The sequence below is a fragment of the Squalius cephalus genome (assembly GCF_949319135.1).
Source record: "Squalius cephalus genome assembly, chromosome: 1".
In the NCBI taxonomy this organism is placed as follows: domain Eukaryota; kingdom Metazoa; phylum Chordata; class Actinopteri; order Cypriniformes; family Leuciscidae; genus Squalius; species Squalius cephalus.
The window spans coordinates 38,383,320-38,671,677 of record NC_137122.1 but is presented as its reverse complement, the minus strand read 5'-3'; the positions used below and the strand labels follow the sequence as shown (position 1 = coordinate 38,671,677).

The following is a 288,358-nucleotide window of genomic DNA, read 5'->3' as shown; positions in this document are numbered from 1 at the left end:
TGTGTCTTTAATCATTTCTGTGCATGGCAGCATAATGTAATGGCGAAATACAAAATAATATGTTTTAAAGTTTAAAAAGTAAATTAAAATAAATCATGATCGCTTTCTAAAATATGTTTTCATGGGTGTTAATCGCTTCATTTTTGTAGGAATAAAAAACAACTATCACACTGTGATAAGGGCTGAAGGTGAACGCAGCGAAACGTATTGGTAGCCTATTGGATGAGAAACCGAACCGTCCTGTGTTGCTCCCAATGCTCCAGTAACATTACATTATGTAAACTGCAATGCATTTATGACAAAGAACTGCACCGATGCAGATGTAATATCATAGCAATCTATCAATAAATGCACTCACGACACACCTCGTACTCTTTGATGTTCGCTCTGCTCGGCGCCCCTGCAGATTGAAAAATGCGCTAAATCCAAGCAGACTCAGATAAGGGGAGGAGCCGAAACTTAACGCAGCTTGCCGCCTTTTCAAATGAGTTTTTTTAAAGGGGACTGAAGCGATCAAAAATGTATTAATCAACTATTTTTTAGGGGGGCTGGGCAGAAGTTTAGGGGGGCTGAAGCACCCCTAAAAAGGGCCTAGTGACGCCCCTGCTAACTACGTACCTGGGTATGGTCTACAATCCACGTCCCCTACGTCTGCAGTCGACGTTTAGTCTATCTGGGTCTCGTCTACAATCGACGTCCCCATTCAATATATTTATACTCTAGTCTAGTGCATCTACTGTCGACGTCGGCCGAGTCACCTAACTCAGTGATTCCCAACCCCCGGTCCCCGGACCGGTGCCGGTCCGTGGACCCGTTAGTACCGGCCTTGAAATATTTTTTCTTTTTTCTTTTTTCTTTTTTTATAATAATAATAATTTTCTTTTTTATATGCTTTTTTAAGTGCTATGAAGTCATGTTATTTAATCCAAAACCTAAACAATAAATAGATTAAAATGTGTTTCTTTGAGCGCCTTGCGATTGCTTAGCAACGCGTCATATCTGAACGGACTGCAAAAAAGCGCGCTGCACCTGAAGTGACAGGGAAGTGGAGAGATGAGCGGGCCGCGATATTTTTTTCAATGGCTAATTTCATTGCGGACAGTTCTGGTAAAAGGAAAGGCGATGACCAACTCGAAAATAGCGAGAGAGAAAAAGTCACGCTTCATAAATACGATACCTCATACATTAGGTATGGATTTATGACAACAGGCGATTCCGTGGCGCCAAATCCGTTGTGTATTATTTGTGGTGAAAAACTGTAAGCTGGTTTTCGTTCATATTTGTAAAGCAGACCTTTTTAAATTTCGTTTTATTGTATCCTGGAATTTTTGTGCATTGTTTTGGATGCATATGTTTTTTAAGGATGCTCAGGAAGAACAGCTTGTCTTGTGCACAGCTACAAATAGTAATATCAATAAGCAGTTCATGCTCACATTAAAATAGTTTTGTTCTCATTGGTCTGATTTGGTATTTTTTGTTAAAGGTTAAAGTTTAATCTCTAATTTTATACTTTTAAAAATGATTGGCTGAAATCACTAAGTTATGTGTTTGCTATTGTATTCTGAAACTGTCTGATTGTTGAAACTGGCACTTATTTTCATACAATTAGCCTTTGTTCACCTGTTGGTGTGTGAAAACACTAAGTTGCTGTTGAAGTGATTGTCATTAGTGGTTCTGGAGAGATTTGACAGGTGAAATGGACTGGTATTTTCATACAATTTGCCATTACTGCCACCTGCTAGTGAGTGAGTGCTGTGTGAGTTGCTTTTGAAGTAGACCTAATTGTATGGCAGTAAAGGGAAATATTTTGTGAACCGGTCTGAAAGTTTAAAAAGATTGGTATATTCATACAAGTAGCCTTTGGTGCCATCTAGTTCATTATGCAAATAAATGATAGGCTGTTACTGTTTTACACAGTGATATGTTCCAAACGATGCATGTTAAAATTGACAACTGGTCCCTGGATTTTTTTTAATGAATATGCTGGTCCCTGGCACAAAAAAGGTTGGGAACCCCTGACCTAACTAACTTGCTTCCCTAAAATAGCTTACTTCCTGCGCAGGAATAATTGACAGACTTAGCAAATGTCCTTTAAATGCTTTAATCACGGCCGGAAGAGTTCCCGAGCAGTTCTCAGGGAATCTCTCCCAAGAAGAAGCAAGGCCGGAGGATCTCAGACAAATTCCATTGAGAATCCCACCAGTAAACACGGATACAACAGTTTTTATAGAATAAGGGGTATGGCAAAATGACATGAAACTTTACATAATTTCCCACAATTTGATTCTTTGGTTCTTTTTAGACAAGCCCTTCTTTTGCTAGGGAATGATTCCTTCATAATCACTAGTCATCTGTCTAGTTTAATTTCCCCTATTTGTTATTTATACACACACACACTCAAAGTCACAAGTTTTCAAAGTGTTAGTATGTTAGATGTTAGAGTTGTGATTAGTTTGATATACAGTTTACTATTTTATCTATTAAAAATCTATCACAATCCTTGTGATAGATCCTATTTAGCACCAAAGCTTTGGAACAATCTTCCTAACATTGTCCGGGAAGCAGACACACTCTGTCAGTTCAAATCTAGACTAAAAACACACCTCTTTGGCCTAGCATTTACATAACACATTATAGACTTTTATAATTCAATGTTAGGCTGCATAGTTTAGGTCAGCCGGAACTGGGAACATTTCCCATAAATCCTGATGTACTTGTTACATCATAAGAAGGATGGCGTCTACGCTAATATTAGTCTCTCTGTTTATCCGAGGTTTACTGCAGTCAGCCGGATCCCGGCCGTATCCAGATCAGATGGTGGACCTGCACCTGGACCCATCCATGACGCATCCTGAAGTGCCATCCTCATCAGCCCTGTGAAGGCCTCATTGACACAAAAGCCATCGGCACTGATCCTCAACAAACTCGTCTCCATACCAGATGAAACTGGATAAATATTCTGAATGTTCTGATCCAATCTGACTTCTGACCTGTAATGCTGCCTGAATCGTAATCATACACCGTTCGCTCGTTGGCCAGAGGAGAACTGGCCCCCGACTGAGCCTGTTTCTCCCAACGTTTTTTTCTCCATTCTGTCACCTGATGGAGTTTTGGTTAAACTGTTGCCTTGGCTTTTGGCTTGCTTAGTTGGGGACATTTAATATTCAACAATATTATTGATCTGCCTTACTTAAGGCGGACGATGATTCAATTTTCTTCTAGAAACAAACTTTGTATTATTTTCATGTTATCACTGTGAAGCTACTTTGATACAATCTGTATTGTAAAAAGCGCTATATAAATAAAGGTGACTTGACTTGACTTGACATGTATGGTGATATATTAGAAGGTTATTATGGTGGCTGGTGGTTAACTTAATCATCATTTGACCACCATAATGACCACCAGCCATTATGGTGGTCAGAAGTAACCTAATCACAGCATAGCATGACATTACAATTATAGTTTGTAATTTATTCCTTCTCATTATACCTGACACAGGACTGTTTCTTTGAAATGAAGAATGGGGGGCATCCAAGATCTATTGACCATTCCTTAATCCTGTCGAGACGCCGGAGAGCAGAAAGTTCAAGAGATGAAAAGCTTCCGGATGAAACAGTCAGCTGGTTGTAAAAGGTATTCTTGAAATGGACAGCAGGGGAATTTGACACCAGAAAATCATGAGATGAGGAGGCCAAATGCTGCCATTACATTCAGTTCCCAGGAGGAGCTAAATAAGAGCCTGTAAAGGTTTCTCTGACATTTTCAGCCTGAGGGACACCATTTGTTGTGGCTTCAGTGCAAGTACAAAACACAGCGGTTAATATTTGATGTGTGCAACCTCAGGCAACAAGATGGAGGAAGCGCACAAGGGAAACCACAAATGTCTCCTGACTAATTTAAATGTCAGCAACATAGAGATTTTTGATCTGGCTCCCATTAATGAGAAATAATGTCTCGACTGAGAGAGAAAGAGAGTTACAAAACAAAGGCAATTGCTCTAGTCCTTTCTCAACACCTGCCATTACCTGAGACTGATCACTGCTTTTACCAGATTTTTGGCAAGAGGATAAAATAGCCCAAAATTGCCTTCGACCGGGCAAAGTGGAAATGGATTTTCACAAACAAGTTTAGTCTGTGGTGTGCAAAAAAAGTGAATGGAATCTAATTGAGTCATGGAAGTTTGTCACTTTATAAGTTTGATATATAATCATTTATATTTAAATATTTCGATTCATTTATATTGAAATATACAATATAAATGATTACGTTTCAAAAATATCAAATACATCAAGTATTTAAAATTGAAGTCTTTAGATTTATTAAGAATATATTTGTCTACATGGCCATAAACATTTGTTATCAAATAACTTATTTATGATGTTACATCTTTTTATTAAGTTATCAATATCACTGATATCATTGATAGGGGGTGCCAACATTCGCTGCACACTTAAATAAAACTTTTTAATGGGTGCTTTCAGCTGGCGCACATCTCTGTCCAGTCCTCTTCACAAACTTTAATGGTCTTGTTTTGCCTCCAGCACAATAGATGACTCAAACAGTGACAAGCAAACCTTGTGGGCAATCACTTAGATAAGGAGACAACCTGTGTAGACCCACATCAGCGGGTAAATATTGATCCCATTTCCACCTAGCACTAATGATAGTCCACTGTCTTGCTGGGCAATTCAATGCCACTGGGAGAGAAGACCTGTTCCCTAGGCAGCTGCATGCCGTCATCTGCACCACTGCACCGATAGAGCTGCTCCCCTGTGCCTTGTCTTCAATCTTTTTCAAAACATGCTTTCTTTCCCTCTCTCAGTCATTTCTTCTTGATGGTGTGAAGATGTGACATTTTAGCCCAGACTGTTTAACCTCTGTGAGCATTGGTACACCAGCTGTTGAATCCAGGTTCCTGTGATCCATGGCTAACGCTTTGAAGGGAAAAATTAGTTGCTCAGTTGCTCAGTGAAAAAAGAGTGAGGTGATTTGAGTTTTTTGTTCCTAGACCACCTGTGAGCAAACAGCCAGTTATATTGGAATATGCGACTACAAGATTCCCATTGCACATTCTACAACCATATCCAAGTTAGCATGTATGCAGCCTATTGAAATGAGTGATTTTTGATCATTTTGTTTTAGCACTATACAAAACATAAATCCTTTTTCAGTTTGAAATTAAAAGAATGCCCAAAAATAAAAATTTCAAAAGATGTTATTTTGGATCCTTTATAATGTATTGGAAGATACTTGAAATTATATCTTTTTTTGTCTGCAGATGAAAGAAAGTCATACAGGTTTGGAATGACATGAGGGTAAGTAAATTATCTTTTTTGGTGAACTATCCTTTTAAATTGGAGCACTATTTGAGGGTGTTATTTGCTATCTGTCCTAAGTGGCAGTTAACCATTTTTGTAATGCACTCTCTGCTCAGTTAGGTTGTACTGCAGGCCAGACCGGAGGCTCTTCAGCTAGAGAATTTGTTCTGGCACATCAGAACAACCGAACCGCTTCAGGCAGGGTAATTTTCCCCCATCGTACTGTCATCTTTAGAAAGCATCTTTATTATTTTAGGATCACTGTCTTTTCTGATTTCCTCAGGTAGACTGAACCCTCCTTTATATTGAATGCAGCATGCTTTTACCAAGCAGAAGTAATGTAGGCAGAAGTAATGTAGAAAGCTTTCAGTGTGCTAATTCTCCCACTCAGACTATATACTGTTTAAAAAAAACACATGACTCATGATGGAATCAATTTCCTGGATTTAATTGATTTTATAATAAAATAAAAACAGGTTACTATAGTTCAAGATCAATGCTGAATAGTCCTTAATCAGGGTAGACACCACGTTTTCGAAAGTGAAAATGAGGCTGTGAGAGATGGATAATGGTTTGTATTGTAATGTCTAATGTACTGTATGGAAGTAAAATAATGACAAATGTTTTTGAAACAAAAAAGCTTGTTGAATTGCATTACTTGAAAAGATATGCATTGCATTAACAATGCTTGCATTTTAATGCATTGTATTTTTAGGGCTTGCATTTTTATGGGCTGAAATTCAACATGGTTGTATATTTAAGCTGTGAATATTTCAATTCAAACACATTTCACACACGTTTTCATTAATAAAAATTCAATAATCCATATTCACCTTCCAGATTTCACTTCCAAACTATTCATTCTGTTTAAAAATAGAATATCCAGTGTCAAGCCAACTTTAGGCCATTATTTCACTGTGAATCGCTCAGCGTGAAACTTTGCGCGTTACGTTCATATTCTGAGTCCGCTTTGCCTGTTCCTATATCTGGTACAGCCTACATCCCCAATAAGGTGCGAGTTTGGTCTTTTTTATTACTGTGTTAGTCCATTAAGCGTTAAGTGTCCTGACCGCAGAGAAATATATGTCTACTAGGCTACCTCAGATTTAAAGTTTTATCTATACATCAGCATCGATTATCTATACATCACATTATAATCTCATTCACGGTAGAGAAAGCTGCTTACATGTCCAAAAATAACTGTGAAGATTTAAATGTAAACAGCTTTTTTGTCTTTATCAGCTTTTCCATATAGGCTATATACTGGCCCTGATCATCATCACAAATACTTACCGCTTGCTCCGTTTTTGTAAATCCGTTTATGAATGAATGACTCTTTCATCCATTGCTCTATAGTTTTCTTCATCAACAGCCGCTTACACCTCCTGCTGGTGAGGTCGACTAACAGCTATGGAGATTGTCAATCGGCAATCTACTGATATTCCTGCTGTTCCCGGATGTGAAATGTTGAATTTTCTGTCAAATTTGAACCACTGAATTTGTGGAAGCGAATTTATAAAGCGAAATAAAATGGACCGAAAATTGCCTGTTGAATATTATAGGTTGTATTTTTAAACAGAATGAATATTTTGGAAGTGAAATCTGAAAGGTGAATATGGATTATTGAATTTTTAGTAATAAAAATGTGTGTGAAATATTTTGAATTGAAATATTCACAGCTTAAATGTTGAATTTCAGGGTTAATGCAATACATATTTTTTCAAGTAGTGCAATTCATCAAGCTTTTTTGTTTCAAAAACATTTATCATTATTTTACTTCTATATACTGTAATTGCCCAATGTAATGTTTTTTCACAACAGTTTTTTTTCTCTCTCGAAAAGACAGATTTTCAATATTGCATCAGCTCAACAATTGATAACAAAGTTAAAAACTTTACAACCTTCTGAACAGAGTAGACATGTCAAGTCAAGTCAAGTCAAGTATATTTGTATAGCGCTTTTCACAATACAGATTGTATCAAAGCAGCTTCACAGTATTAAATCAAAATAACACAACAAGGTTTGTTTCTAGTGGAAAAAACGTCCACGTTTGGTAAGGCTGATCAATAGTATTATTGATTGATTAAATTAAATTAAATATCCCCAACTGAGCAAGCCAAAGGCAACAGTGGCAAGGAACCGAAAAACTCCATCAAGTGACCTAATGGTGACCTAAAACTCCATCAGGTGACCTAATGGAGAAAAAAAAACCTTGGGAGAACCCAGGCTCAGTCGGGGGCCAGTTCTCCTCTGGCGTTTATGAACTAGAGACCGGATTTAACTGTAAGATTAAAAATATTATATGAATGCCTGGCTGAAGAGATGCGTCTTTAATCTAGTTTTAAACTGGGAGAGTGAGTCTGAGCAACGAACAGTATCAGGAAGGCTATTCCAGAGTTTTGGAGCTAAATGTGAAAATGCACATGTCTATACTTCACAGGCTTGTTTTCATTAAAATTAATTATGGCTTCTACCCTATAAGGTCCAAACCAGGGCCATAAGGTCATCCTGATGTTGTGCAAGATCCTATCCCCCTTTCTCAATGCTTAATCAAAAAATGATCATGCTGTTATATTATGTTCTGGCTGATCAAAAAAAGTTCATAATCAGTCACCATGAAATCAAAATAGACAATTCTTATTTTTTATGTAATGTTGCAGTGTTTATTGTAAACGATTTATCTGTGCACATCAATACTTGTGCCTGCATAAACTTTAATTGAAAACATTAACTTCCCCTCCCTCTCGGAGCGTCATCTCTTCTCTGATGACGAGTGGACTGGACAATAATTCATCCCCTCCAGCAACCTCTCAATCACATGGAATCAAAGTAATTGGCAAATGACAACGATCCAATCAATTACTCTTGGACAATCAATTCCTGATAGACCCTACTTTTTCTAATTTGAGAAGCTGTTTCACTTGGATATACATCACAATAGAGAAGAAAATGCTAACACAATTTTCGTAGTTTCAAGTAATATTATGTGATATGTAATATAAAAAGACTGCAAAATCATACTGAAATTAACATGTTTTCATGATTGAGACTAAATACATGGTAAAGCAGCACATTTTTAAGCTGGTTGGTTTAAGATTTGACCAGCTAAAAAGTGCCCAAGTAGGGTAATGTTCAGTACAATGTACAGGTGGCATATTTTATTCGGACAGCAAAGACACAGAATCTTAAAATGGTTGAAGTTGTTGAAGAATCAAAGGTCATATGCCCATTACAGTATTTATTGGTTACACTTTATTTTGAGGTGTCTTTGTTACACCGTAATTACATATTTAAGTACTGAGTAATTTTAAGTAACTATGTTACATTAGAGTTAGGATTAGGGTTTAATTTAGGGTTAGTTGATTGTAATTATGAATAATTTACTGTTATTACTATAGTAACTACTTGTAATGTAATAATTACACTGTAAAATAAAGTGTTGCCTGTTTATGACTCTAAACATATTGGATGTTACAACAGCCACTAGCTTGGACAACTAAAAGGGTGAAGCTAAGAAAATTGTTTTTTTTTTTGATTTATCATTGACCTAAACGTCAAAAAATAATGGCGACATCAGTTGAAGGCTAGTAAATTGTTCTGATCCCCCCTGGAGTGTTTCACATTTTGGAAGTGGAAAAACATAATTAGGGCAATCAGCTGTGGTGAAGAGTCATGTAGGTTTGAATTAGATCATTTTGCAGTTTAGTCTTTATGAGGGTCCGTGACAGTCTGAAGCAGTATGTGTCACGGGGCGACAGTATAAAATGTGGTCCATCGCATCCAAACCCGAAAGGTCTCCACGGCGACAGATATGAACTAGTAATAAAGAGGTATTCTTCTGGCAGTGGGTGCGCTGATTTGATTTGTCCAGCGGATCAGTGAAGCGTCTGCCCTGCAGGTCTTGACTCTACCTGCCCCTCACAGCACATCTGTGATGATTGTGATATCTCAACGCAATGCTCGCATTACCCTGCTTGAGTGTACTTCTGATGAATGGCAAACATTTGCTTCAGCCGGATGATATTGTGCTCTGGTATTACCTAGACCCTCTAAATACGCCACCTAAATTGTAGTAACTTGGATTAGGTGTCAGATGTTTGACTGAAATGACAAACAGAATGATTCAATATCTTTTTTTGTTGTTGTTGATATTTGCTTCACATCTCCCACGTCTGCAGAAAGATGTTTTTGGTTTGTTTTCTCAAATTATGACTAGCTTCCATTATGACTCAAATTCCATGCATTACTAACTTAAAAGTATGATCTTTATGTGTTTTACTTTGAGAGCCTCATAAGGAGACAATATCTTTTACTCCAGTGACTAATTTATTTTGTGACAGTATGCCTTAATGGTATATATATATATATATACACTGTAAACAATTTCTAACCCTCCCAAATCAAAAATTTCAAGTGACCGATAACATCTAAATTTTTCAATTGGCCCAAGTGAAATTCTGTAAATTATAAAATTAAATTTACAGAATTTCACTTGGGCCAATTGAAAAATTTTGATGTTATCGGTCACTTGAAATTTTTGATTTGGGAGGGTTAGAAATTGTTTACAGTGTATATATATATATATATATATATATATATATATATATATATATATATATATATATATATACTGTATATATATATATATATATTACAGTTTTTCTACTTGAAAATTTCAGATTTAATTAAATGTGTTACTTGCTGTTTCTTTGTAATTAGTAATTACGTGTGAAATACTAGCAATATCAGAGTGCAAATTGTTCCAACATAAACCCTACACCTTTTTTCAGTAGTAAGATTTTTTATGTTATTGAAAGATGTCTTATGTTCACCAAGGTTGCATTTATAGTCAAAACACAGTAAACATTAAAATTGTGAAATATTATTACAACTGTTTCCTATTTTAAATTATTTTAAAATGTAATGTATTCCCTGCAATGCAAAGCTGAATTTCAGCTTCATTACTGCAGTCTTCAGTGGCACATTATCCTTCAGAAATCAATCTTATTATTATCAATATTGAAAACAATTGTGCTGCTCGATATTTTTGTGGTAACCAACCAATTTTATTTTATTTTTTATTTTTTACATTTGCAGTTTTTTTCTGGACTATTTGATGAAAAGAAAGATCAAAAGAACATTTATTTGAAATGGATTTTTTTTTTAAACAAAAAAAGTCTTACTGACCCCAAACTTCTGTATATATATAATCTATCCTAAAAATAAGGAAGTATTGTCATTTTTATTTTGATAAATGAATGTTCAAATCTGAACTTGGCATTTGGAACCAACTAGAGATATCAAGCATTTGTATAATTGGACTTTTGACTCAAAACATAGTTATTGGCATAAAGCTCTTATGACAACTAGCCCTGGTCTTTTGTATATAACTACTGCAAGCATTCATAATCAAACCTCTATGTTTTCATGAGCTTTTGACTGCACCTGCCTTTTCAACTATCAATATAAAAAAAGAGATAGTGAAGAAAATCCTCACAGCAGATCAACACACCGAAGCTTAATAAGTAAATGTTAACATGATTTTATCCACTATTTATTTTATTTACAATAAACTTGATTGACGTTCTTCTGCAGTGTTGAGAGCAATCAAGGGCACTGGAAAAACACATTGCACACCAAAGCCTTCAAATAGGGCAATCAAACAACAAACAACCCAATCTGAAAATATATAATAGGATATTTGCCCCTTTAGCGATTAAGAGGGAGAGAGACCATTACAATCCTAGTTCGTCAGGCCTAAAAAAGGGTAATCTTGTTGCTTAAAGCTAATTTTTTAAAATAATATACTTGCCCTGGTAAGATACTTGCAAAACATCAAACTTTAATCTGGATGAGGGCTCAAGGGAACTTGAACAACAGCTCCAAACCGCAGTCCAGATTTATGATTGCATCACATTTGTCAGAATCTGAATGAAAATATTATGAGGATAATAGAATAACTCAACAATAATGGGAGATCACATGGAATTTGATGCAGCTGGTATGATTTGTAACTAACCATGGTTGACGTGCAGCAAGCTATTACATATGTTCTTTTTTGCGACTGAAGAAAATATTTCCCTCTAAGAATGTCTATGTCTCTTATAAAGAATGGTGTAGTTGATCAATTTAATTTTCCTGGACTGAATAATGCTTTTTAGCCAGCTTACACAAAGTAATTTGTTTTGTTTAACTTAAGGCCCTGCCTTGTCATTTTGCCAAGATAAATAGCTGTAATTAAAATGTTGCCGTAGGCATGTTTATGCTGGAGGCAGGATAGTTTTGGCTCAATAGAAGTTAAATGTAAGTTGTTGTTGCAGGTGTCATCATTTACTCCCCCCTTCAGGGAATAGTGCACAATTGTATCAATATATCAAAAAAAGAGCAAAAAGTCCTATTTATATTAGACTAGAGCAGTACTATTTTACTATTAAGCACCCTCACTGCCTTGTAAGAATATATTGAAAAGAGCTGTAGTTTAATGAACAATGTCATGTGGGGGGGGGGGGGGGGGGGGGGGGCTGGGGTTGGGGTGGGATGGGATGGATAAGTTCAGTTGGCCAGAATTTCACTAAATTTGGCTTGTGAGGGAATGCCACCTTAAGGACTTTTAAGACAAATCATAATTTCAGTTAATTTAGTATTTATGTGTACAATTGTTTGTATAATATTATGTATAGGCCTAACAAAGAACCATATATCCCCAAAAACTGCTGTTTTCTATCATGCCAGACATTTTAAAGAAATTTGAATTTGAGAATTTAAAACATTTTGTAATTTTTTTTAAACATTTGACTGTGTTAGTAAAGACTTGCTGACACAGGAAGTTAGCAAACAGCCACTTGTTGTGTTAGCAAGCTTTATACAACTAATTCACAACATCACACATTAAACTCCACTTGAAGCTTGATAATGGTTATCCACTTGGTAATTATGAGATCAGATCTGTCATTTTAACATAAATGAAACATAGAACCTTCATTTATCAAAATGTCAAGGCATCAAAAGAGCCCATTAACCTTATTTGCATTACCAATCCTTGAATAACATCTTACCTCCATCTGCAGCCGCTATTTTTAGTAGTCATAATCTGCTTGTCTAAAATGTTGGCCGCGGTCAATAGCTAGCGATTTATAGGCAGACCAGACAGGAATCCTTTCAAAATGGCCTCTATTACGGAAACCATCTAATTCCATCTCACCCGAACAACAAACAAGGCAATAAAAATTGACAGTCTAGTAGTATCAAGAGAGTTTAATGTTTGGTCTGACTGGCGAACTCCTCAATTCTTTATCTCTGTAATCCTGACGAAGCCCTTTAAACCCCTTACAAACATGTCTCGTGGGACTTACACGAGCTTCTTGTCCTTGGAAAAACACCAGTTGACTATCAACCCAAATGCTCCAGTTTGATCTAAATCTAAATTCAGTCACACTAGGAAGACATTTCAAAGACACAAAGGTCTTCATGTTGCTTATTATTATATTTTAAATAGCACTTGAGCTTATTTGTATACATGTTTGTGTAAAGATGAGTGTCTGAATGTTCGTTTTTTTTTTTACTCGGTTTTCTAAATAGACTAACTATGCGGGAAAACCGCTACACTAGAAATGCTGCCTGTCTAGAACATGCAGCAACTAGCGGAGTGATACAGTGAACAGTCCCAGTACTGCTAGTGCTGATATTCCACTGTGACTTATTTGAAGAACCAGTTATTTACCCTTGCATTGCAGACAAGCAGAGATGGTCCAAACTGCATGTGGCATGAGTTATGAGGTTTTACCAACAGTTTGAGGATCCACTGGAGTTACGAGGTTTAGTCACAAGCTCTTTTCATTGGTTAAATATTTGCCACAGTCAGACGTAAAGGGTGACCAATTAATGATTTATGAACAAAAATAGTGTGGCTCTGATGGAGATACAAGGTTTCTGCCCGACAGCGAATATGTGTGTGTGTGTGTGTGTGTGTGTGTGTGTGTGTGTACATGTTTATATTACATTTGGCATGTAAATTTAAAATTTAAATGTTTTAAAGCTAATCCTACACCATTTTTGTTCTACTTGGACTGAGTTTGGATATTATTACAATTTTAAATAACAATTTTTTATTTTAATATTATTATAAAATGTCATTGTGTCACGTACTGCTCTGAGACACAAAGGTTGAGGATCCAAATGCAGTTTATTTAATAGGGACAATCCAAACACGTAATCCAAACTATAGGCAAGGTCAAACACAGGCAGTCCAGTCAAACAATCAAACAGGCAGGGAACACAGGCAAAAGGGTAATCCAGAGACAGGCAAGAAATCCAAAACCATAAGACCAGGAAAATGCTCAGAGATGCAGTGTAAACAACTAACAAGACTTCGCAGGGAATGAATGTGAAAACCAGGCTATTATATAGGCTGAGACTGACAAGGTAATGAGACACAGGTGGATGCAAGCAGGGATGATGAGTCCGGGCAGTGAGTTATGGGAAATGTAGTTTATGAGTTTCTCTGGTGGCTCTCAAGGGCACGCCAGCTGGTGACCGTTACACATTGTATGTGATGGCAATGCTGAATTTCCAGCAGCCATTACTTTAGACTTCAGTGTCACATGATTCTTCAGAAATCATTTCACCATGTTTGTGTAAAGATGAGGGTCTGAATTCTTACAAAAAAAAAATCCTGTTGGGTATAAGGCCAAGCTTTCCTATTTTGGCAGTAGACTCAAGCCATATGTTTTCTTCCATCGACAGATACAGCAGCTGTGTAGTCGGCCTGGAAGCTCATCATCCATCAAATCTAGAGTTGGTTTGAGTCTTCTATTGTGTTTTGCCAATTTATTGTGTCAAGAACCTGATTTCATTGCAGTCTCTAGATTAAGATTCAAAGATTGTTGATTTAAAATAGTAATATTACTTTTGTGGTTTCATCTATCACAATTATAACCAAATATGTTACAATATGACACAGACATTTTTTTTTCAAATGCCCTTTAACCAATTAATGTGGTACAAAGATCTTTCTATCCCGACCAGGCATTCTTTAAAGTACAAAGTAAAGAGTTAAAATGTCTCATTCTGTCATTTCTTAATGTACTTTTGTGAATACTTGTGCTCAACAGATGTTTTTAATTATGCGTGAAATTAAGGCTCCTTAATTTCATTTGTGTTCTCACCCAGCTTTATATTCAGAGTTGATCTTGATTTATGTTTTTTTTTCTTTTTTTTCCGCATTTGTATCTTCAGAACACATGGCTCGACAAACATTTCCATATGCTTATCTTCTCCTCCTCATCAGAGATAGCAGATTGTAAAATTAAGACGTGACAGATATTTATTTAATCCCCATATGCAGGAAAGATCACTGTCAATCTTCTGTGTTAGCCTTTTCCCCTTGCATATATCAAATGCACTCTACAACAAGGAACAATGAGTGAGATTTCCTCTGTCATGATTTGCTGTTGATGTAAGATTTGCTACTGCTGTGATGGCAAGCAGAGATGCAGAAAAGATGATTGCGTTATAAAAGCATTTGGCTTAAGGTTATTTAATCAAAACCAGCCATATAAAAAGGGTTCAGCTTTTCTGCCCTTTATTCTCATCATCCTCTCATTATATTCCCAATAATTTCTGCTTCTACAGTGGCCTTAACCATAATCCCTCTTTAGCAACAACAAACTAACGAATCAGGTCTGCTTCACTGCTCAAGTTTTTGCTTTTAGCAGTTGTTTCTTGTATACATTGTGCTTACTAGAGCGTCCACAGGGAGCTCCTTAAGCGTCACTAGTTTCACATGGCGTCAGAAAATGGCATATGGCCTCTCTTTACAGCTCCACATGCCCTCATTTGATCCGCTGCTGTGTTCAGAAAGACAGAGTTTAAATTAAACAGGGTTAAAGTGAGGAATTGGGAAAAGTTATTGTTTTTTACAACAATTTTAAACAAAGTTATTTTTTAAAAAAAGGAAAAACTGAATTATTGTATCCGTGTTTCATAGTTTGTGTTTTTGGACATTTAAGTCACACTTAATGTGTAAATGTGCAAGCATCTGCAAAACAGTGATGCTAGAGATCTGACAACTATCTTACTTTTCTGAGCCTGAAAAACATTCGGTTCTTGCATGTGTTTTCTTCTGCCTATGCGAACTAAATATCGATTTAATACTCTGACTACTGCCAGCAGTCATCACTCTGCAGCTCTCACCTGAACGCCCACTAAGGCTAAACAGGGTTGAACCTGGTCAGTACCTGGATGGGAAAACTCATGGGAAAACAAGGTTGCTGCTGGAAGAGGTGTCCAGCTGTGGGTTTCACAATGTGGTCTGTGTGGCCCCAGTATGATGATGAGGACACTATACTGTCAAAAAGCACCATCCTTTGGATGAGATGTTAAACCAAGGTCCTGACTCTCTGTGGTTATAAAAAAAAATCCAGGATGTCCTTCATAAAGAGCAGGGGTGTAACCCCAGCATCCTGACCAAACTTGCCCATTGGCCTCTGTCCATCATCATGGCCTCCTAATCATCCCTATATATAATACTTTGGCTTCATCACTCTGTCTCCTCTCTGTCACAGACTGGTTGGATAGACTACACTACGACAAAGATGAAATTCTATGTCTTTAATTAGAAATCCACAATGAGAAAAGAAGTTAAAGACAGGCAAAGTAACAACCATCAAACATAGACAAGAGTGGACAACTAGGAACAGAAACACAGGAACTTAAACACAAGAGAAAAACAAGGTAATTAATCCCACTGCTGAACAGAATGATGAATCAAATGAGTAACCAAGGTGACACTAGTGGTGGGAAATAGGCAAACAACATAGAATCATGACTCCGGTCTGCCTCGCTGTCTTTCTGCCGTGTGGTTTGCGTCTGTAAGCTCCATATAGCTTTCCGTTTTGAATCTCTATTTACTATCATTCCTTGTTGTTTATATCGCTAAATATATCGTACTCATCAACCAGATATCTGATATTATCTAATTTTGTCTGTCACATTGATCTGACTTCGCTAGCTTTAATCTAAATCACTAATGCTCACAAAACGCACTTTGCCGTCTTTTTCTCTCTCGCTTGCTCGTGCCTTTTCGAGTCCATCAAACAACTGTGGTGAGTAGGATCAGAACTACAGACGCATTCCAAACTTGAATCGAGGATAGTTAGAATGCAAGGGCTTTAGATACTGCTTTGGATGCGACTAGCTTAGTGAACTCTGTACATTGTTCGGTTCCGGCTGTAGAGCCCGTGCAGCAGGGTAACTGGGTGACCGTGAGACGCTGTAGTCGCGGGACAAAACACCGCTCTTCCGTTCCGATTACAACATTAAACAGGTTCTCTCCACTCAGTGAAGCACCCAATGAGAATCCTGTTGAAAGTGCCCTAGTTATTGGCGATTCTATTACACGGAACGTGAAAATAGAGACATCAGCCACCATAGTCACATGTTTGCCGGGAGCCAGAGCGCTTGACATCAAAGCAAATTTAAAAGTGCTGGCTACTGTTAATCGTAAATTCTCTAAGATTATTATATTTACGTTGGGACTAATGATGTTCGACTTCGCCAGTCAGAGATCACTAAAATTAACATTAAAGAGGTTTGTGAACTTGCAAGTACAATGTCAGGCACTGTAATTTGCTTGGCCCCCTTCCTGTTCGAAGGAGTGATGAGATACTTAGTAGACTGTTCTCACTCAATGTCCGGCTGTCTAAGTGGTGTCCGCAAAATAATATAGGGTTCATAGACAATTGGAAAAGTTTTTGGGGCAGACCTGACCTGTTGAAAAGAGATGAAATTCATCCCTCCTGGGATGGTGCTGCTATTCTCTCTAGATATGGCACAGAGGGCCCTATCTTGCACCCAGCGCAATTGACTTTGTACACCGACGCATGTATCATTCCTATTTTGCACCCGACGTACAGCGGACTTTTCCCTCCACAGACGCACATCGGTAAATTGGGGAATGAACTTGCGCTCCCGGGGGTGGTTTAGCGAAAATAGGTGGCGTGTTTCGGCACAAATGTTCCCTAATGCTATTTTGCAGTTTCAGAAAACAATTCCGCCACAGACCAGGAAAAACCTAGTCTTAAGTCAGTGGCGTGTTATTCAGATGCTATTTTAAGGGCGCATGCTTGGCCATAATGTAGCGTGTGCACAATGCGCATACACTTTGCTTTTCTCATCTACACAGATGCAGCAGTTCCCATTTTTGCAAACCATACATAATTACAAGGAAAAATATTACCACACGAGGGAAATCATTGTGGTGTCCATGAAGATGTGAAAAAATAGGCATAAATCTAGCTTACACATTTACCCAAATTATTCAGACTAATTGTAGTAATGACGGATCAAACCTTTTTGACCAATAGTGGCAAGACATTCAACAATATTATTGATCTGCCTTACTTAAGGTGGACGATGACACAATTTTCTTCTTGAAACAAACTTTGTTGCATTATTTTCATGTTATCATTGGGAAGCTGCTTTGATACAATCTGTGTTGTAAAAAGCGCTATATAAATAAAGGTGACTTGACTCTCCACCAATAAGCTGGTGTGTGGTGGGCGTTCTGGCACAATATGGCTGCCGTCGCATCATCCAGGTGGATGCTGCACATTGGTGGTGGTTGAGGAGATTCCTCCCTTCCATATGTAGAGCGCTTTGAGTGCTGAAAAAAAGGGCCAGTGCGACCAGAGTCTGATTCCCAAGCTCTTCTTTTTAATTAATCAAAAACAGGCTGTGCAACCAAAGCAGTCCGATTCCTTAACGAATGGCTCTGAGCCGTTCTATTCAGTGAATTAAAAACATGCTGTGCACCTGGAGTCTGATTAGTTGAGTTATTGGACAAATATAACTGTGAGACTTAAATCAATGTTGTTACTGTTGTTCATATGACAGCATGGTTCTACAGATACACATGATACGTTTTGTTAGTAGGTCTAGGAATGTAACATATTCTATTTAAAAATATCCACCTTTTTTAGTAGGCCTATTGTTGTTTAATATAATAGTTATGGCTATGTAATTGATTTAATTTATACCTCTAAAAACAGTATTTTTTAATTGAAATTATCAGAAAATTTAATAAATCCTTAAATTGGTAAGGAATAGGAATCATTATGAGGAATCAGAACTGGAGCTCTTCACGATTACTATCTTCACTCATTAGCTATTGACAGGTTCAACTAATGTTGGCTACAAAGTGTGACAGAATGTATTGTTTTATAATTGGAAGCACTTATTTTATTAAAATGTCCTTAAAGTGTGCCTTTTTTATTTTATTTTTTATAAATGGTTTGATATTTTGTTACATAATACTTTTTTTTTGTCCAAATGGGGGTCACAATAAATTTTCAGTATGTCACAGCGTTTGCTTTATTTGTGCACTTGATATGTTTTTCAGGTTTGCAAAAAGTTTTTTAGTTTTTTCTATATTTAGATATTCTGGAACTCATTGACATACATAAAATCTCATAGTGTAGTAGTGGCCAGTGAGTGGAGTGTTGAAGTTGCGTTCATGGTTCAGTGCACCGTTTGCAGGGACGGATCTTCGAGGCTGGGGGATGGTTATGAACTCATGAGTGTGCTATTGAACAGGCCACAGGTGTTAAGGTTGCATGAGGCCTTCAGGGCTTCGGTTGGAGCTGTCAGCTTCGATCACATTCTCTAATCGAGATATAATGTCACAACCTCTGCACCAGAGGGCTGAAATTAAAACTAGAGTTACCTCAGTTGTGGTCACCTCAACAGAGAGTTCAGAAGCCACCGGTGTCCTTATACGGCATTTAGTTTACTGAGCTGCTTTTTCTTCATAAACCCAATATAGCATAGTTAAGACCTCAAAATACTTCAAGCGAAATAGAAGAATGAACTGGTGTGACATTTCGAACAAAATCAGTCCAAAGCGAAGTTTGTTTTGATTTTGTTTCTGGAGTTTGTAACAGCTTGCCAGAGCGAACTCTCTGTAAAAGTTGGCTGGTAAACACCTTAGAAATACTGTACCATTTGTCCGTGACGATTTTTAATGGGTAGGTGTGGCTCTGGCTTTTCTGTTCAGTTCATCCCCGAGGTCAGACGTGAGTAAAGCGCTTTGAGGTCTCAGATAAAGCGCTATATAAATGTAACGAATTATTATTATTATTATTAGTAAAACGATGAACACACTGGAGAGCTGCTTTAGAATATAGATTGACATTGTAATTCTAATTGAAAACGAAACTGGCAATGTTATTCATGTTTAATACTGTAAAGCCATTTGCTTTAAATCAATATATTGTATAATGTGCCATATGAATAAACATGACTTAACTGGAGTGCCAAATTGCAGAGCTGGTGCAAACATTTCCATGTCATTATTATCAGATGCTTTCTTAACTACTGTTTTCTCACATCTGTCATTTTTGTTGTGTTTATTTTGTTATTGAAAGAAAGAGTGCACATTTTTACATATCCATCTAAACATCGCTCTCAGCAGTGTCATGAAGTTGCTTATAGTATACCGCAGCAATATGTATTTCAAACCTGAGTGAAGAATGAAAAGAACTTTGTCGTGAGTATATCGGGGCCTTTAATGCACTGTAAAAAAGATGTTTCACCTTAAAAAAGTAAGTGTACATACTGCCTTAACATTTTCAGTTTAGTCACCTTGAAATGTGAAGTTGTACACATGTAAAATGTTAAGGCAGCATGAACATTTTAAGTTTAAACATCCTTTTTTTTTTACATTGTGTTGATTAATCATTGGTCAGTGTTGGTACTGTTTGTCCAGTGGTTGCAAGAGCAACAAATACCAGTAAAACAATACCTCCTACTTCTTATTACCTTTGCGATACAATATACAACCTAACGCAATAAAGCAACCCCAAGGAAAACTGCCACGAATCAAAACACATGATATGGACATTGTATCTACTGAGCCAGTTCCATATTATCATATTGTTTGAGTCAATTGGGCTGCAGGTGAGCATGTGAATGATGATGAATCGCTGGTAATATGGGGTCAGTCAGTGTTATTGAGGTCTTACTTCCTCTTCATAACATGTTCTGCCATCGGCGCTTGGAGTGACTGTTCACTCATCCTGCCATTGCTCAGATTTCACCGGTGGTCTGCTGCCAGATAATTGTTCTCATAGAAACACACTTGTGCCAGTCGCTCTTGCAGTAAAGCGCAAAAATCCAACAACACAAATTCCTCGTTATTGCCACGTTTGGTCATACAAGTTGCATAATGACGCGACTTCTCTCTCCACTTCCTGCCACATGACAAATTTTATCAGAAGATTTTTTTTTTTGTGCAAAGAATGAAAATAAGTGACTTCACAGATTCAAACTGGCTTCTAATATGACTAATATGAGCTGAATGAGGACTAGAACAGCAAGTAATGCAGAAGACACAAACACTTCCATTTCCTGTAAAAGTATCACAGTTCACAGTTCTATTTTCAAGGCCTCAGTATTTGCATTCTTTTCTTAACCTCTTTTTTTTTACCACCATTTCGACGGATTAGATTATAATTGATTATCCTTTTGCTTTTGACCAGATGTTTATGCCATTTTTGTTCACCTGAGATCTTTGCAAGAAATCCACGGTTGCCAAGACAGAAGGCTGCGTGACTGACAGTGTGCGTCTGCAGGGTGTGTTATGACGCAGAGTCTGCGAACCCCCTACACATGTTCTCTTACTCCCTCAACCGCAGGTGTGACGGCTGGATCCAGCACAGAAAATGATCTTTTCCAAGTTCTTCTCCTTTTCCCTTTCAAAGAAGCTCAGCTGCTGCATATGAATATTTGATATTTTTGTAACATAAAATGCTACATACATTTTCACTGTGTTCAGCTGCTTGATTTCTATATCATTTTAAAAAGGACCTTTTATGCTGTTTTACATTTTAAATTTTTTTTAGTGAATAATGTTGCTGTTTGAGCAAAGGTACAAAGCACAAAGTCTCTCCTAAGGGGATTATTGTCTATATCAGTAAGCACTGTTTCTGAACTCCCTTAAATGCCTCAATTGAGTTTTCTTTCAGTAACGTACATCACAATATTGCTCATTAACAATTAATAATTCAAGCCGAAGGCATTCGCAAAGAAAAAAGGGACGAGGCCTGATTTAGTTGCGTTAAAAGTGTGTTGAAACTGTTAAAGGAAACATTTCCAAAACACGCTCAAAGCAGTTGACCAAGCACGCCACACTGGTACAGCACTACAGCTGACCAATCAGAGCACTTTGGGCTTGCTAGGAGGAGGGGCTTCATAGAGACAGGAACTGAACAGAGCGTTACTGACGGACTGGGAAAAGTGGTGCAGCAAAAATGTAAAATATATGGAAAAAAAAGTGTTTAAATTCTAGTAAACATTATTAGGCTACTCCTATTGAGAAATAAAAGGACACATTTAACTTGTCATAACTTGTCTAAGAGGGTTCCTACCTGCTTTATAGGTGTTTGAATCCTATAAAGTTCCCCAATAAATCTAAAGGACATTTGGGATTTGTGTAAATGGCAAGCAGACAGTTTTTCATAGTTTTTGTTGTGCTAATAAAAGGCTAGTGGATTATGTGACACAACCCTGAGAGGCGGACAGTGAAATGAACAGGCACAGACTGAGTCACAGCTCATTCTGTAACACTTTTGTCAGTTTAACATACAATGATATATGTATGTGGTATTAACTTAGAGAACTAATTTGCTTTTGTATCATAAACTGATGAGTCTTATTCAGAGAGGCAAATCACACTTTTTAAAGTTGCAACGCCCAGGAAGTTGTATAAGCCACAGCTTTAAGCTAAAACCATGCAGATGATACAGTATAATAATCCAAGCATGGATTTTTTTTTTCTATTTTGCAAATGAGTGTACTGGAAAACAGATGTATTTAACTATATATGATCATATGTATATCATCTATGAGTCATGAGCTATTGTCATCACATGCAAATCTATAGTGCTGTGTGTATTACAAATGCTGTTATTTTCCTCCACCTTTAATGTTTTTATGATATTTCCAATGTCATGCAATGGAAAATAGATCATACATCAAGTGTAGAGTGATCTTTCTTTTGGACGGGTGAGCCATGGGTTTATCTAAGTCTGTCTCTCAGCCTGTTAGCTTTGACCTAATATTACCATGTCAAAGGAATTTATGACATGTGGTTGTGTGTATTTTTCCAAATAGTCTTTTCCACGAAATTTCCAAAATGCCATTCATTTCTTTTCAAAGCCACTCCCACTGTTAAAAGTAATGTAGTTTTGCTTGTGTAAACTATTGTACTTGTTTTGATTTAATGATGCTAACAATTTTAATAAAATCAATTAATTTAGATGTTACTACATGATGCACACTTTTTACATCAACATTTTGTTCAGTGCACTTGAAGAGACGCCAAAAGAATGGGAGTGTCATCAACCCCAATCCTGAGAAACGCTGTTAACTTACTCCAAAAGTTTACAAGATTTGAAGATGACCAACATATTACAACGGCACAAAGGTACATATTACAATGTGTCATGGTTTATTTAACAAAAATAAAGCCAAAAATGAAGAAGCCATGTGTGACAAACTAAGTACACCCTATGATTTAATTGCTTGTAGAAACACCTTTAGCAGCAATAATTTGAAGAAATAATTTTCTGTATGACGGTATCAGTCTCTCACATCATTGTGGAGGAATTTTGGCCAGCTCTTCTTTACAACGTTGCCTCAGTTCATTGAGGTTTGCGTGCATCTGTTTATGCACAGCTCTCTTAAGGTCCCACCGCAACATGTCAGTCTGGCTGAGGTCTAGACATTGACTGGGCCATTGCAATACTTTGAATCTTTTCTTTTTCAGCCATTCTGTTGTAGATTTGCTGGTGTTCTTGGGTTCATGACCCAATTTCGGCCAAGCTTTAGCTGTCGGACAGATGACTTCACATTTGACTCTACTTTGGTATACAGAGGAATTCATTATTGACTCAATAACTGCAATGTGCCCAGGTCATGTGGCTGCAAAACAAGCCCAAATCATCACCACTTCACTATTGTGCTTCACAGTTAGTATAGTGTTTGTGCTGATATGCTTATTTGCTCTGTGCATTATGGCCAAACATCTCCACTTTGGTCTTGTCTGTCCAAAAGACATTGTTACAAAAGTCTTGAGGTTTGTTCAGATGCAACTTTTCAAACCTAAGCCGTGCTGCCATGTTCTTTTTAGAGAGAAGAGGCTTTCTCCTAATTGTACTGTTATTAACTTTAACATGCTATCTGGGGCCAGTAGAGTCTGAGGTGTAGTTGGCCTTGTAACCCTCTCTAGATTGATGGGCAGCAACAATTGTTTCTCTAAGATCATTGCTGATGTCTTTCCTCCTTGGAATTGTGTTAACACACACCTGAATGCTCCAGACCAGCAAACTGACAAAACTTCTGCTTTTATAAAGGTGATCACACTTGCTGATGATCAGTTAATCAAAGACATTTGATTAGCAGCGCCTGACTGCTACTCACCCTCTTCATTCCTATGGAAGCAGTGAGGGTGTATGGCTTCTCAATTTTAGCCTAGTTTTTGTTAAATAAATAATGACACAGTGTAATATGTCAAGTGTTGTTGTTCATCTGTGGTTGTATTTACCTAGTTTTAAGACCAGCTAAAGACCAAGTGTCCAGCAAGTGTCCTTTCTTTTGCACATGAATATTGGATATAGAAAATATTCGACATAGAGTATGTACTGTATAACTAATTCAGAGCCAGATGGGATATGTGACATACTGCCATCACAACATGCAAATGCTTTTAAATACAATTTGTACCTGGCTTTAGTCAGATTATTTGATATGTCATTGGCACTATCTTTTAACTACAGGTGTAAAATGTTGAAAGATGACATTATTCTCCTCACAAGGCAAGAAATAGGTTAGCAATTCGATTGTCACTTGCACTTGCAAATGTAATAATGTCACTTACATTCATTAAAGTCCTGTGTGACATTTTAAAATGTTAGACTGTTAAGACACTGATGCTGAATTTTTAAAGTTAATTCTTTGATGTCTGGCCACTCCTGTTTATTTTATCTCTGAAAACTTTTATTGTTTGTTTTATAATGTTTTTCTTTTTAAAATAATTTTATTTTTCTTCATTTTATTTTGCCTTTTGTGACTTATTTTGTTACTTATCTTACTTATTACATAGGATAAGCATAGTGTACACAGGAAATGATGGGGAAAATGATCCGGAAATGTTAAGCTTAACAACTCAACATTTCAAAGCACTTTCTTTTGCGTAATAATGTACATTTATAATGAAATATCATTATTGAGGGCCTCTCTGCAACAAATCCATCCATAATCTGTGTAAAAAAGACTATATAGATACAAACACACATTTGTCTAAAGAAGAACTTGAACTCTTTGTGAAACGCAGCCTTTGCTATTCAGCGTAGACTCAGGCTTTTGTGTGGGTGACTCCTCTGGAGTCAGTGTGAGTTTTTTGTGTGTGTGTGTGTGTGTGTGTGTGTGGGGGGGGGGGGTCTCAGTGTTGGTGCATCAGTCCGAATGACTAGATCGCACCTCAAGGGGGTTGAACAAGTCTCCAAACTGCGATTGATGTGGAGCTTATGAGCAACAGCACCTATCTGAGGAGGAGCGTTAGCATGAGCAAGCCCCATTGACGTGTCCCGTGCTGTGATAGGACGATTATGATGCTTAGGGGTGGGGGCCTCCATGTGAGGGCTCATGTACAGCCCACGTCAGCCACCCCATGACTAAATCCAGTACCGTGACGTATAGTGCATGCATGAGCCAGCAACAACTTGAAAGGACTGCAAGAAGTCATCACTGCCTGTAGTTGTCACAATGAGTCAGATATTAGTTGACCTTTTTGATGCAAGACAATGAAGTTAATGACACATGTAGAGTTGAACTATTTGGATTATGACTTTAGGTTTATTGTGTGGAACAAATGGATAAATTCTCATGGAGAACAGCTAAAATTTTACTTTGCAGACTGTATTTTCCAGCACATATTTTAGTTCTAAATCAAGAATGTTTGTTAAAACTTGTAGCATACAGTATGGAGCACTACCAAATATATTCACCATTGGAAACTATTAAACTTTACTAGTCTTATTCTTTAAATTATAAATTAATTGGAACTTAATACACTTTAAAACTTTAGCTATTAGTTTTATAATTAGTTTATACAAGACAAAGAAAGTAAAGAAACACTTTATAATGAGTTAATCAGAAATTAATCAGATGAAATTGCTTAAAATGTGTAATACCTAAGATTATGTTATTACAATTTCATGAGTGCAATTTATAATCAGTACCAGATTACACAGTAATCTACCCGACACTGCCCACATCCAAATGAAGTCGGTGATCAGTTGCTATTTTTCTGCATATCTTCAAATCATTTAAAAGTCTCATTTTATTAATCATGCCTTTGTTTTTTGTTTTTATCATTCTTTTGCCACGTATTATAATAAACCACAAGTAAAGACATAATTGAATTACCACAAAGATCTCAGTGGGAGTATTAACTACCTGCAACATAATCAGTCTGTTGGGAACAAGTTTTATTATTTATGCCTCAAGGGATCCTGCAAATATACGCACAGAAATCAGACCCAGAGCCACAGAAACGCTTTCATTTCATTGTACCCATATCCTCTTACTGATTTAATTTAGACCTTATGCAAATGTGTCACTGCATCTTCTGTAAAAATCACAGATTCTTCATTGCCCTGTTCCAAGCGATATCGATACAGATATACATTAATCTTTATTAGGCTAATACTCTTTATCTGCTTGGAATTTGAGACGCAGCTGCAAATATGACGCAAATAGCATAATATAATCATATTTCTTTAACATTTTTTTTTTTAAATCGGTTTTCATTTATCCAAGCTTCCAACCGCTATAAACAATCTTGTTGAACGATGAAGTAGCCAATAGCTTGTTGTTTTTAGTGCAAGTATTACACAATAAGCTTGCAACTCCTAAAGGAAGTAAAACAGTTCCAGGTGTTTTAGTACAAAAAAAAAAAAAGATTATTTTTATAGCCTATAGCCTATTGTCTATAGCCAACATGGGTTGCATGTTTATGTAATGGTAAAAAATATTTAAAAAGTAAAAAAAAAAAAAAAAAAAATGTTGGGTACATTTTTTGGTAAATAGACGCGAACGAACAGAGGTCGATTTCGAACAGAGGTGGTAACCATAGCAACAGTGGGTAGTTTGAGAGAGTTCCATTACGGTCCGATAGGGATGATAGCCTATCATGACAAGTTTGTTTTATAGGCTATGTATTAAAAACTTTTTTTTTTTGTAAGTCTTAATATTTGACGTTTAGCTAACGTAGTCACGCGATTTGACAAACTGCGTTGTACGAGAAGAACCTTCAGATTGCGCCACGCAGAGAGAGAGAGAGAGAGAGAGAGAGAGAGAGAGAGAGAGAGAGAGAGAGAGAGTGAGTGTCCAATCTAGAAGATAATCTGAGTTGTTTAGTTGATGAGATGAGACGCATTGATTGCTCGATTAGTCGTGTTTGAGTTTTGATTGGTCGGTGCAATCAAAAGGTACGCCAATCTTTATAGAGTATCATCTGCTGTTTTTGTTGTAGGTATTCAAAGGCCACTCCAACTTAATTCCTTTCATCAAAAACTTCGTACTGAAGCAAAAAAAATCTGAACTTGATTATTGAATTACACTTGACAGACCCTTGTTGCTATATCTGCTCATAAAGAATAAGGTAGCCTACATATTTAATAAGAAACTTTCATGAAAAAAAAAATCATATAAACTTCAAGGATGTCATAGATGTCCATTTTAACTTACGTCTCATATTCAATAAAACTGATCTGCAACTGAACATCAGCAATGATCTTGATGAAAATGTCTCGTGAGTTGTATTACGAATGTGTTTATGATTGACGTATATGATGTGGAGTTGGGGGCAGCGCTACTGTCATTTCCACCGCCCGGCTCGTGTTTACGCAAGGCGCAGCACTGTATATAAAGCACTCGAGGTGCAGGCAGGACAGATCCGTGAGTGTAACTTCTTATTGCTGAGAGACCTCACAAAGATTCGGGAGACGCAAAAAGAAGATTGGAAAAAGAATCTTCAGAGTTCCAGTCCAGAGAAATAACTGCACCTAAACTCTTAAACTGCTGAAAGTAAGTTTTTATTGTGATCATCATTCTGCATGTGGAGGCGCCAAATCAGAAGTTACGTTACGTGCTAAATTTGACTTGAAGTGCTGTGGGAAATATAGGCATGATTGTTTTAATTAATGTTAGATTCATTAGGAGTTTGCTATTGCATATACAAAATATGTTTTCACAGTATATGTCATTTTTGTCAGTACGAGCACATTCAGCACCATGGACAGCAGACACAATTAGTCCAAGTTCATCATAGCCTACTACTTGTAATTATCTGCTAGGAAAAAGGCGCGATAGATTAGATTAACAGAACATTTTTTATTATTATTATTCGTAATTATTCCATCGTTTCACAAAAGTTGGTATCGTATGCTACGTAAACTAAAGTGATTCATTGCTTTATGCAGTTCAAACCGTCTTGATCTCAGCTGGTTTTTTTTGTTTTTTTTTTAACTTTCGATTGATTCTCAAATGATAATTCTGACAAATAATTCCGAATTTCAAAGAGATATTTTGTAAGTTTTTCCAATCGTGTTGACTGCAGTGTAGTCTATATACTATATATGCATTTCAAATACGCTTTCCCACCTGTTGTCGCTCCCTCACTTAGATCCATTCAGACGTTTTATAAAACGCTGGTTTATGCAAGGAAATTAAAGGCGAGTTGTATTTTTCAGATGGCTGTCATGCTGAAGCCCTGGACCGTCATCGCTACTCTCCTCTTCTGCGTGCTCCTGTGTCTCGGGACGCTTGTGGACGCCTATCCGCCTAAACCAGAGAATCCTGGAGACGACGCTGCTCCGGAGGAACTCGCCAAATATTACACCGCGCTAAGACACTACATCAACCTCATCACGAGACAACGGTGAGAAAGACACGCGCTGTATCATACAAACGCACCTGTAGCTATTACGTTTGCTTAAAATGTTCTTATTATCACCCGACCAGGTGACCATGATAAAAAAAAAAATCATTTCCCGTTAGTGTCAGTGCACCGTCTCCCATTAATACATCAGGACAAATGACTAAGTTCTGCAATATGATTCTGAAATTGCATTATGGTCCACTTTTCAGTAGCCAAAGGCTCTTCATATAACAAATCAGAGTGATAAAACCCAACAGATGCACCTCGGAGAAGCCTCAAAGATTGAATAGGGTTCTCATCTGTCATGGATTGATGTTTCTCTGCAGCCCTGTCCTATAGAGGACTACATTTATTTACATATTTATAGTCTAACAGGCCTTTGACATTTAGGACTATGAGCAACACATTCCAATAAAAACATTTACAGTAAATTATTTTCTCTCCCCACAATACACCTTTATTCCAGGGCTTCATACTCTGTTAGTCCACCAAAGAACCTAAAGTTTTGCCTGTATAAGAGGTCAAAAGGAAAATCTGTGATGCCTATCTGAGATAAAACAAACAGACGTGATGGTTCAAGCAGCTAAACCATGAGTATGTCACAGTCGTGACTACATTAAATGAATGTCGGCCACTTCACAAAGTATTGCCGATGTCCGTAACAGGGAGCAGGTGGGATTCTGTAGAGCTCATGTTTCAGAAATAGCTAGAACATTAGTTTAGTCTCAGACTCATTGATGTTGCTTGTAGGCATCTATTGAGGAGTAATCTGAGCATGAAATTGCTTTTTTATTCGAGTGCCAAACCAATGCACTTTTATCTTGTTTTCAGCATAGGCCTATTCATCTAGAAGATGCTGTTCTGAGAGTAAAACTACTCAATTGTCTCAGGTCCATATTCAAACTCTTCGCTCCATTTCCACTAAATGTTCTCTATAACTGACATTCGTGTTTTTTCTAAAGATATAGAGGCTTCATTCATATAATCTGTGAGATAAATGTCAGAGTCTATAGGTGACATGTCTCAAGCACATTCAGCTTTCAAGAAGTCAAAAAAACATCTAACTGCTAAATTAGATTCATAACGTCTGGGGTGAAAAGACAGTTTGTATTTATATCGGTGATTGGTGTCTGACAGATAAAGTGGGCTGACTAGTTCTTTTCACTTTCTGACACTTTCACACACCACAGTGAGCTCACTGTGTGAGCAATTTGAGTTCATTATTTCAGTACTGAAATGTTCCCAGCTAAGATACACGGATGGAGTGAAGTAATGAGGGAATAAATTGTCATATTTCTTACATGCAGGTATGGGAAAAGGTCCACTTCGGAAGACGTGATGGCAGAGCTGCTGTTCGGGGACGATACAGAGCGCAAACAGAGATCAAGGTGGGAGTCTTTTTTACTTTAGCTGCAATTTTAATGTTAATTGCTAATGGGCTTGTTAGTATACTTACAACAATAAAACAGATAAACCAAATTTTCCTGATTTACATGGTATTCTAAAGGTATTTTGGGTGAATGCAGTTTTTTTTTTTTTAAATCCTCCAGGAACTCAGTAACAAAGGGTGATAGGTTGTGTGTTAATGGGAAGAAGGACAACTCATGATTTTTTCACACCTGTTGAGGAATAAGGGGACAGATGGATCCCTGGCTTTCTTTCTCTCTGTCCGTCAGGAAGGGAGTGGGTTAGGGAACATGACGCACAGTGAATATTTGAGAGGCCTTGACATTTAACAGCCCTTATTAGGCCTCAAAATAAAAAGTCACACTGTGCTAGCTAATTGAAAACTGTAATAGACTGACAGAAATTGCAGCACAAATTAGAAGATGTAAAGATTTAAAGGTTAAATACTATCAGTGTAAACAATCGGAATAGGGAATAAACTATATTGATGTCAGTAAAAAAAAAAGAAAAAAAAGTTGATTGTTTATTTATTTTTTTACATTTGTCTCTTTCAGATATGATGACTCTTATATGTGGTGAAGTTCAGTGACTGTGTGTTCACTGTCCTGAGCTAAGCCCACCTGTGCCTCCCACAGAAAACCTCCAGACAATTAAATGAGAACATCAGACAACCTCGTCCACCTCTTTATTATACATCATCTTTTTTCTTTGGTGCGCACAGAACAAATATCATTAACAACTGTACATAATATATTATAATAGGAACTATCAATGGAAGTGTATATGTGTATACATCATTGTGTCATTCAGAAATTATGCTTTTTCGTTTGTACCATGTAAATTATTCTATGTGATTAAAAGTTTATTGGATGAATTTGGCTATTTATTTTGCTCTGGTGCTTTTTGAAAAGGCTGTACCAAAGACAAATGACAAGTTAGGTTTATTTTAAGTTTTTATTATTATTTAATATAATATAGTCTGATCGTAGTACATTTTCGAAATACCTAGTTGTTCTCTTTATGAGGTTATTTCTAAATGACCAGCAGATGTCCCTCCTGTAACATAAAATAAAACTCTTTTAGATTCCACACGTCAATAACATTTAGGCAAAATACCTAAATCCTATATTTTTCTCTTTTTACCACAAGTCATTGCTAACATCTCATTCTACAAAAACAACTGCTCAAACAATTTTTTTAACAGCAAAATGTATATGAATGACAAATAATAACACTTAGAGTCACTCTGTTTGGTAGGCCTAGTATTTATTTAATGACGTGATGGTCTCGACTTATTTTAAACACATTTAGCAGAATAAATGTTCACTGTTGAACCTGCAAATGCACATTACTCAACTGTATGCCACTGTTATGTAAATGAATGGAGAACATTTAAAGCGGGCTGTCGAGAACATTCTATTGTAAACGCGGCCCTATAGCTAAACATCGGCTGGGTGGGTCCCACCTTCTGAGACATTTGAGCGTTGCCCCTTTATGTGTACGCAATGACTAGATTCTGATTTGATGCTTTGTAGCGGGTTAGACACCTCTCTTAGAATCAAAACAACGCAACGAAGCTATACGGGAAAGGTTAGTATCTCTTTTTATTAGACAAATCATTTAAAAATTGCGTATTTTGTGAGTTGATGTAGCCCTCTAAACGTATATTCCATTGAGGGATACAAACCATATAGTTGTTTCATCTACTGTATAGTATAGTGTTGTCGTCTTATTGTTGTTAACGTTTCACTGTTAGGAGGGGGTGGGGGGTGATATTCATTGATATTCATTGGCATGATATTCTTTTATTCATCAAATTTAAGTGAAATGTGAATGCTAATTAGTGTAATTGAGGACTGCATCAGATATTTGTTGGTATCGCTTCTGTCCATATTGTTGGCGGTGAGTGAAATTCTTGAACCTATTTTTTTCCTTATCATCAGCACTTAGCCTATTTCACAGTTATTCACCAAATAACTGCAGGAGAACCTGTGATCAGGATGTAGAAATACACTTTCTAGTGCCTATGAATTGAGCTATAATTTATTAAGGATGTAACAAAGGTATAGGCTAAATAACTGAAACATTATTATGAAGAGCATCTTATTATGAGAGCTCTAAAAAGTAAAGGAGACATTATTATAGGCTGCAGCAATTAGTTCTGGTCCTCTAATGTGATTGGTCGAATTCCATGAAGTCGCATATTTATTATAACAGCTCTGGGACGTTTTACTAGCTGTGTCCGAAATCGCCCCTATATGTCCTTATATATTACACTTAATTTCTGGTCAGACATTTTGTAATTGTATTCGAAACCATAGTGGAGTTTGTTGCCTAGTTCACCTATTCAATATAATTTTTTTTTATTAAAGCACAAAGGAATAAAAACATGATAGTTGGTGGTGCTTTTATTTTGTGTCTGGTGACTGAAAACTTATTTATGATACCATTACACTAGCAGATTTAAAGCGTTAATGCCTATTATTATTTATGTGCTGTCAAAACCAGGTGATTAAATGCAGAGAATAATCTGGCATAGTCTCAGTTTCTTGTTATGGTTCCTTAAAGGGGACGCATATGTATTTGTCTGTGCTTGAGACAGATGGGCCATGCCTTTTTCTGGCTCAAAGGGAGCAGATGGAGAGCGTGGCTGCTTGTGATGTGGGCTGGACCAGACCAGGGTGTCATTAGCATGGGGGGCTCAGCGGGGTCTGCAGGAAGGATGGGAATGGAAGAGGTGGGGGCCTCAAGAGTTGCCAATACATGATAAATTCACCACCCCTCCCTTTTATAAAGGGCTAGAGGAAGACCCCCTCGTGCCTTCTCTCAGGGGATCTCACTCAGATGCTGAGTTTGCATTCACACCTAGCCAAAACACACTGGAGCAGTCTGATTGGTAATGAGATTGAAATGTGAGCTTGAGCATATCCCATGTTTGGCTGACAGCTCTCCATGGGAATTGACATCAACCATTAGTAGACCCTTCAGCTAAAGCCAGTCTGAGAGAGTTTCGGGCAGTTGACAGAGCGTTTTTTATTTTATTTATGGCTGTTTTTGGAGTTTAGGAGTAATTTTCAGATATTATTGCAAATCTAGTTAAATAATATTATATTGATGAATTATTTAAAAGATATGTTAAATACTAAATGTAATATATATATAAGCTAATACACAAGGCAAGCGAAAACATATCCATGATTTTTAGTCGATCAATGTAGTTTGCTTTGTTTTTGAGGTGTACTGTTTTAAAAAAAAAAATCTATTACTTTTAATCAATACCTGTTCTAAATGATTTAAAACCTTAAGAACACATATTTGTTACTTAAAAAAGAAAACGTTAACTGAAATACAATTAAATATTTTCATTTTTATTTAGTTTAACTTGATGTACTAAAATAACTAAAACTGAAAACAAAATAAAAATGAATAAAATCTGTATAGAAATATTGTAAAAAAAACTAAACATTTTTAACAAACAATGGCAAAACAAAGTTACTAAAACTTAAGCTAAAACGAAAATGAAAAAATAAATAAATATAAAACAATTCCAAAATATTCGTAAAAACTATAATAGTGTCTCAGATACTAAAATAACACTGATTTGGACTCTTGGAAAGAGCTAGCATCAATTATTTCCATATTATTCAGACATTTTAAGTGATTTATGGATCAAATATATATTGGGCCCGCTGTGTATTTTATATTTTATTATTTTTAAGTTTTGACATGATATTTTGCTTTGCTTTGTTTTTGGCCCAGCAACATTTATGCTAATATTTTGCTAACTGTGGTGTTTAATATTTAAAGTTTTAGAGGAGCAATTTATGTCCTGTTATTCTCAAGCTGTGTGCCTGTAGGTTAACAATAAAATCTGTTTGTTTTGTGTGGGTTAATAAAAGCGAGAAGATGGAGCCCTGAGGTGCTCTGTGATTAAAGATGGTAACTAGTGGACAATCAGAAATCAGAAGCGCTTGAGGCGTTCACAACACCTATATATTCAAAGAAAGCACAGCCAACACCCCTTAATAAAGACTGGTTTTTAACAAAGGAGTTGCTGGAAATGAGCTGAGTGAGACACTAGACTCCATTTAAATGAGTGTCTGTGTTTGCCTGAACTGAACTGAACTGAACTGAACTGAACTGACACTTTATCGCAGTATAGCAGCATCACTCTGAGCCTTGTCATGCTTGTGAATAAGCTGGAGTGTGAGAATGAAACGGAGGTGTGTGTGAAGTCTGACCTCTCCATCCCACCAGGACTGATCTCAGCTACATAAACAACAGATTCACACTAGCATCACACAGCCACATGATCAAAGATCCAATGTTTTGTGTTTTCTTCTTTAGATTATTAAAATAATTAAACTATGTATATTGCAATTATTAGAACCAAAATGTGGAAATGTTTTTCATAATTTCCTTAGCTTAAAAATGATTTTATTTCATGGCCCAGCAAAATCAATGTATTTTTATAAAGTGGATAGAATAAGTCATCAGTCATCAGAGTTCTTCCAGGAATTTATATTTACATATTTATATTTATGCATTTAGCACACACACACGCACACACGCACACGCACACGCACACACACACACACACACACACACACACACACACACACACACACACACACACACAGCTTGTCCATAAGCCATTTAAAATAAGCAATTTGTCCTAGCCAGCATTATTAATAGTGTACAATGTCAGGTTTATTAGAAAGCTAGACTAGGAAACAAGCTAGAGCAGAGGTGAAATGCAAAAAAATTTTTTTTTTTTTTTTTTTATTCCTAAAAGCAGAGTGTCAAAAGCGGGCTTATTTGACCTTGTTTATCCTCTACCTCATACATATAGAGAACTGACTGACTCTATATGAAGATATTTCAGGACTGTTCTGGTGTTATTTAAATGTGTCATGTTCAAAGTGTTTTCATCTCTGTCATCATTTACTCTCATGTCAATCCAAACCTTTACACAAAAGGAATTTTGAAGAATGTTGGTAACCAAACAGTTGTGGTACCAATTGACTTCCTTTGTATAGACAAGAAAGAAAAAAACACAGAGACATTTTTCAAAATATCTCCTTTAAAAAAAACAGAGGAAGTCATACAGGTTTGGAATGAAGGTGATTAATGATGACCGAATTTTCATTTTTGGTGAACTATCTGCATAATAAGCATTCAGATTCTTAAGTAAGACGTTCCGACTTCCTGGAATTCAGCTTCAATTCTGTGCGGTATGTTAGGCAGCTACTTTCCCCTTTAGGGAAGTAGGCTAGCCACTCAGCTCATAACCTACGTAACGTGGGGGGGGGGAAAAGGAATCGCTATAGCAACCACCTCCGTCATACAGTGTATGTGAAAATGGTTGCATGGGATTTTTGAGGAATATTTTTTCGTTCCCATAATTTGTGTTGAAATTCTCATAATGTTAGTAGAACGGTGTGTTGTTAATGTTCCAATGGGAAGATCTGTCTTTGACCTTAAGTAGTGAAGGCAGTGTAATCGTCTCTAGAGTAAACACGGCTAATTTATTGCCCTCTGTGTGCTGTATCAGTACATACATTCATTACAGTGCATCCTGTTTTGCAATATGATTGACAGTGCAGCTCCTGTTCGTGAGAAACACAACAGATGTCTAGACCAAGAAAATAATTGTTTGCCTTATAGTTTGATGAGGCGTGATGAGCTCTCTCTCTCTCTCTCTCTCTCTCTCTCTCTCTCTCTCTCTCTCTCTCTCTCTCTCTCTCTCTCTCTCTCTCTCTCTCTTTTTGAAAATGTAAAAAAGTTTTCTGTGAGAGTTGTGTTTACGGGTAGGGATAGGGTTAGGAGATACAATATACAGTTTGTACAGTATAAAAAAAAATATTATTTCTATGAAAATTCTCCATAAAACATTGACTCCCAACATGTGCATGCATGTGTGCGTGTGTGTGTGTGAGAGAGAGAGAGAGAGAGAGAGAGAGAGCAAATGAGAGGGAGAAAGAAGATCTTGCTTACTGGGATACCATTTACAGAGTTTCAGAGCAGGAACATATGGGAATCTATCTATCTATCTATCTATCTATCTATCTATCTATCTATCTATCTATCTATCTATCTATCTATCTATCTATCTATCTATCTATCTATCTGTCTGTCTGTCTGTCTGTCTGTCTGTCTGTCTGTCTGTCTGTCTGTCTCTCTGTCATAATGCATAAGCTATTTGACTATAATGACCAGCAGGCAGAACATTATCCTTCTAATTAGCAAATAAATGGACATGAAATATTGATTTGGTTGTTAGAAATTATTTTATTATATGGGAAGAAATGGAGTGGAGTTAATCTATTGCCTGGAACAACAGTCAATTATCCAGTTTAGTTAATTATACAGAAACAGTAGAATGCAGCGATTGACCAATCTGAAACAAGTATTCCAGAAAGCTGTATAATAAATACATATAAAACCTTTCAGTCTTACTCTCAGCGCTTCTGTCGCTCCCCCAGTCCATCTCCCCTCGCTCCTCCTGCGACTGGTGCACCTGCTCCCTGTCATTGTTTCATTTTGAGGACACGGCTGAATCTAAGCACCCCCCTAAAAACAGTTCATTCTCTCCCTCCCACCTCTCAACAGGCACACAAAGACTGCATGTCTCATTTTATTGTATATATCGCCATAGCAACTTAGCAAAGCTTACTAGTAAATGCCCCACTCTTTTACATTTATTTTTATTCCCCATATCTTCTTTGTTTGTACTTTATCCTCTAGTCCTAATGATGTAAAATATTAATGTTAAATCTCTCTCTCTCTGATGCTTTAGTTGCAGATTTCAAACATCATGCCTGTGGCAGCCACCGGCACAGAGCATGGTAAGTGTCATCATCTAAGAGTGTTTTTGGCCCTGTGGACTTTTATAAAATAACTCTTAAACTGTTCACACTGTCTCTAGTTTATTTGATGTGTCCAATAACAATGTTTAAAAGTGAACATACATGCATCACAGAAGATTTTTGTCACCTTTTCTAAACTGTTGTGAATATTTCCACCAGTGTCATTTCTATCACATTTCAAATTATGTATTTTGTTGCATAACTGCATTATGTGATGGAAATAATGGTGATGAAATGGCACTTTTTTTTCAACTCCTTTGTCTTGCTTATTTTAATGTCATAACTAGGAATTTGTCCATCCTAAATAGACCAAATAATTTTTTTTTTTGTTATTTTCCACACAAAGGATAAATGCATGATGAAATGCTTCCAGTGTTTTAATGTGTTGTTTTAATGTGTTGTTTTAACATTGTTTACAAATGTTGTTTTAATGTGATCTTCATATAGCAAAATGAAAAAAGTTTTGGTTATTTTTTTAATGAAAATCAACCCTTGGGAGATACCCCCCCAAAAAGATTTTTTTTTAAATGAATATCTAAAATGAACATCTAATATAAAAGTATTTATTTACAGCATATATGTATTTCTTTGCAATTCTTTGGACCCTAATGCAGATGGTTTAGCGTCAATACAGCACACTAGTGTTGTATTGTGCCTTTGGCATAAGCAGTAGCCACAACAGAGCTGTGGCTCTGTTCATTCAAAGAATTTGAAGTCGAGCCAAAACGGTACAGATCAAAATATGAATTACAGAATAGATGAAATACAAAATCAGTGAAGGTAGTTTAATTGTGGTGAAGATTTTCCTGGCGCTGTAAACATGGAGACACTTGTGCCAAAGATGGCTGGCACAGCAGGGAAACCCAGCTTTAGTGAGATCATGCCCTGCATCTTAAGAAAAATGCTTCTAAACAGTACCAAATTAGGGTTCTTTGGCTTGTAACAATAGCAGAACCCTTTCTGTTGCTAAATAGAACCCTTTTTATAAGGTTCCATGAAGAACCATGCTTTGAAAGTGTTATATAGGGCCTAATTTTAAACAATAGTTTATTGTAATTAATATTAGTATATTAGTATCTTCAAACTATAATTGTTAGTATTATATTATTTTTTATATATTATTTATTAATATGTTTTTTTAGTCCTTTATCTGCCTGGTCTTAGATTTTACATTAAATGTTGTGTCAATTAGGTACATTTATTTTTTTATTGACATGGCAAATTGTAGCAAAAATGACCTTGCTCTAACAACAGTTGATGTGATATAAAGTCATGGGATATCAAAAGTGATATAATATTTTTTGTTACTGTGTTTTAGGCATAAAATAATCATTAAAAAAAAGGTTTTTAACAATATGGATCATAAATTCAGTATCTCTGTTACTTTGTGGAGAGGAGAGAGATGAGTAGGAGCCTATATCCTTAACTGAACAGAGCTACTCACACTTACATGTTCTGTTAAACTTAAAAGAGAAAAAGACATGATTGGTAGGAAACCAGTTACAGTATTTAAAAACAAAAGTGACAAAATGTATTGACATTTTAAGAAATAATTAATTTACCTGTTGAGAGTGTGTTGACAGACTTTGTAGTTGTATCTGAGCTCCAGAAAAGCAGTAATGAGGAGGCTTTGACAGTTACAGATTTGAAAAACAAAAAGGCGGGAAAGAACCCTGAACTCTAACACAAAGAACCATTTCAGCATATAAAGGGTTCTTCAAGACGATACAGTTCTAAATAGAACTGTAAAAAACATTTTTTTTTTTTTTTAGAGTGTCCACTTGACATTTTCTTGCCCTGTAGTGTCTGCTAATACATACTGTGTGATTCTGAAGAAACTCATAGATTAAGGGTCTGTGATCTACCCTAAAAGGTCAGTCTTGTAGTGTAAACCCTCTACATCATATCATATACACTCCCAGTCAAATTTCAATAGTTAAAGGCATAGTTCAAGAAATCTTTCTTACTGGCCTGACAAAAATGTAGTGTTCTGGAAAAACTGTGGCAAATGTCTGGCAAAAAAAACAAAACGGATTCACTACAAATTCATATTTCATGTAGCCCTAACAGTTGAGCTGTACTTTTAAAAAAAAGACCTAATATCATCCATATGTGAATATATAATTATCTAACAGATTGTGAGTGTGTGTTTGATCAAACAGCACAGTATCTCATAAGCAGCTACATAATCATGTCTCTATCCCCCCCAGCAGTGCCGCAGATGCTGGACACACTGAGTGACAGCACCAGCTCTGCCACTGCCAATGACCTGGACCTCATCTTCCTCAAGGGTATCATGGAGAGCCCTGTGGTCAGTTTTCTTTCTGCATACAGTAGGGCAATTCCAGACCCAAAAGAAAACTGTTCATTATCCCACTTATTAAATGGCTGTTTGGGTATTGTAACATTGTACATTTTCTTTTTTCTTGTCATTTATGTATAATGCTTTGGCAATATTGTATGTAAATAAGTACTTTAAATTGAAATTTGAAAGTAACACACACACACACACACACACACACACACACACACAGTTGTCAAAAGAAATAGTAGCAAACTAATAATAGATGATTAATATGTTGTTTAAAACCTGAATTATCTCCCAGAGTGCAGAGAGTCTGGAGGAGACACGGCTGGAGGCCGTCAGGGACAATAATGTGGAGCTGGTGCAGGACATCCTGAGAGAGTTGAGCCCCTTTACACACCGCAGCAACACCGCCGCAGAGCTGTCACTCATTCTCAACCAGCCGCACTTCCAGGTACACAGCTGCAGCTCAACAAACCTGTGAAATGAAACGAGAGTAATACACTGTCTGTATTTATGTCTGACACACTATGCTTGTGATGATCAGTCTCTGTTGGAGACCCACGACTCTGTGGCCTCTCAGACGTGTGAGACTCCGCCCCCGAGCCCCTGCACTTTCATGGAGCCGCCCATCAACAGCGTACCCGTGCCAGCTGATGCCATCCGGATGGTGGGCATCCGCAAAGTGGCTGGAGAACACTTGGTGAGACCACATTCAGTGTATAATTTGTAGTAATGTTATATTAAATGATAATACTAATATTATATTAAACAAAAGGATTAAATAAAAATGTATGGTCATGCTCTAAAATATGAGATTATACATTATACAAAATGTCTGTAGTGAATATACGTTGTATATTAAAGGTATAGCGGAGGATTTTCCCGAATTTTAGAAAAGAACCGCCCTCTCCACTTTTTGAAAAAATGCACATGCGCAACACTGCACATACCTGCTCCCGAGAGGGAACGCCTATTAAACGTATGCACGAGCTAATCATAGCTTACATTAACTTTTACTAGCAGTGATTTTAAATGGATTTCTCCAAATAGCATGCCAAACTTTACCTGTCAAGTAGAAACTTCGCGACTGAGGCATCAGTGGGAAGCCCAACCTGTGTTTTGAGCGCACGCCATCGTGTGAATCGTGTGCACGAGCACGTACGATGGCCTTACGTAAACATATCACCAGAATGATTGACACTTAGGAGGACCAATAGTCCTGATGATCCACCTGGAAAAAGAAAATCCTCCGCTATACCTTTAATTAAATTATATAATTATATATTGTATTATCATATTTCCATATAATAATTAATATTATTCAGAGCACAGCATAATGATGGGATTACATTTAATTTATAGTAATACTCTGCTCTAAAACATGTGATTAATAAACATTATACAAATTTTCTGTAGTGAATATACATTGTATAGTAATTCAATTATTATAATTATTCATGATATTGTAATATTTACGTATCATAGTCATGTTATATTAAATTATAATACAAATATTATATTTTAGAGCAGAGCATAATGAAAGGACTAAACTAAATATGCTTATGCTTTGTTCCTAAATATGAGATTAATGCACATTATGTATTAAAAATAGATTTCATATAGAAAATTTCCATAGTAACAATTACATTGTATATTAATGTATATATTAAATAAATATATTTGCATTTAATAGTAATATTTTATTAAATTATAATATTATATTATAATACTAATATTATATTTTTGATCAGAGCATAACAATAGGATTAAATGAAATTCGTAGTTTTGCTTGCTCTAAAAATTAGAAAATATTAATATTTTATTGTTTAAAAATGTTTTACTCTAAAAATATTTATTATATGAAATTCTACAATGAATATACAGTTTTTGTTGGTATGCTAAATAGTAAATTAATATAAAAACGTCACGGTAAAGTCATGGAAATTCATTGCTCGAGTTCAAAATGTGCTTGCAGTGTTTTGACCACCAGTTTCTGACTTCATCTCATGTTGTTGTGTCAGGGTGTGACGTTCCGTATTGAGAACGGAGAGCTGGTGATTGCACGTATTCTCCACGGGGGGATGATCGACCAGCAGGGTCTGCTCCACGTGGGTGACATCATCAAAGAGGTGAATGGGAGAGAGGTGGGCGACGACCCTCGTGTGCTGCAGGAAATGCTGCAGGAGACCAGCGGCAGTGTGGTGCTCAAAATCCTTCCCAGCTACCAGGAGCCACATCCCCCGAGACAGGTACCATCCCCTCCCCCTAAATACAGAATGGGACACTGAGTGAGTCCCGTGAGTCGCTCTCAGTTAAAGCCAGATTTGTTTACTATGAGATCAGACAGGATCGTGAGCTGGAAGGTAGAAGCATGTTATAGACGGTCTCAGCAGCGTTCTACTATCCACCTCCTGATCTTATCATCTGTCCAGACTACATTTATATGGTTGTTTGATGGGGTGTATCATTTTAACTTTCAGTTGTAAACTATATTTCAGTCTGGATCACTCTCATCCTTGTCTCTACAGGTTTTTGTAAAGTGCCATTTTGATTATGACCCTGCCAATGACAACCTCATCCCTTGCAAGGAGGCGGGACTGATGTTCTTAAGTGGAGACATTCTGCAGATTGTGAACCAGGAAGATGTGAACTGGTGGCAGGTTGGTTGGTCAACTTTGGCCCTGTTTACACCTGCTATTAAGATGTGTTTTGGTCGATCACATCAAGTAGTCGAGGGAGACACATTCCCGTTTACACCTGGTATTTTAATCCGTCTCTTTTGTCCACTTTCAACCACTTCTGTCCTGATTTTTTCGAGGGGAGCCTCTATGGGCGGGTGTAAGGACTTTTTCAGATCTTTTGATCTAATAGATGAAAAAAGCTCATGCGATTTACATATAAACAGAAAAACTTACAGAGAGCAGCAGCTTTTGTTTCTGCTCTGATAGTCTCAAGTGCATGTTAGAAATCAGAAATTATGAGAGAACATTGTGCTTGGTATGTTTTTCATCTTCAAACCAAACTTGGGTTTAAATCCCGTCTGGCTAGCGCGCTTCAAATAATGTTTATACATTAGGTCAGTAGACAGAGAGTGTGATCTTTTGTGACTGTTCGATTGCATTCGACCACATGAGCATTTACACTACGAAAGCAATCCAGTCAAATGAGTTTTCGACTACCTCTGGAAGTGGACAAGCTCAAAACGTTTTAGACCCTGTTTACACCTGTATTTAGCGTTGTCCACTTGTGATCGGGTCATCAAAACGCATCTTAATACCAGGTGTTAACAGGGCCTTAGAAGCGCTACAATATTTTTGTGCTAAAATGACATGCCAGATAGTTTATTAACTTTTAAAGGACCTAAAGTCACATCTGCTTTTTATTTAAAATGTAAGATATCTCTTTAAAATTTCAGTCGAGGGAATTTCTAACAAACACACATAAAAATATGCTTGTTTATGATATAGAATAATTATACAACAATATTACCCTCTGAAAGCTGTACATTAGAGTCATATATCTCTTTGCAGGCACGTCATGTAGAGGGAGGCAGTGCTGGCCTGATTCCCAGTCAACTTCTGGAGGAGAAGAGGAAAGCTTTTGTGAAGAGAGATGTTGAGCTGTCACCAGCAGGTATAGAAATATATGGATTAATTAATTAATCATTTCAGAAACATTTCTGAAGGATCATGACACTGAAGACTGGCGTAATGGCTGCTGAAAATTCAGCTTTGACATCACAGGTATAAATTACATTTACAATTTATTTGAATAGAAAACAGTTATTTTAAATTGTAATAATATTTTACAGTTTTACTGTTTCCCTGTATTACCATATCTTCGATTAATAAAAAAAATCGTAATTACTCTGAACTTTTGACTGGTAGTCAGTTTTCTCTCTTCTCTCTTACGTTATATATTATTATTATTACAAAATTACAATTTATTCCTGTGATGGCAAAGCTGTATTTTCTGCATCATTACTCCAGTCTTCAATGTCACATGATCCTTCAGAAATCACTCTAATATGTTTATCTGCTGCTCAAGAAACATTATAAATGTCTTTTCTGTCAATTTTGATCAATTTAATGTGTCCTTGCTGAATAAAAGTATGAATTTCAACTGTTTTTAAATCTACCCTACTGAATGGTTGATTTGTGTATATTGCCCCCTGGTGGATTTAATATGAACCATTACTATGTCTAATCTAATCCAGTGCTTCTCAAAGTGTGGGGCAGATCAGCAGAAAAAGAAAAAGCAGAAAACAGCCAAGGCAACGGCGTTCTAGTGCATGAATAGCGGTTGCCTCTCTGCCTTTATAAACTTAAATTCCTCTGAACTTTTCTCCTTCAGACCAATGACTTCGCACCACTGCTTTAATCAAACATTCACACAGCAATGCAAACAGTAAAAGTGCAAACTTTAGTTAAGATTCGATAATGCTGTAAATGTTTTTATCTAAAAATAATATCATGTGTATTGCAGCCAATCTCTGCACTGGAATGGTTGGCAAGAAGAAGAAGAAAATGATGTACCTGACTACAAAAAATGCAGGTTAGGTTTTCTTTTTCTTCAAAAGCATATCTTGTGTCTTTTGACGCTCAACACTCAACAAACTTGGTATTGTTATGCGATTTATTATTTCTCTTTTATTCCCTGGAAGATTTTGACAGGCATGAGTTACTGATCTATGAGGAGGTTGCAAAAGTCCCTCCGTTTCGCAGGAAGACTCTGATTCTGATGGGTGCGCCTGGAGTGGGCCGACGAAGCCTGAAGAATAAGCTGCTAGTGTCAGACCCTCAGCACTACGGCACCACCATCCCCTGTGAGTCTTCTCGGGGTATATCGGGTGCAATTCTCCGTTTTAGGAGGGTTCAGACCAGGGCCATATGCAGGGTTTTAAAGAGGTCCCAAAATGAAGCTTGCTAGGGGAGTTCGGAGGCATGCATTTTAAGAATTAAAAAAATATAATAATAACAGTTATGCCTAATGTGATAAAAATGTATTTGTTAATGTTTCTTGTCTCGTCACATTGCCAGTCACGAATTACTAGGCCTATTTTCAATTCAAAATGGTGAAATTAGACACAAGTTTATTAGTTAGCATCCCTGTCAGTCGTTTAACATTTCTACCGTAAACCGGTTTCAAATATTAAATGTTTCGTTTAGCTACTCATTCTTATCTCGCACTTTAAGCTTCGGTCTGTAATTCTTGCTCAGCCACTTCTGTGAACATAAAGCCCGTCTACTTTCATTTGTACAGGCAAGTATTCGAGACTCTACTGTAAGCTGCTGTTTGAACGGGACATCCCGTGTGAATGTAGTATTCCCTTTAGTGTGAGAATTAGTTTGCACTAATCTGTTAATAAACAGATAATAAAGAATTATCTGATGTCCACTCGGTTGTTCTTGTATCAATGTCCGCAGACACCTCTAGGAAGCTCAAATCAGCAGACCGAGAGAATATGATGTATGCCTTCACATCCCGGAGTAAGATGGAAGCTGATATTAAAGCTGGTCACTATCTTGAACATGGTGAATATGATGGTAACCTCTACGGGACCAAGATCGACTCCATCCATGAAGTAGTGGAGGCTGGACGCATCTGCATCCTGGACGTCAACCCACAGGTAAGGGTCCTCTGACTTTCTAAACATTGATGAGATTCGATAAACTATTACAGATAAAAGTTCTTTGTTGGCATTGCTAGTTCCACGAAGAACCTCCATGGAATCTTTCCATTGCACAAAAGGTTCTTTACAGTGGTGAAAGGTTCATTTGATTATTCAAATATTCTTCATTCTAAAAAGAAAACGGTTCTTTTAAACCCTAAATGGTTCTTCCATAAACTTTTTTTGGAACCTTTATGATGCTGTTTTGTAGTAGGTCATGAAAACCAGGTTTTGATTCTGATTTTTTTTTCCATAGTCCCTAAAAGTCCTCAGGACATCAGAGTTTTTGCCGTATGTGGTGTTCATCAAAGCCCCTGAGTTTGAGGTGCTTAAGACCATAAACAGATCTGGGATTGAGGCAGGAGTGGCGACCAAACTACGAACAGTAAGTCCCACAGTAGCTGTTTACTAAACTTGGTTCTCATAAAAAATCCTAAAAATGTCTCTTTTTAACAGGACGCAGAGCTAAAGAGGACAGTGGATGAGAGCGCCAAGATTGAAAGGGTGTACGGGCACTACTTCGACCTCACCATAGTGAACGACGATTTGGAACAGGCGTACAGGACCCTCAAATCCTCCTTAGAGCAGTTAAAGGGAGCTCAGCAGTGGGTTCCGGTTGGGTGGGTCTTTTAGAGCTCACTATAGCAGCTATTGTTTCATGTGACACTTTATATCAGGGCTACCTGGTTTATATCATCAACCTCGTACCAAGACTGATCAGAGAGATCTCTTCTATGAGTGCAGGTGTGAGTGTGTCTGTGAAATCACCATCTACCCTCTCCGAACACATCCTGATACAAACCTCAAAACCAGAATATCTTGTGTCAGAATTTAGCCAGTCTTTGTCGCAAAATCTTTTTGTTTACAGCATGAGTATTTACATTTCTGTTCAAACACATTTTGAAAGTAAAGATTCATTTTTGAATTTTACATACAAAAAATCTTAGTCTTAATCTTTTTTTTTTTTTTTTTTGTCCAGTAAAAATAATCCCTCAAAGAATATTTAAGGGTAAGATAAATTTACTTCAGACACAACATTGCGTAAGATAAAACTATATTTTGTAGAATATATCTTTAATTAATCATTAATATGATACCCCATTAGCAAATAGTTTTTTGTTATTTTAAGCATAAACTCAAAATTTTGTTAGATTTATGTTTAAACCAATTTTTTTTAATATAAACAATATATTCAATATATGAACTTCTGTTCAAAAGTTTCGATTTTTTTTTAAAGAAATAAATTTTATTCTGCAAGAATGCATTAAGTTGGTTCAAAGTAACAGTAAAAACATCTATAATGTTACATACGATTTCTGTTTCAAATAAATGCTGTTCTTTTAAATTTTCTATTCATCAAATAATACAAAAAAATGTATCAATGTTTCCACAAAAATATTTAAACTGTAATAACATTTTCAATATTACTCTTTCTACTGTATTTTTACCAAATGAATTCAGCCTTGATGAGCATAATAGGCTACTTTCAAAACTAAAATGTTCAAAGGTTTGAACGATATATATATTCTCTGAAAAGAAGTCTTTTGCAGATTTGCAACTGAAGTAAATTTATCAAGTTATGTTTTTTTGCAATCCACTGGTTAGTGTACATTAATTCTGATGACATAGATGGTAGATGATTGGACAGTGTTTCATCTCTGAATTATATTTTTTATTATAAGGTTCTATTTTGCTTCAGCTCCTGTTGTTGTGTCAGGCACATGACTTTTGTACAGTTTGTTTCTTAAACATCCACATTACAGTACTTTTTTAAAATGTTGGGCAGGAATATATAGAAATGTGATCCTATTTAGACACACTGATAGGAGCATGAGAAATCGAATCAGCAGGCAGATCATATTTATAATAATATAATACTGGGCAGAAGGTGTCACTGAATGCAGTCGTGTATCGATTTCAGATGGTTGTTTTTGTAGATTTGTTCACCATATCAACCATATTCAGCTATATTTACATATACTACATAAAAATGTGGCAATAATAATTTGTTTGAAAAAGTTGAAAGGACCAAACATCAGGTTTACACCCTAATTAGAAATGAATCTGTGAATTGAAAGCAAGAACAGTGCTAGAGCATGACATCAAGACCTTTATGTTGATATCTATGAGGATGCTGTCGGTGTAAAATGTTGTCACTGCATGTATCTGTGTATCTGATCTTATTCACTGAAAACATTGTTGCATATTTATTATAATGCTGTATATGCTTATTGGATGACAATGTCTCTTTTTCTTACAGGCAAACCCTCTCTAATTTTTTATTATGAACAAACATAATTCAAGTGCTAATTAATATTCACCAATTACCATTCATGCTAATGGTATTTGGTTTGAATTCTGGCAGCTATTATTTATTTATTGTTTTTTTATTGTTTATATCTAGGTGTAAGGTATTTGGATTTTAGTTTTGATATTGATATTACATTTTCTACATATCAGATAATGGTATAAGCTAGAGGCAGATACTGTATAGTCATGTTTCACTTGCAAAATCAGTGTATGATTAGAATAACACTGTGTAAATTGCCTGATTTCTGAAATAAAATGTTTGGGGAAATAATGTGTGAAAAAAATTAATGACTAATGCATGACTTTTCCATCAAAATCCCCCCAAAATATTGACAGCACCTTTTTTTTTTATACACCTATTGGCTTAAATCTGTAATGCTGATGGATGAACTTTGTCTACATTGACACTAACATACAGGCAAGAATCAGATATCATTCTGAATAATAAGGATTATCATCTTCAGGAAATTACAGAGGTAATCACTTATTTTCAACCAAATATGACCTAGTGAAGGATTTTAGATTTACTTTGATTAGTGCCATTGTGGTAGGGGAGACTGGGGCTGGCTGTAACACAGGGAGAGTTGTAACACCATCAGTTCCACCAATTAGGGATAAAAAAAATGAGTCATGTGATCACTTCAGTATTTTCCTACTTCCTACCCGATCCATCATGGTGATTGTCAAGGCTGGAAACAGGCACATGCAGAATGTATAGAGAAAAAACTATATGATTTTGAGGTCAAAAAGTAAAATCTTTGACCAAGACTATATTTTGTTTAGTATCTGTACTATTGCAGATAAAACTGTATGACTTATATTAGATTAAACAGTAGTTGCTTAGGCAATATGTGATGCATTTCCCCCCTGCTACTTTCAAACCACTATGCTAATACAGCTAGCTAAACATTGGCTGACGGGTGTGTAACACTTATTTAAAAAGTGTTACAACCACCCCCTTACTAAGAATATAACTAATAATTTTCTTGATTTTAATGGTTTTAAAGTATAACTAGGGCATGGAAAAAAGAAAGACTGACAAGTCTTGTTCTAGTAGACAAATGTTATTGAGAGAGAGAGACATTCTTTTTTTATTTCAATAAATCTGTTTTTGAACAATATTGGTATGGCATCCATTTTTACTTCTTTTGTCTAACTGTTACAACTTACCCCAGCATGTATTACAACCTACCCCGGTGGTGGGGTAGGTTGTAACAAAGGAACACCATGTATTTGACATCAACTCTTGTAGTAGAGGGCTGAATTGGTTCCATTTGTAGTGAACAAATGTGGGTAGCCTATTTTGTATAAAAGTTTGAGAACTCAAGCTAAAAAATTCAGCGAGTTATAAGTGCTGAAGCAAAAAGTGTTACAACCATCCCCGGTCTCTATTTCTGCAAGTCCCTGTCGTTTTCTGGCTTTAAGTGCTTCTGTCACTCATTGCTAAATTTCACTAAAATAGCACATCCATAATTATCCTGAATTATCAGAATTATCCTGGCGTAAATGTACATGTGGGAATAACTCCTATTGTCTGTGATAGAGTTAATGCATTGTGTTTTTCTGTCTGCAAGTGAGACATTTAGTGAACTGACTAATCTAGCTTAAATTCAGGTCAGCTCATTTTTATTTTTTATTTATCACAATCACATTTTCCAGCCCTAAATTGTCTAATTTTCTGATGATTTTGTTTTGATGAGTTTCACCACCAGAGGACGTGATGGGAAGTTCGGATCATTTTACTGACTCTCTTGTTCGATCTCGTTCATCAAAATGAACAAATCTTTTTTCGAGTCATTTCGTTCATTTAAGGGGCTTTAAACAGGCAAATTCCTCGAACACATCCACCTACGCAGTCTTTATCATATTCTGAATTAAGAAATCATTATAATGCAGTCAAAAATAATTTACAGGTAACATAAATAATTACTTTACCTTCCTAGTCTTTCGTTCATTTGTCACGTGACAGACGCAATGAACAATGGATCGTTCATTTTTATTTTTTATTTTTTTTAATAATTTTATTGAAAACATTATATAAACAGTCACAATATAAAACGAATAAACAAAAAAAGAGACAGGGGTATAATTAATCAGATTTTTTTTTTTTACATATTAAAGGAAAAGATTAAAAGATTTACATATTTCAATTGTTTTTAAAGCCTTCTTGTTACATGAGTCAGAGATAGTCCCAAAGTAATGTTGTACTTCAGTAATCAAAACATAGAAAAGTGGTTTCTGACCTGAAAATTTACATTTATGTATATAAAATTTTGTTAACAAAAAAAGAAGATTAATTAAGAATATTTTGTTTTTGTGTAATTGCTCATTTTTCCAATTAACAATTCCAAACAAAACATTTTCCCAAAGTAGAGAGAAATCCTTATCAATGTTTTCAATAACAAAACGGGAAAAGTCTTTCCATAACAATTTAGAATAATGGCAAAGCCAAAACAAATGCACTATAGTCTCTGGGTGCTGTCCACAAAAATAATTAACATCTACCTTGAATTTCTTTAAGAAAGTATTAACGGGATATACACGATGGATAATTCGAAAGGAAATTTCTCTTATCTTATTAGTAATTAAGTATCTATTTGGAGTTAGCCAGACTTTTTTCCAGACAATATTGGGAAGAAAAGCATTCCAATAAACTGTGACATTTGGAATAGAAACATATTCATTAAGAAATAATTGACGTATTGATCTGTTAGAAGAAGAGGATGAAAAGCAATATTTCCCCACCACTGTAACTTTAGGATCTAAAGGAGGTAAAGAAGAGAGGTAGGGGATATGTTGAAACAGTCTAATAACTCCAGATGGTATGGCATCAAAAACAATAGCAAATTCTTTAGGGGTAATGGGAATGTTAAAACGATTAAGAAATTCTTCATAATTTAATAAATGGCCATGTGCATTAAACAACTGACTTACAAGCAAAATATCAGGCTCAACCCAGCGCTGGAAGAAAAGAGATTTGTTTTTATACAGAATATCACGGTAATTCCATATAAAATATTTATGAGGAGAAAAGTTGTGCTTGTATATCAGAGACCAGGCAAGAAGGATCTGCTTATGAAATTTAGATAATTTAGCTGGTATTTTTTCAACATTATAATTACAAAGCAATAAAAAATTAAAACCACCAAATTTGGAGAAAATATAATGAGGGATGAAGTTCCAAACAGAGGTAGGATTTTTGAGAAAATTTTTGGCCCAATTAATTTTAAGGGTATTATTGAATGTACAAAAGCCTAACATATTGAGGCCACCATCTAAATAAGAATTTAAAACAACAGATTTCTTTATATATTGTATGCCATTTTTCCATATGAATTTAAATAACATTTTGTCAATACTTTTGATAGTGTTGTTATCCACATGGAGCGACTGAGCAGCATATGAAAGTCTGGAGATGTAGCCATAAATTAAATTTTCTTTGGGTTGAACGGATCGTTCATGACCGACTCGCGATACGGTACAATGACGTAACTCTCTGCTTAACTTACCGTAGTATGACGTATCGTTGAAGAAGTCAACTAGCTCGTCACGACTGTTTCCGTAATCGTAGGGTCGTAGGGTTTATTTCCAGACTAAATTAGGCTTGTTCTGACGTAGGCTACTAGAAAGCACGTAGTACGGTGGCCCAGTAGCCTAGTGCACAACACAACGAAATTTAAAAAGCAAACGTGTTGTACATTCTCCGTTGTTTTGTGGTTCATTTCCATTGTGTTGTGGATTCATTTTTGTTGTGTTGTGAACTAATGTTTGCTTTTTAAATTTCGTTGTGTTGTGCACTACTGGGCCACCGTACGTATGCACATCAAAATTATAAGTAGGCTACATAGCAAAAATGTAAAAATGACATACAACGAAATAATAAAGACAGCAAAGCATCACATATGGGTTCTAGCCTGTATATAGAAAAAAAAAGAAAAACAGAACAGAACATAATAGAAAACTAATGAAATAAATTAAAAAGTTGAAACTAGTTTATTGTCTTAGCTTTAAAGGAGACATATCATGCTTTTAAATCGTTCCTTTTTACATATAAATCATACATTTGTAGTCTATATAAATCGGAACTGCAATGCTTGGGTCTGAATTCCTCATTATTATAGCTCCTCAGACCCCTTTTCTACCCCTTTTCTGATGTGCATCTGAGAGCAACTCGTTTTGGTGCGGTCTCTTTAAATACAATTGAGACACTTCATATCCCGCCCCCTCTCCAGGATGCAGAAGTTCAACTCCACCCCGTTCGGCCATTTTTGTAGTTTGATAGCAGAGATACGATTATCTAGCGGCACATAAACTTTTTATTCACACGTTATTAACAAAATGTCAACAACGGAAGACTTGTCCAGCCAGCCTTACATGTTCGAGCCAGAGTCGGAGCCGGAGCGAGATGAAAATGAAGACGACGATCCTGCAGAACAACGTCTTCATATGGATGTATCGCAATGGTGTGTTACTGTATTTACACATGAAACTTTGGTCTTCCGACCTTTTACCACCGTGTCGATTTATTTTGATTAATATGTGCGAGGGAGAGAGAGCAAGACAGCGTTTAGTTTGAAGACGGTGTCTTGTTTACATTTTCGCCTGACTCCGAAGAGAGAGAGAGTGCGTGCGCACGACCGGGTCTCTCTCTCTCTGCTCGTTCTTTCAGTTAAACATGCGCCCTGTCACAAGCGTGTGGGTTACTACATCCAACAACCGAACATTTGAACTTACCCTCTCGTAACTTCTGCATCTTTTAGCTTGGACTACAAAATTGCAGCGAGAAATAAAAATGGCGGATTGCTCGAAGTGTTGGGCCGGAAGTCAATGTCCTTATTTGGCAGTTCCGCTGCAAATACTGTGACGTAATAGTTCACAAAACGTCATAGATAACAGAAAAATCGGAACAGGTTGAAAAATAAGGCCAAAACAGAATATAAAGATATCAACGAAGCACCTGAAGAGAATAATTTCAACTTTTCTGTACTTCTAAACACTCCAAATATACAACAAAATGCATTTAAGGGCTAAAAAAGTGGATTTAGCATGATATGTCCCCTTTAAGATTCTTAGATGATGACATGCTTTGGATCGGTGCTTTAAATCTCTTGACAAACTAAAAGATGCAAACGTCATTTATTCTAAATAAAATATAGAGATACTGAATGTCAGCTTGCTTATTTGGCTCAAGATAAGGATTTATTAAGTCCACATGCCATGCAAACAAAAAAAAACTATGCTTCTATCCACAGGTCGAGAGCTGCCGTTCCAACCACACAACTTTGCGATGCTGTTTGATAGTATGTGTTGGAAATAAGGTTTCGGGAAACACCGACTCGTTGCTGATAACGACTGAACTTGACCATAGTTGGCTAACGATGCTTTCGGGAAACACACCCCAGAGAGGTGGAGCTGGACGTCATTTGACTCTGCAGTGAGCACCATTTGAGCAGTGCATGGGTAGACATTTTGTCCAACTTGAGACAGCGCCGACGCCCGTCACTGTGATGTGTGGCGTCAAAGTACCGCGAGAGAAATTCGAGAGCAGACGGCTGACTAAGCCGGTTCAGCTTCTCACGAGCTCTGATAACGACACAGCTGTTTCGCAATTGGCTGGATTCACTGTATGTTTATTCTGAAACCTTCAGTTCCACTATCTGTATTTTTATAACAGTAAAAGCTCTTTTCATGTGACAAAAACAGTTTCAAAAACTGATAAAAAATGTAGACCCCACTGGCTGCGTTCACGCCATGTCATAATGACATTGTGAGATGACAACACGTGACGTTCTACGTATGGAGCTGCTCACGTCCTCAGACTCGGAATTATGCGGGTCTATTGCAACACTATCAAACTAAACGAATCAGCAGAGGTCAGGTGTACAGAGGTCAGGGCTCTTCCGAGTTTACACGTTAACGCTTTTACAAGCGTTTTTACGTAATTACGCTAATTACAACATACTTTGAATGGAAGGCTTTTTATGTGCTTTTCTTGGAAAAACGTCTCTGAATGAAATCAGCACAGGGAAGAGATCAAACTAAATACGATAAATACAACAAAAAAATAAAAAAAATGAATTAGCTCTAAATCCTCTTCACAGCTCGGTCTCAATATGAATGTGAAATCTAAGTGTAAAAAACACTTCTCGCTTAAACTCTCTTATGCAAGTGATAGGCCTTATGTGTGTTTACACCTCATTACATGTTACCAGCAGTGATGTAAACTCCCCTCACTAACTTGTTTTATCTTCCCGCACATTTGGAGATGACAACACAGCTTATTCCGATAGGGGGGTGACTTCTTAAGTAACCTGTAGAATTGCAGATGCTATTTGAAAGCAGAAACCGTTGAAATGACCGACTGTTTATTAAGAAAAGTTAATTCATTCTGAAAGCAAGTCCTTCTTTTCAGCAGGTCAAGTTTTCAGCCATTTAATTTTAATGTCCCGATGGGTCTGAGAAAACAGAGAGAGACCATGAATAAAATCGCCTCACTGAATCCATTCTTCCTTTTGTAAATGCAGTATACTTTCTCCATTCACTTAAATGTCACAGTTATTTTATCCGTTAAACTACAAGCAAATGGGAAAAAAGCTAGCTTTTTATGTGTTTCTGCAGGTCATTTCCTGGTTGTCTTACATGATTCAACATTTTATGGCAGAACAGTGTCATTTCTGAGAATATTTTAGTCATATAGTATTATGACATGGGCGTGTTTTATGTTTTTGTTTCCACTCACTTAAGACACTATGCACAAGGACTAGCTGTTTAGACCTTTGAACCAGTAAACATTCCATTGCAACCCTAAATCCACTGCATTTACAACCCAGACACTTCTTTTATAACATTATGACAATCATTAAATTACATAGTATGGCACAAAAAAATGATGTTTTGAAACAGTCCTTGAGCCTCTTGAATTTAAATAGGCCTATAAAATCAAACATGTCATAAACTGAATTAAACATAAAATGATACAGTTTGATTATCATCATGTATTTTTTTTAGGTCAAAAGATATTCTTTTTTCAGGGTATGAGGGCAGCTCGGTGGCTCAGTGTTTAAGAAGCTCAAGAAGGTCCCCGGTTCGAGCCCCGGAGCTGAGTGTAGTTTGCATGTTCTCCCCGTGTCAGCGTGGGTTTCCTCCGGTTTTCCCCCCACAGTCCAAAGACATGCAGGCTAGATGAATTGGTGAGTGAATTGGCCTAAAGAAACTGGGATAGGCTCATATGAGAGCCTAGCAGGTCGTATAAGGAAATAGATCATAATAGCGTATCACAGTAAATGGACAGACAAAGAGAGAAACTGGCAATGTGGTTTTATACAATTATATTTACTGAAATTAAAGTTACTGAAAAGGTAGATAAAAATGCTTTTGAGTTTCATGTGTCTATTTCATGTTTTACATATTATAACAAAACATGACAATTCAATATAGGCCTATATGGTGCATAACTGTGCATGTACTTTAATACAAAGCTGTATATTCACCACATGTGATATTTCAACTATTTAATTTGTTTATAGGTCATTTGGTTAATTTTGTTGTTCATTTTATGAGTAATAAATGCATTGCATGGTGATTATATGCATATTCTATGGCTTATGTATGTGTGGGACCGTGAGGACAATGACAGTGGGAATGCAGGAGGTGGAGCTTCCTCTGTTGTAACAGCGCTGGACTTTGAGCTCAGGTGGAATGTGGACCATGAAGAGCGAGCTTCCAGACAGTAGGAAAGATGGCTTATATAAAACAGTTTTTTATCTCTCTTTAACATTGAAAGTTTGGTGCATATAGTGGATATTACTAAGAGTGTGTTTATACAACATTCTTCTTTTATTTTACATTAGCTAATAGCTATACAATTTAGAGCAAGTCAACCATATATAGCATTTATTATAAATTAATACATTTTATTTCACAAAGTCAACAAAAAAGGTTTAGTTAGCATGTGCAAAATTTATAAATATTCACTAAACAAAACATATATACATTTTCTTTTACTTTTAAACAAGTTCCATGCTCATTGTGTGAAACAGTTCATGACCCTGTATGACATGTTCAAAATCCCAAAAGAGTCACATCTGTGACATCTTCTTCCTCACTTTGCATATAGCATGAGTAGCTAGTAGTCCTTGGAAAAAGTCAGGAGAATCCCACTTTGCTTCTTATTTTTCCTTTAACCAGTCCAAGTGCTTGAGATACTGTGTGTGGTGAGATCATGATTCATGAATGTGAGGGTGAGTTTGAGACAGATTCTGAATATGCAGGAGGGGGTTCAAGAGGGGAGGCTTCAGGCTTCAGGCGTAACTGCAAAATAAATGTTGAATCCTCGTTATCTTTAAAAACATTTCAGGACAAGATTCACTCAGTGATATTCGACAATTATCTCCACGGTTACCTCGTGATAGGCCGGAGGGGGCTCGTGCTCGTAGAACTGCACGGTGCTGTAGCGCGGCGGCCTGTGCAGGTCATCTTCGGACAGAGAGATCGGAATGACGTACACAGACGGATGATCCACGGCTCGAGCTTGACCCTGCAGGCGCTCTATGCGCTCCTTACGGGCCCGCTGGAACATTTTACAGAAGCCAGTACAGCAGATTGTCAAAAAAGCAAAGGTTATGATAGGTGCGAAGATCCTGAAACAACAACGACAGCATGAGTGAGAGTGAGCATGTGTGCTGATGTCTTATTGGTGATGATAAAGAACATATTATAGAAAACTGAATGGACCATTTTCACATTTCCGGAATGAGGAAGTAAATTTTATAAGCTACAGGTAGCCTACTAAATATTATTATAGTTTTAAAATCTCCAAATGAGATTTAAAAAAAAATCTGCTAATGCGTTAGCAGAGGGAGAGAGAGAGAGAGAGAGAGAGAGAGAGAGAGAGAGAGAGAGATTGTTTCATCACAATCTGCAATCTGTTTTGGAGAGCATTGAGAGCAGGTATACCTACTTTATTATTATAAACTGATCACTCATATCCATGGCAATGAAGGAATTGCCAATTCAGAAGCAACTCTGTAAGGAAATAAATTACATTTGGTGATGACAGCTTTAATTAGTCTGTGATCAATAATATAGTCCATATACATGGGATATTGAAATCATTGTGGGGGTTTCGCAAACTGTTGTAACTCAGGCATTATCCTATGGCAGACTGGACAGGTATGAAAAAGAAGCAAGAGCTTAATATTTATTCAAATCGTACAGTCTTTCATCCAACATTTAAGAGGCGGGTTTTTATTGGACAATTTTAAATGAATCTTTCAAAATGCCAACAAGCAAGTTAAAAAACCATTTAGCACCATTCATTTGATATATTTATCTTAGAAATAACTTTTACTTTTGCAATTCAGATCCTGGAATTCCACAAAATATCATTTGTAATATGACAGGATGCTATATTACTTAAATGTTAAGAAAATACAGAATTTTCCAGGTCCTATTAGATCTTTAATGTCTTAAAATGAACGTGTGAATATTTAACTGTCTTTAACCACCATAATAAACTTTTGTAACCAAATGAGTCAAGACAATGATGCAAGATGTCTTGCTAACCGGAAATGTCCTAGTTCAGTATTGAGGACAGATGTAAAAGATAATCCAAAGCTCAAATCAAAATAAATCAACTGTGTGGAGGTCAGATACATCTTCTGAAGTACAATTTTTTTTATTTTTTTTTATTAAAGAACTAGCTTTAAACACAACATATTGTCAATTTCCATTCATAATTTGCCATTTACTGTAAGCCAGGGCCACCAAGGTCATCTATCTATGGAATGGCCAACTCACTGGTCACAAAAAAATTGGTCCCAGACCCTTTAACATTTAGTGAACTGTAGGCCCATAGCAACTCAGGAGGGTCCTGAGATGAGTGTGCTACACACACTCAAGAAACCCTTCTACTGACACTAAAAGCATGTTGATTTCTCCTTTTTTCACTGACTGCCAGCAGTGTTTTAGACAACTCAGTCATTTCCAGCGATCAAAAGAATCAGAGAATCTCAAAATAAAAGAAACTCTTGACAATATAAAAAAAGGTTTGAACTGTGAAAAACTTCTGCCCTCAACATTAGGATACAGAACAATATATTTATACAAGTCCAGTCACATGTCTGTGATATTCTACTAGCATAGGTGAACATCATACACACTTTATTTATGTAGTAAGTGAATTTATTTCTTAAATCAAGCGGGTTTTAAGCACCTGACTGAAAAACAAATAAAAGTCTTCTTACCTCAAAGAACGCAGGCGATTGCGGCAAAACTGTTGACTCTTGTGTGGACTGCTCTGACTCTTATCTGAGGGAGGGTTTATAGTGCTGATAGTGAAGTTTGAACACGTTTATGGTGACTGTCTGGTGTTTAAAGACACAGCGCCTATCACATGTGTTTCCTGTAGCAGGACATTGTCTTTTCATTTTAGAGCAAGTGTTCTTCATTATTTGTTTTTGTTTATTAGAAGATGCTTTTTCACTTTTTACCTCAATTTATCATTAAAGAACAGTCATTATATTGTCTCTCCTTGTTGAAAATGAAAGCTTAGATCAGCATGAATTTCCAGGTTGCACTGTAAAAACTTTATGCATAATTGAAAAAATTAAGTTATGTGAACTTGACAATTCCACATAACTTATTTTTTTTCAGTTACGCATGAAGTTTATTATCAGGTTAAGTCAACTGGTCATTTTTTACAGTAAGGTTTGTGTTGTTTTGGCACAACTGGTGAAGCAGCATGTACTTTCTGGCAAAGATTGAACAAGGAAGTCTTACTATTTAATCCAGTAAAGATGCCAGGTTGGGACCAGCATCCAAAACATTATTAGCTGTCTACAAATGCCTCCAAATTATGTGGAAATAAAGAGGAACACATTTAGATTGACAAACTTTAGACAGTTTAATATCTTTCATCAACATGAAATAAACATTGTGAAACAGACTAAAAGAGAATAAAAAATGAAAATAATAAGGCTACTGGTGCTTATGAGCCACATCATCATGAATGAACAAGGCAAGTGGATAGTTATAATTGACATAAAACAAATCAAACCTTATTCCCAGACATCAATGTTAACACTTTATTGATTCTATGGACTGTAAACGCTACTTGGTATCATGAAATAGTGACTGAATTGTGTATATTAACAGATTTCAATCACTTACTTGCTGGGGAATCAATAAAATGTTATCAATTTATCATGAGTAATAAAGGTGTACAATTAGAAGACTAAATTATACTACACAAATATATTATTTCATTATTTACTCTACACAATTTAAACAAATATGTTTACAGAATTAACAAATAACCATCCACTATCTACTTCTTTGTGAACTAGTGTACAAAAAATGTTTCTTAATATGTTGTACATTTAGATTATAACTTAAAGTCCTGAGAAATCAATTATCATTATGATCATCATTATGAAAGACCAAAGTACACTTTAAAATAGGAGAGGCTTTTCATGTCCACACAAACTCCTCTCTGCTGGAAACATCAGTCAGCATGTTAGGGATTTTCTAAAACTTCAACATAGCATAAAAGCATTTCAACAGCTCTCAACAGCCAATCGTTTCACTGTTTCGCTTGATAAAATGCAAATACAAGATGACTTATATGTCTAATAATTGTTTTACTGACATTCTGTATTCTTATGGCCAGTTAAGCGGTGGACTCCACATAGTTGCCAGGAAAATAACCCTTTACTCCATTCAGAACCCCCTCACACCAGCCATCCTCGGTCCTGCTGGTGAGGTAGATGATGTCCCCCTCCTGAAAGAGCAGGTCACCTGGGTTGCCTGTGTCGTAGCTATATAGTGCCACCACTTGGTAGGAAAAAGAGTTACAATGAAAAATCAGTCCCTGTAGGTATCTTACATTCTGAATGTCATGACCAGTGGTGGACGAAATACTCAAATCAGGTGTTGAGTAAAACTGTAATAAAATAATACTCCAGTAAAATTATTACATGTAAAAAGTACTGATTAATGAATTTATGTTTATTTGTTTTGCAATTTTATATACTCAAAATACGTGTGTGTGTGTGTGGGGGGGGGGGGGTACGAGACACACAGACAGAGCTTAAATAGTTTACAGCTCAGTCTGACATCATTATGATTTATTATGAATTGTGAAGTGGCCAACACTAGTCAATAGGAAAGGTTATGCAGACACTCAATATGTATTGATCTGCACATCAGAAAACAGGCGTCACATGTTAACATTTTTAGAAAAAAGCTATGCTAACATGCCAGTTTTCTATCATTTGAAACTGCTATGGAAGCGGGAAATGCATGGGCTTTCATTTGTGTTATTTTAACGTTCTGTTTAGTTTTCACCTAAAATCTTCCCTGTTCAGACACAGTGATACACAAATGTGGACATGTGCACATTCAAGCATTTCAAACAATGGGCTTAAACAGCTCGCCCTTTTACAGCTGTGATCATATCTGATTTTCATTTACAATAATAAATCCTAAAATTTAGAATTTAAAATGTACTTTTCGAGCCATCAGTCGCGTGCGCACTCACGCCCAGAGGATCTCCCGTTCTCGGCACATTTTGAGTCTGATTTGTGAATTCATCCAATTGTTGACTCAAGAACTGATGCAATTGGATCGATCCAATTCATTGTACAGTGTGATTTGCGAACAGATTTTACAGGCTAACTGAAAAGAATCAGTTCACGAATCGGACACCGAGGTGGGTGATGATTTCTTCAGTTCAAAATAACGAGGAATGACATGTTTCGATAAAATGTAGTGGAGTAAAAAAGTATGATATTATGCTTTGGAATGTAATAAAGTAAAAGTAAATGTATCTTAAAGTCCCCCTGAAATCAATAATTGTATCCCTTAAAAAACTCTTCTTTGATCACCAAAATGACACATTTAAAAGTTTTTTCCTTGAGAAAAAATTCTTCATGCCTTAAAACAGCTGGAATGTAACTCTACACCCTTGCCTCATTTATACGCGGTTCTATAAATATGCAAATTAGCCCCACCCCCACTCACTCGCACCAGCTCAGAGATCCACTCCTTGACGATCACAAGTTGATGTGATTGGTTACGAGGTAGTTTGTGAAACACCAACGATTTCAAACTGTGTTTTTGAGACTGTCTTTGGTTCACTGTAGTTTTAAAGAAAAAATACTCAGCAATGGTGTAGACTTATGAATTTGCACATAGTTTGTCTTAAAGCATATTAAAAACACCACATAGACATATAAACAACATTAAATACGGGATTTTCACCACAGGGGGACTTTAAAATAAAAAATACTGAGATAAATTAAATTATAAATAAATAAATTATTAAGCTACTGTCCACCACTGGTCAGTACAAAATTATCTCGGAAACCTAAAATGTCAACACAGTCATTGTAAACACCTAATTACGAAATACCAAAGTCTTGCTATTCTGATACTGATTAACAATGCAAATTCTTTAGCTCTCTAAAAAAAATTAGTTTGACTCAAATTAGTCAACATTAAGCCTACCTTTCTCCAAATAGTCGGCTGGTGCAGATATGTCGTAATCAATAGGGGGAGGTAACGGGGGCATATCCTCATAGTTGTCAAAACCATCTACTGGTGGTGATGGGGGCGGTGCTGGAATCTCAAGGTCTAAATGTGCATCGACACACAATGTTAACACATATAGACAACACTAGAGCAAATGCACCTTTGTCGTCACAAGCGAAGTGTGTGAGTTCTGCGCTACAAGCCACATCAAACAAAATTGTGAAAACAATATTTTTTTTTCAGCTTCAAACACATGGAAGACCACACAGGCAATCAATCATGATAAAAATAATAAAAATGCATTATCCCTGCGAGTGTCCATATGTTTGAATAGAACAATTATGTTTGCAATTCCATCTGTTTACAGTACAAATTACACACTTCACATATAAAGGAATAGTTCACCAAAGATAAAAACAAAAATCCATCATATGGCTTCAGATAACTTGGAATATAGTGCACCAGTGTTATTAATATCTATTTTATTATTAATACTTTGAATTATCTTTTATTTTTACATTTCAGTTTTCATTTTAAGTTTTAGTAACTTTGTGATTTTGTAATTTAAAAAAAAAAAGTATTTATATTTGAATTTTTTATTTCAGTTTTAGTGTTTTTAGTACTTCAACTTAAAATAAATGCAAGTTTTTCATGTAATATTTATATTTTATTTTAACACTATAGTGCATAAATTGCATGGATTACTTCTATCATGCCTTTTTGTCCTTTTTGGAGCTAAAAATCATACAGGCTCGGATTAACATAGTGAGTAAATGATGACAGAATGTTCATTTTTTGGCTGAACTATCCCTTTAAAGTCACCGGACTCATTTGAGTTTTCAAAAGAGAGATCTAACTTAGTTGAGGATGTAGATCGAGTGTGGATCCTGTTGCATGCCAGAATGGCGTGATACGAGGTCAAATTATATGCTGGTTTGGCTCGCTGAAGAGCAGATTGAGGGAAGTGGCAAATATTAAGGAAGAGAAGAGCATCAGACAGCAATGCGCCACACTTACCCAGGTGCTCTAGGCGAGCAGGGATCCTGCACAACGGGCTGAACGAAGCAGGCGGAGCCAGAGGAGGCGGGTATGGAGGGGGTGGGGGTATCATGACTGACAGGTGTTCATAAAGAGAAGTGCGATGAAATGTTTAACTAATATGAACAGATTAGAGATGTTTTCAAGGGCCAGATAATAAGAGTGATTAGATTTTAACTAAAAGAGTCTTTGAAATGTCGAATGTTTTTGGTATGTCGTATCAACATTTTTGGCCTCAAAAAGAGGAACTACCAATGAACTGTAATGAATCAGGTTTTAGGAATGAGCGGGGCCTTACGTGATTGAGCAGAGGGCAGAAAAAGCGAGCGTGTGTACAGCGAGCGAGCGCTGGGGCCCATGCGGACCCTCAGAGAGAGAGAGCGAGAGCTAGGAGGATGGCGTCGCACTCGTGACCGGCGAGAACGCGGAGCTGAGTGAGAAGAGAGAGACAAGTGTGAAAATAAGAGCATAGAGAAAAAAAGCTCACAGAAACAAATAACAGCAACACCAAGATTAAGAGCAAAGGCTGGCTGTAACAGAAAGCAAACATGTGATCATTCGAAGCATTTTGAAGCGAGACACAAAGCATCATACAAAACAAAATACCACGTTTGAACAAACATACGCTTTGATTTGGACATTTTTGTACCTTCAAAGTTCTCTTCATCAGGCAGAGGCGGTGGGGTTGGAAGGTCAAGGCCATCAGGGGCTGGTGGAGGTGGCATGTCACTGGGAGCTTCTGGTAGAGGAAATCCATTCTCCTCGGCCACTAGACAAAACATTTCTTTATTCAATTCTATTATACTATTTTTAAACTATTGTCATTGGATTATATTCCTCTGGCTCCACTGCAGCAGCATCCATATATGCTTACTTTTATTTAATAATATGTAGGTTAGTCTAGTAAATCACAGGTTTTTAAGTGTAAGTTCTTACACTCGCAGCTCAAGTCCTAACCAGTCTGTCTACACTGAACATGAAACAGCTGAGGAACATGACACAAACTCAACCATCAGATCATATTTAATGTTTAATGCACAGTTACACTACCCTTCAAAAGTTTGGGGTCAGTAAGATTTTTTTGAAAGAAACTAATAATTTTTTTCAGCAAGGACACATTCAATTGAGTTATTTATGTTACAAAATATTTCTATTTCAAATAAATGCTGTTCTTTTGAACTTTATTTCTATTCATCAAAGTATCCTGAAAAATTAAAATATCAAGCAGCACAACTGTTTTCAACACTGATTTGAATAATAAACGCATCTTGAGCAGCAAATCAAGATGTTAGAATGATTTCTGAAGGATTATGTGACACTGAAGACTGGAGTAATGATGCTGAAAATTCAGCTTTGCCATTACAGGAATAAATCACTTTTTTAAATATATTAAAATAGAAAACAGTTACTTGAAATTGTAATAATATTTCACAATATTACTGTTTTACTGAATTTTGTTCAAATAAATGGAGCCTTGGTGAGAATAATAATCTTCCCATTAGTTCCCATTAGCATTAGAGCTGGACCCGAATATTCGAATATTCGTTCGGTGGGTTGGTATTCGATTCGAAAATTTGACATTCGAATATTCGTTTTTTTTTTTTTTTGCACACCTGGGATCCCCCGCCAACGGTTCTCATTCGCGCTTGAATAAGGCCGGCGACACACTGGCTGTGTGGCGTGTCCATTTTTATTTAGGCTCCCATGTTAACAGGTTGGAGTTTGCACACTGCCTGCGTGAGACACGCGTCTCAGGCGCGGCTCGAGCCACGCGGAAAACGCGTGCATGCTAGAAATAGAACCGACGCCAGGAGTGCTCTGGCTAGAGCGCAGAACAGCGGAGTTTGTATGGACCAAAGTGCATGCCTGAGCTTGTGTTTTGGGTTAAGCTGCGTTGCTCTGACATTGTGGAAAATAGAATAATAGAAACAAAATGTATTAGCCTTTTTACCCGTTATTATAAACTAAATTAATCTCGTTTTAATTTAACTTAATTTCGTTTTTCTTTATTTAAATTTCGTTTTTTCTTTATTTACATTTTGTTTTTCTTTATTTAAATTTCGTTTTTTCTTTATTTAAATTTCGTTTTTCTTTATTTAAAATTCGTTTTTCTTTATTTAAATCGACCCTTTACTGTGTCAGTAATTTGTTAGTCAGAAAAATATTAGACTACCTTAAAAGTATTGCTTAATTTAACAGACCTGTGTGTGTGCGCTTTATATCACAAGTGCAGTGTCCGTTCTCGCGTGAGGCGCGCCGCTTCCCGCTCGCGCTGTTCTGTAGTTTAGTAAAAGTTTATTAATTCTGAATGTGTCGCGTCTCGCGTGTCCATCTATATTCCACCGAATGCAACACTGCACTCCCTTGTGAAGTCGATTGGATGAACGGTTCTCGAAATAATCAAAATGCAAACGGACATACAGACATAGAGATTCCTGCCTTTATTAGAGAGAAGAATATGTTCAGCCCTCTCTCTCCGAAGCTTCGAATATTCGATGTTCATTACTACCGAAGCTTCAAAGCTCAAAAAACGGTATTCGGACCAGCCCTAATTAGCATGAACTGACATTGACTAACAATGAGTAACTTATTACAGTATAAAATAACGGTTCGTTGTTAGTTCATGTCAACTCATGTCTGTTAAACAATATTAACAGATACAACTTTTGATTTTAATAATGTATCAGTAAATGTTGAAATTAACAACTAAGATTAATAAATGCTTTAGAAGTATTTTTCATTGTTAGTACATTTTAACTAATGTAGTTAACTAGTACCGTCAACAAATGGAACCTTATTTTAAACCAAAAAATCCTACCGACCTGTGGAGCGGCTGGTAAGGACAACAAATGTATTGCTCCTTGCTTTATCATGTCACATCTAGATGGCATATGGCGTAACCTCCTGAAACCTTTGAATGTCCTGCCATGTTGATTGATCTGTCAGTCAGCACAAACTAACCTGTTTCAAGAGGTGGAGCTGGTGGAGGAGGTGGTGGTATGGTTATCAGGCTGCTGGGATCAGATGTATTGACTGAAGCAGGCATGGGTGGAGGTGGGGGGATGTCGGTACAGTCAAGGGGAGGAGGTGGAGGTGGATCAGTCATCTGCCCATGATCCTTTTCACCCTCTGCCTCCATCAGTGGGGGTGGAGGGGGTGGTCCTTCATCCAGCAGCGAGCGGATGATGTCACCATCAGGGCTGGTGGGCCAGCTGGGCACTACAGGGGGCGGCACGGCTTTCCCAAAGCTCGAACTGCGGTGATGGGAGAAATCCAGTTATGAAAACTGATACAGATGTGACATTAGGATTACAATCAGGAATGATAAAACACTTTATGGGCTCTTACGCAATAGACTTGTCATTAAGTGAGGTGAGGGACGCTCCATGAGACAGAGTGGGAGCCACAGGACACTGGACAGGCTCTGGAGGACGGCTGCCTCGACTTGATGATCATGCACACACAGAAACACATACTGAGCTGTCAAATAGTTAATATTAGACATGTACTTCTGTATTTTATGCAGAAAGCCTCTAAAAAGACACGTGCATGTCTCATGTACTCGTGCTGAGAAACTAATGCTACCACAATGCAAGCCTTGTTGCTTTCAGGCAGTGCAAAGAGGGGAAGTGGGTAGAACAAAACTAAAATCACTTCCTGGAGAAAGGCCCTCTTACTGAGAAAGAAGAGGAACAGAGGTCTGAGAATGAGGGGTTAGTATGAGTATATCTGATTTCTTCCAAATTTTCTTTTTTATGAACAACAGAGACATTTTCGTGGAGAATCTAAACCAGAATAAAAGAAGATGTGATGAGTAGCATGATAGTTTGTATTAGGGTGGCTGTGGTCATGTGGGCATGCCAGGAGATCACGCAGAGAATGAATAAATGTAAACGGCATTCTCAAACAGGATGCATACTGGTGATCAAAAACTGGTAGATACTGCATAACAGAATGAAAATTCCTCGAGAAATGTTTTTAAAATTAAACAGCATCACAGCACTCATGGCACAAGATGCTAAAAAAAATAGCCTGACACTTAGTAATGGTCACAGTATCCCTTAAAGCACATTCTGTAATTCTTTTTATTAAGAATGGTTTTCATTAACTGAAATAAAGCTGAAATAAAATACAAATCTTGGATGAAAACCTTAAAAAATGAAAATGAGAAATGTTTTGCCTGGCAACTAACTGAATTAAAATAAGCTGAAGTACTAAAGTGACTAAAACTGAAATAAAATTTTTTTTAAGTTAAATAGAAATATATATTTTTTTAACTCCTAAAAATTACAAATCCACACAACACACTTGCACTTAAACTGCAATTAAAATGAAAACTGGAAATATTCAAATAAAAGCAGATTCAAAATCGAAATAAATTCTATAACAGTATTTAAATAATACTAAAATCAGACTCGCCCTGTGTGAACATGTCAAACAGATGTACCTCAGCGTGCTGCCGCTCCGTGTCATCGTAGCTGTTTTTAACTGTGGCTGGCCAGAATCCTGAAAACAACAAATCTGATGATTAGCAATTTGTAGATTGAACTTAATTATAATATCAAAACAAAAACAATCTACCTGACCACCCTGACTCCTTTCTATTAGCATTATCTGTTTCCCTTAATATTCCAATAGGGAACTGTAGGGAAACCAGTGTGAAAACATTTCATATCTCTGTAACTCTTTTTGATGATGCTAGTAGCACAGAACTCACACACTTCAGCTTTACAGGTGAAATATGAGGTAAATAAATATAATTATATTTGAAGAGTTCAGATGCAAAATTTCTTCTAGAATGATCATTTATATCAAGCTTGTATATTAAAGTTCAGTAATTTCACTTAAATGGCAATGAAAATTACCTATTAATTGACATTTAAGTGAAATTACTGAACTTAAATATACGAGCTTGATATAAATGATCATTCTAGAAGAACATTTCAGATGGCACTTAAAGGCTTTTGCATCTGAACTCATTTATTTATACTAATGTTCAAAAATTAGGGTCAGGAAGATTTTATTTTTTATAAGTCTCTTCTGGTCACTAAGGCTTAATTTATTTGATCAGTAATATTGTGAATTATTATTACAATTTCAAATCACTGTTTTCTAATTTATTCTATTTTGAAACGTATTTTATTCCAGTGATGTCAAAGCTGAATTTTCAGTGTTATTACTCATTCATAGTCACATGAACCTTCAGAAATCATAATAATATGATGATTTGCTGCTCAAGAAACACTTATTTTATTATCAATGTTGAAAACAGTTGTGCTGCTTAATATTTTTGTGGAAACCATGATACACCATAATTTAATGCACCCTTGCTGAAAAAAACAACAACGTACTGATCCCAAACTTAGTGCTTATAATAAATGTATGATTAAAACAATAACATCTCAAATGAAAAACTACTTTCTGCAAGTATAAAAATATGTGTTTGTGCTTATGAGTATATGCACAGTGTAAGACTTGGTGTGTGTGTGCTAACTTGATACACTTTCTAAATATGGATGTGCTTCACCAGTCTTCTGTGGCAAGTGGATTCCTGTGAAAGTCTGCTAAATGCTATACAGACCTAGCAGGGTATCAATGAGCTAGCTTAGCTAGTAGCACCAAGTAAAGACTGTAGCTGCTTTTCCCACGCTGCTTAGTGGCTGGTAGCCAAATGTGTGTTTGTTTTTGAGGGAAAGAGGAGTGTAAAGGAGGTAGGAAAAGAGAGTAATCTGAATGTGCCTTTGCTCTGAGTTTGTGTGCACTGTTAATTGGTCAGACTAACTGCTTTATAACAGGATGTGGTCAAGTGTGTGACACAAAGAGATACTCTATTTTTTTACCATTTTGATTTTTATTTCGAACTGTTATGAAGGGAAGAAGTGAAAAGTTCCATGCTGAAACAGCTAAATGTTTTATCTTAAAGATTCTTGACACCATTAATCATTGTAACACTTGGTAAATGTAATCCTGGCTTATGTTGTTCCATGTGTCACACTATTTATACTATACCCTAGGTTAGAAAATAATACTGAATAGACAAGTGTTTCACACTGAACAATTGTAAACCCTGGGTTAACATTGTTATTTGCACAGCACGCAACATGTATTTTTCGTTCCACTTAATATATTTCCTTTTACATTACATCATTGTTTCCCCTCAAACACTGAAACTGTTCAAGGCACATGGATATTTAAGCACTAAGGCAGATTCTGGTTGGTTGTCTTGATAATTAACTTACTGTAACACACTGTATACCTCTGACACCACAATATGCGGGGTTAAACATGCTCTGTACCCACTTCATGAGATTGTGTGTGTGCTCACCTTCACGCCATGGCCAACAGAGTCCAGGCTGGAGAAAGAGATGGGTGTGCGGGAGTACTTGAGCTTGGCTTCTTTATTTTTTGCAGGGGGGACAATCTTATGACTGCGCGAAACCCTCTTGGCAACTGTGAAAGCGCCAATCTCTCTGCGGGCCACCTTCTCCCTGTGCATGTCCACTGTCTGTATACAAGCAGAGAGATTGGGAAAAGTGACACCTGGAATTCTCCTCTAAAACAACGCTTTGGTAGAAATCTTCACAATCGATATGCTAGAATATCACTCATTAAACCGCACCCTGGAAATCTTGATTCTGATTGGTTATCGCTGCATTCTGCAGTCAGATTTTGTTGTTGCTGTTGCTGATACACTTAATGATTCATATTAAACATGAAAAACATTTTTTAAAACACTATGTGACCCATTTATTTTTTATTCATTTATTAACTAATATTAAATTATATATTTTGGTAACACTTTATTTTACAGTGTCCTTTTTACATAATGTTACATGTAGTTGCTATAATAATAGCAGTAATTATTACAAACCCTAATCCTACCTTAACCCTTTGGTAAGTACATGTTGTTAATTAATATTACTCAGTACCTAAATATATAAATACACTGTAACAATGACACCTTAAAATAAAGTGTGACCAATTTTCTTTACTAATTTTATTAATCATGAATTAGTTCACAAAGCAATTAGCTATTAATGTTACATCTGCCCATTCTACGAGCATTATTATCTAAACCACTAAAACCCTTAAAAATAGTTTTTTCATTGAAATAAAGATTATAATAAAAATTAAATATAGATATTAGAGTAATTAGAGTAAATTAGTAATGTTGCCTTGGTAGCTAACTGAAATAACATAAGTTGAACTGAAGTGCTAAAATTACTAAAATATAAAATAAAATGACAAAAGATCATAACATAATTACTGGAAATTATAAAAGCTTATTCAAAATAGTAATAAATATTAAAATAGTACACAAACAATACTAAAATAACACTGTCAACAGGACTATATTAAAAATATAACCGTAAGCATAATCTAATGGTATTTACATCCACCACAGCCTAAATCTTATTGCTGTTTAGGCTGTTCCAACGCACTCAGTCCCCTCAGTAAAAGTTTAGTCTGTGATGTAGGAGGAACTGGAAGTCTCGCTAAGACATTAGATTCTTCCTGAAATATGCCAATCTGGCTTTCCTCTGTGGGCACTCAGATAGGGTGAGAAGGATCAGTATTACTCCAGGCCTGCTTGTTACAGCTCTTCTTGGGCACAGGGCAGACAATAGAGAACATCAATCAGCGTTCAAACTTTGCTTCTGAGCGAGAGAACAGTGGCCCTTTCATTCCAAGTCTGGGATCTGGCTCACCCCCTCTCAGCCCTGCCTCAGGTGACCTGGTTAGGCAGGCTGGGCACGGAGAGCACTGGAATGCTGCTGTGCCGCAGTGAGAGGAGCCAAGGGAACCGAGGGGCAAGGGGGGCCCTGGTGGCATGGAGTATTATCACCCGGGTGACAGGGGGCCCCAAACAGTGACTACCTACACTGAGCTTTGGGACATTTCTACAACAGCACTCAGCAGTTTACAGTAGGAAATCCTCCTTCACCAAGAGACCAAGAGCGGTTTTGCAGTCAAGCATGTTATTAACATGTTTGCCAAGCAGTAATAACAGAGAAACCCTTTTTGAAACCTTTCACAGATTCATGTTCAGTTCAAATGTATGACAAAACTCAAGGCTATAACAATCATAATCGTTTAAAAGTCTTATCAGCAGGATTGTGTATCACTGAATTTTATTGAGAGTACTTTTTGAATTCAAATCAATTACTGAATTTAAATTGAGATTGAAAACATGATGAAAAATTGCAATTTGAAACTGAATGTAAGTAATGTAAATGTAAAGAAATGAATATAAATGCTGTAAATATAGTTTTTAATAAAACATATAATTTTCTATATAAATTACCCATAAATGTTATCATAACTACAACATATACGTTTTTTCCAGGAACAAACAAAAACATTTATTTAACTTTTCTATTTTTATTTTTCATTTTATGGACTATGATGGAATAGATTAAAATAACAATATGTATGAATGACAATAAGTATTCTGTGGATGCGATAAACATTTTGTGGTGATGTATGAGTGGATGTACAGAGGTAATTGTTTTGACATATTGATGTTTAGAGAAATATTGGGAAACAAATAGGTATTGATGTTTTGCAAAATCATTATCATAGTTTAGAGACCAAACCTTGTACCCATATATAATTACTAAGGGAAGTAAGGAACTTCCTTTTTTTTTTTAAGAAATGAAAATCGACATTGTGGAGCCGACAAAGCTCATAGAGTAAGCATGATAGGACTTAACTGCTTTACACTGATAATAATGACTGTATCGTGATCATATGATCAAAATAACAAACATGTTCTGAAGTATCTCAAAATATTTGACAGTATATTCCAGTCTCCCTAAAAGAAAGAGAGGAAGGGGCCGATACCTGTCCGATCTGGTTGACGGAGGACTCTATCTTGCGGAGCTGCAGGGTCTGTGCATCCAGAAGCTTGAGCACATTGGTGGCCAGAGAGCTGATCTGATAGGCCACACTAGCCAAAGACTGAGCAGTGAAGGCCTTGGTCTCCTCCAGAGCTTTGCTGGTGTCATTTCCAGACTGCAGAGGTAGAAACATCCGTTAAACAGACATGACACGATTCAAACAGGTTCATTTTACTTCGTTTTAATGTATTTTATTACTAGCTGTCATTGTGTTGCATGCAATACATGATCTCATTTTACATCCTGTCGCAAAAAAACTAAAAAAACGGAACAAATTGTTTTGTATACAAGTGCGTTTGTAGCCAAATGCAGTTAGGCTAGCCTACTTTCATTTTCTGTTCTTCTTTCCACTGACTTCTATTGTGTTTATAATGTGCCAATTATATTAATTATGCTTTAAGGATTAACCTACAACTCACACAAACCTTTTTGCATTTTTAGATTTTTAGACATTAGTTTACTAAGCAATTTCCGTCTCTGAGACCGCTGACAGGTGATCACAAGTTTTACTCTTTGTGGGGAGTCAGATTTGATCTCTACTGCAAGGAAGAATAAAGACTTGCTTCATCTTCTCTCTTGTATGTGTTCCTTCCTGCCTGAATTACAAGAGCATGCACATTTATATTGAGCAACCTTTTAAATACGAGTATACGCAGGTAAAAGTAAAAGTTCCACTGTTTTAATCTGCTTCAATCTGTTATCAGTTGTAGGCTACAAAGTGGGAAAGTCGGTATAGCCTACTGAGGGGCTCAAAACACAGTAAAATAAAAACTATATAATTTGATCAGGTAGAGGAATTATGAAAGGGCGCAAGATATTGTCACGCGTTTTTAAAGTTGAATTTCTTTTATTTGAACGCCACGTTTTAGAGACGCGAGCGAGACGCGAGCCCAACGCTCTCTGTAAGCGCGTTACACAGAAAAACAATGGAAAACCCTTACATTTATAATGACTTCACTTAAGTATGCTATTACAATGTTTAATTACATTAATTCAATTAAGGTAAGTTGTTGTTTTGTAAATGACACGTCTCGTCATTTTTAACAGTCTCAGACTGAATATGTATGTCTGTTACGTTAAGCTGCTCGAGCGCGTGTCAGCATCTTACCTGCAGGTAGTTGCTCTCGCAATACTTCGCTACTTCGTGTAAATTGTTGTAGTTGTCTAAAAGTGCTTTCCGAGCAGAGGGGGCATCCTCAAGTATTTTTGTAACTTCTTCGCCGTAGTTTTGATCCTTCATTGCGCGGTGGAATGATAGACCGTTGAAGAACAACTCCGGAAACCTCCGTGCGACAGCAGACTACTTGATATCTGTCAGTCAGACCCCATCCGCCACTGCCTTCCTCTGTCATCAGTTCTCCTTTGATGCTGCAAGCACATATCTGCTCATGGGGTGTGCAAGCATGTGGAAACGAGGAGCTTTGGATGCCATTTTATATTTAAACCCCATTTACATTTAAAACAGCAAGCAATAATTTAGCAGCTAAAGTGACCAGTTCAAGAAACATAATAGAATACTACACATACGAATACTGCTGTTTTATTACTGCTGCTTTCATGGTGAAAACACGCCCTCTAGCGATTGTATCGATTGTTACCATGTGTCTATGAAAGTGAACTATGAGAAGAATAGACAGCATTGAAAATCTAAACCCCGGTTTCACAGACAAGGCTTAAAGGGTCATGAAACCCAAAATCAGTTTGGTCAAATTTGGTCATAGCCCCACGGTTTATTTAAACCAGAAAATAAAAGAAACCTTTACATAATGATAATAAAAAAACTTATATTGTAAAATGAATTACTTGCATTTATAGGGCACAAATCATTAGAACATTTGTGACAGTGACATTAACCATGTATAGCACTTTTTAATCATGTAAAACAGTAGAAAAGTAATGTGAATTACTAATAATAAATATTCTTTTTCCTATGCTGATCTTTAAAATATTTATTGTGTAGAAATTGTGAGCAAATATTTATATATATATATATATATATATATATTTTTTTTTTTTTTTTTTTTACTGGAAAAGTCATGTGAATTCATTTGTTTAATAACATTTCTTTCTACATTTCTGTATCATGAGAATAAAATAATAGGTCATTTCAACATTTACACAATAAAAGTACATATTGATTTAGTTATCCTCCATCTCAGTATGTTAAAGAACAAAAGCATTTGAAAAAAATCATCCAGAAAATTCATTAAGCAGCATATTTATTTAATTTCACATTGCACTTCACAGTAAGCATACATCAGTATAACTGCTGCAAATTCAAGTTCTGTTAATATCTGCAAAAATATCTTCCTTGCTTATCTGCCAAATAAATCTGACTAAGACAGTGAAGAGAAACATAGCTGTAATGCCAGTGTAGCAAGCAAGTATAAGTTGTAGTGCATAGACAGACTCCGGGTCAGAGATTTGACGCAAACGTCCCAAGCGGAGATACACCCCCAGTCTGATCTGTGCAGCCAGCTCTCCTTGGAGCCAGCAGAAATAGGAGCCTTTATCTTTCAGCCGCACGGGCCTGAAGTGTAGGTGGTGACCGGTGTCAATGAAGATGCGAGAAGTCTTATTCAAACCCTCCATATACTGAGAGCGGTAAAGAGGTGCTGAGCCTTTATCCCAGGCCACAGCGTCCTGGGGTTTGGCGCCAGGACAGGTCAAGACCAGATCAGAGCCTGTGGGGTGGTTGTGGTAGTGGATGGTGACACCCGAAGAAGCTTGATCATCATCCTGGAGGAACTTCAGCAGAGCTCGTCTCTCTGGAGATGATGTAGGTTTCGGAGGACAGGTGGTGTGACAGTTCCTCACCTCAAGCTCGGCTCCGTAGCTACTGCCTGAAAGTCCAAACTGTTGGGGAACGGCTGAGGAACCACAGGAAGCCGCTGCGTCCGATTCATGCTGATAACGTACATGGAGGTAAATGCTTTTGACATAACACAATCCCACACGCGTCTGCTCCCCCCGGATGTCACAGCGGTCACATTTAGACCATGACCAGTAGCTGGTGAACACTTGAAACATTTCCGTTTTCATTCTGACGGGCTTTGCTTCTTGTGCTTGAGTTCTCTGTTTGACATTCAAGGGAAATAAAACTTGATGGACCTCCTGGACATCAACATCGTAGCCGTAGAAGAATTCGCCAGAGGCCGTGCCACAGATATAGTGCCCTGAGTCAGCTTTCTGGACCCTGAAGACCAGAAGGCTAAACAAACGGATGGAAAAGCGACTGTGCAGATCTGACCCTCTGCCAACTTTGGATGATTCCACCACCGTAGTGCCTTCAAAGTCTGTGAGGACCTTGGTGTTCATGGAGCCTATTCGTTTTTGATAGTACCATACCACTGAATGAGCCTCCTCTGGTTTGCAGTGACAAGGAAGTTCAATGGTCATATCGGCTATGAAGGCCGCAGTGTCAAAGACAAGAAATGCAGGACAGGCCCTGCTGGCAAAAATGTCCTTCTTATCCTCAGGAGCCTCATAGGCTGAAAGTAACAATGGGCAAATGACCCAAAAACAAATGGCCAACACTTCTTTTAACATATTTCCGCTGGTGTAATGTACCAATAAAAAACAAACAAAAAAACAAACAATGGAGTTTTCAATCTAAACTATTTTTGGATACCATATTTCCCCATTAACCCTTTAAGTTTTATTATAATGTCAGTCTCATCGTCCTCCACATGTGTCAGACTGGCCTCACAAACCATTGAAGTGTCAGAAGAATCATCTTTAGAAGTATGATATTCTCCTCCTGACACTTGTAGCTTGTGGAAAAGCTCCTCACAGGCTTTTTGTTCTGCCTTACTAAGAAGAGTCTGGTTGAGGCCAAAACGACCAGTTCTGGAAAGGCCGTCCAGCACTCCAATCACTTTTCCCTCATCTCCTGACTTAAGACACTGTGACAGAATCAGAAAGAACTCGCCTAGAAGTCCAAAGCCAACCTCAGTGCTGAAGATTTCCTGCAGAGCCTTGCCTCCTAGACTCACAAGCAGACTGTACTTTTCAAATGAGCTCCCTGCAAACTTGCGCCAGCCACGGATGAATTCTGATGCATTTCTTGGCTGGATCTCAGATAACTGTGGCTAAAGACAGAATAAAGTTAGTCATAGTCAGTCAAGAGGGATGATCTTTGGTGAGATCTAGCATCCAGATGATCAATTTATTCATATGCAAGAGAACATATACTAGGTCAAAGGCTCACCTGGACCTCTTCAGTTGAAGCACTTTCATCCTTTGTCCCAAAAGCAATTGGATTCCACGGCTGTTTTCGGGGTGCACCAGAGATGTCCTTTCTATCAAGAGGCTTTAAGTGAGATGCAAGTACTATGTCCCTGAAATCAAAACATAAAATCTTCCAATTAAAATATAAAAACGGTTACAAGAGAGACAGACACATGCAGTACGGTAAAGATTTTTTGGGAACAAATGTGAATTACACGGTGAGCAACGCACCTGAATTCTTCATAGCTGGCGACATTTTGGTTCAAAGCACGAAATTTGGCATCATTTTCCCTCTGATATTTCCTGTCCGCTTCCAGCGCCGCTTGTAGCTCTTTTTCAAGAGAGCTGAAATTTATCACATCAGATTTCTCCATACCTGCTCTTACTGCTCACCGAAAAATATGGCCGTAAGAAGTCACTCAATTTACTTTTAGAAGGAACTGATAATTTTATTTACCTCTAAAGTCAGAAATCCAGCAACTTCGGTTAATATTAGCCGAAAATGAGTACAGCTAACTTGCTAGCTCACGCCTCCACAACAAACTGGTCTCCATGACAACAACGCAACGCACTCACAGTCGCACTGGAACTTCGAAACTGGCAGGAAAGTTTGATTGTCGGATTAGCGAGTTTTATTGAAAACAAATTGGATAGATTGACAGAATGTGTAAATTACCACAACATATAAATTACAAAAAATGTAAAAAAAAAAAAAAAAAAAAATAAAAAACATTTTTGTAGACGTTTGTAATAAATGTATTCCTAATGTTTTCAACCAGCGAGTCAGTTGAGAATACAGTATCTCACAAAAGTGAGTACACCCCTCACATTTCAGCAAACATTTTAATATAACTTCTCAAGGGACAATACTATAGAATTTCTATAGTATTGTCCCTTGAGAAGATATATTAAAATGTAAATTCTAAAATGTAAATGTAAAATTCTATAATAGAAATGAAACTTGGATATATTTTAGAGTAGTCAATGTGCTGCTTGTATAGCAGTATATATTTACTGTCCTCTGAAAATAACTTAACATAGCCATTATTGTCAAAATAGCTGGCAACAAAAGTGAGTACACTCTAAGTGAACATGTCAAAAGTGTGTCCAAAGTGTCAATATTTTGTGTGAGCACCATTGTTATCTAGCACTGCCTTAATCCTCCTAGGCATGGAGTTCACCAGAGCTGCACAGGTTGTTGCTGGGATCCTCTTCCACTCCTCCATAATGACATCACGGAGCTGATGGATGTTAGACACATGGCGCCTCTCCACCTTCCGCTTGAGGACGCCCCACAGGTGCTCAATAGGGTTCAGGTCTGGAGACGTGCTTGGCCACTCCATCACCTTCACCTTCCTCAGCAAGGCAGTGTCATCTTGGCAGTGTGTTTGGGGTCGTTATCATGCCGTTCGGCCCAGTTACTGAAGGGAGGGCATCATGTTCTGCTTCAGAATGTCGGAGTACAGTCAGTATGAGATAATTGTACTCAAAGCACACATTTTAACTACTCTAATACAAGATGCACAAATTTGTATGGTCCTGTCAAGCAGACAAAAACATGAAAATGATGAATAGGACGTCGCTTTGCATGGTTAAATGACGTACAGCTATTATGACAAAAATGGCTATGTTGAGTTATTTTCAGAGGACAGTAAATATATACTGCTATACAAGCAGCACATTGACTACTCTAAAATATATCCAAGCTTCATTTCTACAGTATTGTACCTTGAGAAGATATACTAACATGTTTGCTGAAATGTGAGGGGTGTACTCACTTTTGTGTGATACTGTATATAAAACAACTGACTATTATCTTACTTCTGCTAATTATCTATTTAAAACATATCCTTAAGGTTCATTATCAAAGTTAATGCATTACTTAGATTCTAACTTTAGGCCTGGTTTCACCAACAGATTAAGCCAGGACTAGGCCTTAGTTCATTAAGGATATTTACCGGTAAGTAGCTTTTCTTTTTAAATTGTCTTAGAAAAAACATGTCTCTGAATAAACATTACTGGTGCGCATCTCATGGCAAAACAATGGAGGAGACATTAAGATGTGTCAGGGCAAGTTGCTTTCAGTTAAAACATGCATTTTAGCCAAGGACTGGATTTAAGCCTTATCTGTGAAACAAGCTATTAATGTCAATCCTCAAGATTCAATATTTACCATGCAACTGCATTTACCACATGTAGTGAAGTCAAAACTTAATATGCCCAACAAAGTCTGTAAAACCTTAATTTTTTGCATTAAAAGGCTTATAAAATGCCATCACAAATTCAATCAAAACATTGCAGTTTTAATTGTATAGTCTCAAGGCAATTTCCTGCAATCAACAGAGTGACACGAGTGTAAACTTTTGAGTATTTATTGAAAACGACAAGCCACATTTGAGCTCAGGCAATGCTACCGGCATTGGAAGCAATTCTGGGCCACAGGTCTGCACATTCCTTGGCAACGGGTCCTGTGATAGCGGAGCCTAAAGAAAGAGAAACAAGTTAGCACTGCACCTGAGCTAAATCCGGAAATTGAAAACTAAAATGACATGCATCAAGAAGAGAAGTGAAATGTTCCATCACGGATTGAGATTTAACAGCACATGGCGACTGCCATCTCACCCATTAGCAATGGGATTTACTATTTCCTTCTACGACGACTCACCCAGCCACTGATCAGACAAAGCAAGTGCTTTAAGAAGGATACTGAAAAGATATGAAATTCATCACTTACCTTTCATTTCTCCTTTGTTATTCACTATGACCCCTGCATTGTCTTCAAAGTATAGAAACACGCCATCTTTTCGCCGATACGACTTCCGCTGTCGTATCACCACCGCAGGATGCACTAGATTAAAAAGGGGACATCTGTATAAGCATATATGCTTCTCTAAGCCAAAGCCAGCAGAGTGCAGTTGCAACAGGCTCTGAAAACACTCACCCTTTTTCCTGAGCTCTGGCTTGCCTTTCTTCACTGTGGCCATAACCATGTCTCCCACACCAGCAGCAGGGAGCCTGTTCAGACGACCCTTGATGCCTTTGACGGATATGATGTACAGGTTCTTGGCACCTAAACAAGAGAAAAGCCACAGATCAGTGGAGTTAAAAACAAAAAATGCATAAAGACCAACTTAATTGCCTATAGTTAAGTTATTTTCAGGCTGCAAGTTAGTTTAATAGACCTAAAGGTGATGATACACAGGGCAACTTTGAGCAATGTTGCTGGGCAATCTTGCCGGTCGATTGTTTCTTGGGCACTTTCCCATTGAAAATGGGCAATACATTTCTATCTGGACAATTTAGATCGGTCGTGGGCCCTGTGTCTCATCTGGTTGCCCGTTGACGCCAACATTGCCCAGCAACATTGCTCAAAAAGTTGCCCTGTGTATCATCACCTTTAGGTCTGCAAACCCTCAGCCAAGAAAAAGCCTGCGACAAACCACAAACACTTGTTCCATCACGGATTGAGATTGAACAGCACATAGCAACTGCCATCTCACCCAACAGCAATGGGATTTAATATTTCCTTCTACGACAACTCACCCAGCCACTGATCAGTCAAAGCAAGTGCTTTAAGAAGGACAACAAGCACACATGCCAATGCTGGAAGATCTCATACCTGTGTTGTCAGCGCAGTTGATGACCGCTCCCACCGGGAGACCCAGTGAAATACGGAACTTGGCTCCCGATGACCCACCACGTCCTGAAGAGAAAGACAAAAACATTGATTTTACAACTACCAAAATACACTAAAAATCACATTTGCTTTCCGTTTAGCAAGCAGTTATGTCATTTCATTCGTTTATAAGTGACCGGCCATCTTGTGACTTAAAATTATGCAGACAGCGGTTTACATACAAAACAACTTTTTTTGGCCAAGAACATTTGTCATTTACATTAAAACTACTCCAACCTCATAAGGGAAGGAAAGATCTGGGGCCAGTTGCACAAACATAGCCATTATGTTAAGATGGTGTCTTAAGTATTAGTATGACCATCTAGCAGTTAGTCAAGGGGCAATTAGTCTTACTTTTCAGTCTATGTTTTTATGTAATTGACTTAATTATGGACAGGCTTATAGAAATCAAAAACAAAAAAAAGTGTTGACTAACCTTTAAGACTAGTCTAAGCAGTTTATGCAACCGGCCCATGGTGCAATTTTTTTTGAAGTGATAAAGGCTTCAGTCACCATTCACTTTAGGTGCATTAAAAAAACCTAATGAAAGTGAATGGTGACAAGATGTTCATTCCACCTAAAATCCAGTGTTTTCGACAAAAGAAATTAAGTTAAACAGGTTTGTAACAACGTGCGTAAAAAATTAAAGACGTTTGTTTAAAGGTGAACTATTTAAGTCTGCAAAATGTCTAGTTGTTACCGACACTGCAGCAAGTTTATAGTAGTGAAGTGAACTGATGTTTTCTACCCGATACCAGTCTGATTTCATTCAGAAACATTTACGAAGACAATATTTCAGAGTCAGGCAAATTGATCACTTCGGATGCCCTGTACGATAAATCTCCAAAATATGCATTACTCAAACACGCTAACGTGCGATTCAACTCGCCACCATTCAGTCGAGTGCATACCCGCTTAGCTGCATGTTTAAAGTCTCGCACCTCTAGCGCTTTCACAGACATTGTTAATTTTACATGATAGTTATCATGAAACAGTGATCCAGAACTTGCTTTCACACAACAAAATCTGCGTAAGAAGCGTTTAACCACCACTACTGGCTCCACGAGCTTGGGTCTACGTACTTAGCAAACATGGCTCCTGCCGTTAGCCGAAAAGGTACATATCTGTTTTTATCAAAGATATAATTGAGCATTTACATCAATATATCGACAATATAATTCCTATATGACCAGTTAAACCCATGTATTGAGTTAGGGAGCTGTAGCGTACCTCATTTCAAGGATGATTTTAGATTTCCATGTGTGTTTCTTACCTCTCTTAGACATTGTCGCCGAAAGGGAAAGAGGAAGAGAGAGAAAGGAATGATGGGATATATGCGTGCGCGCACCACAGATCTCACAGCATCCGGCGCAAACTCCAACGTCACTCTCTGTGCATCGCCACCTAGCGTGGCGTATGTCGCCTGACTGTATATCGCGCTATAATGCATTTCAGTAACTACTCAGCCATTAAAATCAAATTATATTGACATATTGAACATGAAACTTCAGTGCGGCTCACATCAGGCTAACACATTCTGAAATGTTTTTTCAATTAAACTTTTTACTCATATTGTTATATGCATAGTAGCCTATAATATGTGAATAAAAACAAATATATATTAAAATGAGAAAATAATGAAGTGAAATAGGCTAACTTTTGGACCTCACTGTAGATTAGCTGGGGAAAAAAAATACTTTTACAAACTTTTTAAAATGACCAATTTCCCTCAGATATTGCTAGTAAATTTCACAAATAATTGCAAAGAAATGGCAAGAAACACATTGAATTAAACATGAAATTTGAAAGCTGAAAGACTGAAATTGTATTTTCTTGTAAAATCTACTCCAATAATCTTTGTTTTATTTACAACTTTGAAAAATATATTTTTTTACAGTGTATATGAATTATTTGGGATGGAAATTACAGCCTATAAGAAACCTAACTCATAGTTGGAATTACACTGTCACAATTTAAAAAGAAAGAAATGTATTATATTTATTATAATTGCCGTTATATTTACATACATTTTGTAAATTAGCAGCGTTAAAGAAAATGTCAAATGGAATGGGTAAAATCAACAAAACATCAAAGATGCAATGAGATGTTCAAACAAGGAGAAAATACTCAAACCTGAGGTGTTTTAATACATAAAAATATGTTTCCATTTGACCAGCCCTTTGAAATTGGGTGTTGCATGCTCCACTTCAGCTAAACAAAAACATTTATCGTCTTTATGGAGAACAACATTTTACTGGTTAATCTAATAGCCTACAGTATTACATTTTTTAAAATCTGTTGGAATAAACATTGAAATTATTAATTAAATGCATCATATTGGCCATAGAATAAAACATTTAAAATTCAACAACATGCTAAAAGAATGAGATGGAAAAATGGGAGATAATGTTTTTAAAAATACAATGCTCCATATTTAAATGTGCTTTATAACTGCATCTTAATAAGTAGACAAAATTATTTACAATAATATACACACATTTACACTACCGGTCAAAAGATTGGGGTCGATTGGGCTTCTTAATGTTTTTGAACGTCTCTTTTGTTCACCAATACTGCATTTATTTGATCACAAATACAGTAAAAAAAAATATAATATTGTGAAATATTATTGCAATTTATAATAACTGTTTTCTATTTAAATACGTTTTAAAATTAAATTTATTCCTTAGATGGCTCCAGTCTTCAGCGATCCTTCAGAAATCATTCTAACATCTTGATTTGGTGCTCATGAAACATTTCTTATTATCATCAAAGTTGAAAACGGCCTAAAATATATGTGTGGAAATCCAAACTTTGGAATGTTATAATTGTGCATGTATGCAGTAATGAAACATTGCGATACTGCTATTGCATGTTGCTTCTCAGAGGGTTGCGGATCTGGGTCAGGGTGGGCGGGGGTGGTGAGGTTGGCTAAAGAGGTCAGCATTGGCAGCTATCCCAGCGCAGGTTGTGTTCACCCTGGGCACAGACACTGCATGTGCTCTGCATCCCCTCCTGCCTGTCAGGAGAGCTGGTGCCAGGCACACTTCCCTTCATGGGATGGCATCCAGCCTGGGTGAGAACACTCTCTCTTTCTCCTTCTCCTGCTCCTCCATCTGTTTGGATGTGTTGTCAGAGTCACTGGCTTCATTGTCTGCTCGCTGGCGCTCCTCACAGGTAGCGTGAGGGTGGGCCTGCCACGTTCCATCCTGGTATGTGCAGAAACACACCGTCTGCTCATCAATCTCCACACGCTCTCCAGCTGAGATCACGCGATTCCCAGCAAAGCAGTTTGGCCCTTTGAAGAGGAGACAGGAGCACACTGCAAAACATGCTTTTCTTACTTAGTATTTTTGTCTTGTTTCCAGTCCAACTATTAAATAAAATTCTTAAATCAAGATGCATTTACTAAAATGCCATAAGATATTATGACTTGTTTTCTGGGGAAATAAATCAAAATTAAGTGAGTTTTTGCTTAAAATCTGTCCATGCACTCTCAGAAAAAAAGGTACAAAAGCTATCACCGGGACAGTACCCTTCAAAAGGGTTCTAATATGTACCATTTAGGTACTAATATGTACACTTTTGGTACCAGTATGTCTTTGAGGGACTAATATGCACTCTTTAGGTACAAAGGTGTTCCTTTTGAAAAGGTACCGCCACAGTGACAGCTTTTGTACCTTTTTTTCTGAGAGTGCATGGGCAGATAATTTTGCTTGTTTAAGCAAAAACTCACTTAATTTTGATTAATTCCCTCGGAAAACAAGACATCATATCTTATCTAATTTTACTTATCTAGTAAATGCATCTTGATTTAAGAATTTTTAGATATTTGGACTGGAAACCAGACAAAAATACTAAGTAAGAAAAGCATTTTTTGCAGTGCATCAAGCTCAAATTGGGGGGAATTATAGCTAGTTCACCTAAAAATTATAATTCTGTCGGCATTTACTCATGTCGTTCCAAGCCTGCATGACTTACTTTCTTCTGGAACACAAAAGGAACTGTTTCTGTCCATTTCACCACTTTTGACTGAAAATTTTTTCCATTTTGAAATTATAAAAGTTGTAACTTTATTGGAATGGTACGAAACTTGGTGACTTTTGTGGCACTTGTAAAGTGAACAGAATTTTTTTTTTCAAAATTGATGTTTTTATGTTACACAGAAGGAAGAAAGTCATGCCGGTTTGGAAAGACATGATGGTGAGTAAATTATGACAGAATTTTCATTATTGGGTGAACTATCCCACTATTGCGCTCAAACAGAAATGACCAGGTCGACGCCCACTAATGCATTACGTTTATACACAATGTCTATTATATGTTTTAAAATTGATACACATTACATACCCATTTCTACATAAACATTACACACAACAATCTGTCCACTTCTTGCCTTCTGTTGTCAGGGATGGCCTAATGCCCCATAGTGCCTGTGCCATCCCAGCATGCAGTGAATTAGTTCCTATTTATAGAGGGCATGTTGGTAGTAAGCAATCTATCGAACAATTCCATTGCATCATTCTTTTTCCATGACATCACTGCGAACTATGCAGTAACAAATCAATCAAAACAAGAGGTGTTGGCTCCACATCACCAATGAAACTTCCTCATTGATCCTTGTGAGTTGCACAACACAACATACATGCCTCTCAAAGCACTAGATGCATGTGATGGTGTTTGTAAAAACATTATTGGATGCACGTGTAATGTTGCATGTGTAAGGACCCTCACCGCTTTTGCACACAGGACAGCAATGGTTGGGTTCGTATACAGGATTTACACAATGTAAGACAGGACAGCCGGATATGGTGCAGTAAACTTCTCTGTTGACTTCACACCGGCAACGCTCACAGGGTGACAACTATTTTACACAGGAACAAATGCTAAATGCATTAATGTAAATATAAGTAAATTATGAGTAATTAAAAGAGTAAACAAGCCATTAAAAGAGAATTGAAACAGTCTTATATAATCATTTACTCTTATTTTTCTTTATCCCTCACAAAAATAATAGATCATTGACTGGAGTCAAACAAAACGCAGATATTATACAATTATCATGCAATTAATATTATGTCCCAACTTGAGACTATTAGTTAGCACATATCCTGAAAGTGTAGTGTTGTAATGGGGGGAAAAGATGATAAAGGTCGTTATTCTACGCTATATTATACTTTTTACATGGTTGTGATAAACCTAAGAACATCAGTAAAGAAAAAGACAAAAAGACAATTTATTATAACAGGTCATTATTATAATATCCGGTTAGACCAATATAGAAATGTATTTTCCAGCCTAAGAACTTATACGCTGACTCACCCTAAATTCCTCCAGCATTCTGTAAGTTTTGCCTCCATGCACGCAAACTTTACTGACAGCTTCACACACGGGACAGCACGACTTGTATTTGATGCGCGTGCATCTCGGGTGTATACGCGGGCACTTGGGTCTGACACACACGGGTCCATCCTCTGTGCAGGTGCAGGGACAAGCTGTGGAGCTCGGATAATAAACCTCTCCGATGCCATACACAAAACCTTGATCGTCGATACAGAACTTGCCACGATAGTCACCAAATTCGTATTCCAGCTCGGATTTGGAAGAGTACTCTGATGCGCTTTGGAGAACGAAGCACTGGAGTGCAAACGAGAAGCACAGGACGAGAGATCGCATCGTTACTGGCAGCAAGTTGTAGACTGGTTTATCTTCATGCGCGCGGGTCAGTGCATGAACATTTGCCCAATGACATAGGCTACACAAGAGAAATGACCCACCTCCTGTAACTGCTTGCAGGCAACTGTATTTTTTAATGTTCGATGACTATCAGTAAAAAACAAACTTTCACGTTACTTTTTACAATAATAATAGCACGACTGTGTTGTAATTTTTGAATCATTATAATCTTTTTAAATATTTTAAAGACTTTTCCCTTAAAATAATATTGAACCGATGGATGGACGGACAACTGGTTTATACAAATATCTCACGTGAAGAGCTTCACAGAAACGGTTACGTACCGATCCAAGTGGTGCTCACTCACTGCAGAGCTAAAATGACATCCAGCTCTCCCTCTCTGGACGTCCTGCTCCACCTCTGGATCTGATGGGAGAGATAGAGTTACGGGTAGGTTTAGGCAGAGCTGTTGGGTTTAGGATATGGTTGGATCGTCTAGCTCCACCCATTACGGCCAAATAAGAGGTGCCCTTACGAAAGAGTATACTTCAAGTTCATTTTATGAAGTATACCTAAAGGGTTAGTTCACCCAAAAATGAAAATTCTGTCAGTAATTACTCACCCTCATGTTGTTCCAACCCCGTAAGACCTTCGTTCATCTCCGGAACACAAATTAAGATATTTTTGATTAAATCTGAGAGCTGGCTCACTCCTCCATAGGCTTCTAAGGCATTATAACTTGCTGGCCCAGAAAATGCATTAAAGACATCGTTAATATAGTCCAAGTGACTATGGCTCAATCTTAAGTTTATAAAGCGACGAGAATACTTTTTGTGCGCAAAAACCCCCCAAAAATAATGACTTTATTCCACTATTCATTTCCTTCTCTCTGGGCCTCGAGTTTTTTCACGTAGTATAACTGCGCAGCGCATCTGTGTTGTACGTCACAACACAGATTGTTGGCCTACCTTTAACTTCCATTTTAAAAACCTTTTATTCTAGCTTCATGCATTCTTTTTCTATTTTTATAAACACTTGAATGTGAGAAAGTTTAACAAAAAAAAGCAACATTTTAAACAAAAAGCTGAGAAAATCGCATTTTTGTCAAAGTCCGGATAGTATTCAGAGTGATTATGAAAACTCATATGGAGATCAAACCCCCAAAGCTTCACGGTCGTTTCTTCTTCATGGATTAGACATTTCATTCGGTAACAGGCAGTTTTAATTTATATGCTGTTTAATGTTTGATGATCGTGTTGTTTTACATTTGCATAAGCAATCTTCTTCACATGTGTTTTGATCCGGAGAGTCTGGCGTAAAGCGCCCCCTTCCGTATAACAGTGAAAACATGAAAAAATTCAGTCAGTGGTGGGGAAAGAGCTGAGTAGATTTGAAGTAAATCCTTATATGTACATGTACACTACCAGTGGAATACACTGAAAAAAATTATTCATTGAATTTAATCAATTTTTTTTTATCGTAATTGTTTGCACACAATTGATTTTAGCTACATTTAAACAAATGCATTAATTTGAACTTAATCAATTTTAGTTCAACTTAATGCATTTGTTTAAATGTAGCTAAAATCAATTATGTGCAACCAATTACGATAAAAAAATGGATTAAATTCAACAAATAATTTTTTTCCGTGTAGGATGCTCAGAATTAGCATCATATCTGTTTTCTTTATAAATAAATATTTTCAAACAAATTTTTTTTTTTTAAATAAACAAACTGTCTCAGACTTGGAACTACACAATTTAGTGATCTCTACCTGACACTGAACTGATTCTGGTTAAACAAATCGTTTAAATTTTTGTCATTAGGAACTATCTTATAAACATTTCTTGCTTGGTTGATCACAGTCATTTTTAGAACCATCTCACACATTTCACATGTGCTGAAACTTCTCCTTTTACACTTGACTTAACAGGGAAAAGCTAAATGATAAGTTCAGCACAGGGCTCCATCAAAAAGTCGCACTCTAACAATATGCTTACGGAGCACTTTTTACTATCTGTGTCAGACATATTGTTCTGTCCATTGTTCCAGGTGGTTGCTTGTTTTTGTTTTGTTTTTTTAAATAAGCCCATTAACTCTGATGGGAGGAATATGGAACAGCCAGTGTCTGTTTGCTTCTGGTTGATATTGAGAGCTGTATAGGCCTACCTATTAAAGACACTGACAGTTATTTTTTTTCACTTTCAAACTGGACTACTTGCATCTACTGCAGGGGGTTTGGGATTTGATGAAAAGCTAATAATTTATTGAATTATAAAAAGGTACAAGAAAAATAAATTAATAATTTATTAAAATAAAACTATTAAAATATTTGTTTGATTACACTTTATTTTAAGGTATCCTTATTACAGTGTAATTATACATTTAAGTACTTCGTAATATCCATTAACTGTGTACTTATAGGGTTAGGATTAGGTTTGGTTTAGGGTTAGTTGCATAGTTATGCATAATTCATAGTTATTAGCCTACTAACAAGTCTAACAGGGACACTGTAAAATAAAGTGGTACCATTTTATTTGTTTACCAGCATGCCATGCGACCATTAATGAACGCTAAAGAAGCGTGAACATGTGAATGTGTTGTTAAATTATTGAAATGTTAATGGTAAAATCTCAGGGTGGACTTCAAGTAAAATTCTTTAGGTAAAAAGGTTTTGGCTGACAAAAAAGTTTTGAAATCCTTGTGTTTACAGTATGTGACCTCAATTACAACCGCTACAACTTAGACTACATTCTTGTTTTTGTTCCACTGACGTTGTGTAGCCTAAAAATCTTAATTTCTGGCCTAGGCTACAGTGTAGCCATTATGCAGCTATTTAACAGTCATTTATATTGCCTATTTTAGTATTTGGTAGAAGGCCAACATTTTTTTTTTTTTTTTTTTTTTTGTGCATTGCACTGCATTAACCTTGCCTTTATATATCCAGAAACCTTATTCCTTTTTGGAAATACTGTCAGCTTTGCTTATCTATTAAGTGATTTTAATAATTCTGACAGTAACTTATATTTATGCAATCAGAGGAACAAATAGAATTAGTCAGATCCAGAGTTTAGTAAATTAGTTAAATACGATTAAACATAACACGATAATCTGGTGACACTTTATTTTTGATATTCTCACGGTTTGTTGTAGCACGTGGTTTGATTAGTCTCTTCTTTTTTTGTAATAGATTGTTTTTTTCTGTCAACCTAAGCTTGTACCGAAACAAACCTTGCGACTTTATAAATAAATGTTGCATCATTTGCAATATAATTACGGTGTATTAGTAAAGATATGCACCGCCCACGGATTTTCATTGGATAATAACACACGTGATTTGGGCTCTAAAGAAAACGATTGGCCTCAACTCTGTTGAATAATTCATGAGGAGAAGAAAAACACACATGACTAATTTTCTGAACATTTTAAACGAACACAGTGACCGATTTGTAAGATTTGAGTGTGCTCTATTATCAGTTTAGCATGTGATTGTGATACCAGTAATATGTAGCGATACTTGTTTATCTCGACGCAGCAGGTTTTATCCTAGTGGCAAGAGTAGTGGTGAGCGGCGTTACAGGCTGAATGTGTTTGTGCTGCATCAGCTTACAATTGTTCCCCCAAAAGCCGTATCGTTTTAAAGTTTTTTAGCTTGATTTTAAAAACTGCTCCCCGAGAGATGGCATCGTTAACGACGACGGATCCGGTTTTTAATCCAGGGGCCATAGGGCTGTCAGAGCCTGTAGTCCCCGCTAGCATGTTTGCTCCTGGCCGGGGATGCGGCGACGATGACGGGGCCGAGTGCTTCGAGGACGAGGAGATGTTCAACGGCGAGGCCCTGGATCTCGGCATAGACTTCTCCAGCAAGGTAACGGTTAGGCCTCAGAGTTAGCTTAGTCGGAGTGAATTAGTGTGTTTACAAAAAACCCGTATTATTAGTAACATGACTACATGTTGACATTTTGAAGTGACTTTTAATCATGCGATTTGATTTGCATCACTTTTTTGATATTTTCACGGTTTTACCAGCTGACCGCTGAGTGCTTGTAACTGTAAACCTAAGCTAACCCGGCTATGTTCAACGATGATTTTTTAAAACATATTTCTTGCCTGTAATATCGTAGTGCAGTATTATAATATAGCTTTCTGATTTATCCATCTTTGTGGGGGTTTCGCTGTAAAGCAAGCTGATTATGGGCTGTAAATCTGTATTAAACCCAATGAATGAAAAACATCAGTGAGGGAAGAGATGACAACCTGACAACACAGAACCTGATGAAATATCAACGCAACACAGAGGGTTTTCCCTTTAGCAGGAGGGAGTCACTGAGGAGATAAACAGATCAAAGAATGAGGAAGTCAGTGCATTATTACACCTATTGATAACTTTTATTTATGGTCCTAAAGTTTTAACACCATGTAGAAACAGAGCTGTGATCAGGGTTATTGTAGTCAACTTATACCATTAAAAAATCTTCTTACTTGAAATAAAATCCGTCAGCAGAAATACTATTTAATCTTATTTAATTTTAGCTAGTTGCCAAGGTATAATTTCTCATTTTCACTTGGTTTTACTTGATGTACTTAAATGTTTAAAACTAAAACTGAAATAAAATTGATGAAACCAATATTGGTACATTAAAATGAACCTAATACAGATAACAAAACATACAAAAAAAAAAAAATACTACATGTTTAACTACAATGGAAAAATATAAACATAAAAACCCCTCATAAAATAACCAACCTCTGAATAATATGAACATTCTGTAAGTAATAATAAGCCGCCAGTGCCTACTGTAATGTTTCCAGTTAGTAAGTAATCCAACAGTGACTAGCCATCATTTGTTCATTCAATACAAATTGTTACTATTTTGTTACACGTAATAAATACATTTTGCCATTAAGTTCTATATCTTAAGCACAGAACCTATCAACGATTTATTCCAAATAGTATTTGATTGTTTTTAACCTCATTCCAGTTTTACTAGTAACTATTCAATAGTTTTAGTAGTTGTTTCTTAGTTACTAGCAACTAAAATTGTTCAATTTATTTATATATATATATATATATATATATACAGTTTCCCTTGTTTTAGACACTAGTGTACATTCCAGGTTGATACTAGTAACAATCTTCATAGCAATATTTTTAATTTAACTATTAAGTACCTGTTCTGACTAATGATGTCACATGGCAAATGACTAGTGAGATGAGAAATGGTACTAGTATGAATATATATATTAATGTCTTGTAAATGGGTAAAAGTAGAAACGCACACGCCAAGAAATAAGAACTAGTACCTAATGAGAAGTACAGATATTGCATGTACTCTCTCAATTACTTTGATGTATTAAAATGACATGCATTATAATTACCCAAGAATTAGAACAGCCTACACTTTTTTCGGTTATTATGTATAACTTTATTTGTTGTGAAAAATTGTCTGCGAGGACCGAAATAAAATCTTATGTTATGTTACATCTTATGTTATGTTATAATAAAAAGCACGTCACAACACGGCACAGCTCGACACGTCAGTTTCTAATTTAGGTTTACATAGCCACCAGTGCCTAACCTTGATGGACGTGGGAACCAGTGCAGATGAGAGTTTGTGTTTTCCGCTGTGACAGCGGCCTCCTTATCATTCATCAGACCGTTTCAGTCTGAGGGAGGATCTGTTTTCATACAGCTGGAGCTGAGCTCTGTTTCTGCTAAACGGTGTTTTGCATGGAGCTTCGTCACTCCACCTTCTGCAACATTACTCCTCATGACATCTGATGTAACAAGCAGTAAAGTCAGACAACTGTTCTCAAAGTCCATTGATGACTTTGTTGTTCCTTTTTTACGCTGACGTTGAGTCAGATGGCAATAACAAAACAAACTGGAGAAATATATTTTCCATAACCACTCTGTGTTTAATAAGACTCTTTTCCTTTATGCATCATAGCTAGCCCTGGTCAGTCCCAATGGAGAACAGTATGACTTGTTACTACGGCAGCTGCGTGAGAGGATGGACGAGGGCTGCGGGGAGACCATCTATGTCTTGGGTGTGGGTTCAGGTAAGACACTGTAATGAACACCGCGAGACTCAACTTATATTTTTTTATGAATACTCACATGCTTGTGTCTCTCTCTTTAAGATGGTGGAGACTATGGTCTGAATGAGAGTGATATGGAGGCGTCTGTGGCCACAGTAAGGTCCATGTGTGAGCAGATCGAGGCAGACCTCATCCTGTTGAGGGAGCGTACTGAGGCTGGTGGCCAGGTCAGAGATTACCTTATTCGCCGCCAGGTGGGAGAAGCCGACTTCTTGGAGGTTAGGTGAGTGATGACAATGGAGAAAGTGGCCTTTTTGTTGCAATTTAAGGGACAGTTCAGCTCAAGCAAAAATAAATACTTGGACTCATCTACTCGTTGTTCGAACATCTTTTTTTTTTTTTTTTTTGGAACACAAAATGAGATGTTTATTAGAATGGCGAGGTTACTATTTTCCATTCAACAAACGTTGACCTTGAACAAATGCAAAGAGCGAGAAAAGTTAATCCAAAAGATCAAGAATGTACACTACCATTCAAAAGTTTTTCAGCTTGGTATGACTTTTGTTGTTGTTGAAAGAAATTAATACTTTTATTCACATTAAATTGATCAAAAGTGACCGTAAAGACATTTCTAATGTTAGAAAATATTTATATTTCAAATATATGCTGTCCTTTTAAACTTTCTATTCATCAAAGAATCCTAAAAACACTGCATCAGAGTACACACAAATATGTTAAGCAGCACAACTGTTTTCAACATTGATGATACAAATATTTAATGAGCATAGGGGTGGGTGTTATGGAAAGATATCATATCACTATTTTTTTCAGGAAGATCACAAGTCACGATTTTATCACTATTCTTTTTCATATTGGTTTTATTATAAGTCACTGAGCTGTACAGCAAAACTAATTTGCCTTTTTAAAGAATGTAGCCTTACAAGGTAACAAAATATAAAAGAAAAAGAATGACTTCACTGTATAAATTATACATTGATTCTTATTAAAGCTATTGAAGTTAAGCGAAGAGCAGTAAGTGAATATTTTTTTTTACAATGAACACTATTAACAATAATACAGTAATTACAAACAGCAGCAGGTATATTAGGCTGCTCTCACTTTCAGATCTCATGCACTGATCTAATAAACAGACACACATCCGATTTTCTCCCAACTTTTACTTAAGACATAACTGACTGTGTTTATGGACACCTTGTGTGTATTTGACAGAGAACTTAGTTCAGTACACACGTGCTGTGTTATTTCACAATATTACAATTTGTAGTGTACTTTTATCAAATAAATGCATTCTTGTTGACTTCTTTCAAAAACATGAAAAAATCTTACTGACCCCAAACATTTTAATGGTAATGTACCATATCAATGACCCATATGACTTGTGCTCTGTTAAAAGGGCATATTTAATGTGTCTTCCAAGATATATAAGACACTTTTGCTTTGAGTGTAGCCATTTCGGATTACTAACTCAAAGTCATGATGGTGTTTACCTCAGGGTGGCTGTAGTGGGGAATGTGGATGCCGGTAAAAGCACTCTGCTAGGGGTGCTGACTCATGGAGAGTTGGATAATGGTCGTGGCTTTGCGCGACAGAAGCTCTTCAGGCACAAGCACGAAATGGAGAGTGGGCGCACCAGCAGCGTGGGCAACGACATCCTGGGATTTGATCAAGAGGGCCAGGTAGTCAACAAACCCGACAGTCACGGAGGCAGCCTGGATTGGACCAAGATCTGTGAGAAGTCTTCTAAAGTTATTACCTTTATTGACCTTGCTGGCCATGAGAAGTACCTGAAGACGACTGTGTTTGGAATGACAGGTCATCTGCCTGATTTCTGCATGCTTATGGTAAGGAGGGAAGACAAAGCTCTGTTTCAAAACCTATTGAGCCTTGATGTTTTGATAGGCAGCTACAGTTTCTCCAATGGCAGCATCCTATTTGAAATGTTCTTCATGGGCAGCAACACTGTCAACAGTCACTCACGTGCATTACATAAATAATATGAGTGAGCCACACAAGAACTGCCTCAACTCACTATTGCTCACAATTGATTTTGTTGTAGTCTGATATTAGCACGTTTCTAAGCTAAGGATTTGATACTACATCAAGCACAGCGAATACATGGTGAAAACAAATATTGGTAACACATTTATATATATATATAAAAATAAAATATTTTAGTGCTGATTGAAATATATGACATTTCTTAACTGTGTAGGCCATCTTGAATTTTGGCTAAAATGTAATCTAAAGGTGTGGTCACATTAACAACATTTAAGCAAAATTTGCAGGCAAAAGGGTCCATTGTTTATTTTCAATATTGTAGCAATGTGTTAAGCACAGATCACACAGAAGTCATTCTCAAACCGAGCAGCTGTTTGTTGGTCAATGCGGCAAATTGTGTGACCAATTTGAACCTGTTGCAAAATCTGTGGATGGAAATCTTTCGCCCTCATGCGAAACTCCTAGTCGTGTAGATTCCTATTGCAATGACTGGATTTCGCCTGCTAAAATTAGCTGAATAATGGTAAATGTGACTGCATCTTAAGGCAACGTGATTAGTAAGGAACTATTTGGATCAAACTTCATGTTGGGAGTACACTTGCTAGGCCTAAAAATGCTGCCAAAGTGGGCAGCTCATATTGTTTGGAACAAAGTGAACTGATGATCGTTGACATCTTTAAATTTACTCATTTTCACTCTCTTTCACAGATTGGAAGTAATGCAGGAATTGTTGGCATGACCAAAGAGCACCTGGGTTTAGCATTAGCTCTCAATGTTCCCGTTTTTGTGGTGGTTACTAAGATTGACATGTGTCCAGCTAATATTCTTCAAGGTGAACCATTAGTCCACAAATAATGCCATTGTTTCATTGACTGTAAATTTGGAAAGCTGTAGGTAGTGCCATACTAGTGAATTTAACACTGTCTGTCTTTTCAGAGACCTTGAAGCTCCTGCAGAAGATATTAAAGTCTCCAGGCTGCAGAAAGATCCCTGTCCTAGTCCAGAATAAAGATGATGTCATCGTCACAGCATCCAACTTCAGTTCTGAGAGGTAGTGCCCCACAATACACATTGCTTACCTGCCAACTTTTAACCCAGTTATTCTCCAGACTTATTTATATTTGTGTGTTTTGTAGAATATGTCCCATCTTCCAGATCTCTAACGTCACAGGAGAAAACATGGACCTACTGAAGATGTTCCTGAACCTGCTCTCCTCCAGAAGCTCGTTCAAAGACCACGAGCCTGCCGAGTTCCAGATAGATGACACCTATTCAGTACCAGTAAGCATGCTTTCTGTCTCTGTTTATATATTTATGTTTCCCCTCTCTCAACGGTCTGATTTTTTTGGGGGGAAGGGTGTAGGAACGGTAGTGTCCGGGACCACGTTACGAGGGCTGATTCGACTCAATGACACTTTGCTTCTTGGACCAGACCCTTTGGGCGCTTTCCTCTCCATCACCGTCAAATCCATTCACCGAAAGAGGATGCCTGTTAAAGAGGTCCGTGGTGGTCAGACGGCCTCTTTTGCTCTGAAAAAGGTATGTGGCTTGGGTTCCAGACTAAATAAACTGCTAAAATGAGACATTTTGTCCAAATTATTTTAGTTGGCAAATAACAGAATCACTCAAAGATGGTTGATCAGAAGCGGTTTAGTCCCTAATTGACGCTGTCTCTCTAGTGACCCTGATAGACCCATTTCACAGACTGCAATGAAGCGTTTCCACAGTTCAACATCAACATCACAATTCTAGTGATAGTGATTCAACTCTAAAGTTTTTTTCAAGTTTATATAAATATCTTTATAAAGGCACACTATGCAAGATTTGTACCTTAATATAACAGCTTTGAAATCATTTCGATGGTAAACGAATTCCTAGTAGGGCGAATCATCCCGATAGCGGAGTGGGGAGTGGGGAGTGGGGGGTGGGTGGGGATGCAGGTTTGAGAGGTGGCGCCCCGACAAATCTCGCGAGAATCACGACTTGCTTTACAGCACGACGTCACATACATCAACAACATGTGAAGCAAAGAAGTCAAAGAAGAAAGCGCGGTCGGAAGAGTGCAGAGACGGCTCTGTGTGAGTGGTATTTACGACAGTAACGTTCCACAGCGACTCTAGGGGTCGCTGTTTGAGAAAAACGGAAACTGCATAGTGTGCCTTTAAAATACATTTACAACCCTAGTTTTATTACCTTGGTAGTAAATAACAAAACATGAATTAATGCTGCTGTGAGGGTGTTTCTAATACAACAGCTGAGGGTGTGATGGCAAATTTCACATTATTCTCTCTTCTAACTGCTGTAATCAATCTCTTGATATTTTCCCCTCTTTTGGAAAGTTATGGAAATGCCATTGTTTTTTTTCTTTTTCTGGTGGAGCAAATAGGAGTACAAAAATGATATTTGCCGATATCTCCCATTCACCGCTATAGAAGTTTACCCAACTATGTCGACTTCAGTTTCTGAGAACCTCGTAAATGTGAAAAGGGTTCATTGTATTTGTGACATATGGCAGTTTTGTGAGTATTTCAGCCTTTTTGAAAAGAAAAAAAATTCAACTGCTGTTGTGATTTATGGTTCCGTCATGTCACCCACCTTACAGTTTTAGATTCAGCATTACAATTGGACCTCACTGCTAAAAGTTGACCAATAATTTCTGAATATGTTTTAGTATACTATTCATTACACGAAAATTAAGTTGAGTATGTATTATTTATTACAAATAATGATTCCTGGTTAATTTTGAATCGGACACAAATCTGTTCAGTAAGAGAATCAGTTGCAAATGTTTTACTGAATCAGACTCACTCACAATCCTTCAAACCGCTAATTCACAATTGAGTTTGAGACCGTTTTGTGAATCATTTTGGCTGATGTATTAAAAAGAACTTGTTCATAAGAGTAATTTGTTCATGAACCTTATCATTTCTCTCTCCTTCAGATCAAGCGCTCCTCAATAAGGAAGGGGATGGTCATGGTGTCACCAAGATTAAACCCACAGGCATACTGGGAGTTTGAGGCCGAGATACTAGTTTTACATCACCCGACGACCATCTCGCCTAGATATCAAGCCATGGGTGAGATGCATGCTCTTTTATGCTCTTGAATGCAAGTATGTGAGATTTTCCTCTTACCATTTTTCTCGTACTTCCCTTCCCACAGTGCACTGCGGTAGCATCAGGCAGACAGCTACTATCCTGTCTATGACCAGTGACTGCTTGCGCACAGGAGACAAAGCTACCGTCCACTTCCGCTTCATTAAAACCCCAGAGTACCTGCACATAGACCAGAGGCTTGTCTTCAGAGAGGGAAGAACCAAAGCTGTGGGCACCATCACCAAGGTCAGCTTCATGGGGCATAAGATTGAGTGTGTAGTGTGTAACACCATTATTATCGTTCAGAATTATATTATAAACTTCATGTTTATGAGTGTTCATTTTTCAAATTATAATTGGATCACTTTTGTTCTCGACTTGTAGTTGCTCCTGTCAACAAATAACCAGCCGTCAAACTCCAAACCTCCGCAAATCAAGATGCAGTCAACGAAGAAAGTCCCGGCTAGAAGAGAGGATGGAGCGGCTCCACCCTGTGAGGAGACTGTTTGCACAGGATCGCCAGCCGCTCAGCAAAACATACCACAACAGGTAACAACAGAAAGGGTGTGTTGTGCTCAGATTTATAAGTATTGTCAGTTTCTCTTCCTGCTGTGGTTTGTCTGATCTGTCCAGCTTTCTAATAGCTCTCTTATCACTTTTTCCCTTCACTCCATTTCACTTTTTTCATTTCCCTTTTGATACTCGTATGAATTATTGACCTTTCTTTATCATGCTGTTGCTTTTCTTCACCTGTTCTTCCATTTCATCCCTCCTTATTTCCCATAAACTGCTCTGTTTCCTTATTGTTTCACACTTATTACTGCTTCAGACAGAAATGGAGGAAGACCCTCAAAACAAAGAGAACAAGGTAAAACAAGGGAACCAAGTGATTCACTCATTCCCAAGACTGCTAATTATCCCCTCACAGGAACTGTGCTGTTTATAGGTTCTCGACATTGCATGATGCATCTTTTAAGCAGGGCTCAGACTACAGGAGTTTCATGCCGATTTATGTCCGATTTACCCCTCCCGACATTCGAGGAACAATCGCGTCCAGGGCATCGGACGGTTCCGATGTTCGGCCCAGATTATCTGATAATGTGAGGTGTTTACAGATCATATCTTAAACCTCCCGATCTGCTCACGGACACATCAGGGCCGCCCAGACAATATCAAACATGCTTGATGTTTAGTATTTTTAAGTCGGGATGATTACATCAGTACTTCCACTATAGCCAGAGACAGAAGTGATGGAACTTTGGAAATGGCGACCGTGAAACAGCAAGCAGCTGGACGAGTCAGGTGAACACAGAGATGGAGGAACGGCTGGTCGAATGTGGCAACAACATGACTGCCTTTTATAATGTCTCAACTTATATACTGTCTACAGCAAGTTGCTGTGACACAGTATCCATTTAGTTTTTTTACACAAAAACTCCTGTAGTCCGAGCCCGGCTTTACCCAAATTATACTGTGGCATGGAAATGAGCGAGGCTTCTGACCACCTGATTTCATTTCGAGAAGGTGTTGTTTAATACTTGCTGGTTTGTGAGTCCATAGTGTTCCGGTTACTGTATATTTAGGAACGACTTGCTAGTATTTTGGGTGATGGTTATACATTTTTTTTGGGTGATTGTTAGTATGATCTGTTTGGCTGACAATGACAGATGGACAAATATTTAGAATTTTGTTGAAATTTGAATCATTGACATTTACCAATTATTTTATAGTTTTGAATCCAAATTCTGCATCTGCAAATTCAGTTTTATTTTGAGATACGAAATGTAATATTCCGATCATAAAATTGCAGCTTCAAGGTTTTTTTTTTTTATCTGAATGATTTTGAATATATTTATAAATTCCATCTTTAAATGACACGTCTAGAATTCAAATTGACAAAATTCTAATGTTTTTGTCATATTTTTTTTTTTCGTTCCATAGAAAATGGAAGCGTTTTCAGTTGCGTTTGCAAATCAAATACTGATTAATACCAATGAACCACATGAATCATTTTGTGGAGTTGTGTATTATTATTATTACTATTATATGCTTTATACTTTTAGATATTATACCAAGTATGTATAAAACAAGTGATATAAAGTGTTACCAAAAATGTTAGTTACCATATCAGGATCAAGTGTAAAGTTTAGAAGTCAACAATCATCTTAAAACCTCCTTCCTCTTTTTTTTCTTCTTGAAGCCAAAGTCTGGAGGTAGAAGACGAGGAGGTCAGCGGCATAAAGGCAAACCTCAAAACACCTCCACAGTGACCCTTGCTGGTGCAGTCGGGGGCTGTTAAACTCGCCCCTTTTCAAGAGTCCAGTACACCCTCCACGTTTTACTCATGCCTTTTACCCGCCCACACGGACCATACAACTTCAGTGACAAAGCTTAAGGAGTTCACAGAACCAACATGCACATTGTTTTGTGAATTTTAACTTATTATAAGACGTGCGTGTGTTCGTAGACTGTATATACCGTAGATATTGAGACTATAGGACAGGCATACTGCATGGTGGTTCTGTTTTGGCTGTAAATGTCAACTTAAGGAGGATAAAATTTTAGTCTGTTTCTTCTTGCTGAACATGACATCATTTACTTGCTCAATGACTTATTTCTATCCCATTTTAAAAATAATCCCATTGGAAACTAACTCTTCATTATGTAGCAAACTCTTTTAATGGGACTATTAACAAGCCTCGTCACAAAACCACATTTAATTTGAATTAGCATTATTGTGGACCATAACGATAAGAGATGCTTTTGATAAGTGTTTTGATCTGAATTCACTGGCGGCTTTAAGACACTGTGACTTGCAAAGTTTTTTGGCAGCTAGTTGAGTGTGAAATGCAAATTGGCATTTAAACATACTTCAAAATCTAATAACATTGCTAATTATTACCTCTATTCACAGTTTCTCAAATCCTTGGTCACCCTAGTGTTATCAGGCCTCACAGACTGGGAGCATATTAAAATTGTCAAATAAGATATTTTTTAGGTTACCCAGTGAAATATATGCAGAGTAAGGGATGAAGAACAGAATGTAGATCTTAAGTTTCAAAGATTTGTGTAATAGTTCCTCATGGGGAAACTTTACAAAACAGTGCCAGTTGTTCTTGGATAAGAAAAAAGAAAAAATGATGTTTTATTAATTAACCTGTTTTTTTTTTCCAGCTGTGATTGACAGGCCTCCTGAACACTTGCTGTATATTCTTTCAGATTGCTATACTGTTTACTGAGCTTTAGTATTCACACCCTTGAGGCAATATGACACCTGGACCATTCTCTACGTTTACATGTTGTGAAGCTTTCCACAACCAATAAACTGATGTTGACAATTTAAGCAGGGTGTGATTCTTTGCTACTCTGAGTTTATCTAGTCCAGGGACCCCTCTTATGTATCATTTATTGATGTGTAGCATTTTAACTTAAAACATTTGAATTTAACTCAATTCATTTTGAGACAATGAAACATTTAGCTGAACTTTAAATAAAACTTTTTTTAGTCAGCATTACTCTATTTTCTAAATGCATTACTTTTATTTTAAAAGCTTAACCTAGTAACTTTTATTCATAACTCGATCTTCGGGTGATGTGTGCGGAACTTCTCCAATCATTTAATCCGCTTAAACCTCGTCCCTTTTTACAATCACCTGCAAGCTCATGTTCAGATCTGCCTCCATCCAATCAAACATTCAATGGATTGAACCAAGTCCCTGCCCTGCATCTTTTCAAGACAAAATAAATGATTGAAAACTATTAAAGCAAGTAGATGCTGCACAAATAAAAGACAAGAATTCTTACAGATATAGATTTTTATTTACGTACACATTATCGGTTATCGTGGATATGATCTACAGCCCTGCGAACTGGTCATGCTCAACCAATACAGAGACTAGTTTTTGGTTCAAAACTAACTTTTTTTTTTTTTACCAATTACAGGAACTACAAAATGGACCCTTTTCCTTTAACTTACTGTATCATGTAATTGTGCTGCTGTAGGCTCTTCTGTCATCCTGACAGGATCAGAGTGGTCCATTCTGACTCGATCTAGACTAATGCAGCACTGGACTTCACCAACTCTACATATCAAAAAAGCTAAATACCACTTTCTCTTCATACTTTACATGGTTTGATTCATTGCCACACATGGCCTGATAGAGGCCGATTCAATCAAGTGTCTTAATGAGAGAGAGAGAGAGAGAGAGAGAGAGAGAGAGAGAGAGAGAGAGAGAGACTGTGTCTGACTACAATAAAGTCTCAATCACCTGCCATCATTAGTTTGCTGTAGATGTAATTTGATTTTACAGATGTGTGGTGGTAACCAAAGTTATTTTGGAAACCATCGTTCTTGATTTGACAATCCTCTGAAGATCATTTGACATTGCGAAGCGTAATTATGAAAATGTGTTTGGCTAAATGTGGTTTAATTTCAGATTTTACATTACCAATATACACAAATGTGAAACGTGATCATTCAGACACTGATTTAGCTCTTCAAAACAATCCTTCAGGAGCCAAGATTCATTTATGAGTCATAACCACCATAATTGTGCCCCAAATGGTGCAATATTTATTTTGCTTCGGAGGAGAGGAAGTGCACAGACCACACTGGCCCTTTCTGTAGTTTGATTCTATGTGAACTCTTGGCAAAGGACTCCTCCTTTGTACAGACAGACTCTTAAATGAGTCACAAAAAGTGAAACTATTGTGTCAAGACTCACAAACACTCACCATTTCAGCCATGTGACATAAAGCTGTACATGAAATGAACATGAATTTCACATGTGACCCCTGTTTTTCTGCAGATGGAGAGTGATTTGGCCTATGTTTGCAGCTCACGGGATGTGTGTGATTTTTTTTTTTTAGCCATCGATGTCCCAGCTGAAGAGGTGATGTTTCACCAACATGTCCTGAACTCCCTCCTTCAAAGGGCTCTGCTCCTTCTCCTGGAAAAAGAGTGGGGTAAAGTGAGCCGTTTGGTGGACACATACATTCTATTGTATGTGTCTTCACAATTGCACTGCACTGATAAAACAGCTCTCTGTTGTCTTAAATGGCTGAATTAATTAAAAACAAATGGCTGCGCTCAGCATTCCCGCTGATTTTCACGACTATCTTGCTGTAATTAAACATGGCAATCTATCAGAGCTTGAGTGCTTAAGTCAAGGAGGTCACTGGTGACATGAGAACCACAGTGCACTAACAACAACTCAGCTAAAGGACAGAGCGGAAATTCCTCTACGAGCTAACAAGCTTTTAAGTGAATTCTGAACTCCAGGTAATGCCCGTCACTGCTACTTACAGACAACAGCGAAGACAGACAACCATTAGCATCAAGCCTACATCTAGACTGAAGAGAGGATTTTCACGAGCATGTACTTAATAATCACAATATCATCTTGTGCAACACCTGTCAATTCCGACACTGAATTCGGTCAGAACACCCAGACAATCCCCCCCTAAAGCCTGTTCACACAAAGTTGAATGTCTGCATGAAGTTTTGATTACATGCACACAGTCATATTTTTTAAATGCATTTTTCAATTGTTCAGATGCAAAAATAAATAAATATCCAATGAGTTTGCATTTATCATGTTATAATATGATATTATACACTAGTACCGTTAAAATTTTTGGGATCAGTACAATTAAAAAAAAAAGAAATTAATACTATTTTTCAGCAAGGATATTAAATTGATCAAACGTGACAGTAAAGACATTTATCATGTAAGAAAATATTTATATTTCAAATAAATGCTGTTCTTTTGAACTTTTTATTCATCAAAGAACCATGAAAAAAAAATTATCACTGTCTCAATTTTTTAATCACATTTTCAACTGATTATAATCAGAAATGTTTCTCGAGCATCAAATCATGTTAGACTGATTTCTGAAGGATCATGTGACACTGAAGACTGGAATAATGATGCTGAAAATACTGCTTTGTCATCACAGGAATAAATGACATTTTAAAATAGACTAAAATAGAAAACAGTTATTTTATTTGTAATAGTTTCATAATTTGACTATTTTTGATCAAATAAATGCAGCCTTGGTGAGAGACTAAAGAACAATTCTTTAATTTCCCTTTCATTTAGATGGAGCACTGGCAAAAACTGATGAAACGATTAAATGAACCAGCATTAGATTAATTGTGAATAATTCGGGTGCTAAATGTTGGCTGTTTAGCTGCATGTGACTTGGTGTGAGCAGGCTTTATCTTTACAAGCACACTGGGATACAGGGGTGTGTCTGAAATGAAATGTAGTGGAGAGTAATATTTGCTTTAGAGCTTAATTAGCATTCAACACAAATTTTTTAGAGGTTTAGTTCACATGATCTGGAGCCACTATGTAAACAGCAGTGCAGGACACACCAAGCGCTACAGCTACTAAGCTACTACTACTACCACCACCACCACTTCTTGCTCTGGCAGCTAGTTATCAAGCAGCAGGCTAGTAACTAGTTGCCAGCATTACCTAGAGGTCCCAACTAAAGAGGTGATGTTGGACCAAGACATCCACCACTTCTGATTTGAGAACGGGAGTCTTCTGGAATGGCAGACAAACACGCAAACACGTTACCCGTGGTGTCTTTAAGGGGTGTTGAAATGAATCGTTACTAAGATGCATCGCGATGTGGACGATTCATCGATGAAGTAATAGACCATAATCGATTATAACCGTTATAGCCTACTGACATTTCTCTGACGTCACTGGTTGCATATGCACTTGCAGCGCTAGTGTAAAATGGTGGAGGGAGGTAAAACACAAACGCGAGTAATAAAAAATAAAAATAAAAAATCAAACAAAAATCAACACAAAAACGCTGTGTGAGCATGTGCATGAGTGCAAGTAGCCTATGTGTGCGATGGTGTGTGCGTGTGTTAACTTAAGTACACAACTTGACAGTTTCATGTGCTTTTAATATTTACTAGTGTTTATTAGTTATAAATGCTGCTGTCGTCTGCTGTGTTCAGACTTTAAGGGATAGTTCACCCAAAAATGAAAATTTTGTCATCATTTACTCACCCAACTCGAGTTGTTTCAAATCTGTATGAATTTCTTTGTTATGTGGAACATAAAAGATGATATTTTGATGAATGTTTGTAACCAAACAGTTGTGGGACACAATTGACTTCCATAGTATTTTTTTTCCATACTATAGAAGTCAATGCCTCCCCACAACTGTTTGGTTACTGACATTCTTCAAAATATCTTCCTTTGTGTTCAACAGAAGAAAGAAACTCGTACAGGTTTGAAACAACATGAAGGGGAGTAAATGATGACAGAATTTTCATTTTTGGGTGAACTATCCCTTTAAGTTTTGTTTGACTACAGGAAGTGTACTTTTAAAAAGGGAGTTCATATATCTTACTGATTGTATTCATTGACGAAAATGTAGCTATGTGCAGTAATATATTGCAACGCATCATGATATCGAATCAAATTGAACCGTTGGCATGATAATCGTAATCAGATTGAATCGTGAGACCAGTGACGTTTCACACCCCTAGTGTCTTTGTGCATGTGGGAGTGCATGTGAGACGTTGAGTGAATGTGAGTGATGAAGTGTTGATCTCGCACCTCTTTTTTGGTAGGCAGCTCACAGTCTTGGGAGAGACTGAAGGCAAACTTTGAGAGAACTCTGAAAGCAGCACATACAAACTCATGTCAGTAATACACTCAAAATAACAGTTATGGCAGTCACTTCTAATACACAGAAAAGCTTTAAACACTTCTTGACCAATGAATCTCTATGACCCTTCCAGTTATGATTACAGATCATTCGGCAATGAATCATTCAGACCAATTTGTGAAAGATTTGAAAAAAATTAAACAAATGATTACTATGGTTTATGAGAAAATGTAATGTTTAATTAAAATAATTTAGAGCCTAAATAAAAATGTAGAGTAACAAGAGAAATAAAATGTTATTTCTATAACTAGTCTTGAGAATTAAATAAAAACTACATTAACACATTTTTAAATTTCTAATTTAAATTTTCCTCTTTGTTTGATTGGTTTGTAACAAAATTTCAGCCCATCAACAGAGGCTCAGTCTTACCTGAGTTCACACTTTATCTGAACCCAGCCAGGACTGCGCAGGAAAGACCAGGGATGGTACCATTTCTCCACGGCACTCATACTGGAACACAAAACCTCCAGCCACAGGTGCAGCACCTGCTCACTGACACACACACACACACACACACACACACACACACACACAGATGAGTATAGAGAGTCTATGCTGCACGCTTGCATTATGGGAAAAGAAAAGAAAATTAAAGAGATACTAAAACAGCAGGGAGACTTACTTTAAGCCCACACAGATGAGCGAGCGGAACTTGACGTCCATCTGAACATGTGCAGTGTCGTGGCTCATGTTGACAGACTGCACTGCCTAAGATGACAGGCAGAGAGCGCTCAATGCACACGCAAATAAACAGTACTCAACTGCTGATCACTGACAAGATTTCTATTGTAAAACTCACCCTGTACAGTAGCTCTTCAGGTGTGAGCACCTTCCCATCTTCATCTAACCTAAAAAGACAAGGATCCAACCGGCTATCACATCAACAAAGCACTTTTATGAGGATTTAAAAAGGTTAGATCTTATGTTATTACATGTCTCACCTGTAGGTCTTGCATAGCACCAGTCTGGAGTAGACAGAGTTGAAATCTCTCTCCACTTCTCTGCTGGCTGCCTGTGATCAACACACACACACACACACACACACACACACACACACACACACTCTTTCACTCACTACTGGCATATACGCATCTATATTGTATATTTATATAGGTAGCACAACCTGTTACAAAAGCACTATAAAAAAAGGAGAGAGTAACAGGGCGGTCACACTACACTTTTCGTTGCATTGACTTCCATTCATATGCATGCGAATGCATCAGACCACAAACACAAGCTCATGTTGGTGAATGCCTTTCACCAACATTTGGTGTTTGGTGAACTCTGACCTCTGAATTCATCACGTGAAGACATGTGACCAGTTGAAGATAGATACGTCACGGCGTGAGATATTTTTGCAGTTAAGTCAATGAGATTGTATATTTTTTACATCTTGAGTGTATTACTATTTGTTTTATGTTGAATTATTGTTTATAAAAAAGACTGCAGAGCGTGACTTTAAATCAAGACCGTTGCAGTGTCCAAGGAAATTTTGCATGCTCAAAGACTAGTGAGACCACGGCTTAAGACAACATTTCATGTACCTCCTCAATGAAGAGCCATGGGTGACAGGGTCCCCCAAGTATGGAGGGCTTCTTCAGGCCGTGCTGAAAGATAGCCTTGAGAGCAGGACACAACGAGCCTCTGACCAAGTCATTGACAGCCTCAGTTACGGTGTCATCTCCTGCCAGGGAGTACTGAACAACAACACAGATGTGCATGAGAAAATAAACCTCTTAACCAAGTATCTGAAGCAAAGACATTATTTATAATCACCTCTTTACTTCGTTCATCCAAGACTTCCACAAATTTAGCAGGAAACCAGCCTAAAAAGACAAAATGGTTGTGGGAAATACTCTCTTGAGTAGGTACTTATTTTGAATTTGAGTAATTACTTCAGGGCTGCTAAAAAGTTCTATATAGTATCATATGCACACCAGAATCTCGCTGGAAGTAGAAGGTCATCCAGGTACTTTTTTGCCTACTCTTTTATCAGTACTGTGAATTTGGACATACTGCTTTTGTCACATACTGTTTTTCTTCTACTATATAGTGGGGAAGTATGTGATTTCGGACGCAGCTATTGACTTCTAAGTGTAGTTGGGATCATATCAGAAAATCAGATTTAAAGGGAACCTATTATGCAAAATTCACTTTTACATGGTGTTTGAACAAATGTGTGTGTCGGCAGTGTGTGCACACAACTACCCTATAATGGTAAAAATCCCCATAAATAATAAGCAGTGTCTCAGAACAAGTCGTTTGCAGTTTCTGTGCAATGTGACGTCACATATGCTTAGGCCCCGCCCACGACTGCTGACGGACTCTACCCTATTAGCATAGACCCCACACACTGAGTGAACTGCACACAGTCCGCCATGTTTATCTCCTCGCCAGAGCATTTAACAGCAGCGTTCAAGTAAGATATGTATTCTAAAATTTCCTTTTTTTTTTTTTTTTATATTAACAGCATATATAGCAGTAGGTACTGTATATTATGCTGCTTTCAATTTAATACACAGATCTAATATACACATGCGATTTCTTTACTTGCTGTTCACGTTAACAGACATAAACGACAGTGTTTATGTGAACTTTGTCAAATTACATGCAAGGTTATGTCAAAAACACAGTTTAAGCACAGTATCACATGAAAGAGAACTTAGTTCAATAGTCATGGGACGCTCCATCTGACAGCCAGCTTTCTATGAGTAGTGTACTTTCTACGAGCTCAGAAAACCATATATCAGATGTTTAGACTGATATGGCTTTAAAACGCATGCAGATAATAAGCTTTCATGATGATGAAGAACTGCAATGTCACGTAAGCGTGACCGCGATAGAGATTATAATCAAAACCAAACAGATGTTTTCGTTTTTGGCAGAGTATCCGAGGCACGAGCTATACAGGCTCCGCCCTCTTCTGGAAAGCACAGAGGGGAGCAACAGCTCATTTTCATTTAAAGATACAGGCATGAAAACAGCATATTATTCCTTCCACTAACAAAATAGGCATTTACAACATGGTATTATAAATTATATGTGGGGTACTTTGAGCTGAAATTTCACAGACACATACTGGGGACATCTGAGACTTGTATAACATTGGTAAAAAGGGGCGTAAGCTTATTGTAAGGCCATCTCAGCTCACCTCTTAGGCCGTTCAGCTCTCCCACCCAGCAGTGCTCGTCTTTCTGTGAGATGATCTAAGAATAAACACAGAAATACACAGTTAAAAAGGATGAAAGGTGAAGCATCAGTTAAAATGTTTAGATGACAGAAACAGCAGTTTCTCACTGTAATGATGTCATTCTTCCGAAAACCCAGTTCATCATCGTCGTGCCGTTCAAAGTCCAGTAAGGCTTTGGCTCGTCTCCGACGATTCCGAGACACGACCAGGAAGTTCTCGTGATCCCTTTGATGACTTTCCATAGAATAGTCTGGAGTTAAATCCTACAGAGAAAGAGACACACACAAGGAATGTACAAAACAAACGTTAACAAAAACAAACATTTTATGGGCTCAAATAAAAAATATATTGCTAATAATGATAAATATAATAATTTTAATTATTACAATACTGTAAATATCATTATTACAATTGTTATCATTAGTATAATTATTAATAAACAGTGATATAATCATATTAATAAATTATTAATGGCTACAAGTAAGATGGACAGAAAGAGGAATTCCGTATTATCAAATGAAATATCTGGCTTGTTATCTGACTAAATTATTATAATTGATTAATAACTCGAGACTCTCCATGACTCACAGTGGTCTGTTTACAGGGAATGCAAGTGTGCTGCTAATTTCTTGTTGCATAGGCCTAGCAATTCAACAAAACAACTCAGTGAGTCATCCGGTCGGCTCAGTGCAATGATACATGAGTCACAGTGTGGCTGTTTCAGTGCAAATGTTCTGTTTCTAATTGACTTCTTCCTGGCAGATTTATAAATGTGAATCATTTGATTGAGTGGCTCTTACAGTGCTGCAGTTGCGGGGGTCCAGGCAGTGAAAGTGTTCTGCTGTGCGACTGATGGCTTCTCTCAGCGCTGCCACCAGCTCTGTCTGTTTAATGTTTTTGGCCTTTAGCGCCTCCACCTCGTCCTCGCCCCAGAGCAGTGAGCTCAGGGTGGATTTCCTGTGCAGGCTTTGTCTGCGGACCACCTGCACAATGATGACAATTATGAGCGAGCCTTTGATCACATTTTGTATATTGTTATTGGGGTGTGTTAAAATGTGTGCATCACAGATGATGGTTAAAGGTTTGTGATCTCACCTTGTTGAGGTTGGTGTGGAGAGAATGGGAGTTGTTGGAGTTGAGCTGGGCCTGCTCTGCCAGGATGTAGGCCAAATGCTTGTGTCTGAGTGTATCTAGGTTATCCTGAGACAGAGATCCTGCCAGACGCACAGCCTCTCCCAGCACTGCGGCCCCATCCTCTAGTTGACTGGGCAGATCTGACAGAGTGTTGAAGATGGATGCCGAGTTCTCAGACGATACCAGCTCTTCCTCCTTTAAAACACAGGAAGAAACGATTATTATTATTGACTGTGTGTCATAAACACTCATGATTGCCCTGTTTAACATATGAAGGCTTAGTAAATAGAATGTGTTTTAGTTTTTTTTTTCATACAATAAAGCAAAACACCCAAAGACATGTGCTACCTTGATCTTCAGCATGCCCAGTGTAACCTGGAAAAGCACCACTGAGCTCTCGTAGAAGAGCAGGTCCCAGATTCGCAGCAGGATGCGTATGTCCACCACACTGGCAAATGCAGTGAGGAACCAGTGTAGAGTGATTAAAGACAGTTCTGAGAGGGAAAACAAACGATAAAAGTTTTTTTTTATTCAGCATATGTTTAGGAGGAATACATCTTTGGAACTCTGCAAAATTGATAAAAAAAAAAACAGCAACATTTATTAAATAATTTTTGCAAAAGTAAATTTTAGGCTTTTTAAGACAAATACAATTAATACCATATGTCCCTACAGAACAAATCCATAAAATGTTATCATGCATCTCAGATTATTTTACTTAATTAAACAAGCAGTTGTACATTCAATTTCAAAACAGGGTAACTGCAAGTTTAAAATACTTAAGACTAGTTTTATTTAATATACAGTATTAAAAAAATCAATACATAAAAATTATAGGATGACTGATATTGGATTTTGCTGATATGATAATGTGCGTAAAGAAAGGTAATAAATAGATTATAGTGCCGATGCTCATAAAAATGTATAAACTGAATGTGTTATGTTCTTAGACTTTCATTCCTGTGATGGCCACAAGAGTTTATGTTGAATTAAATGCTTAATACAGCTTATCTGTAATTGGACTACAACTAATATCCATAAGAAAAAAAAGGTTTTATGCATAACGTGGTACTTTTAATTATAGACAAGCCCAAAATACACTGGGACTCTTATTTTAAAATGTCTATGCTGCTCATTCAAAAAGTGATAAGGAGGCTGATAAATATGCACTTGTACAAACATCTACAAGATAAAAACAAAGTAAACATTACCCATTATTCATCAACAGTAAATCATAGGCAGTCACTTGGGATAAATGCACAGTATTCATTGATTGCAAATCGCTGAAACCGAGAGCCTGTAGAGCGTGCTGCGTTTTGACTTTGCAGCTCTCACATTAATTACATTTAAATAATCGCCTTTTGAAGTTTAATAATCAATGGCTGTATCGCAATTCCAAGACCTCTTAAATGTGCAGTAAATGATTTCTGAGAAACGCTGTTGAAAAATGAAATCAACACCCAAATAAAAAATTGTGAATATTTGCTAGATGTCTGCTCTGGGTGTGTGCTGAAAAAAAAAGTATTTGTACATAGTCCAGGCTGTGTAAATAGTTGAAAAAACAAAGTGGATCGGACCGATCCACTGAACACATCAACGGACTTGTAGCCGATCAGCATCAACACTCATGATAGGGGAAAAGAGAGAAGGGAAATTTGTAGAATGACTGTAGAAAGAAAGATGGCTGAGATATTACCAAAGAGAAAATGGTCAGAGGAATAACTGGAGAGAATGGTTACGATCAGGCAAGAACTAGGTCCCGCATTAATATTGGAAAAGCTTTCTTGCACTGGAGAGACGTTAAGGAGCGGGAAGGCCTGAAAACAGACGCAGAGGTTGTTTTGTTTCTGCTGTTTCACAAAACCAAGATATGCTGTTGTTGTTGCTGTTATTGAATCACAGCTGTCTGATGCTGTTGCTGTTTGTGGTTGCCTGTGTTGCATTGTGTGAAAGGACGGGTGTGTTTGATTGGGTGTTGATTTCAAATATGAACTGTATTTCTCAGACAACACTCACTACACCTTTAAAATAATAATTAACACTTTTGTTATACCAATTTACATATATATTAATTGTTGGCCTGGTTTCACTAATAGGGCTTAGATTAAGCCAGGCCTAGGCCTTAGTTCAATTAGAGCATTTAAATAGTTTTTATAAACATGCCTTAGAAAAAAACATAACTGGTGTGCATCTTGAGACAAAACTTGGCACTGCTATATTTCAGTGCATGTTGCTTTCAGTTAAAAACAGCTCAAACATGATTTTTAGTCTGGGACTTGGCTGAAGCCTTGTCTGTGAAACCAGGGGGTTATAACCTTAAATTTGATCAAACTGAATTAAAGATGTTTAAAAAGACCCTGTAAATGTGAGGCTGTGTGTGTCTCACCAATGTCATGCTCCTGTAGCAGCTGATCCAGGCGAGGCAGATACTGCACTATGAGCTGTCTGAGCACACGCTGGTCAGTTTGAACACCCAACAGAGTGGAAGAGAAGTATGAGGGAGGCAGTATGTCCTCTATCAGAGCACACATCATCCACAGAGCATCTTCCTCCTCCAGAAACAACAGAAGGCAGGACACCACCTGCATCAAAGACAAACACAAATGCCACAGAGTCTGACACCCGATGACCCAAACGTTAGATGGCAGAGAGACAAAGACTCTGTGTTAAGGTTGCTCCTCACCATGCCTGTGCCCTGACAGTAGCCGATGTCGGGATACAGCCACGCAAGCCCTCTCAGGACCCGCCTGAGCTTGGGCACCCCCACACTCGACAAAGTGTTGAAGCATGCATTAGTGGGCATGGTCCGCAAAAGATCCTTTTCTATCTGCAGCAGAGACAGAGAGAGAACCTTAATATAGGAAATATTGGAAGATGGCAATAAATTAATTAATCAAACTAATCATGAATAAAATGCATATTGATGTTAGCTGAAACAAACCACAAACCACTTGTGGCAGACAGGTCAAATTAAAAGTAGTTATGTTTTTAAGCACATATTTCAAGACTTATCTTTTACGTATACTTTTTGAATAGGCATGTTTCATTACTCATCAAGCTGGAAGAAAACACAGAACATGTTTTTCCAATAAGATTTCTACATAACTTCATGAATGATTCATTTTCCTGTTTTCACTGTAAAGCTGCTTTGAAACAATCTGTATTGTGTAAAGCGCTATAAAAATAAAGGTGACTTGACTTGAAATGTAAATGACATAGACTACCATTCAAAAGTTTGGGGTGTGTATGATTTTTTGTTTCTAAAGTCTCTCATTCTCATCAATGCTGCATTTATTTGATCAAAAATCAGTAAAAAGAGTAATATATATATATATATAAAAAAAGTAAAAGAATATATATATTTATTCTTTTTTTTTTTTTTTACTTTATTCCTGTGATGACAAAGCTGAATTTTCAGTGTCACGTGATCCTTCAGAAATAATTCTAATATGCTGATTTGGTGCTCAAGAAACATTTCTTACTATGATCATCTTAGAAAACAGATGTGCCGCTTAATATTTTTGTTGAAACTGTGATACATTTTTTGGGGGATTCTTTGATAAATATAAAGTTCAAAAGAACAACATTTATTTGAAATAGACATCTCCACTTCAAATAAATCTCAGATCTATGGCAGAGATGACATGTACCTGCTTGGCTGCTGTAGTGTCATCATTAGAGCTGTTTTTGACGATTTCCCTGTAGGAAATTTCTGATGTTCGCTTTTTCTGCAGGGCCCCTGATAAACGCATCCACAACTAAAGAAATGCATAAAAGAGACAATGGAGTACGAGACCGATAAACACACAAAGATCCAGCAGAGATGCGGCGGGAAGATCACAGATTTGAGACGCACCGCTGTTCTCATGGGAATCTCTAAAAATAGCAATACAGCATAAACAAGATATTACCAAGACATCATGTCCTATTTCAGTGAGATTAAGAATCCCTCAAGCATGAACATGGTTGCCATGGGAACATTACATCAGCAGATTAGCCGCCTGATGTTGTGTAACAATACAAAGACAGCTTTAAATACGTTGTGAGGTTCAAACACACACAGAAGCACATTCAGAGGTCGATGAACAAAGGCTCTCAGTGCTGACCTGTGGTCTCATGCTGTGCGGTATGCCCCCCAGCACGAGGGACCGAAGGCGGTCTGAGCGGGCCAGTGTGGGGGAGATCTTGTCCCATGTCAGGTCTCCTACAGTGTTATTGTGGGTGAACTCCAGATGGGCTTGCCAGCGAAGTCTTTGCTGAGGGTCTTCTCTCTGAGGAGCTCCCTCACCACGCAGCCATTTTCGTGTCTCAACACCGTCTGAAACACACACAAAAACCCACTTTCAAACTCGTCAAAGAAGACAGTACCAGATGAGACATGATCTTTAAGAGGATTTGACATTAAGCTTTTCCTTTTTACTCATCTTTTTAAATCTGATCACTTACTTTTCCAAGTCACCCATCCCAAAAACACTTCTACAACAAAGCTTTAACATATTAAATTATTGGCAATAATTATACAGTGTTATTTAATACATATTATATACTTGACCATTCAAAAGTTTGGGGCTGGTAAGATTTTAAAATGTCTTTGAAAGAAGTCTCTTATGCTCACCAAAGCATCTATAAAATAAAAATACAGTAAAAAACTAATATTGTGAAATATTAACACAATTTAGAAGAACTGTTTTCTATTTGAATATTTAAAAATGTGATGTATTCCTGTGATGACAAAGCTGAATTTCCAGCATCATTACTCCAGTCTTCACGGTCACATGATCCTTCAGAAGTCATTCTAATATGACGATTTGATGCTCAAAAAACATTTCTTATTATGATCAAGGTTGAAAACAGTTGTGCTGCTTAATATTTTTGAGAAGATTATGATAAATATTTTATAGGAATCTTTGATGAAAAGAAAGTTCAAAAGTTCAGTGTTTATTTGAAATATAAATCTTTTGTAACATTATAAATGTCACTTTTGATCAACATCATGCATCACTGCTGAGTAAAAGTAATCATTTCTTAAATAGAAAAAAGAAAAAACACTTACTGACCCCAAACTTTTGATTGGTGATATAATGTATATATACGGTAGCATTAAGATTATGCAAACTTAGTGAATAAACATAATACAATATAAAAGTACAGATTTAGCTGTTTTTCTGTGGTTGTCCTAGACAAGTGTTAAAGGGATACTCCACTTTTTTTGGAAATAGGCTCATTTTACAACTCCCCCAGAGTTAAACAGTTGAGTTTTACCGTTTTCGAATCCATTCAGCCGATCTCCGGGTCTGGGGGTCCCACTTTTAGCATAGCTTAGCATAATGAATTGAACCGGACAAGACCATTAGCATCTCTCTCAAAAAAATGAACAAAGAGTTTCGATATTTTTCCTATTTAAAACTTGACTCTTCTGTAGTTACATCGTGTACTAAGACCGACGGAAAATGAAAAGTTGCGATTTTCTAGGCTGATATGTCTAAGAACTATACTCTCATTCCTGCGTAATAATCAAGAAACTTTGCTGCCCTACCATGAGTCCAGCAGGCGTAATGATATGACGCAGCACCTGATAATAGTCCCCAGCTCAGTAGCCTATTATCAGGCGGCATGCGCTGCGTCATATCATTACGCCTGCTTCACCCATGGTAGGGCAGCAAAGTTTCTTGATTATTACGCAGGAATGAGAGTATAGTTCTTAGACATATCAGCCTAGAAAATCGCAACTTTTCATTTTCCGTCGGTCTTAGTACACGATGTAACTACAGAAGAGTCAAGTTTTAAATAGGAAAAATATCGAAACTCTTTGTTCATTTTTTTGAGAGAGATGCTAATGGTCTTGTCCAGTTCAATTCATTATGCCAAGCTATACTAAAAGTGGGACCCCCAGACCCGGAGATCGGCTGAATGGATTCGAAAACGGTAAAACTCAACTGTTTAACTCTGGGGGAGTTGTAAAATAGGGCTGAAACGATTAGTCGACATTGTCGACAACGTCGACAATAAAAAATTGTCGACAAATATCTTTGTTGTCGAGTAGTCGTTTGATCCCACGTGACCTAATGTAAGGGTCTGCAATATCGCGATTTGACCGCTACGGCGCTGTAGCGCTAGAGTGTAATGCAGCCGTTACAAATGCTATTGCGGTAGAAGAAAACACAGCGCGAATTATGACGGAGTGCAAACGAATCCGTACTAGCAAGGAGTGTAAAGTTTCACAAAACTGCAAACCAAGAATGCTGTCGTATGCAATACATGCAAGGCGGAACTTGCTTTTCACGGGAGCACAACATGCATGTTAAAACACTTAAGTTAAAGAGGAAAAACCCGGCACGAGACTAATAACTAGCAGTAAATCTCTTTTTAGAGAATGCAATACTACTAATAATAGCAATAATATTAACAATAATAATACAATTACAGTAATGTGATGATTTATTTTTGCATAGAATAAAGCTTGATCGAGCTTAGGAGTCAGGGCTGTTTTTATTATTGTAACGTTAGCTCTATTAGCATTAGGTAACGTTATTACAGTATTATCCCTTGCCTGTATTTTGTTACATATTCATGAAGACTTACAAAAGGAGATGTTATGAAGAATATCATGTCAGTTAATTTTTTATACTGTAAATTAAAAGGTGAATGAGAATGTCTCTGTCAGCTCAACTCAATTGTCATATCAATTAAAAAAAAAAAATTCTTATAATAATTGTTTGCAGTTTAAGTGTGTCTGTAATGCAGCTGATAATTTTTTTCTATTGAAAGAGAACAGAATATTTAACCAATGCTTAGAGAGCATTTGTGTGTGATTTGAGTTGGACAGAAATCTGAAAACTTAAAGAGAATGACCTGTTTAGTTGCTCAAAGTTCATTAAAACAACCATTTCAAAAGCTGAAGTGATTTTCTTTTTTTATATTATAGTTAGAATATGTATAACTCAGTGTTTTAACTAATTGAAAAGGCTGAATAATCGTTCCAAACGTACTGATTAGTCGGCGAAATAATCAACGAATAGTCGATTAATCGTTCTAATAATCGTTAGATTAATCGATTATCAAAATAATCGTTTGTTGCAGCCCTATTGTAAAATGAGCCTATTTCCAAAAAAAGTGGAGTATCCCTTTAAGGTTGAGCCCTATTTCATTTTTTTATTAGTGCTGATATTCCCACACCAACCTTCACTATCAATCCGGAACCCAAACTCATCATAATGCAGTTCTGCTTCCATACTGGGGTCTTTCTGCAATAATCAGAACAATGTCTGTGAGAAATGAACCATCTCCTATGACAATGAAGATGTTACAATAACAAAACACCATTTATCTGGCACTTAAGTATCAATGCAATATGATAAAACATGCCCTCTAAGAATAAAAAGAAAGAAATGCAAGTAAACTACCTGACAGTACTTTGCCAGGATGTCCTGGGGCCACATGCTGGGTGTGAGGGCCGCAAAAGGCCCCCCTGGGGCTGGAGTGTAACTACCTGCTAAACAGAAAACTTTATGAGGAGATTTACTGTGTTTGACAAAACACAAATACAACCATGCTCACAATTAAAAATGTGTGCATTCATGCAGTAGCTTACTTGACATGGTGTTTTCTTAGTGTCTAAAGAGAAGAGTCCAATGAGAGTAGGTCAAGTTGAGGTTCACAGGCCCTAGATAAGGAAGACCAACACATACCAAATGTGAAAAACCTTTCCCACAAGACAAAGTAAAGCCATTAACACACATAGAGAGCGTCATTCCTCAAGTGATCAATGCAATTCACAGCCTGTGGAAATAATCACCTCAAAATATGTGCTTAAAGGAGCCAACAAAGCAGAGTATCATATAACATCACTTTAGTGCAATTCAATAAGGAAAAAAATAAGTATGCTATGAGGAAGTGAAGTGTCTGAAAGCTTTTTTAAAGCTAAACTTGAGCTGCAGGTAGCCTATATTGTGTCCTCCTTTATGCTCCACTTCTCCAAATCAACGCAGACACACGGGACAGCAGGCTAAATCTTCAGCAGCACAGCATGTTCAGATAAATTAATCATGCCAGTGAGAAGCCCATAGACAACACAATACCTTACAAGACTTCTCTCTCCCCGTAACACTGACATCAACCGGGTGTACAACCTAGTGTGATGGAAATGGTTTATGTAATGGCCTCAGAAGTGGTCAATGTGCAGAAAATGCAGACTAAGGATGCTCAGGTCAAAGACCCTGTAGAGTTACCCAAAAAGTGCTTAACAAAGTAGAACTAACAGTCATATATTTAACTTAGATAATTACAAACCAATCACAGTGAAGAAGACTTGAGTAACATTGATTTTTTTCTCAACTGTAAGATATAGATGTACATGTATCTTTCTGTTCAGGGAATCTCTCTAGGTTGTTGTAACCAGTGAGCTCCAACTTTTATTCCTGCAAAGAGCAACTTGGGAGTCGTGTCTGGTAATAGTGTGCGATACTAAACAGAGATCTCTTCCGCGTCTTTTTGCACTTGAACGGACAAATACACACAAAAAATGTCAAAATAGTGTAAACACAGTCGGTTATGTCTTAAGTGAACGAAAACAGTTGACAAAGAACAACAGTATAGGCCTATTGGATCTGTGCAGCACCTAAAGGGACAGCAGCCTAAGATTCCTGCTCCCATCTCTAACAAATCACGCAACAAACGACTGTCGCTGTTGTTGACGACTGAATAACTTTTGTAACTATATTTGTAATGTATATTTTATTTATAAAGTGCAGTGTTATTTTACATTTGATTACAGTTTCTGAACCTAAAATGATTTTTTAAATCGCATCTTTGTTCAGTTGTTTATTTATGCAATTGCTAATTTGTGCAAGGAGTTCTGTGTTGGCGTTGTTGCTGAGCCAGAGAGAGCAGTTGTCATGTAAAGTTATGAAGCAGCTTCACAAAAAACTTATTTTTTAAAACAGTCAACCACACAGCAGACATCCCATGATCCCACCCTGCAAAGACTTATTTCCGGGAGATGGCACATCTTAATATCAGGCTCTCTCGATTTCCGGGATATTGTATGTAATTTGCGGGCGTCAGGGAGCCGCTATCAAATTCGGAAGAGGAGGGATGTCTGGGTATTGTTATTTCTGTGTTACAAATATTCATATTATCACAGAAGAACTGTGATAAAAGTTTATATTTCCGATATAAACACTGATGTCTCTACGTAAGTGATCAAAATAGAGCAAATCACCTTTTGAAAGTAAATTTGCACTTCAGATAATGATTTTTATAACTAAATCATTACGCCACCTGGTGGCGACAAGTGACTGTTAAAAAAATTGATTTGTCACTGAATCATTCATTCAAGAGTTGTTCAACACTGATTTATCCTGTAATTAAACAAGGTACGTAGCCCATTTAAGAGCGAGTCATTGAATCAATCACTTCTTTCAATCATTCACAGCATCACCATCCTTCAGAAGGGGAATTACCTTGAAGTATTGTATGTATTCGGGATGAGAATTACCCAAGGTACTGTAGCATTGTATTATATTATATTATATTATATTGACAACTGGAGGCTGTTCAAATTGTCCGTGGTGAAGAAGTCAGATTAGTAGGTCAATTTTCCACGGCATTGTTTCTTCTCTAAACTCATAACAAACCCGTTAAAGATACTGTACCTGATATTTTTTCTTCTATTTGGGCAAAAATGGTTTAAACCCCAAACAATACATTTTAAAAGCAATCATCTGTGAATAAAACAGGCTTTATGATGCCATCTAACATTTATTATAGATGATTGTAATAGATGAGAAGTTTGTTCCAGGGACGCAAAGGCTTGGCCAATTCCATGCTCAGGAAAAAAGGGGTTTGCGCATATTGAACTCAGGGACAAAAATGATAAAATAAGCGAGTACATCATGAATCCATTTTCCAAACCATGTTTTTGTCTTATCCTGAATCACTACGGTCCACCCATAATAAGTGTTTATATTCTGACTATTTTAGACTGGTTTGGGTCGTACTGCTGCGGAGTAGCCCAGTACCTGCGTGACTCGTCATAGACATAAACAGAGAGAAGTAGCTCCGGCTACAATGTTCTTTTGCAAGATGCATGCAGTTTGTTTATTAACCGAAAAGTTAAGGACTGCAGCTTTAAGGAAATGCGTGAGAGAGAGGGGATATGAGAATATCGGCTCACCCACATAAAAAGAAACGATAGCAAAACTGAATGCCAGGATTCTCACCTATAATTCTCAGACCTTTTGGTCTCCGAGTCAGTGTTTTAAGAAATGTGATGGTTTATGGCTGCTGTACCAGCCAGAGGCTTTTTAGCTGGTATGCAGATGCACCATTCAATTTCCTCATTTGTTTAAAATAAATCACTTCCTTGTTGAATAAAAACCAGAGAGTGAAGGACTGCTCTATAAATGCACCAGAGCTTATCTTCCTGCTCAGCCTACGTGTGTGTGTGTGTGTAAGAAAGAGAGCAATGGAAAACTTAGATGTTATCTGGATATGCATAATGCAACCTCATGGAAGCTCCATTTCACTAAAGGATATAGAGAGAGAGAGAGAGAGAGAGAGAGAGAGAGAGAGAGAGAGAGAGAGACTCAACTAGGATGGTTTTCGGCTGAAATTTTATTGTATTTTTTTTTACCCTATTTTGGTGTAAAATAGGGTAAAATAGGGACTCAAGTCCCCTGGTTGAGAACCAATGTTCTACATCGTCACAAAGATAACATTATCTAAATGGCTAACATATATAGGGTTTTGTAAATCCTAGAACCCTGTTTTGTGAAGCAAACTGCAAAAAAAAAAAAAAACCCTTGTGAAAGTTTTGAAATCATCAATAAGAATGTCTTCAAATCATTTCTTATTTCTTAAAAATCAAGTTTTGCAGTGTACTCCAATGTAATGGAGTTACATTAGCCTATATCTGTATAATGTGCAGCTTGTTATGAATTTTCTGTTTGTAAATAAAATTAGTGAAGAATTTTGTAAAGAAAACATTGAATGAAAACCATTTATAATTGTAGTTCTCAAAGTTAAAATATAGCTTTTTATCCATTTACAAACCCAAATGAGATCAGATTCATGTACAATAATAGACCAGTGTGCCTGAGCCTCAGAGGACAGTCAAGACATCACTGCTGGCTCTCTGTAGGAGTCTCCATCATAAACAAACACTTACAAACAATGACACACTCCACATCACGCTGTGAACCACATCGTCAGTGTCATCCCTATGGCAACAGCCCCCACAGCAACCAAAAAAACAAAGGAAAGCAGCCGAAGTGATCAGTGTGTGAGAGTCCGTCAGTGCTCCTAGATAGGGTCAGGAATCGAAAATCGATTCTAATTCTGGAACCGAATAGACCTTATGTAGCTCCGCCCCTTTTCAGCGCTGCGCTCATTGTCTTTTGACTTCCGGTCTGTATTTTCACAGCGTTTTGCGTGTTTATTAATGAACGGCTCGTTTTAAAATCTTCCCGGTCGATTTACATTTGTTTAGTCATCTGCTTTAAACATTACAGTCCTCATGATAACTTTCGTTAACTTTACATTAAGTAAATCCACTTAAAAAGCTAATTACTCCTGGACAGAAATGCCATATAAATATACAGAGCGACCGCAAAACGGAAGTTAAAAGACAATTTTCCAAAGATGGCGGCGCCCTTGTTTCTCTGGCGCATAAGGTCTATACTTGAGGTCAGGAATCGGATTTAAATTTCGATTCCTTTGTGAGCGTTTCACTATGACTTTGAGCGCGAGACGACTCGCGCGCTGTTTTTTGTGCTGCACACACATCCAAAGTGCGCTCACAGAAAAAGTGATTTTAAACCATTCAAGCCCAAGACGACTCGCACGCTGTTTTCAGTGCTGCAGGCTTGAGTAACTATATTAGGCAACTCTTAAAGTGACAGCAGCTGCCGTCTCTATAACACTAATCAAACAAATAATAAATAAATAATATTTGTAACTAGGCCTATATTTGTAATGTATATTTTATTTATAAAGTGCAATGTTATTTTTACATTTGAATACAGTTTCTGTACCTGGAAATCTTAAAACACAGTTTATTTCAATCGTATCTTTGTACAGTTGTATCTATTTGTTGCGTTTGCTCATTTTTTTAATACTGAGTGTTTACTTGTCTTTAATAATGCTTGAAATTTATATTAGTTAGGCTAGTTTTTCAATGCTATTTTTAAACCACAGGCAAAAGTTCCTTGCGTAAATGTTCTTTAGCCTGTTGATTTTTGTTCATGATATTCAGCTACAATTAAATGTTTTGCAATAAGACTAAATGTAAATGATATCTAAGGCTTTTTTTACCTTATTGGAATCGAAATTAGGAATCGATAAGAATTGGAATCAATAAGCAGAATCGAAATCATTAAAATTGAAACGATACCCAACCCTACTCTCAGAAGACTAAGAAACCTTACAATTTCCTATAACAGTAGGTTACAAATTCCAGGACTCTCAAGAAAATAGAGTGTGGGCTGCAAGCTGCTAATGAAAGTAGATTGGATCATGTCAAGTTAGGTAGATAGATCATTGTACCGTTGTCATTACACCGACACCAGGGTAACTGTGATTTTGGGGTGAATTTAAAATGACCAAACTGCTGGTGTGACTGAGGAATAACGGGTATATTAGCTAGTTGATGAGGCAACATTTTTGTAATAAAGGTAACTTGATGTACTAACATAATAAAAACTTAAAAAATATATATAAAAACAGCAAATTTACTAAAACATTATATAAAAATGAAAATTGAAAAATGAATATTAATAAAAACTACTCCCAATGACACAAAAATAACACTGGTGTGTGCGAGACCGTGATTGTGAGAGACGCCTGCCAACCGAAGGACCATTCATGCCATGAGGCACGTGGCAGCTCTCTGACGTCAGCAAGAAGGGGAGAACAGAGGGAGGGACGGGGGCAGTCAGTGTGTTACATGACTCACGGCATGTTGTGACTAGAAGAAGCTGGAGGAAGGAAAGATGGAGGTGGGGCTGTTGCGAGACAGGGGATCTTTCCCATTGAGGCTATTACTGGGGTACTTTTTTCCAACACAGCTGGACACACTCAGAGGCCATCAGACATCTCAGCTCCTGGGTGTCACAAGCTGGTGATCTCTGGCAGGATATCCTAACCTACCCTGTGCTTAAGGAGGGCGTGAACCACAGTAGACAAACAGAGCCAAACCTTACAGCTACACTATACGTATGTCAAGGGAGTGTCGGTTTTAAAGAAGGTTCCAAAACTTCAAGCTGACAAAATCTTTGTTAGCACTGACCAAACAATGGGTCTCATTCACCAAGCATGCTTACGCGCAAATTTGTACGTGAAATCTGCGTACGAACATTTTTACAAACAAATCATGATTCATCAATAACTTTAGTTCTAAAATATAGGAACAACTGAAACCACTTGTACACAGAAATGACATACTCTTGGTGGCCTAATAAACATGTTAAGATTACATTTTAAGAGGCTATTATTGGGGTGTTTGTTTTTTTGGGATGGAAGGAGTAGGGTTAAAGGGGTCATGAACTGAGAATTCAAATTTTGCTTGCTCTTTTGACAGTTAAGAGGACTTTTTACTACAAAAAATATCCTGTACGTTTCAAAACTCAAAACTATCCAAAAGCTTTTATTGAGATCAAGGACAGAAAACGACAGGATCTGAAAAGTGTCGAATTATGACGTAATAGTGCAGTGAAAGACCGCCTTTGCAGAAGATGATCAACACCTAGGCTATGTCTAAGGCCTCGTTTACACTGTCAGTGAAATGTAACCCAATTCTGATTTTTTGCTCATATGTGACACAGATCGGATGTGTTCTATGACGGTGTAAACTGGAAAAAAACACATGCATTCAGATATTTCGAGATCGGTTTCAGGCCTCATTCATATGTGGAAATAAATCAGATATAAATCGGATATGTGCCAATGCGACTGTCATGTAAACAGGCTGATCGGCTTTTCTGAGGCATTAGGCAACGTCTCTGCGGTTTAATGATGAGAGCAACCCCGATGCGCGTCTGCAAAGGGAAGGATGGCCTGTCGAAACGTTGTGTCGTAGTAGGAGAGGAATGTGGACAAACGTTGACACAACATATCAAAGGTTGGCTTGCTCAACCTAAAATTTCAGACCCACTGCTTCTCGTTAAAGCTCGCCACATTATGTTCCCACCAGTCCTGAGATCTCTCTCGCACACAATAACTGAAGCATATGCGCAGGCTGCAATGGTGGCACTTTTCGTCCTCCTCAGCCTCATAATCATGGTGATGTTTGGCGAACTTCACATATATCGCAGAGCTAGCATCAATCATATTTCGCGTTCGTCCATCTGTGCAAGATAATTTAACCCTTTTAAGCATGCGCGATGTTTCAGATAGTATGGCAAGTTTAAACACATGAATCGAATATGGGTCACAATTGAAAGAACGTGTAAACGGACGGTCAAACAAATATAGGCAACAAATCAGAATTGGGCATCAAGACCTGCAGTGTAAACAAGGCCTAAGTCACAGAGTCTTTGTAAGTAATCTTACTAGTCTTTGTAAACATGTAAGTAATCATGTTTATTCTAATGCCTGATCTGTGATCAGTGATTTCTGATGTGTGATTATTCAAGTTCCGACAGATTTTCTTTGTCTTGAAATCGTTCAATAGGCTACGGTTTATGCATCAGTAAATCAAACCAGTGACGAAATGATCAACTTCATATTGTTTCTCTTAGTACCATGAAAATAATCTTATTTAAATTGTGATTAAATTGAATGCAATCAAAGAATGCTTCCTTTACAGTCACCTAAGATGTCAATCACACAGTTTATCTGGACACTTGCCAAAACTCCCATTATCAATGACACTGTTACACTGCACAATGAAGCTCTTACTGTTTTTAAATCGTGTTTGCATTGTTATTTATGGTGAAAGCATTCTAGTGCAGAAATCGTGTTGCAATGATGAGATCCATTATGAATGTTAGCCAATCACAGAAGTGGGCGTTAACACTGAAGTCTCACAGCAGACACATCCCTTCAAATCAGAGGACTAAAATCAGGGTAAAACCATTTATTTCTAAAGTCAATTTTTTGATTTAAAAATCATATTATTATAAGTGCACCTCAGGAAACACTCCAACTTCAAACACTTGACCCCTTTAAATTACAATTAGACATTAAACCTGAATTATCATAGTAACATAAATTGCGTTCACTTATTGATGGCATCATACCCTCGAGCGGCAGGCACAGCAGATTTCCCCATTGTCATTGCCTGTGTTGCACAAGCTAGTGAACATGGGGGTGGAGGCATCAAGCTAGGGGTGATATCTTTTTGGGTAGGGGCTTTTTTGTATTGCCGATTTTAAATATTAACAGCATTTACCATAAATTGCTTACTGCACCTTTAACAGCTTCAGTGAGGTAAAGAACTACAATCCTATGAAGCACTGTGGAAGAGAAACAAATTTAAAAAAAGGAGAAATATTAAACTATTTTATTAATAGTTTAACTATTTTAAAAAATATTAAACTAATTATTATTCTAATATAATGAAAGAAAAATAATTTAATGCAGGAATAGTTTATCAAAAGTAGATTAGTCATCACCTGTATGACTTTCTTTTGTGGAAGACAAAAAGAGATGCAAGGCAGAATAAGAGTCTCAGTCACCTTTCACTTTATGGAAAAATGTGCAGTGAAAGTGAATGGTGACTAAAGCTGTCAGTACAAAATATTCTGAGCGTCTAGGATCATATTTTGTGTCCCAGAGAAGAAATGATGTGACCAGCATGACCGCATTCTTCATTTACATGCTATGGAGACCTTTAAAAAAGGAATAATCAATGGCAGGACGAGTCATTTTACCATATGGCACTTGAAACGAGTTCACGAACTAGCGCACGGGTGCAGTTCACAATGAATCATTCAGAATAACGGACCTGCTGTACTAATAAGGGTTCGGGGAAACCGAGCCCAATAAAACACAGGAAATTAATCTCCTCAGCGACATTAGAAGACAATCATCTGCTATCGTACAAGAGTGCGCTTAAACTAAGTTGCGCACTGTCAAAACACTGCTGCTGTCAGACAAGCAAACTTCACGAGCTGAACACCTTAGAACAAGAGGAAACGTTGATGTGCGTTCCTTAATATAATCTTATTTTGTATTCAGTATTATTACATATACAGGGCATATTTATAGCAACCAAGTCCTCCAAATATGAACATACTGCTCCTCAATCATGTTCGATACTCTCAATACGTGCAAACTATCGTTACTTCTGAGAGGACATTCAAATCTGTGTGCCGCTTTCATAGTCGATACCGTTACTGAGAAAATACATATAAATAACACGTAAACAGTACACTAAAAATGTATGATAGCCCGCTTTAGCTCCGAGACACTAACTGGTCGCTGGCTGGCAGAAGCCATCCAAGCATCAGTAACGTTAATCAATGCACTTGCCGCTACGATTAGCCACCGAGCTAGCGAAACAACTAATGTTATCTGTCTTCTTACCTTACGTCATGCTGAATCACCTTTCTGAAGAGATGTACTTCGTTGTACTATTAAGCATATATTTTGCGGATATGGTGCAAGTATGGGATGTGTAATTGTAACTCGGGTTTTGTGATGGTGGACAGACCGACTGTTTTGCGTCATACACCTGTTCGTGTCTCGCACTGAAGGATTATATCCTTCCGCCAAAAGAGATTTCCTAAAGAAATAGTTCCCATCCTACTAACAGATTTTGTCTGCTTGAAAGCAAAAAAACAAAAAACAAAAACAAAACAACTTTCTATAGCAGAAACGGTAACTGTAATTTAAAATGGAGGAAAGTAAACCGTATTTTTTTCCTCTATAAATATTTTACCACTCTTTTCTGGAAACTTCACTTTGCGCTTCATATGAGCTTTCAAGCGAAATATATAGAGTTGAATAAGAGTCGTTTAGCAACGAACTGCTCACGTTAGCCGCGTTGTGTAGCCCATTATCATCTCAATGCTCAGAAGTCATGGAGCAGAGCAGGAACTACAGCAAACTGCCAACACAACACAATCTCCATCCGCCGTCTTGATTAAACGTCATGACGTATACTTACAACGTTGATTAATCAGTTTATTCATTCGTGTGGTCTTTCTTTACCGCCTATGTTTAAACGGTTTAAACTTTAAAGCGTATTATTTGCTGTCCATGTCGGTATTTTAGCATTTCTATCTGATCACAGGGCAGATTGGTACTGATTTGCTTAATTATTTCTTCGCGTAATTTTCGCAGTAGGCTAGGCTAGATTTATTGCTTTAAAAAATGACATAGAGAAATGTTGGGTTAAAATACATTTTTTAACTCCTGGGATACAAAAAGAAAGAGTCTTAATGCAGCCGTCATTGACAATAAACATAGGCTAGGCTACATGAAATATACGACAAAGACTTTATGCTTTGTGGATTTATATTTATGTGGATTTATTATATGTATATTCACACACACACATGAACTGTTCTCTATTTCACTGAATAACATGAACTTTAAAAAAAACACAACAAAAAACATGAATTTAAGTTGAAAAGTGCCAATGCCAACTTCACCACAAGGTGTCAGGATATTGCAAACTATTTTAATTAGAGCAGTGAAGTAGCCCACAAGATATTACTGGAAGATGATTTTATTTATGGCATACTTCAACAAAACACAGAGTGGAAAGGGGACACATAACAGCAGAAGAGGAAAGTTAAGTTTACATGCTGAGAAATTGTTCATGTAAGACAATATGTAGCCTACAGGTTTTGGGCACATGAAGTTGGTTAACTGCATTTCCCAGAGAACATGATCTGTCTCTCTCAAGGTGTGAAGTTTTTAACAGTGAGAAAAATCTACAGTTAGATGGGTCATTCTATATTTAGGGGTACATCTCATGTCCATGGACTCTATTATCTTTTTTTTTTAAAAATCATGAACTTTTCACTTCAATCAATGATCACTTTTATATCAGGGGACATTTCTAATTCATTTAATACAAAAATCCAACAGATACCCATCTTTTATCGTGCAAAAATGGCATATTCTATACTGGAAGTTGCTGTTTTTGTGCTGTCCGATTTGGTAAATGTGAGGTTTTGCTCTTCAGATTAGCTCTAGAATGCATGTTTCTGTACATATTTCTTATAAATATTTGTCCAAAATAATCATTAACTTGTGAGAAAGGTGTTTAAAAAAATATTTTGCTCATGCATCTACATTTAATCATCCATTTTGTGTATGTCCGAGAAATCAGTGTCAACTGTGTTACTCCCTATAAAACCCCCTATAAATCAGCAATGGTTTGTTCCAAAGTCACATGTCCAACATCACTGTGATACATGTCTTTTTTTGGAGGGAAATGTGAAGACAGTGTGGTAAGTCATAACTTCTCCTCTTCAGTATATTATCTATATTATTGTCTGCGCATAGAGTAGATTAATTGACCGTCAACTGTGTTATCAATATGTTCTGGTAAACTTACGTCACATGTTATATTTATAAATGTGTAGAGAAAGAATATAAAAACATAAGTTAATCAAGGTCAACTACTAACTAGTCCAAGGCCAGCAGTTTGCAAAAACGGCCCTAAAATGGCCGAAATGTCAACTGTGTTACCTGTCAACTGTGTTACCCGTCAACTGTGTTACCCATCAACTGTAACACAGTTGACAAGGATTAACACATTTGACAATGTTGGCAATTCAGTTTCAATTTATGCTCACACTACATTATATGGAAATTACATTTACATTACACAAAATTACAAATTTTTCTAAAACCATGCCTAAAACCATGATTTACATTACAATGGATAAACTTAACTGATCTCATCACGGCCACACTTTCTATGAACTCAGTAACGATAACATAATATACACATTATATATTCACATTTGTCAAGGGTTATAAAGTATTCAGAAATTCCTCATGATTGACTTAAACCTATATATTATTATAGATTTGACATATGTCTATTTCTGCTTAGTCATGACTGATCAGTCCTTACAACCCGAAGTGTCATAATGCATTATAAAACTTAATTTACCATGATAATAATATAAAATATTCATTAATCTTTTTTTAACTGAACTCTTTGCTTAATTGCTTGTTACTTACATTTGTTGAATAAAAAGAAAGTTATCATCTTAAAGAAAGTTTTCTCTTTTCCTTCTAATGTGTCCTGTCAACGGTGTTACTCCTGTCAACTGTGTTACTTTCTCTGTCAACTGTGTTATGTGTGGTTTTTATGTCATAAGTCTTTTAAATGTGAACTAAACCGTCAGAAAAATAGATTGGGATATCTCTGGAGATGGAAATCTTGGGTAAACCTTCAAACAAATGTGTTATCAAGCATGTGGTACTTCATTCATGTTTCATTTGACACAGCATTTGTCCGTAACACAGTTGACAAAATAATGAATCAAATGTAAATTTTAATTAACATATTTAAAAAATCATTAGAGCTTAAGCTTGCCAAATAACTAATTTAGCACATTAAGGGCATATATTATTTAACCAACTAGTTTACTGATCAAAAAAAAATACTGATTTTCTGACTTTTTGGCTGACATGAAATGTACCCCTAAATATAGAATGACCCAGATATACACACAATGAATTGCTTCTGAAAAAGTTCTCATGCGAAGTATATATACGAGCACTTGTTAAATTGCAATAAATATATAACAGACATTGTAATAGGTAGGCTATGTTAATGGAGAAAGTATACATTTATAAACGTTTGGCAATCCTTGGAACTTGAAGTGAAGACCAACCAAACAACTGTATGGGCAGAGAAGTAACCAAGAGAAAGCTACGTTTCCCAGCAGAGCATATTGACTGAAATATGAGAAACTGTTAGACATAACCAATCTCTTTAGCACTTATTCAGCCTCTTTGGGTGAAGGAAGCTTGAAGGAAACCACTTAATGAGCAAACATAAGTCATGCCTGGAATTAGAAGCCATGTGATGACCTGAAAAAAATGAGTAAAACTGCCGACCGAGAAGATGAAAGTTGAGCTTTTTTTCTTCTTCTTGAAACTCTGTCGTGTAGCCTAAAATATTTATTCCCATAGTCCCATAAATATAGATCCCATAGTTAACATTAATGCATTAACTATAACAATAAGCAATACATAGGCTATGTTTGTCAGCAAGGGGTTGCAAAAAGGCAGACATAAAAATGCTGGATCTATTTGCAAGCAGTCTTCTTAAACGAAAACTTCTTCAGGCTATCTGGAATCAAAAACACATACATCTGAAAAAAGATTGAAACAAACAGGGCTCTTTCAGATGTAGCAATTCATCAAGAGGGCAGCTGTATTACTCATACCTCTGAGTCAGCAGCAGTAGCATTTCTGTATAATATAGACACACAAACAGTGCAGACAAATAGTAAGTTGATCAGGATTCGATAAGAGCATGAATGAAGTACTGTAGTGTTTTGAGCAAATCAATTGCCTCAGTGATTCACTCATCAAAACAGTTATTTGCTAGTTCCTGAATGAATTGGTGTTTTGAATGAATCGGGTGGAGCGAATGATTTAGTGATTTACTCATTAAGACAGTGGCTGCATCCGAAATTGCATAATTTCTGAGGTATTTCTTTTAAAAAGTATGTTCTATATATCCAGCTCAATTTTATATAAGATCAAGCATGGCCATTTGTAACTTGTAAATATTGCAAACTGGTATTTGTTATAATATTGTTAATGTATTATAATCTACATCCGTTGTCACTGTCATGTGACCCACCATTATCAGTTGCGTCACTTCCCTGCTATTCATGACTCATCTCCCATGGCCTCATGGGATAGTAAAGTGTCCAAGATGAGCACTTCAGAATCTCAGCAGGGGCCAGTTGCACAATAGCCATTATGTTAAGACTGTGTGACCAACTACCAGTTAGTTTGGGGTAATCAGTATTATTTTTTGGTATTAAATTAGACTTTTTATGACTTAAAAAAGTTATGAACAGTCTTAAAGAAAATACTGATAAGTGATAAGACATGTCTTAGCAGGCCCTAGTACTTTTCACCCACTGTTTTATGAAGACTGAATTCAGACATACTCTTTTCACACACTGTTTTATAGGGATGTGATTTTGGATGCAGCCATTAACCTGCAGTAGAATAACTAAAACAGTGAAAGGGTGCAGTTGACTGGAACTTGTTTTATAGGCTTATAGACAATTAACTGATTATTTAGTCATGCGTTTTATTCTGCATTTGGTATTTTTTGTCTTGCTGTGTTTCATGGTCAAAGCCCAATCCATCTCTCTCTCTTTTCTTCATCTGTGTGCCCTTTGTGCCCCTTGCATTCTTATCCTTCGCATGTTCCTCCATTTGCCCTGTTGCTTGAACAGTTGTTACCTTATCCTTCTGCAGCCCCCCCCCCCCTCTCAATCTTTCTGTCCTTCCCTTTTCATTCTCTCCGTCAGTCTTAAATTTGTCTTTTCTCCACCTGATCCTAACTGCTCCTGGCTCATCAGTGTGTTGAATATGCAGTATAGTGACTGAGACAATTGCAGTCATGTGATGTTAGTGGAAGAGTTAGAGAGAGAGAGAGAGAGAGAGAGAGAGAGAGAGAGAGAGAGAGAGAGAGAGAGAGAGAGAGAGAGAGAGAGAGAGAGAGAGATGGCAGGTGTTTTAAAGAGAGACTCCACACATTTTTCTTTCTTTCGTGTGCCTGTTGAATCGATGATATCAGACCATGTGGACGTGAGATGGCTACAGGATCAGTATGCGATACTGACCCAGCCGGCAGTGTTAATATTTATGGAGTGTGATTCAGCAGGTCTCGTACAGGAAGACGGAGGAGAGGAAGAAAGGGCTGGTGGGTATAAGAGGGTTTTTTGATCCTCAATAAATCCTGGTCCTCATTTGCACACTCAGTGCACTGCAGTACTGTAGCTCTTCCTGCAGCTCGACAGATGGCGCTGTTGCATTCCACAATGAGTCTGCATCTGACACGCACGTCTACACTCTTGACACTATGCTAATTTAATCTATAGTGTGTGTACTCACCAACTCGCTCGTTTCATTATTCATATAGTTGTATATGCCCGGCAATCACATAGGCTAATTTGCATTTCTTGTTACATTGTAAGACCTCTAAATCATTAAAGGGAAGGCTATGTTTTGAGGATAAACACTTTTGTGTGGAAGTTTCACTGTGAGCAAATGTTTATCCCAGACAAAGTGCTGTCAAATAGCTTTTCTTTTTTTTTTGCTGAAGATGTATGCTCTTGGGGCTCTTAAACATCATAAACTAGTCAACCTGAGTCTGTCAGGAGCTAAGTTATCACCTGTGATATGTGACTGCTACTCTATTGCATCATCTGGCTTGTGAGTTTGCAGTCTCTTGGGCTGAATGTGAGTCTTTCAGCAGATTCACAGATGCACTGCTTAGGCTCTCACATGGGTTTCTGTCACGTTGGTTGGCTCACATGTGTGATTCTCTCTTGTCTATGGTTATTTTCAGAGTGCCATACCATACTACTCATATGATGTCTGTAGTTTGCAATGAGTAGGCCTATACTAAATACCGTCAGTACCAGGGCCAGATGATGGTCCTCTGAGGCCACTGCACACAGCTCGAGCAGTATTGAAAGCATATCTGCCCTAGTTTTGTTTTTTTGTTTCTTGATTTCCTTAATGCAAAAAAAAAAACATGAACTAATTCTAATATTTTAATATGTACAAAATTAATTAGCTATTTTTTTTATGGAGTAAACAATAAATACTAAGTAATAACCAAACCAACTCAGTAAGATTTTATTCAGCAAGGACGACTTAAATTGATCAAAAGTGACAGTAAAGACATTTATAATGTTGCATAATATTTCTATTTCAAATATATGCTGTTCTTTTGAACTTTCTATTCGTCAAAGAATCCAGTTTTTTTTTTTTACTGTTTTCAACTGATAATAAAAATAAATGTTTCTTGAGCAGCAAATCATCATTAGAATGATTTCTGAAGGATCATGTGACACTGAAGACTGGAGTAATGATGCTGAAAATTCAGCTTTGACATCACAAGGATACATTTTAAAATAGATTAAAACACAAATTTTAGTTAAAGTTTATGGTTTTTAAATTGTTCTCTAACTTTTAAATTGTAATAATATTTCACATCATTACTGTTTTACTGTTTTTAGTTTTGATCAAATAAATGCAGCCTTGGTGAGCATATGAGACTTTTGAACGGTAGTTTAACTCATATCAAATGACTAAAATGTACATTGATCTGATAGGATTTATTAAATAATTTCATAATTGTTTATTTATTATATTATTTTATTTTGCTCTATCAGGGGTATATTAAAGGGATAGTTCACCCAAAAATGAAAATTCTGTCATCATTTACTCTCCCTGAAGTTGTTCCAAACCTGTATGACTTTCTTTCTTCTGCTGAACACAAAAGAAGATATTTTGAAGAAAGTCGGTAACCAAAAGACTGATGGACCCCATTGACATCCATAGTAGGAAAAAAAAAATACTATGGATGTCAATGGGGACCAGCAACTGTTTAATTACCAACCTTCTTTAAAATATCTTCTTTTGTGTTTAGCAGAAGAAAGGAACTCATACAGGTTTGGAACAACTTCAGGGAGAGTAAATGATGACAGAATTTTCATTTTTGGGTGAACTATCCCTTTAAAGTGAACCTATTTACTAATCTGAACTATTCTTTGATGCACATTTTCTGAAGAAAAAAGCTTTTGATCTTGATAAAATAATATCCTAGCTTTTTGCCTAATAAAACAAGTTATGAATGCTGTAGATTGTCATTACTGTCAACAATTAGCCAAACAGTGACACAGTGTGCACAAGTGAATGTGCTGTAAACAGTGCCATATTCTGCAAAAGTAGACTTTAGATGGCTTGCTTCAAAGTGTTTTATTTTTTAATAAAAGAACCACCTCTGGCTAATTTGTACATTGATCATTTTGCATGATCATATTTGAATCCATTGTTCCAGAAACATTGTAAAGAATGAGTGGATTACTCAGCTGAGATGAGGGGACGTGTAACATCATCATAACTTGCCAACTAAAGGGACTCAGCTGTACATGTGACGGGGCCAGTGACCCTGGTGTTAAGCTTGCGCTGTGTGCGGATGGGCCTCAAGGCCCTCGTGTTCAGCTCGTGGTGTGTATGCTGGCGGGCCTAGTGGCCTTAGTGGCCAGCTTGAACTGTGTGTGCCGACGGCCCCAGAGACACTAACGGACAGCTCATTCTGCATGATCTGAGGAGTCCGGTAGCCCTAGCGATCACCTCATGGTGTATGTGCCAAGGAGCCCGGAGGCTTTGGAGGACCCTGGCAGTCCGAGGCCCGAGGCACTGGCCTGGTCCCCTTAATTCAGCTCTGCGGATGACCTAAATGTGCAGCCTGAGCCTACTGCATGGAATATTGTACCTCACAATGCAAAGCAAGCAGTGTTAACCATGCAAGCATTGTGTGATGGATAATAATAATAATAATTCTAATTATCCACAAGAAATATGAAATGCGGAATGTAGAGGGCCCAGAGCAACAACCTGCACCAGGGCTCAGAACTCCATATGGTCCTCACCAATGCTGTAGTCATCTGTTAAAAAATATGGTAAAACAGGAATGCTGTAACATTTACAATTTAAAATATCAGCTTTCTATTTGAATATATTCTAAATTGTATTTTATTCATGTGATTATAAAACTGAATTTTCCTGATACTCCAGAAATCATTCTAATATGCTGAATATATGTATATATGTATATGTATATATATATATATATATATATATATATATATATATATATATATATATATATATATATAGCCTATATTAAAAAAAAACATAAATATTATTAATATTAATATAACAGCCTGTCTCTTGCACACTGTCAGATCAAATGGATGCTAGTAAAAGAGCTACGCTGATGTGCTCAGTGATCTGTGTATGTCTCTGCACATATGCTAATCATCACTATTCACTCTGACAGTCAGGCTCAGGCATTTAAAAGGCTTAATATATAAAATGCCAATGAATTTACAGCACCCACAGTTCATGCTGTGAACTCCTTTATTATGTTGTACCTGAAAATAACCATATTGTGTCTGCGTGTACGTGCTTGAGTGAGCATTTAATACTTCTGTTGAAACATGCTGATTGCATTTCATTACAAATTTAACAATTGTCCCCCTGCTGTCTTTGTGTGCGTGTTTATTTGTGTGTTTAAGGATATGAGAACTATATGGCGCTGGTCATACTCTCTAGGTATACAGTGTGTGTGATTACATTAGAATATAACAAATCCCAGAGGCTGCGAGTGTTCTTTGTACTTGACCATCACATGAAGAAATATGACAGGCTTTTACAAGCCTTAATCCGTCATCCTTCAACAGATTACGCTTGTCCCAACTCCATCTGTTCGATTGCAACAAGCAAAGAATTCAAATAACATTTATTCGCTTGGGGTTCTGCAGGCAAAGCTGGATTTCTAGTCCTTAAGGAGCAGGTCAAGAGTTCAGCGTCTGTGCCGCCTTCGTACTATCCAAATAACACAGAGGCTGATGTCACCATTTCATACTCTATGAATCAGCCTGGGAATGACAATACTGGTTATTCTTCGCTGGGTCAAATATGACAGCAAAGATCTGACAATGAGAAAGAAGCATGCCGTTTGTAGATGTACCCTTGAGTTTTTTTTTTATTCCAGCAAGCAAGCAAGCATGAATAATGTTAACTGAAGCTTTGTTTCTGCATGGAAAGAAAAGACAGTGATTTCAAAGTCATCATTTCATTGAAGAAATATTTCACCAAAAAAAAAGAGAGAAATGTTTTTATCATTTACTCACCCTTAAATCAGTATGACGTTCTTTCTTCTGTGGAACAGAAAAGAAGAAGATATTTGAAGAATCTTTCAGCTGTTTTTGTCCATAAAATGAAAGTCTTTGTAGTTTCAAAATCCCAAAAGGACAGAAAGGTTACATAGAAGTAATCCAAACAATTCCAGTTTTTTAATCAAGTTTTCTAAAGTGATATTCACTCTCAAGTCAAATCATATCACTAATTAGCTCATGTTTACAAAAAGCCCTAATCAATTTTTGCAATAACGTCAAACCTCATTGGTAACATGCAAGAACCTTCAGAAGACTTGGATTAAACCTGGGTTGTATGAATCACGTGTACGCAACCCCAAACAATTCTAATACAGGACCTGTTTGAGACAAGTTAGCGATAGCAGAGACAAGTGAGCAGGAAGGGTCAGCGCAGCAAATCAATAGCTAGTGACAAATGAAGTATGATGGTGAATGATTTGACATTTGAACATGTCTCCAGGTAGAGATTATGAATGTGTATGTGAATGTGAATGAAAGATATTGAAACATTAAGTTGTAAATAGCTTTATAATAAGGAAAGAGACAGACATTTTCTACTCTGCTGCAAGGTAATGTTGGGCTCATGCCAACAGTAGAGTGATTGACTGATGTAGATATAAAGTAATTGAATGAATGGATCGCTGGGTAGCTATAGTTATCTGGAAAAAGACAGACCTTGAGTGAACAGATAAATCCACTTATACTGTACAGTAGTAGTCTAATAGAATGAAAGGAAAGCGAACAATCTGCCTGTGCTTGCAAGAGACTGTGTTTTTCAGTGTTGAACATGCGACATAGTTACAGCACCAGTCCAACGGCACAGTCCATTAAGACTTTGTCACGTCCAATGAGGATTTATATGCACAATGCTTCACCTACACACAGAGAGACAGGGTAGAAAAGAAACATGTTCTTTAATTCAATGGCTGCTACAAGTAACTTGATGAAACAGGACAGTGAATGTCACTGATAAGGGCCTTTAATGAAAATGCCACGCAATACATAAAAATACAAGAAATAACAAGCAATAAAAATAAGATTACAACAATTTAAAAAGTGAAATGATCAAATACCAAATTAAGAATTTTTTTTTTTCAAGATTCACTGATATGTAAAGTCGAAAAACCGGATACAATGAACAACTCTTTGGCCCAACACCACCTTGCATATTATATGGGTAGCAACATTCAATTTGAAATGTAATATGCAAAATGACAATGCAATATGTAAAATGGCAATACATTTCTGTATTTAAATTTAAATTTTCCATTATAGTGCAACTTTGGTGCAAAATGAAAAATCAATTATTGTCAGAATTTGGGATTGAGGAGATGAGGCGAGGATTCAATTGCAGGGAAATGAAGGCTTTTATTAATAATATAGCCTAAACAAAACAAAATACAGACAAAAACTACCCCGAGGGAGATGACTTGACTTGACTTGACTTGACTTGACCAGCCATGTGCTCACACAAAACAAGACATGAGCAGCTAATGAAAACACTCAAGCCACGTGTTCACACAAAACATGCAGAGCATGAATGTCTGAATCCCGACACAGAACCGAAACCAAACTAGACAGATGTGCCGGGACCAAACACCACGCCCCGCACATGTAACAAGGCATACAGACAAGAGAGCGCACGGCTCGAGAGCGCTCAAAGACATGACAAAACAGGAGTGTCAGAGCCCTGTCACAAAACCAAGAAATAAACTGACAGAACCCTGACAATTATATCATTTACATTTGCCATTTCATACACTTGTATCAATAATACATATTTTAACAAAATTAAAATGAAAATGTATTACAAAAATGATTAAATATGTTTAACATGTTCAAGCAAAAACTGATGATTTAAATGTTATTTTTCTTAATTGCATTTACACTCACAGTTAAGACACTTGCGATTGCATTTTCATTAAATGTCCTGCAATGAATGTAGCAAAATTCAATGTGCGAACTGAAAATGCATTCCGGAAAATAGACATTTATAATTATTCACACATTTACTATTAGGATTGATACAATATCTTATTCTACACACACACACACACACACACACACACACACACACACACACACACACACACACACACACACACACACACACACACACACACACACACAGAGACCAGATGTCACAGGTAGTCATAGAAACTCTTTGAAGTGACACATCTGAGCACCAAAAACATCAACACTTTGTGTCCCTCCTCACCTGAAGCTGAGAGGATCTGAACATTCAGTGTGCAGACAACCGAGAAGAAAAACTAGCTACATTTATATTCACTGTATTTTGCATTTTGATAAATCTTTCATTGACCACAGGACTCCACTATGCTGCTTTGTCAGTCTCTGTCTTGTCTAAAAGCAAGCATTAATTAAGCAGGCTTGTCTTGACATTTTCTTCCATTTTTATGTAAATGCCGCTGTCAAAACGGAAACAAACATGTAGGGCACACACACCCGCATACGCATGGTTACAACTCTTTTTGCTTGTAGATTTTGTCAGCTCTTGCAGACACATGCGTCTTGATGAATTGTCTATTTAAGACCAGTGGCTTGGCGGGTGATATTCTGCAGGGAGTTTTTCAGGCTGTGAAACTGTGAAAGATAGCTTCGCTGAGTCTGGGACGTCATTAAAGTTTCCTCTCTGTCTTCCAGACACCGACACCATTCAAAAGATAATCTGGGAATTATAAATTATTCACGCCCTTCAATTATGTAATATCAGAAAAAAGAAAGGAAGCGGAAAGAAAGTCTGCAGTATGCGTGATGTTTGACGTGGTTGACGGGTAGGATTCACTTCAGCCTGCGAATATTAAAATTCAGCTCTAAGGTCCCCAGGAGGTATGGTTTAACATCAGCTCTATTTTTATGTAAAACCACATTTTTATCAAGCTATAGGTTCAATTGTATTAGATACATGATTAGATTATAGAAGATATAGGCCTACCATACATGGGAAATATAATAGATACAATGCATATATTTTCTCATAAATTCTCTTTAGCTTTTGGTAGTTAAACCTGATGAAATATGAGTTCGGATTAACCACATTCTGGTCCGAGTGGGATGATATATATATATATTTTTTACTCTTTTTCTGCTTCTAGCATGGTCTGAGCCTTTGCAAAATACATGAGCAATATTTTATCCAGGCCTTGACTCTTAGATGTGATTCTGCATTCAATTCTATAATCATAATTCTCCAAAAGGCCAGAAAGACGGAAAGTTTTCCAGGGTTTCCCAGAAACCTTTATTCAAAGCATTGTTAGAACTATTCAGGCTGCTTTCAGGAAGTTTTCGCAGAAGGGATGTGCACAACATTTATCATAATTCTTAGTGCTTCCCTAAAAATCTCTTAACAAATCTTATAAAATCACTGCCCTCACTCGCTTCTTGAACCTGGTAGATCCATGCATTTTTTTGCAGAGATTTACATTTTACTGTAAATGGTCCATCATAATGCTTGGGAGAAAGCTTAATGCTTGGCTTGTCAACTGTTCTCTCTCTTCAGCCATGTTTGCTCCAGTTTCTCCCTGTTATTTTCATCAGTCCTTAAAAGGATAGTTTACTCAAAAATAAAATTGATCATCATTTACTCATGTACCATGTTTTTCAAAATATCGTGTTTCATTTAGTACTTTTGAAAACCCAGTTATTTTCTGAATTTGGCCATTTCCTTTTTTCAGCATACCCAAATGTACACCATTGCTAGCTGATACAATAAAATATACTCTGGAGGCTGTTCATGATGAATGGCTGGCTGCCTCGTTCTTCACACTTTATATGCAGCATCTGAAGCTTTTACCATCATCACATGCATTTTTAATACATTATGTGCAACATATATTTTTTAGAAGAATATGCACATTAAAGTGTCTACATCTACCCAGTCTTAGTCATTTCCATATTTGTAAACAAATATCCATAAAACACATCAGGTTTGGAAGAACAGACATCAAACAAACCAGTCCCATTACCTTTTCAGCAGCATAATGCCATTTCTGGATAGTATAAATTAATATTGATTGTTCCTGTTGAAATGGAATGTCCAAATCAACATTGTCCCAATCATCATCCCTCATCAAAATAGCTTTAAAGGGATAGTTCACTCAAAAATGAAAATTATGTCGTCATCATTTACTCATCCATAATTATGGATGACATAACATAATTATGTCATAACATAACATAATATGACATAACATAATTATGTCATAACATAACATAATATGACATAACATAATTATACGTAACATATAACATAATATGACGTAACATATAATAGACAAAAACATAATTATATGTTTTTATATTTTCATTAAAATGGTCAAGTCACCATGAAATCAAAATGGACAATTCTTGTTTTTTTTTTTATTAAATATTGCAGTATTTATTATAAATGATTTATCTGTGCACATCATGTTTTGTAATTCTTGTGCCCTCATAATCTTTCATTAAAATAACTTCCCCTCCCTCTTGCAGCAACATCTCTTCTCTGATGATGTGTTTACTGGCGTGAGGGCGGGGCAACCTGTCACTCACATCATGACATCATGGCAATGGCAAACCACAACCATTCAATGATCCAATCAATTACCAATGGACAACAACATTTCTCAGATATCGCTTACTCACCTTTTGAAGCAGCTGTGTTATTTTAAAAAGTTGAAAAAAATGTTCTAACAAGTTGGTATTTAGGGGCTACAGAATCCTCGATTCTATAAGAAATGTAAAAAAACACCAGATATTTCATGATATTACACTTTTGTAAAAATGTCTTCTAAATGTATAGCACTCCAACCCATTCTTAATCAGATTAGCTCACGTTCAGTCACTGCATTATATCTGTTCCACTGAGGCTTTGCGTTTCATTGCTTTCTAATTCAAAACACCTTAAGCTATTGACCTTCAATCAGTTAATCATATTGGTTCAAAGTAGTACAATTAGTTCCAAAGTGGTATTTAGAAGCACAGTAAAAACAACACTCACAATGCTTTTATCAGTAACCTTAGTTTTACTGTGATATTTGTTGTAAATTAACAGTAACCACAAAACTTACCATGCTTTTACCACAGTAAACTTAGTTTTACTGTGATGTGTGTGGTAAAAGGACAGTAACTAACCACAAAACTTACCATGCTTTTTTAACTGACCTACTGTGATAGGTGTAGTAAAGGATAGTAACCACAACACTTACCATGCTACATAGTAATTATGTGTAATGTCTGGTTACTTATTTGGCTTAAACAAGGCCTTATACTGCACAGACCAAAAACATTGCATTTGTGCTTTAAGATGGATAGCAAGAGAAGGCACAAACTTCAGAAGATTCTAGAGGGAAAAGACTAATGTGCAGCCACGGAGGAATACAAGAGGGAAAAACTCCAGTCTCTAGTCTCTGAGAAGTATGCATGGCCATAGGTGCTTTATGAGGATGGTACATCCTGTGCATCTGTACCCATTTCTTAATTCTTGCCATGAAATTTGTATTGCAGTATTTTAACAATTTTACATTGCACAGGTTATCACTTGGTTTTTGACCAAGTGAAGCTCTTGAAACAAGTAACAGAAGACTATGTTGTCTTGAAAGAAATCCAGCATCACTGGTGAAGGCTCAAAGAGACCATGCCTTTCTAAAAGATCTTTTAAAACAGGTTGCTGTTGATATGGGTTAGACAGTTTTTGTTCAGTACTTAGCTTATATTATGTGCTGCAATGTTGTAAATTTAAATCAGGAACGGGCAACTCTGGCTCTTTTGCGTTCTCCTTTTTGAGGTAGAGAGTTTACCTCCATTCTTAGCAGCTGAACATTTTAACCGAAGTCTTCAGGTTTATTTAAGTTATAGACAATAGGTAGGTGGGTTTGAGGTTGGAGCTAAATCTGCAGGACAGTGGACGCTGAGGGCCAGAGTAGCCCATCACTGCTTTAAATAACGCAGAACATAAGCTGACCTGACTGTCCATTAAACAACTTAATTTGAATTGTTTGTGTTTTTTTTTTTTTTTTTTTACTTCAGACCAGGACTGGAGAAGATCTGACAAAGGGATTTTAAGACTTCTTACTCTGGTTGAGAAAATTCTACACCACATCAGTGATCACATCTTCTGTTCATCAGTTGTACTGTAGTAGGGTTGTACTGTAGTAGGGGAGAGGGAGAGGGAGAGGGAGGGGTAGGGGGAGGGAGAGCAGGAGGGGGAGGGGGGAAGATAAAATACTCTGATATTTAAATGTGACTCAACAAAGTTTGTTGTCCACGATGAGGAGAATAGATCTGTGTAGATTTGACTGCCCTTCCACCCCCAGGGGCCCAGCAACGGCCCCCGGAAGAGCAACAAAATGCACATTTCATATGGGTGTTACTCACAAAATGGCAATCGTCTCCGTCCTCCCAGAACCAAGCTCCGGACCATGGGAGATCGTGCTTTCTCCTCCGTGCCCCGCGACTGTGGAACTCATTGCCAGACCACCTGAGGGTTCCACAGCCAGTTGATCACTTTAAAAAAGACTTAAAAACTTTTTTATTTAAAATTAGCTACAATTAATGTGAAACTGAACTGTTTTTATATTTAATGTTTTCTTATTCTTGTCCATGTTTTTTACTTCTGAAATATGTAGCACTTTGGGATTTGTTCGCAAATGAAAAGTGCATTATAAATACAATTTATTATTATTATTATTACTAGTGCAAAATGCCCGTGCAAAATCAGTTTTTGTGTGTGTTTTTATAATTGTTGGTTTGGTGCCTGTGAAAGAGACTGTGAACGCATTGAATTCAGGGAGCAGGCTAGGTTACTACAAATGATGGCTGTGAATAAACTATAATATTCAGAAGTAAACAGTGTAGCTGACTGAGTGTTTATGTATACCACAACCTTCTAAGTGCTAGTGCAAAATGCCCGTGCAAAATTAGTTTTTGAGTGTGTTTTTAGTAATTGTTGGTTTGGTGTGTTTGAGTGCTCATTGTTACAATTACACAGCAAAAGTTCAGTGACATTTTTATTTGTGCATGGTAGAAAGCACACAGCGAACTCCGAGAAAACGCTATGCTTGAGGAAACAGTTTGTGAATAGGCTACTACAAATGATGGCCGTGAAAGAGACTGTGAATGCATTGAATAGGATATGTTTAGTTGGTGAATAGCATAGGCTACTATTACACAGTAGCGATAACTTTAAGCGCACCAGAATTAAATATAATATTCAGAAACAGCATAGCTGACTTACAGATTCAGTTAACATCCACAAATGAATAAGCGCGTCGATTCAGGGAGCAGTGCAAAGTGCCCGTGCAAAATTTTTGTGAGCTGATCGTAGTCAAAAAAGTTCAGGAGATATTTCTTAGTGATGTCTGATTTCAACAGTTTCAATATGATAGCATTTTGAGAAAAAAGTGTCTTGAATTTATTGCATTTTGGGGAAAAATAATCCGTTTTTATAATAGATCTTTGAAAATCAAAATCTGGATTTGAATTTCTTATGATATTATAACCTAAGAATGCTATGTGAAAGTTTGAAACAGAAAATAGTGGTTCTCATCTTGCCATTTTCTTGGTAAAGAAAACACATTTTTACTCAAATTAATCAAAATGGATTTATCACGTTTTGGAACCAAACTATAATATTCAGAAGTAAACAGTGTAGCTGTGTTTATGTCAGAATGTTTATTTTTAAACCACAACCTTCTTGGGGCTTCTTTGACCGATACAACTCTCTAGTGTCGGAATGTTTATTTTTAAACCACAACCTTTTAAAAATGATATATTTAACGATATCTTTAGCATTTCTCATCCAAACAACGTCAAACTTGGCACTGCACTTACTCGTGACCGTAGCGAGACACCTGTCAAGTTTGAAATCCATCGGACTAACGGTTCGAGAGATATGCGGTTAACAGACACACAGACAGACACACAGACACACAGACAGACACACAGACACACAGACAGACAGACGTTTCTGTAATTTATAGAGAGATTACTCAAAGTCCGGTTAGTGTATCAAAGAGAAATCATCAGGACAACTGCTTATGCTATGTTTACTAAATAATGCTGGGCACAGTTTTCAGGCATACAGCTGGCATAAAGTTTTTTTTATGTCAAGTGCTCACAATGACATATCAAATTTCAGCCTGTCCCTCATACATGTCATAAAGGTTTGCAAAATGAACATATTTAGTTGTCCATTAAATATATTATTTATTTAACATTTATTGTTCCATTACTAAACGTTTTAAACTACATTACCCACATATCTCTGTCATTTCATCAATGGAACAGGAAACATTGTGCTGTAGTTCATTGAATGTGCGGAAATGCTTAGGGTTAGGGTTGGGATCTCAGTAAAGGAATAATTTCTCACAACATAGAGACACTTTACAGTTAACTTAATGTATAACTAACGTAATAATTACGGCAAAACATACACTGAACAAAATTATAAATGCAACACTTTTGTTTTTGCCCCCATTTTTCATGTGTTCCAGGTCCTGCCAATATCCAGCAACTTCGCATAGCCATTGAAGAGGAGTGGACCAACATTCCACAGGCCACAATCAACAACCTGATTAACTCTATGCGAAGGAGATGTGTTGCACTGTGTGAGGCAAATGGTGGTCACACCAGATACTGACTGGTTTTCGGAGGGGTAGTTTTGCAATATTTTAATTAAAGATAATTGCATGTACAAAAATGCTTCTAACGTTTACAGAGTATGTATAGTATATCAAAAGTATACATTTAATCATTTAATTATGCCATTCTCCACCATTTGAACTCTTGGAATAATAAATGTAACAAAAGCACAATGCATGCACACAATTTTGAAAGCATATTCCAATATTTAATGTCAAACTATTTAAAGAAAAATGTAGTGCTTAAAGCTATGCAAAACAGTAAAAAAAACAGTTCATTATATATATATATATATATAAATAAAATATCCAGATACAGAGGCAATTTATTATAGTGACACATAATGGTAAAAAAAATCGCTATGATGAAGTAATAATATTTTCAAATCAAAAGATGAGATTCAACTTTGTTATGTGAAAATATATTTGTTTCTTCCCTTTAAAGAAAAAATAGGCAAAAACTTAAGAACATTTTACATTCTCAAATGTAATTCTATATCCTTGTGATTATTGTTCACTTTTATTGTAACTAAATGAAAGGCAAATTAAAATAGTTAATGATTATAAATGTCAGCAAGAAAATGCTTCTATACATTCACAGGTATATTACATTTACATTATCCAGGTAGTGATATAATGATACCATAGATGTAGTTATAGTGGACATTATAGTGACCACTGTAATAAAAGGTTTAATGAAGCTAAATGTAAGACATTAAGTCCATCTAAATGTAAAGGTAACAAACTCACAGAATAATGTCCAGTATGTCAAATGTGTCATTTCTGTAATACTCTTTCAGCACCAAACAGAATTCCATAAATATTGATTGTTTTCAAAAGTTTTTCCTGAACACTCTCACTATCCTCAATTGTTCGGACAAACACCTGCTGTATACACTTGCAGAAATATACATTTGACTATTGTATCATGAAGTTGCTGCATTACTAGAACTAATGGATGAATATGTCCTTTAGCAAAACTCCTGATGAGCACTGACGCTTTTTTGATAAAGGCATTAGGCAGACATCAAGTACAGTTTATGAAGCTGAAAAGAGAAAACAAAATGCTTTAACAATATGGAAAAAGATAAATGACTGTTTTCAATATTGGTTCTGCATATATCAAAGAGATCCTGAGGAGGAGGGGGACTTCACACGAAGACTTGAAACTGAGACAGAGCAAAGGGTGCACCTCGCTGGACACATCCTTCGCATGCCCAAACAACAACACCCAAAGACAGTCATGAAGTGGACACCACCAGGAGGATGCAGGAGACAGGGAAGACCAAGGAAGACATGGAGACAGATGTTTCACGAAGACCTGAAGATTTTGTCCGTGTCCCATGGGCAGATGTGGAGAACTTGGCCACAGATTGAATACGTTGGAGGACACTTGTTGCCCAATGTGCCCAGCACAGCACTTGATGATGATGTTGTGAGTTTATCCATAACTGTGGGATATTTTTTCTGTAAAGAGTGTTGCATAATTAAAGTTGAATGCATTTATGTAATAAATTCACTGATATGCGGGCATTTCCATGAATAAAAGTATGTCTTTAATAGCAAGCAATATTTATATGAATTTGTAAAAAAAACAACAACAACATGATTTACATGCAAACGGGACAGTTATCAGCAGTGTAACTGATCTGATTATGATAAAATAATTGAATATCTCATGTCATGTGACAAGCCAGATTAGCTTTTCCACTCTTGCAAATAGAGGTAGGTTATGAGGTGTGGAGAGACATCAGGGGCCCTATTTTGCGCGAAACGCAAGTAAGTTTGTGGGCGGGTCTTGGGCGCTGTTGCTATTATACCCGCGGGATAAATGACTCTTGCGCCCGACGCAAATCTAAAATGGGTTGATCTGAAGTAGCTTCATTATTCATAGGTGTGGTTTGGGCGTAACGTGAAATAAACCAATCAGAGCGACATCTCACATTCCCTTTAAGAGCAGGCGCGCTTGTTCTATAGCGGATTGCTACTATAACGGCGGATTTGCCAGGCGTGCGCCAGCAGTGGTTCACAGCCGAGGAGACCGACGTTCTCGTCAGGGCCGTAAAACACAGAGAAGTGACATTGGGGATGGGAGAAACACACCCAAATTAACTTCGGTTAAACAGTCGTATGATAATTTGGGTAAATGTGTAAGCTAGATTTATGCTTTTATAATAAACTGTCTGTCTGTCTGTCTATCTATCTATCTATCTATCTATCTATCTATCTATTGTAATAATGTATGATTTGCAAAAATGGAAACTGCTGCTTCTGTGTAGATGAGAGAATCAAAGTGCATGCGCATTGTGCACACGCTACATTGATTATGGCCAAGCATGCGCCCTTAAAATAGCATTTGAATAACTTGCGCAACTCGCCACTGACTTTAGACTAGGTTTTTCCCACTGTAAAATGTAATGAGTTGAGTTAACTTAAAAAAGTGAGGAAACCGATTGCCTTAAATTTATAAGTAAAGTACTGCATTACTTTTGATTTGGTAAAACTAAATAGTATTTGTAGACTAAACGTAATCATCGAGTACAATTAAGTACTGGTGACTAATAAGCATTAGTTGAGGTAACTTATTATTAGTGTTCACTTTACTTGTAAATTTAAGGAAACCGATTGCCTCACATTTTTAAGTAAGCTAAACTAACAAAAAAGAGTAAAGAAAAAAACAAACTATGTTGTCAAAACATTCATTTTATTGTAACAGTGTACAAAAATTGTTTCTATAAAGCATTTTTAAAACAAAAAGGGTTGATGGTGAGTGATTAAAACAACCAATTTATCAACCCTACAATAAAACATTCATGTTACTGCAAACACACAGATAACTGATTAAAACAGACATTTTTGTTATAGGGATTTGTCACCCATCAATCTGGATACAACACCCAAAATGCAAATATAGACCTAAGACAGTCTTGTTTCTGCTATTACAAACATATGAAAAACAAGTTTCGTTACTGCAGTTTTGGTTTTTGTATCCATCCATGATGTGTTTAAGCTGTGAAGGGTACTCCATATTTAAAGCATAGATCAGCCCAAAATGGAACATTCTCAAGTCCATCCATCGCTATAACACCCTCCAAAATTATTGCTGTATCAGTGACCTCCAATGGCAAACCTTGTGGAGACATGGGGCTGTCCTCTGGCACCACAGTGAGAATTCCTATTGATACTTGAGGTGCAACAATATCAATGTCCTAAGAAAGACAGAAAAGCAATATTAAAATACATTCTTATATTCCAAACGCAAACAAGTGCATGTTCCTTTTAAAAATGTAAACTGCTTAAGGTGCTGTTAAGTAACTAGTAAATTTGTAACAGGGCTTCAGTGGGAATTGCCAGTGATAATTTGGATCTTTTCAGCAAAAGAATCATTGATACATTTAATAGCAATGTCTTTAGTAAAACATTTACATCCATCCCATGATCGGATTGGTTTCAAACATTCCTCAAAATATCTTCCTTTGTGTTCATCAGAACAAAGAAATTTATACAGGTTTGTAACAAAATGAGATCCTTTCCCTATCCTTTTAATCTTTAACTTATTTAAAAGAACACAAACAGTGTGTATGAAGACAAGGACTTTGATTGGTTCTTGTGTAGCTTCCATGTTTAATCCGATAATGCTTCAATAGCAGAGCTCTCTTTTCACAGAAATAAACACAGAACACACTTCCACTGCATGTCCACTGCACTCTTCAAAGAAACAAACTTCTGCAAAAAAGATAACAGAGTTAACAAAGTATATGGATCTATCCACCTCTGTAACTTGTCTGTTGACCTAAAACACATTTATCTTAAAGCGAGACGGTTACCAATTGTTAGATTGCTAAGAGCAATCCAAAGTCATCCATCGATTTTATATCAATATTTTAACAAATACTACTGTTTATGAACTTTGATTGGTATATTGTTATTTTGTAATGAAAATGTAGCAGTTAAACTAAAAAAAGAGACTCACCTCATCATGCTCTCATCCAGCCACGTGCAAATTAATGAACCGGCTATCTGAAAGTAACTAAGCATGTGTAGTCTTCTTCTTCTTCGTCCGTCCAATTAATGAGCTCTCACTCCTTTGGCGTATTACCGCCACCTACTGTACATCTGGTGCATTCACAATACTTAAACTTTTAAGTTGAGCTAAATGAACAAGTTGAGTTTAAGCACTTTGTGTGGGGAAAAAGTTGGAATTACTTAATTAAACTAAGTAATGTCAACAAACTTAATAAAGTAAGTTAAGTTTACTTTATCATTTTAGTAAGCTCAGCAATTACTTTTTACAGTGTGATCAGTGGCGGAATTGTTTTCTAAACCTGCAAAATAGCATCAGGGAACGTTTGCGCCGGAACACGCCTCCTCTTTGCGCTGAACTGCCCCCGGGAGCGCAAATGTATTTCCTAGTTTACCAACGTGCGTCTGTGGAGGGAAAAGTCCGCTGTGCGCGGGTGCAAAATAGGAATGATACATGCGTCAGTGTACAAAGTCAATTGCGCTGGGTGCAAGATAGGGCCCCATCTATCATTGGAACATGAACAGACAGGGCCCAATTTGTAATAATTTTAAAGAATACAATGCTACTACTTTCCAAGAAGGGGCGCAACTGATTTACAAATATCGCAGGATATTCTGCATGATTATGTACGAGTATACAATTAGACAAGACAAGACTTTAAGACTTTCGTACTGACTGGGCTATGGGTTTTGTAAGAAACAACAAATGCTCGATAAAATGTTTGATTAAGGGTTAAAACCAACACATACCATTGCAAATACTTGCCTTTGCAGCTTTCCATCTCCTCCGTTTACTTCTCCTCAAACAATAATGGGCTGACTGAGTCCGAAAGGCCCTTTTGGTCTTTTCAGCTGAAAAAAGAGAAAAGAAAAGAAAAGATCATTATGTATAATGTATAGGATTATTTAAAGGAAAAAGTACAGATTAACCTTACAATTTTGGGATTTTAAATTATTAGGTATTAAAAGCATGGTAAGTGTTGTGGTTACTATCCTTTACCACACCTATCACAGTAAGGGTTACTGTGGTAAAAGCATGGTAAGTATTGTGGTTACTGTGCATTTACAATAAATATCACATTAAAACTACCAATAGTGTGGTAAAAGCATGGTAAGTTTTGTGATTACTGTTGTAAGCCGTTTATCAGTCCAATGGCAGTCTCCAATAATACGGGGGAAGGTTTTTGCGTGTTACTGTCTTTCCTTTTACGCAATACAACAAGATTAGATGAAATACATTTTTCATACGTATTACCTCGTTATTTCATCTGACTCCATAAATGAAAAAGGTTTTAATGATATCTGAGCATCATTAAAAGTGAGGGAATGTTTGATTATTCTTTTTAACTCTTTAATTCTATTTTACTCACTCAGATTAGGAAACGATGTTGCTTTTAAGGTCCTCACGCCTTCACAAACTCGCCAGCTTCGATCACTAAACAGAGGTAATTGGCTATATATACCTGAGATGGTCGCATTCACGCTTACACAATCAAAGATACTTTTGTATAGCCCCCATGGTTTTTGCATACACTTGAATTTAAAGTAACGTTTACTTCAGTAGAGGTATGGCCACTACTACAGATATAAGTCGACCAACTTATAACTTCTCTTATAATAGCTTTGGATTGGCCATGCCGTGATTTCTCACGTAGGCTACACTTATCTAAAGTAACATTAAATAGGTACAGAGGTAAGACACACCCAAATTTAGGTTGGTCAAACAGCATTTGCTGCCCTAAACGGAAATTCCCTTCTTGTCTTTGCAAAACCAAGTACACTTGAATTAGCGCCAAATATTAGTCGTCACTAATTTGACGCAGACTTGAGGTAACATACGAATCTGTTTAATCTACTTGGGAAAACAATTTCAGAGCAAGTCATTATAAAATCAAATGTAACAATTTATTATGTCAGGTAAATGTATCACGACAATTTCATAATCAGTTCAGAGATAATAAATATACAAAACATCAAATGCTCTGGAATAAAGAGAAAAGATGCAAACCTATCTACCTATCTTAGAAAATACACGGTGCTGGGTGTCTTGGCCACTCTCTGCATCCTTTGGAGTCTTCATTGTGACGCCGGGGGCGCTTGACCTTGCTTCAGTGTTTGACGCTTTGGGAGTGAGAATGGGTTGAGCACTCATGTCATGTCTACGTCTACTGTATGCAAGAAGTGTTAATGAATGACAGCAATGACTCTGGCACTCCTTTTGATATCTTGTTCAAATCTTTGAAATTATCATCCCGAGGCCTGGCTCAGTCATAAAGGATGGTGACCTCTCTTTCCTCAAGACATTGCAGTGAATTATACCCATAATGAGCACTCTTTCTGATCCACAAGTGATTAAGGGGCTTTTCTTCCCAGGCAGCATTTAACAACCATATGCTGCATCAGTTCCTTCATAAATTCATGTTTGTCAGAAAATTGCTGTAAAACTGCAAATGCATTTCTAGTGATCTATATTCATCTCAATCTGTCTGTTAGAGCAACATGTTCACCTGCTATCTCCGAGAGAGCACTATACAACACACAGAATACAAAGAACAAATTCAAGACGCAATTCAAGATGCAGCCTCTTTATTTAAGCAGCATGTGGTGAATGTTTTGCTGTAAGCACTTCAGTTCTAGACCAGAGCTTTTATTTAATTCAGAAATCTTTAAAGGATAAAGGAGGAAAGCATCCTGTCTGTTTGAAAGATTGATATATCAAGTATTAAAAGCAGTGTCAGCTGGACCGATTCAAGGTCAAAGAGGAAAACAAAGTAGATTTGTAACATTTCTGAGGAAAATCTGTGTGCAAAACCCACCACCATAATGCTGGGGTGTTGCTAATGTAAGACCGAAATTCCTGATAAGACTGAACACAAGAGCTTTCACAAAAACAGATACCATGCAAATCTCGAGAAGAGATTATGAAGCAGGGACACATAAAGCCATTTGCCTAATCCTCTCTGCTCACCTGTTTGAGATACAGAAAAGACGTGTTAAAGGGAAGAAAGGAGCTGGGGAATAGTGGAACATTAAACCGAGAATGAGGGCTAACATAGTTACATAGAGACAAGCCATGAAAGCCACAAGCCATGATAGACCACACAGAGCCAGGCCACGATGGACCACACAGAGACAAGGCCGTGATAGACCGCGCAGAGCCAGGCCACACTGGGCCACACAAAGCCAGGCCATAGTGGTCACACAGAGCAGAGCCACTCTGGGCCACACAGCCTTGATAGACTATAGAGACAAGGCCGCAATCAGCCACACGGCCTTGGAAGACCACAGAGACAAGGCCGCTATCAGCCACAACGGTCTCTAATGCCACACAGAAGATGAGGTAAGACTTGACAAGGCCACACAAAACCAAGGCCACTATGGACCACGAGACCACCATGGCCATGTTTTATATACAAGACAAGGCAACAATATGCCACAAGGGCACTATAGACCACACAGAGACAAGCCACACAGAGGCAACGGCCACTAGGCCACATTGAACCAAGGCCGTTAAGGGCCACGAGGCCACCATGTACATTTTTTACATACAGGACAAGGCAACGATATGCCACAAGGCCTCGAAGACCTACACAGAGACAAGGCCCAGCTGGGCCACAAGGCCGCTAATGCCACACAGAAACAAAAACACTTGGCCACACAGAACCTAAGCCCAGAAGGACCATACTGCCAGCGATTTGGCACAAAGGACAAGGCAACGATATGCTACAAGGCCATGGTAGACCACACAAAACCTATGCCCCGGAGGGCCACACTGCCACGAAGGCACAAAGGACAAGGCAACGATATGCCACAAGGCCACTAAAGGCCACACTGAGATGAGGTCGCACAGAGATGACAGCCACTAGGCCACACTGAACCAAAGCCACTAAGGGCCACAAGGCCACACTGACCATTTTTTACATACAGGACAAGGCAATGATATGTCACAAGGCCTTGAAGACCCACACAGAGACAAGGCCCAGCTGGGCCACGAGGCCGCTAATGCCATACAGAAACAAAAACACTCATAGACAAGGCCACTAGGCCACACAGAACCTAAGCCCCGAAGAACCATACTGCCAGCGATAGGCACAGAGACAATGGCCATTAAGCCACATAGAGACAATGTCACGTTGGCCACTCAGACGAGTAATGCGAGCTAAAGACTATTGACAGCATAGATAGAGCATGACACCACCAGTAGTTGCATAGGGATTTACCTGAGTCATTACTAGAGAGCTTGCTGAGCTTCGAGGATGATTTTTATGCAGAGGAAGACCATCTGCCCAGGATTTTGATAGCTGAAGTAGAAACACCACGTTCAGCCGCTGTAGTGGCTGCCCCGATCCTGAAGGAGTGTCCAGTATACTGGGAGGGAGATAGACTGCAGCTTTTGAGGACAGAAACTAGATGAGTCCTGAACCAAGTTTGAGAGAGAGGTACTCCGTTAGGCAGGATAAATAGGGGGAGTGATCTGAGGATCTTGGATGATTTTAAGGAATTTAATCATAGATGAGAAGGGACATAAATTATTGCTAATTTTAGAAAGCTTCTAGCAGAAAATTAGTGAACGTGGAAAAGAGGCCATTGCGGATTGAAACTATTAATCTTTGCAATAAAGGCAAAGTGAAAGGCAACCGTTTATCTGGGGAAATGCTAGAGGATTTAGCTATACCTTTGAGTAATAAGTGAACGGAAGTAGCAGTGAAGAGACTTGGAAAATTGGGATTGAAATATTTTAAGTAAAACTGAATGCCTGCGAGCAATCTACGGATGGATGAAGTTTTTAAATTTTTGCAATTGAAGATGAGAAAGGAGCAGACAGTCGTAATCAAGATGGGAAATAGAGGAATCTGAAAGGAAAAGCAAAACATTAAAAATGAAGACCAAGCGGAATTGTAAGCTTTAAAAGTGGAAGGAGCTACACCTTTAGACATGTAATGTTTGGCTGATCTAAGCAAATCGTCTAATTTAACCTCATCGCTGATAGGGGAAGGCAGGGTGTTGGATCCGTGTTGGCTGAAGGGCAAAGCCGTCTGAAAGTCTGAAAACGAAAGCAAGAGAGCGCATCAGCAATAACATTGCAGTGGCCGGGTATATGAGCAGCCTTAAAGTTGAAAACGACTGAATGCCAGATTAAGCATCTCAAAAAAGGCATATTCGTCTGGCAAGATGATCTACTTTTGTTGATGATGGCAACAGTGGCTTCATCATCGCAAAACATCATGATACGTTTCCTCGACCACCCTGAACCCCAAATTACGCTGGCTACGGCTAAAGGATAAATCTTGTAGAGTGTGGAAGAAACAGAGCCGGAAGTTAAGACTTAGGCAAACCATTCTCTGCAAAACATTGCCCTTGAAAGAATCCCCCAAAGCCAGAGGGGGCGGCATCGGTAAATAGATATAGGTCTGCGGATGATTCGAAAGCACCATTGTAGAAAAATGAAATGCCGTTCCAATCATTTAACAAACGAGTCCAAAATTTGATGTCAGACAGACATTCTTCATCTAACTGGAGCGGATCGCTTAATTTTTGCAAGGAATGAGCCAGTGTTAGCAGGCGAGAAATAAAAGCCCTGCCTTGAGGGATAATACTCATGGCAAATTTTAGGTGACCGAGCAGAAAAAAGCATGTCGCGCTTCGAAATGATGCGTAAGGAGAAAAAAGATTCCAAAAAGGACCTGATCCTTAGAAGTTTTTCGTGTGGAAGAGAAGCTTGCATTTTTATCGTATCGAGAGAAATGCCTAAGAATTCTAGTGAAGTAGAGAGGCCCAGTGTTTTTTCTTCAGAGAGGGGAACACCGACGTCACTAAATATCTGTTTAAGTATGTCGAGGATAGAAGATTGGGAAGATGGAAAATCGATCAGCCAAAAATCATCAAGTAAATGCAAGACGAAAGGAAGCTTATTCAGCAGGATCCAACACAGAGCTTCGGAGAGACTGTTGAAGATATGAGGGCTACTTCTACAACCAAATGTGAGCCTCACAGCAAAATAGAATTTTGAATTCCATTTTACTCCAAAAAGTGGCCAATCGGAGGGGTGAATTGGCATGGTTTTAAAAGCGTCTGTTATGTCAACTTTAGCTAACCAAGTGCCTTGACCAGCTAACTTGATTAACTGAATAGAATTGTCAACCGAGGCGTAATGTAGAGAGAAAGGTGTTAGGGGAATGCATTCGTTAACACTTGAATGTGGAGAAGACATGTGAAAGATAAGACTTTTTTGCCGGAATATTTACGAGTTGCAATGCTGATAGAATTTATCCGAAATGGAGAGAAAGGAGGAGAAGCGAAAGGGCCAATGACGTATCCTTTATTAACCTCTTTCTCTAGTAGTGCTGAAACCACGTCGGGTTCAGTTCTGGCTGATTGCAAATCTTTTGCTACGAAAGAGGTAGTGAGATGTGAAAGGATGCCCACCCGAAACCCTTGGGACAGACCGGTGATTAAATAGTCAACGAATGATGAATCAGGGTGAGAAAAGAGGTAGCTTGAAAGGTTTGTAATATTAATAGGAGTAGATGGGAGTCTATTCAGAATTGTCTATTCTATTTTTTTCTGAATTAAGGCTCTCCCGTGGGTTGCAGATCTGTACCGGCGTGGACAGACAGATTTCGGGTGCGGATCCTTGCAAACAATTTTCAGCACCATGGATAGCGGGTGGATCATACCTTGCCTAGTGAATGCTTTAGGGCAAAATTAAGCCGTGTGTCCACGAGTGCTACAAATAGCACAAGCCAAGCTTTTTTTGTCCACAGAAATGATGGACGAGCAGTTCAGTGTCAGTAACTGACCAGTCTTCTTGAGTTAAAAAGTGTGATGAAGGAGGCAGATTTAGCAGAGAATGACTTGTGGTATTCGTAAAATAAAGTGCCCCCATATCTTTGGTTGAAGTCCACCATCATATATAAATAGAGATCTAACTCTTCCCTTCTATCTGGATAAACTTGGCACAAAATGTCTCTGTAAATGCTAAAATAAATTACAAATTCGCCAAACGAAAGATTGCATTGCAAACGGGGATCGGAAGTTTTGAGGAGGACTGCCACGTCACCACAGTCAACCATTTTCCTGTCAGCAGCAGGCGAAGCAAGCAGTAATGTAGCCAAGTTAATGTCCTTACCTTAGATGATGTTAGCTCTTAGATGGGGAGACACCGTTACAGTGGAGGGTGAAACAAAGGATTTGCGGAGGAATGTAAAAAATTCGTCATTTTAGATTCTAATCCTTTGACCGTTTGAGAGAGGCTTTGAACTGCAGAGATGAGCTGATAATTGATATCGGTGGGATCGGCGATCTGCGGAGAAGATGGCACACGTGCAGGCAGTGATGCTCTTTTTGCTGGATGAGGTGAGGATGATTTGGCAGTTCTCTTCCTGCCGGCTTGTTTTGGCTGAGCTGATGATGTTGAGGCTTGGTCAAAGAAATGGAAACTGGGGGATTACCCAGGGTGTTTTGGGCCAGAAGGAGTAGATCTTCTCTGGATAGACCTTGGCTGATGGATTTGCCGGCATCCTCGAGAGCGCTGATCATACTCTCAGAGGACCACTGTGCCCATGGGGAGATCCGGCACTGAATGCGTGAATCGAATTCATCGTCGGAATCAGAATAATCGTAAACGATATGCGTGTGCTGAGACATGTTTGGTTGGCAACTGAACGCGAGCAAGTGAATGAAGTCGTCAGCATCTGCAAACTCAGACATGTGTAAATACCGATCTTTTATACTACAAGTATTAGAACATGATTGGATAGATGAGAAGGTAATAAGTGACGTAATAATTGAGCCTTCCCGGCAGAACTTTCGCTAAAGCTTTCATTTCTTTACAGGTCCGGTATTCTGTCGCGTTTTGAAGTCCAATGATGATCAAGAAGATTCCCAAGATCGTATTAGTAGTAACGTATTTATTAAACATAGTAAACTCAGATCAAGCAGTAGGAAATGAACACTGTGTATTACACAACAATACCGGACAATGAGTGAAACAAACTGAGGAACTTAAATACACATAATGAACTAAATGCAGACAGCTGTGCTCGTTAAATGAATCTCCATGACAAGAGATTAGTGGTGAGAAACTAGAACAAAGGAAACAGGTAACTGAAGAGAAACAAACTAAAAGTCCATGAAAATGAAACTAAACAGAGCATAACTATAAGAACTATGATGTTTTTTATAGTAACGGTCCAAAAGGTCATGGTCACTTTACAATCAATGTATGGGGTTAGAGGTTTGGACAAACTCTATGAGCAACTGTAAGCGTGTCTCATCATGCACTAAAAATTAAATAGTGACATGGAAATTTATAGTACTGTTTCATTCTAATTCTGTTTACCAACAATCCACATTCATATTCAGTTGTCTCAGGGAAACAGTTATTAGATCATTAAATAATTCAAAACAATATTATGATTACTGTTGGGACAGTATTATTATTCTCATTACAGGGAGCAGCATGTTGCTTGATTTAAGTATGCTACACACACAAACACATCCTGTCGACTGCAATAATGTCGGGCAGGAATATTCGTGCTATTTTTTCTCTGTCAGCTTTGACAGCTGAACACTTAGCAGTTCGAGCACAATCCTTTTGACCCTAAGGCAACACAAAAAGAGTAATTTATACAATCTCTAACAAAAGGATGAAAAAGTAAAAGTAATAAATAGGACTACTCAGAAGCATTATGATTTGAGGATCCTTTTTGCTGTGCTAATGAGCTAGTACAATAACAAAGGAGAAGTTATTAAACAGCCCAACCACCTGAAAGTCTGAGCGCATAACAAGTTTGTTACGTCTGACATGAACTTGTCCAATTTGTTAAGGACCACATCTAAAACACAACCTGAGTCACTCCCTACTTGGGGCATCAGATTAGTCCCATGTTCAAATGTAGCCATGCAGAAGGATAATGAAGGGTTTATGTAAATGTCTCTGTCTAACAACTATTTGAAGTCGGTCCGCACAAAGAGTAAGATAATGAGTCATGTTAGAACCCACGTGTTTATTAAAAACTTACTGCATCTTCTGCACGTTTCCTTTTCAATGTCATACGTGGAATAAGATAGTGTCTTTCCATTACGATGTTCCCTTATTCATTCGTTGCTCTGAATGCTTCAGGATCATTGTTGTAAGCCATTTACTTATGAAAGTAGTATTCAATTTCTTTAAATACTGAAAATAGTTCCATTCACCCTAAAAGTATAAGTACTGCACAGGGAGCCATACTTCAAATCAAGTCAAACAATCAAATCGCTATTGCTATTGTCATATCAATATATTTCGGGTAAAATAATGATTGATATTCAATCAGTGCTTTTATGCTAAAGTTAAATAAACAAGTAATGAGTAACTTCTTTAAGCAACACGCATAGAAGTTCTGTTTCCTTCCTGAATGAATCTGTTAGTGAACAAATTGGTTGAGTGAATAATTTCATGACTCCTACAACCATTCTTGAATGTATCAGTGTATTTGAATGAATCAGTTGAGTGAATGATTCATTGACTCACTCAATCATAAAGACATGAATATTGAACTAGTCATGTAACTCCTTAAACAGACTCTTACACAAGTAAAATTTACATCTCTATGTTCCACTTGCATCTGGTTTTCAGCCAGTGATATTAAAGATGTCATAATTTCATTTCATCATTTCAGTGGCACCCAAGAGGTCTTGATGCTGTCAGATCGGTTCTGCCTGTCCTTGTAGTGAGTGGAAAAAATGAAGTGCACAAAGCAACAGAGGGAATGGTAAAGTAACATTGTAAGTCTCTCTGGAACATGTAATTATGAGTAATTATGAATAATGAATTCTGTTCATAGTGTTGTTATTGGTGCTGAGAGAGGGTGACACAGTGAGGAGAGCTCATTGCTGAAATACTTTCATCACTCTTTCTCCTCCAGAGTCTCTGCTGTCATGATCCATTGTCACATCTTTCATCAATTTTTTTTTTGTTTTTTTTTTGACCACGGCTTCTGTTTTTCACTCTCTGCCCTATAAGGAACTCTTATTATCTCTTTATTTTAAAAGCTAGATATGGCATTCCATCATCAACACTCTGTTTGGGTAGATGGCTGTTCGACAGATGGGTTGTTTATTGAATCTAATGTTATTTGGTTTGTTTCAGTGCTTGTTCCTGAGGGTTGGTGCATGCATTTTTAGCCTGTCTTTTCTTTTAAAACCTGAAATGAGGTTCTTGGGACTGTGTGCGATCTTGAAGTGTCAATGAGTGTTGTCAAGACACCATGCATCCCCAAAGTGAGTAGTCACATGACATTTCCAAGATAGTATCGTAGTATTCTTTCAAGTACCGTGAATTCCTGAATATGGCTCCATGATCCATTCATGGTATCAAAAAGCGTCTTTCTCCATTCTGTGCATTCTTACATGTAACCATTGGCCAATTTTGTTTTGGAAGACACTTTAAAAATATGGAATAGATTTCTTTAAAAAAATAATAATAGTAATAATAATAATTCTGAATACATGCTAATTAAAGTGGCACATGCTAAAAATATAAAAAATAATTATCTAAACTAAGTATACGTATCCAGAGTTTATTATTTTGTCTACATTTTTTCATACAATACCATTATTTCAAAAACACTTTTACCAATCCCAAACTTTTGAACGGTAGTGTACTAAATATACATTCTTTTAGCTCTTAGTTGCCCTTAGTCTCTTTTTCTTCCCTCCATTTCTTTTTGCCACCAACCGTTTGTAGTTACACTAATGTCTTCCTGCACAACAAGGCTTCTGTCAAGCAAAGGTCTTTTCATCAAAATTCCAACTCACTTGAGGTATTTCCAGCGAGTCTTCCTTACTTTTTGCTCATCTCCTCTCCAGTCGCTCTGTGTGAACAAGGTCTGTTTACTCCAAGGAACTAACAGCTTTAGAGATGACCTCTGCTTTCAGTGTCCAGGTGAGGTGGAAAGAACCTACTTTTCCTCACCACTCACCTAAACCAGCATGAGATGAATACAAACACCCTCAGCTCTGTGTCTATTATAAAGTAGTGTTAGTATTTTCTTTCAGTTTTCCTCTGAACTCCTCATTGTGAAAGTGAATGATTTTCAAAATGATTCATAGCTCAGTTTGTAATTGGTTGGGCTCAAAATGGCATGATGTGTCATCAAATTAATGATACCCTTTGGTTATAATTATAAGTTATAATTATATTGGATGTAATTACTTTAAATGACAAACTGGGGTTATTCTGAGAGTAGAACCGTGGCAACATGTAAACCATTAAAATTATCAATGCTGGTTCTTTTTGAAGTCCTGTGAGAAAAACATGTTTTCTCAGTTAAATTAGTAAATCATAGAGTCTGATCTCCAATACCGTAGTACTTGGAGTTTATATCTTGAGGTGCATTGACATAGACACTTATGGACTTGATCTCAGCGGCTCTGTTTTCATGTTTCATTTAACAACTGAGAAATAGTTTGTTTAAAGGTAGGGTAGGTAATCCTGTTCAGAAACATTTTTTTTTATACTGGGTGAAATGGTCCTTCCATTCTGATAGTAGTCAATACATTATGTGTTCAGAAAAAGGAATGGAAAAAATCTGACCTCTGTAGCAGCTGTAGGACAGTAAAAACTCTGACCAATCACTGCCATTCGGTGCGAATGTAAAGAACCAATCAGATGCCTTCATGTCTCGTGCCCGAGCACCACTGCGTGCACAGCCCTGCGTGCACTCATCATCACATGTCACCGTTCCTGGAAATATTCAGCTCACTACACCGAGTAAGCAGGAGTTTGCGGCACAATGGCTGAGAAAATGCAGCAAAAAGTACCAATGCCAGCTTTGCTACTTTGCTAAACTACTTCCTCGGACCCTGCCCGCACTCTTGAACGACCTCCTCTGCTTCGTCCCCGACCCCGGAGTGGACCTGTCCTCGAACCGACGATGCGGTACTTGTCACCGGAGTGTAACATTAGTCCTCATCAGAGTCAACAATGTTTTCATCATGGAAACTCTTACATGCAAAACACCGTATATGTTATGACTCTTACACGAAATTCACCTTCATCACAGTTTAACTGATGGTAATGGAAAAACGTGTATCAATGCAACCTAGCTTTGCCTTATAAATATAGCTCGTTACCTATAGCCTAAATATAGCTCGTTACCGAATCAAACAAAATATATTTTAAACTTTACCAGTATCGATATGCTAGCTTGATAGTGAGTAGCCTACTAAAAGCCATCATATTTGTTTATATTCATAGTGATAAAGTTAGGTATTTTATTACATGTGATTCTGACATGATGTCACTGCATGCACTGCGCTCCTTCCTCTCCGCTCGTCTCAGGTAAATAAATGCGTCTTCAGCTGAGCCTGAGCGTTTGGCGTCGCGCGTTCATGTGTTTTGGGGGCGTGGCTTTGGAAGGAGCCCAGAAGGGAGGGGGTGGAGTGAATGGAAATAATGACCTGTGTTTACAACAGTCGTGAGAGGTCTACAGACACTCGATTTTTATACTTTCTTTTTCAGAGTACTTACATTTTAATTATGTATTGGTATATAAAGACAGTTTAAACAAATTTGGAATGTTTTTTTTTCTGAACAGGATTACCTACCCTAGCTTTAATTGTTTATTAGATTAACCTCATTCAACTGCCAAGGATTCATTCAGTATGTTTCCACTTCAAACAGATTAATCTAGAACCACCAGCAAGAGCACAACCAATTTAAAGCCCCACTAGGTAGGAATTCCGTTTTGGTCAAACAACGACCCCTAGAGTCGCTGTGGACTACTTGTAGTTAACGTTACTGTCGTAAATACCACTCACGCAGAGCAGTCTCTTCACTCACGGCCTGATCCCCTCCCCCCTGTATACCGGTCCCTGTTCAGTCGGATGGAAGCTGTAACGAGCTATGGTAACGAGTGGAAATAAGGTGTGTCCCCTTTAAGAGCTGCGTGCGCCCTGTTTAACTGTCGGCAGTCTGTATTGTATGTGAGCCTCGAACGTGCGTAATCGGGTTGTTTCTGTTTGATGCTCATTCTTGTCCCATTTTTGTCTATCAAGTAATGCTGTGGACGGTAGAACGTGTGACAGACAGTTACACGAGTTCGATTGGGGAATAAACACAACGCGTTACAAATCGTCGGACATCGAACAAGCACAGCTAGCCTCCGAAGATGTCTAAGTTACTAATCCATCAACAAGAACGCCAGGTGCTTTTTAGCTCACACCAACGAGTGAAAGCTTATCCGAGTGATATACAATATAAGGAATATACTTACAAGTCCAACAGCATGTGAGGACGTGTTGGGGGAAGTGAGGTAGCCTATGCCGTAAAGCAGTCGAATTTTGTTGTTCTTTTTGTGCTTGGGTTACTACCCGAACCCCGAAGTTTAAAAGTACGATTAAAAACGATACAGACCCCGTCTGTCAATGGCAGACGTGTCATTCAACCTATTGTAAGTCGATGTACCATCACAAGAGTCTTGGAAATATATTATGAAGGTTGAAAAGTTACCTAGTGCTGCATTGATCCCAAATGAATCAAACAGCTTTGTTAGTCATCTGTTTGATCTCTTTGAATCAAATCATTCTGTTTTATTATTAACTCACTATGCTCATCCTCTGTTTTCTCATGGGGATCTGGACATGAGCATGGCTGTGGAAGAAACGGGCCTCCTGCTGGAATTCATTTTGAGAGAACATTGATGAGGACAGGGAGATAGAAAGATGCCGTTACTTGAGTCCTGCAGGACCCTTGGGTCAGGGAGAGTTGAAGAGGTAGTATCTGTGAATTCTGTGTCCTGACTGAATGTTGTTCTGTGCCTGTTTCTTTCTGTAAAGTTAAGACATAAATGTGACATCATGAATAGTCCACATACAAATCCTACTCAAGTCAACATAGCAAAATGTAATATTTCTCAGCATTTCTGTCGTCAGAGTTCCTATCTCTCTTAATGTTTATCTTATGTCTATTATTTCTATTCACTATTCTGTTCTAATATTTGATCTAATTTCTTATGGTTTAATAAATTATGCTGAATTTCAGGATGTTCTTAAATGGCTGTAGTAAATTTAGTGTATGTTTCAGCAATGCTATTGGCATGGTAAATTTTGACCTGCACGAACTTGATGAATTTGTATAGACGAGCTGTTGATATAAAGTGTAATTCATTGTTTTTTTATTTTTATTTTGTGTATTTGTCCATGAAAATGGAATTTTATCAGAATTTTGAAGTCTTTTCACATTAAACAAAAGTTTGGGGTCGGTAAGATTTTCAAATGTTTTTGAAAGAGTCTCTTATATTAAACTCAAGGCTGCATTTGTTTGATCAAAACAAAACAAACAGTAAAATTGTGAAAAATGACTACAATTTAGAATTGCTTTCTATTTTAATAGATTTTAACATGTAATGTATTCCTGTGATAGCAAAGCTGAATTTTCAGCATCATTAGTCCAGTCTTCAGTTCCACATGATCCTGTCATTCTATGCTGATTTAGAAACATCTCTTATTATTCTCAATGTTTAAAACAGTTGTCCTGCTTAATATTCTTTGTGGAAACTGTATACGTGTTTGAAAAAAAAAAAAATGTTTATTTGAAATGGATGGATACATGACCCAGGTCTGATTCAATCTGCACCGGGCTGAATATGTGATCGGAGAATATACTGGAAAATATACAGTGTTGTCTGTTTGGTCCTGTTTTACAATAAAACAGGTAACAGTGTTCAAGGCCATCTCTTTGTCCAGTCACGGTATGAAGTCATACAATTTTACAACCAATGTGTGAGTGCATGTGTGTTCGAATGTGAGAGAGAGTTGGATTATCGTTACATATGTTACAGCCAGAGCTGAGTGCACTCTTCTTTTCTATCTTCCTTCTTCGACAGTCCGCAGTGAACTGGAAAAATGAAATATTTACACTGCTATTCCAACAGGTTAGTTAACTCTGAAACATTAATGCCCCTTAACGTGGGGCCCGGGAGAAGATGGAGGAGAGAAAGATGGAGGGGAAACAGGGCATAGGGTCATATTTAAACTATTTAACTCATCTCTATTGCTGCCCTTTGCAGGTTACTCCCCACCAACCTAACCTCAAACAGCATTAATCTACTATGTGACAGTGGAAAAGAACTTGTGCCTGACTAAATGAATAAGAGATCTACAGACTGATAATAAATACACAAGATTTTATACATCCACAGAACAAGCAAAGTTGGCTGGCTGTTTTTGACCTTTCTTTTAGTTTCTAAACTAGTTATAGGAATGAGTCACCAAAATGTAAAAGTGTGAAGCTGAAATCTACCATTGTTAATATGATGAACTTCTACTGGACAAATTCTCATGTGTCTTTGGTTGGATTGTGATTACAGTAATAAATAATTAAATACCATCTAGCTGATAAACCTCCTCTCATGACAAACACAAACTACACTGAAATCAACTTCTCATTAGCAAGGGAGAACACGGCTGGCTTTGTTCTGTTTTAACACACATACGATTTTGAGAAAGACTCCCTCCATAACTGTATAATTGCAGTCTTCCAAATTGTTACGTACTGCTCTGAAACACAGGTTAAAGATCCAAATGCAGCTTTAATAAGGAAAATCCATAATCCAATCCAAATAATAAGCAGAAGGTCAAAACCACAGGAGAAACAATCTAGATAGCAACAGAGTCCAAGACACATGCAAACAGATCAAGACCATAACATGAGAACCAGGATAAAGCACTCAGAACTGCAGAGTAACACAAACAAGACTTCACAATGAGTGTGTGAAAACACAGAGCTTATAAATGCAAACACAAATGAGTTAATCACACACAGGTGTCATTAATCAGACCATAATGAGTCAAGGCAATGGATTATAGGAAAGGTAGTTTATGGTTGGTATCATGGGCACTCCTGCTGGTGGATGTAACAGAACCTATGTGGAACTAATATAAATAAAGTGAAGAGCGGGGGCTCGTTCTTCGTACGTTGCTTAAAACATCCGAGATCAAATTACACATCCAAGATGATATCACCGTGCTAATCATGATCTAGCTAATTAGGTTCTTCGAACACACCTGCCGGATATGATTAGTAGCTGGATTGAGTTATCTGAGATAACTGCACATTCATGCGCTGGTTTAAAAGGGGATATGTATCGATAGTAGAAACACTGATCAGCAACGCTGCTATTGGCTGATCAGCGTGGCCAAAGAGCGCGCTCAGTTTTTATTCTCATCAGAGCAAGAACTAATAGTCGAAGTTTATTCGGAATTTTAATGTTTAATCAAAACGCCAGGGAACACCTCAAAGTCTGCAAAAGCCCGGAGAGAGGGCTGGCAAAAAGTAGCAGACAATTTAAATCCGTTAGAAGTGGCCATGTTAGATGTTTTTATCACTTATTAGCCTATATATTTGTATTTTAATAATTGCATAATTACAAAAAATTATTACTAAAAAAACTATTAAAAATATTCTACATAATGGTAATTTTTAGTTATATTATAGTCACTTTTATAAAAGGCACTGTTAAATAAATGGTTGTCTGTTTATAAAAGCAACCAAGAAAAAGGCTGAGAAAAAAAAGAAGAAAAGATCTTAGTAGCCTACACTGTAAAATAATTTTTGCAGCATTAAATTAAGGCCGTAGTCCTTTCAACTGTTAAATCTTGAGTAATGATGAATTGCTTTGACTTGTGAAACTTGTTAATGTAAAAATATTTTGCCATGAGTTTGTAAGACTGAAAATACTTGTTGAGGCCCTGGTCTGAGACAAAGGGCTAATTACCATTTGACCTCCCGCATACGACCTCACTTCCGCAAACTACTAAGAACTCACACAAGAATATGGTTTAATGTGAATGTTTATCATTGACTGTTATGTTTTTGGTGTCATTTGAAATGTCTCAAAGTGAGTGGTACAGATATCTCATATCCAGATAGATAAAATAAAAGGTAATAAGGTTTATAGAAGTTTAGAGAAAACTGGTTAAGCCATTTGAGGGTGGTTTTCCCCATCCCCCATATCACCTGGGCAAACAGGATAAAGGAAGGTGTGCGTGCTTTATCTGGTCTCTTTTTGGCTCGGTACGAATGGAGTAGGTGGTCTTTTTCTCTCTCTCCCTCTCTCTCTTTCTCTCTCTCTCTCTCTCTCTCTCTCTCTCTCTCTCTCTCTCTCTCTCTCTCTCTCTCTCTCTCTCTCTCTATCTCAGGTACAAGCTGGGGTAAGATTATTTGGTGTAACCAATGTATAACCATTGTACTAGATATTTGAATTGATTGTGGAATTAATCTCTGATTTCTGAAACATTAAATTGTTACATTTGATTATTCTAACTGATTTGACATTGTTCATTTAATGGTTAAAGGGAATAGTCAAACATTCGCTCACTTTTAGTGAGGCACAGATATTATTAAAACCTTTCATTTATGGAGTCAGATGAAATAACGAGAATACATATCGTTAGCCTCATAGCATAATTGCCTAAGTCATATTTCAATTTCTTTGGAAAACAAGAACAAACAAAAAATGACTTAGGCAATTATGCTATGAGGCTAACGATATGATTAATGTATTACAAATTTAACCAACCAATACTTTGCATGAGTGAGGATAGAACACGTGATAACCTTCCCCGTGTATTGGCGAACCGGCAATTGGACCAATATATAACGGGCCTTACAAGTTATTGATCACATTTTTCCCCAGTGTAGTTCATTGTAATGACATTGTGTTTTCCTCTTTTGTGCACTTTTACATAATACACCAACACTTGTATCTGTTCCCAAGAAAGTGGTGGCTGAAATATGTGCAGTAAGTGGACATTTTCTAACTTTCCAAAGGAAAGAAAGTATAAGATTTTGTAATGTCCATTTGTTTCCATTGCACTGGACAGTGAATAAACCCTCTCAGATAACTGTCATATGGAGGAACTAGCCTACCTGCAAGTGCATAAATAACTTTACTTAATTTATACTTGTATGCTTTATGGCTGCAATATAAGTTGCAGGATTCCACATCTACAGAAAGGCCTACAGAAGAGTCTGCACAGACAGAGGAGACATAGGCCTACAGGTGGGCAGTGTATAGCCAACTTTTCCTTTTTATTTGTTGCATGAGGCATTTATCTAATATCTCTTGTTGCAGGCACTTGACCACTGGCTTTTCTTTACAAAGAACAATTGAAATAAAACTCAAGGAACTAAGCATATTTGTCTTTTTTTTTTTTTTTTGGCAATGTTGTGTAATATGGCACATGCAACAATGTCACAGGCCCTGTCAGGTGTGCAACCCCTCAGACTTTTCAGACACTGAAATCTTCCCTTTAGTTAGCCAAAGTTAATTTCATTGTGTGCCCTTGTCCTGGCTAGAGCTGTATTGTAACTGGTTTGGGTCAGGGAATGGGGTCATAAAACACCTGTCTGCAGGCAGGAACATGTCATAATCACCTATGAAAAAAAAGCAGTTCTGTTAGGATCAGCATAAGTGTATGTAATACAGTGAGCTTGATATTTAATTGTGGAACTTTCCATACCACTTTCAAATAATGTGCATAAATGTGAATCTCTGAAAATTCTTAAGTCATGCACAGATCCTGGCCATTTTGCTTTCACATTTATGATATGGAAGATTTTAGTCAACTGCCTTTTTTTTATTTGATATAATATTACTAATCTGGAATATTAAGAATCACAATAGTAACTGGGCTGAACATTTACATTGTGAACCCCCTTTCTGTTCACATAATCCCCTTCATTGAGGCCTTGATGGCAGTCTATGGTCTAAGCCTATAGTCTATGGTACCAATCACGTTAGTGAAGCCTGAGTGACACATAATCGGCATGGTCATGATTGCATGATCTTCATAAAAAATTATGATAGCCAAAAAACAAACAAAAAAAAAAACCTGCTTTAAAAAAAAAAAAACTGCTTTACAACATTGGGTCTTAAGTGGCTTTGAAATGCCACAAAAAAACCTAAAACTGTTTTTTAAACCTAAAAGCGCCAGGTAAACTCCGAATGACATGACAGACAGCACTTTCCATCAAGTTCTCCGCATCTCCAATAGTGTAAAGGAAAGAGACACTCGCAAATAATCTTAGGGCAATGCAAACAGTGATTAGTGCTGTAGTTAAAGCCCGACTCCGACAAGTCAAAAATAAATGTGCGTTTCCAACAAATGAATAATGTAAACGACAATCTCACGAGTCACGACAAAAAATATATATCTCAGAAAGTGCATTGTCACGCTGCGCTGGACTTCCCGTATCAGCTCCGCTTATAAAGCCTCAATCTAATCCTGTTTACATGAAATAAGCCTGATCCCGAGCAGGTTTAAGCTTACGGACCTGTTGCTATGACAGCAAGTCCAGGATGAGCGTCGAAGAACCAAACAATCCAAGATCATGCCAAATCGCCAACAATCAAGTCCAGCTAACTGAGTTAGCGACGTACGAAGAACGGGCCCCAGGAGTGGAATGGGTTTAGCAGCATTAAGGAATTTACCTGAGCTCTTGTATTCATGAATATGTGCAGTGTGCGAATTACACAATAATTTTTGGCTTTAAAAAAGTTTGATTGTTTAAATAGTTGAAAATGTTTCAATGTCAGGAACATTTATGTCCCAAAGGGTATTTTTATTAAAAAGAGCAGATTGTTTCTGGCTTTTTCCCATGTCTTCACCGTTTTATTATTGCTACAAATCGCCTTTTATGTACTAAGATTGTATGTTTTTTTGCAGGGATCTGACACCTTCCTCCCATTATAAGCACTCTAGAGTACTGCAGATGACAATGTTTGGCGTCCGAGCCCCTAACATCTCAATCCCGAGAGAACAGAGGGGAAGACATCCATGAGAGAGCAGGTCCGTTTGCCCAGATCTTCATAACATTCACACTCGTACAACCGCACTGATTTATGTCCTGAATTTCCAGCCGCTCAGCCTCCTTGTGAACCCAATCGATTGGTGAAGCATGAAAATACATCTAGAGCCAAAGGGAAGTTTACTTTCTCTTACTTTTTCATTGCTTTACTTCATTCTGTAGACATCTATGAGTGTGAATATTGCATGAAAGCCTTGAAAATGAGTTCAAAAGTCCCTCCATTCAAGATAAAAACAGCTGTTTAGTCTATTATACGCACATATTTGCTCAACTGCAAGAGTTGCTCATATCATTGTCAGACTTTTTATGTGCAATTTAGACTTCTGAAAATTACACTTTATGAGATTCGTGTGATATAAACATCTAAGCACACAACCTTTACATGAGGCAGTGTAAATTACATTTGTGTTGTGTACTTTGTATGTTTGTGTCTGTGCACTGAACCAAATAATAAAAAAAAACACAATATGATTGAAAGAAATAGGTCAAGCAACTATACATTTTTGATATGATTCCTCTTTATTCAGCTGATTTCATTGGCCATGTGCTACGTGAATATTTTATTTTTCAGCCAACCCAGTTACATTTAGCCAAACAAACAAATACAAGATGGAACCCAGTGGATATGTGGCTTAGTGGTTTAGTCCATGTACACTGAGATAACGCTAGTAATGGAAGTTTGAATCTGGCTTGCAACTTTTTCCAAATATGAAAAGGCAATAAAATATATATTTAAAATAAGCCAAACTGACTAGAATATAAATATAATTTAATATTTTATTAAATAATATTTAATATATATGGAACACTAATCATACATTTAGCATGTATTAAATATATTATTATTTTTAAGTGAATATAAATGAGGCAAATTATTGACTAATACTGTCAAATGCGGTGAAAGTGGATAAAAAACAGCAGCAGTGTATAAGAACATAGGAGGGGAGAAAAGGGAGATGGACTGACAGAACAACCCCAAAGACAAACCTAAATGAGCGATAATCTTTTCATAAGTATGAACCTGAATCCGTCCATGCCTCTTAAACCGTTTGCACAATGACACACTATATTCAGAGTAATTGCATGGTGTCACGGAGGCGTTTTCCACCAGTCAGGAATGAAAAGAGATACCGGCTGCACTGCAAGCTGTACAAATGCAGATCATTCCTCACTGCTGCTGTACCTCTGGACTATTAGTGAAAAACACTAATCATAAGAGAACTTTAAATAAATGAATGAATAATATTTGAAAAGCTGAATATATAATTGTTGCTGAAAATGTCTGTGGGCAGTAGTCACATTAAGGTTAAAGATGTGCGTTGCATTATTCATACAGTCGGTTCTCTGTATTTTGCCATGGGCAAATCTGTTGACCTCATCCTGTCCACAAGCAGTTATTGTGGAGCTGAGTACAACACTTAGCCTATGAGACCCAGTGCTCTGACCGCTCTCTGTGCCTGGATGTACAGTTGCCCCATAATATTTGGACACTTAAGATCGAAGTGTACTTTTTTATTCTGCTATGACTTTTTGCTGGCTGGTTTCAAAGTGATTTTAGTATTATGTACAAAGTCAGATGTCCTCTGTCAGGTGTCAGAGCAGAATCACCACTGGTTCATCACATTAATGTGCTTCACTAACATTTGACAACCAGAAAGTATCACAATACCTTTTGTTTTCATTTTCATCATTTATTGATTTTTATTTAAACCTAACAAATGTCTTTTGTATAGCGTTTTGCTTACAAAGTGTGCTTTATTTCCTTAAAATAAATGTCACTGGGTTTGACATTTTGTTATGCAATAGCATGTGTGACTGATGTATCTAAATACTTTTTCATGACTATCATTCTTTATAACAAATGACTATAGCTGAATATTCACAGTTCAGAGAAAGACAATGCAGGAAATATACTGTATATACTGTTTATATATAATTTTCTTTTTGTCCTCATAAATGTGACAAAAATGGAGGGAAATAATGAAAAATTATCATAAATACCGAACACGTCTTTCCCGAAATCCCATATATTTTTCACTTGCTGTATGAAATATTGAGGGGCCTGATGAAGTATTGCAGGGTCATTCTCAGCTCAGGAGAACATTCTCCACCTCACCTCACCTCACCGTCCTCCAGGGATTTCCTCCATCTGTTTCAAAAGTTAATGCTTGAACAAGTCAACCATGAATGAACTCTGCTCTGACTATGTTCATGTTCTGGCACTGTACAACACCTGTGATTCAAAGCATCTTGCAAGACTGACTACTGTTCAGTCACTTCATCTAACTTTATCTAATGGATTTTACTCTTACACACGTGGCAGATTCTTTTATCCAAGCAATTTACGCTGCATTTTGATCAGTGCATTCTTTGGGAACTGAACCAATGACCTTGACATAGCATGATTTCCTGCACTGGTTGAGCTATATGAATTAATCATATATACACTACCATTTTAAAACAGTTTTTTTTTTTTTTTAATGCCAGTACTCCAATCTTCAGTGTCACATGATCCTTCACAAATCATTCTCATATGCTGATTTGGTGCTCAAGAAACATTTACTATCAATGTTTAAAACAGTTGCTTAATATTTTTGATACCTTGATACATTTTGCCATGTACTGTTTTATGAAAAAGAACTTGATTGGTAACACGGTGAAAGTCTTTACTGTCACTTTTGATCAGTTTAATGCATCCTTGCTGAATGAGATTATCCAGTAGATTACAGAGGTAATAATGTCACTGTAGGAAAATCTTTTTATGCACTTATTCAAAATAACCACTTCACTTAACGGTTCTCAAATTTTCTGTTTATTTTACAATTTTGTAGCATTTCATAATCTATTTATACTTTTCACAAATGAATCTCCGCTGTGATTGTAGCAGTTAATATGAACCCACTCTGCACATCCATTACAAATAATCAATTTCTGCCCAATTATATAAAACAGCTTATTGCACTGAGGCATTCTGCATCTTTCCCTTTTAACAGCATAGCAGTGCTGTGAGTGGCTTTTTGACTACAGTAGGTGTTTTCAGTTTTTTTTTTTTTTATATTGTCAAATATAAGTGTATAAGTTTCAGATATAAGTGTATTCACGAGTTCACACTTACAAATAAGTCAGATAGAATAAATGCGTATTTGGCGTGCTGTCCGAGGAGAGGGCTCCGGGCACAGTATTCGGCCCGAACCCAGAGTACTCCCCCCGTATTCCTGGCTGTGGAAGAACAAGCCAAGAGTGAGGAGTCGGGGTGGTGGAGGGATGCTGAAAACTGTCAAGGAATGTTAGGTGAGTTGACAGAGTGAATATATACATGCTTCTTCTCATGCTGATAGGGTAGACATGGTAATTGTTTGATGACGAGTTGATTGACTGATTATTTGAACGTGCTCCTCCCGAACTTTGTTTATAAAACATCATTAAGTGATGAAATTCTCATTGGCTACATAAATCTACAACGTCATTACATTTTTTTGTCTGACCTCAAATCAAAAGGGCCTTTTCATGAAGAGGGACCTTTGGCCCTTTACCCTTCATGTTTCAAAATTGACTTCTTTTTGAAGACTTTTCTACTTTCTTTGTCTTTCTATCAGCAGCTTTGAGGAGGGATTGTTCACATCTCGAGTCTTCATTAGCAGCATGACTGAAACTCTGTCTCTCCTACAGGCCTGAATGATTTATCCTGGTCAGGACATTCATATCCACCATGCTGTATCACCCCCTCATCAATCATGCACTCCCACACAACATTTTTAATTGCTTCATAATTTAGTGGGCTTTGTATGTTGATGACTTAATGTACGTTTGAAGGGAAAAGAGTGCAGTTTCTCAGCACAGAGAACAGAAGGAGATGCATTGACTCTTACTGGAGCTCTTTTCTGCTGGTTGCTTCTTTCTGGTTGTTAAATGAGGTGCAAGTTTTTGACTTGAACATAAATTACTTTATCCATTTTCTTCCATAAACCTATAGGAAAATGGATGGAGTCTTTTGTGCAGGCTTATGTGATCAAAGACCCCAAGAAAATGTAATACTGCATGGAAACAAAAGATGAAATTAAAAGAATAAAAGATGAGAGGACAGAGGGGGAAATGAAATAAAACTATATATTGTTAAGAAAAATAAGAAAATCCATTCATAAGATTCATGTGCATTTTATTAGCTCAGAAAATCAGTCACCCACTCATAGATTTTGAGTTTTGGCTGCTTAGTGCCCACAGACGTGTCTCTGCAGAGGTAATGCCACAGTGGGGTTGTAGTGTTTCTTTTTGTTTTGATCTCCTGCTCCCTTCACTGCTTCTTCTTCAGGCCACATATTAGGAGATTAGGAGAGTGAAACTGACCGTTAGTAGTGCTTACCATAGAAAAGTGGAGAGGATTAAGAGACGTTCCTGTGGTGAGGGAATGTGCAGAGAGACATCTCAACTTTCACTTTCAATTTACAGTTGATAGTACTGGACTAACTTACAGGTCTATGTTCAGTTAGCACGAGTCTCAAAGGAATCGTTTATGTTTTTGGAATTTCATAACAGTTTGATCACACAAATTCACAAACCATCTGAGAGAAAATGGCAAGAGCTTTCCTTAATTTTTACACATTTTTGTGTAATTTAGGGTGTAAAGGCTTTCAACGGTCCTCTGGGAACCAGCCGCGTTTACAAGGTACAAGCTACAGTATGAGTGAAGCGTTTGTGTGTTGATCACGAAAAGAGATATTCATCAAAAAATGATAAGATGATGGAGAAGAGCATTATAACATGGCATATATCCAAACAGTGCCCACAAAGTTATATATTTTCCAATCATTTGTTTAGTGCCATCTGCACGATGAAGATTGGTCCTCCATTATTTGAAAGTGCTACCAATTTTATTGCGGTTTCACTGAATTTAGATTAGGCTGCCCTTGGAACATCACATAAAAAACTAACTGAGATGTTGTATATGTTGGTCAGATAGTCTCTCCTGTTCAAGTGGGAAGCTTTGGCAATGGTGTGAGATGCTCTGTTTGTATTAGGCAGTTCTCGCTTTTTTTTTTTTATATCTGTAAATCAAGTACAGATTTGACACTGATCAAAAGAGTCACTTAGCAGCTTTTTTTTGACAACACTCATAGTTCTGGCCAAACAAAAATAACAAGAGACAAGACTTACCATTTCAATGATGTTTGGCAAGCTTCCACAGTCTTTCCTGTGAATAAAACATGACGCACATGCAGCTTTTTTTTTTTTTTTATTACAAATTTATTGCAAATATAGAAATAGATCTTTTGTACAGAATTTGTGGTGGAGAAGATGTAGGATATAATTACCAGCTAAATAAATGTAAGTAAACCATTTCAGAGGCTTTTTTCCCCATCACATCAAAGAAATGGTGTCCTTTTTGAGATCTATTCCGTAGATAGAAAGAGAGGCAAAGAAATATACAACCGATCTGAAGGAAACATTGTTAATGAGGCTCTGAAATCCATTTACAATTCTGTCAAATCCTGCGATTGAAAAACTAAGCTACTTATGATGTCCAATATCAAACTATTATAAAGCTCACAGTTGGAGCTCTTTTGTGTGTCGCCATGGAAAAGCTTTGGTTTCCACTTGCAAAAATAATAATAAAATAAATCCTGTTGGTTCAGATCAGAATCTTACACTCAATAAAATGCTGTGTGACTGTATATCGTGTATGTATAGAATGAACAGAAGAGCCATTGGCAAGAGTTCAGACATGATGAGGTGTTGGTGTTGTGGTTTGGCTTCTCAGCCTTAAATAATCAATGCAGGCCTCTTCATTCAGTCGGTTAAAATAGAGAACGACATCCTCCACAGCCTCCAGAGACAACAGCCTCCGAAACGAACCATCTCTCTAAGTACCTCTTTTTCACTGCCCATGGACTATTTCACTGGCTTCTCAGAAACATTGAAACATTCATTCGCTGATGTTTGCTTTATCATTGATTCAATGAGCAGCCGTGCACGGGAGAATGTTTTTCTCCAGCAGAGGCAAGGGGCTTCTGCGGGACACCTGCAAGGTTAATGTAGTGGATGTGCCGTATTCCCTCATTTATTGATCTGGAGTCTGCTGGGCAGCATTGAGTTCTGCGGAGGATGAATTGACACAGCTAGGATCTCACTTTTCTTTTTCATTGCAGAGAAATAACTATAAGGGATAACGGTCTTATTTTGGCACTAAAACAAGACTGACCAATATATCCTTTTTTTTTTTTTTTTTTTTTGGCAATTGTAAAGCAGAATACGAAGCTTTCCCATGGCATTGTTTCAGGCAGGTTTTTTCTTGGTTCAAAACTGTAATAAGAATTCCAGTGACAGCAATGGAAGTAGTTCAGCATCCTCGAGGTGTTAATAAACCTCAGTATCATCCCTCAAAAAGTTCTGACAGTATTTCAATGCCTAATTTTTGCTTTGTTTGCAAAATATATCCACTCAATATACACAACAATATAATTAATTTCTTTGAAAAATACAGAAAATCATGCAAACATAACACTTTGTTTCTTTTCCTGCCACTTTCTATGGTCTCAGATTGAATCAGATCTGGATAACAGGGATCAACGTATTAACCCAGTCCAAAGCTGTACAACATGTTACCCCAAAATCACCCGAAACCTCCCATCCCAAAACATAATTATAACAATTACAACTAGAAATTCAGTGACAAAAAAAACCCCAACCCATCTGTGATATTTTTTTACAAAGTTTGAAATTCACAAATATAGCTATTTTTCTAGTATTTACCCTCCTGCTTTTTTTTGGAACAGGAAATCATATTTGTGAAAGAAGGGCTAATAAAGCAATTGAGAAGAAACAAAGATGCAAGCTAATAATTGTCATAAAGGTTCCTGAGCCGCATTTTGGGACAGGTGAAGGCTCAAAGATGCTCTTCCGCTCAAGAGCAGACAGACCCGCCAACCGCATGCCAACATCATGTGAGAGGATTATTATACTGGAGGATTAAAACAAAACAAAATGAAACACAAAAGGCCCTTGTCACCCTTTTGTACATTTTACCCTCAGGTTCAGCAAAACACATTTTTGGAGTGTTTAAATTGAAAAATAATCAAATGAATGACAGTAGACCCGAACACCACCCCCATAAACTCCTTCTGTGTGAATTCTGCCTGCTTTACAATGTGCCAAACCAGGCTGTAAAAGTCACATTTGGTGAAACCTCAGGAATGATTTAAACACAATAACAAATTAAGATCTGCATATATTTCCACAAAATAAGGAAATTCTGTCCATTAGTGCACACACCCCTCTATGTTGAAACATTTTGGACTTCACCCCTGTATTTAAAAAATATATATGTAATTATATATATAATTAAAATGTTAACTCCCACGAGTAATGGAATTCCCCGCTCACATGTCAAATACTATTCTTGTTGAACACTTGCAGTTGCAAGATAATAATGACATAAAGTCCAACACTACTGTTGCGTCAGCTGGCAAAACAAAGAAAGTCTTAGTACACCTTTAAAAATATGGTTTCATTAAACTTCCTCTTTTCCTCCCCATTACATGTTAAACTGCTGTCTGAATATGGGAGTGATGCTCCATCTTGATATGTTGCCCTGTAGACAGATAAACGGAGACTACAGAGGGAATGAGTGGAAGATTACAGGGACATCAGGCTGATGGAGTCTGAAGTTAATTGAGAAGTGAGTGATGGAGGGGGATGAAACAGTACCCAGGATTAACTGGTGTGATCCCCAGTGCCAATAGCTGGGAAAATCCTATAGCTCCTTTGACATTCCCATTCTCTATTAAATGTTTCCCACGATTTCTGAGCGACAGTGTTGTTAATGGATTGTCTAAAACTCTAAAACTTACAATTCTGTCTAGAATAGAAAAGAATGTGTTCAAAACACATATTAATTGCAACTTACTTTTTTCTGTGGAACGAAAAAAAAAAAAAAGAAGATTTTTTAAAGAATCTTAAAACATCTTTTTCCATAATAACCATGGCTTAGTTATGGCCAATAACCAAACGAAACGAAACGAAACGAAAAATACAGAAAAAACAAACTGAGGGTGAATATTTTCATTTTGGGATTGAACTATTCCTTACTGAACTAATGAACCAAACACAAACATTTGGATCCGATTCAGTCATGATCTCATATGCAATTCAGACTATCTAATCATCTAGGGTTGTTTCATAGCGCATGCATTAGTCTGTCTTCTTTCACAACATTACAGATTGTGTGACGTTTATTCATTCAAAGCTCCAGCCATTATCAGGTTGATGCAGCTTGTGTATATTTTCTGTTCCTCTCTCTCCTCTCAAAGTACTCCTACACACTTGCTGCATCATCTCCTTTCCTGATTTACTGTCTCCTCCTGATCCTGAGTGTTAAATGTGTTTTCTATAATCATAACGACATTCTCCGACTCACTTTGATGAGCTGATTCAGAGTTAACCCCTCTCTCCAGCACTTGTTTCTTAGAATCTTCTTCAAATCAATGCATTTTTATGTTTCTCCATCACAGTATAATATAAAGTATGTCTTTAATTGGGTTATTAAAGCCCATGGGTTGCATTTTGGAGAAGCACAGCAACTGGCCCTTTTAGTGTGTCTTCTAGTTCTAAACAATCAAATGTATCCATCCTGCAGCCTGTTTTGCTCATTGCAGTCAAACCATCGGAATTCAGAGAACATATGAGAGACAAGAACAAACAAGCGGAAAATATCAGAGGGAAAACGTGGCAGTGTGGTTCTCTTCTGCGTAAAGAGGAAGAAAACGACTTAAAAGCTTCATAAAAGAGGCACAATTATCCTGACCCCAGAGAACGTCAGACTGATTTTCTCTGGGCTTCTTTTGAGCATGAACAAAGACAGGCAACGTCAACGAGGAGGACCTTCAAAGACACAGAATACGTTAACTGCATGTAGTCGTTTGGACTAGATTTAGTGGCATGAGGGGCAATAATAAGCTTGTCGAACAATATTTGGTCCTTAGTAATTATTCAGTCAATTAAATATGGATTCTGTTCTTGTAAAAATAAGTAATTGCTTTTAAATATGTTCGTTACAAATTAAGAACTGCAATACAAATAAGTAATTCAAAGTTACCTTATTGTCTCAGAAAAAAAAGAATAATGGGGATTTATGGTATGACAGAGCTAATTTCCTACAAAAGTTTCTCGTTCGTCACTTTCTTGCCATTCGAAGGCCGTAAAAAAGAATGGAGGCTGGAATGAAAATCTTGTTTCAAAGCATTAATCCATATCTTTTTTCTCACTTCAAGCCAATCTCCTTCCATAGTGTCTACCACTAAAAGGAGGCTAAAGAGCTTAGAAGAAGTAAAAACTGCTGTGGAAGAGTAATCCACTTTGCACTCTGTGTAATATTGCTGAAAGCTGACAGTGATTAATGTTTAAGTATTTTCTACCCTTAGTACAATCAACTTCCTTAACACAACTATAGTGAAACGGCCTTCAGAAAGAACTAATAGTGTAAAAAAAAAGGCAATTTAAGTATGACACTATGACACCAAACATCATAAATTATGAAACAGCGTCATATATCCTATGTCTTGTGATACTGAATGCTTACAGTGAGTGGAATACAAACAACTGTGTACAGCCCACTAGTATATCACCATTTCATTCAAGAAGACAACAAAAAGAGCTGGTATCAACAGTCAACATGACACATGTTCTTCAGGAACTTCTGAATGACGAATTGATAACACTATCAATACTAGCGCAGAGCAGGAATATAATGACACTTTAGCAAAGGATCCAGATGAAGAGACAGATACATGCATTATTCAATCCTTAAAATTTTTTTTAAAAAAAATTCAGTATCCCGAGAGACGAAACTCTGACCCCAACCATCCACTGATTAATTCGGTGAACGAAGAAAGTGGCTGTAGGAAGAATCTTAGCCTATTAGCTCTGTAGTAGGATAGTAAACAATCACAAATTTGGCTGAACTGGGTAATTATCTGTGATATGTCAAGCAAAGATTTAAAGGCCAAGTAAATCAAAGAAAGAAAGAATTATAAACATAGTGTGTGAATAAAGGTCTGATATAAAAATACCTTAACTTGAAATAATTGATTTGCTTGTTTGTCCAGAATGAATGGGAAAACATTCATTCTTCAACAGGGAGTGTTGAAGGAGAATGACCTTGAGCAAGATAACAGCATGAAGAATCACAGTCTTACTCCCCAAGCAAAAAATAAGAGAGAACAGTATTTACACATTTTCTTAAACAATTAATAAACAACAAATCTTACAGATGCCATGCCAATTGTATTATTACTCCCTCTTTTGTTATTCAACCTTGAATTCATAGCAAAAATGGCTGAAAGCATTTGTACAGGAGTGCAAGTCCTTTTTTCTGTCAATGAGGGGAGGCACAATAAAAACCATGTCTAAAACATAAAGCTGGGCATCAGATTTTACTGTTATAAAAAATGAACAGTCATTTTTGATTGATTGTTGATGGTTAGTTCCTTAAGACCAGTCCAAGAGGTTTTAAAATCATGTTCATAAAGTAAGGAAAATGTCACAGTAAGCCTCCGGTACCAGTCCTTTGAGAGTCCATTTCAGTTTCCCAAGAATGATTTGTCCAGTTAGGGTCCATTCTCTCTAAATGAGCTGTGTGCAATGTCTTCCTTAAGTACACACAGAGCCCTAATAATCCACATATGTTATAGCTGCTGCTGTTCCTCTTTCTGTAAACCATAAAGCATCCTATAAACAACTTTTGTCATATACCTTGGACTGGATTTTTTTTAAAGCCCTCGAAAAAGAGAGAACCAAAGAGACATTGTGCCTGAGTGTATGTCCAATGTTGGCAGGTATCTATCACATATTTACAATGAAAAACCTTAATCAAGAGATATGGAATATTATGAACATGTATTTACAATGAAATGATGTAACGAATATGAACAAAATAAACAAAAATTACTCTTTTGTGATACTAACAAATAATGGACCCTTTTACTGAAGGCACAAAAACACCTGATGCAGAATAAAGAGGGTTGAATGAAGAGGTTTGCTAATGCTAACACTCACCCTCATTTGAACTTTGCATTCCATTTAAATCTAATTTATCTCATTATTTCTAAAATATATATCTCCATAAATGTGTTTCATCAATAGTAATGTCAAATTAAGTGCCGTTACAAAGTGCTGAGATCTCAAGTCAGAGAGAGGAATAGTTTACCTTTCTCTCATACTCATGCTGTTACAAACCCATGTGCCATTCATTCTTTCTGAATGGTTAAGTTTCTTTTGCGCTTTTTCATTATAACGAATGCGAATTGCAGCATTTGTCACATCCTGTGCTCTGCAGAAGACAGAAAATCATATAGTTTTGGAATGACACAAGGGTGAGTAAATGATGACAGAATTTGGGTGAACTAACCCTTTAAGCCATGCATTGGGACGGTTATAGTCATACTTCATTGATTAAACACCATTAATTTTATTTCAGTTGCCTGTCATGTCTCACCTGCCATTTCATAGTAAACACATGTATATTTTCCCGCAGTGCAACTAATAAAATTTTTTGGTGTATTGGTCCCTGAAACTGTAGGCTGACTGTGGTTGCTGTGAGAGAGAGAGGAGAGAGAGAGAGAGAGAGAGAGAGAGAGAGAGAGAGAGAGAGAGAGAGAGAGAGAGAGAGAGAGAGAGAGAGAGAGAGAGAGAGAGAGAGAGAGAGAGAGAGAGAGAGAGAGAGAGAGAGAGAGAGAGAGAGAGTGATTCAATCTCTTTTAATCAAATTGGAGGTCTTGGCTGCTTACCCTCGCAGACTTAAGGATATAGCCCTGGTTAATTGCTAATTAGTTAGTGTAATCCAAAAGGGAATTAATAAAATAATCGCTGACAGAGGTGTTGAAGTTAATATTATTTGTCATTTTTTCAATAAATACCATTAATAATGTATTATCCTATGAGATCTACATTTGAGATTAAGTGCTTTTGGGAGAGGAGTTTTATTATCAACGTTGAAACCCAAGGTCAATAAATGATAACAAGAACATAAAGCATCTATTAATTTAAAAGATTTTTTAAAATTTTTAATTTAATTAAACCTTGCTCCTTTTTTCGGTCTTCCTCTCAAAGTCAGCATAATGGATAATAATTTCCCCCAATAAACAAATGAATAAATAAACAAAAAAGAGCCTGGAGAAACATGCCATATAAAGTGTCAGTTTAAAAGTGCCATACCAGGGTATAGGTCACTTTGCCTGTTGAATGACTCAGCTGTCAGCAACAGGCTTCCAAAAGCCAATTAATGGACTAAACAAATTGACCTCAGGGCAGAAGAACAGAATACATAAACCTTTGCTGCCAACAGACACTTTATGCTCTTGCTTTGATACAAGTGACAAGGTAACCTCTGATAAGGAAATGCTATTAATAATTCATCAGAGATGAGAGATGTACAGAACTATGTCTCTTTAATCTCCAACACAGATCTATGCATTTTCCACAAACCCTGGTAAATCTATTTTCTCTTGCACCCCTTGCACTATTTATGCCATCCTGCTCAGCACAGCAGTACAGCTCAGCAGCTGTCAAACACGGCTGACTATTCCAAGGTTCCCCCGGGAGATTCTTCTGTTTCATTTTTATCTGTTTCTTTCCTCTATTCCTTTATTTTTCACATGAGGAGTGCTATTGAAATGTAAATGTGGTTGCAGTCTCTGTAATATGGAAGAGGGAAACTGCTTTTGACAGGTTTGTAGAAAATCAGCACATTTTATCCTCCTAAAACACACATTCCCACCTAACAAATGAATGTGATGACCAATGATTTGATAATTTGGGAGTACAAACAGAGATTCTCTCTCAGGCTTAATAAGGACTCTAGTTAAGGTTACACTATTGATATGAACGATGAATACACAGAGTATTTCAATTACTGACAAATGATAAGCCCTCTGGACCTTTTTCACTGAGAACAACAATGCTCCAAATGATATCTCTGAATGTTATCTTATGTATGTATTGTATTCTCAGGCTCTTTTTACTCTTTCTGGCTCACTGTACAAAAACATTTAACAGCTTGTCCTCGAACCCTGTCAAACTTGGCTCTGTTTTACAAACTGCAGCCATAACCCAACTTGCTCACTAGAGTTGCTCTTCTGGTTTATCAGGCAGTAAAAGAGACCTGTACTGTGTATCCACACAGTCCGAAAGATTACAGCTTTTGCTGTGCTGACACACCCTTCCAGTAGTCAAGGATGTCATGCAAGTCCTCCCCCTTGGCAAACTGGACCTTTTTACGTAAGGCGTTTCCAGCTGTTACGTAACACGACTCCTCACGTGGACCCTTTCTGTGGGGACGGAAGCGCTCCCAGATGCGCAAGGTGTTCTCGGTGGAGTACTCTGGACTCGAGGAGTAGCCAGAGTAATTGTGGTGACGTGGAGAGAGCTGAGAGTAGGAAGCAGCGTCTCTCTTGGTGCGTGACAGAGGCTTGAGAAAAGAGACCCTTTGGGCCGGGGAGTCATGAGAGCCCTCGTAGTATAGGGCAGGGACTGAGTGACGATGCTCTGCACAGTGGTAGTCTGGGTGCACCTCCAGGTGTTGCTGAAGGCCCATCCCATCTACAGTACCACCGTCAATGCTACAGCCACCTCCTCCACCACTACCTACTAAAGGGAGCCTCTCCTGGGGCTCACCACACCCCAACGGGCTGCCCTTGTCTGAATAATGGCAGGGATCTGGGCTGCGGGGTTCCGGAACATCTAGGCTGTAAACACGACCCCCTTTTCCACTGGAAGGGCGGCAGTGCCTCTTGGAAGAGGAGACGATGACAGCAGCATCTGCACTCATTTGTCTTTGAATAGGCCTCACTGCAGTAGCTGGGGGTGGTGGACGATATGGTGGGGACACAAAGCCACCACCTGTGATCCCAGGCCTCTCAGACAGAGGAGCAGAGAAGGGAAGAGGAGGTGGGGGAGGGATTTTTGGGGAAGGCAGGACTTGGCATGTATCACTGATACTAGAAGAGATGGGAATCAGTCCTCTGGTCAGGGAGGAGGTAGAGGTAGGTGGGGGTGAGGTGGGACCACTTGCTGTGGTGGAAACAGAAGAAGCTGCAATAGAGTCCAGCTTGAGGGCATCAATACAGTTGTTAATTATCTGGTTGACCTTGTCAACTTCCATCGCAATGGTTGAAATCTCGGACGCTGATCCCCGGCCATCATCATCTGAATCATCACCCAAGTCACTTCCATCATCCCCCCTGAGGTCTTCCTCCCGAACACCATGCATCACAGCTCCATCTCTCCCCCTTTCATCTCCTCCAATAGAGGTCCTAATATCCATATAGTTGCCCTTACTGGCCATGGCCTCAGAGAAAGCAGTTGCCATCTTCTCTACTTGAGGGATGGAGGAAAGACGTGAGGAACTAGTGTTGGCAGAACCATGGCCAAGCATGGCAGAGCTGGACGAGGAGGACATGGGTAGTTTGCCATGGTGATGCTGATGGTGGCTCTGCTCGTGGAGTTTCTGGACAGCTGTGGGGTCATTTGCAACTGCTGCTGCCACCTCTGGTCCATATCGCATTTCCAGAATGGTTTTCTTCACACAGATGGATTTTTCTTTCTCTTCATTTCTGCGACGTCTTCGTAAGCAGTAATAGACAAACCCAAGGACAATGAGCATTCCAAAGAGACAGCCAACAATGGTCATGATGTAGTGGGTGGTCGTGGAGGGTGGAGGCATCAAGTCATCTGGATTTGGCGCTCGGGTAGAAAAGTATAAACAGGTGTGGTTGTAGCGCTGAGAGTTGCGTATAGATGCCACACAGAAGGTATAGTTGGTGTTTGCTTTGAGCTTGTTAAGGGTGATCATTTCCTTTTTTTTCTTCAAGTTCATCACATCTGACACAAAGCTCTGATTGTACTGCACCAGGATGTACATTTTGCTGTATGGTTTTGGAATCTGAATCAGAAGGGATGCAGAGGAAAGAGACACATGTTGTAGTTTGATGCTGGGACTAAATGCATTGTCAGATGAGGAGGAAGTTGTGGGCTGATGGTATGGTCCAATGTGCTCAAACATTTCAGGTCCCGCGCCTGAAGAATCAGGATCAGGTGGCAGAGATGTCATCCCAGGAATCAGCACCCCATCCCGGCACACAGAGGAAAGGATGTTGCGAGCACTCCGTCCATGCCCGGCAACAGGACTCAGCAACGGATAGCCAAACAACTCCCGTGGGGTCTCGCACTGAAGTCGATCATAGGTGTGTGTGACATTGTTGAAGGCCTCTAACCAGCTGAGGAAACTGTAGAGCTCACATCCGCAGTGGAAAGGGTTTCCTGCAAGCTCACATCCCATGAGCCTGCCCAACCCAGTGAAAGTGGATGGGTCCAGCCGGGCAAGCTTGTTTGATGACAGATCCAGGTTGCTGAGGCTGGGGCACTCCCAGAAAGCACTAGTGGCAATGACTTCTATGAGATTATGCTGCAAGAAAAGACATTGCATCCGTCCCAAACCTCGCAACATGCCTTCTGTCAGGTTGGTTAACTTGTTATATCCAAGTTGCAGGACCTGTAAATTTGCTTGGCTTGCAAAAGCACCATCTTCGATGTACGAGATCTCATTCTTGGTGAGGTTGAGGTCGGTCAGGTTGGTAAAGCGACTCAAGGAAGTGAAAAAAATAGCTTTGATCTTGTTCTCATTAAGCCGCAAGTCATGTACTGTATTGTTGATGTGCTGTGGGATTGTTTCGTATGGTGGCTGGTTCTGGCTGCAGATGGCCAACCACACATAACCTTTATCCCCCTCGATCAGCCAGCAGTCACCTCTGACCAATGCTGGTGGGCATAAGAGAAGGAAAAAGGGAAGGAAGAGGAGAGTGGTACAGGAAGGAGAGAGGGCAGTCAACAAACTCTTCATGATTGGAGTGGAGAGGAAGGGATGTTTTAAAAAATAAAGGGAAACAAGGTTGAATTCTTCTATAAGTTTGTTATTGAGAGTACAGAAAATATCTTTCACATTTGCAAAAAAAGGATCTCCTTTTGGGCTGTCAAAGCTGTTGGCTTGTCATGGTTTCTAACAGAGTCCCCATATTTGCTCATATCCGGTATAGCTGAGTTAGTGCCTGATACATTTTCAAAATTGATCTTTAGTTGAAGGACAGCTGCTGGAGTCTTCACTGATGAATCTGTCAAATGAAACAAAGACAATACATATGAGCTTAATTTAACAGGAAAATATCAAGGTTTCTCAACATGTAAAAATAAAAACAATTGATTACAAACAAAGATATGCACAAATATTTTATTTAATTTTATGTAAAATATAAAACAAAAATATAAAATTATACAATATTATATAATATATATTATCACAGATTATACAAAACAAAATTTTAATTATCACAGCATTGTAACAAGCAATTTATAAAATATAACTAAAATTTTAATAGAACACATTTGGTTATTAGTCACTAAAAAACTGAATATGTAGCCACTACAAACATATGAGTCATAAAACACGACACAATAACATTCCCTAATGGATTCTGCATAATAATGGAAGCCAAATCTATGTATGCCTTAAATCAAACATTTAATTGGTCCATATTTTCATGGCTGCCAATGATGAGATGGCACACGAGCTGGTACAAGCTGGCATAAATGCATGAATTTGTGGATGTGCATAGTGGTTGCTGTAAACTCCTGTATAAAACCAGGGGGGAAAAAACTAAATTAAACCAGGAAAACCCACTGCAATTTGGACTATTTCCAAACAAATCATTCATTAGCTGCAAGAACAAATAGTGCCCTATACCCTTGGATTTCATTGTCTTAATCATTAAAGTGGTAGCAAATGAGCCATATACTGGCTTTCCAGGATAGGGATAATTTATCTCACCCTGCCACCTGTCTTTCAGGCCTCCATATAGACAGTGAGGGGAGACTGTGATATGACAAACATCATTAATCAACAAGCCATACAAGGTTTCCTGTTTCTGAACAGCATTCCAGGGCCACTGTATGACAGAGAGGAAAATATCTATAGAAATGGGGGATTAAAAGGCTTTTGCATTGTGCCAGGCACCATCCTCCTCTGAACACAATGGGAAATGGAACACATTTTAAAGCTGCACAGACTCAGATCTGCTGCTCAATACAGATGAGTCTTAGCTTTAATTCGTATGTTCTAGCCTTGAGCACCATCAGTAAACACTCAAGAGACAGTTACAAGAATATGTGATTTAATTCTGGGAATTATAACAAAACAACAATCTGACAAAACAACAATCTACGGTGAAATCTAGGTTGTAAAAAAGTTTGCAGCAAGTCCTGTAACCATGCTATCACCACTATGAAGACCAAGGTTGTTAAACCAGTCTTTGACACAGATAAAATTCCCTCTTTTTTCTCCAACTTCTTGCTCTCTCTGTATTTCCTCTTTGTCTTTGCACCCATCATTCTGTTGTATTTATGTTCAGTCTCTCAATTAATCATACAAAAGCTTATTCTGAATTAAAATATTTGCCAATCTAGAATGAAACGTGCCCTGAGAGTTATTAGAGACGCTACCGTTTTTAGATCACTACCATTTCCCACACTGCAAAATATTTATGAAACAACAACAATGACAATTTTAATGAAACCTGCAATCGAAAAACAGTCCTATCAAAGGCTCCCAGGCAGCATTTGCAGTCTGATCATACCTCTATATCTCGATGCCCCTCCACCTTTTCTCACTTGTTCCTCTCTTTCTCACCCTCTATTCCTTCCTCAGCCCACCAGAGATGTGATCTGGTTTGGTGCTCCACATAGTGAGGCCCAAAGGAAGCTTTAATTAGGGCTGGGGCTAAGGAAAGGAGGTGCATCCCAATGAGAGCGCATGCTGTATGCGTGAAAGAGAGGCTAAAATAAATTAAGAATTATAACACAACCCCAGTTGGATAGAAATCGCTTGTTTATTTTGCGACTCAATACCTTTACACCATGAGATATTGATTGATTGCACACAAAGTGTTTGCTCTCCTGCTTTCATTAATTTTGTACAGTCGTCAGAGCAACAGACAGATTGACACCTGATCTAAACTTGGAAAGTGCTCTCGTTAGAAGTGCCAATTACTGATTAATGTCTCTCCAAAACAATTACCTAATTAGTTATGAAGATATCTAAATGACATCTATGTACACAGAGAGGGTCTAAATTTAAACAAAGGGAAGTCAATTTTATACTGACAGTGTTTAAGTTAAGTAAGTCAATATTTTCATCTTAGTCTTTCCATCTGCCAGCCTATTGTTTAAGTAAATCCAAACAGGGCCTGAGTGGGAGGTTTGCTTCATGGAAGTGTACAAAGTCTCATTTCAGATTGGTGTGTGGTATGTGCCATGGTTTCATGTAATACTGTGAGATATACAAACACACAAGAGCCTTTGATAATATATGTACTGTGTAGGCGCAAAACAACACACACCTTGCCATGGTTTCGCTTTGTGTGGTGGTGAGAGCTAAATCTGAAATCCCCAGAGCATACATAAAGCAAGCATACATTACAGACTCGTATGGAGACAAACTAGCAGTCACACTATATGTTTCAGCTGTGTTTAACTTTTCCCAAGGATCAGGTGCAAATATCTTCTTTTTGGTATATAAGAAATGTAGGATAAGAAATATGAGGAGGAGGAGGAGGAGGAGGAGGAGGAGAGAAGTAAAGAAAACAAGAGCATATTTAAAGATTTGGCAATGGTTTTAGTGGTGGGAGAATATTTCTAGATGACTTCTGAAGGTTAGAGAAGGGGTTTGACACTTGTAACTCTGCTTGAGCCCTGACTAAAACAGCACTGAGACCAGCTGTTATACGGCCCAGGACATCACCATGGTCTCATTGTCTCTACTGACAGGTAACTGGGACAGTGTTGACACTGATGCAAAGGAGCAGGCTGGCAATGCTTTCCCTTCCCTCTAGGAGGAAATGTCAGGCAGTGTGAGGTGATGTGAGCCAGTATGAGGCAATGTGAGAAGCTTTGAGAAGTAATATGAGTCGATTTGGAGCAGCGTGTGACATGGTGTAAGGCGGTCTGAAGCAATGTGAGGTGATACAGGTAGTTAATGTGAGGTTGAAGTAACTGAACAAGGATATTTACATGCACTTTCAAGAGTTAGTTTTCGGTCAGACTAAAACAATAATTCATCCTGTAATAAAATGTCATGTAAATGTTTAAGTCAGACTTTTGCAGACAAACAGATCTGTAGCTCAGAATCATACAGAACGTATTGTCATTTAAACTACATTTGGCCTTGCTGTAGTGCACTTATTAAAGACAGGTGATGCACGACAAAGAAAAACTGTCCAAACTAGATTTTTAAATATGTGATAAATATGTTCCAACTTATTGTACAACTTTTTTTTTAAATGAAATATATTTTATTTAAACCTTTATCTATATACATATAAAAAATATTACAAAATGTATCTTTTAAAATATAAAAAAAAAAAAAAAAAAAAAACCCATGGCAAAATAACTAAAACTTATTGAAAATACACTACCTTTTAAAGTTTTGAGTTAAGTTGTTTTTAAAGAAATTAATACTTTTAATATACAGCAAGAATAGTGATTTCTATTTCAAATAAATGCCGTTCTTTTGAATCATTTAAGAACCCTGAAAACGTGTCACGGTTTATAAAAATAATAAGCAGCACAACTGTTTTCAACATTGACAATAATCAGAAATGTTTCTTGAGCTGCAAATTAGCTTGATTTCTGAAGGATCATGAGACACTGAAAACTGTAGTAATGATGCTGAATAAATTACTAAATTTTAAGATCACAATAGTACTGTTTTCACTGTATTTTTGCACAGCCGTGATGAGTATAAGAGTCTCTTTACAAAAACATTAACATTTTTGATAACACTTTATTTTACAGTGTCATTGTTCCATACAATGCAGGTTACTATATAGTAATACCAATAAATTATGCATAATTACATGAAACCTACACTAAACCAAACCCTTATTATATATATATAGTTACTTAGTATTACTCAGTACTTAAATGTATAATTACAGTGTAATAAAAACCCTTTAAAATGTTTGAACGGAATTGTATGTTCATGAAAACATATTTTAAAAAATATAATCTAAAAAAATCTATATTAGGAATGTATTTTTGCACAAAAACATATGTTGTGAAACTAATAAAATGATGTTTGAAGCATGTGAAGCAATGTGGCTCGATACAAGCCTGTTTGATGCAATGTGAGGTGATGTGAAGCAGTTTGAGCAGTAGTATAAGGCAGTATGAAGCAATGCGAGGCAGTGTAAGGTGATGTGAGACAGTCTGAATCAATCAATGTGAAGCATGTAAGGTGATATCTGAGACTATGTATGTGGCTTGATTCATCAGGTTTGCTTGCCTGTGATGAGGCAGAGCTCAGCCAATATAGTTTAACATCTGCAGCAGGAGCAATGCCAAGCCTCTAACAAACCCACAGGGATCATATGTTTGTGTACCACACACCTGCTGCCGCAGCCTCACACAACATAACTGTACTTATTGCAGGGCTTTAGAGATGTCTATACACATGCACAGACTGTTTAGTAAGTGGGGATGATTAGAAGTCATTATGTTATTGGCACCTGTATGAGAGAGTAACAATATGTATGAAAAAGTGACTAGTCATGAGGATTAAGTTAATGAAAAAGCTATGCGTGTTTGCACGTGTAGAAACGATTATTGTGAGCTGATTATGATTAGTCTGTGCAAGTGTACATGTGTGAGTGGGGTAAGATGTGTCAGTGGGTAGAGACCTGCACTCCTGCGGGATTACCGCGGGACCCAACGTAACAGACTGTGGCACGGGACAAGATTTGATGGGCGATGTCGGTGCGGGTGGTAAGATACTCATGTGTGTGCAGAATAAAATTATTCGCAGGACTCACTTAAAATAGAAATATCTAAAAATAAAATATCTAAAAACAAAAAAATTGTTATTCATCTTTTCACAAAAGCAACAAGAACAACTAAAAACATTAATGTTGTGGGTGGGAACAGGGAGAAGGTAACATTTATTTTTGTGGGAGCTGGACAGAATTCCGGTGGAGTGGAAAATCCATAGTGGGTACATTTGAAAATGTATTTGCCAGATGTAAAAATATACAATATGAGATACATTTTGAAATATTTTCTAAAAAATATTTTAAAATAGGGGGAATGAACTACAAAGCCCATGATTCATGAAGCATTGTGAATGACAAGATTTTAAATGATTTGTCAAAAGACTCACTGTGCAGTATTAAATAAAATATTAAAATAAATAAAACATTTCCCCCAATATATTAGCTGTGGAGTAGTGTGCTAGATGCTTTGGGGAAGGTTGTGCCAGTGGCTCAAATAATGATAATAATGAGCTTTGCCTTTTAATACAGGAAAAAAAAAAGATTACAAATACTATAAAAAATGAAAAACAAAAAATCAGCAGCACTGTAATGGGATTATGTGTGTGTGTTTTGTGTCACCCCTTGATATGGGGCAAGTTGTGTCACTGGACCACTTACACATTTTCCTATGACTCTTTGTTATAGAGCGCTTTCAACTGAAATGAAAGGCAGCATCTTGAAACATTATTAGGTGTATTAGTTTTACATCTAATTTCTTCTTGCCTAGAGCACAACTTGAGTAAATGTTTACCCACACTCCCCTAATCTGAGAAAGACAAGATTAGAAGACCCTGAGGCTGACTGCCACCCAGCGACTACAAGTCTTTCAATTAATGCTCGTACTTTTCCCAGAGACAAAATGAAGGACAGATTGAGAAACAGCTGAAGAAAGTGAGACCGAGTGAGAAAAGCTGGCCAGCCTCTGATCTGTAAGTGTGGTTCAGACTGTGTGAATGAACTTCATCCTTCCCATGGGGAGTGTTTTTTTCCGGTCAAGACTTAAAGTGCTAACAGGCAACACTCTGGTAAACAAGACACGATCCTTTTCTTCGGCTTTGTCAATGGCACATCTACAACTGCAAATGCTCTCTCTTTCTCTTACACACACACACACACACACACACACACACACACACACACACACACACACACACACACACACACACACACACACACACACACACACACACACACACACACAGTATATAGTATACACAAGGCCACCCTGCAGTAAGAAGTGAGGCGCAGTGCTGTTCTCCCCAGCAGGGAGGTCTGTACTCCCTTCTCTAATTAGAGCAAATTGATCACTATGCATTGTGATTTCGTCCGGTCCACTGCACAATGTTTAATGTTTGGCCCCTAGGTTTTGGTGCGTGTGTGCGTATGTGTGTTCACGAAAGCATGAGTAGTTTCTTTTTGAAATCCTGGCCCACACACAGTAATTTGTCTGCTCTGAGCAAGTGTTCAATCGTGAAAGGTTTTATCATTTAAATTGAAGTTGAGGGTGCTCTGTCTGATTCTTTCATTTGAACTTTGCTCAAAAGGAAACTAGCGCAAATAGCATAGCATGGTGTTAGCCACATTGAGGCCATGGGTTTGATTAACTGATAAAATGTATACTTTAAATATAACATGAGTTTGTTTGGATAAATTTGTCTGCCACAAACATGTAAATTTGATGCCAAACTATGTTGTCATCAAAAAAAAAAAAAAAAAAATAATAATAATAAAAAAATAAATATATATTCTATAATTAAAGTGCAACTTTTTCAGCAGTCTTGGTTCTAAGAGTATTTTCCCCTTTCATTTTTCTTCTCCATAGGGATTTAAAAAAAAATCTTCAATATAAAGTTTCAAGCTATAATCCAGCAGGTCTATAAATCACTTACAATACTTTTATGTCTTTTATGAGGGAATGAATAACAAGCCCATGAAGGTTTGTGAATGACATGATCAAATAAAAATACGATGGTACAAAATTAAACTACTGATAGTTTTAAAACTGGCCAGTAAACTGGATTTATTTTGATGAAATACTATATAATTTTCAAAAAATGACTATATAATACTATATAATTATACTATATAATTAGTATAAAAGGTATGGAAATACTAGTATATTAGTAAATAAATACTATATAATTTTCAATGACTAATAATCAAAAACGGTACCACTATAAATAAGCAATAAACAACACCATTTCTTTGGCCATGTCTCATCTTGCCTAGGGCACCACGAGAGGCCTCTCTGCCACTGGTGCTTCCTCAAAAAAAAAAAAAGAAAAAAAGAAAAGAAAACATCACACCCCTAGCTGAAATGAGGTAACACATTCTGCATTTGATCATCTGTGACTGCAGTCGACAACCATGGCTAACCAAGCAGACTGATGCCTAACACACACACAAAAACAGTGCGCACAGGCAGCACTGACGCAGCTGAGCAACAAACTATGCCTATCTTCTGCAGAGAGGGGCTGTTCATGGGACGGCTGCCCACTCTGTTGAGACAGCCCCTTCTGTAGAGAGGTTTGGCCTAGCGGGGGAATCCAGACGCCAGGGATCAGACCGGGCCATCACTCACTGCCCCACGGGAGAGAAGGAACTGAGCAGATAACGGAAAGAAATTAGGTCTGCACGTCCCATCATGCCTTGCTAAAGGATGGAGCTGTGTGACCCAGTTCCCAGCGTCTCAGGTGTCCACAGAGAGAGACGAGGAATGTCCCAAATCCGCATTTAACCACACCACAGAGTGTTTAACATACATTCCTGCCCTTCACATACACTTGATGACACATAACTTCACTGTCTAACACACAGCAAACTGCACTTCACACACTAACTCATGACTGTCAGCTCTTAAACTTTGCATTTTCTGTCTGCAGGGCAGTATTTAACTCTTTTCATGAACTGATATAATAATCCAGAAACACTGTACTCATATTGAAGTAGTTTGTCTTACATAATTCATCCCACAGGGTGAGACTGATGGCAATTCTTTTTACATTTCAAAATTCACAAACCCTTTTCCACTGTGTGCTGCTACTGAATAACAACACACATTTAATGGAGATTTCACTAAAAATCCCTGTCTTGAAAGTCATGGCCTAGGAGTCCGGTGCTAATATGGGTGCTGCGGGTTCAACACACATCATTTGCATAAAGTTGACCCCATCATTTCTCTGTTGTATCTATCCATAAAAGTGGAAAATAACATTCAAAAAGCAAGTGTTGTTTAGAGTCTGTGGTCTGCCTCAGCAGTCTAACATCGCTCGTCAACGCCAAAGTAATGGAGATGGCCAATCAAATCAAAGAAGGCAGAGAAGCAGTGGATGAACTCCAGTGCAATGCTTCAGTTTTAACAGTGAAACAGTGCAAGGTAAGAAGTAGGTAAACTTTTAATTTTTGACAACTGTTTAATGACAAAAATGTTAAATGAACAACAATAGATTTCAGTCATGGTTCAGAGTGAAAGGATGCATATTTTAAATAAAAATATAATTTGCAATTAGTTTAAATGCATTACAATAAATTCTGCTTATTTTACGACTACCAGTCCTTTTTTTGCTCCACCCTCAAAAAAGAAAAAGAAAAAAAGAAGTCCTCCCTAATGCTCAAGACATGGCAACAGTAATTACTTTCATGTGATTCGTTACAAAAGTGCAAATCAAATATGCGAAACCCAGAAGCTCGAACGTAAGTGTGATGCGCTCGAACAGGCCTGTTTGGCCCTGTCCCAAATGGCATACTTCATATGCATTTTAGGTATTGTGGATTTACAATGGCTGCCATGTGCAAGTGTCCATTAAGTCCACAAGATGGTATGTGTCCCATTTGTCATTTAAGGTTTGAGAAGGGTGCTCGTGAGCGCGCACTTTGCAGCTGATTTGCGGCCTCGATGCGCACTTTTGCAGAGCCTGCAAGCCCACAAGCTCCGCAGCAGACTCCTATCTGACAGTCAAAGCGCGTTACGTCACGAAAGTGTGGACTCGAGGATTTCGAGGGCCTAGGGTTCCATTTGGGACCAACACCTCCTGCATGGCACCTGCATGCTAGCTGACATAAAATAAAGGATCGAGCTTAGGATAGCCGATACTGATCATCAAAAAAAAAAAAAACGTATTACATATACATATATTGCATATACATAATCGGCCCCGATACCAATCCTTGAGATTGGCTCTAGACATATAAAAAATATAATATCGGTTACTTCAATACTTTTACTCGAGTACTTCTACTTTATTATTGTGAGTTATTTGATCTTTTAGTTATTTACTGTAAGTGGATTTTCATGCTTTTACTGAAGTAATAATTAGGTATACAATGTGAGGAAGGCATTGCTATGACTTGCAATAAATCTAGTTATTGTATCACAACTGCATTACTTTACGGCCTGATTATCAGTAATGAGACTTATGTTCATTAAATAAAGAATTAACAACAGTTCATATACTCTTCATAAACATACTATTGCTGATGTCAGGCATGGAAATCACAGTCTTCAGTAATCTGACTCCAGGCTTTCATTGTCAATACTGATCGCTCTACTGCGTCAAACTGTGCTCATTCCAGCGAATTCTTCCTGTTAATAACAAAAATAACAGATTATTTTGGCCGCATAACACAGCCTTTTCTGTATAAAGAAAAACAAGAAGCACATGGAGGGGCTGCTCATGCTGGCAAACTCATCTTCTCACTCTCTCTAATTTTATGTTCCAGCATTTCTATTGTCAGTGTTATGGCAACACTGCTGTGATATCACAAAACTCTGACTGAATGTTCATAAATGAGAAGCTGAAAAAATGAAAGGGAGAAAGGCAGAAATTATTCCCTCGACAGTGACGATGATAAGGTATTCCTAATAAGCAGCCCTCTACTTCATAAATTGTTTAAATAGTAATTAGGAGAAACAGATAGTAAAACCTTTAAGCAATGAAAAATAGATTAAGAAACATTATCAGAAAAAAAAATCATATAGAATATGGACTTTTATTACAACTACCAATACGTTTAGATACATTTCAGAGTGCTGTTTAATCTGTTAAAGGGATAGTTCATGCAAAACATTTTTTTTTTTTTTTTTTTTTTACTTACCCTCATGTGGTCCCAAAAATGACTTTCTTTCTTCCATGGAACACAACAGAAGAAATTTTGTAAGATGTTCAAGCTGCTCTTTTCCATACAATGAAAATGGAGAAAGATCAGGGACAAGAGTGGTTCCAATTCACTTTCATTTGATGGACAAGAGCAGGTTGGCCAGTCTTTCCACAGAAGAAATTAAATCATATGGGTTTGGAACAAGTAAATTATGGCATTTAGGTAAACTATCCCTTTAACTTCTGTAGTTAGCAGAAAACCCATGTGTAAAGTCGACACAGTGAGAAGAACAAGAATACTTCCAGGTATAACCGCTGAGAGCAGCTGCCTGTGCGCATATGTACATTCCACAAGAGTGTACGTGACGTTTTCTCATAGATATGCTTGTGTTTTTCTGAGGTTGCCTACTATCACGATTTTCTATGTGTGTGTGCTGATATCTATAACTGTGTGTACCTGCGTGGTCGTATTGGCTTGTCTTGTTAGCCATGGAGAGGTATGATGGTATGACAGCAGTCTGAGGCTCTGCAACAGGAAAGGAGACTATATGTCACTGTCAGAGAACAGGACAGCCTGGTTGCTCTTTGTGCGGCCCTGCTAGCCAAACAACCTATCGATACCATTACAAACCTCATGTTAGAGGCTCTTTATCAGACTAAAAGATTGTAGCATGCATGTTAATGTATCGCACCATAATGCACCAGTGCACAATGCTGATGCTTTTAAATAGTTCCACATACATGGCACTACATGGATAATTACATATCACATTGCCTTTAAAGGGAGGCTTGTCTTGTAAGTGAATATCCTGTAATTAGAAGAACCTATGTAAAATGTTTCACATAAAGCACCTGCATTGATATTAGAACCATGAATTATAAAGCAAAACACAGAGGCCTTGTTCTTTCTCCAAGGCTTATTTTTATAATTTTCTCAGAAGTCTCAGATGTAGCACCGTCTATTTATCCTACTATTAAATGTATTGTATATTATTAGTCAAATTCAATACTGTAACAATGTCAAAACTCAGTGCATAATTAATTTGCATAGTGTTATTTTATATTTATGTACTATTATAGTATTTATTAATATTTTGAAGGTGCTTTTATTTTAGAATTTTCAGTTTTCATTTTGGTTTAAGTTTTAGTCATTTTGTTGTCATTAAAATTTTTGTGATTTGTTTCTATTTCTATTTAGTTTTAATTTATTTTTATTTCAGTTTCATTTCAATTTAAACTTATTTCAGTTAGTTATTTAAAAACACTGTTTGCATATAAATCATTTTAAAAGTGTCATCAGAGCTCAGTTGGTGATACTATTTGAACAGAAGAGATCGTTTACAGATTGAGAAGTACTAAAAAGGCACTGATGATAAGGATTTCTGTGTGGCTTCATCCATTTGGGTCATATTGATTCCTAAAAGAGCCCAAAGGCTCATAGCTGATTAAATTCACAGAAAAGTGCTGTGAAAATCTATTATTTTAATAACAGCTCTCTCTCCTGGTGCACTGTTACACATGCTCAAAGTGGACTTAGTCCCTGCAGAAAGGGCCATTTAGACAGACAGGTTAAAAAAGCAATATCTTTTAAAAGTCATAATGTTCGAGAGAGTTAATGGAAAGAAGCCGAGAAGTTGTGTGTGAGAGAGAGAGAGAGAGAGAGAGAGAGAGAGAGAGAGAGAGAGAGAGAGAGAGAGAGAGAGAGAGAGAGAGAGAAGTTGTGTGTGTGTGTGTGTGTGTGTGTGTGAGAGAGAGAGAGAGAGAGAGAGAGAGAGAGAGAGAGAGAGAGAAGTTGTGTGTGTGTGTGTGTGTGTGTGTGTGAGTGAGTGAGTGAGAGAGAGAGAGAGAGAGAGAGAGAGAGAGAGAGAGATTCCATTATCATTCTTTACGATTATTATTGTTCATTCTTGCTTTTTTCATTATTTACTGTTCTTCAATCTATTGTCTGCAGCTAATCTGTTTCAGCTTCAAAATACAAATTGAATTGTGGGAGAGAGAGAGAGAGAGAGAGAGAGTAAAAAAAAACTGAGAGAGAGAACGCTCTGGATCGGCGTATACAACAGCGTGTTCCAGATTCTGGCAATATTCGCAACTAGCACAGCCATTGAAGAGGAGTGGACCAACATTCCACAGGCCACAAGCAACAAGGTTTTTTTTTTTTTTTTTTTTTTTTTTGACTGTATTGGGACATTTTAGAGTGGCCTTTTATTGTGGCCAGCCTAAGGCACACCTGTGCACCTTTGGATGAATCATCACCTTTTCAGACTTAACAAAAAAAAAACAGAGAGAGAGAGAGAGAGAGAGAGAGAGAGAGAGAGAGAGAGAGAGAGAGAGAGAGATAGAGAGAGAGAGAGAGAAGACTTTGAATGATATGAAAGAAGATAGAATCTCCTCCCATCACCCTTTCCTTCACTAAGTGATTACTGACCAAGAATGCTAATGAGGAATGAAGTGGTGAGTCACCGCACTCCTCTACTGAAGCACACAAATATGAGACAGCACGCACACTCACTAATACACTCACACACTGGGATTGCTGACAGGTTCCCATACACTGCTGAAACATTGGGAAAGCAATGAGGAAGTATGTCATTTGTCATGATTCGTTTGGTCGCTTGTACTGCAGTGCGGCCAAACACAAATATATACAGTATATGTGATTTGCGATTGCAGTAATATTATTCAAAAGTTTGGGGGGTTATTTTAAATTGTAATAATATTTCACAATATTACTATTTTCAGTTTTTATATATTTAAAAAAATATATTTATGTGATGGCAAAGCTGAATTTTCAGTATCATTATCCAGTCTTCAGTGTCACATGATCCTTCAAAAATCACTCTAAAATGATGATTTGCTGCTCAAGTAACATTTATTATTATCAAGGTTGAAAACAGTTGCCCTGCTTAATATTTTTCTCAGCATTCTTTCATGAATATAAAGTTTAAAATAACTGCATTTATTTGATAAATGTTTTGTAACAATGTAAACGTCCTCATTGTCACTTTTGATTAATGTATGTAAAATATCCTTGCTGAATAAAAGTAATGATTTCTTTCAGGGCTGCTCGATTATGGCAAAAATCATAATCTTGATTATTTTGGTCAATATTGTACACAATTATTTAACCAATATTATAAACGCAAACACTTATTTTTTTGCCAGCATTTTTCATGAGCTGAACTCAAAGATCTAAGACTTTTTCTATGTACACAAAAGGCCTATTTCTCTCAACAAATCTGTCTAAATCTGTGTTAGTGAGCACTTCTCCTTTGCCGAGATAATCCATCCACCTCACAGGTGTGGCATATCAAGATTCTGATTAGACAGCATGATTATTGCACAGGTGTGCCTTAGGCTGGCCACAATAAAAGGCCACTCTAAAATGTCCCAATACAGTCAAAAAAAAAAAAAAAAAAAAAAACCTTGTTGCTTGTGGCCTGAGGAATGTTGGTCCACTCCTCTTCAATGGCTGTGCTAGTTGCGAATATTGCCAGAACCTGGAACACGCTGTTGTATACGTCGATCCAGAGCGTCCCAAACATGCTCAATGGGTGACATGTCCGGTGCTGGCCATGCAAGAACTGGGATGTTTTCAGCTTCCAGGAATTGTGTACAGATCCTTACAACATGGGGCCGTGCATTATCATGCTGGAACATGAGGTGATGGTCGTGGATGAATGGCACAACAATGGGCCTCAGGATCTCGTCACGGTATCTCTGTGCATTCAAAATGCCATCAATAAAATGCACCTGTGTTCATTGTCCATAACATACGCCTGCCCATACCATAACCCCACCGCCACCATGGGCCACTCGATCCACAACGTTGACATCAGCAAACCGCTCACCCACACGGCGCCATACATGCTGTCTGCCCTGTACAGTGAAAACTGGGATTCATCCGTGAAGAGAACACCTCTCCAAAGGGCCAGACGCCATCGAATGTGAGCATTTGCCCACTCAAGTCGGTTCCGACGACGAACTGCAGTCAGGTCGAGACCCCGATGAGGACGACGAGCATGCAGATGAGCTTCCCTGAAACGGTTTCTGACAGTTTGTGCAGAAAAATCTTTGGTTATGCAAACCGATTGTTGCAAGAGTTGTCTGGGGGGCTGGTCTCAGACGATCTTGGAGATGAAGATGCTGGATGTGGAGGTCCTGGGCTGGTGTGGTTACACGTGGTCTGTGGTTGTGAGGCCGGTTGGATGTACTGCCAAATTCTCAACATTCATTTCACGGGGAACAGCTCTGGTGGACATTCCTGCAGTCAGCATGAATTAATGTGTTTGGGATGCTCTGGATCGGTGTATACGACAGTGTGTTCCAGGTCCTGCCAATGTCCAGCAACTTCACACAGCCATTGAAAAGGAGTGGACCAACATTCCATAGGCCACAATCAACAACCTTATTTATTTATTTATTTATTTTTACTGTATTGGGTAATATACCCAAAACCATTATGCACTAATTATATGCTATGGTCAACCGTAGTGTATGAACTTTATAAGGTTATTTTGAACTTGAATGTTTTGCTTATCATTAATGGCTGCTCTGCCATAGAAATGAAGCATAATCAAATTATTTGTCTCCGGAACATAATCTAGGTGTAATATACAGTTTTTAACACCTCCTACATTTCTTTCTCTCTGCGTCTGCATCTTAATAACCCCCTTTCTATTATTCCCATGTCTTCATCCATTTCCCCTCTTCCATTCTTTCTCTCCTCTCTACCCCTTGAGGCACACGGCATTCTCTTATAATGATGCCTCTTCTTAATTCTCTGTTCCGTGGTGCATCAGAAAGGCACTGTTCCAGAGGGAGAGCTGAGAGATGTGCTCTGACTTTGATAGATCGTTGGCTATTAGTGGGTGGGTCCCAGCATGTTATCCGCCTCCATGACACGCACACACACACACACACACACACACACACACACACACACACACACACACACACACACACACACACACACACACACACACACACACACACACACACACACACACACACACACAAACACACACACAGTGCTACCTGCCACGGAGGACCAAGCCAAAAGCACACAAGCACAGTGGGGGAATACCTCACTAATCTGTCTGCCACGCATCCCTATCCAACTGAGTGTGCACTGAGTGAATATACACTGAGACTGATAGCAAAGCACAATGACTAACGGCCTATTGAAAATGTATGATGACATTCACTGATGGAAAAAGAGCATGCCATAACTGAAACCAAACACTCACTTTGCTATGCCAAGTGAGCAATGATGTTTTGACTGATTTATTTGGTTATTTTGGTCCTTCAAATTCAATATTTAAGGGAGTATACACAGACAAAATTACTGCAAAAAAAATAACATAAATAAAAATAAATGATCAGGACCCTGACGTGAAGCTTATTAACTTCCAAATGGACATGAGTTGAAATTATTATTTTATGATGCATTACATTTTATCATGAGAAGAAGCACAGAGTGACATGAGAGACAAGAAACACAGGAAGTCAATTACTTGGGACAGTCATTGTGAGATTATGTACAGTCAGTCGGTCACTACTGTTCTGTGCTCTACTGAAGAATAGCACTACTAAATAATAGCATTATATATATATATATATATATATATATAATTCTATTCTTTTGAACTTTCTATTCAACAAAGAATCCTGAAAAAAATCCATCACAGGAATAAATAAAATGTTTAAATATAGTTATTTTAAATTGTAAAATATTTTACTATATTAAAATTTATATTGAATTGAATTTCTGATCAAATAATTTCATCTTTGGTCAGCATAAGAGACCTCTTTGAAAAACAAAAAACATTCTTACTGACACCAAACTTTTGAACAGAAATGTGTTTGAAAAAGTTAAAGTGACTTGTGAAGGGGTAAAACAACCTCCGGGTTACCAGTCTGACTCGCTAACCATTAGGCCACAACTGCCCCAAAAACTGACAACAAAATGATGTGATTGACCAAAGTAAATTTAAAGTAAAAGACAGAACGAAGATAAGAGTTAAAGGAGAAATAAATCTTTTTGGGGCAGATTGGCCTCTGAAGAGAATGAGAGAGAATGAGGGAGGTTGATTAAAACAGACAAAGTGAGTGAGAACGATGAAAAGAATGATTAAAAGAGAGAGAGGTTGAGATTTGTGAACGCGTGTGGGTGGTAGATGAGAAGTCTGTAAACTATATTTTCTGTCTGACTGGAGATGACAGAAAGGGAAATGCTCCTCACTACCCTGAGGCCACACTCACCAACCAGAGCGACACAGCCGAGGTCAAACTTATTGACAGCTATATCGGATCAGTGGGAAACCTGAACACTGATATAGGAAAGAGAACAACTTCAGCAGAAGACAGCAAGAAATATATAGGGTTTGTGACTGACTCAGACTTTGTCAGACCAGGTACCCCCATGGACCACAGCAGGGACCCTCTGATCAGAATAGTGTGTGTATTTAAAATAAAAAAAGAAATGAAAAAAAAAATGCATTTAATAATTTTTTTTTTTTTTTTAAACTGGCCGTTGTTATATCGATCTGCGTTATTTTGGAATAGATAAAAATTTGCCAGATTATTTTGAGTTTAAAAGAGCATGAGCACAGTCGACACTTTGAATTTGCACGTATAAGGATATTGCGTCAGGAGCTGACTAGCAAAATGCTCAAGTAAAAGTTTTTTGGTCAAAGTCAATGAGAAAACACACTGTCTGTATATATTCTAAATTCTGCTTTACTTCACTGTCCTTGAAAGGCATTTTGTAATGTAAGATATATATATATATATATATATATATATATATATATATATATATATATATATATATATATTGCGCCTTTCAATAACCCAAGGACACTTTACATAATATTGACAAATAACACAAATAATACTCCAACATACATTTTGCCTATGGCCTCCAAATGTCTGCAACCAGCCCTGCATTAACACTACTGTTCAAAAATTTGGGGTAATGAATCATTTTATTTAGCAAGGCTGCATTCAATTGAAAAGAGTAACAATATTAATGTATATAATATAAAAAAAACATTTCTATTTCAAAGAAAGGATGTTCTTTTGAACTTTCTATTCATGAAATAATCCTAATAAATATGTATCACGATTTCCACAAAAATATTTAGCAGCACAAAAATATTAAACACAGTTGGCAGACCCCCTGTAGTACAGCTAAGGACCCATAGGGATTTGCGGACCCACTGTTTTAAAGACTTAAAACGTAATAAACGTAAACTGCGTTTATTATTCATAACCTTCTTTTTTAGTGGAGAAAGCTTCACATTTGATTGGGCAGACCTTCTAAACATAGCACACAGAAATACTGTGTGTGTAAATGCGTCTGCAGCAGATCTGAGCCGAAAGCCCAGTGAGCTGAACATGAGCTTGATTCAGAGTGCATCAAAACAGCTTGCTGTGTGTTTCTGCTTTGCACTCTCATATCATTGAATTGTTTTGTCTCTTTTATTCAGGGGTGATGGTAGAAAACCTGCTAATAAACTAGGGCACTGATTGTCTTCAGGCATAGAGGAGAAAACGAAGAAAAGAGAGCACAGACAGCGGGGAAGAAAGAAAGGGAGACAGAACAGAGAAACTGAAACAAGAGAATATAATGTGTACAGTTTATTAAAGGGAGGCTTTAGTGAGACATCAAACATAAGAAACTGTTCCTTGCATTTCTACTGACTAAATGTCAGATATTATACTTTAACACAGATTTTTAATTAACCACAATCATCTACAGTAATTCCCAAATCCATCAGTTGCTTTCCTTATTATTAAACATGTCCAAAACAGCACATTTAAAATCACTTTAGTTAAATAACGGTCATCCATTGTTCTTACTGGCTTTGACAGAAAACAAAGCTGTTTCCATTTTAATTGTTGCTTATAAGATTGTACAATATGAGTAAAAGCCAAGGCAGAAAAGTGTGCTTAATTGTTTTGAATGTGCACTTGTAGTGTACTTCAAATCCTAAAAGTAGTGTACTTCAAATCGGCATGTTTTACAAGACACTCTACTTCAAAATGTCATTCCTTCATGTATCTTTGTAATTGTTTGTGAAATTTAATACCAATTTCTAAGTGAAAATTGTATCTACATCAAATTATTTTTAGTGAAGTTCACTTGTTTTGGTGTGTTGACATGCTAAGTACATGTAAATAAATTGATTATAATTTTAACTGTAGCGTGTTACTCGATATTACATTTTGTTAATACATTTTAAATGTATTAAATTTCAACTTCATAACAAATGTGTTATTACAAATATATTTAAATACATGATTTACAAGTTTCAATAGAACTGACATTAAAATGTATTTTAGTTTATCATAAATGCATGTCAGTACATTCTGCAGTTCACTTTAACCATATTTTAAAAACATTAGAATTATGAAATTACATATAAAGATGCAATGAAGTCCTACTTAAATGGGCCAAAAAGGCAGACTTTAGTTCAAATAAGTGCATTTAATATTGCACAAGGGGTAAGATGTATATATCTTATGACTTCATGATTGACAAACTTTTGGGTGTTTTACTAGACTGGGAAAACCCAGACAACTTCCGGCAAATTTAGATTTGCTCTGCAAGTAGTCTGGCAAAGAGCTCATTCAAGCCCATTTCCATGGCCTCAAAATCGCGGCACCAATCAGAAACGTTGAGGCGGGCTTTACAAGATGACGATCGCTCTGATTGGTTTTAGGTCTAGCCTATCCAATTGCGCCCAGAGGCATTTGAGCGACGTCCACTCCGTTGGTGAAGCGCACCAACTTTTAAATGCATTATTATATTCAAATTGCAAACACATGAGGACAGTCTCCATGAAAGACCCACTGGCAGATGAACGTGCTACTACATTTCTCTCCGAAACGGTAGGAAATTAAATTAGATTTAATAGAGGATTTTAACTTTGACAAGATGATTGACAGGGCAGTTTACGTGACAGGATGCACGCGACAGATCCGTCCGATAAAGATGACGAAGTAGTATGTCCCAAAGCTTGCCTACTTTTTTGCTACACATTCAAAAGTAAATACATTTTCTTCACAAAAAGAGTACATACTTTTATGGCGTAGTGTAACTTTGGGACACCGCATATGGCTTTACACGATGCTGATCGCTCTGATTGGTTTTAGGAGTTTTAAGTCTATCCAATTGCGCCCAGAGGCATTTGAGCGACGTCCGTTGGTGACGCCCCTTTGGAAATGAGTTATTAAAGGAGCTTTGCCAGACCATAACTCAGTTACTACTGAGAATGGTCTGGTTTTAACCAGGCTAGTGTTTTGCATCAAAATTGGTGTCATGTTTGTGTGCAATCCTTATTTACATGCAAACCTGAAATGGTATTGGCAAACCCAAGCAAGCCCCTGTGCTAATGATGACAAATTGTCAGAATGTCTGGAGTCTGTGGCTAGATGGAAAGAGGCAAGTAAGATCAAAACATGAAGTGAACGCTAACAAGATATTTATGTTTCAAATCAAACATGCTAGTATCAACAGTTTAACTGGACATCTTACACACACACACAAAGCTCTGCTCTTATTAGTTCTTTATTAGTCCTTTAAGGGTACATTAAGGTAGAATAGCGATAGATGAGATACACAGGTGTACCTTTGAGAGCTACAATCTTTTCAGGTGTTACACCCCTAAAGGTCAAATTTTTGCATATATATATATATACAGTATATATATATATATATATATATATATAAAATGTTTTTCTGATAGTGTGCAGGACTGTGAACCAAAATGCCTGACACTGTCCAAAATTCCGTGACCGGTTGCACAAACGGGTAAGTCTAGCCTTACAAGTTAGTTATCCATTTTTTTCTTTAAGACTGTTCATAAAGTCAGATAAAAACGTAGATTGGTCTAATTTAATACCAAAAAGTAAGACAGATTACCCCTAACTAACTGCTAGAAGGTCATATTACTAGTTATCAAGACAGAGTCAAAATGGCTATGTTTACGCAACTGGCCCCAGGTCAGGTACAGTGCACAAAAAGTTTGAATTTCGGTCTCTCATCAAAGTAGGCCAGTGAAGAATGTGTCAGGAAGAGGACAGGAAAGGAGGACAGTGTAAAAAGGGAACATAAAAAGGAAAAGAAGGGAGACTGTAAGAGTAAGAGCTATAAGAAGAAAAGAGAGCAGATGAGTAATGAGTAACACGACTGATGCCATTCAGCACAAGCAATGACAGGCCACTCTGATCAGGATGTTGGGATTGTGCGCAAACAGTCATGAGCTGAATTACAGAAAATCATGCCTAGACTGGCCTAGAAAAAGATCATTCTCTGAGGTAATTTCTGATGACTACTGTAAAGCAAACAGCAATTTTTCCGTTCTCCTGATTTGGCCTGATGAGAGCTATTAGTATTAGATGACACTCTCGTCACTTTTGTAACAAATTCTAGAAGTCACTCTGGTGCCTTAATCAAGTTGTTTCAAGGGATTCCATCACTTCACCCAAGGCTAAACTTTTAAATTTTAAAATGAATGAATCTTCCGTCATCTTTTAATCATAAATCATTTAATTTCTTTTGTTTGCCGTGGGACACAAAAGATTTTCTTAATATTTAAGCTGCAGCTAAAAGACAAAAGCACTATAAAATGTTATAAAATGATCTATTCTATTTGTGTTCTATATTTCCAAGTTTTTAGAAGTCATATGCACGTACCCCACACCACTAATCCTAACCAAGGGGTTTACAGTGCGTATCATATGCACGTAAAAACTACTTTTCGTGTATAAATTGCATGATAAATACTATGCGTGCTATAAAGATACATTTCATGAGATCGGGTTGGAGAAAAAGATCCCCATCCTGCGCCAAGAAGCATTATTATGACAAGTTTGATATCAGTTACTTAAAATGTCTATACAATAGTACACAACAAATGTAGGTTTACAAATATATTTATAATATAAATATAAGCATAACAATATCCAACATGCATAATGATATCCAAAGATTGAAGAATGTGATGAAATCCTCCTAAATGACATAAGAACCATGTGATGGTACAGTGATATTTCTCCAAATAAGACCGCATGAGTGAGCGAATACCCTACTTAACTTCCTGTTCATTGGCTGGGATTTTTACTGTTGTCATTCATGGACATTTTACACGTTGAGTGAAAAGGTCAAGGCGGATTTGTCATCTGCTGAGACAGGCAGCTGCAAAATAATAGCAGGGTCATGTTAGACATCAGGGTCAGCTTAGCAAATGTGCTTTCCTGAGAGACAGCCAAACCCCACTCATCTACTCTGTCTGCCCTTATCGTGAGCTGCCGTATGAGCCGCACACCCCCATAATCAACAATATCTGCATTAAAACCTGCAGAGCTACTGCTACACACACCCTGACATTAACGTTTACAGTCCCCAGGAATCAGTTTAATGCCCAACATGAGAGTTTAAATGACTTTGTGAGAAGACCATGGCTGGTCATGTGCATTGAGTTTGTCGTGATTGAGGTGAGGGATGAAGCGAGACCTTTTCAGAGAGTGCGAATGGCTCTATACTTTCTGTCTTGGATCAGGTCGCAAAACATATAAAGCCTTAGAGGTAATGCATTGTACTGAGATTGCTTTGCTACAGGGTCTGACACTGCGGGTGCGGTTACTCATAAACAAACAAATTCAGCAAACAGACATGCACATGCACTCACTCGGTCACAAACATCTTATTCCACTAGTAACACAGAATCTATGTTTCTGTGAAAGTTAGATGGTGATAAATGAAGACCATGACTTAGTTTACTTGTGCTACTTTTCTAATGTATAGATTGTATTGCTCTTGTTCCATTCTTGCTTTGGTTACCAAATAAACAACGGTGTAAATGAAAAGCATGCTTGAGATGAAATATAAGATGTGATCCGTGGTGAAAATAAAATCAATGTAAGTACCACTCGAACAGAATATTTTATTTCCAGCAAGCTGGTATTTGATCAAATTCTACAAAAAGTATGAAAATCATTGCATATGAGAGGTCCTCACTAATACCTATTAAACTGTCTGTGTGTGGGTCAGATGAAAATGCAAAAATGTTTCATTGGGTAGTTTATACAAAATATAAATAAATCAGTAAAAACAATCCAAGTCTATTTTAAAGTCCTCCTCAAGTTATAAAAGAATATCAAATGTGTATGTGTGTGCATGTATGTGGCAAGGGAATATACCACCCACATGCTACATCTTCAGTCATTAGATAATCTCTCTCTAGTCACAGCAGAGACAAACTGCTCACTAACAAAGCCCCTCCTACTTCTGCTGTTTAACCCCATATTCTCCTTCACATTAACAAACAAACAATAAAAATCTTGCACAGTCGATGTGAAATCCACAGCCAGAACAGCATGTTCTTACCAACCAGCTTAATAAACAGTCTTGAGCATGATGCCAGACAGTGAAAATCCATCCTGCAAACACCTCCTACACAACTGCCCATCAAACCCATCCAGTGCCACCATGGAGTTAACCGCTGGAGCAGTACCACCGACAGCAGGAATTCACCATCATTTAGACACTGAATTAGGGACCAAGCGACCAATCTGCTAGATTGCGTAAGATATAGCCATTCAAAGTCCTTCATGCCTTTATGTTTTTGTCGCACAAACATAAGCAGCAATATGGCTATGGAAACACATTGGCTATGTTTTGTAAGCTCCAGTCATTGGAGGTGGAGGATTTTTAAGGTTGGAGGCAGATCTAGGTAGGGAGGGAGGAGCCGGTGGTGACTGTGTGAACATGATTGGAAACTTAAATGTAGTATTGAAATGTTCTATATGTGCTACGACGCTACAAAAAAAAAAAGAAAAAAAAAAGTAATCATTATATAAAAAACACAATTTCTTCATTGACTCTTTCCCCGCCAGCGTAACAAAAAAAGAAAAAAAGAAAAAAGTTGCAGCCACCGCCAGAGTTTTTTGGTCATTTTCACAAAAATGTCACGGCCCCCAGATTATTTTGTTGTTTGAATATCAGAACATGTAATATATCAAAAGAAAGAACAGATCCTTTGCTTTTAAACAAAAATGTTGATAAAATGTTTTATTCTAGCTTCATGCATTCTTTTTTTTAATCAACACTTAAATGTGGGTAAGCTCCATAAAAAAAGCAACATTTTGAGCAAAAAGCTGAGAAATTGTGTTTTTGTCAAAGACTACTGTATGTCTGGATTGGATTCAGTCCATCAACACCCCTAAAGCTTGTACAGTCCAAACCACTTCCTGGGTCGACGTTTCACTCGATAACATTAGGCTGTTTTGCTTTTTATGCTGTTTTTTGTTAATGATTGCATTATTTTTCAAATGCATCTGCTTGCATATGAGATCGCTCGTTTCTGCTTCTTCTTTTCCTGTGTTTTGATCTGGAGAAACTGTACTCGTTCAGGAGATTCGTAATAGCGCCCCCTACCTTATAACAGTGATAACAAAGCTGTAAAATATCGTCAATGGCAGGGAAGTGTTTTCTCTTAAAAGACGAGATAACTTGTCAATGGCGGGGAAAGAGTTAATCTCTCCTTTTCTCTTTCTCTCACTTAGTAGCAAAACCACTGCCTTCTGGTGCATCATCTGAAGTGTAATAAAAAAAATACTTGGGGGTGGCATCTGATTCCCACGCTGCTCGAGGAGAAGAGCTGCAGACTGTGGTGATCCAAATGCTTCAAGAAATACACACACTATGAGGCAGTCAGAATCTTCTAAATCATAACATGAAAAAAGAAAAACAATAGCCTGAGGTGGTTTACTGGTCTTTTCTGGTTTTCACAGGTCTCCCTGCCAAGCCCAATTTTGCTTGTTTAGCTGGTTTGCCAGCTGGTGTCTGTCCTTTTTTTCCTGTATTTTTATCATCTGTCAGCCAAAAACTGTTGCGTAGGAAATAATGCTCTCGCCTGATCACCCACTGAAGCTAAACAGGGTTGAACCTGGTCAGTACCTGGATGGGAAAACTCCTGGGAAAACAAGGTTGCTGCTGGAAGAGCTGTTAGTGAGTCCAGCAGGGGGTTTCACAATGTGGTCTTTGTGGGTCCTAATGTCCCAGTATAATGATGGGGACACTATACTGTCAAAAAGCACCGTCCTTCGGATGAGATGTCCCTCGGATGTCCTTCAAAAAGAGCAGGGGTGTAACCCCGGCATATTGGCCAAACTTGTTCATCGGCCTCTGTCCATTATCATGGCCATCCAATCATCCTACTCATTAGCTTTACATAGACAGCTATTTTTTCAATCTGAATGAAATCATTTTGATTGATGAATCCAAACATGATCAGGTTGATGTGTGTGTTTATATGTCACAAGATTCAAATTGGATTTGATCTTTTCACATGGAGAGTTTTTACATACAGCCTGCAGAGTTTCCCACTGTTTCAAGATGTGCACACTAGCCATCCTCCTACCATTGCTTCTTTAATAAGAGCAACAATTTTAGACACAATATTGCCATTTTGACCTACCACTAATACACACTTACAGTCTACCAGGAACACCGCTCAGCCAATCAAATTGGAGGACTAGAACTAACTGGTATATAATGCTAAATGATATCCAGTCACTCACACGACCTCACAGAAATTGCAAACCACAACCATCCAATGGTCCAAACAATTTCCAATGGACAAAATCAAGTGCCGCCCTACATTTATGTTTCACTCGTATATGTCACAACAGGGAAGAAAAGAATATTGCAACTTCCCTTTCATGACGACTTTAAAAGAACACATTTCAGGTTTAACGTCCACGAACAGGAACTTAAGCCTTACTGATGGGGCGGTGGGGGTACGGAAAACAAATAAGGCATTTTGAATTCAGAGACAACAGTGCTAACAGAGGCTCTTGACTACAAGACTAGCATGACTACAGAGTCAAACAGAGCGAGAGAGAGCAAGGAGGCAGGAAAGAGGGAGAACAGAAAGGAAGGCAAAAGTTTCCTGTGGATGAGGGTGGAGGAGAGATTGCTGTTTGCTGCTGCGCGATAAAACACACACCTCAGAGGGATAAGCCTCGCTTAATCTCCTCGCCTGCCATTTTTCAATTACAGGAGGTTGCGGCCAGGGAGGTTGGGGAGAGGAGAAGGGAGGATTACAAGGATATCTGGGCTCTTATATTGAAGAAGAAAAAAAAAAAGAAAAGAAAAAACTACAGCCCCCTACATGGGAAGAGGGGAGACTCTGTGGACAAGTGAGTGAGGAAAAGAGATTTGTTGGTCCCGCACATAGACATAGTTGCTTAATTCACCCTGGAGTTAATGTGAGTCTAGTGTCTCCATCATAGTGCCAGTACTCTGGGGAACGTGCCAGCAAGAGCGAAGTAAGACAGGGATAACAAATAATACAGTAGCTCACCAAACTAGCTGGCAGGTTTAAGAACCACAGAAGCGGCGAGAGTGCTCAGACCCTTAGATGCGAGGTGTATGGGGTGTCTGGGGCATATGCAAACACACACACACACAGACACACACACACACGCAATTACGAACGGCCTACCGAGGATCGTTTGAGAGCGATCTCCTGTGGAGTCAATTGTTGTACAAGGATATGTGTTTATAGTGGTCATGAATTAAACATTTTATTCCACATTCAGATTGTCCTGCAGAGAGCTGTGTGTGTGGTTTTATTCTATCTGTCTATTTCCACTGGATACAGTCCAACAGCAGAACACACTGTGGATTTGAGCATGCAAGTTTCTGAAAAGTTTAAATGTGGTGCGTGGACACGATTTGCATCCCCCACAAATAGAAAGGCCTGAGTTAAAGAAAGCTGCAAGCTTAAGAGATGATTTTGTGTAAGTGAACTAGGTGTGTGCTTGTATCTAATCTTTCATATGCATTAATGTAGATTTTGGTACATATGGCATAGGAACTGTAGCAATTAAAGTTATAACGAAATGTAATTTACTGTAGCTACTGAATTCAATATACAATACAGTTTCCAGCGCCAGTATCCTAAGGAGCATGGTGGTCCAAAAACTGATATACGCTATATTACACTTTTTAAATGTTTATTAGATATTTAAAGACTTGTTTAATTGATATAAATGCTTCTGAACGACGACTGTGTATAAAAAAGTTTGCATTTCAATTATGAATTGAAAGATAATTTGTGATAATTTAAAAAATGCCAAATGCTGGTTGATTGGAAAAAAAAAGGGAAAAAATTTGGTTGAAAAAAAAGAAAGAAAAGACAACACTGAGACATTTCTCAAAATGTCTTCTTTTATGATCCACAGAAAAATAAAAATTCATACAGGTTTGAAATGACATAAGGGTGAGAAAATGACAGAATTTTTATTTGTCAGAGAACTGTCCATTTAAAATGCGAAAGGTGATTGGCTCAACAATGATTATACCTCAATCAAGATTTTACATTGCATATTCCAGTCTTGCACCAACTGAGCAACTGCCATTAAGATGAATGGAAATGTTAACGGATAGCTTTCTCCAAGTATTACGGACCTAATTTAATGTGACTGGTTCTAAGTTGCTTTTTTTTAACAGATGACATTTAGGAGCTTCAAAAGGATGACTTTCACATTTAAATTAATTTTATCTAATCAAACTGATTTATGAAATAAATTATTAGAATGATATTGTGTCTGATTGCTGAGAAATTGAAATTTAGCTAAAAGAGACCGTGACAACCCACATACTGTACAGCATGTACCAAATGGCGAGGAAAAACCTTTAATAAATAAAGATTGCAGGATTTGTACCTATGCATCTGTACAGGTTGACTGACGTTAACCAAACACCATTGCTCATTCGGTGGCTGAGTCAGACAGCGCTGTGCACACCTCTGCGGGTACATGTGTGTTCATGAGGCACTGCTCAGTGTGAGAGGGCACAGAGCACCTATCTGGAGGGCTTCCATGAGCAGGGTTGGATATTAAAGAGCACTCAATCCTCTGGTCACATTCACAAGAGCAACTATTTGATTTATCACTGAGAATAACTCCCCATATCTCCCTCTAGTGCTCTTTCTCTCTTATTCTAGCTCTCCCTTTCAGTCAGCTCCAGGACCTCGTATTCCCTCTACTTGTTGACTACTCTGACTGCACTTTTTTTTTGTTTAGCACGGATCTCTCTCACACACACACACAAAATCCCTGGGTTTCTCCTATTTTTTTATAATAAGCTATGAATATCTTTCTTCTATGGAACACAAAAGAAGATATTGTGAAGAATACTTGTAACCAAACAGTATTGGTGCACATTGACTTTCATAATATGAAAAAATAAAAATAATTAATAAAATAAATAAAATAAATAAAAATAAAAAACCCTGACATTTCTCAACACATCTTTTGTTTCCCACAGTTCTTGAACATGAGGATTAGTGCTGCTATTGTTCCCTAAAACTAAATTAAGAATTAGTAATTCAAATAAAGCTAAAATGAAATAAACATTCATATTATTACATGAAAACTTATATTAAAATGTTGCTTTGGCAACTAACTGAAATAAATAAGTTTGAGTAAAATCAGGTACAAAAACTTGATAGAGCTAAAAGAAATATTTAAAAAAATAATTACACATACAATTACTATTAAATCAAAATTAAAAATTACTAATTAAAAACTAATTAATAAATAAATTGTATATAAATACATAGTGAATAATACTAAAATAACACTAAGGATTAATAAATTATGACATTAACATTTTTTGGGGCGGACTATCCCTTGCATCTAAACTTCACACCAGCTTTTCATCATTTCCAGTAAGACATTATTTTGTATGTTTTGAAGTTGTTGTCTTTGTGACCATTGTACCCCTAGTAGAATTAAACTGAATTGTCTGGTGTGGACTGAACTAAACTAATTTGACAATGCTAACAAGGATAAGAGAATATTGCTGTTCATCTCCAAAACATGTATGGTTAAGGATAGTGAATGACAAAGTGGAGATCAAAGAATAGGCCTCAAACAGAGAATAAATGCAGAGTTGTGTAAGAATAATTATTCGTATCATTGGGACAGTGGCTTCTCTGCTTCCCCAAAAGGGCCAGATGGTGTGGTGACCTGGGTGCTTTAAATGGATATTATTCTCTGTCTACTACCCAGCTGCAACCATTATGGGTGAGTGGGGCGCCTCAGGGGACAGGGTCATCAGGCTCACCTGGGACTGATTTTCCCAAGTACATCCTCCATAACACCTCAGCTGACAGGAAAAAAGAGCTAATGTCCACTAGAGCAGCACATCTCCTTCACAAATCTAACATACAGTTGAACTTATCGTAGGAAGGGAGCTATATGCTATATTGAGCTAAAAGGTGGGAATTTTTCAGTGAGTCTTTTTGCAGATTACATCGTTATGCCAATAGGTGATGACAATTAAATGTATATGTCAACGCTAATTCATTCAGGCACTAAACACGTTGAGCGAGTCAATAAATCATTCACCCATTCGATCAAAACACTGATTCATTCAGGAACGAATGATGAAACAGCACTACTGTGACCTGTTCTGCAATGCGCGATGGTTCAATCTGTGTTGATTGTAACCTTTTAATTGGCAATAATATTGTCTAACATGCAAGATGCTCAATATGAATTATTTTACAGTAATTATTATTACTATATGAGATATGAAAATACATTGAATTGCCACCATTCTGAGTTTGAGTCAGTATCTGGTGTGGCACCAGCTCTTTTAGGTCCTACCGAGCATCTCATCTTCATAGACTGAGCCAGTCCATGAAGTGAGATGTTCTTGCTGTGAGATGTTACCTCACTCTTCAACCAAGGCACTTGCAAGTTCTCACACACGTCTGGGGGGGAAACATGTTTACACGTGGTTTGGCACTGCAAGGACGATTAACTATCCTTCTTGTGTCCCTGTAGCATTGTCTTAGGCGTCTTACATTGCAGTTTATTGCTCTGTTCACATCTGTAGTCCTCAAGCCTCCCTGCAGCAGGACTTTGGCATGTTCACAGTGGTGATCAGGGATCCTGAACATCTTTCTCCTGGTGTCTGGTGAGTCTGTAGAAAGATCTCTTTAGGGTAGTTATGGAGTTTCTTACTGCCAATTAACTGTTAGGGCCCTATCTTACATCCGGCGCAATGCGGCCCCATGCGCAACGCAAGTGTTTTTTGCTAGTTTCAGTCTGACGCCGTTATCATTTTCACATCCTGCGCCACGTTGTTTAAATAGCAAATGCATTTGTGCCCATTTGTTCGCCCATGGGCGTGCCGGTCTGAAAACGAGGTGTGTTCAGCCGTATTGTTGGTGCGTTACTATTTTGAGGCGACTGAAATAGACTGCGCCATTGACCGACTGAAACCTGGTCTCTATTTTTGTTTTGTTATTTTGAGAGCGCATTAGTAATATGCGCCTATAGGTGGGTCCACACTTTGTCCCGTAGATGGTCTGCTCGTTTGCGAGGTTAAATCCGTTTCCTCGCTAGAGAAGCGTTCAGTTTTTCTGCTGGCAAATTCCGCCATGTAAATAGCGAATCCGCATGACGCGAGCGAGCGCAACTGGCTTTTAAACTAAAGGGAATGAGAGATGAGACTCTGATTGGTTTAAAACTTGAAAAGGGACAATCCTTTTAGACCTTTTTAGACACATTCTAGTTACAATGGCCGTGCCTGCTCTTACGATAAAAATAAGGTGGATAGCTACTAAATCTATGGAATAAATCATGCAGCATCATATTCAGATCATGACCATAAACATCTGAACATGGCTGGTGAGCCCCACTCCTAACATCTACAAGAAGTCTGTCTTCCACTCCTTCTTTATACCAAATTTCAATATAACCCTGTCGCTCAGTCTCAGTAGTTTTCAGATTCTTTATTAATTGCATTTCACTGTTTTACTAAAGTTTCTCTACCACAAGATTGCATTTCCAAACAGGCACCCGAACACAAGATAACATGACAGCATTTATTGCATTTTGTATGCACGTCCTGAGACTCAAGTCATTTATGATGTAGGAAAAAAAGAGCCATAGTGGCATCCCCGATTGCAGCAACTTCCATTTTTATTACAGATATTTTCTGCCAATTTCTCAGGAAGTGACGATTTTGGGATGGAAATGCTGTTTTATTCGCACATTTTTTATTTGATATTTCAATTTTGCGCTTGAAACTTTGGATGGAAACATTGCTATTGACTGGTTATATGCGGAGAGAAGCTTAGTCAATAGACATAGCTCAGATCCCTCCTTGAATGTCTGATAGTCTGTCAGACATCCATAACAACGTACAATATTAATATCTATTCAAATCCCCAACCCTAATGAGAAATGCTGCCTTAGCAAACATCACTAATAAGATTTCCACAGAACAAGGTCCGCAAAATATAAACATGTAAGGAGAATAAGAGCAAGAGGGAGGAGACTGAAAGATTGTGACTTGCTGAAATAATGATCATAAACCAGTCATGTTCCTAAGATGTTTCAGGAGCTGAGTAAAGGCATTGCTTTGGAAATAAATTATAGATCAAAATGTTTTGCTTTTTACTCTTCTCTGTGGCTCGGTCTCTTTCTTTCTCTTGCTCCCGATCCTCACTGCTGACCAAGAGCGCTGTGGCAGTAATGAGGCCAGAGACAGCAGATGAAAAGATGATCATCTTCGGAGTTTGTTTCTGACGTGTGAGGAATCATTAAAGTGTCGGCAAGGGAGTCTTTGACAAGCTGCCTCTGATCACAGGACAAGAGACTCTTTCTTTCTGGCTTTCTCCCTCCATTCCCTTTTCTTCTCCTCTGTTCTTCCTCCCCCATTTCTTTCTTCTGCACAGTTTTATGTGTAATCCATGTGTAAGGGGCGCAGATTTCATAACACCATATTAATTAATTGTAGTCCGTTTATGTTGATAGAAACATTTTAGTCAATGAAAAAATTATGCTAGTAACAAATAACAGGTAATACAAAGCAAAATGACAAATGTGTCAAACTGTAAACTTACACCTGAACATTAATGTAAATGTATCAAACATGTAAAAGATTTTTCAAATCAACCAAAATAATAAATATATATATATATATATATATATATATATATATATATATATGCCCGTATATATATATATATATATTATTCTGTACATGTGACTGGAAACCCAAGCTTATTGAAAACAGTCTGTATGAACAAGTAACCCCCTTTCCAATTCTTGAGATAGCCAGGAATAACATCTGTAACCATAGTGATGGTCACTAAAGTAAATATTAAATATGGCAACCTCTGTAACACCAGAAAGTCTTATCACTATTCCACACACAGCAGTTTTTAATAAACGAGCCCAATCGAGTTAAGAGTTCATGCGTCAAATCTTAATTAACTGACAGTGGCTATGAATGCTCAGATAACAAATCTGGTGGGGATAGACAGCAACAGGATCTAAAACCTTCATACACACAGTTCATATCTCCCTCTCCGAGTTTCCAGATGTGGGCTTTTTGGGGGCCAGAAGAACTGCGGAGGGGGAGGGGGAGCGCGATTTCAACCGAGGGGGCCTTTAGACAGATCCGTGACACAACCTCGCCAAAATCCGTCCCTGAAATTAGCCCTCCAAAAAGGACTGACTCTAGTATTCTGAAGCTGAAAGAAAATAGAGACACTTATAAATAGGAAGAAAAGATAATAGATACTAAAAAAATGATAATATGATTTGAGAGAGAAAACATAGTTCACTTAAGACTTGAGAGAACACTGAGAAAACAGCTGGGAAAGCAGGCCCTCTGTTTGTGATTTTGCCATCTGTTTAATTTTCTGCCTCAGAAATCTCTGGAAGCTCTCGCTACATTTCAAACAGTCCCAGCCGCATCCTCTCAAGTGCGTCTCTGTGAACTGATGTTTTAGTATGCGGCTGAAGATGCGGCCGTCCTCCGCCCTTCAGAAGTGGAGCGTGTTGAGCACTCTTCTTTAAATAATGGTGCTGAGACCCTGCTGGGTTCTGCACCGCATGAGGCACAAGATCAGAGCAAAGAGGAAGTCATATTAGACGTTTGTGCTTCCTAAACCCTTATGCATTTCTCTATCTATATCTCTCACAATATATTTCTTTGCTTCCCTCTTTTGACCTTTTAATTGCCGCATCTCTCTTTCTCTCCCTCTCCTCATTCCCTCATTCCTCTGCTCTTTGATATGTTAATTCTGTCATCAGGTCTCTTGCCTAATTGGCTGCCTCCTTGTTTTAATTAGGTATGTATAACTTGAACTAAGACGTCCCCAGACTGCTGCATGTTGTTCTTGTGTGTGCGTGTGTGTGTGTGTGTGTGAGAGAGAGAGAATGAGTGTGTGCGCGAGCTCAAACGGGTCAGAGTGACATGATGAATTTCCTGCTTTCAGGTCTCTCTGTGTTGTGTGTCAGGCCCTTGCGTAAGGTACATCTCTCGTGTTGTCGTAGTGACGGCACAAGCTCCCTGCAGCTGTGCTGTTGTTCCCAGAGAAGCTAATCTGACTGTATGACTGAGCTGACGGTCATGAGGTCATGTTTGTCCAATTACGGCTGCATTTGGCCTCCACCTCTGTAAAAAGCTGGACTGAGGAGGACAGGGATGATGCAGTGTCCCTGTTTTACTAAAACATGAAGACCAAGCTAAATTTGAGCCTATACCATTGTGAAAAAAATTTACACTTTAGCATACTTTTAAAAACTTATTGCGGAATAGTGTAGCTTTAAAGCATATTCTTAAGTGAAAACTGTATGGTTTTAGACATTTAATTGCGTTTTAACAGCAATTACATTAAACTGAGATCAATGCAATTAGCTGAACATGAGAGTGCTTTTTGAAACACTTAAGTACTTAAATACATGTCATTTCAAAATTACTATTGTCTTTGAAATATGGTTAAAGTGTACTGTTGAATCTACTGACAATAATTTATGGTAAACTAAAATATACTTTAATGTAATTTCTATTAAAACTTGTATGTCATGTATTTAAATATACTTGTAATTATAAGTGTATAAAGATAAGTGTACTTCTTTAGAGCACAACAAACGTTTATTAAAACATTATTTCAATTTAACTTTAATGTAAGACTTTTAATTTGACCTTTTAAATGTGAACTTAAATTAAACTTTCAGTCATGAAAATTAACTCTCTTAAAGTACACTTAAGTGGCCTTTTATTTCATTAATGTTATATTATTTGCAAGTACAGCTTTTCAAAAGAAAATAGTTTAAGATTTGAAGTACACTACAAGCACACACTTCTTGTACACAAGGGTATATAGTAGATGATTTTATGTTTCAAAAGCTGCATGCATATAGTTTTATGTTTATGTTAAAATGTAGTTCAAATGACAGCGTAATTGGGTGACATTTCATATTTCTATGGTATTTACAAAGACAAATGACTTTTGTTAAATGTCCCATCTGGATTAGATGTATAAATAAATTCGCCTTTAGGTCTTTCTCAGAGAAATGTTTTCTGCATGGTTGCCCCCAAGAAATGTCAAAACTTGAACGCTCAGACAAATAAGATCTGGTGTCTTATTAAACAGAGACAAAGCTATATTCACCTAAAATATAGATTGTTTGAAAGCAAAATAATAACCACTATTAATGAAAATGCTAAATGATATCTAGTATATTATTTGTTTAAAGCATGGACCTCAGTGATGGGGGTTACAGGAGTACATAATAAAAAAAAAAAGAGAGGAAATGCTGCATTAGATGAAAAAACGCTTAAAAAACATTGTAAGAAAAAGTAAAAGAGATGAAGACGGAGAGAATACAAAACCAAAAGTGAGCCAATATCAGCCTTATTTCCATTATTGACATGGCAGGATAGAGAAACGGAGCTATTTCTTCTGAAGCAACGAAGACAGATCGAGTGAATAGTTGAGGAATGACAGGAATTGAGTGATCTGGAGGGTGTGAGCGAGAGATCAGCAGGGGGTCTCTCGCATGCATCTGACTGCAAGAACATGGCACATATATGCCAGAGAAAAGACAAATCTGAGAGAGTGGGGGAGTGAGAGATCACAGAAAGACTGTCAGCTTTACGACTTCTAATGCATTAAGTGGTTCTGAATCTGGAGTGACCATATACGTCGTCTAGTTTTCAAAGGAGATTTATGAAGATCATACATTAGTGGATTATTCACATCAAATGCTATGTTTGCTATCTGTCACATCAGACAGGAAATACGGACAGTCTTTATTATGGACGTGTATAGTGTAAGCTGCATGTTGTGTGTGTGATACGTGGAGGAGAGGTTTTTTTATGTAGCGAACTGTGCGATTATGTAAGCTGACCTATCTTTGCTATAATCAGATCAGAGCAAAATAATCCAGAAACAACTGAAAAACAATGCCGAATTCACTCAGCCAAAAAGAAGGAGGAAAAAAGCAGGAAAGTCACCAAACCCGCTCGTGGAAATGTGCTGAAGATGAGAGGGTACTAAAGTTCATGCCTTAGGATGTCTATGTTCATCTGGGATGAATATTTCATGCTTTGTCAAGCTGTTTATGGCTGCTTGTGGCTCACTTTTCTTTCCATCTCTGTCTTTATCTCTCTCTCTCTCTCTCTCTCTCTCTCTCTCTCTCTCTCTCTCTCTCTCTCTCTCTCTCTCCACACTCTCGATTCTCGATCTATTCTCATGAAATCAGCCTTGTTCTTCTTTAATGAGGGCATGAGGGACAAATGTACATTACAATATCTTAGCTTTGGTTGCATCGCAGTTTACAGAAACATATCAACCACAACACACCACAAAAATATTTAAGCAGTACTACAAACTGTGAGGTTGTGTGACGAACAAATTACATTGGTTGACTGTATTAAATTGTGCTGCATAAAGCACTGAAAATGAGCTGACAGCTGAGAGTATTTGCAGATACACAGGAAAGACAGAGGATGTGGAGGTGTACCATGACCTGAAAAGCTTGTGTGTGTGTGTGTGTGTGTGTGTCTGTGTATGAATCAGAGGATGCAGAGTAATGAGATCCCTATTTAAATCTTCTTAGTTGGAAATGTATGAGTTGGCAAACCTGTTTAGATTTTGTAGGATTCATCAGGGTTCTTTTAGGTTATCTTTCTCTCACTCAAGGTCGGCCTCTGGGCCGCTAGGTGAGATTGTGAAAATGGACTCCTTTGGTGTAAAAATGAATCATAATCACAATCACAATTAGAATTTAAAAACATTCACGATTCATTTCTGAATGCAGCACAACCCTGATTTTCAAAACTATGCTTATAAATGATGTTTTATTGCAACAGACTTTGCAAAGAAAAAGGCAAATTATGTTTTCACTCTTCAAGTCAGTGTACATTTAAATTCGTGGCATTGATTTATTATAGTGTTATGGATCTAGTCACGGCACAACACTTCTGGTGTTCAAATGGTGCTAAGTGACTTTACATTGAATGTTGTGATCTACTTATTTGTTATTGACCATCTCACAGGATTCAGCTCTGCATCTGTTGCCTTCCATTTAACAAAAAGACTGGCATAATGATTATACTATCCAAATAATAACGTACTACACATACAGTATCCACAAACCTCCATAACGTAAAGTGCTTTGAATCATAGCGTGAGGTTGTCACAGCAGGCAGGGTTTGTACAGTATGACTCATGCTGTTTGATGTAATACATCATTGTAAAAGTGAGTGTGAAAAGGGCAGAGGTCAAATTATGAGTCTTAGCCACAAATCTTTTTAAGTGATAGTCATTGGTGTATATTATGATCAACAACAGAAACATTTCATGTGAATTAGAGTGATTGAATGATCCGTGAATTAATGACAATTTATATTTTTAGTATCCTAAAATTATCTCTCATTTACCAATTCTCTTATTCACATCATGCTTGATAAAGTCAATTCCACATTTACTGACTCATCAGTGCACTTGTGTTTTGACTCAAGGGTCCACCGAAGCCATTAGTCAGCACAGTCATTTGTCGAGCGTTGAGGTCATGCAAAATAAGCTGTTTCACGAGAGCTATGGGGAGCACAGAAATGCTCTCCTGTGTAGATGCAGTCCTCTCGGAAACAACAGCTCAACACAGCCACCAACCTCCTTCAAGACCCAGATCCTCTCCATTAATAAGCAGAAAAGCTCTCTGCTCCTTCACTTCATAAAGGGACCTTAAATCCAAGAGGGCAGCCAGAAATCATGACAGAGTTTGGAGTTCTTAATGAAACACCAGAACACACTTCCCAGATATTAATTACCACCTCAGCCATGGGAAGACAGTCTGTTTCTCCATCTCACAAGAGCTCTCACCTCAGTATCAGTCTCAGTGTGCAGCTACAGCTGTGCCAACTCAGAGTGATCACTACGATCTCAGCTCACCTGACTCGCTCTGGCTTCATCATGAGAGATTATATTCTCATCCTGTCATATTTCACTTTTAAAGTAGTTTCTTTTGACATTTAGGACATGATGTAGTAGATTATATTGTAATGTATGCTGATAGACACCATATTATTTACAGATCAAGTTGACATTTGGTCCCATTAAGAGCACCGAAACGTTGGCTAGTGAACATAAGAAATGACTATTTTATTCATTAAGGATATATTAAAGTGACATATTTTTTGTAATGTAAAAAGTTTTCCACAAAAATATTAAGCAGCACAACTGTTTTCAACATTTAAAGTAAACAGAAATGTCTCTTGGGCAGCAAATCATCATATTAGAATGATTTTTGAAGGATCATGTGGCACTGTGAAGACTGGAGAAATGATGCTGGAAATTCAGCTTTGTCATCACAGGAATAAATTGCATTTTAAAATATATTCAAATGAAACGGTTACTTCAAATTGTAATAATTTTACTGTATTCTTGATCAAATAAATGCAGTCTTGGTGAGAATAGGAGATTTCTTTCTTTCTTTTTCTTTTTTAATCGTACCGCCCCATAACTTTTGAACGGTATTCTATGTTTTTAGCAGATATATGCATTTAATACATTCATTTTCTCGCTGGAAAACAGAACATGATTATTGATTATGTTGATCTCACATTTTAGTTCAATTAATGTATTTTAATTTATTTAGTAAGTGAAAGGGTCCGGTGACAAGAGGGTTACAGAGAAAGAAAGAAAAAAACGACTGCGTGTAACATGTTATTGCCACAACTTTAGGCCTTAAATGTTGAACCAAGTTAAAATGGCTGGCTCCCACTCTGCCTATCTAGCATGGGATGCTGTACTCCAGGGTTCGCCAATCTCGGTCCTGGAGGGCCGCTGTCCTGCAGAGTTTAGCTCCAACCCCAATTAAACACACCTGAACCAGCTAATCAAGGTCTCACTAGGCATACTAGAAACTTTCAAACAGGTGTGTTGGAGCTGGTTGGAGCTAAACTCTGCAGGAGAGCGGCCCTCCAGGACCGAGATTGGTGAACCCTGCTGTACTCATTCAATATGTTTGGAGAGAATAAGCAGTGTGAGTGAGTGAGTGAGTGAGTGAGTGAGTGAGTGAGTGAGTGAGTGAGTGAGTGAGTGTGTGTGTGTGTGTGTGTGTGTGTGTGTGTGTGTGTGTGTGTGTGTGTGTGTGTGTGTGTGTGTGTGTGTGTGTGTGTGTGTGTGTGTGTGTGTGTGTGTGTGTGTGTGTGTGTGAGTGTGAGTGTGAGTGTGTGTGTATGTGTATGTGTGTGTGTGTAAATCAGCCGCTGTAAAATGAACTATACAGCACTAATGGAGAACGTTAGACTGTAGGGCTTAGTAAACACATGCCTATTTTTAAAACACAGGCTCTGGATCAGCAACTATGGCAGACAACTCCTCATAACGCTGCATAAAATACACATCGTTCATTATGTGCTCCATTACAAGAAAGAGCATAGCTGTTTTAGGCTATGCTCATAGCAGCACAATATGGTTGTCAGTCCAATTTGAAATATAATCATACACAGTTGAGTAATGTAAAAATTGACAAACGCATTCTATAACAGAAGTTACTTACCTTATGATAAATCAAAACTGCATTTTAAGAGTGAATTTAGTTAAATGTGTGCCGTATGAATACCTACAGGTGACAACTATGTACAAATGACAAAAGCCCAAAAACTATTTTCATACATTCACACTATCATTATATACCATTTACAACATGGCAGAAAAAATGGGTGTTTTTTTACCACAAACTGTTCATGAGTCGAACAAATGCTAGATAGTTTAGAAAAAAAAAAAAAAAAAAAACTTAAAGATACAATTCAGAGTCTTGATATTTACGATCATTATCTGTGACTACGATTACAACCATTACTGGAGGCTATGGAGAGATGAGGATTGACTTTGGTTACCCATTCATACAGACTGCGTTCGATCTGCGGCCAGTCTGCTATTCTATATGCGCAGGGCAGTTTCAGAGACACACCTGTTAGTAAATACAACCGTCAATCTCAAACACTAACACATCCTTTCAAGACTCTTTTCTCACGATCATTTACTCCAGAACCTTATACAGGCTTTTGGGTCCTTTCGACCTTCTCTTCTCCAGCAATCTGTCATTTCGATTCAATTACAAAACCCTCCCTCTTTGTCAGCCTGTCACCTACCATGAGGAACAGCTGAGAGTGTGAACAGCTCAGTTTAGATGCGCCTCAAAAGATGTGTGTGTTTTCACATTTTATTTGTCATACAGTCTCTAAGGACTTGTTGATTTACAAAATAAGTGTCTATAAGCACATGTTCAGTGACTTTTGGCCCTACAATCTACAACGTTTATCAGTGTGTCTAACATCTTTCACAACAGCGTCAATCACAGCGGAAACTGCTGTTTACCGTGTCTGTCACACAGATTCGCGATCTATTCACTACTCTCGGGAGAGCTTTTACACTAGTATTTCCGTCACTGAGCCATGTGTATAATAACGTCCTCCCCCCACCATCAAAATCTTTCTTAAATGCAAGGCCATCTGCTTGTGGATTCAATATAGGAACAAAGGGTATACATGTGAAGGATAAAGAATTAATGTTATTTTTCTGACAGTTCTTTGTAGCTCAAACCAAAGCCTCGGATTAAGTCTCGACACAGAGAGACAGCACATGCTGCAACACTTCACATCAGGGGACGGAGATGAACACACATCAAAGCAACACACATGCACCACATCAGAATTTAACAAAATAATGTTTTAGTACTTTTAATGAATATATACACACTAATCAAAAGTTTGGGGTAGGTTAGATTTTTCTGATTTTTTTAAAAAGTATTTTATGCAAGCTGCATATATTTGATAAAATACAGTAAAAACAGTTTTCTATTTTAATATATTTTGAAATGTAATTTATTCCTGCGATCAAAGCTGTATATTCAGCATCATTACTCCAGTCTTCAGTGTCACATGATCCTTCAAAAATCATTCTGATATGATGATTTGCTGCTCAAGAAACATTTCTTATTAAAATCAATGTTGAAAACAGTTGTGCTGCTTAAAGGGATACTCCACCGTTTTTTCATATTAAACTATGTTATTCCCTTATCGAAGAAGAGTTGATACATACCTCTCTCATCTCAGTGCGTGCACTTAATCGCTCTAGCGCGCGGTGACACTTTGAAAGCACTTAGCTTACCCCAGTATATTCAATGGTATCTAACAGCAATGAATTTAGAAGTGACCAAATACATCAACGTTTTCCCTATTTAAAAACAGTTACACGAGTAGTTATACGACCAAGTATGGTGACACAAAATAAAACGCGGCGCTTTTTTAAGTGGGTTAAAAAGGATATCTATAATGTATGGCGTAATAGCACTTTTGGAAGTACTTCGACTCGGCGCAGTAAAAAGTCACGCCTGATCCTCTTTCCACCATTGACAGAAGTGAGAGGAAGAGGATAAGGCGTGACTTTTTAATAAATATAGAGCAAAATAAAGAGCATTTATCTGAAATATAAATCTTTTGTAATGCTATAAATGTTATTTTTGATCAATTGAATGTATCCTTGGTGAATAAAAGTATTAATTTCTTTCAAAACAAATCTGACCGTGAACTATTAAAAAATTTAAAAAAAATTGTTTAGCCAAATCATGAGATGATTTAAAAAAGTAAAATGTATAACAAATAACAATTAGCCTATTGCAGTGTGTTTACACAGTCTTGTTATATAGGCAACAAAATGCAATCAATAATTGTCCTTAACTACAGCAAATAACACCACACAGACTTACGGTTCAACAACATCCACTTTAATGTCATCACCCCAACAGCAACACCAGCTAAAACCACCCTCACTCACACTTATATGAATGGCACACAGTATCACACATATACTTTGGGAGTCACCCCAGGCTGTTACCAGACTAAACAGCTGCAAGAGGTTAAACCAACCAAAAAAATGTGATAAGATATTTTATTCATTAACATTTCTAAAATACTTCTGACAAAATGCATAATGTGTATTTTTAATTACACTAATGTCATATGAACAGCCAGTGAGTTGTACACAACTACACTGATTGGCTTCATCACTGTCTCCTCTCCACCAATAAGCTGGTGTGTGGTGGGCGTTCTGGCGCATATGGCTGCTGTCGCATCATCCAGGTGGATGCTGCACATTGGTGGTGGTTGAGGAGATTCCCCCCTTCCATATGTAAAGCGCTTTGAGTGCAGAGAAAAGAGCTATGTAACAAATTATTATTATCATCATTAGTTGTGTCTAATAAGAACTAGCTTATTAGATTCATTTAGGAACTGAACTACACTTGTCGCGCTGTATGTTTCATTATTCTAAGGGGCTGTTGAATGCTTGAATTTGATTGGTTGACAAACGTTCTAAGATGTGTAATTATTTTCAGGGAAACGCACGGCTAAAGTAGTTCCAGGCAGGTCTTTACTGCATTAAAGTTCCATATCACTTCACCAAATGATTTCAGTTATTTCAAAGTCTCCTCTGATGAGACACTTAACAGAGCAACTCAAGTCTTGCTTTCAGTACTCACAGCTCATTTCTGTGTGACCGGTTGGCCATTATGGCACAAGGATAAGATTCTCTGGGTACAATCTAGCTCAGTCACACATGTAGAATAGCCACAGACGGCCACACATCGACAGTCTGACTGTGACTGATTCTGTGACAGAGTGTAAGAAAGCTATATTCTCACACATCCAACTGGCTCTAGCTAGCTAGCAAACTGGTCTGTATCTTCTTTATTACATAAACTGCTTTCATTTGACTGGTGACCCACATTCAATTTTTTAATCATATGCTACATAAACCTGAATATATTTGAGCAGTGTGAACACAAAAATCCAATCTTTTCAAATCCAATTTCCAGTCCACTTTCATATATGGCCCTTCAACTAATACATATCTGATCCATGGTCATGTGACCAGAGTGTAAACCGGCAGACTGACACATCTCAATAAGTTTTTGACAGTACACTTTAAAAATAAGCAACATTTCCAATGCTGTCCCAACTAACCTAACTGTCTGAATGTTTTTTAATGTTTGCCTTGTTTTATCTCTCACCAATATTTTTTTTATTTATTTTTTTTACTTGAAAGTTGCCAGATACAGAACGAGTACCGATATCAGCCGAGAACAATCATGGGTCTGTTTTCAACATGACTACAGAATGTGGAGCCATTACAACGGTCTCAAACGAAAAACCAAGAGCTGCAACTAAGTATCAAACAAACTCCATCTACCTCAATGGCTTGAGATGGGCCTCTGCTCAATACTTTCAATATAACTCTCTATTTCTGTCTTTTAAGAGAGAGCACAGAATGACTCAAATTGGTTCATTCTTCCTCTAGAAATCTTTAAATACATCTTATAAAAACAGTAAGCAATTTGACTAAAAACTAATACAATACAAATTGCTCTTGCATTTCATTTATTTTATTGTCAGGCATCTTCCAACCAAAGCAACTTACCAGAATGAGGTTGAATGTTGTTTCTGAAGCATTGTGTAATTAAAGAATTAACTGTAAATCATGAACGAGAAAGATTAATTAAAAATGTTTCTTTGAGAGTCGTGCAACACAATAGATTGTTCTGTGCTGTTATGCCAGAGCTGATTGACTTGTCAATTATTTTAGAGCAGGTTGGACACCCCCCCCCCCACCACACACACACACACACACACACACACACACACACACACACACACACACACACACACACACACACACACACACACACACACACACACACACACACACACACACACACACCAGACTTTACAGAGAACATCCTGTAGAGCAGTGCACCATAATGTTCTGTTCTGCAATAATAGAGCCCACCAGATCAGGTCGCAGAGAGAGACATAATATGATTTAGCAGACACCATTTCACCATACGCAGTGTCACTCATTAACCCCCACTGAGAGACAATATCACAGATGTTGCTCATGTCCACATCTAAATGACTCATCTACACACATGCGTATAGCCTCTTGGATAAATAAAAAGTCATGCTGTCCGACATCAAAATCCTCTTAAAGACTCATTGCGCTCAGGCAACCGATTTGAAGTCCATAGAGAGACAAGACAAAGAGAAACACAGAAGGTCAGATTTACTACATTCAACAGCTGCCTCACTGATTCAGTTCAGTGCAAATAACCTGTTTTTTTCACTAACCAACCATTAACCAGTTTAATAGGGTGCTGCTTGTGCTGAAATAGTGCTGCCCTGAGTATTTCAATTAAATAATTATTCTTTTCAACACAAACAGGCCTCCTTATACAAATTATTTTATAATGTATTTTATACAACTGTCAGTTCTGATCCAAAAAGCACTGGGACTTTTCTGCAGGTTATATCATTATGCAAGTGACTCTTATGTCACTTAATGACTGAGTCAGTGAATCATTAAATCAATTCATTCAAAAACACTGATTCATTCAGAAACAAATCAAGTGATCTAGTGAATCATTTTTTCAAATAATTCATTCAAAAACTGGAATGAAACACCACTTCCTTTCTGCTTATTTTCTTTGGCAGAGCAAAACAGACTGGCAATATTGGCCCTGTTTACATCTGGTTTTAAGATGAGTTTTGGTTGATCAGATCACAAAGTAGACGAGGGATACTGGTTTACACCTGGTGTTTTAATCTGTCTCTTTTGTCCACTTTCAACTACTTCTGTCCTGATTTCTTCGAGGAGACGGTCTATGGGCGAGTAAATGTATGGGCTTTTTCAGATCATTTGATCTAATGGACAAACTAACCTCATTCAATTTACATATGAACGCAACCGGAGACAACGGAAAAACACATTTCTGCTCTGATAGCCTCAAGACGACGCCGAAAGTGGCGTGTGTGTGTGAATCAGAAATGGTGAGAGAACATTGTGCTTGGTACGTTTTTTGTCTTCAAACCAAACTTGGGTCTCCAGCTGACAAAGTTTAAATCCCGTCTGGCTAGCACGCTTCCCATAATGTAGACAGGGAGTATGTGTTCTTTTGTGGCGGTTTAAACACATTCGACCACTTGAGCGTTTACACTACGAAAGCAATCCGGACAAATGAGTTTTTGACTACCTCTGGAAGTGGTCTAAAGGGGACAAGCTCAAAACGTTTTAGACCCTGTTTACACCTGTAGCGTCATCCACTTGTGTTCGGATCAACCAAAACACATCTTAATACCAGGGCCATTGTGTCTAAAAAGTAATATACACAATTTTGTTTATTAAACTGTTGAATACAAGAGAAATCCATTCACAGATAGAATTCTATTTTACTATTTTATTAAAAATAATAGGTTTGTGTAAAACAGCACTTATACTTTAAATGATGATGATAGATATATACACTACTTTTTAAAATTTTGGGGTCAGAAAGGTTTTTTTTTTTTAATTAATCATTTTATTCAGCAACCATTACATTGATGCAAAGTGACAAAATACATTTATAATCTATTTCAAATAAATGCTGTTCTTCTGAACTTTCCATTCACCAAAGAATCCTGAAGTTATTCTAAATTGTAATAATATTTCACAACTTTACTGTTTTAGTGTATTTTTTATCAAATGAAGTATTTTTGAGCATAAGAGACTTTCATAAACACCTTGCTGAATCTCAATGGTATATGCAAATAAAGCTTGCTGTCTGAATTCCCCCTGATGGGAACCTGTCTCAGTTCCAGTAGGGAGGGATGGATAGAGGGATGTAATGGTAGCTCTTGTCCTTGTGAGAAGAGTCGGGCAGGGCAGGGGTGGAAACAGCACACTTAAGCACTGTTGTCAGGCAGTAATAACAGAGTTCCTGTGTTAATCGCTGTGGGTGGAGAGGCAGCCATTATGTTCTTCTCAACAGTACAGTCGCTACTCACATGACACACATAACCACACACACACACTCCTTCTCACCCACTGTGTGTTTCTGTGCCTTTCCTAAAGGTCCTGGCTTAATGTGCTCTACATGACCGACCTTTACTGTCAACAGAGTGCCACAGCAGTCATTACAGAATAGCCATTTCACACATACATACACACATTCACCTCTCATGTGCCAAGCAAGGAGAGACACCTCACACAATACGAGTTCTCCCCCTGCAGTGATCCAGCCAGAGGGAAGATCAGCAGATGAGCCCTCACAGCCCCTTAAAAAACATAAAAAGGTCACCTGTGTCTCTAAACACACACTATCTACACCAGGGGTGCCCAGTCCTGCTCCTGCCCATCGACTGTCCTGCACAGTAAATCTCCAACCCTAATCAAAGACATCTGCCTTTAATTTTCAAGTGATCCTAAAGACCTTAATTGGTTGCTTCAGGTGTGTTTGATTAGGGTTGGCGATGAACTGTGCAGGACAGTCGATCGGCAGGAGCAGGATCTACACACTAACCACACAACCTCACTATCTGTCTCTCTTTCAGTGATTGCCTTGTGCTTTCTGTAGGGATGCAGTGAAATGAAAATTCTGGGCCGAAATTCAGGATGCACTTGGCAGGAAACCCGAACTTTTTTTTTTTTTTTTTTTTTTGACGTAAGGTTTATTTTACATTACAAACTACGTCACATCAACGTGCGGGCGGGCTTTAGCATATCAACTATTCTCTGAAGCAGTGGAATATATTATAATGTTTTGATGAACTATATGACTTTTTTCACTGACGTTCTGAGTTGTTCAAAGCGTTTGTAAGGATGCTGATTTTTAGAAGGCAGCTGTCTGACTCTGAAATGGTTAATGGGAACATGGTTTGTGTAACACTATAACACATTATATTTATTATTATTATTATTATTATTATTATTATTATTATCAACTGTTTGATAATGTCGTCAAGCAAAAGGATAATCATATTAATTACCGTTATGTGTCCAGCATTGTAGAGAGCAATACATTAAACGCGTTTCCATTCAGATACATCGACCTGTAGATGACCCTGTATGAGTGAGTGGAGGCAGGACTAATTTGCATACTCATAGAACCGCATATACAGTACTAAATGAAGCAAGGGTGTAGAGTTACATTCAATTATTGACTTCAGGGGGACTTTAAAAGTAACAAAGCTTTTTTGTGATTATTTGATGGCAGGTGCACTACAAATGTTTAGTGACGTTTTGTTCACGCTGCACATCAACAGAAAACAGCACAGACTAAACGAAGTTAGATTTAAGAAACCATATCATTTCCGAGATATTAATATTGTCAATCCAGAGCTAGTGTCCACACAGCTGACATGTTTAACTGTTGTAGCTTATCCACATTGTGTGCACAAAATAGACACAGAACACAGTCAAAAAATGCCGTCGAAGAAGCGCTAATTAAATTTCACTGATTTTGGTCACTGATCGGTCTGTAAATCATGATTTTGGCCCTCCAAAACCATTTCGGTATTTTCGGTAGCCAAAATGTCGGTGCATGCACTCTAGGGCTTTCAGAAAACTTTTCCTCAACTTATTATGAAATAAAACCTAAATGAGGAAAAAAGTAAAAGATATACATTATGTTTATACAAGTATTTGTTAAGAAGGACATGAGAAAGCACAGTGCGTGATTTGGGGACTCGAGCACATAATGATCTGTCTTCATTAGGACTGAGGGGTTAAAGAGGGTCAAAGGTGAGCTCCAGTGGTCCAGACTCATTAAAGCCTCTCAATGCTATTGAGCTGACTGCCGTAAGCATGAGTGAGCAGGACCATTCGAGGGAGCAAGGCCATTTAGCCATTTCATTTTACCGTTAAAGGGGTCATGAACTGCATTTTTCTTTTCCTTTACAATGTTCTCTGAGGTTCACTTATAATGTTAAGATTTTTACATAAAAAAAACATCCTAATTTAGTTGTGATAGGCTATTTACACTGCTATTTCTGCTATCATTTGCCAACAATATAAAACATTTAAGAGTATTATATATGCTTTATATATGCGACTTGGTTGTGGCAAAGGATGATAAAGGTTGACTTGTGTGTTTCGTGTAAACAGAATTATGAATGAGTGTAACGTCGTTTGTCAGACTGTCGTTTTTATGGGCTATTCATCGTTCATCCTTTTCGATAAAGTGAAAAACATATAGGCCTACATTGTCATTTGCAGTGTTGCGTTTTAAAATAAAATGAAACGTGTTGTAATGTCTTCCTGATGACAAAACAGATGATGTCGCTCTACTGAAGCTTTTATTCAGGATTACAGCGAATGGCTTAAATTAAAACAACAATAAAAGTGGCGTTCTCTACTTGCTTCCGATAATCCAACGCATTAACCCCATACATACCAAAGCAAAGGAAAGAACAGCAAATCACAATTATAGATTTGTGTTGCGACATTACTGTCAGATCCAATATAGTCGGCAATGCATCATCTTTTATTTTCAGCGTCTCTAAAAAAAAGCCTGCGTCGAACTGTGTCTTGTTTAAAAACTAATCCGCCGTATTAAAAAAAATGAACAGTTTAACTTCTGCGATCCGACTGGAACTTAAAAATAAAGGCCAATTTATACTTCTGCGTCGAGTGTATGCCGTAGTGTACGTCGTAGGCTACGCACGTAGGCGACACCGTCGTGAGCATTTATACTTCTGCATTATGTTTGTTTGCTCTGCAGTTACACCGGCGAAACGCTAGTTGGCGGGGGCGGGTTTTAATGTTCCGCTGTGTTTAGATTCCTCGCGGGTGTTTTGAGTTTAGGCTACTAAGCGACTGTAAGAGAGCGGATCATGTTGGAGTTGGAGCTTATCGAGGTGGAAAAACAGTTCATTTTAGTGAAATTACTAAAACTAAAAGGCGATGGTACATGCGATCCGTGAACCTGTTGACAGTTGAACAGAATTTAAAAATGACAGGCGGTGCAGAAGAACACGCCGGAAATGCGTAGGAGGAAATGCGATGCTACCAAGCTGACCAATCACAGATCTTGCGGTCCGCGTCGTCACGCCGTGTAGTTACATTTTTGAGGAGGTGCACGTCAGGGTACGGCGAAGGGTACGACGTATGATACACGTCTATGCGTATGCTACGCCGTACCTACTGCGCGCACCCGACGCAGAAGTATAAATTGGCCTTTAGGATCATTAGGATGGCAATTTAAAGACTGTTTTTCCACAACTTGGCACTTCATAAGTTCTTGTAATCCTCAGAGGCATCTCTATCGTTTTGTTGCTGGAGAAATCCTGTGTTTGCGTCTCTCTTGTTTTTACTACTACATGACATGAACGAATCGGTGGAGGTAATGATGTAGAAGTAGGCGTTGATCTTCTTCTGCAGAGGTGATCTTTCGTCACACTATGACGTAATAATGTAACAAAATCCGAAATGATTTGTTTTCTGAGCTTGGTTTCAATAAAAGCTTTTGGACTAACAAGGACGTTTTAAGTTCTGAAACTTACAGGATACTTCTTTTATGTCAAAATAAATAAATTGATTTCTCAATTCATGACCCCTTTAAAGAGAGCAGAAATCATATGTGGGACTCTTAAAGCCACTGTATACTTCCTAGACCAAGTCAAATGAAAGTCTTGTGTGCCTGTATTTAAAACAGAAGAGGGCAGATAACTCTCTAAATACTTAAGTGTGTATGGTGTGTAAGAGAGTGGAAATGACATGACAGGTCCATCATCATTTACAAAAACACAAACTACAGTGCCTGTCAGCCTGGGGCAGGTCTGATGCTTGTTGAAAAAAAAAAAGCAAACAGATGGAACGAATGCTTTTGCAGTGAATTTGTACAGATAGTTTTTCATATGCACCATTTCAGGAATTTATCTGGAGCCTGTTAAACAATCAATACACAAAAAAGGGCCTAAAACAGTACCAATATAGAGTGACTATGCCAGTTAGCACTCACCTGCTTTCTCTGCTACACAGTTTATCTTCTATAAAATGAGACTGTGGCAGTGTCTTCCTCTAGTGCAGCAGATCAGGTGTGATCGCAGTACCAGGTCTGTGGATGCAGACGCCAAGAATAAGCGGTCCTGATGCTGCAGTATTTAAGCCTTGGTTGAAATCCACTTGTCGCAGGGAACAGGGGCTGGGAAACGATGCGCTCTGAGCTGTAGATAAGAGATGATGGGAGAAAGAGAGACAGTTAAAGAGCTGGTGCAACTTCTGAATAATGTTGTTTGCAGTGCTGCAAAACCCACTTGGTTTTCTTAATTAGCCTGAATATAAAAAAGGTGGCAGACTTGGCATTAAGGAGCTGCTGACAGGCAAATCTGGAACGATGAAAGAGTATGGGGAGTATGAAGTCAAAGGGAGAAACTGAACACAGACTTTATCACTCTTTTATTTTGTACTTTGAACAAGACTAAAGGTCCTTGCACACTGAGTCACTTGCGTTTTTTCGTATTTGTGATTCGGTGGCTCTGAATTGTCAAAACACCATTCAAAATTTAGGCACACAATGCAAAACTACATTGTGTACTATATCTATCATGGGGTTCTTGCTCTGAGTACTCGAAAAATACCTTAAAAACAATAAAATGTGGTACAAAACCAGTACGTTCTCACTCCCAACTTATTAACACACAGTACCACTTTAGAGTACGTTTTCGACATGCAGGGTTCTCCATTGTGTTCAGTTTTTTGCCTATGGGCAGATCAAGGTGCATTTAATTCTTTGCATTTTTAAAAGTAAAATTGATTTGTATAAATATTTAAACCCACTTCTCAACAATACAAAACACATAACAGGCAAAAAAAAAAAGAAAAGAAAAAAAGAAAGGTATTCAGCCATTTATTTCAAACACTGACCAAAAAACAATAGAAAAGTATTACAAACAACCCGTGTTGCATTCCAAGTCTTCTGAAGCCATACACTAACTTTATGAAGAACAAAGTGAAACTTAAGGTTTTAATCACTGAATATAGTCATAATAGCCATATCTCATTCAAAAGATACACCCGGACATTAGAATGAACAGGTCACGAGACACACGAGAGCCATGCTATTTCTCAATCAACGCTTCTTCGGGAAGCAATTTTTGAATGTAATGACGGATGGAGACGTGATCACTTTTGGGTCTTTTCCTCACAAATCAATCGCTTGGCCTCGGAACACATAATATTTGTATTTTATGAATAAATTGTGACTGTAGTGATATCTGTGTTTATTTTATATTATACACAAATGGGTTTAGGGATAGAGGTTGGGTTATATGCTCAAACATGGCAATGGCAAATTGGTGGCAAAATGGCAAATGGTCATAATGGCAAAATTACACCCCAATATATCTAATTTCATTTTGACAATAAAATTCCCTTGCCCATCGCCTGTGTATGATGTACCCTGCACGTCGAAAAATGACAATAAAGTGGTACCCTGTGCTCTAAAAAGCATCAACGTGACAAGTTGAGAGTAAGAATGTGTTGACAAAACAGAACCAAGTAACACAATCAACATAATACAGTTACAAATCAAATCTCCAGACTCATTCCAGAAAGGCGAGAGAGATAAGAGACAGATGAGCATTGGAATATTTTGCAGAGACAGAATGAGGGATAAGAGTGGTGGAATGAGCCTGAGGATATCAGTGCATTGGCTGACTGGTAGATGCTGTAATTTAACAAGCAAAAGTTCTGGTATTGGTATTGGAGAGGGAAGGTGGGAGAGAGAGGAATGATGGGGCAAATCTTTCCATCAATCACACACCCAAATCAATGAGTCAGGCAACCGTGAGCAGAGTCAGAGGAGATGTAAAGATTCAGAGGAGAGAGACCGGAGATGGATGTGGAATGAGAAAAGAAAGAAAGACAGAGACTTATCTGTGTATATCTGAGTACTTCTTTATGGTCATTGACTTCATTGTTCATTCACATCCTGTTTAAGTTTAATTTTATTTGGTTTTATTTTACGAACAAATTCAAAACACATCACTTTTTCAAAAAATGGTTTCCAGATGTACCCACACTGACAGATAATTACTAAAATAAATACATTAGACATAAATAGGTCAGAGTATTGAAAGAGATTCAATGCTCTGATAAGCCATTTAATTTAGTTCTATATGCTAGATTTTGTTTTTAAATTAATTTCTCATTTATTTATCTGTAGAAATGTTTTACGTTGTCCTTTTATTTTCCCCATAATTCATTTGAGCTAATGTATTTCCTATGCTGTCTTGGGTTGGGTATCATTTGAATTTTAACGATTCCGATTCTGCTTATCGATTTCGATTCTTATCGATTCCTAAATTCGATATCAATAAGGTAAAAAAAAAAAACGTAGATGTCCACATTTATTCTAATTCTTATTGCAAAACATTTCATTTTAGCTGAAAACCATGAACAAAAATCAACAGGCTAAGGAACACTTACAACTTTTTTGTCTTTGGTTTAAAAATACCATATCAAAAATAACTAGCCTAACTAATATACATTTCAAGCATTATTAAAGACAAGTAAATACTCAAAGAAACAAATTAGCAATCGCACAAATAAATACAACTGAACAAAGACACGATTGAAATAAACAGTGTTTTAAGATTTCCAGGTACATAAACTGTAATCAAATGTAAAATAACACTGCACTTTATGAATAAAATGTACATTTTCATACAAAAGTAACTATACGGTCTCATGGACTAAAGGGACACGTGCACACGGAAGCTATTGTAAGTCCACAAGACTGTAAGTGCATATGAAGTGTGCCATTTGGGACAGGGCCAGCACTATTCAGTATGAGAGGCGGCTGTCTGTGCACACGTTTTGGATGTGTGTGCAGCACAGAAAACAGCGCGTGAGTCTTCTTGCTCTTGAATGATTTAAAATCACTTTTCTGTGCACACAGCACACAAATCAGCGCTTGGGTCTTCTTGCGCTTCAATGGTTTCAAGTCATATTAAAATGCACACAAAGTAATTGATAAGAGGAATAGAAATTTTCATTTTATAACAATATTTTATCATTTCCGATTCCTGAACAGAATTGGAATCGATTGCCAACCTTAATGTTGTCTATACCTTTACTATAAGCACTAAGTACTTGTGCAGTTAAGTGCACTTAAAGAGAGTACACTTTCATGACTATATTATTTAACACAATTAAGTAAACTATTAAAAAGTGCACTTTATAATAATGTCAATTTTAAATCATTTTGTAATATTTTTTCATGCATTAAAGTACACTTATTTTGATGTCTTGAGCACATGTAAAGTATTTAGTATAATTTAACTATAGTGCGTTATGTGATAGTTAATATATTTTAAAAGTACTAAATTGCAACATCATCATTACAAAATGTGTATTTACAGATATATTTAAATATATGACAAGTTTCAAAAGAAATGACTTTAAAGTATATCTTATTATTCCATAAATGCTTGTCAGTACATTCAGCAGAAATAAAATGAATAATTTAACCATAACCACTTTAACCATATATTTCAAAGACAATAATTCCGAAATTACATACAAAACGCATTCTAAAGGTCATCAAATTGCATTTAATAGAAATTTTAACTAATGCATTTTCATGTATTTGCAATTAACATGCATTTAAGTGTCATTACATTCAGTCCATGCTTAAGCATGGTATATTATTGCTGTAATAAATACTCTTTCTAAAAGTATGCTAAAGTGTACATCTTTGCAAGGTCTCTTAGTTTTGTTTGAACAGCTCTCAAATCTCATATTCAAATATGGTAAATCAATACACAACAATGCCAAGAATCGAGGAATAAACTTCTTTTATAATCCTTTACAGTGCTTTTTAAAAAATTTTTTATAGAACTTGACTGTCGCTGGTCACCATTACTTTTCATTGAATGGAAAAGAGAAGCATGATCATCTTGCCTAAAATGTTTTGTGTTTAACAAAAGAGAGAACATCATGTCTACAACAACAAAATGATGATGAGTAATTGACAGCTATATTTTGGGTGAGCTGTCCCTTTAACAATGACGCCAATCAAGCATTGTTGACTCTGACAAGGTCCACGGCAGACATGACTTGAGGCAGGTAAACGGAGGGAGAGAGAATCAATCCACAGTGGAGGAGGAGTAAAATAAGGCAGAGGTTGTGTAGGAGGATCGCTCTCTATTATGCTGTTGTCCCTGGCAACAGCCACTTTCTCTGTCTCTCTCGCTCCTTTCTTCATCCTTCTCTTCCACACCTCCTCTTCCTCCAGCCTCTGCTGTTCACCGTTAGCCTTTTCTGTTTTTGGCCTCAACCCCCCTCACTCTCTCTGCCTCTATCGCTCACGGCCTTGCTGCTAATACGCCATATTTGCCTTTTCTATTTCTACGCCATCATGTTCATTTTTGTCTCAATTCACTCTCTCTCTCACTCTCGGTCCGTGAGTGCAGTGAGTTAATGAGTTCTCAGTTGTCTCACAGTGGCACTGAAGGGAGGAGAGATTGTCAGTCAGTCTGTGCATCTCTAACACACTAATCCCTGAATTTATCTGCGCAGACATGTGCACTGGCACAGCATACCATGCTCTCGCTCTCTCTCTCTCTCTCACACTCATACACACGCATATTCGACCTGCACACCCACTATACTGCCGCTGACACTCTGTATCACGGTAAATAAACCGTGCAAGACGCCTCTCAGCCAAGGTCTCAGTGAGAAACAATAATATACTTGGTAAAATGTTGACAATAACAGCCAGGCAAGAGATCTAGGAATTCATCGCAGTGCTAAAGGTGTCTGTTATTACTTCTTGTCCGAGTCCTGATCTGTATTTTGGCCCTCTGCTAGCCACAAGCAAAATAACTTCAGTCGCACTGTGATTTCCAGACAAATCAAATCTCGGACCGCTGCATAGGTATGTTTATTTCCAACGTTGTGAACTTTGTTTTGGCTTCTGACTTCTGTCTGGTACCCTGCGGCCCCCTTCAGTCTCTGTTGCGTTCTTTATTTTGTTCTCTCTGTCCTCTTTGAGAGTGAAATGTTGAATTTTCAGCAACAGTGCATATATTTCAACCACAGCTCACTGTGCTTTAAAGGGTCTTTGTGTTAAAATGACCACAGAGAGTTCATATGCGGTGCCGTGTTAGATATGGCTGTTGGACGATGAACAGATCAAAGAGCTCTTTATACAAATGGTCAGGTTGAGAATGTACATTGTGCTCTTTGTGAGCCTGAAGTTGTGATTTTACACACGCTCCCTTAGATGAGAGATATATAGACCTAAGTGTGTGTGGACCTTTTGTCAGGGTCTCAGAAGAAACATGACCTGCATGTTGAAAGACTCAAGAGGTCCAAATTCCCTCGAAGGCAACTCGTTATTCATATTAATTATGTCATTAATCTAATCAGCCTCAATTTTTCCATCTCAGATCAATGACTATCGATAAGGTCTCAGTCTGCCCAAGGCGTCAGTATCATTACACCACCTTCTGCTGTCTCAAACAAGGCTGTTAAGTCTTAATGTTACTCATGTGACTTCGACTCAATTTTAAACGAACCTCCTGCTGATGTTTCTGCTATTCAACCAAAACAATTTCATTCCTAGGTTAATAAATGGGATAACTTTCCTTTATTTTTTAGGATAAATTTTGAAGTGATTACCGTGGGTGGGCGAATGAGAATTATTACAAACTTGATCGTCATTATTTATTTCTTTTTTCTTACATATAGGATCACATTTACATCCCAAAAGAAATTCATTTACACAGAACAGAACCAAGGGATGCCCTCATGAGCTGATAATATGTTCATGTTATGGCCAACTATACCATTATTACAATTGTATTCTATGTTGACTAAATAAATTAAAAATAAAATGAATTGTATTTGTGTAAAATGAGTCATACAGGCTTGGAACATTTTTGGGTGGACTATCTCTTTCAATATCCAATACTTGTATTAAGGTACTTGTTAATTTTAGTGAAAAAATATAGCCTAATACTCATCACTTCTATGTACGGTGAAACAGGACTAATGGTGGTTGATCACACACAATAGCTTCTCAGTGGTTTCCTATCAATTTCTCTTTCTTGGTAAAATGAGGAACAGAGTTTCTGACTCAGAAGACCCAACGTTAATTGGCTATTATTGTCCAAATTCTCAGCAGAACAAAACGAAATTGCAATAAGTCACTATGTTCATACTTCAGCTAATGACTACTGCCTCCTGTTAGCATCGCTCGCAGCTGCAGTTAAAGTGATTGATGTGCCCTCTGTATATTTAGACGAGTAACAACACAGCTGTTATTATAACTTGTTCACCCTGCTCACAAACACAAAAACCAGCAGGCTGCGGCAAATGATTCAGCAACCAGACACAATGTTGAAGTAACTGTAAGCAGCGATTGCTAAATGACAAATGTCCTGTTATTTGGCCCAAACAAGCATCAAAATCAGACATTGTAATGTATTTAAATATTTAGGGTGATAGTCATATGAAACAGAAATGTATAGTGTAAATTCTATTGAGAACAATTTTAGCAGGATGCAAATTGCTGATGGGCAACAGCAGCATCAACTGAAGGTTTGTTAAATCTGATATAATCACGAGCTGCTTCAGTTCCTGAATGCAAATGTTTCTTTTCAACACATTGGCATCTTAAATCATCTCAGATTAGACCAGGTCCCTGCTGTAATAAAGTGTAGGCTAATAAAACAACAGTTTAAATTATGCCCGTTTGATTATTATGTAGTCATTATGGGCCTGTATGGCTGTTTCGCAGTAGGTGAGGATAGACTGCAGTTAAAAGAAAGAGAGAGAAAGTGAAAGTGCTGAAATGCTTAGGGAAAGCAGCAGGGTGTTTTTTAGCAGCAGTCAAACTGAGGCCTGCAGAGAAAAGCAGTATTTTTCCATCTGCTAGTTGAGCGCATGGAGCACCCGAGTCATCAGGTGTCTTAAAAACACACACATAGGCGATACCCTCACTAAATACACACATCGCATTTGAAACTGTTCCAATATACAGGCCGATGTCCCAAATGTTTATAGTCATTGTTTATTCATCCAGCTTTGCACCCCGGACTCAAGCCTTCTGCTCTGATGGTGACTCATTAACTACCTGCAGAATTAACCCTGCATTTGCCCTGCACATTACACAAGGTGCAGGGGGAGATGTAAAAACAATGAGAACAGAGCAAGTGAGAGAAAAAGTGAAAGACAGAGTGACTCCCTAGGAATGTACTCCCTTTTTGACCACAAGGAGGTGCATCACACTGGACAATCCAAACCACAAAGAAGGTGTGCACATCCCACACGCACCCTAACTGGGCAACGTTTCGACCATCAGGTCTTCATCAGGCGCAATCGGGTGCCTGATGAATACCTGATGGTCAAAACACTGCGCTTTCAATAAAAAGTTGTTTAGAGTTGTTGTTTTCGTTGTGATGTTCTATAAAAAAAATCAGTTGTATTGACAATTGAACATTTAAGATGACTTAAGATGCAAACAGAGAGAAATAACTGCAGAAGTGGAGGAAAGAATTGCCCTGCCCTTATTTTTCCTTGACTGCATTTAACTTTAACACGAGAAATAGATTTCGTTCCATTATATGAAGTCGTGGCCACAAGAAAAATATGTTGTTCTCTCAGCATAGGATCTCGAGGCCACGACTTTACATCGCGTGGCCACAACATAAGGATGTTGGGAAACGCTTTAGATTACAGCCCGGAAAGGCTTTCGGGATTTATAGTGTAACTATAAAGTACTTACATATAAGTATAAGAGAACAATATGTATAGTTTGGGGAATAAAGGGGTAACAACCAGGAGAATAAAAAAATTATTTATACTGTAAGTATTATAGAACTAAGTAACTACTTATTCTACTATTATGATACAGCAATCTTACATTTGGGAGCAATTTAGCAAGAGCATACACTGTTGTTTTTGTAATAATGGTGTACCAATACAAACTGTATGCTTTTTTTTTTAAATTACAGGGTATATGTATTTATACAGTAATATTTTTAACAAAAGTGCACTGAAAACTAAAACTATATACTTTTGCTTAAATATTGCGGAAAAATTCTCTTGTTTCAAGTAGTGGTGCTTGTTACCCTCTTGTTCCATGTAGTTACAGGGTAAGTGTGGCATTGCGGGCCGTGTTACTGTCACATACTGCTCTGAGACAAGAAGGTTGAGGATCCAAATGCAGTTTTATTGAAAGGGTAATCCACAATCGTAGTCGAAAACAGGCAAGAGGTCAAAGCACAGTAAATCCAGAGGGTGAGATAGGAACAGGAAAACCAGGACACAGGCAGATTTCAACAACCAGGAACATAGAAAACAGTGGAATTACTCAGAAATGCAGTATAAACATTAAACAAGACTTCGCAGATAATGAATGAGAAAACCAGGCTTATATGGGGTGAGCTAAACAAGGTAATGACATACAGGTGGATGGGATGAGTCCAGGCAGAGAATTATGGGAGATGTAGTTTGTGAGGGAATGACAAAAGTCTGATGTGGAGTGCCCTCTGGTGGCATTCCAGCTGGTGACCGTTACAGTTACCCTCTTGTTCCATGTAGTTACAGGGTAAGTACAATAAAAATACATACACACAATCTAATATCACTGACTCGGAAACCTTTATTTGGAAAAACAATTTAATTCAAAACAGATTTACAACACTTCTTTTTAATTAAAAACTGCTTTTTTTAATCAACAATTCATTTCAAATGCTTAAGTCTTGACAGAAAGTAGCATGTTTTGTCCACCCTTTTTTCTCTTGCTTGGCTTCTTCCTTTTGTTCCTCTTCTTCTTTTTCTTTTCTTTTCTTCAATGCCACTAGTTTGTTTAAGCCAAAAGCAGATGTAAAAACACTGTGCAGAAAACTAGGTTGTAAATTAATTAACAGAATAGATTAATATAGCTGGCCATTCAAAACATCTGATTGTATAAACAGTAGTAAAAATGCAGTTAAAAGAAAAGTATTTTTGAATACTTCAGAGTAATATAATGCAAACTACTCAGCTCTTTGGATAAAGCACAATAACATCCCACACAGTATTTTAAAATCTGAAATTTCGAGAATATGTACTTAAAATGGTAATCAATTTTAAGAGAATCAACAGATACTCAAGAAGTGCATTGTTGCCTCAATTTTCTGAACTTCTTTCCCGAGTTTTACATTGTTTACTTATATTTAAGGCCCTCTAGAGGTTAAAAAACAAAACTGCATGCATTTTGCGAATGAACATTGTTTTGGTTGTGCTTCGGCTCTGCGTGACTGTGTGGATGAATAGGTTCTTTCTCATAGCTAAAAAAAAGAGAGATTATCCTACTGCTCATGAAACATTCCCTATAGGCTTGAGAGATAACCACTTTAGATGGAAAGGATCTCCAGCTGACTAGCTGAAGCTGTTACTATAGCTTTACCCATTAATAGACATGGTACTTCATTGAAAATAAATTGCTCAAATCACAATAGATAATGCTTTACAATGAACTCTGTTAGAGAGCTATATGGCAGTTTATCTGTTCAATAAAATACCTTTCCACCAGTTGAGTGATAAAATCTCTGAAAAGCCATGCCAATGTTGATTCTTGTTTTATTACGAGCTCTGTCGCGTTCTCTTTTTGCCAACAAACTCTCCTCTGTTCAGCGTTAAAAAAAATAATAATAAAAAAATAAAAAACAGGTGATTCAGACCCATAAAACTTCCGTTCATCTTTGGAACACAAATTAAGATATTTTTGATGAAATCCGAGAGGTTTTTCTGAACATTTAAAACATTTAATTAGTTACAAAGTGATAAGCATCTCTATATTGGAAGATTCAAATATATGCAGAAAATGGTGCAAAGGCATGTATGAATTTGAGTATCCTGCGTGTGAGCAAATCATTGCACTGGATTACACTGGGAAGATGACTCAACACCCTGGCCAGTGAATAAATAGAAGCACATGACACGCAAGTGAAGCGAGGAAAATTGGCACTCAGATATTCTCAATACTTAGACGGGGACCTCATGATCCCATACATCCTCTTTGGCATTAAAAAATTGCCCAGAAATCCATCAGTTTGACCCCATTCAAATTATTCTATGGGCACAGGCAGCTTTCAGGATTCCCTGCCAGGAGGTTTGGGAACAATAATCATCTCCCCGCCACTCCATCATGTAAACCACGAGGAAACAGATTAGTTCGATCATACACCATATGCTGGAAGTCCAGCATGTGAGTTTCACCCTGACTGCAGAGTATTTATAATGCACTTTTTACAGTATTTGTGTCAAAGTCTACATTTCTGGCTTCCTTCAATGTCTTTGGCCTGTGCAGTGAAGGGCTCATGACATAAAGCTTGGAGATGGGTCCACCATCCCCATCGGCCAGAGAAATGTGTAGCAGCAATTCCAACTTGTTTTTTTAAAGTGGATAAAGCCAGATTCCCACTCTGCGGAGGACTCATGACACCATGAAGATGTGTGACCAACTAGTGTCAAGACTCTTCAACACTCCAAGACAGACCGTAATATGAATGTACATAACTATTTATTAGATGTCCTCATTCCCTTATACAAAGTGCAGACAGAGCATCAAATGGCTGGACACACTGACAAACTTCGCATGAACCCAATGGATGAGTCAAACTCATGATTGAATGCTTGAATTTTCAATGACAAGAGAGCATCAAAATAAAGTGTTACCTAACTCTCATCTTTTAAAGTGTCACTGCATAGACCAATTATGCAAAGTTTTATTTTATTTAAGTTTTATTACCTGGGTCTTTCCTGCAATTCAGTGCCTTTGGGGCAGTGAAACTTAATGCTCTATCATTAAGGGACATTTTAAAGTTTTCAGAAGTCTTGATGACAAATTGCTCTATTTACATAAATATTTTAAATATATCAGGACATAAAATGTACACCCTAAACAGCAAAGTAGCCTAGCAGATATCTGATATAAAGTGTAACTTGTTTAAAATACACAATCATTCATAAGTTTAGGGTCAGTAAGATTTTTATGTTCACTAAGGCTGCATTTATATTTGTATTTAATAAAGGGAAAAAAAGTAAGATTGTAAAATAATTATACAAATTTTTAATAAAATTATTCTGTTATGTCGAAGCGTAATTTTTTAGCATCATTACTTCACTACCAGTCTTCAGAGTCACATGATCCTTCAGAAATCATTCTAATATGATTTGCTGCTCAAGAAACATTTCTTATTATTATCAATATTGAAAACAGTGCATAATATTTTTTGTGGAAAGTGTGATACATTTTTAGGATTGTTTGATAAATATAAAGTTCTAAAAAATAGTGGCCTAATGGTTAGAAAGTCAGACTGGTAACCCGAAGGTTGTGGGTTTGACTCTCAATACCAGGAGGAAATGATTGAGACACCGAACACCCATTCGCTCCCCGGACGCAACAGCAAAAAAATTTGCCCATTGCTCCAGGTGTGTGTGTAAGTTCACTACTCACTACTCCTAATGTGTGTGCACTAACTTGGATGCATTAATTCTGAGTATGGGTTAACATGCTTGGCCTTCACATTTCACTTTCACTTTCAAAATATCTGCACAGATCTTCAAACAAAGGTGAGGCGAGTCACGTGCTGGCGATGCTGCACCACATGTCTCAGAGGCAGAGTGGGGAAACTGCCATTCAGCTGTTTTCAAACTCACGTCAACAGCAGTGGAGTGACCGTGCAAGTTTTAGTGGGTTGAAATCAACGGGTCAAGGTGGCAGTCGCTTTAGAGATACATTTACATCTTTTAAGACACATATACCATGGTTCATTTTTTAAAGTGATTGGTTAGATTCCCTGTTAGTTTTCATGCTGATTTATTGATTTTAATATATGCAAAGGAAACTAAACTTCATTCTTTTCTTGTCCTATCTCTACTCTGTCTTTCCCTCACTTTCATTGTCCCCAGGCGCTCTGACGCCTCCATGCATGTGGTCATGTGGCACTCTGGGGTGTTAGTGAGTCAGTAGGGCGTGAACTGCTTTGAACAGGCTGCCTCTCTCTCTCTCTCCCACCCTCCATCCCTCTTTCCTGATGATTTCACTCAACTCTGAAACTGTGCGCATCTCCCTCCATCTCAGTTAATCTCTTTCTCTCCCTTCCTTGTCCATTTCTGCCATCTGTTTTTAAAGCCTCACGCTAACCATCCATTAGGAATTAATGAGCTTTACATAACCAGGCCATACTTGCTAATTAGACTACTGTACACCAGTTGTAACATTTACAAACCATAATTTCAATCTAAAGCTTCTTGACTTAACAGCTTGGTATGCTAGCCTTTCAGAAAATACTTTCAATATAGAAACATTACTAAAAACAAATGCTGTATTTACATGCTTCCTCATCCTTCATAAACCTAAAAAAAGGTAAGCCAGATCAATGTATCATAGGGTGCACATTGAACAGCAGCATCAAGCATATCAATCCGTGCACTGCCTCCTCCTCCTCCTCCCTCCTTCTGCATTTGTATTGTTTAGGACCACAGTGTGTTACAATCTCAACACTGCAATAATTTCATTTTGCACAGTCATCACAACTGTTGCCATTCTAACCCCCGTGAGCAGCAGAGCATGACAGCATGCACTTATAAACACCGTTCAACACTCAATCTCCCTCTACCAGCCTGAATACGGCTGCGGGCCAAGAGCCGACTCGCCCGCCCAAATCAAGCGGCGCAGAGAGGTCATGTGGGAGTGAGGAAGGATGACCAGACTGTGAACGGGGTGAGAAGAGAGTGAGGTGTGTGGCTCTGTAGCTATTAAAAAGGAAATCAGTCTTTTCCTTGAAAATTTCATTTACAGCTTGGCAATAGCCTACACAAAGTTTGGTGTTTTGGCAAAGGTTTTTGGTAGTGAAAAAATATATATTAAATTAAAACTGGCCATATTTAGTTTGGAAAAAGTTATTTAATATTAATTATGTATCGTCCCACACAGACACACAACACTCGTATTTGCACTGCTTGCTTCGCTTGTCAGTCTGTTTGTAAAGTAGGAATTTTTCAGTGACTCTTTCTGCAGTTGCATTGTTACGCCAGTAGGAGGCAAAATGTGAGTGTCTTTATGAGTGAATCAATAAATGATACATTCAGCTGATTAATTTGTGGAACTCAACAAGTGGCTCTCTTTAAGAGTGAGTCACTGAATCGCACAAGCAATTTGTTCAGAAACACTTAGGTCTTAGCACTGTATTCAAAAGAAAAACTACTGATGCTGCTTTATAATAGTCAGTGGTACTGGAATTTTAGTCATGAGCATTTGTGTTGGACCTTCAGTATCAAAAGGATGAAGGTTGAACATCACTGATGTGTGCATGGAAACGCACACAAAAAAGCATTAATTCAAGTCAACAGACATGTCAGGGTGACATGACTCACTCAGAGCACATTAGACATGCATGTTGCACAAGTAGCATAAAGCATTATGATTGGTTGTCAGGAAGAGATATGCAATTTGTGTGTGTGAGAGGGGGAATCAAGTCCCCCTGCTTTGGAATGGAAATCAACATTTACCCTAAAATACAAACGCTGTTGAGATTTGTGGGAAATGCTTAAGTAAAGAAAACAGACACGAGTTGACCTGATTCCTTATCCTCTGACCCAATCACATGCGAGAGGGAATCCCATTGGGCAATGCATCATTACTAATCCACTAATGCTGAATCATGGAATAGATCAGATTTAGAGATCGCACAAAGAGCAGCTTATTGAGGGGCTGGCTACTGACAGAGAAACTGTGCAAAATCAGTAAAACACTTAAGGTTTGTGCTAATCCTGGTTAACAGTTTTGCACGAGTGCACAGTAAAGCGATATGGAAAGTGAATCATAACGAATCACATTGTTCACCCCTTACTGTGAATAAAAAATCTTCAATAGGATTCTATTAACTCCGGCCCTTTCCATTACCAAGATTATTTCATAAAAATTTAAAGGGAACATTAGGGTTCGAAAGGAAATAAAAGTCTGCTAATTTATTATAGGCTATGTCTTGTAAGACATTTGGCTCAACGGGAAGCCTAAATGTTACATTCTGCAGTAAAATAGTAAGTAAAGTGAACTCTGGCACTAGAATACGTGTTCACCTCTATCTTTTAAAATGCATGTCTGTGGTTTTCTAGTTACCTAGATTTGATTTAAAATAAGAACTCAAGCTGGCATGGCACAAAGCATCAATGAATTTTAGTCAATTTGTTTTTCAACATTTGAATATGAATTATACAATATGAATTGCAATAGAGAATATGTTCATCCTACCATATCAGCTCTGTCCTGTTATAAATTTTGATATGAATTATGCATCATATCAAAGATGTGGAAACAGAACAAATTCCATGGTTAGTGAAATCTGTACAATTCCACAACAGTAAACAATGTAACCGTAATCTAACACAAATTAATTGTTAACCCCTTCTATTGCACCCCCCTCCCCCCATTCTGGCTGTATATACTTGAATGATATTTAATGATATACTGTATCAAATGTATATGGTAATTTATATTATATTTATTCACGCATAGTATGTCATCATACTCAAAGCCCCTAATCTGCACAATTCAAGTGTGAAGTGAATGAATTCTGAAAAGTGAAGTGAATGTCTACATGTATGCCCTGCTCATTGTGAGCAGTGAAAGCTGCACTATAGGAACCCTGTGAATGGGAATGCAGCTAATATCTGTGTGATGGGAGAATGTCTGCAGCATGTGATGTTTTCATGATTGGGCACAAAAGCAACTGAGCTGTCCATGGTTCGGAAAATAGAAGCCAGTCATGACTCACAGACAGAGAAATAGTGACAGAGAATTAATAGGAGTTAATAGATGAGTATATCATTTGGAGTTTAGAAAACGAGCAAACGTGTGACCTGAATTATTTTTATTTTTTTTCTTCAAACAAAGAATCGTACTGACCCCAAACTTTTGAATGGTATAATATAACAAGTATATAATATTTGTAATTTTGTTTGAATTTAAAAAGAGCCAGAAGAGAAGAGTCCTGTTAAGTCTCAGCGGACACATTTAGCCCTGGTCTAGCGGCTGTGTCTCGGTTTATGTGCCTCAGTAGCTGTATAATACTAGTGTGGGTCCACAGGGAGAAAGAGTTAGAAATGGAAGTCCCATTGGTGACTGCTGACCTTGCAAACATGTTGTGCTTGAGTGGACATGTCAGTCTGATGAAGGCCTGAGTCCAGACCCGTAAAGTGACCTCTTCTGTATACACACATTCACACACTCAGTGTTGTGTGCTGCCCACTAAACACCATCACTCATGAAGTCACACTTCAAAATGAACACTTTTACAGATATATAAGGGTACTTGTAAAATACATTTAAAAAAACAAACAAAAAAAAAACTTTTTGTCACCTAATCAAAATACCTAGTCAAAATATGAGAAAATGACCAAGTCAAAATATGAGAAAATGTTTAAGTTATATTCACAAAACAACATAAATTAAGATTACGATACAGTACATAAATAAAAAAATATATATTTACTGAGCATCACATCAGGTAAATGCACATTTACACACTGTAATTGTAATTGTAAAAAGAAGTGTCCCAAAATAGGAATGTGGGTTTTATAAATCACTACATAATTTAACTAATAGTTGTATTCAGTTTATTATAATTACTGTACACAGTCAACTTCTTAATAAAAAAAACTATATTTGCTGAGCAACAAATCTAACACTTATTCACTCATCAGTGAAGCCAAATAAATGAGTGGTCACATGTTCGAAACATGATTACATGAACATGAAATTATGTGTTTGAATAAAAGCACACCCTTTTATCCAAAGCAACTTGGATTGCATTCAAGACATAAACATTTTCAGGGAATCATCCCCTTGACCATGGCGTTGCTTGCACCATGTTCACCTCTGTCACCACTGAAGTGTATTAATTTAGAGAAGATTATAATGAAAAGCCAGTCTGGTAATCTAAGCCAGACTCGTAACACAGATTCAGATCTTTTTTTGCAGCACACGTGTCAATTGTCTTTTACTGGCTTCAGCTCAACTTTTCAAACCCTGACAGAGGAATTCTGTGGAAAAAGTACACAGATAGCGAAAACCATTCATGTAGAGTTGCGTTGCGCTAACGAAAGACTGAAAAGAAGCAACAAATCCAGTGGGAGTTATGGAATCCTCACAGTTTCACGGATTATGTGCTTTAGAAGGTTATCAACTTTGAAGTTGCTCTCTGGAGGACTATTCTAAAAATGAGACCTTTCCTAGGTGTGTTTTCAGTTATTGTTCACACTATTAAAAATAAAGGACATGAATCTCATTACCATTTTCAATAACAATCAAATTAAATTAAAACCAGTGTAAAAACCATTTGCATTCTCATTTAAGACACTAAACACGTTACTCCAGCACACCTTGACGTGCACAAACAGTATGTATGGGGAAGAATCACATCAAACCAGAAAGCACAAAACAAGCTCAACGATTCCTCAACCAAAAAAAAGGCAGTGAATTGGGTGGCGAATTAATTCTCACTTCACGATACTCGGTTTATTAAAGGTTCCATTACCAATTCAGGGCCATCCTGTGCACAAATCCAGGGCTGGGCTGGGAAATTCATTATGGTAATGAAAACACTGCTGTGCAGAGCAAGAAGCTGCATATCCTAATTTTTTGTCTGTTTCTTGCTTCTACCTTATTAAAGTATTATTAAATTTTAAAGACAGAAAATGTCCAGTTAGTTCAATGAAAGTGCCCCTTGTCAGAGAACGGATTTAAATGACCTGGGAAGGGTTGCATGAGCTGTAAGTAAGGTCTTAGCGAGACAGAATTCACACTAGGAGGCTACAATCTAAAAATGAGTCTGTCACTAACTCATTTAATTTAATTGAAACTCATTTAAAATAAATACACCAAAATCTATTTGAAATACATGTATTTCATGCTAAGTATACTACAAATACATTTACATACTTAAAGTCTAAATTGGAACTAATTTTGCACTTAAAGGTGCAATGGGTGATTCTCTACAGAATTTTTTTTTTGTTATGCTGGTTGAAAGTGTGATTTTTAATAGATGAGATAGTAAACTATCTTTTAGACTAACCATGTTTCTAACATCTAAATCTTACCTAACATTCTAACACTTTGAAACACAATGAACTAAGAAGTTCTGTTCTTTGCCTATTTGTGTCATGGAAAATTCTGAAGTGCTGACGATGACAATATCAAAAATATGACACATTGAGTAATCAGCTGAGCTCTTAACCCTTTACTTGTGTTTTTTCTTATGTTTCAAGATATTCTTGCTTATGCTAGTAACAGAGGGTAAAGGGGGGCTTGCTTTACCAATTGAACCAATCATATTGATAGAAGGTGACATGGTAGTCACGATGATCTTATTTGGTTGTGTCTGTCTTTATCCTATAAAACCTAATGTATTCTTCTTTTTCAGTGGGATTCTCTCTGAAATTTGTCTGAGATCCTCCGGCCGTGATTAATTATTCTTCTTGGGGTGAGATTCTCTGAGAATTGCTTAAGTACTCTCCCGGCCGTGATTAAAGCATTTAAAGGACATTTGCTGAAGTCTGTCTGTTTATTATTGCTGAGCAGCAAGTTAGAGTTAGGATTAGACCACTCAGCTGACGTCGATGTGTAGACGCGCTAGAGTATAAATATTATAGGAAACGTCTCGGTTACTAATGTAATCTTCATTCCCTGAAGGAGGGAACAGGAGAAGTAACGTCGACATGACGACGTGATTGGGATCCCAAGTACGTCGTCACATCGACGTTATGTCGAACGTGAGCGACTGAACGGGAACGTCTTGGTTACTAATGTAACCCTAAAGGAGGGAACGGGAGACGTGACGTTGAACGTGAGCGACTGAAAGGAAACTAACATCGACTGTAGACGTTCAGGGACGTCGATTGTAGACGAGACCCAGGTAGACTTAGGTCAGGAGCGAAAATAAAGAAAAATCTACTACAAAAGTCTTAGAGCAATATCCTGAGAGCAATCACTATGTTAAGCGGTCTAAACGTATTCTTATAAATATATATCATCTGTGGAAGGCACAGGACCATAAAATGTTCGTTCGGTCCGAATGAAATGATAGCATGTGTTCCCAGCGTGTGTTTGCATACCACTGTTCACGCAGACATCATACGTCATGAGCGCATTCACGTACTCTGTGCAGACAGAGCATGAATGGCAGGAAAACAACATAACTTTCCTTCTGAACCAAGTGGTGCCGCTATGTCCTGAAATCATGTATGAATAAAGCAGAAATACAGTGCATTCTTTTCCAATAAAGAAGTTTGTATTGTGCAATAAAGAAGTACTCCAAATAAAGTTTAATTATAATATTTATATCAGAAAGTCTCAAGTGATATATGTCAATAAATATGTTAATGGATTTGTACTGAGTATGAAATAAATGTATTTTAAATACATTTTGTTATAGGTTTTTTCACTAGAGTTTTTCACTAATTTGTTCTTATATAGATAGTTACCCAAACAATTTAAATCAAAAGAAAATCATAAAAGTTAGGATTGACATGAAGGTGAGTGAATGATGACAGAATTTTCATTTTTGGATGAACTATCCCTTTAAGACAAAACTGAGCTAGTAGGTCATAAGCTCTCCATGAAGTAATATGTAGTAGCAGAATATGACATATTGTAACCTATAGTGCATTGTAAATGATTCACATGACACAGGTTATTGTTAACTATTGCATTTTGTTTAAAGAAATGCTCAAACCACAACAGAATGGCGCAGCATATATTCGCCTCCATTATTCTCCCCACCAATGCAAGGCTCAGGGAAACCCCAAACATGGGTCTTAAAGTAACAAACACCCAGACCATTACAATATCAGCTGTACACATTAGTTTGTCTTACATAACTGTCAAGAGTAATAAATTCAATTTCCATCAAAATATGATACATATCTGTTATAGTTATATCCTTTATATAAATAATTTATTGCTTTATTAAACTATCAATGTTAATTTTTTAGAAACTATATCTAAGATGAAGAAATAAAGATACATAGCCTAATAAAAAATACTAATACACCAAATTGTATTAGTTTTTTTTTTTTTTTTTTTTTTGTGATGAAACACTGCATAAAAAAAGTGACATCAGGTGACACATAGGAAAGTGTTTAGTTTAGTGTAGAGCCACTTAGAAGTCATTTATTAATTTAATGTTTAATCCCTTCAAAAGGTAAACGAGTGTAAATGTCGTTGTATATGTCTAAAGGATTTAAGTCTGTCACACAGAACATGATCTCATTCATGTAATCCAATCACCTTGCCATTTTGTTCCAGCCATCACTCCTGGTATAGGAGGGCTCTGTATTTAACTTATATGTAGTGTTGCGATTTACTCGAGTTTAATAGTGCAACGCTCAGATATTTACGACTGCACAAGTTGTGGCTTAGCGCTCATTTAATTTCCAACCAGGCAAAGTTACAACTTATGCACAGCTGGTGGAATCAGCCCCTGGAAGTCTGAGTTTTCTGCTGAAACCTGTTCGTTCAGATTCTGTCCTGCTCTTAACTCGAACACCATTAAATGAAAATAAGAGTACAACTATACATCGTATTAACCAGCAAAACACAGAGAGCTTGGCATTAGAGAGAGAGAGAGAGAGAGAGAGAGAGAGAGAGAGGGAGGGTGGGAGATGGTGGGAGTTGAGAAGTGGGCAGAGAGTCAGAAGAATGTTATTGCCAAAACACTGAATTGGGACAGGCAGAAAAAACACTAGTATCTGTGATACGGAGCTCCTCTCTGAACAGCGGTTCTTCTACCCAAAGCAGGAAAGAGAGAAAAAAGGATCACCAAGACATTCTTGGTTACTTATTGCTACAAATCCTCCTATTTCTCAGCTTCTCTCTCTTTCTCTGTCTCCCAGGTTTGTATGCTTCACACTCACTAGTAGTGGATGATAGGGGGTAACGGGTCTGGAGTGCTGCAGATGGCAGATGGTGGTACCACACACATACACACACACACACACACACACACACACACACACACACACACACACACACACACACACACACACACACACACACACACACACACACACACACACACACACACACACACACACACACACACAAAAGTCTCTAACCATGTATGCCTTCTCTTGCTCATAAATTAACATACGTGAATGCTTACCCCTTCTGTGTGCCTGTCTCTCACAAATATGGACATGATCAAGGTCTCTGCACATACTGAGTCAATCAGCTGAAGAGCTGTACCTATCCAGGCACCGATAAACAGATCTGTCAAATTGCAAAACAAAAGCAAGATATATAGAAATATGATGAACTAAATGCAATGCAAAAATCAAACTTAGCTTAGGCGATTAAAGATCAGTAAGCATGATGAAAATGCTTTGGCAGATGTTAATTGGGATATTGGTTTCCACAGAAATCTTTCCTTTATTGCAAATGCACTGCATCACTGAAGCTAAAAAAGGTAAATAATTATCTCTTTCAGAAGTATACAAAAGCAGAAATGATATACTGCTCTTACACAACAAAACAATTCAGCTAGTTTCAGGTCAAATCACTAATATCTCTTCCAAAAAAATTCTAGTGCTCATAAACAAAGCATAAAATGCAAGTTTGTTACGTCAAGAGAGTTTTAAAAATATCCAGCAACATCACAAAATATTTCAACCAAATGCTTGAATAGGGGCAAACTGCAGTAACCTAAAATTGAATGTGCATTTGACACATTTGCATATTTGACACATTGGAATATCTATGGTAATTCCCATGATCTCTTTCTCTCCCTCTCTGTCCCCGGTTTTCTTATCAGGGTTGTGTGGTAATGTTGCTGCCTGTGTAGAACAACTGTTCTTCGGACATTATCTCCACAATGATCGTCAATTTGAGGCTGAGAGAGTGATGGACCAATTTTTTTCTCTCTCTTTTTTCTTTCTTGAGATGGAGTACTCTATAATATAAAATCCTGATCTTAGACAAACATGTGTACTGTATTATGTAAGGGATAATATACAGTCAGACAGTCATTATCACAAAATAACCCCCTTGGGTGATACAAGGTCACTATAAAGATTACTATATTTGCGTCCACAGCGGACGACATTGTTCTATTCTAAACAAGTGCTTCTCTACCGCTTTAAATGCTCAAGGTCGTTACAGCAGGATGGAAGCTGATTGGCTGTGTGATGGATTTTTTAATTAATAAAATAGTAAACTGTATATCAAACTAATCATAACTCTAACATCTAACATTCTAACTTCGAACAAAATGTACTGTTCGAAACCAAGGGAAAACTTGTGACTTTGAGTGTATGTGTGTATAAATAACAAATAGGGGAAATTAAACTGGACAGATGACTAGGTTTGAAACCTTGTGATTTCAAAAGTAATCACAACAACAGAATTTGCTCCTACCTAGTAACAGAAGGGTTTGTCTATGAAGAACCAATCAAATTGTGGGAAATTATGTAATGTATCAAGTCATTTTTGCCATACCCCTATTCTATAAAAACTGTTCTTCTATCTCTCATCTTCTTGGGATATTCTCTGGAGAACTGCTCTGAGATCCCCCGGCCGTGATTAAAGCATTTAAAGGACATTTGTTGAGGTCTGTCTGTTATTATTGCTGCAGCAAGCTAGTTAGGGGAACAAGTATTAGCACCCAGCCGATGTCGATGAGTAGACGCGCTAGGGTATAGGGTTAGGCTCGGCCGACGTCGACTGTAGATGCGCTAGAGTATAAATATTACAGGACATAGTTAGGTTTAGGGAAAAATCTAACACAGCTGTCAATGTTTTTATCGTTCGTCAGCTGGATAAAATCGTTCTGAAAGTGATTCCAATGATATCGTTTCTCTGTCCCATTATCGTTATGGTTATGGTGGCGACTCTGCTATTCTTTTACAATTAGAATTTTTTTTTTTTGTTATCGATATCTTAAAAGCCCATCCACAACAGGGACGATAATTATGATAACAATAAAGATATTGATAACGATAAAAAAATCTTGCTTACTGTAAAAGAATAGCAGAGTCGCCACCACACCTATACAGATAACGGCACAGAGGAATGATACTATCATTGGAATCACTTCCAGAACTTTTTTTTTTTCAGCTGATGAATGATAAAAACCTTGATAGCCAATCAGAATCCTTGGATGCCACAGATGACCAATCACAATTGACCAATCAGAATCAAGTATTCCAGAGCGCTATAAATAACTAAAATAATAGTCAAATCTTTGCTAAATGTCCGCTTTTAAGTGTCGTTTTGAGTGAAAGAAATGTCATGTTCTCTGAGTTGGTAAAGTACAAAGATGGACATTGTAAACATCACTCTTTTAAATGTCAGATGTGCTAATGTATGGGTGAAGGAATAAGACCGAGAAAGAGAATGAGAGGTCTGATCTCAGGATATGAGTTTACTTAAATGCAGCGAGAATGTTAATAATTTTTTTTCCTCACACTCTAACTCACACTATTTGTGGTTTGAACATGACATTTTTTTCATGAAAAACATGAAAAAAGAGAGGTGTGCGATTACTTTTAAAAGTACTTATTTTTCCATCAAACAGACTGACAGACTTTCAAGTCGACATGAAATTAAAATTTACCCTATTTACTTTGTTAGTGCATATTAGTCTTGTGGTGAACAATTAAGTTAATACACAGAAACAAATTGTTTGCCGTGGTAATCTTTAATCAAAATCTGAAAAGTTACTTCCGGTCTAGGGCTGAACAATTAATTGCAATTTCCATGTAATCGCACTTAAATCGAGATGGCTTATCGCGATTTTAAAATCGCAAAGGCTGCGATTATTTTTTTTCCGCAGTTTGTCATTGATGTACGGCTCTGTAAACGCTTCTCCACCTGAAAGCACTGTGAGTTTGAGTCACTTATAACGTGCATTTGAAAAATCAACACGCGTCAAACATCTTTCCAAACATGAGAAGCATTTATGAACCTCTTGTCCAACAACAGACAATATTTAATAACATGCATTTACTCCAAACTCACTTCATAACAACAGTTGAGCATCCTTCTGTGAGATAATGTGGCTTCTTACACAGAATAAGGCAGTCGTGTGTTTATAAGTCATGTTTAATCAAAGCGTTTCAATCTTCTGTTTATTCAGCTACAGCGATAGGGATTTCCTGGAATGATGCGCATTATTGTACTTCTGCGGCGGGGCATATTTAGCGTGTTTGCATGAGAGCGCCCTCTGGCGTTCAAATGGGGCAGTATTTACTACCAATCAACCGCACTCCACTGACAAGCTGCGCATAAAATAATCGCAGCATTTGCCAAATAGCGTGCGGTTTTATTGCGATAATCGTGCAGCCCTATTCCGGTCTGGAATGGCGATCCTTTTCTGATGACGTCAGTTTGACGGCTTGGGTTGAAAACGCTTAACCACTCCCCTCAAACCGTTAGGCCGTGTGTCCACCAAAGCGTTTTTAGCCAGCTGAAAACGCTAGACGCTCTGCTGAAAACGCCAAACTGTGGGCGCTTGAGATCGCTTTGGCAGCGCAGCGTTTTTTTCAGTTGAGACGCTTCGTTGCTATGATACAGAATATCCGCAGCACAGTTTACTTGTAACTGAGTTCGCAGATCATTTGTTTCATACTAAAAATTTATTTTTCATCCATTTTGTTCGGTTAGCTCTGCTGGTTGATGTCGTTGTACAGAAAGAATGTTGTGACAGTTGGTCGGTGTGGTATTTGTCCCGCCCCATCTCTACTGTGATTGGACGGCTGGGTAAAAAGTGACAGTGATGAGCGCTGCGTTTTACCCAAAGTTGAACATTCTTCAACTCTTGGCGACCTGTAAAAACCGCAGAGCGCTCGGCGCTTCAGCGTGAAAAAAACACTCAGCGCCTCGTTACTCATGGCGTTTTAAAAACGCAGCGCTCCCATTGAAAACAATTGAAAAAACACGCCAGCCGCGTGAAAAAACGCTTTGGTGGACACACAGCCTTAGGCCGTGTGTCCACCAAAGCGTTTTTAGCCAGCTGAAAACGCTAGGCGCTCTGCTGAAAACGCCTAGCTGTGAGCGCTTGAGAGCGTTTTGGCAGCGTTGCGTTTTTTTCAGTTGAGATACTTTGCTTGTTATGATACGGAATATCCGCGAAACTGTTACTAGTATCTCATTTCACACATATTTTGTTTCTGTGTTGATTCTATATTAAAATGTCAATACAATGTAATGTATTTTCTCTGGCTCTTGTTTTAAATGATTTTGTTGTTGTCATCTGTTGACGTACGTTGTACAAGCAGAATGTGGCGGACGCGGTTGGTCGGTGTGGTATTAGTCCCGCCCCTCCTCCACTGTGATTGGACGGTTGGGTAAAAAGTGACAGTGATGAGCGCTGCGTTTTACCAAAAGTTGAACATTCTTCAACTCTCGGCGACCTGTAAAAAACGCCGAACGCTCAGCGCTTCAGCGTGAAAAAGACACTCAGCGCCTCGTTACGCTCATGGCGTTTTAAAAACACGGCGCTCCCATTGAAAACAATTGAAAAAACATGCCAGCCGCGTGAAAAAACGCTTTGGTGGACACACGGCCTTAGACTGCTATGAGCGAGATGGAGAGGAGGAGCGCTAAAGTAAAACCCTGCCCTCTGTTCAATATTCCGTTTAACTAGGAAATATGTCACAACACTGGAGAAAAGTCGTTCGCAACTTCCGGTTCACGGGAACTTTCAAATGTTGCAGACTTACACTGAAAAGAGGACTCAGTCACACATATCACGGTGGCTTGAGGGTGGACTCTTTTTTTGTCTTGGTCTTGTAAACAACAATCTAACAACACCCTAGTAACCACATAGCAACAAACAAACACCCAACTGCATATCAAAAACCTGGCAACCACCCATCATAGCCTACTGGAGAGTTTTACACAGGTTAGTGCCACTCTTGGAAAATATAAACAAATGAATGCTATCACTTTCACATGACAACTTTAGGCAACATTTCATATGTAGTAGGTCTACTGTTTAATGTATTAATTTGAATATATGAACTTACACAGATACAACAAACATGTACGCAGACTGTCAGCATACACGGTCTAACAGATCCACGTTGTAATAGCAGTGCTTAAGGTAATTTAGGGCCCCCCTCCCATAGTACTGGGAGTGTAATTAGCCCCCTGAGCCAGCCAATAGGAAGTGACAGTAAGGTAAACAGGCAAGCCTCATTAACCCATCATCATGAGACTCGTAATGAGGAGACACACACCACAATTACAATCAGCACATCATCATAACACACACTGGCAGGAAGTTGTATGTCATCTGGAGAGACGAGTTTGCTGTTTGCTAGGCAAACGTGTGAAGATGATGAGCATGTTTAGGTAGGCAACACATTCACTAGAAAAATATCAGCTTTCACACACTCAAGTGCAAATTCATACAAATGAATGCATACTATGTGTGAATCTGTGTGGGTCTAAAGTCTAGATTGACACATAGACAATACCTGAGACAGCTGCATGTGTTTCAGTGTATCAGTGTAGTGTGCCCAAAAAGCATTTAAGCATTTCTGTGTTTCTTAACATCTAACTACATTTACTGCATGATAATAATGTTGTCACATGATTTGAGTTGTAACACAGCAATTAAGCCCATTACAAATGAACAACAGGAATGAAATGATGCATAAGGGCACATCCTCCTGAGGTGACAGTAGAAGTTGTATTACATTTATATCAAGGATTTAGATCTTCATGTCTGGTTTATACTTTGATTTGGGATCATGTTAAATGACAAAACTGGTATCATTCGAATGAACATTCTTATAGTAAAAGTACAAATAACATCCATATAAGCATTTTATGTTAAAAGCAGTAGCAATATCATGACAAAATTAAGCCCCAAACCACCCTCACGCTGTCCATTATGTTTTAAGGGTTTAATTTATTTGTCGTAATTTGTATAAGGTCTACACTATTATTCAAAAGTTCGGGGTCAGTAAGTTTTCTTTTAAGATATTATTTTATTCAGCAAAGATGCATTAAATTGATCAAAAGTGACAGTAAAGACTATTACGTTGTTACAAAATATATATATATATTTCAAATAATTCTATTTCAATTCTACTTCAAATAAATGCTGTTATTTTGAACTATGTATTTATCAAAAAATCCTGGAAAAAAAGTTTTACAAAAATGTTAAGCAGCACAACTGGTTTCAACATTGATAATAATAATTGTTTCTTGAGCATTAAATCAGCATAATGATTTCTGAAGGATCATGCGACTCTGAAGACTGGAGGAATGAGTTACTTTTAATCTTTGTAACAGACACAGAGAATATGTGAAGTATCGGCTAAGCTAAAATGTTGACACAATGTTGTGCAGTCACTACAGACATAAGCATGGTCACTCATTCAGTTTAATCTTAAAAAAAAGAAGAAAAAAGAAAAGAAAAGAGGCTAGTATTACATAAACCAAATGACTTATTAATTACCCAGAGCCTTATTACTACAACAACATTTGCTTAAATGCAAGACAGACTGACTAGATGAAACAGGTTCCTCATTTGCCAAAGGGCAAACACACTTCTTTCTTTCCAAGGAGTTAACAAAAACAATTTAACAAATGTTTAGACGCAGAGTTGCACTGATATTATCTCTCATCGATTCTGTTACCGTAATAATAAGTGATCACATCTCAACTCTTTTATTGATTATGTGGCTTGCTTAGGCAGCATGACATATGATTACTTAATAGCACAGGTCAGCACTTCTCTACTTTCACACTAACAACATGATTAAAAATGTGTGATTGATGTGATTAAAATTATCTATTGCCCTACAAAACAGGAACAGCTCTGACTTCACACACAACATTCTTGTGGTCCAATAGCCACAGTCTTCATTACTAAATCAAAGCGATTATTCATTAATGGGAAGCAGAATATAAGACTCCCCTCCCCCTTAACACACATACTTTCTCCCTCAGTCTCTGTCTCTCTTATATCATTATAAGGCTCTAATTAAAAGGCACATTGAAAGCCTGCAGGGTTTCGATCTTTAGGGACGTATTTGGAACAAAGGGACAGTTGAGCTTGGCATCATAATTACTGCCTCTCCGTGCAGTGAGGAGAAAGATGCATTAAGTGCAGAAGAACAACATAATCTATAAGTGCCTATTTCCTTCCTTACGCTGGTTTCACTTCACACCAAGCAGCATCAACCACATTTAAACATTTAAAGACCAGATTGTGCACCCTCAAACCATGAAGCTTGCGGGGTGATGTTGAAAATGTCCTCCACTTCACTACGCTGGTGGCTTGACCTTTGTGTCCATAGCTGTTGGACAGTCTGTGAAAACACAGCGCTCCTGTGGCTGAGGAACTGAGCTAATTACTCTGAGTATCAATGACTGATAGAGGAAGATCGAACACTGTGGCACCCACCTGTGCAAACCAATGGGATTGTAATCCTGCTAAACTCTGCTATAAGCACTTCCACAAGTCATTTATTGCCACTGATTACCAATTTTAAAACTTGTTTCACTATTGAGAAGGAAGACACTGTGATATGAATTGACTTCACTGTAAAAATTATTACATGCATGCTGCTCCAGACCGGATTACAATTTGTGCATTGCTTAGTGACCCGTATCTTTATTGCATAAATATGGTTTGCATCGCACGCACGCACGCACACACACACACGTTGTGTTTTCATGCTTTATGGGGACTTTCCATAGACATAATGATTTTAGCTGTACAAACTGTACATTCTATCCCCTTACCCTAAACCTCACAGAAAACTTTCTGTATTTTTATATTTTCAAAAAACATCACTTATTATGATTTATAAGCTGTTTTACTCATGGGGACCAAAACAAAAATCCCCAAAAGGACAAGAATTTTGTATATTGCCATCTTTGTGTCTTTACCAGGCCACACCATAGACTGTAACACACACACACACACACGCATTATATAAACGCACTGCACGACTATATAAAATGTAAGTGCATTTATGTTGAATGTTATATAGCCTGTATTTATAATAGAATACATTTAGAAAAGGAAACAATAGGGGAAAAATATAAATGTAAAAAAAATGTCCAACAGGTTTTTTCAGGGAAATTAGGCTACTGAAACTTCATAGAGACAAATCACAGGCAGTGCCTCGCCGTTACTTGTCAATGCATATTAAAATAAACCTTAATCATTGTTCAGTAGCTATATTTTAATCTCTCACCCTTACAAACACGCACATCCTCTGAGCTGTGAATGTAATTCCACCACACAGTTCATGGAGACGCAATGCTTTCTGACATTCTTTCATACATACTAATGAATAATACATGAGATGAAAAGAATCATGCCAAAGTTATGAAATACTAAAGGAACATGCCCCTTCCATCGTCTTAATGCTGCTGTGAACCGAAACCGTGTCACGCAGTTCGCCAACAAAACCCAGCCATGGTGTATTAATACCAAATCCCCTCCGCACATCTGTTAGTGGCGATCTAACGGTGCGCCCTAAGTGCACCTCCTGCAGTCGCTCTCCATGTTTTTTACATGGCTATAGATTAAGACCAGCTCCCAGTGAACTACATCCTATGTGAGGAGACGCAGGATCATTCACATGGCACCACACAAGTAACACTCACGAGAAAAATCTCCTCAAACCTACATATTTGCGCTTCAACGACTGCCTTGAAATACACGCGTTGAGGCGCATAGATTCTGACAGAAAACGCGCTGCGCCAGAAACGCGTGAATGCGTTGACGGGTTCTACATGGTTTCTGAATAAAGCGTGTGAGTTGCGGCGCGTGCAGGTGGCTTCTCATCAGAGCAATGCGCAGTCTGGGCAACTACGATGCCTGCTCTCCGATACAGTGTGAAGAGGTGGTCCATATTTTCCGCCCAGGCATGCCTGCCATCGACTATTGCAAATTTGGGTGATATAAATACAGAAAAGTTTCTTACCTCTGTCAGTGTCTTCTCTGAAAAGATTCCGCTGTTTGTTTAGCTGCCTATCCGCTTTACTACACTGTGGGATCAGGGAGAGATACAGAATGAGGATGGGAGGGGGAGTGAGAGAGTGAAGATCGGGGTAGACCTTTCTACACTGGGATGATGCCACTCCTGCGTGATCCCAACCGCAATATGCAGCCACCCGATATGTTAGACGAAGATGCCATCACTTTTTATTTAAAGATCATCTGCCCCCACCTCCCTACTATCCACCTTCTCACCTAATGTGTTTTACAGTATATCATCTTGTAGGAGCTGCTCTAAATTGTCTTTGGATATGTGCTAATATTGTTTTTTTTTTTTTTTTTTTTTTTTTGCTTCAAATTGCTTGAGGCACCATTTGAGGTTCCTCAAACTCCATGACTGGTGAAAACCTCTGAAGAAATTCCAGGTAGCCCTTCAAAATGGTCAGTTCTCGCAGGAACTTACAAAATAGATCGCTTATATGGTTAGTTCATCCAGAAAAAAAAAAAAAAGAATTGTTTTCAAATACTCACCATCACGTCGTTCCAAACTGTAAGTCTTTCGTTTATCTTCAAAACTCAAAGATCTTTCTGTCCTTCAATTGACAGTCCACGCAACTACCACTTTGTGGCTTCAAGAAGTTCACAAAGAGATCCATATGAATCGAGCGTCCAAATTTTCTGAAGAAATTCAATAGCTTTATACAAAGATGAAAGTTTAAATTTAGGCTTTTATTCAAATATAAAAAGCTGAACCGTACATGCTTGACGCAAAATAACAAATCTCATTGGTTCTTGCGGAAGCTCAAACGTGCTGCGTAGCAAGAGAATGAACCTCGTTGATTCTGGCATGTCAAGCGAACATGCTCGAGCTTCCGTTTATCATATATATTTATTACATGGCTTGGTTGAATTCAAATGCAGAATGCGGTTATTTCTTGATAACAGACCGCTGCTAAGTATAACACACCGTTGCCAAAAACAGAGCTTTGCTATGGACGCAGGATTCTAACCGTAGAGACAGAACGGACTATTGCAACACATTCTCATACCCAAGACGTCACTTTTTGTCACTTTCAACCATGCTTCAATATCTGACGCTCAAAGCACCCTTTAGCGTCCATATGTGACGCTTCGGTTATGGGTAGGTTTAGGCGTCATGTAACTGACGCTTTCGAAAGCGTCAATATCCGACGCACAAAGCACCCTTAGCGTCAATATGAGACGCTTCGGTTGGGTAGGTTTAGGTCTGTGGTAGGGTTATGCGTCTCATATGGACGCTAAAGGGTGCTTTGAGCGTCAGATATTGAAGCATGGTTGAAAGTGACGTCTTGGGTATTTAGCGGAAGCAATACAAATCAATAAAAAGTTTTTAAATCAATAAATTCCTTTTTAAATCAATATTTTGTGTCAAATTATTGATTTATTTGGTAGGTAGCCATGTAATAAGCGGGATAATGTAGAGCGAGGCGGTTGTTATAGCGAATACAACCCCTTCAGGGTTCATGGTTGACAAAATATTCTGGTAGAAAATATACGCATTATGCCATGTGCAGTGTGTAACAGGTCTGCTGAGGGCTGGACTCTTAATCAAAGCAAGAAGGATATGGAGAAGAACGCAGTTGTTGTAGTATAGTTCACCCACACTCAAAAAAAGGTTCCTTTTCTTTTTCCCTAAAGAACCTTTTCGTGAACACAGATAACCATTTTTTGCCCCAATTTACAGTCTGGACAAGGTGACTCTAGTTGCCGAAAGTCAGAGCCAGTCTGCAGATTTGAGTTTACAGATTTCACAGAAAATTATGTGTGTAATGGTCACAGACTCCAATTATTTAGCTTCAAAGTTTGATTTCATCAAACTGGTTTGACATTTTGAGCCGATTTTAGAACTTATTGTTTTAATTTGTCATGAGTCTCCTAGCAACAAGGCAATGGTTTCTACATTTTGTTGAAAGTCTGGTAGTGTTATTTCCTTAGTCATTTAGTGTATGATGCCCAGGTTATCCTCTGTAACTATTTAAAAGTTCGGCAAGTGTATGATGCCTAGTGTTTTAAAATCTTTTCAGATTTTAAAAGTTGTGTAGTGTTCCAGCCTTTAGAAAACATTTTAATAACCTCAAGGACCTCTTTTTCACTTTAAAGAACCTTTTGTGCAATGCAGGATGGAAGGGTTTCATGGATGTTAAGTGTTTTTCAGTGAACCAATAATAAACCTTTATTTTTAAATAAGGAAAATTCTGTGATCACTTCTTATTCCCAACCTGTATTATTAAAAAAAAATCGTACAGGTTTTGACCGACATGAGGGAGAGGAAATGATTTTTGGGTGAACTATCCGTTTAAAAATTGTGCCTTGAGTCTGTGTAAGAAATGTTAAAAGTAGGGTAAGCAATTTTCAGAGTCGCTAGCAATAGCGAGCTAGCTTTGAAAGCATGAGATCCCACCCTCCCTTCAGAGTGTCTTAAAAGCCACATCTCCTTCAAACACATGAACGCGTGCATCAGGGAGCAAACAAAAGCGCCACGAGAGATGGCGTTAAACTACCTCATGTCTCAAAGCACATTACAATAATAACGAACATAAACAACTTAAAAAGAACTGACCTGTACCACCTGACTGCTGCAGTTTCGGCGTTGATAGTGCTGCCATTGAAATGCATAAATTCGAATCACGAACCGCTATAACGAGTATAACTTCACAGATTTCCATTTCTTCCAAATTACTGTAGTTGGCGTGAACGCAGCATAAGCTCATTGTTTCGGTTTAGGAGGAAGTGTTAAAGGGCTGCTATTTGTTTGTGGTGCTCGGTGACTGACGTCTGTGTAACTCTGCATATAATGAAACGTGCTGATAAAGTGTGATGTCTGCACAGGTGCGCGGAGGTATGGAATTACATACGCTGACAGGCCTTCCACTGACGATACACATATAAATGCATTTAGACCACTTAACTTAGTGATTGCTATCAGGATGTGAAGAGACTTTTAACCAGCATAAAAATAAAATAAAAATTCTTAACAAATCGCCCACCCTGCCTTTAACATGTTGGTGCATAAGATGAATAGAAAAAGATACAGAGAGTTGGATGCACTATAAAGTGATCCTTGTGAGAGCTGACTTGTAAAACCATCCAAGATGAGAATAACACATTTGCTCACACCGTTGGCAGAGCTATGACTGTAGGTTCTGTATAAGCCACATTTTCTTTCTCCCATCCAACTCGCTAAATCCAATGAAGAAATGTGAACGTGTTTACTAAATAGCAACCCCCAGCCTCCCCAACTCACGACTCAAGTGCTGCAGCTGTGTTCCCATGGCAACGTGCCGCAGAAGTGAGACAAGCAATGAGCCAAGGTAGAGCAAAAAGATACAGTGTGTGACACTGCTTAAAAAAGGCAGATATTTCCTCTTATCTCACGCTCCCGTTCCATCCCTCCATTACTGTCACTCTCTAGTCTCTCACGTCCATCTGTCGGAGCAACGGAGGCTCAGACACAGTGTTTTCATAACTGGCGGTCAAACTATGTTTGAAACGGGCCCACAAAGTAAAAAACGTACGATACTGACGTTATGTATGGAGGTTTTATTTGTGTTGAGCGAGAAGTGACGAGAGGACTCTCAAGGAGAAAGAGCATCATGTTTCTGTCTCTCACAGAGGAACTTTGAAATTCACTTTGAAAATAGAGACCAGGGTAGAGGAGAATTTATGAATAAATTATGGTGTGAATAAATGAACACATGCTGAGATGAGTGGAAATGGATCTATAGTTAGCAGATTTCTAGAGGTTATCAGAGTCTGATAAGGTTAACCCATAAGTTTCATTTGTTCCTCATTCCACTGCATGTTTCTTCTAGCAGCTTTAGCGTCACCAAGTTTCAATGTACACGTGCTGCCATCAAGTGGTGAGCAGAAGTAATCAATCAATCAGTCTTTACATTGTGATATGGTTTCCCTAAACTGAAGCGATTTCCATCTTTGCCCCTGCCATCTGTCAGTGGACGACTCTTTTCTCCAGACAATCTGTGCTCAAGCTGTGAATTAACTATGGATGTCATTTTCAGCAGGCAAACAGCCACACGGCAGCTGCCGTCAGTGGTGACAAATCTACTGTAAGTGGTTTCTGCAGATGCTGAACACATCGAAATGTTGTAGGTTGCTTCTCACATGCAAATGTACCAGACGCATAGCATAAGTAATTAATGGGTGAAATATTAATAGTAACATACACAAAACTAAAATAGTGAGTAGCCTTGCCTTAATCAAGTGTGCTATCATAACACATTTTATCCAACAAACACGTCCATGTTGCTCAGCAAGTATTTATTGTAGTACATAATTAGGATATAATACAATGGCTAAATGCAATAGGATGCAGTCTGAAATAAATAACAACTTGAGTTAGACACGTATGGCCTATGATGCTCAGTGTGACTAACTCTGTAAGAGGCTTTAGATAGCCCGCACAACATCTAGTAACCCAGATAGCACAAATCTATTTGATGTGATATTTACATCTGGAAGACGTATTTTTAAGAGTGTTTGCTCATCTGCAATACGTCTATAGGACGTTTCCTGTCAGATGTCAAATAGACGTTTAGAAGATGTCAGTTTAACATACTTTCTAAATCATTACATCTTAAAGACATCTTCTTAACGTCTATTTGACATCTGACAGGAAACGTCCTATAGACGTATTGCAGATGAGCAAACACTCTTAAAAATACGTCTTCCAGATGTAAATATCACATCAAATAGACTTGTGCTAAATGAAAAGTAAAAATTAGACTTTTAAATTGTCAAATATTGGAATGCAGAAGATTCAGAGACTAATATAAATGTGGTTAGATGAGCTTCTCAAAGGAGAAAATAAAACGTTCTGCACCCTGAGATACTGTAAGAATGCCACTAGAGGGCAGTGCTCCTTTTTGTTTGAATATTCCAATGTATACATTTCACACCGGGACTTTCCACTAAAGGTACAACATGGGGCCTGAAACTCTTAAACAAATATTTAAAAACAAAAACAAATTGTCAGATACATTTTGAACATGGCTATATGTCCAAAAAAAGGCCAGGCCAGTTTGATTAAATTGAACAGGCCTTTTGATAATTACATTTTTACAAATTGTTATCTTAATCTAAGTTAAGATTTCACTTAGTATGAGCTAGTTTGCGACCAAATGTTGGTTTAAGTTATTGATACATTTAACAACTCATAAAAGCTAAATATTATTTTTTATTTAATTGGCAATAAAAATGTGTTCATATTTTTAAAATAGTTCTTATTATAATTAATTTAATATAAATTCAACACGTTTATTCTGCTTATGTGCCAGTCAGTAATGTTTTTATGTAGGCTACCAGTAATGTGAAATTTAGACGTGGATAATAGATAATGCATAAATATTTGAATTATTATTAATCATTCTGGGCCTGGTTTAGTGCTCCTGTTGAGATGGACAAAAAGGTATAAGCAAAAAAGATTTGCAATGTAATAATAATAAACATAAACAAACCAATCTGGCAACCCAGTGTTTTCACTTTCAATAATTCGTGACTACGGAAGCCCGTGCGCACGTTTCCAGACACAAAAATGCAATTGGAAAAGTAGCTCACCGGGGTAATGTAAGGACATCTATAGGGTCAGCATGTGACGTCACGCGTTCGTATAGTTTTCCCTGTGGTTTAAAACACATAGATGTACGCTATATGACTTGCAGACGGTGCGGGCCATTTTTACATGGATTATTCGAGCCAACAGTGAGTATTTCATGCTTCCCATATACAGTTTCTTGATGAGCATTTCGCCCACATACCTCATTTGAATAATATTCGTATTCATAAACATATTATGTTTAGGGATTGTTTTATATCGGGCTGTTCAAATGAAACATACAGGAATTTTGGATCTTACTCTAATTAAATATGCGAGAAATATTAAAAGCAAATGCACCGAACTTAAAAGTTAGCCATTTCAGGACGCAGTAAAACTCCCCAACCCTAAACGTTGCTTCAATTATATATAAGCAAACTTTATTTGCTGTTATCGTTCCCTCGCGGTGTGCTGCTGTTCTGAGTGCATGGCGTTCTCTGCGAGCTCTACATTGGAGATCTGTGTGGCGAGACGTAGCAGAGGCATGGCCTACTTTTTGCGCACGTATGGAAACGAGGCGGTGGCTCTTTTCGCTGTTGCTGTGCCAGCCTATGCGCAAATACATCTCGACGCTGGATAGGTCTCCTGGCATTGAGGCTGCGCCTGTGATGATCATGCGATTGAGTGACGATGGGGAGTCATGTCTAGTCTATGCATGATCAGTGGCTCTGCGCTCCGGATCCCGCTGGAAAAAGAGTTCGCGCTCGATGGCTCTGCGATCGACTTAGCGCCTATGCCCACAATGAATGGCTGTTTCCAGCGCGAGACAGACGAGGCGAGAGAGTGAAGGAGAGCGAGCGCGTCGGACTCCATTGAAACACTTTGAAACGGCCTCCAGCTAGGGGTGAGTATCCCGCCTTCGAAGCCCCGCAGCAGGTCATGTGAGGCTGCGCGACACGCGAGGACGGCGCGCGAGCGGCTGTCCTGGCATTTTGGCTGAAATCCGATGGCGCTGAGATGTTTGGGGGGCATTGTTTTGGGGAAGGTGTGCGGTGGGGGATGGGCACAGACTAATGGTACCAACAAAAAGTTTAACCACTTCACCGACCTCACTGACATGGCTGAACGCTCGTGCTGGCAGATGTTCCGGAGTCAGATCTGGCTAATTTAAAAACCTGATTTCCGGGATCTCTTTAATCTGTTAACCGAAAGGCTCGTATTTGTGCATGTAGTTTGAAGATACCACTTTGAGCGTGATTGATGTTGTTGTGGCGACGACGAGTTGTTCAATCATTTTCTTATTGGCGGAGTCTAGCTGACCCCCCCTGCTGTCAGCGCTGGTTCAGTCTGGCTCGCCCCCAGTTCGTGCATTTGTCCCGGGATGACCTGTTGATGTCTGTGAAATAAGATAAGGTGGGGTATCCGAACTAGCGCGCAAATCGCCATGGAACATTAACTTTGAAATTCCGTGGACTGAAAAGTATGCACTTGGGTATTTGAGGATGCTAGCAGCCGGCTGCTCATTCAGTCGTTAGAGATTGTTGAGTGTTGCCGTTGTAATTGAGTGGGCTGGAGAACGGGGCGAACCCTCATTTCAGCGGTGCCGCGCACGAGACGGACCCGTCTAGGCCGGAGGATGTAGGCACGCTCGCTCTCGGTGCGGTGCATTGGCAAAGACGGGACAAGAGCGGCAAACTTGCTCGTTTCGCGCGGCCCTCTGTGCGTCGCGGCGTTTCCCCCCACTGCGTTATTGCTCGCTCGCATGTAGGTGCTGCATTTCTCACAGAGTGGCTCATAGTGGGCGCCTTTGCCATCGTTCTTCACCCCCCTTCACGGCCCGTGCCAGTGGAGAACTCCGGACGGACGGGCAGATTGACTGACACACGGTTAGCCTGCCGCCGACACAGCCTCATAACACTGCTGTACTGGCAGGGCTGTTTGCAAAGGTTTGCTCATTATTTACTTATATTCTACTTAATTGTTCAGCATTGTTGAATTAGTGTTAGTTTATGCACCGTCGTATGTTCAGTGGCTGCGTCTGCACTTCCATCACACAGGCTTGACATCACAGTATTAGACTGGATTCTAAAGCTGTGCTGGGTTTTTTTTTCCTAATGTATCAGTGGTTCTCGACTGGGGTCCCGGGTCCCACTAGGGCACTTGGCAAACTTGCTAAGGGGCCCCCAATCATATTATATTTGAGTATTATTTTAACAATAAAAATAAATAGTGTAACATGCATCAAATTACTGTAATGGACAATCAGGGACTTGTCACTCAGTCATGTTTAGTGTGTGTGCAGCATACAACCTTGGTGAACAAAATGTACTTTTATTATTTGACCCTTTTCAACAATTGCATTTAAAATGTCCCTAGTGGCATTTTTTTTTTCACTCTTTGGTGATGTTTGTCTGTTGCGTTTCATTTCTAAAAGTTGTAGGCTAGTTGAGCAGAGAAGTTCTTCAGCACCAAAGAAACAGCTATTTGTATTTATTTATTCTTTCCTTAAAGAAGGCACAATGTGTTAACATGTAATCTACAAAATCTTCTGATAAAACTGAGTTTTTTTTTTTTTTTGTACTGGTTAAGTAAAGATAATAATAATAATCACAGTTAATTATTTTAATATATTTACAGCCACAGTTTCTGTTAACAAAAAGGTTATAAGCACCTTTGATTTTAGGAGATCTTGAAGTTACAAGGGTTGAGAACCACTGACATTTAGTTTGAAATCACTTTTGAAAAAAGTAAATCACTTTGTTATGCTGACTGCCTAAAAGGGTCCCAGTTGACCGAATGTACATAATAGTTAAAGTATAGAATTTGTCATTGAGAATAAATGCATGAAATTTAATGAGTATACTTGATTATTCATTACTTAATAAGTTTGAAGTTCTAATATTACTTTATTTTATTTAGGCCTTGGTGTTTTTAGACTCCAAAACTCAATTAGTTGCATGTTGAAAGTTTCATACATGTGAGGACAGTCTTTAAAATGTTGTGCCCCCCTCTCTCACACACCATGATAACTATACCTAAGGTGTCCCTCTCCTCCCCCACCCCAAGGGAAAGCTTCTTAAATAAACCCTGGGCCTCTCAGTGTGTATGTGTGCCACAGCTCTCTGGCCAACTGTAAACAAGCCGTTTTGTCTGATGTCTATGGCTTGTGTGTGTGCATGCAAGGGAGGGGGGAGCGAGCCTGAAGTCAGACAAAGAGGGTACTTCTTTTACCACGAACGTCCTGTTAGTTCTGTGTGATCAGATCAGATTCAGTGATTTTTAATGTGATTGCTTGTGTGAGAAACATGTGCCCAGATGTTTTGCCTACCACTGTCTAATCTTAATGTGTGAAGTATATCACATCACAGTGTTATTCTGCCGTGTTGGTTTAGCTGACATGATTTGAGGGCTGTTTATACTTCACCAAATGATTGCTGAACAATAAGCCACCATTTTTCTTTTGATGGAAAAATGTCAATCTGTACCTTCTCAGAAAGTTCTGCTACTCATTCTGCTGACTCGCAAACCCCCCCCCCCCCCCCCCCCCCCCCCCTAAAAAAAAATATGTAAGTGTATTTGTTGCTTAAAAATGTAACAGACCACAGTTTATAACTCTTCATACTTGTAAAATGTTTGGACAGCCTATTTTAAAGTAGAAAGGTCAGGTTATAATGAATTTCCCCAGCAGCACGGCTGCGAGCTGTAATGATGGCTTTGCTCATGGTGTCACATTTAGCAGTAATAAGACTGACTGCAGTGTCAGTCAAAGCCCATTGTTTTCCACCCTCTTCCTCAACTATGACCTCAATCACTGGTTTAGTATCTCTCTCGCACTCTCCCCCTCTCTCCCTCCTCTGATGTAGTACTGTAAAGAGTGCCATTTTATCTCTGTCTCAGCTGAATCACCATCTCATTCAGATTAGCAGTCACATCCTGCTCACAGGATTTTAGAGGAGGCTCGCCAACCCCCCTATTATTATTTTTCAGAGTTCGCATGTTTTAGGCCAGTCTGCTAAAGGTGCCTACAAGCTCGTCCCTGGGGTCTTATTCATTTCACCACCTTTTAATGTATCAGTCTGTTGCCAATAACCGTTTGTGTCTCTGCAATAAATGATGTTAGATTTAGTGGATTTTACTGCTTCAAAAGCAAATGACGGTTGCAATGAGTCTTAAGGGATGAACTACTGTGCTGCTGAGAGAATGCTGCTGACAAAGATCTCTTTCTTTCTCTTCCATCTGTCTTTCCCTCCTTCTGTTCCTCTGGTGCCGCTCAGATTTCTCTGGTGGTGCTGGCCATAGCGCCATGGCTCAGACCCTTCAGATGGCGATCCCAAACTTCGGCAACAATGTCCTGGAGTGTTTGAACGAGCAGCGGCTACAGGGCCTGTACTGCGACGTGTCTGTGGTGGTGAAAGGACACACCTTTAAAGCTCACCGCGCCGTGCTGGCAGCCAGCAGCTCCTACTTCCGTGACCTTTTCAACAGCAGCGCGGGCAGCAAAACCCCTACGGTGGTGGAGTTGCCCCCGGCCGTACAGCCGCAGAGCTTTCAGCAGATCCTGGCTTTCTGCTACACCGGCCGCCTCAGCATGAACGTCGGAGACCAGTTTCTGCTCATGTACACGGCTGGCTTTCTCCAGATCCAGCAGATCATGGAGAAGGGCACAGAGTTCTTCTTGAAGGTCAGCTCGCCCAGCTGCGACTCACAGGGCCTCCATACCGAAGAAACTCCTCCGTCGGAGCCTCAGAGTCCCGTCACCCAGACGGCGGCAGGGGCCTCGGCAAATGGAGGTGGCGCAGCCAGTCGGCCCACTTCCTGCTTGACCCCGTTGCCCCTGGTGTCTCGGGTGAAGACAGAGCAACCGGAGGCTTCGCCCTATTCTGTGGTGTGCGCGCCGGTGGCCAAGCGGCTCTGGGAAGGAAGCAGTCGGGAAGGCGGCGGAGGCTCGGGCACAGCCGGAGGAGGAGGGATGAGGAAGGCGGCCCGCTTTTCCCAAGAGATGGCACGTGGAAGCGCCATCCAGCAGCAAAGTAGCATGGGACTTGGTATGGGTCTAGGAATGGGCCAGGGGGGTCACAGTGGCGGCAGCAGCACCAATGGCAACGGCACGAGCAGTGCCACTCCTGAAGGCACCAGCCCCGGTACATTGAGTGCCTATGCCAGCGATTCCCCCATCTCTTACCATGACGATGAGGAAGAGGAAGAGGCGGTGGATGATGGCACTGAAGAGCAGTACAGGCAGATCTGCAACATGTACACCATGTACAGCATGTTAAACGTGGGAGCTACAGGTGAGTCCACAGCGCTGCTGCATGAAATGAAACGCTTACAATTATTTAGATAATTGACTCAGTCGTTATTTATAATCATTTACTCTACCTCATGTTGTTCCAAACCTGTATGATGACTTTTTCTTCCATGGAAAAGAACAGGAGGTGAAAATTTAATAATGTACTCGTAGTCTTTTCCATGCAATTACAATGAATGCGAAATGGAGCTTTCAGACTTAAAAATGCACTATAAAAGTTGTCAGTATGCCACACGATAGCTTTGTGTGAGAAGTTTTCTGTTAAATAAAATGTTTGTTTTTCTTCAATTTATCCATGCATATTTCATTTAATATTTACCGGTACATTTTTTGCACCTTGACATTTTTAATCAAAATGTCAACTCATTCTTCCTGTGAAACGACAGGCTTGTCTCTGGTGACATATGTAGTTGATTGAAAATCCCACATCTGCGTTCAATTCAATCAACAACCAATGGATAGAACCTAGTTCTTGCCATACATTTCCTTTTTTCGCTAATCTGTTACACATCACAATAAGGTTTAAAAGTTGTTGTTTTTTCCGCAACTATTACTTATTCAGACTTTCCCTCTCGTGAGCTGTATACAGTTGAGCTCATTGGGTCAGTCCGATTCATGAATGAATACTAAATTGGATGGGTTAATTGCAGAGGACATTTTTCGAGAATGGGTTACCATACTTGGCCTTCACATGTCACTTTCACTTATGTTAATTTTAATTCAAGCCAGTTTGTGAACTGTATCAACCGATTCTTTGAAAAGATCTGACAAAAAAAAAAAAAAACATTCACAAATCTAACATCACTACTTCTCTCGTCAACTGATGATTTTCACTGAATAATGACACAAAACGCCAGCTCCAGTCCCTATTGATTGCATGGAAAGAAAACGACCAGAATATGGTTAAAATGTTGTTTTCTGTGTTCCACTGAAGAAAAAAAGAAGTCATGGAGGTTTGATGATGACAGAATTTTCATTTGAGTTTTAAAATAGCACTTCCCGCACCAGCACTTCCTTTGATCCTGTATGTGTTGTAATGTATACAGGCTCCGGCTTTTTTTTTTTTTTTTTTTTTTTGCTTCCATTTTAAAGTTAAATATTGTCTACTCTCTTTTGTATTTCTTAAGTAGGAATATCATCATCATAGCTAAATTCACACTTTTTGTTAAAATGCTTCAACTGTTTGGAGCTCATGAATATTTTATCATCAGGTCTTATCTTCTCTCAGACGGCATGAAAACTGAATGTGTTCTGATGCCTTTGGATTTCACAGGTCTTTTATTAGTCTCGATCCCAAGAGGTCTGTATTATCTGTCTGTTTCAAAAGACCTGAGTGTTGGTTTAATCTTCACAACTGTCTAGACAGTGTGTGCTGAGATCACGTTTTTGTCTTCACACTTTCTCTTCTCTCCATAAACTTCCTTTCTCATCATCTTTTTTTCTCATCTTCAGCGGGTGAGCGTGTGGAGGCCCTCCCGGACCACTCAGAGACGCGGCCTAGGATGCGCGGCCGACAGGATCTCGCCTCTCTCCCTGCCGAGCTCATCGCTCAGATCGGCAACCGCTGTCATCCCAAACTTTACGAGGAAGGTGACCCTGCAGAGAAACTGGAGCTAGTTTCAGGTCTGAGTCTGATCATTGTACCTGTTCCTTAAGAAAACGCAACTGATGTATTATAGTGGGATAAATCATTCTTTTGTTGTCGTCATATCACCCTGTATGCACTGTAAGAAAACATCTGCCGAGAAAATAATATTAATCTTTAGAAGAGACAAATAGGGAGTAAAACCGGCATCACACAACTGAGTCATGTTCAATAGCCCATGAAAAGCAAATGATCTCTCGTGGTGATTGATAGGTCAACCGTGTTTGGAGAAGCCGTGTTTTGGTATTGTGGTGTAGAACAGGTTTTGTTGAGTGACTGTAAGGTAATGGAGGCTTTTATGAGTTGTAAAGCGTGGCCTTAAGTGACTCTGAGCTGTCCGACTGGAACTGTTCAGTCCACATAACAGAGGAATTCCACTTATCGCTGAAACTTTATTTAAACAGCAGTCGCATATATAAACATGCAGCTCAAAGTGCTTTACAAATACGATAAAAGAAAGCGTTCGAACAAGACCAGACATGAAGCAATATAAAGTGGAAAATGAAATGAGGAATTGAAACAAGACGAGAGGACAAACGATAAAAAGGTCTTTGGGAAAAAATGTCATCAGAAAGTCATTAAATGATGAGCAAATACGAAACGCTGGAGGAGTGAAAAGGAAAAATGGAAATGAGACAAAAATGTTTAATTAAGAACATGATGGAAAATAAGCTTTTGAATGATTTTCAAATGTTGTTTTAGTAAAGCCCCCCCCCCCCCCATCCAATGGAGGCAGGTTTTGTTTTTTGAATTATAATGACTGATGACTATTTTGGCTTTTCATCTATAGTCCTGGAAAACTTGAAGATCAGACACATATATAGTGTAACGTCTAGAAACATGATTCAGTATAATGTAAATGCAATTACTCTAATGAACTCATTTCCAGGTTTTAAATGTGAATGGTATTTATTGGACTTTTAGACCCCACTGTGTGTGTGTGTGTGTGTGTGTGTGTGTGTGTATATATATATTATATATATATATATATATATATATATATATAATATACCATTCAAAAGTTTGGGTAAATGAGATTTTTTTTTTTTTTTATGTAAGAAATTAATTCTTATTTTCAGCAAGGACACTTTGAATTGATCAAAAGTGACAATTTACAAAGACATTAAATAATAAATTACATTTAAAAATATATTTAAATAGATAAGTTTAAAAAAAAAAGTAATAATATTTTACAATTGTACTGTATCATTGTAGTTTTGATCAAATTAATGCAGACTTGGTGAGCATTTTGTTTCAAAAACAAAATCTCCAAAACAGCAGCGTATGTGTATATTATAGCATGAGAGAAATTGTTTCATGCACGTTTAATATTGCCAATTTACTCTTTATTTGGAGCCGATTGATTATTTAGTTCTTGAGTTATTTGTGTTAAAGTGCTGAAAAAATGTGCTGTTTAAGCCCATGATAGATTTTTTTTGAAAACTAGTATCTGGTGACTGGCTGAGTATTGATAAGAATTTAAAAAATGAAGAGATTAATAAATCAAATGCAGCTAGATATGATTTATTTATGTAGTATTCTGTACTTGAAAAGTTGAATTGCATTAGAAATTGCAGTAAAGTCAGAGCTTAAACTTCACAGGTCACAGTCGGTACTAACATATACTAACGCTTATAAGGAGATCTGAATTTCTTTCTGTGCTTTGTGTGATTAGTATTCATTCATTTAGTATTCATTTTTGGGACTTGAATGCATTCATGCAAATCGATGAGTCATAAACCATTTGTCAGTCTTTCAATATGTATCTGCTTGTATATCTTGAGTACATTCATATGAATTAAGTTTCCCACCTTTTAAGCGAGATCCATGTATTTGGTCCACAGGCACCAGCGTGTACATTTCAAGAGCTCAGCTGATGAACTGTCACGTCAGTGCAGGGACCAGGCACAAAGTCCTTCTGAGGAGGCTGCTGGCTGCTTTCTTCGATAGGTAAGTCTGAGAAACATTAAAGATGTCTTCCATAATAGTGAAAGTGTAAGGCCTCTAACTTTCCTGTTTCTGTTTGACACACAGGAGCACTCTGGCCAACAGTTGTGGAACTGGCATCCGTTCCTCCACCAATGACCCCAGCCGTAAGCCGCTGGACAGCCGAGTGTTGCACGCTGTCAAGTGTAAGTTCCTGATCTTTCATTACTCAGAGCACCTAATTTGCCTACCTATGAAGGCATGTCACACAAAGTATGATAACTATAACGATAAAGTTTAACTTTAATTTAAATAAACGTTACATACCAATTGAAATATGAACACATTTTTACGTTGAAACCTGATGACCTAAAATGACTCGATCAATCACAAACTTTCTCATTTGATAAGTAACAGGAATAGTGCAGAACTTTAAATATTTCTGAAGCAATTTTCCATAAAATTTGTTTTAAATTTTTCAAAATCCAACAGTTAAGTTTGTTTTCAGGTTTAAATTCGACTTTGAATAACAGATTTTCAGTGTGACCCTACTGAACCCCACTACGTGTGAACGGAGTTGGCACATCACCGTCATTGTGGAATTTTTTATCAGGATGTGATGCAAAACGGTCATGCTAATAATTTGTCAGAGTTGTCGGCTTTCACTGACTTGTGCAGTTTAATTCTCACACTTTGTTAGTATTTATAGCTCCTAAAACAAACTACATGACAATGAAAAATGATTACCTCGGAATGTCGATCAGTAATGCAGGTGCGAGGTGCTTTATCTTTTTCTCACGTGCCAGTGATTACCCCATAGATTGCCGACCCCTGAACTAGTCTGACCAACTAGCGGTTACTTAGGGCTAATCAATCTTACTTTTTGGATTCAAATTAGACCAATCTACCTTTTTATGTAACTGACTTGAAAAAAAGTTTGACCAATCTTGAAGAAAAAAATTAGATGACTAAGTTGTAAGACTAGTTTTAGCAGTTTATGTAACCAGCAACAGTACGTTTTGTTAACTGTTCATTATGCCCAACTTATACTTCTGCGTCGAACTCACGCCGTAGCTACGTCGTAGGCTGTGTGTAGCGCACGTACCCTTCGGCGTACCCTGATGTGCACCTCTCCAAAAATGTAACAACGCGTCAATTCTACGCGGACGCAAGCGCTGTGATTGGTCTGCTTGAACCCCTCCCTCGGGTTTCATATGCTCCCTCTGCATGTGTAATTGCGCGTCAATGCGGACAACGACGCAGAAGTAGCCTACAGCGTAGAGGCTCCGGCGTAGGTCCGATGCAGAAGTATAAATATATTTTGGCTTTGTTTAAAATATTGTGAGATCAGTATTGTGTATTGAACCGAATCACGATACCACTAGAACGTTATCATCTATGGGTGTGGATGCTGATATAATTGTCGTTTTAGTTGTCGTTATAATTGCCGTCGTTATAATTGCCCCCCCCCCCCCCCGTATGTCTACAGTTTACTGCCAGAACTTCGCCACCAGCTTTAAAGAGAGCGAGATGAACGCCATTGCGGCGGACATGTGCACTAACGCTCGGCGCGTGGTGAGGAAGAGCTGGATCCCCAAGCTGAAGCTACTGATGGCGGAGGGCGACGCCTATGCCAATTTCCTTCCTGACAGCATCAAGATGGAAGCGGACGGCCTCAGCGGCGAGCCTACCTTTGAGACCGCTAGCCTGGAGGGCGGCGCTTCGGTGGAGACCGGAGGATCCTCGGGCGAGTCTCTGCAGGGTGTGAGCGGAGACAACGGCACTTTGTTTCAGTGAGCGACCTGGCGAGGAAAGCCCTGCCCCATCCCCTCTGCCGCCCCACCTCCTTCCTGCCTCCCACCCCGCTGCGTGACTCTGGGCTCTGCTGCTTTTGCCTGGGATGGGAAAGGGAGAGTCGGGTAGGAGATTGGAGGAGATAGCACGGTCTAGTGTCGGGAGGAACACGGGGGGTTTATACCAGGGGCGCTATTTTCTTTTCAATCATTTTTGTTTTTGCTGAATAACCCTCTTTTGCACAGAAGATCCCCTTTGCCTCCATGCTCGGCAAGTAAATCTAGTCACCGATGCTATAGGAATACATAATTAGGACCAGGAAAAGTTATTGCGATGGGAGGCCCGATGTTCCCTGATCTCACTCTACTGAATTTGAATGTATTAGTTTGTAGCTACCTGGCTATGTCAGAATAGCCGATTGTATTTGGCCCAGGAGAGAGACAGGAAAAATGCTTGTCATAAGATCTAAAGGAACAGCAGATGGAGAAAGTAGTGAGGGAGGAGAGGAGAGGAGAAGTAGGTGGCATATTCTGTCTCTCGTTCTGTCTAAAATGGAAAGAATCTGATATCCTCCTCTCCTTCCATTCCTCCCAAAATATATGTGGGATCTTAGTCTGCCACGTTCTTTGTTTTTTATGTTGCCATTTTCTCCTTTCCCCTTCTACTTGTTCCACTGTGTGTGATTTATATGAATTCAGAGTTGATGAAAGATGATTAAGGACTGTAAAGGATAAAAATATATTTATCTGCTCACACCTTTTGAGCTTGAGAGAGAGGGATTGTTTTAAAATCTCTATTTTTTTTTTTTTTTATATTTTCCCCTCAAGAGACACCTTTTTATTGGGTTTTAAATGGAAATAGTGAGAATAATGAGGATTATTTTTGCATAAGGATTATCTTACATTTCAAAGAATGGTGCTTGGCTTGTATCTGGATTACCATCGTTTCCGTAGCAGAATTCGATTGGCCGTTTTGACCAGTGACGCAATTAATACAGTAATTTCAACCCCACTGACTTTCAGTGTTTGCACAACAACAGTTGAAGCATTCTTTAAAATATCTTCGTTTGTGTTCCATACAGTTTAAGAACAACATGAGGGTGAGTAAATGATGACAGAATTGGATAAACTAAAAATTGTGTAGGACATATAAACTAAGTGTTTTTAGCGTGTAAACCTTTTAGCTTTCTTCCCCCATTATCGCACACAAACATGCTTTTGCAGCCCAGGGGGAAAGGAGGTTGTGCTTCTTATTGTTAGTCACTTTACTGTCTTAAGGTTTGGGCCTGACTTTGTGTGTGTTTGGGAGTGGAGGAGGGTTTACATTGCCTGTGTCCCAGGAGAGGAGGAGCAGAGTGATTAAGTCTCTTCATGTTGCCCATGTCCCTGTTTGGGCAGCTGTGTGTGCATGTGTGCGTGCGTGTGTGTCTGTGCTCGCTTAGGCAAGCATGTGTGTGTCCGCACAAGTCACCATCTGTATACATTCCTTGCACATAGTTGGCACTGTGTATTTGCATGTGGGTGATGTGTTGATTCTGGGATTTAGGGTGTTTGTTTCTGTGTTTATTCATCGGATGCTTCACGTACGGATGCTTCTTCGGCTGTCTGAAGGTGTGCCGTAACCCGTGGACTTTTGCATAATCCCGATTTCCATCAGAATTTGAATGGGATTGCATGTGATGTCTTAATGTGCACTCAGGCATGGGTTTTATATGCACATGCCTCACAAAAACAGAAATACGATACTTTAGGCGATTTTAATATTTCATGCCCGAATTGGTAGGCTGCATTTGTGTAAGTGAGGTTTTTTTTGTGTGCATCTGATCTCCTGGGACACATACATTAGCCGCCCCCTTTCTGAAGAAATGGAACTCTTTGCACCTTTTCGTAGACTGAACTAGAGCCTTTTGCACCTTTTTGTAGAGGAGAGTGGTGGATTGTGCACCTTTTTTTGTAGAGCGTAATCGATGGTTTTTGGACTAAACTTCGTGGATGTGTATGTGTCGGTATCTGGCCCATAACAGGATGCACCCCTGTGTCTGCGGCCAGCCATGTTGAATACTGATGTAAATATCGAAGAGACTGTTGAACAGATTTTGACCACGTTTTTAACAGGTCGTTCGTCTTTTTAATTGATGGCTTACATTAGGTCTTTCACCCCTCTTGTTTTAGCTCAAATTTTTTTTTTTTCTCTCTTTTATTTGCATTATCAAGTCTGGCTTACCTGCTGTTTGTATATCTGGAAATTGTAGTTTTCTTGTTTTGTTTTCAGGCTTTAGAGTCGTAGCAAATAAAGTGAACTCCTGGCAAGTTTACGTCTTAAATGCAGTCTGGTTCTGGTCTGACCGGTGACCTATTTCTTTTTCTTTTCTTTTGGACCAGAAGACAATAATGCCTCTAGTGTAGAAATGTATAACATCCTGCGAAATCAACATCTGGGAATGTGCATGCTTTCATTTCGTTCTCTGTTTCATTTCTCCACTCTTTTAGCAGACCACGTGTACTGTATTTACTTTTCAACTACTACTAATTCAAGGTGAAAGAGTTGACTTGCCAAGTTTTTTAAGGATACAATATAGAGTTGTTTGACTGATGATAGAGTACCGAGTATTTTTTCATTTCTTTTTATCGACTAAAGTGCTGGGAGGGTGGGGGCACGGTGAGGGATGAACTGGTGCTATGTGTGCTATTCTTTAGATGTTAAAGGCCTGCTGGGTCACTGGTGCCTTTTCAGGAGGACTGCGGGAGACGGACTGCGTGTGTATCTGGGTAGGGCATGGAGTGGCGGCGCTCCTTCCTCTCTCTCCTCTCGCCGGCTATGACTGTGCCAGTGTTTATGCGTCCTCCATTTTGATGGCACAGATCACATATGCTGCATGCGTCGCTGGAGAGGAACCGCTGTGTCCATGCGCCACCTGCTGTGTGTTTCTGCGGCTTAAATTTACTACTTACAGTCAACACCAGGGGGTGTCATAACTGAGAAAGATGACTTTTAGTGGCCACAAAAGATGGCTTTTCTCCTTCTGGGAAGTTGAAGGTGATGTGTGTAATTTTTTTTTCAATGTTAAAATGCTAAAAGTAAGCCATTCGATGGTTGATTTTTCCCGAAAGGTGTAACACTGTGGCGCTATCAAAAAGTTGCTCTGTTTGTTTGAGCATCACAACCAGCCCGAAAGAGGCTGAAATCATTATTTTTGTGAATTAGTTTCAAGTTACACACTTCACCTTTAAATGATTATTTTTATTTCGGAAAAACGTATGTCTCGCCTGGTATGAAAGGTTTCTTAAGGCAAGTATATAGTGGGAATGAAGGGACCAGTGTTAATCAAAAAAGGCCAGGATGTCCATATCACGTTGCTTATCTGTCTGCTCATGTGCCCGAGTAAAGCACCTTTTTCTGGGGTTCGCGATCATAGACGTGCTCCCCGGCACCTTGCAATTCAGTCTGACTGTGTCACGGAGCACAGAGCAGTTAGATGGCAGACGCCTGTGAGGGTGGAAAAAGAGTGAGAGTTTAACTGCCCATACGTCTTGTCATTCTTCCTTGTAACACAGTTTGTTGGGGTACTGTGCATTGTAGATCATTGTGAATTTGTAACTTGGTGGATCGCTGACAGCTTGCAAGAGAGAGTATGGAGCGGCGTATTAAAAATGGAACTCTTTAATAAGTAGTGACTGTCTCTCCTCTCTGCAAAGGCAGAAACCGGACCCGTCTGTTTTGAAGCAACGGACTCGCTGCATTTTGCAGGTTTTCCTTTAGCTTGCAGTTTTTTTGTTTTTTTTTTGTCCGTCTAAGCCTTTTTACCCAGAATGCAGCATTGCTATTCCACTCTAAATAACAGACATACCACATAAAGATACTCTCACCTCTTTCTCTGCGTGTTGCGTTCTCTTCCAGCACACCCCAACACTCTGCTTTCAGTCTTTTCCCTGAAATGAGATGGATTATAACCCAACTTTGCAAATGTTTTGGTAAAGTAACGTGTGACAGCTCGACAAATTGATGTCCGGACATGGTATCACGAATTACAGAGAAATACAGACAGGATGGGTGATGACATCAGCTCGCTTGAACACTCAAAACAACAAACAGGTTGTGAACTTTTTTTTACGATGCAGTGTCTCACTTTCTATGACTACATCCCTATACAAATCTATATACTGTATATTACATAGAAGCACTAATGAAGTTTGATTGTTAGTCGTGCACTCTCAGCATGAGTTGTAACCCATACCCAGCTGTGCTCATGCACTGACCCTGTAACGCCAGTGCTCATCCACTCCATTCTGTCTGTGTTCAAAGTGCCAATAACTTTGTGAATCCCTAACTGTGACCCAATATTATCAAAAGTAATTGCACATTAACTACTGTAAAAAATGAGTAAGAGAAAAGTCAAAGGATACAGCTGAATATCTTAATAAAAGTTTGTAACAAAGATTTTTGTGTCTTTGGCGCCTTATTTTATTTATTCAAAAGAAAGAAAAAAAATCTTACCCATTGACAGATCTCAGAGTTTTTTTAAACAAAAACTCTTTTTTTTTTTTTTTTTTTTCTTAAAGAAACCAAGACCTAATATATTATCTTAATATATTTGCTTCACAAATACATGAAAAGTATAAGTGTTTTAATTATATACTAAAAGTAATCTTGCGGCCCCTCTGGAACTCTGGTGAGGCCACCTGGTTGAAAACCACTGTTGATATGTACATATAGTAGTATGTTTAATATGCAATCTAATTGCAGGAGTGAATACACCTTGTCTAAACATGGAGGTCTTCACTGAAAGCAGCCAATTCTACATGTGAATTCAAGCTAATAATTTAAGTTTCAGGGGGGGGGGGGGGGGACCTTTTGATTGTCTTTAAGGCACACAACTTTTATAGGTTTACTTTAGCCAACCACACTTATATATTTAGTGGAATACTTTAGTGGATGTATAGATTTCAATTAAGTCTTACTTCGAAATAACTTTATGTACTATTTTCTTCTATCAGGCTATACAATATTGTCATGTAGAAGGTTAATTAATGCCTAAACTGTAGCTTGACCTGATCACAGAGAAATACTTGGAGTTTGTGCAACCTTTCTTAACACAACCTGATCATGTGTGCAACCCAGAGATTGAGTTTGAGAGTGCACTTTAACATTTCATTATTATTAGTATTGTTATCCCATTGACTAGATCAACTGCCTCTTTGATAGCCAAAAATATTTTAGCAGGTTTTACCATGTATGAATAAAGGAAGTCTAATAGCATATCTCGTCTCACATGTGTCACCTCTGTAATTTTACAGTTCCTCCGTCCAAAAACCAATCTGAATGTGGACTGAATTTAGAAAATTAATATTTGGTTTAACAACATCCGTGGATCTAACGCTTGATAAAATGGTGCTGTTATACGTTTTACGCGAAAACAGCTGGATCCACCCGTAAATGGGCAGAGGAAGCTTGACGCGCGCGTGTCGTGTGAGGTTATTGGCTATGACGAAATCTCTTGAAGCAAATAAGGCAACAGGAAGTAGCCTGAACAAGCCCACGCATCATGGGTTTTCCATAGAGCCGACCGACAAGCGGAAGTTCCTTTTATGGGCATAAGAGAATGAGGAAGCTAACAATATCCATGGGAATAAAAGTAGCCTATCTATTAACCCAGGCTAGAAAAATGGCACAGACTTCTTATGCGTTTGTCATTGTGTTGTATTGTCGTGTAATTATATAATATAATATCATTTTAGTTAATAATGCAATTATTTTAAATAAAATACAGGCTACAATAAAACAATTAGAAGGTGATTCATCGACGTTTACTTTTTTTTTAAAAGGTCATTGATAGTCTAGAGGTATTGATGATTAATTTAGTACTTGGTTGTCAAAGAAATCTTCCGACTGATTACATCAGAAGCAGAATGATACACGTTCTGACTTATTTCCTCAAACAGAGCCGCAATTCATGGGAGGAGCCCGAGTGTCAATCACAAGCGAACACGTCACCAAAACTATATAAAGCGCGCTGTCTCAACGCTGAGGTTTACTTCGGTGAATGAAACGACAGTGAAAGTGAACTGAGCTCAGAGGAAATTGCCTAAATATTGTTTGTATATTCGAAAAGAGGATAGAAGTTACTTAAGTAAGAACGATGGATGTCACAACAGAGGCCAAGCAGATTATGGTCCATGCGTTGAGCAAAATCTACAGCTCGCGCACCCAGCGTGGTGGACTCCGACTCCACCGGAGCCTGTTGCTGACGCTCGTCATGAAATCTGCAAGGGACATATACCACTCTGCTCGACTGACAAGCGAGAAAATGGGGCAATCCGACATACTCCGTGTCACAGAGAACACATCGCAAACAGAAGAGCCCATTGACACAACGAGCTCCACGACAACACCTCTGCGCGCGATAGCGACACAGTCCAACGAGGATGAGCAAAGGTCCGGACTCGAGGGTCATGCACATCTACACAACCCCGCAGGACTCACGGTGGACAAAGAAAACTGCAACCCAACCAGACCGGACCGTCACTCCAGAAAGCGACGGAGCAAAACAGCCACAGACCCTGACTTCCCACCGTGCAAAAAAGCCAAACTGGAGTTTGTGGAGGCCAGAGGAATTCTTCAGAATAATTCCGCCAGCTGCGGTAGAGCGCTAGACTCACTGTCACTTGTACCTATGCCAAGAACAATTGTGACATTTTGAAAAGACAAACCGCAATGGCACAACACAAGTGAACTTTGCGCACTACAGAGGGAAGCGTATTATGTGACGCATAACTGCTGTGATATTGAGGGCAGTTGACTAACGTGGAGAAGTCAGTGGGTGATTGCTCACAGTGGAACAATGTGACAGCTCATCGGAGAGCGGGTTGTTTTGGGGGAAAAGGTGTGATGGTTCTTGTTCAAACGGTCGCGTTTCTCTGATTCAGGAGTCAGGACATGACGCGGCGGTATCATGACTTCTACAAGAAGTGTTACTGAGAGAACTTCCACGGACATTCACATGAACTTTATCTATTTATTTATTGGCCATCTGGTTATACCATGTTGTTCAGACTGTATTTGTCTATGGTGCTGTCAGGATTGTCCAGTTATGACACTGACTGGGATTTCTGTGGTCTCCTTGCTGGAAAACCCACATTAAGCTGTGTTTTGGAACATTGTATCTGGTTTCTTGCTGGTCCAAGCAGTTGAAACATTGTAGCCAGGGATTTTCCAGCAGGTCAACATGACATAAGCTACTACAAACAGACATTGTGATGTTATGATCCATCTACCTCAGTTTTGTACAATAAAAGATTCTCTGACATATAATTTTTGTGTGTGACGCATTATCTTGAGACCTGTTTATCCAGGAAATGATCTGACGGAGGCTTGTATGTAGTTGCGTGCGCTCTGCTGAAAGTATTCCGCGGTCACGTGACCGGAGGTGCGGATGGCTCGCGGGCAGGAGCTGTATGTTCGCGGAAGGCAGGAAGCGGTGAGGCCGTGAGCACATCAGGCCGGATAATCGCTGCTGTCGTCTCTTTTCACACTCCCACTTCTTTTCAACCCCCATAACCGTCTCAGGATATGGGGAACAAAAGACGAGAAGCTGTAAAACGTTTAAGTCGTCTACTGATAATTAATGGCCTATTAGCAAGTGCTGTTAAACCCAAACTTAACACTTCTTTTTATTACTAGTCATTGTCCTTATTCTGAATTATATACTTAAAGTCTATGTTAAAGCTATACTAGCTGGTTGAACACATACATTCACACCTTACTGCATCACAATGCAACTATCCAAACTGCAATGTGCGAACAAGACTTCCAAGGAATACTTTTCGGCGGCAATCTTAAGGTCTTTGCGCGCACCCAAATTTGTCTTTTGGCGCCTTTATCAGCCTACAGTTAACCAACTCACAAATCGCCTATTATTTCTATATAATTTATATCTAACAGAGTAATAATGACAATTTTTGCTACAGCGCTCGAGCGACATTGTTGCTGTGGGACCTTCGCACGATTTCTATTGGTTTTTAGCACTCGCCGACTTGTTGAAACGTTATACACTTATTTGAATCAATGTAATAAAATAGTAGTTTATAGTCTACACTAAAATAATGTATTTGTATCAAAACCTGAATCACTTTGTGACCATGTTATATTAACAAACACGGAATTCAATGTGTAGGCTAAATAGGTGTAAAAGATAAATCTTCATGTGAGCCATGTGTATATTTGTTGACCCAGCAAAATCATACCCCATGTTGGATCATGATCATGGGTTAAGGGAGCAGGAAGTGGGACAGGCGCGAGAGAGGAATGTGCTAGTGAGCGGAAGGAGGTATTAATAGACTAGAGGAAGGACAGCAGCACCCTTCACACATCCGCACATCTGGCCGACATACAGCAGGCAGCCGGGGGAGGGGGAGCTGCTGAATGCCTGTGTGGCCCATCGATTGTCCTGCTAATGGAACGAGCCTCCCCTCCCTTCCCTCTCGAGTCTGAAACCTGATCCTCCAGTATCTGAAATCTCACAGGAATGCACTGTTAGCTCCCACAATCTCCTGACCAAACGACTTTACAACACTCGGATCAGCAGAACTACATATAGCCTACAAAGACATGTAGAATCAGAAAAGGACAGAGCAAGGGTAAAAACAAAAGAAACAAGCTAATAATGTAGCCACATGCCACCCAAATGATATACTGCAGACTCATAGGCGGAGGGTGAACCATCTGTAAGGCTAGATGTGAAAAACACATTGAAATATTATCTCATGAAATAGGTTGTTGATAGGCAACACGTAACTATCACAGCATAAACGCTCTTGTTATTGAAGTGGTTATGTTTGCAAACCACTATAATTTGAACAGGCAAACCTGATAGCACAGGCAAACCTGATAGCACACATACATCCAGAGATGGGCATACATGGAAATTTAAAATAAAAATATTGTGTGGAAAAAATGTATTTAAATACAAATACAAAATACTGTGTGAAAAAAAAATTATACAAAATACTGTGTGGAAAACGTGTATTTAAATAAAAATACAGTATTTTGTATTTTGAAAATACACAAAATACATGTGAAATTGGCCATCCAGTGGAGGTTCACAGTGAATCAAGAAACTACATAGGCCTACTGACTTTTCATTCATCTCTGCCCTCTCTGTCATTATTTCTTTCTGGCAATTACAAATGCAAAATAGCAGCCATTTATATAGCCTACTTGTTTCTGACTAGCTTACAATGTAGTCTACTTGTGGTGAACACTATTTAAAAATTCATACTGTATGTAAAACTGTGGGAACCTTTTCTGCTATCTAGCAAAGAATATGGATGGGCGATATGACCCAAAATCAACATTTTACTTCACAGTAACAATATATGGTTTCACAATTCTCAATATCAGTTTTGAAACCACAAAAACTGAATTTCAAACTCTTTCGAGCTTTTTTTTTTTTCTTCTTCTTTTTTTTCACAGGTAGCTTTTTAAGAAATTTTATATTTATTTTATGTAAAGTTTAATTGTTTCTATAAGTTTATCATAATTAGAAAGTTTATCTAAAATTAGAATTAGCCTAGTTTAGATTAATTTGACACTATTTACCCCTTTATTATTATGACTATTATTTTATGAACAATTAAACTAAAAGCTGAAGATTTTTGTGGTGTATCATTCATCAGTGCTTCTTTTTCCACTCCAACGTTCCAATAATTCTTAAACAGTGTTGGGAGTAACGCGTTACAAAAGTAATGCATTACAGTAAATTACTTTTTCCTGTAACGCAGTAGTGTAAGGCATTACTAATCAATTTTCAGTAATATTTTACACTACTGCGTTACAAAAGTAATGCATTACAGTAAATTACTTTTTCCTGTAACGCAGTAGTGTAAGGCATTACTAATCAATTTTCAGTAATATTTTACTCGGTACATGTTTAGTAACGCTTGCGTTACACACTTTTAGCCCAAAATTTAATTGTTAAAAAAAAACGGGGGGAAAAACCAGCTAGACCGCGAGACATTAGTGAATGAAACATGCAAGTTATTACCTGTTCGTGGTCAGTCAATAGCCGTGTGTGGTGTCCAAGTTTGTAAATAAAGACTAAATGACAGCTTCTGATATATTTGTATGGTGATTTATTTCATTCATCCCTCTTGCTGGTGTACCTTTGTATTGTGTGACAGTCCAGTAAAGGCGTGTTTAGGGCAGGTATTACAGGAGTGCCGCGAGGCATGATTTCGGTCTCTGTGCTCGCGCTGGCCAGTGGAAAAGCGGCTAATGGGAGAATATGGTAGAAGAAGACTGTACATTCGCGAGATGGACGTATGCGCATTACTGTTTGTTCTGTGTTTTCTTTCTAACCAGTTAAGCTATGTTTAGGTTGTGTTTTTCATCATTTTTTCATCACGCAATCATGTTTTTGATGCGGTGGTGATGCGTTCATGTGACATGTAAGGGTGGCGCTGCCAATAAAGCACCTAAAAGCTGTCACAAAGAACCGGCAAAAGTTATGATTATGAATATGTCAAATATAGCAAGAAGCCATTTTAATTGTTTATTAATAAACAAGTGTTTTCTGTGTCAGTGTCGGCTGCAAAGATGAAGTTGACGATGCTGACTCACCATCTTCGCAGTAGTGAACGCACCAGAGAGAAATGCACATTTCATACGGATTACATAAGCAGAGAGCAGTCTGTTTTCTTTCGTTTTGAATTGTTCTGTTTAAAAATAGACATGTCTGTGAGGCAAGTATGCGCTGAGTTGCGGTTCATTTATGAGACGAGGTCAAGTTCACACGCCGGCGCATCCGTGTCCTGATTATCTCTTGTCTACTATATTTACTTCTTATTTATTAAATCAATTGGTTGATTAAACATTGATTAAAATTAAGATAAAATTAATACAAAACGAAATTCACTTTAAAAGAAAGGCTTTGTGCTTTCTGTTTGAGGTCTGTGTGAAAGTTTTACACAGTCTTTTAGTGCCGCTTTCAGAGCGCTCATGTCCGTAACTGAGAACTGACACGTCCACAAAGTTTTTTTCCTCATAAATGTGAACACGAAAAATAAAATAAAATGAATATATTATGTTCTGTGGAGAGCCAACCCTTCTTCATCCAGTGGGTAGTATTACTTTTGGTTTGCTTAGTGTAATTCACAGAATTACTAAAAAATATTTTGCTACCTAAAAGTTAAAGATTTTTTGTGTCACGCATGCATGCATGTCTATTTCCCTCATGTTAAATATAAAACGCATGTGTAGACTGATATTTTTCTAATGTCTGAACTCCTTTATTAAGAGAGTAGCCTATGGATATATAAACAGACGTTTCAATATATTGGTGATAAATGCATTTTCTGAGAATTTATATTTCAAGTTTTGACTGCAAATATAACCCTGGAATTGCCCAATTTTAAAGAATTTATCCTCAACTCGTTTTGTGGTGTATGTCTACGTATTTTATAATGTTAACTTCAAATAATACTAATAGTAATTTGAAGATGTGGTAGCATTGGATCTGGACGGGAAGGATAACTCTGGGAGTTGGAAGGGGTGTGTTGCGATTCTGCCTTCTCACACCGCGACACAGGTTCGTGGATTTGAGTTTCGCAATTTGGTTTCATATTGCATATCGTTACAGCCCTAGTCATTTTAGAATGTTAAGTTCTACTTCTCTAGTTATTTTGGTGAAAGTAACTCAAAAGTAATACAGGAGTAATGTAACACATTACAATTCTGAGACAGTAATATTGTAAGGTAAAGAATTACTTTTAAATAACAGTAACAAGTAATGTATGTATAATGTATTACAGTTTGGAAGTAACTTGCACAACACTGTTCCTAAATTGCCCACTAAAAGCTGCACGGATAAATTTGCTTACCCCACAAATAGGCCTATCTATGTAAACGGTTTAGAAAAAGTTCCATCGATTCACACTTTATATCATCGCTATTATATGTAGTGTCATGTCACCCATCCCTAACATGCAGTAATGCTTTAAACACATTTGACAAGCTAGCTGTTAAAAATCAACAAAATATTTTCCCACTTGTCTGCTCTTTTATTCTTTCATGTTAACTCAAGGCAAATCTAAATAATGCACTATTTTAACTTTAATCAACAAGTAGATTTGATTATGATATCCTCACCTTATTCCAAAAAAAATTAAATAATAATAATTAGCTTGGATCCAATGCTGAGTTGTTGCCTACTGCAGCTCACATGCATGAATGTTGGGGGTTGGGGGCGTGTCTGAACTAGTTGATGCACGAAATCAGTATCTTGATAAAGAGGTTGACTGGCAAAAAGTATTTTATGTATTTTGAAAATACAAAAATACTCATCTTAAATGTAATTACATTAGTTTTTTTTTCCAAAGGCTTTAAAATACAAAATAGTATTTTGTATTTCAAATACGTATTTTAAATACATGTAGGCCTAGATGAAATACTGCCCATCCCTGCGTATATGACAGAGACATCTATTTGATGTGCGTTTTTTTAGAGTGTTTGCTCATCTGCAATACGTCTAGGACGTTCCCTGTCTCAAATGTCAAATAGACGTTTAGAAAATGTCTTTAAGATGTTTATGATTTAGAATGTATGTAAAACTGACATAAAGACGTCTATGAGATGTTGGTAAACAGCAGATGCTTTCAAGATTAAGTGATCTTTAAAATACATCTTGCAGTACATGTGCTATCTGGCGTGGTTTAGCATGGCAGCCAGTTTGAAAATAGCCTATTGCTTTACCTATGCAGCAATACATACGTTTTCTTCAAATTCTGAATGGATCATCGCCCAGAAAGCATGCATAAAAGCACTCCCTTTAGACTATAATCATGTCACTCATCTTACTTCATCGCGATTTCACAAAGTTCTGCTAATCGATTAAGCTGACTGTACAGTCTTATTTAGCCTGCATAATGTCTACACTTTTTTTTATTACGAGTTAAATTATTACGAGAGGATTTGAGTCCGCAGATCTCAGCACTGAACAAAAACTCAGGCGTTTTGAGTGGTGAGGGGATTCCAACTTAAACACGGCCATTGCATTCAAGAAATCATCAGATATGTTTGTGATTGGCTATTGCTCAACGCTACAAATGCACGTTGTAAATAGAAAAACCTCTTTATCGTGTGTGTGCTTGGTTATAATGCGCAACGCTGTAAAACGCGTACAAAGTATGATGAAACATGAGCAGATCTAAATTTAAAGGTGCACTGTGTAATTTTTAGCGGAATTGGAACCAACAGAAGTTATGGTGGCTAACAGGAAAATATGTCGTCGTCTGAGACAGCAGAGAGCAGCCAGTTACGCAATGGGGTTTCTTTACAAAGATAAATTAAGAAATTAGGTTTACTTAATTATTCAGTAAAACGATATGTTATTGCGAAAATTATTGTTA

The 288,358-nt window shown here is 37.8% G+C and overlaps 13 protein-coding genes across 27 annotated transcripts; 5 read left to right on the top strand and 8 right to left on the bottom strand.

The window, feature by feature from the left end:
• Positions 1-27,290: 27,290 nt before the first annotated feature.
• Positions 27,291-30,596, top strand: pyya (peptide YYa). Its single transcript, XM_079892219.1, has 4 exons — positions 27,291-27,464; positions 28,130-28,317; positions 29,625-29,705; positions 30,279-30,596. Exons 2-4 carry the CDS (start codon positions 28,130-28,132, stop codon positions 30,301-30,303), a joined length of 294 nt encoding a protein of 97 aa, XP_079748345.1. The 5' UTR covers positions 27,291-27,464; the 3' UTR covers positions 30,304-30,596.
• A 643-nt stretch (positions 30,597-31,239) lies between these two features.
• Positions 31,240-47,147, top strand: mpp2a (MAGUK p55 scaffold protein 2a). Its single transcript, XM_079865216.1, has 13 exons — positions 31,240-31,314; positions 36,524-36,572; positions 38,804-38,904; positions 39,200-39,352; positions 39,446-39,601; positions 40,923-41,150; positions 41,430-41,561; positions 42,432-42,534; positions 43,387-43,455; positions 43,565-43,726; positions 44,328-44,530; positions 44,829-44,957; positions 45,029-47,147. Exons 1-13 carry the CDS (start codon positions 31,249-31,251, stop codon positions 45,203-45,205), a joined length of 1,728 nt encoding a protein of 575 aa, XP_079721342.1. The 5' UTR covers positions 31,240-31,248; the 3' UTR covers positions 45,206-47,147.
• Positions 47,148-54,695: 7,548 nt separating this feature from the next.
• On the bottom strand, positions 54,696-57,205 carry LOC307166991 (uncharacterized protein). Its single transcript, XM_079885842.1, has 4 exons — positions 57,127-57,205; positions 55,842-55,906; positions 55,284-55,521; positions 54,696-55,192 (listed from the first exon to the last, which is right to left on the bottom strand). Exons 2-4 carry the CDS (start codon positions 55,871-55,873, stop codon positions 55,109-55,111), a joined length of 354 nt encoding a protein of 117 aa, XP_079741968.1. The 5' UTR covers positions 55,874-55,906; positions 57,127-57,205; the 3' UTR covers positions 54,696-55,108.
• Positions 57,206-57,763: 558 nt separating this feature from the next.
• On the bottom strand, positions 57,764-71,956 carry abi3a (ABI family, member 3a). 3 transcript variants are annotated; one of them, XM_079885825.1, is made up of 11 exons: positions 71,459-71,918; positions 70,295-70,465; positions 67,776-67,955; positions 65,898-65,956; positions 64,799-64,894; positions 64,412-64,704; positions 62,100-62,219; positions 61,749-61,880; positions 61,430-61,525; positions 60,389-60,514; positions 57,764-58,714 (listed from the first exon to the last, which is right to left on the bottom strand). In XM_079885825.1, exons 1-11 carry the CDS (start codon positions 71,588-71,590, stop codon positions 58,551-58,553), a joined length of 1,569 nt encoding a protein of 522 aa, XP_079741951.1. In that variant the 5' UTR covers positions 71,591-71,918; the 3' UTR covers positions 57,764-58,550. The 3 variants fall into 3 exon arrangements, with proteins under 3 accessions (XP_079741951.1, XP_079741952.1, XP_079741953.1); XM_079885826.1 differs by having other exon boundaries at positions 62,100-62,189; XM_079885827.1 differs by lacking the exons at positions 61,430-61,525; positions 61,749-61,880 and having other exon boundaries at positions 71,459-71,956.
• A 667-nt stretch (positions 71,957-72,623) lies between these two features.
• Positions 72,624-73,899, bottom strand: LOC307167462 (Ig-like V-type domain-containing protein FAM187A; the record flags this gene model as incomplete). The annotated part of the gene is made up of 1 exon (XM_079886586.1): positions 72,624-73,899. One exon carries the CDS (start codon positions 73,897-73,899, stop codon positions 72,628-72,630), a length of 1,272 nt encoding a protein of 423 aa, XP_079742712.1. The 3' UTR covers positions 72,624-72,627.
• Positions 73,900-73,967: 68 nt separating this feature from the next.
• On the bottom strand, positions 73,968-75,870 carry dnaaf19 (dynein axonemal assembly factor 19; the record flags this gene model as incomplete). The annotated part of the gene is made up of 4 exons (XM_079886595.1): positions 75,716-75,870; positions 74,812-75,177; positions 74,561-74,690; positions 73,968-74,441 (listed from the first exon to the last, which is right to left on the bottom strand). Exons 2-4 carry the CDS (start codon positions 74,952-74,954, stop codon positions 73,968-73,970), a joined length of 747 nt encoding a protein of 248 aa, XP_079742721.1. The 5' UTR covers positions 74,955-75,177; positions 75,716-75,870.
• Positions 75,871-76,936: 1,066 nt separating this feature from the next.
• Positions 76,937-79,620, bottom strand: rpl23 (ribosomal protein L23). The gene is made up of 5 exons (XM_079871959.1): positions 79,530-79,620; positions 78,200-78,283; positions 77,522-77,650; positions 77,315-77,428; positions 76,937-77,063 (listed from the first exon to the last, which is right to left on the bottom strand). The coding sequence occupies exons 1-5, from the start codon at positions 79,540-79,542 to the stop codon at positions 76,981-76,983; spliced, it is 423 nt and encodes a 140-aa protein (XP_079728085.1). The 5' UTR covers positions 79,543-79,620; the 3' UTR covers positions 76,937-76,980.
• Positions 79,621-80,091: 471 nt separating this feature from the next.
• Positions 80,092-84,261, bottom strand: LOC307172431 (von Willebrand factor C domain-containing protein 2-like). The gene is made up of 3 exons (XM_079894806.1): positions 83,579-84,261; positions 82,991-83,120; positions 80,092-81,554 (listed from the first exon to the last, which is right to left on the bottom strand). Exons 1-3 carry the CDS (start codon positions 83,930-83,932, stop codon positions 81,310-81,312), a joined length of 729 nt encoding a protein of 242 aa, XP_079750932.1. The 5' UTR covers positions 83,933-84,261; the 3' UTR covers positions 80,092-81,309.
• Positions 84,262-87,303: 3,042 nt separating this feature from the next.
• Positions 87,304-97,662, top strand: gtpbp1 (GTP binding protein 1). Of its 2 annotated transcripts, XM_079868631.1 has the most exons (13): positions 87,304-87,800; positions 89,884-89,995; positions 90,077-90,257; positions 91,488-91,836; positions 92,702-92,825; positions 92,930-93,044; positions 93,130-93,274; positions 93,350-93,532; positions 94,935-95,070; positions 95,156-95,334; positions 95,473-95,637; positions 95,918-95,956; positions 97,289-97,662. In XM_079868631.1, exons 1-13 carry the CDS (start codon positions 87,612-87,614, stop codon positions 97,385-97,387), a joined length of 2,016 nt encoding a protein of 671 aa, XP_079724757.1. In that variant the 5' UTR covers positions 87,304-87,611; the 3' UTR covers positions 97,388-97,662. The 2 variants fall into 2 exon arrangements, with proteins under 2 accessions (XP_079724757.1, XP_079724758.1); XM_079868632.1 differs by lacking the exon at positions 95,918-95,956.
• Positions 97,663-98,862: 1,200 nt separating this feature from the next.
• sgsm3 (small G protein signaling modulator 3) lies at positions 98,863-124,205 on the bottom strand. Of its 5 annotated transcripts, none has more exons than XM_079868595.1 (22): positions 123,638-124,192; positions 114,705-114,776; positions 114,517-114,602; positions 114,294-114,357; positions 111,220-111,431; positions 110,764-110,871; positions 109,797-109,940; positions 109,500-109,695; positions 107,462-107,607; positions 107,075-107,308; positions 106,780-106,962; positions 106,087-106,242; positions 105,941-105,995; positions 104,566-104,615; positions 104,334-104,486; positions 103,731-103,801; positions 103,589-103,637; positions 103,412-103,497; positions 103,159-103,281; positions 102,678-102,738; positions 101,571-101,642; positions 98,891-100,037 (listed from the first exon to the last, which is right to left on the bottom strand). In XM_079868595.1, the coding sequence occupies exons 2-21, from the start codon at positions 114,709-114,711 to the stop codon at positions 101,571-101,573; spliced, it is 2,256 nt and encodes a 751-aa protein (XP_079724721.1). In that variant the 5' UTR covers positions 114,712-114,776; positions 123,638-124,192; the 3' UTR covers positions 98,891-100,037. The 5 variants fall into 5 exon arrangements, with proteins under 5 accessions (XP_079724719.1, XP_079724718.1, XP_079724717.1 ...); XM_079868594.1 differs by having other exon boundaries at positions 114,517-114,605; positions 123,638-123,798; XM_079868593.1 differs by lacking the exon at positions 101,571-101,642 and having other exon boundaries at positions 98,863-100,037; positions 124,088-124,205.
• Positions 124,206-177,602: 53,397 nt separating this feature from the next.
• elfn2b (extracellular leucine-rich repeat and fibronectin type III domain containing 2b) lies at positions 177,603-261,506 on the bottom strand. 5 transcript variants are annotated; one of them, XM_079864217.1, is made up of 5 exons: positions 258,682-258,860; positions 229,694-229,898; positions 191,979-192,047; positions 190,894-191,007; positions 177,603-181,679 (listed from the first exon to the last, which is right to left on the bottom strand). In XM_079864217.1, exon 5 carries the CDS (start codon positions 181,409-181,411, stop codon positions 178,706-178,708), a length of 2,706 nt encoding a protein of 901 aa, XP_079720343.1. In that variant the 5' UTR covers positions 181,412-181,679; positions 190,894-191,007; positions 191,979-192,047; positions 229,694-229,898; positions 258,682-258,860; the 3' UTR covers positions 177,603-178,705. The 5 variants fall into 5 exon arrangements, with proteins under 5 accessions (XP_079720343.1, XP_079720342.1, XP_079720344.1 ...); XM_079864216.1 differs by lacking the exons at positions 190,894-191,007; positions 191,979-192,047 and adding an exon at positions 259,227-259,303 and having other exon boundaries at positions 258,682-258,745; XM_079864218.1 differs by lacking the exon at positions 191,979-192,047.
• A 2,755-nt stretch (positions 261,507-264,261) lies between these two features.
• nacc1a (nucleus accumbens associated 1, BEN and BTB (POZ) domain containing a) lies at positions 264,262-279,135 on the top strand. 4 transcript variants are annotated; one of them, XM_079889613.1, is made up of 6 exons: positions 264,262-264,452; positions 268,560-269,576; positions 271,046-271,216; positions 273,083-273,188; positions 273,273-273,370; positions 274,654-279,135. In XM_079889613.1, the coding sequence occupies exons 2-6, from the start codon at positions 268,589-268,591 to the stop codon at positions 274,959-274,961; spliced, it is 1,671 nt and encodes a 556-aa protein (XP_079745739.1). In that variant the 5' UTR covers positions 264,262-264,452; positions 268,560-268,588; the 3' UTR covers positions 274,962-279,135. The 4 variants fall into 4 exon arrangements, with proteins under 4 accessions (XP_079745739.1, XP_079745737.1, XP_079745738.1 ...); XM_079889611.1 differs by lacking the exon at positions 264,262-264,452 and adding an exon at positions 265,063-265,189; XM_079889612.1 differs by lacking the exon at positions 264,262-264,452 and adding an exon at positions 265,118-266,231.
• A 1,832-nt stretch (positions 279,136-280,967) lies between these two features.
• On the top strand, positions 280,968-281,863 carry ier2a (immediate early response 2a). Its single transcript, XM_079855294.1, has one exon. The coding sequence runs from the start codon at positions 281,095-281,097 to the stop codon at positions 281,653-281,655; it is 561 nt and encodes a 186-aa protein (XP_079711420.1). The 5' UTR covers positions 280,968-281,094; the 3' UTR covers positions 281,656-281,863.
• The last annotated feature ends 6,495 nt before the right edge of the window (positions 281,864-288,358 follow it).

Bases quoted from the DNA above. Each gene is read 5' to 3' on its own strand.
- pyya (XM_079892219.1), top strand. From the start codon at position 28,130: ATGGCTGTCATGCTGAAGCCCTGGACCGTCATCGCTACTCTCCTCTTC. The intron at 28,318-29,624 runs GTGAGAAAGACA...TCTTACATGCAG, and splicing joins AACCTCATCACGAGACAACG to GTATGGGAAAAGGTCCACTT. The intron at 29,706-30,278 runs GTGGGAGTCTTT...TGTCTCTTTCAG, and splicing joins GAGCGCAAACAGAGATCAAG to ATATGATGACTCTTATATGT.
- mpp2a (XM_079865216.1), top strand. From the start codon at position 31,249: ATGCTTTGTAGCGGGTTAGACACCTCTCTTAGAATCAAAACAACGCAA. The intron at 42,535-43,386 runs GTATAGAAATAT...TGTGTATTGCAG, and splicing joins TGTTGAGCTGTCACCAGCAG to CCAATCTCTGCACTGGAATG. The intron at 44,531-44,828 runs GTAAGGGTCCTC...TTTTTTCCATAG, and splicing joins TCCTGGACGTCAACCCACAG to TCCCTAAAAGTCCTCAGGAC.
- LOC307166991 (XM_079885842.1), bottom strand. From the start codon at position 55,873: ATGGATATGAGTGATCAGTTTATAATAATAAA. The intron at 55,522-55,841 runs GTAGGTATACCT...TTGTTGTTTCAG, and splicing joins GATCAGTTTATAATAATAAA to GATCTTCGCACCTATCATAA. The intron at 55,193-55,283 runs GTAACCGTGGAG...TTTATTTTGCAG, and splicing joins CCCCTCCGGCCTATCACGAG to TTACGCCTGAAGCCTGAAGC.
- abi3a (XM_079885825.1), bottom strand. From the start codon at position 71,590: ATGAAGGATCAAAACTACGGCGAAGAAGTTACAAAAATACTTGAGGAT. The intron at 64,895-65,897 runs GTACATCTGTTT...ATGATCATCAAG, and splicing joins CGGAGCGGCAGCACGCTGAG to TCGAGGCAGCCGTCCTCCAG. The intron at 61,881-62,099 runs GTACAAAAATGT...CTTCTCACTCAG, and splicing joins TGATGAAGAGAACTTTGAAG to CTCCGCGTTCTCGCCGGTCA.
- rpl23 (XM_079871959.1), bottom strand. The intron at 77,429-77,521 runs GTGAGTGTTTTC...TTTTTAATCTAG, and splicing joins GCCAGAGCTCAGGAAAAAGG to TGCATCCTGCGGTGGTGATA. The intron at 77,064-77,314 runs GTAAGTGATGAA...CTCTTTCTTTAG, and splicing joins TAACAAAGGAGAAATGAAAG to GCTCCGCTATCACAGGACCC.
- LOC307172431 (XM_079894806.1), bottom strand. From the start codon at position 83,932: ATGCGATCTCTCGTCCTGTGCTTCTCGTTTGCACTCCAGTGCTTCGTT. The intron at 83,121-83,578 runs GTGAGTCAGCGT...TGTGTAAAATAG, and splicing joins GAATGCTGGAGGAATTTAGG to TTGTCACCCTGTGAGCGTTG. The intron at 81,555-82,990 runs GTGAGGGTCCTT...TCCTCTTCAAAG, and splicing joins CTGTCCTGTGTGCAAAAGCG to GGCCAAACTGCTTTGCTGGG.
- gtpbp1 (XM_079868631.1), top strand. From the start codon at position 87,612: ATGGCATCGTTAACGACGACGGATCCGGTTTTTAATCCAGGGGCCATA. The intron at 95,071-95,155 runs GTGAGATGCATG...CCCTTCCCACAG, and splicing joins GCCTAGATATCAAGCCATGG to TGCACTGCGGTAGCATCAGG. The intron at 95,638-95,917 runs GTAACAACAGAA...TTACTGCTTCAG, and splicing joins AGCAAAACATACCACAACAG to ACAGAAATGGAGGAAGACCC.
- sgsm3 (XM_079868591.1), bottom strand. The intron at 114,358-114,516 runs GTAGTTTACTTG...TGATTATTGCAG, and splicing joins TCCTGGCAAAGTACTGTCAG to AAAGACCCCAGTATGGAAGC. The intron at 103,802-104,333 runs GTACATGAAATG...TGTTGATCACAG, and splicing joins CATGGCTCTTCATTGAGGAG to GCAGCCAGCAGAGAAGTGGA.
- elfn2b (XM_079864219.1), bottom strand. From the start codon at position 181,411: ATGAAGAGTTTGTTGACTGCCCTCTCTCCTTCCTGTACCACTCTCCTC.
- nacc1a (XM_079889613.1), top strand. From the start codon at position 268,589: ATGGCTCAGACCCTTCAGATGGCGATCCCAAACTTCGGCAACAATGTC. The intron at 269,577-271,045 runs GTGAGTCCACAG...TCTCATCTTCAG, and splicing joins GTTAAACGTGGGAGCTACAG to CGGGTGAGCGTGTGGAGGCC. The intron at 273,189-273,272 runs GTAAGTCTGAGA...TTTGACACACAG, and splicing joins CTGGCTGCTTTCTTCGATAG to GAGCACTCTGGCCAACAGTT.
- ier2a (XM_079855294.1), top strand. From the start codon at position 281,095: ATGGATGTCACAACAGAGGCCAAGCAGATTATGGTCCATGCGTTGAGC.